Genomic DNA, 271,190 nt, shown 5'->3' on the forward strand with positions numbered 1-271,190 from the left:
GTCATTTTCACTGCTCTCTGCTTTTGGATCAACATACAGTACCTGTTATTTTCACACTTAAGGTTGGTTCTTTGTTCCTTAGTAGCTAATTAACAACTGAACACTCAGAAGCTTGCCTGATGCTCAAATGATGTCAAACGCTACACCTGCTGGAGAACTCAGCAAGGGAATTGTAAGATGTGTATATTAATTGATTTCACTAGGAATAACAAAACCCAAGAATAAAGTATCCTGAAAAGATTATGGGGTGTTTTGTCAAAATTTGGCTTAACCTTCTTGGCTGAGAGCTGACCTCCAGGGCACAGGACGAGGAGGCTGGGACCCCCCTGCAGAGTGAGGAGTGACCAAGGGTCAGCTGCAGAGGTGCAGATGGGGTGGAGGAGGGATGCAAAAGATGTATGAGACGGAGAGAAGGGGATCACGTAGGTATGTATAGTGTTTTTAGGAGAGGAAATGAGTACGGAGTGATTGCTAATCACTGACAGCCTAGTCTGAGTGAACTTGGTTTTGGCCATGCCTCCCGAACTTTCGTTACGAACTCCATTAAGGAGATATTCCATTAATTTGAGATATTATTATTATTATTGTTACATTTTCAAATCAATTATAATATCAAATTTGTTATTTTTTATTATTTACATTAAAAAGTATCAATGGGGTGCAATTCTGTATGTATTCCATGGAGACACTTCAAGCAGATAAAAAGAAGTAATATAATGAGACACGGAGGAAGATACTACAGAGAGACAGCACAAAATGGATACAACAGAATCACAGCACAATGAGGAAGTCTGGACAGGGTAACAGAAGAGAGAGAAAGCATAGCAAGACATGTTTTGCTCCCATTGTTGTGTTTTTAACCTAGGCAAGTCCTCAAAGGAGCATGACTTTAGCTGGTTCCTGATGCAAGAAAGATCAAGCCCCTATATTGCTTTACTCAAATAAAGTATTCTCTTGTTTAATATATGTTGGTAAACAGACTGAAGAGCAAGAGGAGACTAGGTTCACTAAGCATTCACTAAGCATTTGGGGAAATGTTGGGTGAATAATGGACATTTTGAAAACCAGCTTCATTGTCACCAGTTTTATTTTCCTTCCCCGTGTTTTGGATGGGTATAACCTTGGGGAAAAACTGCCAATACAACACTCAGCATAGCTGCCTAGGCTCAGACTGTCAAACAGAACAACTGATGCATTTGCAAAGGTATTCTCCCTCTCTGATATTCTGATTGAAGTTATCAACACCAGCCTTAAGCTGAAAGGAAAATGAAAAAGTAATATAAACTATTTGGAAACTCTTTTCAAACAACATTTCAAATTTCTTTAAGATTAACGATGTTCCTAATCTTGTCACGGTGATAAAATGGCCTCAATGAGTTAACTCAGCTGTTTAGATGATTTTTGAATCTCTACTAAACTCCTTCTATTTCTAAATGCATAAACACCAAGTTTATTTCATTATGGAGTGATTCATTACCACTGGATTTATTGAACCTCATCAATTACTAACCTCAGATTATTGATCTTGTACTGCGGCACTTCAGATGCAAAAACAGATAGCATCAACCAAAATGAAAACCTGCTCCAGAGAAATTAATTGCTTGTCAGAAATATCAATGTTTTACAGCAGGAAAAACAAACCCAGCGGCTTTCTCTTGGCATTTTCTGTAATAAAGCCAAGAATTAGCAATTTTGTTTTGATTTTACTATTGTTTTATTTTCTGACTGTTTTTAAACAGCTGAAAGCAAAATTCATCACTAAACATGTCAGGACACAAGATAGATGCGGGAAAACCATTCCAATTTTTTCTCATCATGAACTACATTACCATGAGCATTCTATATAGGAGGTTTTTGTGGTGTGGTATTACAATACACTGTATTTTTCAGAAATTTTGAATCTCCAGTTAATTTAGTTATATGCACCTGATCTGGAACAGCCAACTGTGCTTTTCATTCTCCATGTGAAGCTACAAACTCCACAGCAACACAAGGGGAAAATGAGATATAGGCAGACTTCTCAGACCCACTTTCTGTCAAGCCACTAGTTTTTTAAGATATCATAAGACACATATCCCTGTACTGGAGATTATCACTGATAATAGGAGAGGTGTGTCCCTCACCGAAACCAGAGCCAGAACCCAGAAGATTGGAGGTATCTCTGTGTAAAGTTAAGACAGCCCTGGCTCACTTACACCAACAGGGGAATCCCAGCCAGTCAGCTAGTCACATGGCCCAGGCTCAACCCCCTAATCATACAGCTCCACCTGCAATAGGGTGAACACATTTACTGTTTAAGACACTTCGGAGGTACAGGTATTGTTTTGGGAGAGGATTAGGAGGTTGTTTTATGAACCTCAAATAGTTCTACTTCTTCCATGCTAGGACAGTCCCCAGGTATGAACATTGTTAAATATTAGGAGATTGTATAAATATTCTACCTCTTTGTTCAGTCTGTTAGCAGGGTGACCACTGTGTACCATGTGTGAGTCATGTCAAAGATTGCAGTTTTTAAAAATCGAATCTTTGCCATTTATTAGATTATTTTTTAGCTAATCTCGCCTCATTTTCTAAAGGCTTACTCCTGATGAGGGTAGTGGTGGTAAAAGGCTGAACAGGACTGACTTCCATTTCCCCAGGAACAGTCCCCAGCTCCTCCTGGGGGATTCCCAGGTGCTCCCAGGGCAGCTGAAACATATAATCCCTCCCTGGGTGTCTTCTCAGTGGTCTGTCCCCTGTACACCTCCAGTAGCAGACGCCCAGGACTACCCTCTCCAGGTTCCCAAACCACAGCAAGTGGCTCCTATTGATCCAGAATAGCAGTGACTCTACTCCAAGGCTATCCCAAATTGCCAAGCTTCTCACCCTGTCACGAAGAGCAAGCACAGCAACCTTACAAAGAAACTTCACTTCCTCCACTTGAACCAGTGATCACATTCTTTTGGACACTACCCAAAGCTCATGACCATAAGTGAGGATAGGGACACAGATTGACAAGAAAACTGAAATCTTTGTCTGAAAACTCAGCTCCTGATTCATCATCACAGTTCAGTACAGTGTCCACATTTCTACAGCCTCTGGGTTCATGAGATTGTTGGACAATCTCATGATCCCTTCTACCCTTAATAATAAACAAGACCCCAAGGTACTTAAACTCCTCCCTTGGAGCATCTGTTTTCCCTCACTAGAGAGAGAGATATGCACTATTTTTCGGGAGAGACCCAAGGCCTCATATTTGGAGGTGCTGAGAATCATCTCATCTTGAGTGTGTGCTGGAAATCACATTTAGATGAGGAGAAGAGACCAACAAACTCCACACACAGCAGAGATAATAATAATAATTGCTTACGCTTATATAGTACTTTTCTGGACACTACAATCAGAGCGCTTCACAGGTAACGGGGATCCCCTCCACCACCACCAATGTATGGACTTACCACCTGCAAAGCAAAGGATGGTGATTGACACATTGCTGGGGTTTTGTGGTTAGTGTGCCTCTTCATTGATGTGTGGAAAGTGATGACAGTACCTCTGATTTGGCACACTGGGGTGATGGTCTCCCTTTTTAAAAAGATGAATCAGAGGGCATTTTCCATCTACAGTGGGTTGACACTCACAGCATCCCCAGAAAAGCCTATGCCAGGAAAGAAGATAGTTGATAATTGAACCTCGGATTCAAGAGGAGCAATGCGAATTCAGTCCTGGTCATGGAATAGTAGACTAACTCTTTGCCCTCTAACTAATATTTGAGGAGACATGGGAGTTTGGGTCTCCTCTTTAAAAATGTAAAGGTTTTCTCCATACTGAAAAGAGAAGAAAGGTTTTGGCTGTGGAGTCTTCTTCAGGTGTATGAGAGAGAGGAAAACCGACAGTAGATAAAGCATGGGAGAACAAACGCCGGGAGCCATTTCAAGCTGAGCTAGGTTACATGGATGGCCTGTACCACTACACCCTGGCATGGGTTCAGGGGTGGGTCCAGGTGTCCTTGATCTAAGCAGGCTTCTCTTTTTTAATGAAACCATCATGTGAGTCTAATTTGGATCTCTTTTTGTCTTTTTTTTTGCCTGCTTATTTTTTTTTGCCTTAGATCAATTGTAACCCTCTTGGGCACTCAAGTTACTCCACCATGACAGGTTTACAATCCCAGGAAGGTTAATTTTTTATTAACACATTTGTTCAAGTTATTTCACCAATAGTGTGCAGTGTATACAGAGGAAGTGAAGTACCAGGTATGCGCTATAGCCCATATCATTCCGGAGGATGGCATGAGTTTCCTGCTTGAACTATCAGTTTGCCTCATCTTTGCAATTCTCCTGAATGGAAAAAAAACGTACATCATCTATGGGGTATGATTGCATTTGAACGTGTAAAACTTTCTGTATTTGGATCAGAGAGCAGGAGTAATTTGTATTGTTTATGCAGACAAACTTCAGGATTTCATCCCTAGTGTAGGAATAGGAAATTTACACAGACCACGATGGTGTCTGGTTCCTCCTCTTCTCTGAAAATGTGAGACACAAGTCTAGGATTGTAGGGAATATCCTACCTATAGCGCTTATTTTCCTAAATAGACTGCTGCACTGATATGAACCATTAAATGTAACTCCCACTCCTATGGGAATGCTGGTTTGTGTACCAAAACCACCATGGCAACTGGCCAAGACTCCACTCTACCTGCCAAATCATCAACTGCTGTGACAACAAGATCAGAATGATTATCTATACCACCAGTGTACAATTAAACAGGTACAGTACTTATCTTTTTCCCAGTGGGTATTTAAGTCCAGAGATGACAGTGCCTTTCACTCAGTTTTCTCTCGTCCCTCTGTGTTCTCTGTTTCATGAATGCTTAGTCATATTCCCTTGGCCTGAATTAATTTCTTCTTTGACCACAACTTTGGGTATCCTTGTATTAGCCTACTTTCTCAGTGTTCTGACCCTGCCTGTTCAACTTTATCTTGGACTGACTCTTGCACTTTGAAACTGGCCTGTTTCTCGACTCTGCTGCTGTTTTCCCCTTGTGGTTTGCTCAATTTCTGTTTAGCTTGACCCTTTCTTATTCTCTGGATTGTGCCTGGAATTGGTTTCACTTCACCTGCTCTACTCAATACTTGCTTTTGAATTCAGCCTCCTGCTTCCAGACTGCTGCTTCTACCAGGTCAGTGCAGCGAGTATCGCAGCAACTTAAATGTGCAGAGAGGAGGTGTCATAAGTTCATCAGCTCTGATGATTAGAATCAATCAGCAACAGTCAATCTTTTTAATTCTTGAGCAAAATGGGAAATCATTTGAATATCCTTTGATTTTTTTAATCTGCAATCTTTATTTTTCAGTCATGTACAGTATGTTATAGAGAGGTCAACATATTAACAGACTGAGCACCTTTACTGGCTTAAAGAGAATCACTCTGTCAGCTCCTAATACTTAGAACAGTGTATTTCATAATGATTCAAAGGGCAATCATACATTGCTTCTTTAATTAATTACATTTCATATATTATTTAATTACAAATACTGTTACAAAATAAAAAAACACGTTTTCTGTTTTATTCTCTGACACAAATCAGGAGATAGATGTACAAAACAAATACTAATGAACAATAAAATAACTCAACTATACAACAATTATACTATGGTAAATATGTAAAACTGTGTGTTCCAGAATCCTACAGTATCTTTCATAGGCGTAGAAACCAAGAATTCTGCCCCTGTAATCCATATACTCCAAATTTGGCCAGTTTAGAACACCTTACACTGGCCAAAGAGAGAAACAATTTGTGTCCTGATAAAAAAGGGATCCTTTTCAGAACTAAGTCTTCCTTCCTACAATTTGGGTATAATAACTGTTGCTCTTACTAGAATGAGAGCAGTGTCCTAAGGTCGTGAGGTGAACCCAGGGGTAAACATTTCTTTGTTTTCTCTCTGTAGTTAGTTTGTGGAAACTGGCTAACAACATTCCTAGGAATGGTCAGTCACTGTCTTTCACTGTTGATAGTTTATTATGGTAAGCCTAATGATTCAAAGAGAAGTTGGTTCACTAAAATAAATCCTTAGGAAGACCTTTTTATCATTTGTATCTTACTTTACATTTACTTCTTAGACCACAGACAGGAAAGAAAACAATGGGAAACAATATCCTTTGTTCTAAGCTTTCTGAATAGGTCCCATCTCGCTGGGAAATGCAAATGTCGCTAATTTTTGCTACCCCCTCCGCAATCATAACAATACCAATGCTTATTTTAAAGTGTTACTAGGAAACTGTCAGAAATATTTGGATGCAAATTTGTAATCTATGAGTCATACATTGCAATGGCCTTGTAGAAATTATTCCACTTAAAGGCTGCAAAGTAATGGATTTAATTTTCATTTTATGTGTCTGTCTTCACAAATGTATTAAAAATAAGGTAACAGGTTGAAATATTGAGCACCTTGTGCTAGCTCTACAATAGTCTATTTAAGAGTCCATAGCTTGTAGTAACATCAAATATAATAAACTGCAGTGTAATAGGATTTTCCCAGAACGATTCTCACTTGTATGATGAGGAGGACCACATTAGAATCAGGACAGAAAAAAAACCATTGGAACCCCAGGAGTTGACAGTATTCACACAACAGTATGCTGGTGCATTAAGGGCACCTACACATCACCTGAGAACCAAGTGTTTGGTGGGGAATCCTGTTAATTAATTCTGTAAGGCACTGTGTAACATTTTGGCCTCCCCCATTACTGCTTCACCATTTGGACATCAGCCCCGTTGGAGCTGAGGCCTGGTGCTGGTCAGCTACCATGAGGAGTCATGATGAAGACCTTAAGGTCTGAGGCTTGAGAAAAGGATGTTTTGTTTTCTTTTTCCAGTATGGCTGATGTCTGATGTGATGAATATCTAAGGATATCACAGAAAGGAAACTTTTTATTGTGAGCGGTATGTAACAAACCAGACAACAGGACAAAATTGTCCTCTGATTTCTAACTATCAAGCACAGCTCCCACTTCTCAATAAGCCTTACGTTGATTCTGAAAGTCCCACTGTCTGATTGGTGTTACTTCCCCTTATACAGTAGATGTATGAAAGGTTAGCAGCAGGAGTTTTAGAGTTTCTGATTATTCTAGGTCTCTTTGTTATCTTATTCAAAAAGGAAAAAGCAATTAAAATTAGCAAGCAACAATTTCTCCCTCATCGCCAAGTTATTCAGTGTTGATTAAGCATCTAAAGCTCAGAAGCTACTCTGTCCTCATTATATACTGTAGCCATGTTCTCCTGGGTGTAGTGCACTGTGGGAGCTACAGTAATTGCACAGTTACAGTGCAGGTGTAGCGGAGCTAGTGTGGTGACGTCAGCGCCCTCACTGCGGGTAGCAGGGTCCTCAGCTGCCTGGGCTGCAGGAGGTCTCCTTTAGCTCATGCGGTTGGAGCCCTGTTGTGTTACGCCAGAGACCTGGGTTTGCGCCCCAGGTGTGGGGGCTGGAACGGGTGGCGGGGGGCACGACCCTGTGCGGAACTGTGACTGTCACACAGGTAAAGCGGAGTATGGCATCTCAATTAGCTAGTGCCGTACCTGAGCAGAGCACTGCCTTTAAAGGCCTCAGTGCGTATATAAACCTTACTCTGGGTTATTAACACACTGAGGTCATATATAAACTAAGGTCAAGGTTTATGTTGGCCATCCTGTCTTGTTGAATAAGATAAGATAAGATCACTTTATTAGCCATATACACTTTCTTGCATTAGGAATTCGTCTTTTCGCATACCCCAGCTTGCTCTCCATGAGACACAGACACACAGACAGGGAGAGAAGCCTGGGGTCAGAGTGCAGGGTCAGCCATTGTATAGCACCCCTGGAGCAGTTGGGGTTAAGGGCCTTGCTCAGGGGCCCAACAGAGTAGGATTCCTCTGCCAGCCGTGGGATTTGAACCAACAGCCTTCTAGCCACAGGCACAGATCCTTAGTCACCGCTCTGCCCAAATAGATCAATTGATGGTATTTTAATTTCTTTATTTGTTTTTTAATGTTTTTAAATTTAATATTACAAAATCTATTTATGTATGTATAACTGTATACTGTATATAGTAACAACCTAAGGGGCAAGAGGACTGAAGGGGTGTACTGTGGATCCAGGTTATGGAAAGGTTTTTAGTGGTAACTTGTACTGTAGTTCTCAGGTACTGCCTGCAGGTTGGAACTACCAGGAAGCTTTGGGGCAGCTGAAGCCCAGCTAGAGATTGATAAAAGATTTGTGAAAGTGATATTTGGAGACCAAAAGACCGGAGGAACACAAACGTGGATTAAAGTGAAAAACTGTTTAGTTTTTTCAGTAAAGGTGATTACCACTGGCTGGTAGTTTGGACCTGTCAGAAAAAAATCCACTGGGAGTTGGGAAAAACTAAAAGTCAGCAAAAGTATACATATATCTTGTACACGTCAGTTCTGTAGTTAGTTTTAATAAGTACTGTATAACATTTTAGTTTCCCATGACCTACTTTTTCAAAATTCATTTTTACTGTGTCCTAAAATCCTATTGTCATACAACTGGGCTTCTAGTTTAATACAGTTTAGTTAAGTTCTTCAAGACCCTGTCATACCTGCTTCTTAGATTTCATGTGAACAATCCACTAGAAAAATTGGCATGGATAGATCCTGACCTGCAGTTTTTTATATGTTTGTTCACTTGAGAGCACTGTCATCATTTCAGAGTGAATAAGAACCTGCACAAACATAGTGCAAAAATGAATGCTACTAATACACAAACTCTCGCCTAAAATCATTTTTCTTCCCCAGGCTACAATGAACCCAGTGCGCCTGGTGTAACATTTTCAGTTCTTGCTCTCCAGCAGTCGCTCTCTGTCAAGCATCATTTCACAAAGTGTCACCGTGCTAATCCACACTGCCCAGTGGGGCTTGTTCTTATGATGCAATCAATATTTGCTTGTTAAAAACACAGATAATGGATGCAACTCGCGTGCTTCTCATTTTGTTCTCCCTCTATGAGAAAGAGCTGCTTCGCTCTCAACCGACAGGGGAATCTTCGATAACCATTTAATTCCAGAGCTGCCCCTCATTGTCTCATCGATAACTGGGCAATAGGCAATTAAATGAAATCCATATTGTTTCGTCAGGAGGGAGGGCACCCTAGTGAATTTTCTTTTTGAAGATTGTTGTATTTAGCTGGACAGCAAAACAAACAAAAGTTAATAAAAGGGAACAATCTCTTGGTGCAGACAAGAGATACTTTGTTTAATGCAGTAGTGTTCTTAATTTTAATATACAGTGCCTTGCGAAAGTATTCGGCCCCCTTGAACTTTTCAACCTTTTGCCACATTTCAGGCTTCAAACATAAAGATATAAATTTTTTATTTTATGTGAAGAATCACCAACAAGTGGGACACAATTGTGAAGTGGAACGAAATCTATTGGATTTTTGAAACATTTTTAACTAATAAAAAAATGAAAAGTGGGGCGTGCAAAATTATTCGGCCCCCTTGCGTTAATACTTTGTAGAGCCACCTTTTGCTGCGATTACAGCTGCAAGTCGCTTGGTGTATGTCTCTATCAGTTTTGCACATCGAGAGACTGAAATTCTTGCCCATTCTTCCTTGCAAAACAGCTCGAGCTCAGTGAGGTTGGATGGAGAGCGTTTGTGAACAGCAGTTTTCAGCTCTTTCCACAGATTCTCGATTGGATTCAGGTCTGGACTTTGACTTGGCCATTCAAACACCTGGATACGTTTATTTGTGAACCATTCCTTTGTAGATTTTGCTGTATGTTTGGGATCATTGTCTTGTTGGAAGATAAATCTCCGTCCCAGTTTCAGGTCTTTTGCAGACTCCAACAGGTTTTCATCCAGAATGGTCCTGTATTTGGCTGCATCCATCTTCCCCTCAATTTTAACCATCTTCCCTGTCCCTGCTGAAGAAAAGCAGGCCCAAACCATGATGCTGCCACCACCGTGTTTGACAGTGGGGATGGTGTGTTGAGGGTGATGAGCTGTGTTGCTTTTACGCCAAACATATCGTTTTGCATTGTGGCCAAAAAGTTCGATTTTGGTTTCATCTGACCAGAGCACCTTCTTCCACATGTTTGGGGTGTCTCCCAGGTGGCTTGTGGCAAACTTTAGACGAGACTTTTTATGGATATCTTTGAGAAATGGCTTTCTTCTTGCCACTCTTCCATAAAGGCCAGATTTGTGCAGTGTAAGACTGATTGTTGTCCTATGGACAGACTCTCCCACCTCAGCTGTAGTTCTCTGCAGTTCATCCAGAGTGATCATGGGCCTCTTGGCTGCATCTCTGATCAGTCTTCTCCTTGTCTGAGCTGAAAGTTTAGAGGGACGGCCAGGTCTTGGTAGATTTGCAGTGGTCTGATACTCCTTCCATTTCAAGATGATCGCTTGCACAGTGCTCCTTGGGATGTTTGAAGCTTGGGAAATCTTTTTGTATCCAAATCCGGCTTTAAACTTCTCCACAACAGTATTACGGACCTGCCTGGTGTGTTCCTTGGTCTTCATGATGCTCTCTGCGCTTTCAACAGAACCTTGAGACTATCACAGAGCAGGTGCATTTATACAGAGACTTGATTACACACAGGTGGATTCTATTTATCACCATCAGTCATTTAGGACAACATTGGATCATTCAGAGATCCTCGCTGAACTTCTGGAGTGAGTTTGCTGCACTGAAAGTAAAGGGGCCGAATAATTTTGCACGCCCCACTTTTCATTTTTTTATTAGTTAAAAAAGTTTAAAAAATCCAATAGATTTCGTTCCACTTCACAATTGTGTCCCACTTGTTGGTGATTCTTCACATAAAATAAAAAATTTATATCTTTATGTTTGAAGCCTGAAATGTGGCAAAAGGTTGAAAAGTTCAAGGGGGCCGAATACTTTCGCAAGGCACTGTAACACCATTCAAATAATTACAACTCCAATACATGTTTTCAGAAAATAACTTTTCTCTCACTAATTAGCTACATGTTACAGCTGGAGGATCACAATGACTTCCTGGAAGGATTGGTTCTTGTGGTTTGGTTCCTCCAAGCTCTCAGCTACGTATTTAAGATTGTAACACTTGTAACCAGGATTCAAGGTGGTTTATAGGTAACTGTACCTTTAACAAAATGGATGTATGACTCAATATGGAAGAAAATATTCTATATTGGCAGACCTAAGAAAATAGCTAAGTTAATTATTAAATGTACTATAATTTTATTCTGGTGGAACAAACTCTAGAAAACCCCATGCCCCATGTCATGTAATCTGAGATCCCAAGTGTTAAAGGTTTGTGAGTGGTACTATAAAGTCTAAAAAATTACCATTAAAAAGCAAATGTTTTGCATCTATTGAGGCCTCACATGAGTAGTTTATTTTGATCAACTCTGCTTATTTAAGCACATATGATGGTTCATTATTACATTCTTAGCAAACTGTCACAAGGGGATAAGCATTGTTTCCACATGGCAATAATTTAATTGAAAACTTGAGATATGTAATTAATCTTTAATAATTACTCAAATTATTTGCTGTTATTTCACCCTTGTATCTCAACATGCACATTTAACTGTAAGGTGTTTTGTTAGATCTCAAAGTATTTCAAAAGGAGTCCCATGTTTTCAGTTTATATTGGTTACATACTGTATAAGCAGGGAAGCTGCCACTTACAGTTTAAGTTCAGAAATAAAGTCACATGCCGATAAACACAGACACTCCAACAAAGTGACTTACAGTGCCTATAAAAAGTATTCACCCCCTTGAACTGTTTCACATTTTATTGTGTTACAGCATGCACCCATGATGTATTTCACTGAAAATTTTTGCCACTCATCAACACAAAGTACAGACATTTTACTAAATGAATTAAAAATAAAAAACAGAAAATAATTGAATGCGCAAGTATTCACCCCCCTTGCTTTGACACACCTACTGTAAATTACCTCTGAAGTAACCAACTCACTTCTCCAAGTCACATTATTACTTGTTTGGAGTCCACCTTTGTGCAGCTGAGGTGTTTCACAAGATTTCAGAATAAATATACCTGAGTCTGGGAGCTTCCCCGCTTAGTTACTGCATTTCCAAGGAAACACTACACCAGATAGACCAAGGAACATTCCAAGCACATCTGAGACAAGGTTCTTGAAAAATACTAGTCAGGGCAAGGATATAAGAAAATTTCCAAGGCATTGAATATCATCATTAAAAAGCTGAGAAAATATGGAACAACTGTGAATCGGCCCAGAACTGTCCGTCCTCCAAACCTGAGTGTCCGGGCAAGTAGAGCTGTAGTAATGGAGGCCACCAAGAGGCCTATGGCAACTCTAAAGGAGTTTCAGTCTTCGATTACAAATGGGAGAAATGAGCATCTGACAACAATAGCACACACACTTCATAATTCTAGATTGTATGGAAGGGTGGCAAGAAGAAAGCTTTTGTTGAAAACTCATATCACAACTTGGCTGGAATTTGCCCAAAGGCATGTGAGAGACTCAACAATTTGGAGGAAGATTGTATGGTCTGATGAGACCAAAATTGAACTGTTTGGCACAAACCTACCGCACATCACACTTAGAACACCATTCCTACAGTGAAGCATGATGGTAACAGCATCATGTTTTCGGGATGCTTGTCTGTGACAGGGACTGAAAAATCCCATAAAGATAGAAGGAAAAATGAATGGAGCGAAGTACAGAACAATCCTGGAGGAAAATGTGCTGCGATCTGCAAGAGCACTGGGACTTGGAAGACTATTCATCTTCCAACAGGATAATGACCTGAAACATACAGCAAAAGCCACACTGGAGTGGCTTAAAACCAAAAGGCTTAATCTCCTGGAGTAGCCCAGTCAAAGCCCAGACCTCAATCCAATTGAGCATCTGTGGAATGACTTAAAAAGTGCTGTTCATAATCGGTCCCCATCTAACTTGATGGAGCCTGAGCAATTTTGCCACGAAGAATGGGTAAGAATTTCCAGTGTCAAGATGTGCAACACTGATAGAGACTTACCCAAAGAGACTCACAGCTGTATTTGCTGCCAAAGGTGAACCTACCAAGTAATAACTCTGGAGGTTTTTTTATTTTTAATTAATTTAGTAAAATGTCTGGATTTATTTTCACTTTGACATTATAGAGTACTTTGTGTTGATGAGTGGCAAAAATTCTCAGTTAAATACATCATGCAAGAGCACTCCTCGTCTACAGGAAGAAGGTAGAGGACAAGCTGCAAAGGAATAGGGTGAGAGATGTATGGAGCAGCATGAGAGAGATCACTGGCTTCAAACAGGCTGGGGGTGCAACGGAGGGGAACCTGGAGATGGCCAATGAGTTAAACCAGTTTTTTAACAGGTTTGATTCAGGGCCCTCTGTGGCTCAACACCCATCCTCCCACAGCCTGGCTGCACCAGGGTAAGGCCACAGGACCAGTCAACGTCTGTCCAAGAGTTCTGAGGGCCTGTGCTAATCAGCTGAGCGGAGTGGTCCAGCGACTGTTCAACCTGAGCCTGCACTTGGAGAGAGTCCCTGTGCTCTTGAAGACATCATGCCTGGTTCCGGTACCAAAGAAAGGACACCCTCTGTCCTCAACGACTACAGACCAGTTGCGCTGACTTCTCACGTCATGAAGACACTGGAGAGGCTGGTCTTATCCTACCTGAATCCCCTGGTTAGCTCATCACTGGACACCCTACAGTTCGCCTACCAGCCCAATGTTGGTGTGGAGGATGCGATCATCTACATGCTGCAAAGGACCTACTCACACCTGGACAGGGCTGGCAACAGCATAAGGATCATGTTTTTCGACTTTTCCAGTGCCTTCAATACCATCCAGGCCTTACTTCTAAGGAGGAAGCTGGAGGAGATGCAAGTTGATGCCTCCATGACCTCGTGGATCACTGACTACCTGACAGGCAGACCACAGTCTGTGAGACTTCAGAACTGTGTGTCTGAACAGGTAGTGCGTAACACAGGGGCTCATCAGGGGATGTTTCTTTCTCCATTCCTCTTCACCCTCTATACTTCGGACTTAAAGTACAACTCAAAGTCATGCCACCTGCAGAAGTTCTCAGATGACTCTGCAATTGTGGGATGCATCAAGGGTGGGCAGGAGGAGGAGTACAGAAGACTGGTCAGCAGCTTTGTGGAGTGGTGTGGGGAGAAGCACTTGGAACTGAATGTAACAAAGACAAAGGAACTGGTGGTAGATTTCAGGAGGAAAAAGGTCAAACCTACTCCTGTCTACATCCATGGGAGTGGCGTGGAGATGGTGGACTCATACAAGTACCTGGGAGTGCACATCGACGATAAACTGGAATGGTCTAAGAACATCGAGGCCATCTATAAGAAGAGACAGAGCCGACTTTACTTCTTGAGGAGGCTCAGGTCCTTCAATGTATGAAATAAGATGCTACATATGTTCTATCAGTGAGTGGTAGCGAGCGCCATTTTCTATGCAGTGGTATGCTGGGGCCCTGGGATTATAGCAGTGGATCCTAAAAGGCTGAACAAACTCATCAGGAGAGCAAGCTCTGTCATTGGGTCTGACCTGGACCCCTTGGAGGTAGTGGCTGAGAGGAGAATGATGTCCAAACTAGAGGCCATCATGGACAACATCTCCCATCCCCCCTATGACAGGCTTGTAGAAATGAAGAGCACGTTCAGCAATAGAATGATTCATCCACGGTGCGACAGGGAGCGCTACAGGAGGTTATTCTTGCATTCTGCCATAAGACTGTACAACGCATCCACCTTGCGTCTGGGCAGAGGCAACATTGACAATGACCTGTTTCTGGACTGAACACATCTACACATATACTGCTACATCTGTTCTTTCTTTTCCCGTTTACAATCGTTTTTTGTGCAATATATGCCAGGGACCCCTGCAATACATTTATATTTATAGTTATATCTATATTTACATCTATATATTCATATGTGCAATACGATTTTTCTGTGTACTGTTCTGTTCTAGTTTGTTCTTTGTGTGTCCTGGACTGTGAAGAACTCTTTTAGTGCACCCCTCACTGTACTGATTGTATTGTATTATTATTATTAGTATTATTGTATCATTCGTTACACTGTGGCTGTGTTGTCTGTGTTAAGCTGCTGTTGCACTGCAATTTCCCTCACGGGATCAATAAAGTATCTATCAATCTATGCTTCCATGCTGTAACACAATTAAATATGGAAAAACCCAAAGGGGGTGAATACTTTTTATAGGCACTGTATTTCTGGTGGAAAAATGATTCAGATTTCTCTGTTCTCTGTAATAGCTTTCCTTCACAACGCCCACTTCTAGCCTCAGCTGGAAAGAGTCTGAAGTACAGAATGGGCTCATCCTGGAGGTGGTGTACTTAAGGTTGCGAATCACAAACCATGATTAGAAGTCCTTAGTGGCTGCTAGGATTGGACAGGGTTGAATGTGTTAGAGTGGTACTGGCCAATGAGATGCTCAGAGCAGGAGGGTTTCGCCTTCGGTCTGACATTATTACAGTAAAAACTACCAGTAGATAAAGTAATCCTAAATTCTATGTGTTGCTGCCAGTGAATCCATTACTTGAGACAGTCATCAGATATATCAATATCACACTGTACTCTAAAAAGAACGTCATCCTTCAGATGAGACGTGAAACCAAGGTCCTGAGTCTGTGGTCTCAAGGATGTTTCACAAAAATACTAGGGGTGTTACCCTGGTGTCCTGGCCAAAATTCCCCCTGGCCTTTAACAATCACGAACTGATAATTTAATCTATGAATTGGCATCATTACTATGTTCTTTTACTCACTGATAGCTGGTGTGTGGTGAGCATATTGTCACGCCCTCTGCAGCCAGAGGGCGCTCCTTCTCTGTCCTGTCCCTAGTTTCCGGTCTGCTGTCCTTCCTGTCCCTCTCTTTCCCTTGGGCTATATATTTCCGGGTCTTGCACTCTGTCCTCGCTCAGCATTGATGTTCGGATGTCCTGAGACCCGCCTAGCACCAGGGCGCCCCACGTCCGCTCCCTGAGGGCATAGGTTTCTATACGGCATTCCTGAACTCTTTGCACTAATGAGCCCGGGCCTTTTTCCCGTCTCGCCGCTACGCATATGGGTCTTTTTCTGCTCTCCTACTCCCCACGGTTAGTCCCTTTGGACGTCCGTGACACATATGGGGAGTCCCCATTATCTGTGAAGCAGTTTAAGTGGAATATCTAGAAAAGTGCATAACTGCTGTATATACAGTAAGTGCAAGGATTGTTATTTCTTTAAATATTTCCGGTGCTTCTGCTTCTTACCTCAACTATAGTTTCAGTTTCTTGAATAAACTAATTATTTTGTCAATTGTCTGTGATTCATTCTAAGGTTAAAGTACTGGAAGAACAGCAGGTCTGTGAATCACAAAGATTTGTCTTGGCCCTCACTGGGCTCAATACTATGAGTGAGAGTTGGCTCTGTCTCTCCAGATGTTGCAAAAACCTTGATTTGTGTCTGAGCAAATAGCGAAAATTAGCAAGGTAGCATGTGACTCTTAGGATGCATATATGTATGAATGTGTATTGGCTTCTCTAGGGTCAATGCAGGGACATGGAACTCAGTTGGCGTGAATAGCAATCAATGAGCTCCCTAAGGATGGACTGATTTACAATAGTTTACAAAATCAGTATTCTGAGAAAAAAAACAATTCAGTCATTTTAATAGGTACTAATTTATTGGAAAAACTGTATCTTACAGATTCTTTGTTCTATGACAGTTTTTGCAGAACGGGGACCAGGAGACCTCCTGTCCATTCATTGTCTCCCCTCCAGTTTGCTGCGAATGTGAGCTGAGGAGACTCCGGCAGACCTGCTTCTAATTCACAGCCATGCTGCAATGCAGAGGTTCATATAGCATTCCTTCACTTGTCGTTAATCCTCTTTCCGAGTGTGCAAGAGCAGAAAGGCTGGTGTATTTAACCCAAATGATACAGCATGACTTTTATTACAGATGATTTATTTGAAATTGGAAAGTTTGGATAAAAGCAGAAAAGCCAAAATGAAACATCAATGATCTGTAACCAATTCTATTTTGTGTGATCATCTTCTGCTGTCCCTATGGACTGCTTCAGGCCTTGTGTGAAGCTCTACATCTTGCACAATCCTGCCGATAAGAAATGCAGTGGCATGTCAGCTTGTACAGTCTAACAAGATACTTTTTTTGTTTTCTTAATGAAGTCCCAATTAGCATTAAGGATGAAGAATTCCAAAATAATTAGGATTTAAAATACTTATATCAAATTGAGTATTTCCTCAGAACTGCCTGTTTTACAAACACTGCAGATTTCAAAAGGATACCTGCTAATTAGCTAATGTGAACAAGGAAACCCTTTCTGAGTCTCTCAGTGGAGTACAATGGAGGGTAATTATCAAAGCCTTTCATTGAATAACATTACTGCTTCCAGAAATACATCTTGAGTACCCATTCTAGAATGTTGAAGAGTAGGAACTGAATTGTGATAACATAGCCAAGTAATATTATATCAGACTTACACAAAACTTGTTGTAAAAACTGCCTCCTCTTTTTTTCTTGTTTCTGGGTTTCTTTTTTGATTCTGAAATAGTCTTCTGGGATCTTGATGTTAAAATCCCTTGTGATGATGATCCTTTCTGTTTTCTGCTCAAGAATGAGAATCTAAGAACAAAAGCAAGATAACAAATTTGAGGAGAGATGTGTGGATCTTATCCAATAGTTTTGAATGAAGCCAGGAAGAAATGATGCCTCCTTGATTTTAATATAGTTTCCCTTTTGTTTGCATTAGCGTCCTTTTGTTAGTGCTTCACTGCTGATTCTGAATTCCACAGATTTGACTTTTACAATGTTTGTTTGTAAAATACTTGAATCTGGTCCCATCTTAGTTGTCTGTTCAAGTCTGAAAAGGAGCAGTCCTGATAGCCTGTCAGTCTAGGTCAGGATAAGCCTAGTAATATATCTTAGGTACTCCAGTCTGGACTAATTCTAGAGCAACAGTATCATCTTGTAAAAGGGTGACTGATATTATAAACAATATTCTTATTATTTTAAATGAGATCTTTACAAGTGCATTGTACAATTTTAGCATATAAGCCATGCATTTTCTAATCCACTCATCTGGTACAGGGTCACAAGGAAAGCCAGAATCCACCCCTACAAGCACCAGGTGCAAGGCAGAATACACCCTGCATGGGACACCAGTCCATCCTAGCTCATACAAAGAAACAGGACTGTGGGAGGAAATCAGAGCACCTGGGATGTAAGCACGTGGAGAACATAAAACTCTTTGCAAATAGTTCATCCCAGGAATTGAACCCAAGACCCTGATGCTACAAGCCAGCAATGCTAACCATGGCTCCATCGTGCTGCCCTCAGCCTTTGATTTCAATTCTAAAATGTAAGTTAAATGTTTTCTTTTCTCATTGATGCTTCATGATTTTTCTGCACAACCTTTAAACTGATTAATACAAAATTTGCTCCACTTTCTGCAAGAGCTTCAGGGAATGCCCTGTAGCATTTAAGTAAAACAGTGATCCTATGATAGTGGATTTGGTTTAGGGCCTATAGAGTTAACCTGAGACACAGTTAACACATCCCTCAACAGTAATGTGTTAACCAGGGAGGCGGAGGTCTCTGCAGTTGTGAGGGAGCTTCCACACAGGGTGCCGTTGGTTTCTGCAAAATCCTCGGGCTCATCTACTGTGGCACCACTTGCCTCCCTCACCCCTGCACTGTTGCCCTGGCTGACCTTGTCTCGATTAAAAAGCCATCAGCCCGATAAGGAACGAGTGCCAGGGCCTCAGCCGTTGCCGTGTGATTTACTCATCGGCCGTTAAAAAGAACACAAATTTTTCTTAATCTAAATTGAAAACCGCTGGAGTAGAAAATAATTTCATTGCGCCATCTACAAAAGTGTCAGCAGCAGAATCATTCCCAAAGGCGGTGGTGCAATAGCAAGGGTGAACCCATCAGGGATAAATGATTGCCTCTATTAAATTGGAACACTGGGGGGGGAAACAAGAAAAAATGAAAATAAAAGATCCCCCCATGAACTCTCTCAGTCAAACACACACGCATCCCATTAAAAGCTTCCACTCATCTTGCATATGCAATATCACACAGGTTGTGCTATGTAGTGACACATAACAGGAAGAGTAGAGGAGGGCTGAGTAGTAGATAATGGGGTAGGACACAAGCGGAAAAGAACAGTCTCTCCATTCATGGGCTTGTTTTTGCTGTCTTTCCCTTCTATTGCCCCGCATTCGGCAGCACACCACTGACCTTGCACAGCAGAACAGGGGATGATGAATGGAGCCCATCAATAACCCAGTAGCAAAACGCTCTGGGGCAAATATATGCTTGAATACTTCTTGTTGGTGTGAAAGGGTACTTCTACTTGTTGAAAAATATCACTTTGGCTCATTGGGTTTTTGTAACCAGGCACAACTGAATATATAAAAAAACTACAGTCCTAACAGGACTTGCTTCCAACTGCTCTTAATGCTGTAGAAAAGGCAGAGTAAAGATGATTAAAACACAGAGAGATCCTGGTAAAAACACAGTGAAGGGCAGAAAAAATGTGAAGCAGAACAAAAACCATAGACAACACAGCACAATAAATACATAATACAGGCAAGGTAAGATAACTACAAAAACCTCATGCAGATTTACTGTAGGAACTGGTATAAGAGACGGTGTGCAAAGACATATGAATTCTGAGTGAATATCACAGGGATAACCCCTAGTATCTCTGAGCTTCCATCCTTTTATTCTCTATCCATTTATTTATCCAATACAGGGTTGCAGGGGAGCTGGAGCTTATCCCGGGCAAGCAATGGGTGCAAACCAGGATGCACCCTAGAAGGACAACTTGTCCGTCACAGGATACATACAGAGACAATAACACACTCTGACAAGGGCCAGTTTTCCCAGAAGCCAATTATCCTATTGGGATGTCTTTGGACTGTGACAGGAAACCAGAGCATTTGGAGGAAACCTACACAAGCATTGGGGGAACATACAAACTCCTTGCAGGTACGAGCCCAGGAATTGGACCCAGGGCCAGAGAGCTGTGAGGCTGTGTGCCGCCCTCCATTAGCTTACTAAGTGTTCTAAATAATTCTAATGAGAAGTAGTTCAAGTAGGTAGTATGTGTCAGGACAGGCAGGTAGGGTAAATGGATCCTGTGCAAGACTCGGTAAAGAGAAACACCAAGCCGAATCACTAAACAAAAACGAATACCAGGAAGCGAGCGAGTAGGTCTGTACAGGGGGAGAGACAATCCAAATCACAAGGCAAATAACGAAACCAGGAAGCAAGCGAGTGGGTCAGATCACAGGAGAGACAACGAGAGGGCAACAATTCAAAATGTAAGGCTAGGTCAAAAACGGAGAGCAGGCTAGAAGATCAATACCAAGAGAGTAGAAGAGTATAACACGCACTTGGGAGCTCTAAGAGTATCCGCAATAGTGAGCGGGGAAGTAAGGAAAAAGCAGAACTAAAATAGGGATGGGAGTGAACGATGATTGGCGTATTACTTGCGGTGTGAGCGTTTGTTAGAGTGTGCGCGTGGGAATGCAAGAAGGGACAGAGATGCGAGTGGAATGTGTAACAGTATGCAACGAAACAAGTACAGGTTTATTCCAAGCTGAAAAGAGAAGAAAAGAAACAACGTTCAACAAAGTTGTGTTTCTTTTTTTCTCTTTTAAGCATGGAATAAACCTTTACTTGTTTCGTTGCATACTAATAAGAAGACTTTTTGGTAACAAATGCCGTGGATCAGTACATGATAGTGCCAAATTCATATATTTACTGGATGAATAAATAATATATTGGTTTATCTGTTTAGGGCATCATTTGTAAACATCCACTTTGTATGAAGTGTTTGATTGAGCACATTGCTTCTGAAGCATTTGGGCAGGAAACAAGTTTTGTTAACCAATCACTAGAAACAGACTGTTGAAAAAAAAAGAAGCTTCATTAAACAACCTGCGATAATTGGCAAACGAAGTTATAAAAGTTAAGTTTAAAATTCTTGTTCATGGATTTTTGTCAAGATCAGAGACTGGCAGACACAATTAGTAATTAATGCATTTGTATTCATTGCTTTTGCCTCAATGACTTGGAAAACAATCAATTTTTACAAAGTTTATTCCATGCCAATATTGGCCTGAAAATATGGTAATAATTTCATGGTTTTAAAAAATCTCTAAAATGCATCACAGTGACACAGCCTCTGAACGTAAGACCTTTTTTTACAACAGTTATTTACATATTAATAATATTTCCATGCAGTTTCTTCAATTTCTGAAATGTCACAGACTTAAAAAGAAACTGATCTGCATAATAACTAGATGTAAATGACAAATGCAGTTATCCATGCTGTGTGATTGTTCAGTCCTGAATAAAAATCCTTATAGCCCACAAATTACTTTCAACAAGGTAAATAACTAGCTGCAGAACAACTCTTTAAAAAACAAAAACTTAAAAACACTGGTATTTTTTAAATGCTTGATCTTTGCAAGGCCATTAACCTATCCTCTATTTAAAACCCTACAGCCCTCCAAAGGCTATTTCCATCTGGATAGACGTCCCTTGAACATCTGGGATTGTCTTAGAAAGTATAGATAGTACAGGCCTGATTCAGGGCTTGAATTCAAGGTAGCCCATTGGGCATCAAATCCAAGTCAGCAGGTTAAATGTCTTATTCAGTTTACACACAAGAAAAAAATATCCAAAACAGAAACAACAAACAAGTCATTTTTTCAAGTTCTTGGTTTCTGTTATTATTATTACTATTATTCAATGCTGTACAGACTGTTAAGAATATACAAATAAACTTTTTTAGGCTGTGGGAGCCTACTACAACAAATAGTTTGTTGGATCATAACTTGAATGACGGGAAAACAAATTAGCAGAAACCGATAAAAAAACTCTGGCCTTGCTCTGACCACCTATAAACCTCCACTAAATCTCTAAATGGTCAGATTTCAATGGGTGACAACTATTTATGCTTATCAGATAACTTAAAGAAAGAAGCACTCCTTTCAAATTTATTTGAAATGACCCACACGTATTTTTCTGTGGATATTGCTCAGGATACTGACATGAAACCTTTGCTTCACAGTATTTTAAATTATTTTTCAAACTTTTGCTTATGCCATAGTATATTATATTTAAAGGTAAAAATGGCAAATAAGCAGGTTTGGGGCTTTAATAAAGAGTGCCTCTTTTCTATGTGATGTAGTCTTATAAAAAAATGTGTTGCTGGATTTGATTTTGAAGCACACTATTTTGTCTTGTTTCATATGATATATAGTCTGTGGTTCTGTGCTTTGGTAAGTTTATCTTTCTTTATTCAGCACTGGGTCATAAATTTGTTTTTTTTAAATAGTTTTGCTACTGTGAAGACACATTTGATGGTTGGATTTAGAGCATATTGGAGATCATTTGTAATGAAGCATGTGTAATGCTTTGTGAAAATGTTGTAATGCAATAAAATATGCATATTTCCAATTTTATGATGTATTGGTCCAACATGTCAGAAAAAATATTATTTATTTATTATGTGATTACTAACTTTAAATAAGTAAAAAACATACAGATTTAAAATGATAAACTCAGTTGAAAAAGCTGAGGATAATTTGACATAAAAAAGAAAACTCAGTGGTTATAGGTTCTGAAAATTTGTTTAAACAGGGCAGTCTTAAAACATCAAATAAAAGTTGGGTGCTTCCAGTTTGTGACCTGAAAAGTCTTGTTTTTTGTACTATATAAATTAAATTAAAAAAATTATATCTTCTGCCTACACAGGTCAGCCCCACACCATGGGGGACACAAACCCAGGCCTCTGGTATCACTCAACAGGGACCCAGCTTGTTGAGCTAAAGAGAGGTCACTCCACAGCCCAGTGGCTGTAGTCCTATTATTACAGGGAAGGGCGCCCGCCAGAACCCCGAAGCGTTACATTGTGGTCAGAGCGGGGTGGGATAGCCCTTCGGCGAGGACGGCGAGTTAAGCGGGGGAGAGTGTAACGCATATGGCCGTCAATGGTGTGTAAGAGCCGGCTTACCAGAGCGGTGACATCACCGCCCTTCCCTGTAATAGCAGGACTACAGCCACTGGGCTGTAGAGAGATCTCTCTTTAGCTCAACAAGCTGGGTCCCTGTCGAGTGATACTGGAAGCCTGGGTTTGTGTCCCCCACAGTGTGGGGCTGACCTGTGTAGGCAGAAGGCAAGGATGCCTGCCTGAACCCTGAAGTGTTGCAATATATACAGTGTATATATTTTAATTTTTTCTGTTATTCTATTCATTCTATTATTTAAATAAACAATCTTAATATGTAATGCAACTGGCATCTACTGAAGAGAATGTCTTTAATTCTGTACGCACCAAGGTTTTTAATACCTCTTTTAAAAAATCTTCCCAGCTGAAATTCCTCTGCTCTTGGAAGCTCAAGGAAAAGTAAGCAGTTGTGCTGATCAGACAAAGTCGTTTGTATTACTAAACACTCCTTTCTCTTTCCTGTCAAGCAGGCGTCACCTTTGCTTGGAACAAACTAACTGCAAATGCTTCTCTCAGAGCAGGGAATGATTGAAAGCTCCCTGAGAAAGGATAGATCAGGTCTGAATTTCTGTAAGCAGGAGGATATCATTGCCAAAAGCTGCATGCCTGGCAATACATTACACCAAAACAGCTACTGTTATGCTGTTTCTCCTGAGCTGAAAATGTGCCGCAGCTCCCTCACACCTGACATGTTCATTTGTTCTTCTTCAGGAAGGATCATCTGTCATTGTCCTCCAGCAGAGAGCCAGGACAGCCCCTGATTCATCTCCCACGGAGGTCTACAGTGAAACAGAAATAATTGCTCCTCTCTCCCTCGGGGGATGGCAGCTTGTGTCTGGCCGGAATTGTGTTAGGAACCAGGAATAATTCCTCAACTTCTTAAATTAACCCTCTGAAGAGGTAATAGAGATTGGTGACTGGGTGCTCCTCAGAACACATATCAGGAGCCAAGCTTTCTTTGAGCTTAGAAAAATGGATGAAAACAAACAGGAGGAAAAAATAATGTTTTGGTTTTTTTTTTACCATCCGGCCTACAAAATTAAATTTTGAGTAGTATTTAAAATTAAAAAAAACTTTTAACTACATATCTAAGCATTTTGTTAGGCATTTGTATTTCTCCCTCAAATTGTTTAAAACAGAAGAACGATGTGCCTAAACAAACACTTATATCATTCCATGAGTAGCTTCTTAAAGGTTGGTACCTTCCATCTGATTTTGCTACTTGTCTACACAAAGTGGGAAAGTTTGTAATTTATTTCCAAACATATGTTCAAGAGGAATGACGGCAGCCGAAAGCTTGGGAGAAATTAGAATCGTTTATTGAGATGTGGAGATTTGGCGTAACACGCTTGGCTGAGGGCCAACCTCCAGGCCGTTGGACGGGGAGGATAGGATCCCCATGCGACCAATGGGGTAGCTGCAAAGGTCGAGAGGGGGTGGAGGAGGGATGCAGAAAACGAATGAGGAAGAGGAGAGGGTGACGTTTGATATATATGGAAACCGGTTGCTTATGTCAGAATTAGTGAGAATTGCAGCAGCTGTGTCGAATGAGCTCGGCTGCTTTCATTCCTCCCGAACTTTCATTAAAAACTCCAATTCACGAGGAATGACAGCAGCCGAAAGCTTGGGAGAAATTAGAATCGTTTATCGAGATGTGGAGATTTGGCGTAACCTGCTTGGCTGAGGGCCAACCTCCCGAATTCAGCCGAGGAGAGAAAGTGCCTGCTTGAGGATACCTGGGTTAATTTTAATGTAGGCATGATAAGCCTCGGAGGACCAACGGCCGAGTTGCTTGATGAGATACTCGGGTATGCCTTGGCGAGCGGTGGAGGATGCGCCTGATCTAAAGGAGTGCCCGGAGAATTGTTCAGGGGGGTATCAGGCGGTTAGAAGGACGTTGTGGAGGTGAGAGAGGAAGCAGTCGCAGGTCACGATACGGCCCTTCTCATTTACGAACAGAGGGTCAGTAGGCAAAGCTCCGGCAGAGGTGCGAAGATATGCGTAATGGGATAGAGGCTCGTATGGGCTCATGTATGAACAGAGTTTGAAATAATAGATGAGAGTGCCAGACCCGAGTTGGTCGGTTTTGCTTTTCTTGAGATAGAAGGTCAGTGTATCAGAAGATAAGTTGGAGATGTCGGATAATCAGGGTTGAGAAGAAGGATCAAAGGATGTGGAAGCAGTGGTAATTTCAGAGCATCTTAGGAAGCCGAAAAAGGCTAACAAGAATAAAGATTCAAGAGTGCGGTTGACCCAGGGTGAGTGGTAACCCGACCTGAGAACGTAGATGCAGGATTCGAGGATGTCCGAGGTAAGTGGTGCGCTTCGGTTCGGAAGTGATTTTTCAAGCCGCTGAAAGGCTTTAAGCAGTTTAGAGATTTACGTCTGGATCAGCAGTGGCAGATTGCAAAATTTTGCAAAAGACGGAGGAAGAAGGAAGTGTGCACAGGCCTGGCGAGAATCCGAAGGAAAGGCCTTCGAGTAAGATGTGGGTGGAAGAGGGGTCGGGGTGACGGAGCAGTTTGGAAGCAAGAGCGGGGATATCGATTGGGGTAGACAGAAAAGCCAGTAGTCTTTTGGGAACCCTGAAGGTGAAGCGAGCATGGAAGGGCCTGCGGAGGCAGGCAGAGCGAGCGTGAGCTTCGCCGCAGAAGCTGCAAATGTGAAGGAAGCGAAAAAGGGAAGAGGTACATGTCGAGGAATTGAAGTTGTTGCAAATTTGTTGGCCTCTGATCATCACGATGGGGCGACCGCGAACGTCTCTTGACCGGGAAGGTTCGAAGAAGACCTGGCAGGAGAATTGATACTGTGGGGGAGAAAGGGCAGAGTCAGGGTTGAGCTTGCGGACGGTATTTGGGCAAAGATTTGATGAATGTGTCCAAGAGAAACAGAAGTCACAGGAAAGAGCTCTGACGCCGGCTAAAGTGCGGCAGTAAAGCTCGATGTCGAGGGCTCCCCAGCTGGTTCCATTGGAGTAGGCGGGCAGCGGCCTTGGCCGAGAACTGCTTGTGGTAATCGTAGAACAGGGAGCCCTTGAAACGGACAGATAGATCAAGGATGATGTGCATGTAATCGTCGAGTTCCTGACGACGTTCTGGAAAGGCGGAGCACATGGTGTCGCGAAAAATGCTGAAGCCAAGCAGAAGTCGGAAATTCGAAGGACTGAAGCAGAGTGAGGGTCAGAAGATTTGAGAGTAACGGAAATCGAGCCGCGGTCGACTGTTCTGGAATCAGAGTTGTAAGTGGAGGAAGAGAGAAGGTAAGCTAGATTGATGTCCGCACCTCGTAGAATTTGCTGCCGTAGTAAAAAGGGAATGGGAGGAGGACTAAACTTTAGTGCGTTAGGAGGAGCTGGGAGAGGAACGGCTGTTCGGAGAGAAAAGTTTTAGTAAAGGGGAGATAGGAATCCAGGGCTGAAGGCATGGAATGACTGATGCCGTGTTGGATACCGGGGATGGGAGAAGATGAGGAGTGAAGAAGAGCGGAAAGCTGATTGTGGTAGGAGGGGTTAGATGGATCTGGGGCCTGAAGCTCAGGGGCGTGAGCCTGGGGCCTTAGACTCGGCAGCAAGGAGTTTAGGGAAGGAGTCTGTGTGGAAGAGGCAAGGTGCAGTTGTTCAGCAAAGGAATGGATTGGTTGGGGAAGAGACACAGACACGGATATATCAGGACAAGACAAGAAGAAGCCGCGACAGGTAGAGGTGCGGAAGGCCTCGGGGTCCTCACATTGGAATGAGTGACGGCGGCGCGGGTGATGTCATCAGAGGGCGCCAGGAGAAGCTGTGTAGCTGATGTTTCCTTTGTGTAGACTACAGTTAAGTACAGGGAAAACCGAGCTTTTTGGAAGCGTTTCTTTTAAAATGGACGCCATGTTTTCGAAGTATCCTCTGGAGGCTTGCTACGGTCCAGTTGGAAATCGCGAGAGATGATCCAGGAGAAGGGGGAGCCGATGTGCGTGAAGCGCGGTGACTGGGACATCCTCAAGAGAAGCGAGGGTTATTTGGAGACTTTGCCGTGGAGGGACGGGAAGGCTGGGTTTGTGATGAGAGAGGGACTGCGACGGTGGAACGCAGTCTTCGGCGAGGAGTTGGATCTCGTGAGGACTGGCTGGGAGATGAGCGGCGCTGATGTGGCACGGCGAGTGAAGGAGGCGATGAGACCATGGTGAGAGGAGTTGGGGGGGGGAGGACTGAACGAGAGGGGTAGGAGAGTCTCCTGCGCTGCAGAAAAGGTCTTCATCGGAGCAGCAAATTTGCAGATCCATGAGAAGGGAGCACGGCTTCGAGCTAGGCGAAAACGAACCATGCAGAAAACGAACGAGGAAGAGGAGAGGGTGACGTTTGATATATATGGAAACCGGTTGCTTACGTTGGGATTAGTGAGAATTGCAGCAGCTGTGTCGAATGAGCTCAGCTGTTTTCATTCCTCCCTTTCATTAAAAAATTAAATATCAGACATTTTCCTGCTTTTGTATCAGATGGTCAAATGATCAAATGTTAGCCGTCTTTGCATATTTTAAAATACAAATGCAGGTTTCAGCATTTGGAGTCATATAAGTGGCTCAATTACAATGCCTTACAATGCTTAAAAGCAGCTGTGAATGCATTCCATGTGAAGATGGTTGTGTTTTTAGAGTTTGACCTGTGCAGGATGGCAGAAGAGGTGCTTTTTTACAGAAGCGAAGGGATCCCTTGCTCACGTCATTTACCCAAAACGTCCATAGGCAGGGTTGTGGATCTGCATCACTAGTGTAACGAGGCTTGGTAGAGGTGAAAAGGATCTGATGCAGATGCAGGATTCGTTGGGAGGTAAGTAAGTGAACAGAGCAAAACCAGGAGCTGAGTCGTAGTCCGAAGGCTTATGGTAGGTCGAGATCCGGTAAAGGCACTGGTGGCGAACAATCCAGAACATAAGACAGATTCGTGGTCGAAAGGACAGCGGCAGGGTCAAATCCGAAAAAATAGACACAGGCAGCAAACAATCCAAGGGGCGAGACGAGATCCGAAGTCCGAAGGCAAAAGGTGTAGTCAGAAATCCAGTAAGGCAAAAGGTAAAGAAACGCTAGGTAGAGCAACAAGAAGTGAACTCAATACCGAGCAGTGATATGCGGGTAAGGGAGGCATAAATAATGCAGCCTGCCACACGGTAAGGCATCTGATGTGAAATTAACACGTGCGGCGGCGTTTGTAATTATCACCCTGCTGCTGGAACTGATTAGTCCTCTTGGGGGCTGGTCTGGGCAGGTTAGTGGTTGTGACAACTAGTGCATGTTAAATACTCTCTCCTTGTTTTCTTGTTTCTGATTTGTGAGATACTGCTAGCACTCATAGCCTAGCTCATCCTGAGATGCCAAAAAACATTTGGTTTGATGACGCTGCAGGCTGAAGTGTAAGGTAAGCAGTACCAGGTGGCCAAGGTCTCCATACTGGTGCACCAATGAAGGGAAACAAAACAAAGGTCTTGTTCCCTCACAAAGTGAAAGTAAAGGATTCAGTGATCTGGGGAGAAAGTGCAGTGGCTGCTGCACCAGAACAGTTGGCCTGGAAGTGGTGCTTTCTTCAGAGTAGATGAGCCGACACCAGTAATGGTCTTCAAAAGTCCACAAATGTCCACACATGCCATGGAGTGCTTCTTCTAGGGTCTGGATTTAAAGCACTATAACATAAAAATGATCAAATCTTAGTTGTTGTGTAGAGTGTCCACCTGAGGATGAACGGGCAGAATGTTATGCTGAACAACCACCTCTCCACTCCAATGTGAAGGCCAGCAGGGAGGTGGCCAAAGACGATGGCCTTCTAGAACCTAGAACTGACAACAGACAAGTGGTCTGAGGAGCAGCAGCCACTCTGAGTGACCACCTCCACTCTGGCTGAGAATATCTGTCCATGTACAGCTGAGGGAAGCAGCTGAGGAATGGAGGATATCTGATTTGGGTGCATGGAGATGCCACCCCTGCTCTTTCCATATTATGTTGTCCTTCTTGCCTTGTCTGGCTATGTTCCCCACTATGCAACATGGACATTTCCTTGCCTAGAGTGAAATGACCAGGATGAGAATTAGCCCCTCCAAATCTGAGGCCACGGCTCTCTCCTGAAAAATGTGGGGTCTTTGCTACCAGGACATGGCAAGAGGGAGTGTGAGGCCAGTCAGCACACCTGTACAGCGCTGGCAATGGTGCAGGTGCTACACTGGCCGATGGTGCTGTGGGAGCTGAATTCTCAGGCAAAGCTCTTATTTTTACAATTCAATCTACTACCCCCACCCACCTTCCCATATGGCCATGATATACTCTTTGTGACAGAATAAGAAGCTCGGTTAGATTGAGGATTGAGGCTCAAGGAGAAGCTCAGAGGAGAGACTTTGTTCCTCCAGATCAAGCAGAGCCAGTTAAGGAGGTTCAGGCACCTAAGGAGGCCCTCTGGGAGGCTTCAGTTCGCACACTACTATTTACTGCCTCCAGGCCGAAAAAGGGCATGTTTAGGGTCGAGATGCATTGTCTGGTAAGGGAATACATGGAGTACCAGGCATAGCTGGAATCTTAAAACAAAATGCTTAGAATCTTTCCCAGTCTTTCCCACTTGATCCTGTCTCTACTTGAAAAGTAGATTTTCTCCTTCCTTTCATTTTTTTCATCATGGCAAGTCATCTCACTTAGGTACTTTTAAATTGATCTTTCTTAAAAATAAAAAGTTCCTAAATTGCAGTTTTTGCCTGGTGCATTCAAGTCTGTTTCTGCTTTTTTTTTACAGTAGCAATACAATACAGTTATCACTTCCAGCAAATTTGAGTACACAGCTTTACTGCTGTCTATATTGCTTTCATTCTTTCTGTGAACTAAATGACAATGCTGATCAGTGGCACAGAGCATCCATTTCTTTAAAACCTTATGAGAGGAAATACAGACTACGAAAAAGAAACAAAATACAAATCTATACCATAAATGCTGTGGACACAGGGGGTAATGGGGAAAGAAGGAAAAAAAGAAGACACTAATTATACAGATTCTGGAAACAGATACGGGCAAGTCTAGGCCATTAGTACAGTGCGACCTGGCTGAACTCATTGGTATAAGAACAATTTCTGTAGATGAATACAACCAAGCGTACCCTCCATCCAGTCCTGAAAATTGATTTTTTGCTGCAGTTAGACCTTCCAGTAAAAAAATGACATGCTTTAAGATATGACTGTGTCCTGGGAATTTCTCTGAGCAGTATTACATCTGTATTATAAAACATTTTATTGCATTTCAAGTGACAGTAAAGCCTAGCCGAAAACTGGGCACATCTATAATTAATGTATGCCCTCCTTCATTTTTTTCAGATATTCACCTAGGCTTAAATGTTTTCATTTCCTCATTTTAAGGGGTTGTGGATTATGACCACAAAATCAATGAGTTTGTTCCAAAAAAGATTTGTTTGATCCCTATTTGTTTGTATAAAATCCATAGTGACTATTGTCATTATTATAGTGATTATAAAATGTAGACTATTTTCAGAATTAATTCTTTAAATGTTTTTAGTATGGTCTCTAATAAAATGTTCACCTTTCACTTCAACCCTCAACTTGGTCTCAGAAAAAAATGAACAAACATAGCTGAAGCTGTCAGCCAAGGTTTGGGGAAACACTTTCAATGTGATACAATGAAAAATTCAGGTAATGTCTAGATTTCAGTTTGACATGTCTGTTCTGTAGCAGTTTTAAATAGAACAGTAACAGTTAAATTATATTTTTGCAAAACACCTTTATAGCTATTTACACAGACTGTTAAAATAGGTTAGTACAATACAATTACCATACAATTATTATATTGGGATGTAAAATATTGGTAAATATTAACTTATTTTCTTAAAGCACTTTTCCAAACCCAAGGACTTATGGAGAGAGAACCTGTATTACAACACTTATAGAGTGTGTCTCTATAACTTAGAGTGTATTACAACACCTCCATGAGGAGAGAAATAAATCTCTGGGGGTCCAGGCACTAGCTATGTGTAGAGAGGCAATACTAGAGTGACGGTATACTATGTGTGTGAGCCATGTTGGGAGAGGTTGTGTGTATTCTGTTAGCTTTAGTCTGTGAAAGGTGTGCAGATGTGGATGTGGAGAGGGAGTGAGTGTCTTCCACTATTTTCTTATTAAGTGTCCTTCCTGTGCTCTGCATTCTCGGTCCTCTCGGTACTGAGGAAATTGCCGCGATTGTATCTGTTTCCTTCCCTGGATCTCATTTCACACCAGGTTGCCTTGCAGAACACACACCTGCACATTTCACTGGGATCGTTCGACTCACAGCCCCCACTCCTACAGCATCACCTTCCCAGAGGAATGATGGGAGCGCAGTCCGGAATAAACAAATACAGCAGGCACTGAATGAGCTGTCAGCTCCCATTTGTCTGAGATGCTGCTGTCTTCTTCATCCATTACACACAAAATGTTCCTTCACAAATGAGCAAAAAGCACAGTAACTAAAGGGAAAGGGAGAAAAATCCATTTCCTTTGGGCTGCAATAACAAGGTTGCTTTTAATACTTGCTGCCGCCTGCCTGCTGCCGGGTTTTATTTCATCGAAAACAATTTGATCCTTGATTCACTTAGCAGAGTGCCTGCTGCAGCTTCAGTGGCCCACATGAAAACAGTCAATAGACTTTTCTACTCTCATGTGCACAAGATCAAAAAGTGAACTTGTGTTTGCATTTTCCACATGCTCGGTGAATAGCTTTGGGTTAATGTGTAGTATCTGTCATTAAAATCCAGAAACGCAAATCTTTAGTTTGAAATATCCCTTTCTGCTCTGTCAGGACACATGCATTCAATTGTTCCATCCTCATTTCTTAGCAACCTGACTCTAACTCAGGAAATGCCAGTGAAACTGCTATTTTAAAACCCAGCGTGAGAACCTATTTGAGGTGGTTTATTTCTAACTGCATTACATGTAGGACATATAGGCTCTGGTTCATCATTTCTGCTGTTTAGCCACCCGGGACGCTTGCAAGAAGAGCAGTAAGCAAGAACAAATTGTTGCCTGTATAGAGATACCGTATGGACACTGAGGCTCTTGTCATTTTGATCCTAACATGCAGTTATTGACTCAGGCGGATTGAACAATCAACAAACAGAATCAATCTGAAATAATTGAACTGTTCATTTTGGAGATCGCTTTTTTTCAGCAGTTACAGCCTTGAAATGAGAATAGAAAGCACTCTGTTATACAAGGAAAATCAATGGCTTCTACCAAAGGTTAAAAACCTTAATGAAACTAAACATCTCACAGGGTCACAGAGAGATACAGGCTTCTGCAGTGCTTGCTGGATGGCCTGCCAGGCTAGTGCAGTTTCACCTCCCACCAATAATTATGGCCAATACTAAAGCAGAGAGGTTTAAGAAATTAGGGTTAAGTGTCTTACTCTAGGATATAATCACAATGTCCTCACTGGAGTCTTGAACCTACAACCCTCATGCAAAGGGGTCCAAGGCCCTAACTAGTGTGTAATCCAGAAGAAATTTTCAACCCTGACCTTAACTTTATTTCTTAACATTTTTCTTTACACTTAAAGTCTAGAGTTTTTTTTTTTAGTTAAGATGCTTTCTTTAGTTAAGATGTTAATAAAGGACACATGTGCCGTGTCTGGTGCCGTGGCTTAGGTGGTTAAAGTGTCTGCCTAGTAAACAGGAGATCCTGGGTTCAAATCCCACTGCTGCTTGCCTTCGTGCACCATTTCATCAATTTCCTTACGGGATTAATAAAGTATTATCTATCTATCTAATATGCAGGATAACATACCTTTACAGCATCGAGGCTCAACTGCTCTAATGCAGTTTTATCAGATTGCCCAGATCACTTTGTCTACCCTTCAGCTCATACTGCTGTAAGTGTTTTAACTAGAATAAGGCAATACAGTAAAATCACATGACCCCATTCCTTTCAGCACTCCACTGGCTTCCTGTTTGATATTGAGTAGATTTAAATGTTCTTCTACTTAGATGCAATATCTTAAAGGAGAACTGCAGTTCCAATTTCTCAGAAAAGCTTTGTAACAAAATAAATTAATTGATAGTATCATAAAATGTTACAAATTCTGAATAAAACACAAAATCCTGAAGTACGGTATGGTCGGTGGTTTGTGTGAATTTCGATATGAGATACTGCTCACTAGTCATTGTAATGACTAATGTAATATGATGTATGAGCAAATAAGTACAGGTCGTGCAGCAGATATTTAACTGCAGAAATGTTTCAACATGATCTGCATGCAGAGTTAACAAGCAGTATTTGTTGACAAAACTGTCTCAAAATCGAAAGCAATATTTCTATTGGATTAAAAGAGATGTATTCACAAGCCTGCTTCTTTACAGTGTTATAGGACTGCTACTATAATAACAATATGCATATGCCAAATCTTTCAGTGACAGGGACCAAAAACTGTGGAATGAGCTACCTCACAATGTTAAAGATGCTCCATTTGTTGCAACTTTTAAATCAGGCTGAGAACTCATCTTCTTAGTCTTTCTTATCCTCACTAGTTGGATATGTCTTAATAGTCACCAATGTCTTAGGCTGACATGTGAGGAGGCCAAATTACCACCTACCATTTAAATTACTGGGCAGTATTAATCCACTTTTTCCTGCCTTTTCTTTCCCACCCATGCCCCTTCACCATGGTTCCTTCACCTTGACTTGAGTTTCATCCTCAATGAGGATGAGGCAGAATTTTAATAAATGGGAGCAGATTGGTAAAGACAGCAATGCTAACCTGAGGTTCAACTACCAAACTGAAGAAATCTGAAAATCTTTACTGCATGCAAATATCCATGAGTGTATCTCAGCTCAATTCCTCTGTTTTACTTAATAACATGCTGAAGATCAATATTTACTAGTTTACTTACAATTTCCTGCTTCCCAAAGGGCAATCTGGTGGTCAAACTGAGGTTAGTCATTCTGCTCAGGTGGCATCGCTAGTTTATTGCACACCTGACATAGTTTCTCGAGAAACATATTTCTAGCAAAGTGATTCTTTCATAAAATATCGCACAAGCGGTTAGTTAGTTGTAAAACATTTAATGGAAGAGGTGTTAGTGGGGCCAGCAGGGGGTGCTCACCCTGCGGTCCATGTGGGTCTTAATGCCCCAGTATAATGACGGGGACACTATACTGTAAACAGGCGCCGTCCTTCGGATGAGACGTAAAACCAAGGTCCTGACCTGATTAAAAATCCCAGGCCGTTTTTCGAAAAGAGTAGGGGTGTAACCCCGGTGTCCTGGCCAAAATTCCCATTGGCCTTTACCAATCATGGCCTCCTAATAATCCCCCACTACGAATTGGCCTTCATTACTCCACTCTCCTCCCAACTGATAGCTGATGTGTGGTGAGCGTTCTGGCGCACTATGGCTGCCGTCGCATCATCCAGGTGGATGCTGCACATTGGTGGTGGTGGAAGGGAGTCCCCATTACCTGTAAAACGCTTTTAGTGGAGCGTCCAGAAAAGCGCTATATAAGTCTAAGCAATTATTATTATTATAATGACTCCTACTGATGGCTCACAGCCAAAGGCTGCATTCTCTGTTTTACTGTCGATTCTTCTAATACAGCTTTTAATTTCCACAAGTAAAATGCCATTACAAATATTGTACTATTGTTCTATTAAGACAACAAGGAAGTTTATAAATGATAATCTGTTAAGGTATTAACTTCAACAGTTAAGTAAAGGTTCCACGCCATTCTATTCTTTACAAATGTAATGTAAGAGTCATATCAAGAGTCAATTAAAACAAATAATAATAGAGCAGTTTGTATTATTCAGGAATTCCATGAAGTCCAAAAACTGTATCAGTTTTGTTAGTCAGTTGGTTTTGGGTAACTTATTGTTTCTGACCACTTCCCTCTATGCGTGGCTCTAAATCTGTACACTGTTCTGATGTTAATGTACAAGGACACTCCAAATCCCATTCTTGTTAGCCTACCTGTAGTCCATTTTGATTATTCATGACCATAACACTTGCAATATTGATTTTTTGCTCCTAAATATTGACCACAGTGAATGGTGTTAAACACTCCACCATTACTTGATTTCTGACGTTAGAAATTGCAAAGCCAAAAGAAATTAAGAACAAAACAAAAGTTGAGAGTATTCTGTAGAAGCGGAATCATAAATTATGTTATTTAAAAAAAAATTATCAAAATCCACTTTGACTGCTTTAAAATATCAAAGTCTAAATCTGTAAACTACAATGCGACAGCAGATTATTAGAGAACATATATTTTGTGGAAGATGTGTCTGGTGCTTCCTTTCATAATGTAAGTGCTGGCTCCATGTCTCTATGTCAATTGGTAATGCTGAACCTTGGTTCTTTGACAAAATGGGGTCAGTGGAGCTGGAGATACCTGTTCCCTCTAAGGAACCTGGCAAACATCTGATGGCACACAGAACCCTGTTTTCTAAATGCTCTATGTGGGTCTTCTTCTGTTCTTACAGTAACATTGCTTTTGGGGAGAGGGGTTTTAAAACACCCGAATAAAATTCTACAGAAACAGATTCTGAATTGAAGTGAAATAGTATCTGTTCAGGTTTTACAAAAGGCTAATTCACAGCAAGGTATTGTCTGGCATAAAATAGCACAGTTACCTGCTATGATTGGACAGGAACATTATGTCGGGCGGAGTGGTGGCACTGTGGCTAAGGATCTGTGCCTGGGACCAGAAGGTTACCAGTTCAAATCCTGTGGCTGGCAGAGGAATCCTACTCTGTTGGGCCCCTAAGCAAGGCCCTTAGCCCCAACTGCTCCAGGGGCACCATACAATGGCAGACCCTGCACTCTGACCCCAAGCTTCTCTTCCTGTCTGTGTCTCCATGGGGAAAAGATGAATTCCTAATGTGAGAAATTGTATAGGGCTAATAAAGAAACATTATTATTATAACCGTCATTAAAATGGGTCACCTTTAGACACAATCTGCCTGGCTTCAGGATTTATTATTCTAATCTGAAAATGTATAGGGGAGCATAGAGGAAGCTAAGCATGAGTTAACATAAAACTTCTGTTTATTCTATTGTTCTGGTCTCAGCTATTTATCATTTCTGCAATGTAACTCAGTCATAGATGGCTTTTATTTTTTCTCCATTATTTTGTCTCCACATCTTTCTCCCTCATTCTCTCTAACCTTCTCTATGTCTTTATCTCTCTCACCATTTGTCTATCTCTCCCACTCTCTGTGCATATCAATCCTGAACTCGTGGAAGGACACTTTCATTTCACAGGTCAATTCATTTTAATTATCAGGAGCCTTAATTTCATTGCTGTTTAAACTGCAAGACTGACGCTTTATAAAAATCTCATTAACCTTACCTTTTCTAATCTATCTGTTCACTTCATCAGCAAGATACTTATTTCAGTCTGCGTATCTGCAAACAAACAGGATCTTTGAAGCTAAAGGGCACAGAAGGGGAGGAGGGTGGAACTGGGGTTCACATGCAGGCACAATTACTCATTATGCCAAAGAAAGGAGCTCTCATTGCAGCATTGCAGAGGTCAGCTGGTAATGTGATGTTGCCATTCGCTCCCTCTGCCTGTGACCAGTTCCACCCCATCTATTCTGCACCGATCAGCTTTAGCATGGCTGTAGGCTGCTGTAACTGCTGTTTAGAAAACATCCAAATGAATTTCCACAGCACATGGGAGACTGGGGTGAGGCTTTCAGAGAGTTGGAGCAGTTGCTCATTTTCTTTTCAATTCAGATCTCTTTAAATTGGGTTGTGTTGTCAGTCAAAGCGTCTAGATAGACCGGAAATAGAGTCTCAGAATTCATTATATCTAATATTAGGATTAATTTTGTCCTCAGTGTTCTTAAGGAATCAAAAGTGAAATCTAATTGCAGCTAATTGGGGATTGTGTGTTCTTATTGACCAAAGTTCTTCTTTACTCTTCAGTTTAGGGGAGAGGTGATCCAAGAGCTTTAAAGGCAACAGTTAAATAATCTCACTACATCGTATGAGGAAATACTATTGCAGTTTAATGTCATAATATTGTTTACTGATGAAAACTATTTCACCCTGTTGTTTGAGTAAACAATTCACATAGAATATTACATTATATAAGTGTATGATGAAGAATCAAGGATGGAAAACAAAAGTTATTCCTTAGTGTTGCCAGCAGGAAATAAGATTGTTATGCAAATGAGAAAAAAAACTTTTTGCCCCTTGATTTCAGATAACATCTGAGAAAAAATACACAGAAGGGAATCATTCCATGGGAGCTCATTAACTTCCCTCCGCTCTAAATTCTGAATCGTCAGCTTAGACTTATTATGCATTCAGAAGGGTAATTAGATGCAAACTGATTTAGATTAAAACCATGCTCTGCAAATAGCAGCAGCGAGCGACAACTGTATCGATGGCTAAGCCCTTCAATCCCTTCATGTTAATGAATTCTCCAATCTCTTTGTAAACATTTAGTTTTACACGCTTGACTGGTCTGATGATATGAAGTCACTCGTGGTTATTAAGAATATCACACCTGTCAGCTCTCCCTTATTTTCGTGGAGTCTGCATTAGTTCGGACACTCCTCCAGGACAGCCTTTCTCACACATTCTAAAGTTCTGTTATTGCAAAGGTCACTTTGCTCATTATACTCACTGTCGACAAGTGCAATTGTACAACATACTAAAGACTGGTACAGCTTGACTTTTGAACTTATTAATTAAAAGAGAATCCCACTTAGAGTATTTCCCATGAAAGAGCATCGATGCCTCAAGCTGGAGCTTGTAAATTCCTCATCATATCCATCAACCGGAAAGAATGGATTTTAAAAATGTGAGCCATCAAAAAAGGTCCAATTAAAAAGTTAGCATTTTTACACATGCTGGTATTTGCAAAAGGAGACTACATTATCATTAGGATGTTAGAAGGAAGGTTAAATTCCTGACCTTTCAACTATCACTCTGTAACTGATAAAAAAACTATATATTCCTTCAACAACATTTCATTGTTAATGAGAAAATCACAAATTCTGTTTCTCATACAAGACCATGACACCCTGTGGTGCCCAGCTGGATAGACAGAGTCAGTGGGCAGCTCAGCGTCCCAGGGAGCTCAAGAAAGGCAGTCTTTTTCTTTCTGGTCTCACTCCATTTTCTAACCAAGTCATTGTCACTGAGTACTGCTTACAAAATTAAACATAATAATGCAATATTTATTTTAAAAAATAAGTATAAATACATACAGTTAAAAAATAGAAGAAACACACAAGCTGGCATATAAGGGCTGGCTTCACATCCATCTCCTTAAAACTGTATCTCCGAGGAAGGATGTTATAATTTGGAAGATAATTAATTGATACACTTTTAGTGATATAATCAATCATTAACACATTAGAACTATAATAGTATCACGGTTATGACTGAATATATACAATTAACATTGATGTGTAATGAACATCTCACTGTTCTTATGTTAATGTACAGAACATAGCTGTTGCATCTGTGACAGGGGTCTTAAACTGGATCCCTACAGGGGCTAGTGTCTTCTGGTTTTTGTTCCACCTGTGCTTTCAGTTATGCAGTTTGTCTAATTTTGAAATTATCTGCTTCCAATCAGGTACTGAGGAGTTTTTTGAGCAATGGTACCTTAATTGAATGTTTTGAGCCATCAACTGCAATGGACCTCAGGAAAAACCCTAGATTTGTCTAAGAAAATAATTTGATTAAATATTTAGTAGGTGACTCGGGTTGCAACGAAACCAGAAACTGGGTCCTTGAGGATCTGAATTTGACATGCTTGATCTATGCGGTTTCAGAATAATTCTGTTTCTTTTCATTGTCTAATTGTGTTTTAAATGTCAGATTTGTGCACCCTCATCTATAACATGATCAATGCAAATTTGTCCCAGTTTTATTTTAATTTCAGCACTGATGTGCTGCTATAACTTTGTTTGTTGTTTTATTCCTTGATCTACATTTCTGAAATTATTAAAACCACAGTGTGGCCACTGAGAAATATCTGGGCTACTGGTAGCTTGGTTCAAGGTACCTTCACATATAAACTGCTCCACATCCTGACACAAAGTGGAGGTCCAGGAACTTTCTGACTTTATTGTCAGTGGCTCAAATACAAACAAACAATGTATGTGTTTGTACTGTTCTTCTATTACTCTGGAATCGAAACATTAGCAGAATGAGGTCAGCTACCATTGCCCTCTACTGTTAACTATGAGTGTTACATTCACTAACGTTTATGAGCTATTGTAAACCCTTGTCATTCAAACTGAGTTTGTTGATGTTACACTTCTTGGAGGGTTAGATTCAGACTACCTCCAGCTCTCTTTGCCTTGTTAACAAAATCCTAAATACCTCTAACCTGCTTGAGGAATTTACACTGCACTTAATGAGCACTCATTCATCATCAGCTGGAGCTATTTAGATGTGATGTGTAATCTCTGTGGCTAGGTCAGTGACAGCCCCATGGTTACTGCATCTGATGCCATGTCATCTGTACCACAGTGTAAGGTAGCAACCAGAATAAATAAAAAGGCCACCAATACAAGTAGTTTGCAGCAGCAGTCTTAATAAGCCATTCTATTATATCAACCGATGAGTAGCATGGAGTTGTGATTAGGACTTTGACTCCAAACCTGAGAGCTCCAAGTTCATATAATAATTTTACATGAAAATGTGTTCTTAATTGACATACAGTAGCAGGTAAAATAAAAAAATAAGGAATATTGACTACAATCAGGTTGGACATATTGTATTTCTGGCTTCAGATTTGATAAAGATTTTGTCACTGAAGACGCAGAAACATTAACAAGAAAACAAAGAAAACATTAACAAGCAATCTGCAACCTTCTCTACATTATCAACTGTGTCAAAATACTTTTTCCTCCTAATTACATATATAATTATTCCAGTATTTTAAAAGTGAATTAATTCTCAAAGTCTATACAAATGTAATTCTCATCCATGTCTCTTTCACTTGTCCCCTTGTAGAAGCCTATCACTGTATTCATACATATATGTTTTTAGAAAAATAACAAGTATAGCTTTTGGATATAGATGGTAGTCATGGCCATTATTCACTTGAAGAACATCTTCATGTTCTCTTGAACACTGTACTTAGTGCACTGTCATTTGTCTGGGGTGTCCACAGCACACAATTTACAGCCAAACATAGCCCATCATCTGGAAGTTGACATGTTCCTGTGAGATAGTTAGGGAAGAAGAGAACTCTACTTGTAGTAATTGATGGCAACCTGACTGCTCAGTACTTAATTGACCAAGTCTTGGGACCTTATTTTCTGGTCTTGCCATTGGCTTGTCCTGATGTGATGACATTCCAGCATTTAACATAACTCCTCATGGTGCGCAATTTCTTTCCTTCAAGTTGAAATGAGAATGTAATGGTTATATTGTGGATAAATGTGAGCCAACTTGCCAAATGTGAGACACAGTAAACCTTTGTGCATTAAGCTACTGTATGATGATGTTTGGCACCCAGGAGACCAGAGAATAAGTACATACCTGACGAGCCTGTAAGTGAGAAACGGGACAGAATCTCATAAGATAACCTTTGCAATTAGGTGCAAATCATTCATCAAGGTGTACAGCTGGTAGTACTTCCAGTGGTAGCCACACATGCCACTGTCTTTGTAGACCCTCTACTGATTGACCGCATTCATCAGCAAAATGAAATTACCTATGTTCAATAAAATACCTGTACACCTGGTATACCTGCTATAAAAAAGATTTGGCTACAGAGCCTTCTTCAGGTGTGAGGAAGCTTCACACCCAAAGAAGGCTCCACAGCCAAGATGTTGTGTTTCTTTTTTCTTTTCTTTTCAGCATGGAAAAAAACATTACTTGTTCCTTTGCAGCCTACGTATGCCCACACAGCTACCCACATAAAAAAGGTTGTTATTTCATAAAAAATCTGTTGCAGTTATGTTTCTTTTGCTCAATATATACCATTACTCTCCTAGCTCTGACACCTGAACTGCATATGATCTGTAGCATGAATCAAAGGGTCAATCTTAAAATGCAAAACAATAGTGCATTTTAACCAAAGCCAAAACCTACTGTAGTAAATGCGGATTATTGTAATGTCTTTTATTTAAAGAAACAGATAAAAGTAATACACTGTCAGTCTCCAAATACACAAAACCCAGGTAGAAGAGCTATGAAACCGATCTCAGCATATCTCACTTTCAAGACATCACCCATGTCCTGCCTGTAGCTGAGCACCAATCAGAATTCCTAAAACAAGAAAAGGAGAAAACAAGAAATTAGAGACAATACAGAGATATTGATAATACTACCAGGTTCAGGTGTTAGAAGAAGACTAGATTGAAGAGAGACCAGTGAAAGTCTGCTAGAGGCACACAGAGAGATGTACCTCCACATTTCCAGAATTAATACAATAAAAATAAATTTCCAGTATGAAACACCTGCTGAAGCATGCTTCCTACATGCTACACAGGCAACATTACAACACAGGTTCTTACATTTCTATTAGGCAATGTTGGTAGGGTGTACTATGTACATTTATTTTTATATAGACAAGTATATTTATTCCCCTAAGGTTTTTTAGGAAGGAAATACTTCCCTTGAACAGCCTCCAAATTTAAGAATGTCTATTCATGCAGTGAAACCAGTAGACATCAGCAAATGTGCAGTACAGTACACGTGTAGCATGGTAAACATTACTAACAGCATTACACAGCCCAAGGAAAGGTCCTGGTGGTGAGGGAAAAATATGAAAACATCACATAAGATCTTATCTGGGAGCAGTAAGCTGGTCAGTGGCATTTGAAGGATAGATATTGTTGAGCTGCTTTGTCTGTTTAAAGGAGTAGCACTTGAGCAGTTTAAGTGTTTCTAATGGACGAACAACTGCCTTGGCTTATCCATCGATTACAATGGTAGACTGAGCTGCTGAGCTCTGCTTCCAGTGGAGATGCCAAATTGAAAATGAATTGTTTAAGCCTTGGAGGGAAACTTACCCAACTGGATCATTTTACTCTGAAGACTAATCCTTGGAAAGGGAAGATTCAATGTTCTGCTTCACTTATATCAAGTATTTACGGTTGTTTGTCCATCGAATTTTTACCATGCCAAAACATCATACCAAGTTTAATCCTGATATCTAGACAATTTACTCTGCTTTAATTACAGCTTCTTTAGGCTGTGCTTTATTTTAATGATGGTATGCTGCAATACACTTCTTGAAGGGTTACAAAAGGGCCTTTGCTCCGATACCATAGGTTGTGTGCAAATTTTAAAACTGTGTGGAGTGAATTCTATATGAAAACATTCACTGTGGTTTATTGCCATATCAACCATACAGTGCACACAGCACATTTCTGTGCTATACATCCATCAGTAAGCAAATGAACATTTCTGAATTAAATTAAAGAAGTCACTGGCAGAAAAATATCAACTATTGGGGTTCTAATTTTACAGTTGGCAAGTAGGCTGTTGTTTGGTTGAATGTAGGCCATAATTGAATCATCACACAGTACATTTACACTACGTTCTCTGATCAGGGTCAAATGTTCTGGAGCATCAGATTCCGATCTGAAGTACTGGATTTATAAAGAGACACATTTAACCCAAATCAGTAGCATTTACATAGCCATTTCTGGACAGGAATAAATGCTGTAGAATACATTTGATAGCAATATGAAATGGTACTCAAAATGTGTGAATGCACAGTATATATATACAGTACCTATTGCCTCAAGCCTAAAGAAGTTTCATTGGAAAAGTACACTGCATTAAATATTATAGCCATTCTTCATAACAATAAAGTTTCAGAAAAAAGAAACCCCATACTCGATAAAAGAGAAAGGGAGAGGTGATTAACGAGAATAAGCCGTTTTCTCTTGCTCTACACTAACGAGGAGCATGCTGTTACCTTTGGGACCACATGAATTGACATTGAGCTGTCTCAGTAAATGCTTGGACGCACTTATATGTTCATGTGTGGATAATTACTTAAAGCCTGTCTACATACATAAATAGGAGCCCATTATGTATATCTTCCAAAACTAATTTTAATAAGGCTCTTTAATATTCTGGTCTTCCTTTAAAAATGACATGTGCAGAACCTGAGGTCTGTGTCTAACTGCCCCCTGCAGAGCTCAGGAAACCACAAATGACCCAGTGAACTACAGGCTGGACAAAACACCCTGTTGTGATGTCTTTAAACCTCACTGTATGGAAAGATGTGAAATGTATTCCTAGAAATAAAGCTTGATTTGTTTTGTTTTTTTTTAAAAGAAATCCTGCCGTCCTCATTAGAAATTAAAGTTGTGAAGATCTTAAAGACAGTCTGGGGGCAGAGTGGTGGCAAAGGGGCTCAGCCAGTCTTATATTTCTAGGCATTCCAGACACTGTCTTTAAAATGTATTTATTTATTCCCATTGCATATAGAATATGAATATCAACGAGAACAAAACTGCACCCAGGACCTTGTCTTTGAAGTACTATTCCGTTTGTGTTCTGTTTCATTTTATTAGTTTTCTGTAATGACTTTGAAACAGCATTACACATTTAGTAGGTTAGAACACTGCAACCCTCACTACATACCTGGACATATTTAAGTATTAATGTTGTGCTAAAGTTAAGGTTTGAGTTAAGTGTAAGGCTAACGTGAGCATTAAAGTTGGTATTTAAAGTTAGGATTAAGGTTAAATTAAGATCAAAATAGTAAAGTAATGGGTTTATTTAAGGTTAGGTTTGGGCTGAATTTTGCATTTGGGTAGAACTGGGTTTAGTTACGATTAAGGATTTAGTTAGGAGTTAAGAACTGTGATTAAAGTTAGTTGTCAGTTTATGGCTTAGATTGAGTTTGTAGTTCAATCTATCCATTTCCCTTCATCTGTTATACTTAATTTACAAATGCTACTAGATTATTTTAGGTTATCAAAAATTAGAATAACCACCAGAAATATTGTTTTTAATAAGTATACTTGTAAATTCTCTGTATATACACAACAAAAGAATGAAGAATGTATGCCACACAATAAAAGAATGAAGTTTATAATAATTATGTATACATTGGATGTGAATTATGTAGGTTGTACAGTAGTATAGTTTCTATTAGTTGCAACTGTGTATTATTACTAGTATTTTTTTATTAAACTACTTTAAAGCATAGGATATAAACTGTGAGAAGTGGTTGCCATTAGGAAATAAATTATTAAGCCCTGTAAGTAAAAAAACATGTGGGGTGTCTTCCAATTAGCGTGCCATCTTATCACAAAGCTGTCAACATTTCATGCCTGTCCCACTACCGTTTACTATCCAGCTTCATAATTAAGTGCAATTTGAATAATTAATTGAGATACACCAGATGCTGCTGTTGTTGGTGTTTCTGTAAACAGCTTCACCTTTCCATTGTCCTTCACTACTTTTTCTGTTCCAGATTAATTCATAATATGCAATTTTACACTGGAAGATAAAAACCCCTGACTTATTTTTATGGAAACATGGTCTAATTATTTTTAATGAATGGCTTGTCTGTACTTTAGTTTATTCTGCTGGTTGTACTTTCTTTAAATCGCTCCAGGAGACAGGGTGGTATGTGAGCACAGGCCTTCCTCCATGTCCAGTGAGGGCTTCATTACATGGGTTGCCATGGAGACCCTTCTGCAGCCAGAAAGGCCTACCATTATTTCTGTATTTTGCTGGAAAGTCAATTTAACCTGCCCACTCCAGCCAAGATGAAACGGATAAGGGCTTGGGACTAAGTCCCTCTGCTCTTAATCATGGTCGTATGCAAATTATAAGAAAAGAGAAAATAGAACAGAATATTTAGAAATTCCCAAAGGGAGACTAGGTGCATTTACATGTTTGCTTTTTACTTTCCAAAGAGTACTGAAGGCTGTACCATTTCACCATTTACCCTTTCCCTTCTCACAGATTCTGTTTGAGCTTTCACAACTTCTGTAGTTCTTTACATCGACTTCAAACGTGTATCATGATAAGATTTTAAAATAATTTAATATAACAAGTGAAAAATACAATTACATGAGTTCAAGTAGGTAGCTGCATCAGGTTCTGGGACTGATCTATGAATAAGTCTTGTCATATGTTCTGTGTATTAGGTGAGTCGTCAGAGGAATACTGTGTTACGGGGGGGATACCTTTATGTGACAGGAAGATTGATTGCTGTAAATAAGTGGGATAATATTTATGATAACTGTCTTGTCTGGTCTGTGGATGCAGTGGTGGTTCTGGGGACCGAAAAGAACCTGTGGTAGAAGGAAAACTTCAGAGAGTGAATGAAAACCCAGATGAGTTCTAGCACCCTTGAAAGGTAATTTAGTCATACACAAACCACACGTAGTTCCTGAATTTAGGGGTCACCATTCTATGACATATACTGTACATTACAAAGTTCTTGCAGGATTCTTGCAGGATCACAAAGTGTCTAAAATATAATAATTTTGTACCAGCAGTCACACTTTTCAACAGATCTGGAGGAGGAATAAGAAATGACTTCACTATTTGAATTAAGGGGAATCTTGAAAATGTTGGGCTTGCATAGTGGAATTTAGACAGGACACCAGGGTTAATATCCCTACTTTTAGAACAATTCCATGAGCTCATTAATGTAAAGGTTATTAAGATTTTAGTTTAACATCTCATCCAAAGCACAGCACCTCTTAGAACTTAGAACAATTAGAATTAATTTGCATGTCCAAATAAGTTGCTTCAATCAATCAAGCAAGCAGGCAAACAAGCATGCATTTCATTTTATCAGGAATAGCACTTTTCACAACACTTTGCTACAGAATATTTTACAGATTTCTATTGCAGTTAACAATGGAGGGCATGGAGAGGAAGAAACCAAAACTCTCAGTGGGAAAACAAACCTCTGAGGGTCCCAAGCCCCGTGGTTGCCCCCTGTCCAGTCAATGGGTGTGTAGCTCATTAATTATAACGGAGTCATAGCTGAATTGAAATAGCACAGTCAAGGGTCCTGCCTTCCACAATAACTTTAATTCCAAATCTATGCAATATGTGAAGAGAATAGCAAATTACAAAAAAGGTTTAACTACTGACTTCAGTGCTGTTTCAAAACATTTTATTTAATTTCTTTTAAATCTAATTATTATCAGGAGATCTGTAACATTATACTTCTCCACACTCTCCATCCTTAGAGTGTAAAAGTGGCAGTCTGTTAGCTTTCATGTAATTAACACTATATCTCTCTGCCACCACGCTCCTGCTAGTAATTAAATACATGTCCATCTGAGCTTTTGTTTGACCACAAAAGACAGTAATATCTTGTGTTATTTGCAGAGAAAGATTAAAATGACAGTTCACTTTTCCTAACAGCAGCTCTGAGATGTCTTTCCCATTTTAACACGAGATTTGCCCCCTTGTATTATAGTGGAATGGCATATGTAATTTCAACTGTAACAGGGATCACTAATATATCAGCAAGACTAGTAAATTTAGGTTTTTAAAATATAAATGTAATTGTCCCAATAAAGAAGTAAATACACAAAAGTTTAGGTGGAATGAAAACCTGATGGCTGTGTGGCCCTCCAGTATGGAGACGTCCACTCTAGATTTACATTAATCAGAAATGAGCTAATATTCTTTATGTTAAATAATAGTAGTGGCTTCTGATTGTTTTAACCATTACAAGTTACTTCCACTACAGAGTGCAGGTTGAGCCCTCAGGTCCAGAATTCATTAGCCAACTGTGACCTGGACTCCTTCAGCAGCAGCACAGAATCAGATGAAGACTGTAAGGGCAGGTTGACGATTAGTTATCCCAGGCTCCTCCAGTATAAAAGGACCAGTGAGACACTACTCCTCCAACTGGCACCATCTCATCAGACAGTTGTACAGCATTCAACGTGTCAAGTGAAGAATGCCTTTGGAGTCATTTATGTCGAAGGAGCACATCCACATCTCATTCTCTCCTGACAGATACAGGTACAGGGGGATCTTTTTAATTTGGGTCTGTCAACAGCACTTTGCATTTTAATTGAATTTTCTGTGGGCCTTATCGCCTCCACAGGCAGTTCATTTAACATCCTACACACCACTAGCAAAAGCCAGATCTTTGTGTGACCTTTGCATTTGTTAGCACTTTATTTTATCCCTGAAAGAATTAAAATAGGTTTAGAAAAAATGCTTATGAAAAGTATTAGTTTAGTGTCTGCACTCAACTATCATATAGTATGATATTACTTTGAAACTCACAACTAGCCAGTACCTGGATGGTAGACCTCCTGGAAAGACTAATGTTTCTGCTGGAAGATGTGTTAATGGGACCAGTAGGGAGTGCTCAACATGCTTTAACACTGCATGTTAATGCATGTTACAGCACTGAAACTGCATTAATAAGCGTTGTAAATGATATTCTGTTAGCAACTGATGCAGGGAATGCAACTGTGTTTGTGCTCCTAGATCTTAGTGCTGCCTTTGACATACAGATGCAGCCATTCAAAGTGCGCGGTAAAGACACCGCAGTACAGATACCGCAGGTAAGATGACACGCGATACCGCGGTGCGTGATTGGTTGACCGACAGGGGCACTCGTGGTCCGTTGGTCTGTCGTAGAAAGACTTACTGTACTGTAAACGTCTTTACTGTGCCCGTTGTAGATATTGAATTTTACCACTGAAGGGAAATCTTAGTAGCTGAGCATAAAAAGAATAGGAGCATACTGTAACGCGTGTGAAGGCCATAAACGATATTAATTTTGGAACGTAAACATACAGTATATGGCTGGTCTTGGTACTTTAAAGAAAAAAATACGCACCAGTATTCCATTTCTCCCTAAACATTGTAAGCTTCGAAGTCTTTAACTAACGTGATACCGGAGTCAACAAGCATACTTTTAGAATTTGATTAAAAGGGAATATAATATGGAATCGCGTATCTCAATAATTTAATAACGGTATGATTATATCCGTGTACTGCGGCAGAGCTATGTAGGGCTGTTTCGCCTGCCTGATCATGTGAGCTCCCTTGTAGCCTAGTGGTCTAGGTGCGTGACCACCAGCTGGTAGGTTGGGTGTTCGAATCCAGCTGGTACTGGACTTCTCATTTTTATTTATTTATTTTTTAATCGCGTAACATAAACATATTACCGTATGCAAACTGTACTGTATACAGTATGTATATGTATATTTAATGTCTTAACTGTGCCCGTTTAATTGAATTTAAAAAACATATTTAACACGAACATTAAGCTGCTTACATCTTCCGCCTGAGAACAGTCACCCGTTGCTACCCAACGCAGAATGGTGATTGGCTGACACCATCTGACACCCCTCTGATTGGAGAAAAAAGACGTGCTGGTGTGCTATACCAGGAAGAGGATTCTTTCCATTCAAAACGTGTATTTTAAAAGTTTAAGAAGTAAAAACCTTACAGCGTACACAGATTTCTAAACTGATCAGGATCGTTATCTTTGTCTCATGCATAATAATGTTCACCGCTCTGTCCAGCAAATTAATAATAAACTTTATTTTATATAGCTTTTTAAACGAATACGTAATTAGATTGCTCATAAACCTAATCACTTGCTTTTTCTTTTTATTTAGGCTCAGATTTCAACTATAGATCGTATTATTAATAACCATAATAACAACCAACCAACAAAAACAACCATATAAACATAATACCAACCAAAAACATAGATAACAACCACAATACAAAATCAAATAATCAAACCATTTTACACTCGCAAAGTCATCCAATTATCATAATCCCGCCCCTTATGCAAAACCAAACCTTCCTCCCATCCCAGTTTATCCTGTTTATCATAAACAAAATCCACCTCAATTTTCAACATAAAGCATTACACAAAATCAATACCTCAACACTCCATACTCAACAACGATAATTCACAAACAGCCAGAACATGTAACTACACATTCCCAAACATACCTACTTTCCATAGCCCCGCCCCTTATGCAAAACCAACATCCCTCCCCTGTTCTCTCTCTCCCCTGGCGGTTGTAATTGTTTTTATTTTCAAATAAATTTTAGCAAAGTCATGTATTTTAAAAATCTTAAGATTTTTCTATTTATGTCTTTATTTAGTGGTTTCATTAGTGACAAAGGCTAAACTTTCTTGGAAAAATGTCTTTTATGTAAACCATGTTTGCTATTAATTCATTCAGGGCTAAAATATGTTCATTGTCTTCTAATGAAAGAAGGGTTCCTTTCGCCGTAGTCGAGAGCCTAGCCTTTAACTAGTAAGTACTGTATTTACTGGGTTTTTGAGGGGGGGGGGGTGTCTTTCGCTGGAAATCTCGCCTCCTACTTTGAAAATACCCGTGAAACCGGTTCAATTCGTCACAGCCAGCACTCCTGCAGAGAGTTGGGTTGTACTTGCAGTGTATACAGTACACGCGTTATGCTCTTCGTTAATGTCTGTGAAGTTTTATTTAATCTCTGAGCCATACTGATTCTTCTGGAAGCACACCAGTATTCCACTTTCTCCCTAAACATTTTTAGGATCAGAGTCTTACATGTGGTTATTTCGAAAACGTTTGTACGTGCTCCTTCTTACCATGTTACTGTTTACCGTTACTGACCATATTAAGTTTAAGTGCCTGTGGGCACTTTTACTGTCCGTGGGGGGTGGACTGTCTTTCATTAGAAGGTTAGTCTGTTCTACTTTGAGAATGTAGGGGGGGGGGTGGGAAGTGCCCGCGGTCATTTAATTAGTATTAAAATCTTAGTTATCTTTCTAGTTCACAGGTTTGCATGCATAATTTAATTTTGAAAGCCACTGAGACATCAGGTACTACTGTTGTATTTATGAAAAAGAAACAAAACAAAAAACATACTAACAACTGTGCCATCCTACTCCTTAGTTAATACATTTTATTATTCATAAACAGTTAACATTGTTAGCAAAATATTTTGAATTATATTTAACCCTATTTTTTCTTTAGTTTTGTATTTAACTTATTATATGATAGTCAGACTTAATGTATATTAATGTATATTTGAACAATGAAAATATATTTTTACAAGATTTTACATTAAGCACTTAAAATGAATATGGTTAATAATAGTAAACTGTAACATGCTGTAACAAGATCGGTTAAACTTCGAAGAAAATCCTTTCAGAGAAAATGTTTCAGGTGTGAAGAACAAACCTGTTCCCACACACCCTGCCCCCACTACCATTAGAATATACACAAACATTTTAGCATTTCATTCAGAAGACCCTCACACCTGAAGAGTGCTGGCTGTGACGAATTAAACCGGTTTTACAGGTTTCAATCACAGATTGGGACTCAGTAAAGTAACACACAGCGCCAGTGGATTTGATAATACTGTACCTAACCAAAATCCGCAATATGGAAACAGAACCTGTGTAATTGTTGATAGATGATGTACTCGTAACATTTTTTCAAGACGAACTACAACATTTAAAAAATGACTTGTATGTACTTGATATCTCTAATCAATCCACGGGTCCCAGCACAAAACGAAAGTAAAACGCATACCGTTTCGCGCTTCTTATTAGTTGCTCAAAAGTAATTTGACCGTATGAAATGCATAATATAAACCTAGAAACATATACGTGAGCAGTACTTAAGCACTGTAGTATCGGTGTTAAGACATACCTCTCAAATACTGTAAATCAAGTTAAAAATATCTCAAGAACGATTCTGGTCGTAATGAAACCATGTTTCGTGTATGTTTTCTTTTTCATCTTGAAATAACTCATTTCTAAATACCTTTTTCACTGTTAACATCTTGTAGCAACTTTGCGACAAAATATACACTCTGACAGTTCATCCTGCTACCAACATTAAATAAAACAAATCTTAAGATTTCTATATTTATGTCTTTATTTAGTGGTTTCATTCGAAGCTTACAATGTTTAGGGAGAAATGGAATACTGGTGCGTATTTTTTTCTTTAAAGTACCGAGACCAGCCATATACTGTATGTTTATGTTAAGATTTCCCTTCAGTGGTAAAATTAGATATGAATATTCAATACTTAAACGGGCACAGTTAAGATTGTATACAGTACAGTTTGCATACGGTAATATGTTTATGTTACGCGATTAAAAAATAAATAAATAAAACTGGAAGGTCCAGCACCACCATTATGTTTATATGGTTGTTTTTGTTGGTTGGTTGTTATTATGGTTATTAATAATACGATCTATAGTTGAAATCTGAGCCTAAATAAAAAGAAAAAGCAAGTGATTAGGTTTATGAGCAATCTAATTTCTTATTCGTTTAAAACGCTATATAAAATAAAGTTTATTATTAATTTGCTGGACAGAGCGGTGAACATTATTATGCATAAGACAAAGATAACGATCCTGATCAGTTTAGAAATCTGTGTACGCTGTAAGGTTTTTACTTCTTAAACTTTTAAAATACACGTTTTGAATGGAAAGAAATCCTCTTCCTGGTATAGCACACCAGCACGTCTTTTTTCTCCAATCAGAGGGGTGTCAGATGGTGTCAGCCAATCACCATTCTGCGTTGGGTAGCAACGGGTGACTGTTCTCAGGCGGAAGATGTAAGCAGCTTAATGTTCGTGTTAAATATGTTTTTTAAATTCAATTAAACGGGCACAGTTAAGACATTAAATATACATATACATACTGTATACAGTACAGTTTGCATACGGTAATATGTTTATGTTACGCGATTAAAAAATAAATAAATAAAAATGAAAATGAGAAGTCCAGTACCAGCTGGATTCGAACACCCAACCTACCAGCTGGTGGTCACGCACCTAGACCACTAGGCTACAAGGGAGCTCACATGATCAGGCAGGCGAAACAGCCCTACATAGCTCTGCCGCAGTACACGGATATAATCATACCGTTATTAAATTATTGAGATATGCGATTCCATATTATATTCCCTTTTAATCAAATTCTAAAAGTATGCTTGTTGACTCCGGTTTCACGTTAGTTAAAGACTTCGAAGCTTACAATGTTTAGGGAGAAATGGAATACCGGTGTGTATTTTTCCTTGTGATATTTTAAGCTCTAGTTGAATGATAGGTGTCGCATTTTAAATCATTTTCGTAGCTAGAAATTATGAAACGCCCTGTTAAAAGCAAGGAAGTTTTTATGCCCCGTTGAAGTAAAACAAAATGCCTGACAAAGTATGGCTTGGACAGATTCCAAGTGCTTGTACAAATGTGCTAAAGAAATTATACTTTGAGTATACAGCTTGTCCAAAGTCATCCATTATTAATACTATTAGTAATATCTTCAGTAAAGGCTTTGATGCATAAATATTTCTGATAAAGGTAGGTTGTGTACTTCTGTCCAACTGAGCAATCTTGCTTTCATAATATATACCAACATTTTAATGACTGATGATTAACATGCTGTAATACACAGTTCCAAATTAAAGGCTCAAATGCTGTACATGAGAGGTTAAGCTCCCCCTGGCGGTTTTACAAGGCGACGCCGGATAGTTAGTCACGTGACACACGTGACACACGTGATACCGCGTGATACTGCGTGATACTGTGACACGCCCACCGGGGTATGCCGCGAAATACCTCACCCATTTTGAATGGCTGCATCTGTAGTTGAAATTTACACAGGCTTGAGTCTGAGGTTGGCCTATGTGGAACCGTTCTTAAGTGGCTTACCACCTATTTCACTAAACATTTGTACTATGTTCAAACATCTAATATTTGTACTGCTTCATCACTGTCACCAGTCAAATTTGGGGTACCACAGGGATCAGTGCTCAGACCAGTATTGTTCTCTCTGTACATGTTGCCACTAGGTAGGATAATACGAAAGCATAATATTAACTTTCACTCCTATGCTGATGACACTCAAATATACATTGCCTTTACACCTAGCAACAAACTCGTCAATTGTCACTTTAGTTAATTGCATTAATGAAGTAAAGTCTTGGGTGTGAAACCTTTGTCACTCAACTCTGATAAAACTTGGGTTCTGTTGTTTGGAGGCAACAGTGTGGATAGGACTGCTATAACCTCAGCACTCAACTCCGGGGGTTTAAAAGTTTGCCTCAAAGATTTGGCACGTAACTTAGGCATCATCTTAGACACAAGACTCTCATTTAAGTCTTATGTTAATGCAGTACCGAAGGTGTGCTTCCTACAATTAAGAAAAATTGCAAAACTAAGGTATTTTCTTTCCACTCAAGACACAGAGAAACTAATATATGCTTTTGTATACAGCAGATTAGATTACTGTAATGCCCTACTATCAGGGAGCACCTGTCACACCTTCAACACCTTACAGTGAATTAAAAACGTGACAGCTAGAATTGTTACCAGGAGTAGAAAGTATGACCACATAACAACTACACTTAGCTCTCTCCATTGACTTCCTGTTAAACACAGAGCAGACTTCAAAATTATTTCACTTACTTACAAGGCTCTCAGAGGTCAGGCACCTTTCTATTTAACAGAACTGATTAATGTACAGTATACAATCCAAGTCGCCCACTTAGATCACAGAACGCAGGTCTTCTTCTTATTCCACCTATTAATAAAAAAAAATGCTGGCGGTAAACCTTTAGCTACAGGGCCCCTAGTTTATGGAATAGTCTGCCAGCCTACGTATGGGATGCCAAGTTAATCTCAGGATTTAAATCTAGACTGAAAACCTATTACTTCAGCCTAGCCTACTCACACCTTACATTGTAGCTCGTTGCAACTACAGTATGACTGCTGGTGCTGCTGTACATGCCATTGTGTCTTACTGTTGGCCTTTCAGGTAGATACACCTGTTCTGACCTAACTATCTTATTCTCCTCCCCACATGTCTGCATGGGTGCAGAGGTGCAGAGAGGTGTGAAATGAAACTTCCAGTGAGACGAAATGAGAAATAATGGGCTTGGAGAGATCTTTAATCTTCACAGCCCTGACGTGTTCTCTGAAGCGGTCTCTGAGTCTCCTTCCTGTTTCTCCAATGTAGATGGCTGGGCATTTACTGCAAGAGATACAGTAAATAAGGTTGCTGGAGGCGCAAGATGCTGTCTGGGTGATCCGGAATTGTCCTGAGGGGCCTTGAATGAGTGTGGTGGTGGCTGTGTACTTGCAGGTGATACAGCGAGCTCTGTTGCAAGGGAAAGTGCCTGGTGTGGATGGTTGTTGAGGGCGGTCAAGGGAGCTGTGAACAAGGAGGTTACGCAGATTAGGTGGTCGGCGATATGAGATGATAGGGCGATCAGAAAAGAGGGCCCCAATGGAGGGATCATCCTGTAGGATGGAAAAGTTCTGGTTAATGGTCCTGGGGATAGGAAGTGTGTTAGGGTGGTAAGGAAGCACCAAAGGAATGCGGTTGTGACGGCGGGAGTTCCTGATGGGGTTGATGGTCCTGGAGGTGTTTTTGGCTCGGGCAAGGGCCCTGTCAATCACACTTCTGGGGTATACTCTGTTGATGAAAAAGGAGTACATTTCGAGGGCTTGGTTCTCGAAGTCGATGTCGTCACTGCATAATCGTCGTAGCCTAAGGAACTGTGAAAAAGGAAGAGAGTTTTTAGTGTGGTTGGGGTGAAATGAGCTGTACAGGAGGTAGTTGTAGTTCAGGTGGGTAGCTGCGTCAGCATGCGTAGGCTGCAAAGGAACAAGTAATAGGTTTATTCCATGCTGAAAAAAAGAAGAAAGAGAACACAACGTTTCGGCCGTGGAGCCTTCTTCAGGTGTACAGGAGGTAGTTGTGTGAATCCGTGGGTTTCTAATAAACTGAAGTGGACAGTCGGGGGTAGTTGATGAGAAACGGAAGAGTAGTGGAAGATATGTTAACCTTATATTTGAGGGACGGGTGGAAGTTGGTGAAATGGTGCAGGAAGAACTCAAGCTGATCGTTGGAGCATGTGGCGGCACCAACGCAGTCATCAATATATCTGTCACGGATGTCTGAAAAACGAGACGAACCGTGGAGAGGCAGGAAAGCAAAAATGACCCTATGCGTAGCGGCGAGAGGGGGAGTTAGCCTGGGCTCATTAGTGCAAAGAGTTCAGGAGTGGCGTATAGAAACCTATACCCTCAAGTAACGGACGTGGGGTGACCTGGTGCTAGGCGGGTCTCAGGACATCCGAACGTCAATGCTGAGCGAGGGCGGAGTGCAAGACCCGGAAATATATAGTCCCAGAGGGAGAGAGCAACACCAGAAGGACAGCAAAGAACTGGAAATGAAAGATAGGACAGAGACGGAGCGCCCTCTGGCTGCAGAGGGCGTGACAATATCGTTTGTAGAGGTCAGGGACATAGCCAGTGGAGAGGGAGGTAGGCAGAAGTGTCATTTAGTTGTCTAGATGCTTCAAAGATATATAGATCCTTACGCCACACCACAACAGCGCCTCCTTTGTCCGCTGGTTTGATAATGATATCATCCCTGTTGCGGAGAGACTGGAGCGCCTGATTTTCTCCTTGGGTGAGGTTAGACCTGTGTTTACTGGGTATAGAGAGTGCCTTGGGAGCTTGATTAGTACTTTACCTTTGCCTACTGCCCAGGTAGGCTCCACGGCTGAAATGTTGTGTTCTCTTTCTTCTTTTTTTCAGCATGGAATAAACCTATTACTTGTTCTTTTGCATGCTTATCTTAAGGTTGTTGTATGAGCTTTTCAGACATGAGGAGCTTTTCAAGAGTTTCATCAAGTGTGCCAATTTTGAGTGCCAGGTCACAGCTGGGGTCTTTTAGCCTAGTCCTCTAAAATAAGGACTTAAGCAATAGTCAGTTTCTTTTATGTGATGTGATGCTTCATTTTAAAAAGATTGCTCTCCATCCAAACATATTTCACAAAGTTTTAGACTGTTGCTAAGCTGGAAAAAAACAAACATAATTTTCTGGAGCCTTGACTAAAATTTCGCACCTTGGGTCCATCTAAATGGTTGGGTGTCCAAACCATTTACCAACCATTAATTTCAGACCAGCTCCTCTTACATATCCATCCATCTCCTAACTGCTTTATCCAATTCAGGCTCATGAGGAAGCCTGTCCCACCAAGCAAGGCAGGATACACCCAGGGTGGGATGCCAGTCCATCACAGGGCACACAGAGATACAAATACACACACTCACACTGGCCAGTTTTCCCAGTAAGCACGTAACCTGCCAGAGCTGTCCCTTCACCAATGTGAAGAGACACCAACACTGTGCAACTCTTGGGAGCAGGAGAGGTGCTCAGTTATCTGTGTATCTGTAAAGCATCGTTAAGGACCCTCTGCAGACAGTATAATCCAGAAGTAAATGGAGAAGGACAACAGGAAAGAGACGTAGAGGATCAGGACAGGTTGACAGACAGGGAGGCGTGACGACGGTGATCCAGTGCTCAGGGGGTGTGGCAAAGGCAAATGAGTCCAAACAGTCCACAGTCCAAAGGGGAAATCCGGGGCGCAGTCCAGAGTCCAGGAACCAGGGGACCCATCCAAGATGAGAAAAACAAGATTAAAATCTGGAATGGGATCAGGAACTGGAACAGGGAATAAAACCAGGGTAACGAGGCCAGGCGCTCTGAGCCCCGGACTCAGATGGTCAGGACGCTGTGATGAAGCCTATGCCGTCGGGTCTCTCCTGGACCATCTGGTAGGCGTGGTTCCAGGCATCCATCTCCCAAGGCTGAGCCAGGAATAGCGGGAGTGCCTGGCTTAAATATTGGCAGACTTAACGGAGGCCAGGTGCACGTCATCAACAAAAAGATAAAAAGCACCTTTAAGAGGAGGGATGATGATTGTGATAGTATTCTGCTGGGGCTAGCACCGACCATACTGGATAAAGGGAGACAGTACTTGCTTTGGCTGCTGGTGTCCCAAATAAAACAAGTACCGTGGAATGTGAGGAACACTCTCATCCAGCACAGCACAGAGTGGGGAGCGAGGGAACTGGAGGAGAGGATCCTTGCAAACCTCAGAGAAAGGATGAAGCGTGGCGTTGCCAAATGGGGCATCTCAATGGCAAAGGAGTGCTGGAAGGGACTAAGGAGGAAATCCATGATACTCTGATTTCTTGCGGAGAACTGGACGACCACAGTTTCAGAGTCGGGACAGGGAGAAAGGCTTGGAGAACTGCAAGTGGTAGGGTTTGGAGGGACTCCTCCATTGTGCGAATCCAGCCCCAACATCCATTTGCTCTTATTAAAAATGGACAATAACCTTTTTAAGAACTTTTGTAATATAGTAGAGATTGCATGCCATGTTAGAGTGTGTACTCATTGTAAGTTGTTTATTGTGAAATAAAGTTTATTTTGTTAAAAAAATATATACGTGTATATTCGGACTGTGGGTGGAAACTGGAGCAACTGGATGAGAGTGTTCCTCACATTCCACGGTACTTGTTTTATTTGGGACACCAGCAGCCACTGAAGCTAAGCAGGTGTGAGCCTGGTCAGTACCTGGATGGGAGACCTCCTGGGAAAAACTAAGGTTGCTGCTGGAAGAGGTGTTAGGGGGGCCAGCAGGGGGGCGCTCACCCTGCGGCTCATGTGGGTCCTAATGCCCCAGTATAGTGACGGGGACACTATACTGTAAACAGGCGCCGTCCTTCGGATGAGACGTAAAACCGAGGTCCTGACTCTCTGTGGTCATTAAAAATCCCAGGGTGTTTCTCGAAAAGAGTAGGGGTGTAACCCCGGCATCCTGGCCAAATTTCCCCATCGGCTGTTATCAATCATGGCCTCCTAACAATCCCCCTCTGTGAATTGGCTTCATTACTCTGCTCTCCTCCCCACTGATAGCTGATGTGTGGTGAGCGTTCTGGCGCACTATGGCTGCCGTCGCATCATCCAGGTGGATGCTGCACATTGGTGGTGGTGGAGGGGAGTCCCCATTACCTGTAAAGCGCTTTGAGTGGAGTGTCCAGAAAAAGCGCTATATAAGTGTAAGCAATTATTATTATTATTATTATTATTACCTGGTGAAAACCCATACTTACACAAGGAGAACATAAAGACACCATGCAAACCTCTTAGACAGTCTTCACCTTTTATTAAATTTTCTTAAGCTTTTGACAAGTGCTTTTTCCACCCAGAACTCATGCCCCTGCATGCCAAACTTTTGTATGTCAAAAAGTACTAAACTGACGTATCACAAAAAGACTCAAAGGTTTGTTATAATGTCATAGTCCGTGAACATCCTTTCATTCTGACCTGAAGTAAAAAACAAAGTTTGTGCCTCATAGTAGGGGACCCAACTTTTCTTCCAGTTGCCTTCTGGAAAATATAGTCTCAGCCCATGTTACATTGGGAGGAGTCTAAACCTCAGTGAGTTTGATTAGAGAAGTAGAGGTGTCTTAACACTCAGCATATACCATACTCCCTCTATGTGTTTTGCAGATTTTTGAAAATTACTGCACATAAAAATGGGTCCACCCCATTTTGCACCCCATGAGTGCACTAAGGTCATCAGTGTCCATCAGAGAATGTGCACTCGTAAGGAATACAATTGCAAGCACTCATCCACTGGTGAGTACTGCCCATAGGAGTATGTGTTTACCAAGTGTCATAGCTCCACAATGAACAGTTGTGATGATATTGTTTCTGAAATGGGCCAACTAATTTCATAAGTGCATTGAGAATTTACTGCCTCATGAGCTGCTCTCCACTCCCCGTGTGCCAGTGTTGTGTTTTGCTTCAGTTTGGGAATACAGAGAAGCTCCCAGGCCTAGTGATGTAAATTATTTATGACGGCTGCTCTGCGTGCTCCCTGGTGCTTCCTTCCCCTGGTAATCTACCTCAGTGTCATCCCTACAGCTTCTATTATCTGCTCTGATCAGCCCTCCTGCATCTGCTGGCCTTTATTTGATGGAGCTGGATGGGGAGGATCTGTGTCTGGTGCAGGTGGTGGGAGACGGGGGTTGTCAAGAGCTCGTTAAAATGTATGAGTTTTATCACATCTAGTTTGCCCTGGCTCGTTCACTGATTGAAGTGCCACTGTGAGGAAATTGCTGGAGGGGGTTGAAATTCACTGAGGGCAGGTCTAGCTCAGGCGGTGGGGAGGACTCCTGTTTCTACAGGTTCAGCAGAGCAGACTGGAGCAGGCACATCTTTGCACACACGGTGACATGGCATGGAAGATATGAGCACTGGCCAAAACATTAGGAATCCTCCCCATACAACGTGTTGGGGCCTCTGTGAGTTGTTTAAGCAAGATGTGCTCCCTTTAGCTCTGAAGTAGTTGATGCTCGGTCCTGTCCTGTTCCTCCAGCAGGATTGCAGCCCATTGAGGTTGTGGTGGGGGAGAGGTGTGTCCAGATTCCTCCGATTCTGTTTTCCATAGGGTCTGGGTATGGTGCTTTTGTAAATTCCCTTGTGCTTTCCAGGACAACCTGCCATCAAGGCAGGTGGGTCAGGATGCTTTACATTTTGGCTAGAGAAAAAAAAGACAATTAACTCATCTGGTGTTTCCTGGTTTATATTCTGTGTCTTTATCACCATCTTTAATATATAAGTAAGCAAAATTATACAAATCAGCGCCTCAGTGGAAGCAGTGCATTGGCTGCACACAACAAAGGAAATGAAAAACTGCTCCCCTACTAAGTCACACACTGCTGACTGCCAAACCCTGCTCAATTGGTCAGCTGTGCAGTGGATACCACAGTACAGAAAGCGTCAGGAAATGCTTAATCTTTCATTACAAGGGAAAGGACGAACCTATGAAATTCAGTAAAATCTGTAATCTTTTTAAAAACATGTGCTGGGATGAGCTCTGTCATAGACCCAAGACATTCCAAAGACAGATTACATTAACAAGAACATTGTTATCTTTCATCCGGTAGAGGACCAGCTGTGATAATTTACACTTTTCATATTTTTTTAGGAAAGGAAAATAACTTTTTTTTTAATAAAACAGAAAAATGGTTGAAAATTGTAATAAAAGCTTCAGGCAACATTGAATAAGGAGAAAGCCTGAACATAACCATTTCTCCCTCTGAAACCTGCAAATAAATAAGCAATGAAATTGAAGGTTGCTATTAAATTAAAGTAAAAGACGTTTAGAATGAATGAGGAGCAAGTAGATCAGAAAACAGCCATCGCAGGTTTGATAGTGTTCACAGTGAGGCCAAGGGCAATGCGCTCACTTGGCCCCGGCTGTGGAAATTTACCAACAGCAGGCCCGTCCCCCCGACCTGCAGGGCGTCGCCCGGGACTGCCGCTAGCCCTGCACCTGCTGCTGCAGCTATCGAGCAAGCCTCACCCCCCAGCTGCTGCCGCAGAGACAAGAAACATAATGCGAGTCAAAGTCATTAGCATTCCTCGGCTCCAGCTCTCAGGCACACTTTCTCTCTCGCTCTCTCAACCCCCACACCCCCTCCCCATGCTCCTCGGTTTTGTTAAACACGGAAACCCTGCAGTTAAAAAGCTGCGCGGGGTCGCAATGAGAGTAATGAAGACACATCAGAAAGACACAAGCCATTAGGAACACAAACCCGCAAGGCGTCAAGGGTGAAGTTCTACATTTCGATCCATATATATATTTCTGCGATCCCTGGTTGTTCCTTCTCATTCAGCGAGAAATAATGGAACTCACTGGCACAGTGATTGTTCACTAACAGCTGCCTCTGTGCTGAAAGTTCTAGTGCTTCTCCTTTTTACTACTGATACAAGAACATGACTTATGATGGTTCATTTGTATGCATTAGAGCCATATGGCGACACATAATGACAGCACATTATGAGCTGAATTGATTTTTCTGCAATGTTTTTAATATTAACAAAAGTGTACAGCTGGCCAGATTTCAGAAGCATATTTCTTTTATTATTATAAAGAAAGGGCCATTATCAAAAGTGCAGGGTCATTTTGTGAATGAATCACCCTGAGTACCCATTCAGAAAGCCATCTCACGAGCATGTCTTTACAGGATACAATTATTTCTTTTTAGAGGGGCAACTTACTGGCAGCTTAAGGAGCCTGGTGCTGCTATGATGTTCCTGTATATGGTCACCCTTGTTACGAAGTGTATTTCAGTACCCTATGCAGACGACACAATCCGGAAGGGAATGGGCACACACAGGGAGGAGACGAGGAACTGGGCTGGTAGAGGAACCGGGGGGGGCGTGACAAAGGTGGTCCGGAGGGCGTGGTCCAGGCGAACAGTCCAAAAGGGAGTCCAAAGGGAAGTCCAGTGCAGGCAAAGGTCCAGAGCTGGGTGATCAATCCAAGACGAACAAAACAAAGTTAAAAGCCGGAGTGGAATCCGGCAAGGGGTTGTCGACAGACATGACAAAGTTAAAAACTGGAGCGGGATCCGGCGAAGGGTTGGGGGGAAAAAAGGGGAAACGGAACCAGGCGCTCCAGGTCCCGGGTTCGGCTGGTTGAGGACACCTACAGTAGGAGACAAATGCCACCCAAGCCGCGGACAAAGGGTGACTCGGTGGTAGGCGAGCCTCCGGGCGTCCGTGTTTCAATGCAGAGCCTCGAACAGAGTGAGCGTCTGGCTTTTAATGGTGGGCTGGAATAGGGAGCAGGTGCACAAAATCAACTAAAAAGTGAATGAGCCGGAGTGCCCTTAAGGGGGAGGGATTACAATCGTGACAACCCTATGGAGTGCATTCGTGGTCATCATTATCATCACCTACACTGTATACAGTAGTAGCTCCAGAATTGGTTAACATGATGCATGTATTCTGCTATGGGCACACTGCCTCTCAAACTGATTTTATTGTGGATTGGAAAGATAGCCCAAGGTAGACAATAAGGATGTGTGTTCTCTTCGTAGTGATGAGTGGAAAGGCATTTGCATAAAAGGGAGAAATTTACACACGGTCACACAATACTGTGGTATTGAAAATTTTCAGAGGAGGGCATTCTACATGCTAGGTGCCATAAGCAAAATTATTCACAGATCACACACTGTAAAAGGTGTTGAAGCATTTGATTGCTATAATTTTCCATTTGAGGCAGTTATCATGTTCAGCAATGAACAGAAACTTTTAAAATGGAAGAGTAAGGCCACACATTTTTACAAGCATAATTTTCCTAGAAGATGTCTGTGTGTATTTAGTTGTGGCATACCTTACCAGTTCAAAGAGAGCAGTGGGCTAGTAGCTAACGTGACTCCTGGGCTTTCAGGACAGTTTCCATAAACACACTGCGCCTCAGTTTGCTGTCATTCTCCTGAAATGTGTAATAAAGTGTTGCAGACAGAGATGCAGCGCGCTGTAGCCTGGTGCAGACATCACTGCGCTCCAGTTTGATCTAATCACTGGCGGCCTTTGTGGATTAGTGTAATCAGCTCTCTGGGCTCGTGTGAAATTATATTGTTCCATTTGAAAGGAAAGCTGCAGAATTAAATTAAAATGATTTTGCACGCAGCCAAATACAATTGGGGAAAGGATGTCATTAAATAAAAATAGGCTTTGCTAGTATAATCACCTTTAGGGATTGCTGTACAAGTTAATAATTCTGTTAAACAGAGAGATTTATGGGGAGGCAGGGTCAACCTTGACAACATTTACTTTCTTTTCTGTTTGGGGAAACAAGAAGTTGCTTATAGTTGACATTTGCAAGCCATTAACTTTTAATGGCCCACAAAACAATCTCCCTTGGAGATCTTGGGTAAAGTAGAATGGCAAAATTCAGCAAGCCTTTAAAAATCTGTGTGCTTAGTGCAAAGAAGTTCAAGCATGCCCTTGAGTCATCTTCAGGGTAGATCAATTCAAAGTGGTATTGTCATCCCTGGGATAGGAACTGATAGTGTTCAATACAGAGTACTTAATGCAGTTTGTGAATAGCCAACAACTCTCTCAGCCTGCAACCCAAACATTTGTTGCCTCAATAATGCCTCAATTGCATTATTAAATGCAAATGAAGACACTTCAGTGTTGTTTAAAAGGGGTGTGGTATTACAAATTGAGTAATCATTACAAAATCATTAGTCTTTTATTGGTAATGGTTCACAATTTCTAAGATTTAAAGCTAGAAGTCTCCAAAATACTGAATCTGCACTGAAGTAGCATGCTTCAGCTTCATTAAGCTATTTCCATTAGTGGTGTCTGGAAAGACACCAGACAAAATGGATATTCTAGTCTAGACCACATTCCCTAGAATGCTGTGGGGAATTAGCAGCTGTCCTCAGTTACATGACTGGTGGGCACATAACAATTGGTCAGGTGATAATTGAAAAAGCAAGAAGCTGAGGCTCAAATTGGCTATCACTATCTGGGTACAGGGGCAAAGGGTTGACGGATTGAGAGGGCAAAGGGCGAGGGGCAAGGGGCGAGGGGGCAGGGGGCGAGGGAGAAAAGCCACTGACTGACCAAGTAAAGGGAACTGAGGAATGTGAGAGTCTTACAGAAAGCCCTGGTTATGTTTTGAGGCTGGTAAGCAGCTTAAGTAAACAGTAGCAATGGTTAAAGACTATGAAAATGTCCGTTGGCAGCTCAAAAAGCAGCTTATGCTTTCTTTTATGACACCCTTCTGTCAGGGTGTCCTACCATTGTTTTGCAGAAGGCTTTTTATAACTTTAATAAAATAGTTCCAAAAACTAACTGCTTTAAACATACCCCACAATCGCTACTGAACTGCCCAAGATGTCAAAATGAGAAGTACACTCCTCCTATATCTACCATCTGTGGTTGCAAAGTTTGTTGCAGAGAGCCAAGACCTGAAAATGCACAAATGTTGATTCCACTCTGGGTGTGTATAACAGAAATAATGAGGAAGTCTAAACTTTAAAGGGAGGGGGACTGGGTTTGAGAAGATATGGGGTAAAGTGCACTTTAAAAAAAGTGGGATCAAGTTTAGAAAATAAATTAAATGTACATGGAAATAAGGTTTAGACTGGCCTGTGTAATTAAATGTCAGCTTGAATGAAGAACAGAGACAGAATGTTTCATATAAAGTTTATCTCTGTTGCTTTGATTCTTGTCTGATACTGAAACCCAGTTTTCTGCATCTCTGCATTTGTCCTTATTTCCCTCTTAATACATTTTCTCTACTAACGAACTGTAACTGCAGATTTTATTTTTTAAAATACTCTGCAAGCACTTACTGGGAAAGAGCAACAAACATCCACTATATACACTGTTTTGTTCCCTGTAATACTGAAAACAGGTTGTTATATACGATGCCTTAAAGAAGTATTCGCCCCTTCAAGAGATGTCCCATTTCATTGAATGCATGTTACTTTTAAGTGAATATTTTGAAATAAAACTTGTGTGTTCAGACCAAACACTTGTATGGGTAAAATATGTTAAATATTGGCACCAAAACTGCAATGAAAACATAATGTTGTGTTTTGATATTCACCCTCCAAACTCAAACTTTGATGAAATTACAGCTGCAAGCCTTTTTGTAAAAGACACTACCAAAACTGCAGACCAAGGAGATTCAGTTTGCCCATACTTCTTTGCAATCTTGCTCAGGATCTGTCAGGTTTGGAGGGGATTGACAGATAACAACTTTCAGGTTTTACTGCAGGTTTTCTATCAGAATGAAGTCAGGACTTTGACTGGGTTTCTCAAGGACAAACTCCATGTGGGATTTGAAATGTTTTTTTCACTCTGACATACAAGCCAGCTTTGTGAAGTGGTCACTATATTGTAGAACAGGTATATTCTGCCTCTTCTCAGTCATCAAACTCTATCTTTCAAAGCTACCATTGGTCTCATGGGGGTTTCTCAAGACATGGTGATTTTGTTTCTCACCCAGATGCTCTATTTGGAGGAACAGACTAATCTAGGTCATGTCTGTGTGGTGCAATCCCCCTTCCACTTCTTAATGATGGACTTCACCTTGCTCAAAGGGATATTATCGTTGAAAGTTTATTCCTGAGCTTTTCTGTAGCTGCCTTGGTCTTCAAGGTTGAATTTGTGCTTAAACTTCACTACCTTAAGGAGGGACCTTACGGGCACAGGTGTATTTATTCTGCAATCACATGAACACAGACCCGAGGCCATTCAACTAACTGTGTATCATCTCAAAGCAATTCTGTGCTCCTGCTGTTAATTCAGTTTGGTTTGTTGCATTTTAAAATGTGTATACGTCAATTCCAATTCAATAAAATAAGACATCATCTGACAGCGGAGATTACTTTTGCAAAGCAATGAAAATGTTTGGGGTGGCAGGATGGTGCAGTGGTTAACATTGCATCCCCACAGAGCTGGGGCCCAGTTTTAAGACGGATCTGGGCTGCTGTCTGTGTGGAGTTTGTATGTTTTCCCAGTGTTCACATGGGTTTCCTCTAGGTGCTTTAGTTTCCCCCTACAGCCCAAAGACATACTGGCAGATTAATTGGTTTCAGGGTAAACTAGCCCTGGTTTGAGTGTATGTGTCTGCGTCTGTGCGCTGCGATGGACTGGTGTCCCATCCAATGTGTATCCTGCTTTCCAGGATAGTTTCCAGCTCCACCGTGACCCTGGATTGGATGAAGCTATTAAAAAAATGGATTGATGGATATATATGTTTGGGATTCTAAAGATAAGACATTGAGCTGCCCTGCTCTTTCATCAACATTAAATTACAATACAGCCAAAACATAAACAGCCTTTTCTAAAATACTTACTTAATTTCCACTTCATTGATAAAGACTATGAAGTGATAAATTATTTACTAATCAGACAGACTAATATTTGCAGATAGACTGATGGGGTCAGTGTGGTCATTTCCAGGAGTACTGTGGTGCTGTGTTAGTCTGTGTAATTCTGTTTTGAAAAGCAGTTGTTTAAACCCCCTTTGTAGGGAAAGCAGGGGTGATGCAGATTAGCCCTGTGTTGTTGTGTCGATTCATTAAGCAGAGTAGTCTCCTTTGCGTACAGCTCTAAAACTGAGCACCCAGGAGATGCTATTTACATTCATGCTCATTCATATTCATATGGACTAAAGGCTAATAGAAAAATCTTCCATCTAATTTCATTTTGGTTCAATCAGTGTTGCAGTTAATCACTTGGGGTAGTGAGGTTATTTTGAAAAATTACCCCCACTGCAAAATCAAGCACACCCAGTAGAGTTATGCTGCATTCCAGACTTTCATCTTGATTCTTGATGTACTTGCTTAACATACCCCCATTGTGAAGAATACAAATAGCCATCAAAACTCCCCTCAAGGCCCAGATAACTCCATAAGTCCTGTTTTTTTCCATGGAAAGATATGTAGAGCACTTGGTTTCCAAATCCTTACTGTTCAGGACGCTTCTATAGTGTCTCTTCACAGATTTACATGGGAAAAAAGAGAAGTTAAAATCCAGATGGAAAAATCAACAGAACCAATACATGCACAGCTGTATAGTTGGGATCCTGTTGCAAGGACTCCTCAGTTGTACGTGTCAGAACATTAAATTCACCAGTGTGAAAAGGTGATAGCTGATAACAATGGGTGTTACGTTAGTGCAACATTTTAGTTTAATAGTGTTTAACATTCTGGCTATGCTAGAAAGATTTGACTAGCAAAGTTTTTCTCTACCATGCAAAACTGACACCATGTTGTCCAGCTCTCAATACATCCTACCTAATTTTCCATGTGTATGATTCAAGGTACAAAGAAGTGGAAATCCCACTGGTAATCAAATTCTGTTCCAAGCCCACCACCAGGTGGCAAGATTTCACTGGGGAGAAGGAAGAGTGCTCAGGCAAAGAAACACTGGCTAGTGCTTTTGCAATCCCTAACAATCCCTAAGCACGATCGTCAGTTTATCTTAAATTGTCTCCTGTGGCATCGTTAGAGTTTCATGGTCACTTTCTGGGAAACGGGTTGCAAATTTCGATTAGTAGCAAAAACCTTGTAACGTGCTCCCCTGTGTAAGGTGAGAATAAATACCTAGGTGCTACAGTGTAATTTTTCACTTTGCAGTAAAGTTGTGTAAAAATGTTTTCCTTATCATAGTGTACTGAGTGGTTTTGTGTTGCAGGTAGAAGTACTTTTAAAATCAGAATGCTTGAATGCTACAACCAACACTGTCTTGAGTGTACTCTAAATGTCTTCTAAAACTGACAAGAAACCTATTTTACTCAGGATGTTTAATAAAGTGAAATTCATTAAAAGAAGCTTCTTATATCAAAATAATTATTTAATGAGTACAATAGAGAGGATTACAGCACAGAAGTTTCAGCAAGACACCTGCCTTTGTTGTGTTACTAACAGATTCTGTGCTGAAGTGGGAAACCTGCCATTAAACTGAGATTGTCTATCAGTGGTAAGGACTAAGGTAGTCCTATACAAGTTTCAAAACAATTCTTTCTAGTTTTGCACAGTCACAATCTTTCACAGGCCACACCATGCTGAATTTGACTCTGTGCAATTTGATTTACAGTAGTTTACACATTGTGTCCATGCATTCTTAGGTTTCTTCTGTTCCAGTATATTCTTTGCATGAGAGGAGTGACAGACTTTGATTTTTCATTGTATGCTGTTTTCAACATTATTGAATGAAGGATGAATGTTTTCTTGTGCTCTTTCCCATTCCAGCGCATCTGTTCCTAAAAGCTCCAAAGAAAAAAAAAATATCTTGCTCTTTTACAACATAATCCCAAGATACTGAATGCTCTACTGACTTGCAAGGCGTTCATTTCTTGGATAGCACAGATGATGTGTGGTTGATTTTTTTGCACTGGAATACGGTGAAGTAATCTGGGCTGTTTCATTGTAATCAATTTCCTTACTTATGGATCCTGAATGTCTAAATAAATTGAAACAGTAGGTATGTTACTGCTCGATTTTCAGATTCAGAAAGACAAAGAGAAAATAAGTGACCTACTATTTAGATTTCCAAGTTGTATTCTGATCTACAATATCCCCATATGTTATTTTTAATATGCTGCTATGGTAACAACCCATTTGGGATTGCAGAAACAGCAGGTGACAAGAAGAAAACCTGGTCATATTTATGCAGAGTCCTGCAGCACCACAATGAATAAACTGAAACATCCACTGTGCTCCCCCACTCTAAGTGTGTTTGTCTGTGTTGGAGGAGGTTATCGCTGATATCTAACCCAGTTTAATTCTTACAGACTTTATGACCAAGTCCAGAACAAGCAACAGCTCTTACAGTGAAGGACAGCAGATTCCATCTGTGGTTTCAGTGTTGTTTTCATGTAAATCTCAAGCTGGAAATGTAAGACTATGCTGGTTGCATGTTTTCTTTTATTGTGAGCATAATAGGAACAGAAACCTGTTATTGTCATTGTTGATTATTAATATTCACATTTACATTATTTTACATGTTGTTGTCTAGCAAATTCTTTACAGAACTCACCTTACAGTGAGTGGTGCAGTATGGCTTAGTTTTGTCTGAATTCTTCTGACCTCTGACATCATCCTTTTTGTAGCTGTACCCTTTCAAAAGCATTAAGGTGGTACTTTTCAGCTGTGATGATTCTACGAACAATAGTTCCATGTTAAGGGCTGTTTTCCTTTCAGGAGAGGTCTGTGAAAAAAAGATGTACCAGAGGTAGGAGAGAACTGTCCCAATTTTACAATATTCCTCAGACATTCACTTAAAAATCAGAAAATGTAACCACAAAGTTTCACAAAGAGGTGGACTGCTTCTTTGGTGTTCATAATAAAAAATGCCAGAAACTTCATTTATCATGCATATTAATTAGGTTTTTGTTCTAGGAAAAAAAGAAAAAATCTCATTAGGACCAGTCCTCTCATTAGTCCACACGATACTCATACAATGAGTTTCTATTAAAGTTCAGCAAAACACGTATGAAGTTATACTTTCTTGTTTTCTTCATGTTTTTTTTAGCATTTCCCATTTGCATAATTGTGTGCAATAAATTAACATATCCCCATTATTGCGCTGCTGCTGAGAGATGGAGCGTTTGTTCGGAGAGAGAAAAAAATCTAATTTTCGAATTTGGCAGGTGAACAGAAGCTCAGAATCACGTGCCAAGTTGGCAGCAACTGGCCAGCGACTGCCAGGTCGTTTTAGTGTTAAGGGTGATTCTCTGGAAGATGTGCTTTAATGAAGCGGCAGTGTGTTGTGCCTCATTGCTGGTCCCATTTTTTTTGTGCCATTAATGTATGATCACCCGGCTCTCTGCCCACACTGCAGCTGGTGGGTGCCAATCCATTTTGGAGCTTAGTCCATTTGAATGAGAGCAAGTGGGTGTAGATTCTTCACATTTCAGTGTGGCTATTCTGACTTGATGAGTTAGGGCAAGAGCTGGTGTTCCTTCCTCCCGCTTTTCTTTGTTCTTTGCTCTGTTCATTGCAACTGAACCCAACACTGAGGTGCACATGTAATGGTGTGTTTGACGTAATTTGTGGAGGCGGTAGTTTGATGAAGTCAACAAGACTTTTAAAATGTAACACTGTTGCTCAGGAAAGAGAATGCACTGAAGTTTCTTACTTTCTAGTTCCTCCTAAAATGTGATCCACTCAGAATGGGGCTTAAAACTCACATTTGCTCACTATTTAACTGTTTATTGGATCTATGCTCCTGTACTGCATGTGTCCCCTATGGCACTGAGTGCATTGCTGTTCTGTGATGTTACTGCAAAGCAGTAGTGCAACAGGCACATGACGGCACTTTCTGCAAAAAGATATGGCTACCATGGAATAGCTCCAAGGAGAGCTAGGAGAGCGACCAGTTACAATGCTTACTTTTATCCTTCACTGACAGTTTAAAATTAGTTTCAAATGAAGAAGACAAGGGGGAGACTAGATTCAGGTGCTCTCACCCCTGAAAAGCACTGACAAAGTCAAGGTGGATGTGAATTTCAGACTTTTTAAAGATATCGTGGTATTACGCAGGAGGTGGAGCTCTGTCTAGAGAGCGAGGTGTTGCCTTGGCAACCGAAGCTGAGAGGAGCGAGCACTAATGACCCTCAGCAATGGGAGGGCCTTAAGAGCAGGCCGAATTCTTCCCCAAGCGGAGACCAAGCCACAATCTCCGTCGCATGCTAGCTACAGACAAATGAAGAAGCAAGATGAGATCTCCCACGTGCGGAGGAACGGCAGCAAGAGAGTGGGGCTGAAGCACGACAGCCCTGCTGATGAGCGCTTTAGGTGAGCGTCTGCCTTAGGAGGAAGAAAACAGACTAGCAGCTGCAACTGACCCCCCAAAAGAGGGTGAATTGAGAGCAACAGCCTCAGTGGAGGCTGTGGGAAAAGATGGGTATAGTGGAACTTGGAATGGACTTGGAAGAGAAATGATCTCGGAGGGGATTGTACAGTTGGAACCTAGAGGAAATTAGAGATTTAAAGGGACAGCAGTCTGTTTTGATATTAGTACAGTGAGTCCGCTACATGAATGTGAGAGTTATAGTTAATCTGAGTTAGTCTAGTGTGTTAGTGTGTGCAAGAGTGTGAGAGACAGCAGAGGAACCCTCCCCCAGGTGATAAAGGGTATTGGGGAGAGAGTGGGGTCAGTCTGGTTGCAGACGTCTGGTGGTGAGCACGCAGTAATGACATAGTGGTGACTGGACACAGGGACAAGAGTGAGGTACCAGAGAGGTTGTATGTCTATGGATTCAAATCAGGGAAAATGGGTTGAGTCTCAGCATGAGGTGGAGTGCTATATAGAGACGAGTGTGTAGGGAGTGTGAAGCCCAGCCTGGTGGCCTCTGATTAGGACATCAATGACCTTGAAAGTCTGATGACTATGTGTGCGTCATCGGAGAGCAGGAGGCTCCAGAGCAGGGCTAGGGAGTGGAGGGCTTCTAGCCTAAGAGTGTCATCCAGTGAAGCTCATTGAGCCCGGGTAACTGCAAGCGAAGAACTACAGGAGACTGGTGTGAGTGGGCTGGAGAGGTTGCCCTGATGAGGGGGCCACACACATCACCACTCTCAGAGGAGAGTGCGTGTCATGAGAAAATAAGGGCTAAAAAGTTCCCCAGCAGACAGGAGAAGGGCAGACACTACCCCAGTGGCGTCACAATACCGTTTAAAATAAAAAAAACAATAACAGGGCTTGTTGTTGTGTACACACTTGAAATAACATATTTGAGTTGGTTGCAGTTTTATTTACTGTACAAGCCTTGTTGCCATAATATTATGGTAGAATATTTCAAGTGTACTTCATGAACAGCTTGTGGATGATTTTGGTTACCGGCAAGTGATGCATTATTCAAACAGGTTAGAGTTTCAAGCACAGCTGTATCTCACTTTCATAATTATACAGATATGTTTTGCTTTCACTTGATTTTGGTATCACAGCAGCCCTCTGGTGCAATAGGTGTTTCCACTTCAGTCTCAGCTTGATCAGATGACACCAAACATCTGCATGCATTCTGGTTTTTTGTTCAAATTTATTCAAATTTATCTAATTTATATGACTTGCACATCTAACAGAATTTATGTAGAATGTTTTGGGTTTTCACAGGCGTGCTAATTAATGTTGAAGTAAAACTGCTCACTTTCATGGAGCTTCATGGAATACAGAATCCCCTGTGTACTGCAGCAATCTGACAAGCCTAAGTTATAACTCTTCTTTGCAGAACTGAACTGTAAATTGTTTTTCACTTAAAGTGATTTAGTCATTCATATTCTCCTTCAAAGGGTAAACACAGCCCTTGATAATATGTCATTTATGGGTCATTTATTGTCTATTGTACCAACCACTCTCTAAATTTCTGGCAGTAAAGCCAAATCTAATCTAGAAAGGCAGAAATCTTTATCACTGACAGTTCGGTAATGTAAAGTGAAAATGGTATGCTGTAATTTCTGGTACCTTACTCCATGCCAAAAATGATCTGGATTAATCTAAGATATAATGATTAAATAATGCTGTTTAGAAGAGTATAATTTTTGCACACATTCATCATAGATTTAGAACGCCCAAACTGCGACTGATCTGAAGTTTAAAAATAATTCTATAACATCTGAAGCTACTTTCCTACTTTGTATACATGTTTATATTTCTATTAATTTTCCTACTTTTCCAGGTGACAGGTTAGATTTTACTTTTTAATTTCTGAAACTCAGTGGCTGCTGTTCTCACAAAACTATATAGCTTCATATATAGGTGATATAGAAGGTGCAGAACATGACTTTTGAAAGGTGGCATCAGGACTTACTAATATTGTTCTTTGTACAGGCGTGTAAATTATGAAGAAAATGAGAATCTTAGACATTCTCAGTTGATTCACTATTTTCTCCTTTAATTTCTACATATTCTTCTCCCCTATTTCCACAGTTTGTTCTGGCACAGAAACTAAAACTCTTTTTGTACATCTTTCTATCTTTTAAGCAACTCCCTGTGCTTTAATTATGGATTATGGTAGTTGTTTTAAGAGCACAGAATCACTATGAATTATGGGTAAGAATATTAGGTCTTGCTGTATGACCTAACCTTTTGATCTTTCAATCTATCTGCCAATTCATCTAGCCAGAGAGTGACAAATGTCTTCCTAGACATATCTGAATCTCATCCATTTGAAATGAGGTGTTATTTTGCGTAGTATATGGGAATGTTTAACTCACTCCAAATCTGCAGTAAAACAGAATTTCTGTGAGGAGACTAATAGTGGTATACAAAGTATAACAGTGAAACAATATAATAGCTACAATATAAAAGCATACTTAAATATTGGTATACAAGATAGAGTGTTATTTCTGTTGATTGCACTAGAATGTTCCATTCTGGTTTTCCTCCTCTGCTAATGTTAAGCCCTGATACATCCAAGTACAAATAATATTTAGATGATGTAATTTAATTTGCCCTTCACCTCCTTCATCTTGTGTGGATCCTCTGTCTATAGCAGTGAGCTCACCTCAGGGAAGGTAATTTACATCAAGGGGATGGATCTCGTGTTGTTTCACCTTTTGACTTCATCGCATCCAATCTGGCAATTGTGCTGCGGAGCTCTCTGTGTTCAACAGCTTCCTATATTCAGCCTTGTTTGCCTTTGCTGCCTGAAATTGCTCTGGTTTATCTGTATCATGACTGATTTATTTCTTTTTTACATCCTGGCTTTTGAGTTTTCTCCATTTTTCTCTATAGCCTCATACTCGAGTGGCTTCAAGCCTGACTGCTTTACAATAGCATCCTGTTTGGATGTTATGGGCTGCAGCGATGTTGCACAGTGATGGCTTCGCAGACTGTGACAGGACCACTGCAGCTCGATGACAAAGCTCATAAATTCAAAACGATACAGTTTAAAACAGATTTTCTGCTTGTCTGACATGGCAGGCTGGAGGCTGTTTAATATACATTCACACAGGAGTCTTGTCAGAGAACTACTGGTACAATTCCCCGCTAGACAGCATGGAAATGGAGGACAATACAACTCCAAACCTTAGAGGAGATCAACAGTGAAACGAACCGAAGGACACAAGTGGAAACTCAGGGGAAGTGCAGTTAAGACAGTAGATGTGAGGCACTTCTTCACACAGCTGGTTGAGGGAGTCTGGAAGAAGCTACCCATCCATGATTTTGATGCTAGTATCCAGCATTCTTTCAAAAGCATGTGAGTGAGATCCCTGGATCAATCCACTGTTAGCAACCTAGTTAGCCAGATAAGCCTAATAGTCTCCCCTCTTTGTACAGAAACTCTCCTTGTATTCTTATGCATTGCATGTTCCTATTATGCTTTTTTTAAATCAAGGATTTATCTTCGTCTGTCTCTTGTGCTCAATACCCTGATCATGGCCAAATCAAAAATAATAGCCATAAGGATTAAAACTGCAATATTTGCTCTTAATAAAATCATTAAGGAAGAATTACCCATTTTCCATTCTTGGTTCACTTTTAAGCCTTACATTTCCACTAATGGTACTAAGCCTTGTTAACAGCATGTGAAATTACAGCATTGTTCACCATTAGTGGCCGAGACGCTGAACAATAATAACTGTGGCTAATGGGAAACTTCAATTGCATTGTGACACATAGCAATAATTATGGGAGCTGGCATGAGAGATATTGAGACAATGTCATTCGTCAGGCATGGCTTTATTATACAGTATTTGTAGAATAAGACTTCTTGAAAGAAAGTAACATTGATATTTCAAAAATAATAATGTAAATAGCAAAATAAAGTTAACCTATTAATTAACTAATTTCATTAACTATAATGTCTTGATGCTATATCATGTGTCTTATTTAGATCTGTTTTTGGGTCCAGGGAAATGATGATTGCCCCAGGCAATTTATCTAAAAAGTATGGATCAGCTTTCAGTATAATGAACTAAATAGGAACAATTTTCAGGGTTGTGTTATCTTTGTTAAGAGCATGGGGGTCTATAAGTGTGGGGTATGCATATTCATGAGCTCTTGCTGTGTGAAGAAGATAGATGAAGGTTGAGTCTTTCACGTACTGTGAAATGACACCCACTACCATAAAATGTGAAGATGTGTAGATCAAAGGATGTACTTTGTCAAACCCGGCTGAACCATGATATCAGACATATATGAAACCCAGCAATATTGTTGAAACTGACACAATGGCTTTTATCTTCTGAACAATTAAGCACTAAAACGTAAACAGCCAAGATGGGCCAAATGTCCTCCTCTCATTTTTAACCATTTTTACGTTCTTATGTAAGGTAGTGCTTTTGTTCAAAGTTTAAATGCACAAGTAGTTTCCACTGTTCTGTGTTTCACTGCAAATTCTGGGTAAAATCACGGGATTAACTGTTTAAGTGCCTTTGAGGAGTTATAATACTTGAAATCAGGTAGCCTTGTAATCTTTCCTGCTCAAGACATAAACAGTCTTTTAGTCAGTGTGAGACATTCATTTAAGCCTGGGGAATATATAGTTACAAATGGGGGTTATGAAAATTGTGAAACTTGTCATTTACCCAACTTGTAAATGACCTTTCCAGAATATCCCCTAGTAGTTGGTATAATTAAATGCATGCAAATTCTTTGTTCTCTGCCACAGCTTTGTTTATTATATTTATTACAATGACAAGACACAACCTACACTACACACAACAAAACATACAATACACAGTATGTATAGTATTTACAAACAAGGCATTTCAGAAGCCTAACATTCTGGTTGCCCAAAAAACCCCAGACTGCCACTAAGCATTAGTTAAGCAAGACCAATATCTTCTGAAATCCCAGGATCTTATTTCCTATCCCTTAGGATCTTGTTTCCATACCGATGATCCTCTAGTTTAATTCTAATGATGTTAGCCCAAGACCAAAATTGCTGACATAATGAAATTTGCTTTTAACTTAATTTTTGCTTCCATAAGCTGATATGTAATAGTAAGTCTTATTGGTCTACAGTAATGTCCATATTATCAGTTATACAGTACCATTAATTTTATAGAAGGTTATTACATTAGTCATATTTTAGTTAATGGGTATTACCTCTGTCTTGAGCAATTGTTGGAAGAGATGTGTTATCAAACTATGTCTTATTTTGTCTTTATTATGTCTTATTTTCCTAAGTAAAAGTGGTAGAGTATGATCAGGGCCTGGTGATTTGGTCATGCTAACTGCTCCTAGTACCATATTTCTATTCCATGATAAAACTAATGATTAAGTTAGTCCTTCTACAGCCTGAGGCATGTTGTCGAATCTTTCCTTTGTGAACATCTGACTGTAATTTTCATTTAATACATCTGCAATTTCATTTTCATGGCCCAGAAAATTTCCTTTTATCATACTGGATATATTTTATATCTTTTTTACTGTTCTAACACAGAAGGAAGCTTTAAGTATTAATTTAAGCTTGCACAGCAATATTCCTTTTCAATCTCTATGAGACTCTCTATCATTTCTATTTTTACTTGAGCTTGCAATTAATTATACTCCATTTATATAATTATATTCTGTTATTTGTAAACCTTTATAATAAAATCATTTTCTCTATGTATTTTTCCAATTAATTTATTAAACCATTTGTGTCACTGATTTCTTTGATTTCCTTGTTCCTGGAATACATTTGTTCTGCCCTACAAGCTGACTCTTTTTAAATCGTTGTCAACCATTCTTCATTATTTCCATACCTATTCTTCCCATTCTACTAACTCTTAAGATATCATTACTTCAAAGTCTGCTTTCCTGAAAGTGTACACACTTAATTCAAACTCTGTCTGTCTCTGTGTGGTACAAAACACACAGTATGATGACCACAGTTCCCTATTAACTGAACATTCAAACTCTGTAACAGTACTCTGTTATACTCTGTAGATCGGTGTATAAGGGGAAGGGACTGTCTCGGATTAATACATCAGTGCTTTGTCAGTTATATCTCCTCAGTGGAGGAGTTTTCATCGACACATAATTAAACTGCCAGGCACATTCTTCCTGAATATTTCTAGCTACTGGCTTGGAGCTTTGAAACGGTACTTCTGTTAAAAAAAGGCATAAAAATAAGAAAAGCCCTCCCTAGAGATGATACAGCTCAGTTTTCCTGTCAGTAAAGGCCTTTTATAGCAGAATACGCAAAGACAAGCAGGTGTTTGAATTCTTGTGAGAGAAGAGGCTAGAATATTACAAAAATAAAAGAAATCTGATTGTTAATGGAATCTTCTCTTCTCCTTCTGTATTCTGTATATGGATAATAAGTGCCAGTTCTTAACAGTCATATAGGCAATTTCATGTTGCCTTACACTGAAAATAGTATGAGTCTCTTGAGGACCTCTTGATAAATGACCTTCTGTAGATTAATTTACTTCATTTCATGTGCACCTTAGCACCATATTTTCATTGTGAAACATCTGTTGTATTTGGGTAAAACAATCTGATTCTTGAGAAACTCCTAAAATTAAAGCTGACACACCCAAGAGTAGTGAGCTGTAGCAAGAATTCTTAATAGGTGGTCTAGATAAACAGATACAAAAAGTAGCAACAAAACAACAACCTAAATTCTTCTTTGAGGTATGTCCTCTGTAATCTCACTACACAGACTGGGCAGATAAACTGCAGTATCTCAGACTCTCCCAAAAACTCATAACTCAAACCTCACATTTCACTGGGTTCCTTCCCACTGGTCATTTACTTGTCTTTTTGTCTTTTCCAGATGCTATGATGCAGCATGTTAGAGGTGTCATCTGGCTCCATGAGGCCGATGTAGAACAATGTAGAATTCTCAGCTTCCTGCTTTTTTGTCTCCTAACCAACTGTCTTCTCCAATCTGGTCAGGTGACTGAGGACACTGGGGCACTTCCTATACTATGGAATGTAGTTCAGACCAAGGTTTCCTGTCTCAACTTGCTGTCCCCTCACACATCCTACCTTCCTCAAGGAACCATCGGCTGACCAAAGACTGTCAATTCGATGGTCACCTTTCCTTCTGGATTTGTTAACAGAAACAGGGGAGGGTAAGTGGGACAAAACTACCAAATCTATTCCCCTCCGCATCATGCAGCCATTGTATTTCCAGATCTTACCAGAAGCTATGGCTTCACCCTTATTCTCACTTTTGTCTGTTTTAGGAAGATGTGGTATGTCCACTTTTCCTTTCTTAACTTGCATGCAGAGTCCAGGCTCTATCCAAGCTGGTAGTGATCACTTTCCTTTCCTCCATCCTCTTTAGATACATAGCCATCTTTCTCAATTTTGGGCCATGGTGGTAGTTCACTCTCCCCGAGTTTCCCTGTAACTAGACTATCTAGTCCTCCTTCTCCCCTAGTCCCCAGGGACCCCTTCTCTGGTCTGAGGACTTCTTCCTCAAGCTCAGGCCATGACAGCACAGGGAATTCATCCTCCTCCCCTGCTGAAGGTCCAGGCCTAGGCAGCAATGGCCAACCATAGTGTTCAGACGGTCAGGTCAGAGCATGTTGTTATCTGCCTCTGGTGTTTCTTCTTCCTCAAATCCATGGGAAACAGGTAACAACACCTTCCTCACCTTTGGGAATTTTTGGTCTGCAAGCAGCTTTAGCATCTCCCACTTTCTCTTTTGACCTGCATCATTTCAAAAAAGATTGTTCTTGACTATGTTTTATTTATTTTCTGGAACTGCTTCTGCAGATCCTTGCCTATTTCCTTCCCTGTGACCGGCTCCTCCTGTCCTTCAGGTCTGTTACGGTTTCAATTCAGCTGATACTGTAACTGGTTGAACTGTGTCCCTCTCCAAGTCTCAGCTGCTTATACAGTACATCCTTACAAGTACATTCCCTTTTAGTTTCACTGTTAGGTTTAATGTGTCTGCTTTACTTTAAGCTTGAATTTCTGCAATCATTTGTTTTGTTCTGTATCTATGGGGATGTGTGGGAAACATATCTGATGTCTCCCTCATCTCTGTCTGCCACCATCTTAGCTGCTGCTTTGCAGCTTCCTTAGACATTTGAGTAGAACTCAATTTCTCTTTGCGCATTTCTTTAGTAGACCCCAGTTCTTCAAGAGCGTACCAATATTTCACACAAAAATATTTTTCAGTCTTTTGTTGTTCAAAATCTACTTTTAGTTGGATAATCTCTTTCTCCAGTGTTACAATCTGGTTGCCACTTTTTTCCTTCCCTGGCCTTCAGGCTGGCCTCCAGCATGGCATCTACAGAGAAAATCCTGTCCTGCTGTTGTTTATTGTTTATTCTCACCAAGTCCCGGCTAAGCAGACTTGCCACCTGTGCGCTCCTGTACAGGGCACTCTGCACTAGAGCTCAACACAGGACATCATCTCTTGCTTGGCCTTTTCCAGCTCAGTCCGGAGGCAGCCATGGTTGGTCAGGGACTTATTTAGCTCTTCACTAACTTCATTTGTTTTGCTTTTGTAGTGTTCATTCACTCTTAGACTGGCTATTCTGTGCTTTACATAGTCAGCTGGACATCTTAGTTTCCAGGCTTTTCTCTTGCAGCTGTTCAGTCAGCAGAAACTTACTCTTCTCCTTAAGCACATTAGGCCAATTAGTGCACTCCTGAAGCAGTTTCTTCGAATCAGCATTCTGCTTGCTCTCACTCTGGCTGGTATCCCAATCAATTACCAGCAGACCTCCTCAACCTCTCCCCTCTAGCAGCGCCAGCTTGGAGTACAGCAGGTCTTCTGCTCCTCCCATTCTGGTAGGTCTGGGGAGGATCTCCCTTTTCCCCTCTTTCACAGTTTGATGGGAAAGGGATTTGTTTTCTCCTCCCCACTCGCACACTAAACCAGAGGGGAAATTCTTTGCCTCTTCAGACTTTGGTGCTGTATGACTTATTTTCCCTTTTCAGTTTGGCAAAGGATTCAAGAGCCTCAGGCATCACTACCTGTTTCATGTTCATGTGCTGCAGCTCTCCTGTTCCTGGCAAATCTTTTCCTTCTCCTCAGGCTTCCTGCCTGAGGGCATTTAATCTTCCCCATTTCACACCTTTTGGGGCCTCATCTAGTATCTCCTTGACTTTCTTCTTTTCTTCTTTAAGAGAGCAGTTGGGAGCACAGTGGCCATACTCATTACAATGCAAACACAGTGGAGCACACTCAAGTGGAAGCAGTATCTGTCCTTTTTCCTGGGTCTTTGTGTGCAGACTATATCTGTCATCGCATTGAAGGCTCTCACGAAGTACAGAGACTGTCACTGTACAGCTTCCCTCTGAAAACTCTTATCTGCCTCCAAAAGCTTCAGGATCATCTTAACATGATCCAGGCAGAAAAAAAGTGCTTCCATCTTCAGCCATAATTGTCACGGAAGCCGGGGGCTAGCCGTGGAGAGTGATCGGCGAGATGGGAGGACCCTATGTGTAGTGGTAGGAACAGAGCAAACAAGAGGGTTCGGTCCAGGCTCAAGGTATCGGGAGGAGTCGGAACAAGACATAAGCCCTCTGGTAGCAGACATGGGGCGACCTGGTGAGGCGAGCCTCTCGACAACCGATCCCAATGCCGAGCGAGGAGGATAGGGAGACCCGGAAATATAAAGCCCCAAACAACAAGACACACCAGAAGAACAAGTAAAGCACAGGGAAACTAGGAACAGGACAGAGCAGGAGCGCCCTCTAGATGTGGAGGATGTGACAATAATGGAGTTCTGGGATGCTTCATCCATTCTAAATCTATCATTTTGTTGTAGTGCTTTTTCCTTCCCAGAAAAAATAACTTCTAAAAACTAAAAAGACTCACTTCCATTAAATGGCCACAGAGCTCCCAAGAGTACAATCTTTGACCACAACCTCCACGTTATGACACTCCCAGGGTGATGTGCTATAGAAGCAATCTTTTAATAGGCAGTTGTAGGTAAAAAGACATCCAAGCACAGCCATTAGATATAAATGCAGTGCTCGATAATTATAGTGATAAGAAAAGCCACAACAATACATAAACCTAAGCTACTCTTTGAGCTACTGAGTAGACATCTGTTCCAAACTTGTAATGAAATAGAAGCCTCAGCTTCCTAGTTATTTAAATTATCACCTGGCTGAATGTCTTGTCCCAGCTGAATGTAGTCCAGACCAGAGCTTCCATCATGTTTGAACCTGCCATCCCCTCACAATATGTAATAATATTTTAAATAAAAACTAGTTTATGAGCTATGTATCATATATTGTTGCTCCTTACTTGGATAATTTTATTTGGACTATCATCTCAGCCACTCTCATCAAATGTTTAAAAATTAAAGATGTCGTTCAAATTTCTGATCTCTGCACTGTGCCTCTGAATTGGTAATTGAAAATGACAAAATAGAGTAGGATCCATTTATACTTAACAGTCTTTGAAGCAGATGTCTGAGCTTGCTCTCTGACCTTTCCTGAAGCTTATTATCTGTGGCACACTGTGTGGAAAGGTTTCTTTCTCTCTCCTCCCCTACCACTGCGGGCTGAAACAGGCTCATATTGGAACTGTGGATCTTTTCAAGTCCCTTCTCTTTATCCTCATTAATAATGCATTCGCTTGCCTCTCTTTACAATCATTACACTCAATCTCAGGTTCCAGCGCTGCTCTGTCCCTGATCCCAGCTGACTGTGAAAGGGCTCTGTTTTCTTTAGGACTGTCAATCTTTTTCTTCTCACAGAATCCTCATTTTTCTCAGTTTCTTTCTTTGTTCTGTTCCCCCCTCTTCTGAGTAATAACCATGCTTCTGTATGCATCTTCTGGGATCTTCCGGTGGCTTAAAGTTAGAAAAGAACAATTTCTGAAATAATTTTTACAAACTGCAGGACCCTGCATCATTGATAGATGATTGACATAATGTCAATAATGTCAATATAAATCACTGATTTACATTGTCCTATTTTATTATAGTTGCTCACAAATGTTTTATTAACACGATTTATCTATGTCTGAGGTCTAAAATTTGAACATGAAGTTATTTGGATTTCATGCATCGCAAAGAAGGAAGACAAGCCTGTGTCAAATGAGGCAAACGTAAGATCCTCTTCTAATGTACTGAATGGGGAATTAAGCAATATTTTGTTACTGAATTGTTTTTAGCAAACCACTGCAGTATTTGCCTGAAACAAATATGTTGCAAGTAGTGGTGAAAGGGGAATGTAAGAAAGACCAAAAAGAGAGAGAAATGACTATTGCAATCAGTGCTATATCACAGATCAAATTATTGTCATATGTACTGTACCTGAGTACAATGAGATGTTTTCATCACATGACAAATGACATAACAAAAGTCATAAAAGATGACTTAACAGTAACATAGAAAATTATATGACAAATGACATCACAATTCTTGGAGACAAGTACAGGGTAGCAGCATTTAGATAGCAGGGTAGCAGCTGTGTGCACAAAATCAGCTTGGCAGTATTTTCAGTATTTCAGTGCGAAAAGAGAGTAAGTGGGGGAGGATTTAAGAGGTGAAGTTTAGGAGTGTTATGGCTGTTGGGCCATTGTTCAGTAGTACAACAGCAGAGGAGAGTAAAGGATGAAGCAAGGTGTGTCTTAGAAAAAAAAGAGAAATAGCTAATCTATGGAATTAATATTTAATAACCAACCATTAACACTCTTGAGTTTTTGGTTTGCTACAGTATGTAGAATATTCACAAATCTCCATTTGCAGCACCCATAGAATGTTAAATTTACAATATTTGAATTTTAGTGTCACAATTATGGCGATGCGACTAGTTTTTTTTATTTCGGAAAAAAACAAGAGATCGACTTTGAGTAAAAAGTCAGATTTTTAAAGTCTATTTTAAAAAACGAAAACGCCACCTGTGCCCGCGCTAGGGCTGGTATTTCAAAGCCACTGAAACAGTTGGGGAGATCTCTTCTCTGCTCCCTCTCCTTTCATCTCTCATCTTTCCCGTTTCTGTCACTTTTTCACATCTCCATATGGCTTTCTGTTATACGGAATGCTTTCAGACGGCTCCTTCATTGCAGCAACATTGCTGAACGATTCTAAGAAGAAGCCGGAGTGTACAGAGGCTGGTGGTTTTCCCTTTGAAAGAGGTAGTAATGATACAGTAGGTAGTATCTAAGAAACTGTGTACATTGCACATGTGAACACGGGTGATTTGTTGTCTTCTTTACTGCTAGACACCCTGCACGACCACAGGCGGTTTTAAAGATGATCTATTGCTTCTCCTGTGTAACTCATTGTAAACTCCCAGACGTCCCGATCAAAGTTCAGTATTGTTTGCCGCGATAGGCTTCGTATCCCCCAAGAACTCAATTTGGAAGAAGCGGTTAGGAAATATAAGTTCATTTATTATTAGTTTTTTAGTGTGCTAAGAATTTTCATTACATGTTTAAAGAATGAAAATAGTAAAAACTTTGCCGTTACCACTTTTTTAATTAATTAGTTTAGTTAATTATCCGTCGTTTAGCTGAGGTTTGGTTAAGATGAACCACATTCTATTGGCGACATGTAAAAATAAAAAAAACAGACAAAACAGATTTTAACCATTGCATTTTCTTTTTATGTAAAAGGAATTTCCTAAATACAAACTATTTTGTATCCGAAACGAAAACTAAAAAAAAAACAGAAGTCCCCTTTATTTCCTGATGAGAAACATGAAAGGGTGGATAATAAAGTACAAGTATGATACAGTACGCTAAACCAATTTTAACCTTTTCTAGGAAGAAACAGTAAACATTATAACCAACACACCCACATTAAATAACCAAGAAAACATACAAACTCCTCAAAGAGTGCACCCTAGGAATGGAACTCAGGGTCCAAGAACGGCGAGGCTATAATGCTAAGTACTGTGGCACGATGGCACCTGTATTAACAATACTATTTCTAAAACAAATATGGCGTTTAAGGAAAATTGCGTCCGGGAAACTCATTAAGAATAATAATTGCTTACACTTATATAGAGCATTTCTGGACACTCCACTCCAAGCGCTTTACAGGTAATGGAGACTCCCGTCCACCACCGCCAGTGTGCAGCCCCACCTGGATGATGCGACGGCAGACATAGTGCACCAGAATGCTCACCACACATCAGCTATCAGTGGGGTGGAGAACAGAGGGATGAAGCCAGTTTTATAGATGGGGATTATTAGGGGACCATGACTTGTGGCCAATTGGAAATTTGGCCAGGACACTGGGGATACAACCCTACTCTTTTCGAGAAACGCCCAGGGATTTTTAATGACCACAGAGAGTCAGGACCTCAGTTTTATGTTTCATCCGAAGGACGGCACCTTTTACAGTATAGTGTCCCCATCACTATACTGGGACATTAGGACCCACACAGACCGCAGGGTGAGCGCCCCCTGCTGGCCCCTGCCACCTCTTTCAGCAGCAGCAGCCTTAGTTTTTCTCAGGAGGTCTCCCATTCAGTGGAAAGCTTCATTATAGCAGGAGACTCTATAAACCAACAATTGTGAGGTAAATATGCACCGTCATGCTCTGCATGGTGATAAAGATCAGTGCTCTTTGTATGCGTTTTGAAGTTGTACCTTGGCTAAAGAGGTAATTATCAGCAATTACAATATCCTGTTGTTGTGTGGCTTGCTCATATGGAGTAGCTGATGTTTTAATTACATGAAGCTTTAGAGAAGAAGAGATCATGGGATACTTTTAATAACTATAACAGATGTCAAAACTGATTAATAAACTCACAACAAATGCGTTGAAAATGATGAACAGTGAATTCTATATATATTCTCAAGATGAGATAAATTTCTATTACTTCTGTTCAATGAAGCTGTAGAAGCAAAATAATTGCCCCATTCAATGAAACAAGGACTACTATCACTTATACCCAAACCTAATAAGGACTCTGGTATTAGAAAAAACTGAAGGACCATAACTTTATTTAATAATGATGTAAAAGTACCTGCCATAATATTTGCTGACAGACTTAAAGGGCATTTAGATCATTAATGAATCACAGTCAGATTTATTGAAAGGTAGACATATTTGTAATAATATTCTTTTTCATTTGGATCTGATATATTACAATGACTTTGTTAAGGATGACAGCTTGATATTATTTTAAAATGTTTAGAAAGCTTTTTTAAAGTTGGAACACAACTTTCTCTGTAGAGCACTACGAGTTTTTGGTTTTGGTCGACTCTTTCAGAATGTTAATAATAATAATTCCTTACACTTAGATAGCTTTTCTGGACACTTTACAGATAATGGAGACTCCCCTCCACCACCACCAGTGTGCCGCCCCACCTGGATGATGCGACTGCAGCAATAGTGCACCAGTATGCTCACCACACATCAGCTATTACCAGAGAGGAGAACAGAGTGATGGGGATTATTAGGAGGCCATGATTGGTAAGGGCCAATGGGAAAATTGGCCAGGACACCGGGGTTAGACCCCTACTCTTTTTGAGAAATGCCCTGTGATTTTTAATAAACACAGAGAGTCAGGACCTCGGTTTTACATCTCATCCGAAGGACAGCACCTTTTTACAGTATAGTGTCCTCGTCACTATACTGGGGCATTAGGACCCACACAGACTGCAGGGAGAGCACCCCCTACTGAATGCTGGTGCTTCCTGCACCACCCTGTGGAATAAAGCGGCTTGGTAAATGACATGACATTGTCAAGGGGCCCGGGTCAGACTCCCATGGAGTCCCTATGCAGGACGGTATAATCCAGAAGGGTCTGGAGAAGGACATCAAGGAAAGATGCAGCAGGGTTAGGACGGGTTTACAGACAGGGCGGAGGAGACCAAGTCCAGACAGGTCCAAAAAGGGGTTATCAGGGCACCGTCCGTAATCCAAGGGCCGGGAGATCCATCCAAGTTGAAGACACTTAAAATCCCTGGGAAGGGGAACCAAGACCGGGAACATAGAGACCTAAAAGCATAATGGGACCAGGCACTCTGAGCCCCGGACTCAGAAGGTCAAGGACGTGGACTTGCGTGCTTGCGAGACACACCAGAAAAATAATAGAACCTAATCATAACGGGAAAGGGTAGGAGCGCCCTCTAGGGGAGGGATGTGGAACATAACGGAGATGACGACATGAAAAATTCTCATTTAGTTATTGTCCCACCAATATAATACAATTGTCATTGTCAAAAATTGTCAAAAGATTTATTTTTAAAACATATATCCTTTTTATTCCAAATACTAAATGTGTTTGGGGAGAAATTGTGCTCATAAGCCGATGCCCAAGATAAAAGTACCTGTTTATGATAATTTGATAACTTAATAGGGATCTTGTTAGCCTCAAAATTGCACTTTAACACAAGTCTACCCACACTCTGAAATACAAATTTAGGGATGTCACTCCAAACACTGTCTGTATTTTTAGTTTCCAATTGAGTTTAGAAATTGTATGTGATGTTTTACAATAAAAAAATGTAGGCCTCCTTGATCCTGTTTATTATTAAGAATTGGTTTTAAATAATATATTTATTATATCAAATAAAAATGTTTATTTTTCCAGATAAAATTATATAGGAGCTTATCAAGGTTATTTTTTACAAATGAGAGTATCTCTAATGCAAGTGCACTCTGTAGTAATCAAGATATTCCGTCTGCTTTTGAGAGAAGCACATGTCCTGTTAATGCTAGGCCATTAACCAAGCATGTTTTTTTTTTATTTTCTTCCATATTGGGAGTAAAATGAATTTACTTCTTTCTGTCTGATCTTTACATATTTTAATTCCTAAATAAGTTACTATCTGCTTCACCGGAATGTCACATACTGTTTCAAAATAACATTATTTTAAAGGAAAAAGTTCACATTTATCAGTATTCAGAGCTAAACCTGATACAGACAAAAATATTAATACTTTCAATAGCTTTTTTAACCTCTATCTAATTTCTGATGATTCTATCATCAGCTAATTGACAAATTTTAATTCCTGTTCCCAATAGATTTATACCTTGGAAATGGTCTGTACTGATACAAAGGGACATTATTTACATTACCAATAGAAATAATAGGGGTGTAACAGACAGCCTTTCCTAATACCTATTAATTTAAAATCTTAGTGATGTACCACTAGAGAGTTTGATTGAACTATTGTATCCATTGTATAGCATCTGAACAATCCATCATGGCCAACAGCCATATCACACTGCAACTCACAACTCACAACTGGCAACACAATGAAGCACAGCAGGTGTGAGCCTGGTCAGTACCTGGATGAAAGACCTCCTGGGAAGATTGCTGCTGGAAGAGGTGTTATTGGGGCCAGCAGGGGGCGCTCACACTACGGTCTGTGTGGGCCCTAATGCCCCAGTTTAGTGACGAGGACACTATACTGTAAACAGGCGCTGTCCTTCGGATGAGACGTAAAACCGAGGTCCTGAGGTCTGTGGTCATTAAAAATCCCAGGGCATTTCTTGAAAAGAGTAGGGGTGTAACCCCGGCGTCCTGGCCAAATTTTCCATTGGCCCTTACCAGTCATGGCCTCCTAATAATCCCCATCTATGAATTGGCTTCATTACTCTGCTCTTCTCCCCACTGATAGCTGATGTGTGGTGAGTGTACTGGTGCAATATGGCTTATATATCCAGGTGGGGCTGCACATTGGTGGTGGTGGAGGGGAGTCTCCATTACCTGTAAAGGGCTTTGAGTGGTGTGTCCAGAAAAGCACTTTATAAGTGTAAGCAATTATTATTATTACTTTTATGGATAAATGACCAGGGGATCTTTAAAATTTCAGTTATGCCAAAAGAATTTACAATAGTATTTGATGCTATCCTTAGGGGGATCATTACTCTCTTTAGGGGCTACTGCAGAACCTATAATTACTAAACCAATGAATTAACACCTAGCGTTTTGTTGGGTACTGTTAACATTTTAGAAAAGAAATGTAACAATAATTATATAAGGAACATATGTTTACCAATAACATTCCACCTTCAAAGACTAATTGGATCTCAAATTATAATATAAAATAGCAGAAAGTATGTATTGTCTTACCAATGAAATTAAAGAAGTGTCATCTAAAATTATTCTTAGAATTTATCCTGTTGAACAAATATTATCCAATATTTAAACTCAAATTAGATTATCAATATTTATTTTTTAACATGAATAAAGAAACAAAGAAAATCTTACACTCTGCTTTATTTTACCCTCACACATATGGATCAAAATTGTAAAATTAATAAGAAAGCTAATACTGATTATGGGGGGATACAATATCCGTAAAATGCAATGGACAAAGTCTTTTCCAAATTTTAATCTGTTTAAAATAGAAATGGAATTTTACATTAAAACCATTCAGAACATTTAAAATAAGTAAGCTAACCAAAGTTATGTGAAATTAGTTTTAGAAAGTAATTGATTTTCCCTATCAATTCGTATCATGTATGCATGCTTTATTTCATTTAATGTTACTTATTGTTGTATGTTTTTTGTTACTCGTTATAAATAAAGCATTTAAAAAGCATAGGGTACTTTGCCTAGATAGCATGATTGCTATCTACTGTAGTTCTCTGAGTGCTGGTTACAAAACATGTCAGTGTGATAGTTTTCTGTAGATCACTTCTGCCCTTTCATGTTAAAAATGTGTCTGTCTGTCATCAATTTACACTGAGCCCTCATTATCATTTCAGTTTTGATTGTGACATAGAGCAATTGTCACTAACATTTTATCAAAGCCTTTATTTAATTTTAAATATCTGAGTCCAATCCACCATACTATCTTCTTTATTCAAGACTTGTGGTCTCCCTTCTTTAAACGTTTTCCAGGGAGCAGGCATTTTCATATAATATGATGACCAAAAATGTAATATTAGTTTTGGTTGAGTGGGAGATTAGTCATTAGCTTCATTGATACCCTTGGATATATTGTGAACCAGACTTTATGAGAATGTATGAGTTTTAGTGGGGTGCAATCACACATTATTTGTAATAATACACCTATTGAAATCCAATATCAACATACACTGTCCTTGACAATATGCGACAACAATATTTCAGAAAGGGGCATCTGAAAGGAAGCTGATGGAGGAGTTTTTTCATACACATTATGCATTTCTATAGATCTCAAAGTCATCAGGTCAACAATGTGCCTGTGTTTTCGAAACGCCAAGCGAGACTATACATTTCGTGGGTCCAGGATTGAGTGGTGAATGGAGAGGCCTTTTCAAAGAAAAACAAAAAGGAGAAAAAAACTAGAAACAATTTAATTGCGCGAGGTGATAAGCCGGTAGCTTGCTATTGTAATTCACTGCATACTGCTGAGTGTCCTTGAATCTGTGTTCCCCAGAGGACGTGTCCTTCCTCTCGTGCTTTCTGTAAGGCCACGGTGTTGGCACAGTGTTCTTACACTGACAACAGGCAGGAGATACAAGAATCGAAAACAAAAAACTAGTTTGTTTCCATAGTGCACAGCCAGGCTCCTTGCATTTTAAGTCCTGTGAATGTCTTCATTATATAAATGAGATGGAGGATTAAACTGAGTTTAGACATTGGTCTGAAGCACATACTGTATTACTGGGTTTCAGGAGTTTTATACAAATCCTTCTAAGTGTTGTTAGTCACTGTGATATTTACAGTTCTCCATTCAAGTTCTATCTACCAGAATAGTAATTTGGTATTATTAACAAAATTGAAGGTTTTTATAAAAATACTTCGCATTCAAATGAGGGCATGAATTTGCTATGACCAGAAATATGTGCAGAAAGTGCACATTCCACAAACAGAGAATAAACTAGAGGACAAACCTATAGAATTTGCTTGCTATACATCTGACACCCAGGCCAAAACATTTGTCCTAATACAGTAGCTTGTTCATTTTCACTGCATGAGTTACTGTATAAGGGTGCTGTGGTTTATTTTGGATGGGAGGACATCATATCGGCTTCTTCTGTATCCACCCTTTCCAGAGATTGTGCTGATTTTGGAACCATCTTTAAAAGGTGCAGTACAAATGAGATTTAGAAAATGTGAGGCAGAGAGAAATAAGCAGGAGGATTGCGTGGTGTCTTTCAGAACCAGTTCAAACAGAAACAAAGTTAAAACAATCATCTATTTTTTTTTACTTAAACCTCCTTCTGGATGGAGAACGATTAAACATGTTAGTAATGTTCTGTTACTAATGTTAGTAATGTTTTTCTCCATGAAATCCTGGAAGACAGGCAGAGTACCGATGCGTACACCCGACTGTTACACAAGATGATTATGAAGGGAAATGTTTCATTCGGAGTGAGAAGTTGCATGATCACTTATAGAACCCCATTTGTAGCTGTAAAGTAAAATATAAATTATTTTTCAGCATTAAAAGACAGCTTTACTTCCATTTTTATCATTGTATTTTGAAGCAGGACATATAATTATTTAATTGCCCGAAAGCAGGTTAAGCAAATTTAGGAAGAAATGTTAATGCCTTCACTTTTTATCAAGGCATTTTGTATGTTTTTAAAATGATCGTATCGCTACTCTAATAGGTTTAAATTGGGTATAAGATCGCACCAATTAAGAAAAAATGATAACGATGCCAATTTGCTTCGTACAAAAGGATTAGTGAATCTGGACCCTAATTTGCCTATAAATTGCTAATAGTGTAAGCATTTGTTAAGTGAGCACAAGTACGAAAAACTACCGAAATTTTCTTCAAAAAATAAGAATCCAAAATTTCGCAAGAACGTTAGGAAATAAAAGGTTAAAAATCAACCTTTCACCGGTACGAGTAAAACTACTGTACTGTACATTTTGACTCACGGCACAAACGCTGTCTGTCGCACAGCAAACGCATTTTGCGTCAGTGGGATAATTTGATTTACGGCAGCGTGGTACTTTTTAAAATTTCTTAGAGCATCGATGATTCAGTTTGCCGGTGGGATTTAAAACTTGTTTATTTAGAAGAACGTTGACTTATTCGTTGTTTTTTTTAGTATTCACCATGGATGTAGGTGAACTTTTGAGTTATCAGGTAAATATATAATATATAACTTGTTTACGCGTGTTCGGAAATGAACTTACAGCGCTAGGCCGTGGTTTGTACGGGTCTCGGACCTGAGTAGAACCGTTTCTTGAGTGTAAATAAATACATTGTGGAAGAACAATTTGTGTGTATTTACGTATTTTGAGAAAAGTTCAATTTCCAGTGTGTTTAGGAAAAAAAATGCAGCGTCTTTGTTTTTAAATTAAGGTATTGGAATTCTGTGATTGCTATAGGTGGTGCTTAAACTAGTTCTGTTTTGTTTGCGTTTAAGTGCTTTGCTCCAGACACTGTCTAGCATATTTTCTCAATTAACTGTTTTTTTTCGTCTCTCTTCTCTTTAGCAAAGTAAAATATGTTGATGTGGCTGAACGCTAGCACAGAGAGAGTGTTACCTGATTTCTCTTTTACCGACACTGGGTGTACGGGGTCTTGACTCCGTCCCCGGTAGTTACTTCTGGTAGTATACATACATTATAAGAATTGTCAGAGATGATCAATTATAATCAGTCGAAGTCTTTGAAATCTCATTTCAGTTATTGAGGAGCCTTCAGGAGTGAGGGAGAGTAAAAGTGTAAGGATATAAAGTAAAGAAGAGTTGCCTTGTGCTTCAATGGTATGATTTGTCCACAACCATCGAACACCCAAGACCAAATAAAACAGGGTCTTCAGGACATAAATTGGACATACCTATTACTTTGACAATTAGGACAGATTTAAAATAATTATTATTAATAATAACGTGGTAAGAGAATATTTCAAAGATAAACAAAATCACTGAAGCATCCCCAACATGAATGACGTATCTGTTAAATGCGATTAATAACAGCTTGGAGATTATAAATAAAGAAATATTGTAAAATGCCATCTGCCTTGAAAAAGGGAACCTGAATGGCCAGCTTGAAAGGATGAGTTCATCCAAGCAAAAACAAAACCCCAACGCTTTTTCGGTCTGTTGTTAGTAGTAAAAGAAATGTTTAACATAACATCACTTTATAAGTCCTATACAATTTCTTGCATTAGGAATTCATCTTTTCACATACCCCAGCTTGCTCTCCATGAGATACAGACACAGACAGGAAGAGAGAAGCTTGGGGTCAGAAGCCCTGGAGTAATTTGGGTTAAGGGCCTTCCTCAGGAGGCCCAACATAGTAAGTAGGATTCCTCTGCCGGTTGTGGGATTTGAACCGGCAACCTTCCAGCTACAGGCGCAGATCCTTAGCCGCAGAGCCAAGGTCTGTCGGTCTAATGAAGGTTTTGCAGTTATGATCATTATCACAAAACACAATATACACATTCATAACATTATAATATAAATTGGAAGTATTAGAAATTGAAGTATTAGTAAAAAATCATAATGGAATGAATCCAGATCGTGTAAACCCAAAGGTTCTTAGAAATCAGTGATATAATTCACAAAGATGATCAGGTGATAATAGGAAGCGCTGTGTAAAATCAGATGAAGGCAGATGTCTCATCAGATCATCAAAAAAAGAATCAAATTCATTATTAGTCAGCATAGAGTGTTGTGTATACATAAGAAGAGTATATGACTTCATTCTACCATGAGAGGTGCAGAATTAGAAAAGCACCTCATAAATTTGTAAAATTATTGTGTCTAATCTTTTCACATAAGCACTTAACAAAAGGCAAACAGAATGCTTGACTACTTAGCAAGTCAAAAGCAGTTATGTAGAAACTCTGCAATGCATTAGTGAGGTCCCCATTGTTTTACTGCATATAGTCCTGTTCTCCACTTTAGGAAAGAGATCAGGAAGCATTAGAGAAGGTCGAATAAAGAGCCGAAAGACCCATTATAGTGCATAGATGTGTTATGAGGATACGCTAAATTCCAATAGTTATTTTAAGATTTATGTTGGAGACATATTTGGCTTTTAACCTATTTCCAGTTCTGCACCAAAAAAAAAAAAGCTTGTTTTGCATATCAGTGCAGGAATCAGTGCATTACAGGAACACATAATGGTGGCAGAGAGTCTGGGAACTTTCGATAAATGTGAAGTAGTAGATCACATTAATAGATATTGAACATACTTGTAAAACACGTGTAATGAAGAATAAATGAGAAAACAACCCCTCCCAGTGTCAGACAGACCAAATTTGATGGCTGCGACCTTAGCTGTATTTTAACAGTTTCATGGGTAGTGTGAAGAGTTGCTTTACAATTAGGATTTGAAATATAGGGTCTTCATGATGCATTTTAAATTGCCCCTTTTTTTTAACGTGAGTCAATTTCTGAAAGAGAAGAAGAGGAGACTTGATCACCTGAGGATGAGGATTACAAAAGTGATCATAACAAAATCGTGGGTTTCAGAAAAAGGCTAGCCAGGCGACTTTACCCCAGAGGAACCCCCGAGAGTCACAGATGGACAGCAGCTTTTCATGTGTCATGTCATGTCATTTGGGACATGTTTTCCTTTCATGCAAGAGACTGGAGGTGTTCACACAGTTACATCACCAGTGGCTGATGGCTGCTGTTCCTCCTGTAACTCCACTCCTATATATTACTTGTTACAGCAGTGGCACTGTCAGTGTAAACAGCAGCATGTCTCCCTTTCAGTGATTCAGCTTTCACAACATCATCCAGCGATTTCAGCATTTCCTCAGCAGTCTGTTCTGGTAACATCTGACAGTCTTGGAGGATTTTCTTTTTTACCCCCCAGTCAAATAGAAGCTAGTCATTTCACTGCATCACCACCATCCGTTGCCTCATCAGACTGAAGTGTAAACTGTTCACGTTTGTCTTTTAGTGAGCTGGCATTTTGCATCATTTGACAGCTCCTCAGTTTGCTTACCTACTGTCGTTAGAAAGTGCTATAGCCTCAGTTTACTTTGCTTACCATTACTTCACACATTTTCACAGCAGCTGGAAGAGTATTTTTCTCCAATGGTGTGGGATTTTTTTTTTAACTTTTAGCAGCCCAGAGAACTTGCTTTCATAGATGCTTTCGGAGCGTTTTCTGGAATTGTGGTCTTTGTTTTTTCTCGTTGACTACGTTCTGGATTGATGTCCTGTGCATGGGAAGACTCTATGCTCTGTGCTTATGCATTAGTTTGGGGATGTTTTAAAAACCTGTTCGTTTTGTATGCCATTGACTCACTTTCTGTAAAAAAATTCTTTAGTATTCCCCTGCCAAAATCTGAGTTCAGTGCTCGTTTCATGCCACAAAGCAGTGAGATTTTATTATGTTGATGGTTGGGGACTACGGACCATCTACACCACCATGTAAACAGAAATAGCAGCTTAGTCACTTTTGTTAGGCCACTCTGACAAGGTGGGATTCTTTATACTTTGGCCTCAAGGATGTTTGGCATCCACGGACTATTGTTTGAGATACACTGGTCTAGAGACAAATACTAAAAAGTAATCGAAATAGAAGGTAAGATGAAGAGAGTTACAGTCATCTTAGCATGTGCTGAAAAATATTAGTAAGATATGATACTTGATAAAGTGACACCAAACATGAATCTCATTGCTAAAGCCGAGGAATGAGTGGAAATTAGATTAGATTCAGAATATATAGTATGAATCTCTTTACAAAGAGCTGTGGCTGCTGGAATTTGCTGTTGTATTGTGTGCATGTTGCCTCATTAGAATTTGTCAATAAAATACTTGATAAGGCTTTGGGATCATTTGGGCTATAGATAGACTGAACAAAAAGAAAGATTAGGTGTTCTGTGTAATCTCTATATGCGTTCACCAAAATATTGTAACTGATTGTTGCACAATAGTGGTTTTCTTTCTGTAGACTTTCTTTCAGGTTCCTAATTGCTAATGGACTGTTTTATCAAGTTAGCATTGATAGTTCTAAACTATACTTGTTTAAGGCCTTAAAATAAAAGATCTTGGAAGCTTATGAACAGGGGTCAAAGGATCGATTAGCTATAGATCGGAATCGGCCGACTTCCATTCTAAATACGTGATCGGCGTGTGCCTTGGAATGAAAACATATCATCCGTCTGGCAGTTTTTAAAATAATCTGATCCAGATCAAGCCAATATGTTTGTAAAACTAACGTTTCTAGGGGCAGGAGCAACACAAAGAATTTTAATACAACTAACCTGATACAACACTTGAGAGCACATCACCTGCCCAAGTACAGTGAGTATCAGAAACTAGCAGAACTAGCAAAGACGGATAAAGCTACACCGACGTTAAGACAACCGTCAGTGCAGGCGACACTTGAGAGATCCCAAAAGTACAACAGCAATAGCCCGAAAGCAAAAGGAATCACGACCAAAATAATGGAATTTATTGCGCTAGATAACCAACCATTTTCGGTTATTGAAGATGTAGGATTCTACTGCTTGATATCCCACTTCATGTGGGTGGTTGCAACAATCGTTGTCTTACTTGTTAGTAAAACAATGTTAGTTTCTACCATCTTTTGTGTCTTTGGCTGGATAGTAACACACCAACCACCTGACAGAAAAGTGACGATCGGTATGGGCCTCACAAACGCTCATCGATCCATCTCTACTTATGAAAAACGTGGGGGACATAAGGGAAGGGGACAGCTACAATGGCATTTTCTATAATAAAGTCCTCAAACACAAAGAGTCAATAAAGTGACATTTCTTAAATATGCAAATTAAGTATGAACTAAGAATGGCTGCAGTGTCTATAGATGTGCAGTATTTACTTTTTTCCGTCTGTTTTAAATTTTTATTCTTTACTGGAACATATTGTTCTAAAAGTCCATTTTCAAATGTAACCGTGTTATTAATGGTTCCTAAATAATGTCGGCAGTCATGAGTGTGCTATCTTGGGCCTCCAGGCTTTGTCTGAGCTGCAATACCATTTGGAAATGAAACCTTGATTGCACTGTTTGCAGACATATTAAAATGAAAATTGAATGTAAAATTGCTTTCTAATGAGTTGGCTGCTTGCTTCCTAACTTTGTGACTTAAGCTTGCTTCCTATTTTGCTTGTGCTTTCTCTTTTTGTGATAAGAGTTTGGCATTTGCTTAGTGTTGTGCAAGGCATTCATTGGGCATCGTTGCGTTCTGATAGACAACAGTGCGATGGCCGGCAGCACAGCGTGCCCTTCTCAACTGTCTTTGTGCTGATTTCCTCTGTATTCCCAGCTGCATGCAATGTAGAAAAGTGCTTGAAATTCAACACTCTGTGTGTGAGAGGGCTTTAAAAATTTGTATTTACAAATTAATCTTTGTGCCAAATCAAACAGTAAATGGTTACCAGATCACTGAATTTACTGTCAGAATTTCCAATTATCCAGTGGAGGTCGTGTATAATCTCTGGTAGTTAAACCTAAGATGCAGAAAAAAAGCTAAAGTCAGGCTTTTTTTTGGACATTTGAAGTAGTTATTGCATTTAATCCATCCATTCATGTTTCAACTGCTTTTTCCAGTTCAGGGTCATGAGGGAGCAGGAGCCTATCCTGACAAGCAGTGGGTGTAACCCAGGGCACACCCTGGAAGGGGCACCAGTCACACACTCACACCAGGGCCAGTTTTCTCAGAAGGCAATTTACTTACCTGCATGTCTATAGGCTGTGGGAGGAAACCAGAGCTCCCAGAGAAAACCCACACAAGCACTGGGAGAACATACAGACTCCACACAGATATCCATGCAGATTGCACCCCAGCTCCAGAATTGTCCCAGGGCCCAGAGGCAGCAAATACTTACCACTGCAGAGTGCCACCTTATGGCATTTCTTCTTTTCTTCTTCTTCGAATTTTCCCACTTATGTGAGGTCTGCTTGTTTGCACCAATTTTTCCACTTGGTACGGTCTGCGGCGTCTCGGCAGGTGACTTTTGCGAGGCGCATGTCGTCTTTCAGCCGATCCAGCCAGCGCGCAAATGGTAAACGGGGCCGGCGGCCTTCCACATTCAATTCAAGGGCGGTCTTTGCCATTGATGTGTCATTGCTACAGAGCACGTGTCCATACCATCGCAGGCGTGATTCCCTCATTTTCTCAGTGATTGGGGCAACTCTGAGTGTTTTTCGCACCTCTTCATTCATGACATGGTCTAGTCTTGTCAAGCCGAGGGTCCATCGCAGCATCTTCATTTCCATGGTATGGAGTGCCTGTTCATGTTTCTTTGTCGTTGGCCAGCATTCAGTTCCGTATAGGGCCACTGGTCCGACCACTGAGCGGTAGACTTTGGATTTTAGGCGCAAAGGGATCTTCTTGTCGCACAGTACTCCAGTGACCGCCATTTCATCCAAGCAGCGCTGACTCGCATCTTGGCGTCTTGGAGGGTAGTGCAGTCGGAGTTGACACATGAGCCTAGGTACTTGAACTGGGTCGTTCAGTTGAACCCCACCAGCTGTGATTGTGCCATCGGTTTGATCACCGCATTCCAGGTACTCCGTCTTCTTGATGTTCAGTTTCAGTTATAATTTCAATTTACATTCGCATTGCTATTAACTTGAAGCAAAACTAGCCGGTGAAGCAAATTTTCATGATAAGCTACAGAATAATTCTAGTATATTAAATAGTAACTACTAAAGTGCCTTGCAAAATTATTCACCCCCTGCAGTTTCTATGTTTTGTTGCTGTTTGAACGTGCAATCTTACCAATTTCAAACAGGACTTTATGTTTACACCAAACAAATCTACTCCAAACACATTGTCAAATACTGGCAACTAGTATGCAAATAGTTTTTTAAAGAAACTTAACTATTCTCATTTGCTTAAGCATTCAGTCACTTTTCTACACTATAAATCAGTTTAAGTGCAAAAGAATAGTTTAAACAGTCACAATGCTATTGTAATCAAATGTGTCATCAAAGTGATTCTACTTCAGAGTAAATGCACCTGTCTCATTCTGTTTCCCCAGATAGATATTTAATTTCAAGCCACAACCCATATACAAATATGACAAATCAACATTGAACACCAAGTCAGGGATTAAGTATTAGAGAGGCTCAGATCAGCAGAAGGTTACATGTCCCTTTGAATATAGTAAAGTCCATTGACAACCTAGAAAAGGCCACCCTTTCACAGCTGGAAGCAGCTGGGTAAGCAGGAGACAGGTTAGAGATGCCACTGTGAAGCCAACAGTAACTTTGACAGATTAGGAATGTTATATGTCACAGATCAAAATTACTGTTGATTCAACAATATCCTGGTCCCTACAGATCAGATTTAGTACCTGGATGGGAGATCTCCTGGAAAAGCTAAAACTGATGCTGGAAGAGGTGTTAGTGGGACCAGTAGGGGGTGCTCACCCTGTGGTCTGTATGGGTACTAATGACCCAGTAGAGTGACAGGGACACTATACTGTAAAAAGGCGCTGTCCTTCAGATGAGACATAAAACCGAGGTCCTGACTCTCTGTGTCATTAAAAATCCCAGGGCATTTCTTGAAAAGAGTAGTTGTGTTACCCTGGCATCCTGGACAAATTTCCCATTGGCCTTTACCAATCATGGCCTCTTAATAATCCCCATCTACGCAATGGCTTTATCACTCTGTTTTCCTTCCCACTGAGACCTGGTGTGTGGTGAGTGTTCTGGCACACTATGGCTGCCTTCACATCATCCAGGTGGGGCTGCACATTGGTGGTGGTGGAGGGGAGTCCCCATTACCTGTACAGCGCTTTGAGTGGCGTGTCTAGAAAAGTGCTATATAAGTGTAAGGCATTAATTATTATTACAGAAAGCTGGCCTATATGGGTGAGAGGTAAAAAAGACATTTTACTGAAAAGAGCTAGTCTTAAATGTCATGTGAGATATACTACTGCAAACAAACTCAACATAGCACATAAGCCAGTCAGCTCTATTCCAGCTTTCAAGCATTGTGTTTGGAGCAGTTTCTAATTAGCAGGGACTAATGAGAAGCTTCCTGGGCTGAGGAAAAAATGGATGAATCAAAGTACAGGTGAATTCTAGATGAAAACCTGCTTCAGTTATCCAAGAACCTGAAACCTGGTCAAAAATTCACATTTCAGTGGACAGTGACAGGAATCACAAATCCACAGTGAAGTGGTCTGATAAGAAGAGGGTGAATGTCTTGGAGTAGCCCAGTTGAAAAAACAAATCTAATACAAATTCCTGACTTGAACCTGACTGTAATTTTACAGTAAGTCTTGACAACTATCCCCAATGAGCTTATCAGAACAAGAGCAATTTTGCCAGGGAGAATGGAAAAAAATGACACCGTCCCACTGTGCAAAGCTGGTAGAGACTTGTCCAAAAACACTGACAGCAGTAATTTCTGTCAGCGGTGTTTCTACCAAGCAGTGACCTATAGGACTGCATGCATATGTCGTTGGTAAATGTCACTTTGTTCTTTGTATGTTTTGCCAACAGTCAGCCTCCTTCACACATAATAGTTCAGTTCCTCAGACTGAATCTTGGTAACAAATTAATTGGTGTCACAAAATTTGATAAATTCTGATTTAAGCACAAAATTGTGAACTTTGTGAAAGTACTGGACAGTCTCACCACAAATTGTGATGTGATGCGGCCTTTCCTGCTAGCTAGCCACTGTAATAACTAATGTAATGAGATGCAGAGCGAATCAAGTACAGGTTGTGCACCAGATATTTACCACAGAAAGTTTCCAATGTGATCTGTGTGCAGAGTTAGTAGTATTTGTTGGCAAAACAAAGTCAAAGTCAATGTTTCTGTTTAGTTAGTTGCTTACACTTATATAGCGCTTTTCTAGACTCCACTCAAAGAGCTTTACAGGTAATGGGGACTCCCCTCCACCACCACCAATGTGCAGCCCCACCTGGATGTAATAAGGTTAGTTCACCTCACCGACAGTTTTGTTGCCTTATTCTGAATTGCAGAATATGGCGCTGTTCATATCTAAAAAACTTTGTCTATTTGTGATGTGAATTGGAGGTTTACAGGTTACTTTTGTTGTGGTTTAAAATGCAACTCACCAAGTTCGTTTGAAAAAAATGCGTGGCTTGTAATTTATCAAAATGTGATTTTGGTGGGGGGGTGAGTGTTTGAACAGTATAATATCTGTGCAGTTTTGTAATGCTGTATAGAACCCACACTGAAGAGTAAGCTACTTTGTGAGAGTGCAGATCCCCCTGTTCATCTCGGGGGGTGGTAACGAGCTCTGGCTCTGGTTCCCTAGCCGGACAAGGGCGCCAAGCGGCTGCGAGACGATGACCCAGAGGAGGAGCACAGGGGGCGCCAGAGGCTGCAGGTGGGCAGAGATGCCGGCCGATTCCCAGAGGCAGATGACCCGAAAAGTGAGGACCTGGTTCACGACAAGAAGAAGCTCCAGGAGCTCATGGAGAATGAGGATCAGGAGGATCAGGAGGTGGGTAATAGAAATAAGTTCTGTGATGAAATACCAGAGAAGCACAGCTCAGGGCTCAGGATACGTTAACGGATGATGTTGTCAAATTTCGTTACCTTGTAGCATTGTGAGGATGGATGTGAAACGTCGCTGTTTTTTGGAGAGCGGCAATTCGTTTTTGATAAGGTGTCATTTTGTCTAATTCCTTATGAATTAAAGGAGTTTTGCTGTCATCATTAATATCATATTTGTGATTTTACAAGTATTAACAAGAGTACAGATTGTGGTTGGAGAGGAGGGTCTGTTTTTGTTCTTTTTCTGAAAAACAAATACTAATTACATTATTTTGCTCACAAAAGAATACACCAGGCAGCTCAGAGACCTAACCACTGATTTCACATTATCACAGCTGGTTTAGCTTTGATTTGAGAGTCTTGGTAAGCGTTATACTTAATGGGTTTTTTTTCACTTTTATGCGGAGCAGTTATTATTGAAGCACTTCATCACATAAGCGTTCTTCATTGTTTGGGATTTTGTGCAGCTGATATTGGGAGCAGCACCAACAACACATTATTAAATCAGTTGCTTTTCTTTTAATTGCGGCAGTACGCTGTCCATTCAGTGCAGGGCATGATCAGGCAGTATAAAAACTACTCAAAGCACATGCTGGTAAATTTCCTGTCTATTGTTGTTTTTGATTGATTTGTTTTGGCAAGGCCACTGTATAATGTTCATTCAGAAAGGTTTTTGTGTTATAATAAAGTGCCTGTAATTGCAAATACACTAAAACAATTGTCCCTTTTACATGTTAAAAGGCCGAACCTCTCGATGAGAGCTCAGTGAAGAAGATGATCCTGACGTTTGAAAAAAGATCTTATAAAAATCAAGAGCTACGGATTAAGTTCCCTGACAGTCCTGAAAAGTAAGTGAAAGAGGCATCTGATATGAGTTTTCTCCCTCCTCTCCTTTTTTAATAACCTGTAGGAAATTTGTGTTTAATGTGTAATTGTTGGTAGTCATAAAATTGTAATCCTTTTTTTAGAGAATGTATCAGTAAATAAGTAACCATTTAGAAATTTGATTTACAGCAGAAAAATAAGTCTCACAACCACATGATTGTCGCATCTGAATTATTAGCCTGATTTGTCTTCCGTTATCTGTGTGCAGTACTAATTCCCCATGATTTAAATTGTATTAGAACACCTTTACATGAAAAAACAGTGAGTACTGCAATTGATCTTTGTGAATAAAACAACAGCATTTCTACAAGGCTGTAAAATTTTGATTTGCAGAGGCATTTAGCAATTGTGCAGTCTGAGGTTTTGTGAGTTTATAATTGGTTAAAACCAAAGACCCATGGTAAACAAAATCTTCAAGGAATTCAAGTTTCTTTCTTCGTACTTCACTGTACATTTGCTTGTTGGTAGAAAGAGTGGGTGTAAAAGTTTTATTTTTGGAAGTGCTAGGATATTTGCTCAAAAGCTCTCTCAAGCTACTAGTTGATTGCACCTGGTCTTATTAGGACCTTATAAAAACTGCAATACAATATAACATTGCAGAATAGGTGGATCCTGCAATATTAGACTTCTACAACAGTTTGTTGCTCTGTACATTACAATGACAATGTCTTGTTTATTTCACGGCTATCATGTGCTGAGATTTGCAGTGTAGCTTGTTTTTTCCAGACTTCCCTCTGAAGCTGGAGCATTTCAGATCTGTATCTCTCGATTTCTGGTATATTCTGGGCTAAATGTGTGTCAGATTTCAGTTATAGTACTTTTTTGTATGGTAGATGAAACTACATCCCTCTTCCTCTTTTCTTACAATGTTGTGATTTGACCCTAATAATAAGTAGGATTTTCCAATTAAACAGTATTTAATCAGTAATACTGGATTATTAAGTGTTCAGATTTATTCCAGTCCATCTGCTAAGGTATGCAAAGTTGAAAAAGTAATGACAGTGAATCCCCGACTAGCTTTTCCAGCAGTTTCATGCCAAGTCTGTAACTGACTACAGCTAAACGAATTATTCGACTATTTAATCAAAACCATCTGCACAAGCTCTCAGGCAGTGAAAGAGTGTGGCATGATGCATGTGTTTGTGCTACAGCCAGAGCCACTTGTGATCACTCGATGAGCCATTACCGATACCTTGATGAAGCCCTCATGAGTTGTTTGTATCTAAGAAATAGCACTTCTGGGATAGCATCCCCACTGAACCCAGACTATAATTGCCTCTGTTATTACTGAATCCCACAGCACTCCTTTTTCTGGAGCACACCCTCAGGGCTCAGCATGGCACCGCTATAGTTGAATTCTTTGGTGTGTTCAGTGGACTCCAATAGCTTGGGAAGAGAAATGCAAAAAAGTTTTAACTTTCCTTATCTGTTCTGGAGTTAATTAAGGTTGATTTGCTGAAAATGAGTAAGTGATAATTGCTTCTTGAATGTGATTGATAAGGGAAGTGTGTGAGTCCTTACATGTGTTTCAATATTGTAATGTGGGGACTAGAAGCGCAACTGTTGGGCGAGTGGTTGAGTGGCGTTTAGGCATGGGACCATTTCCCAACGGCCTCTGCCTTTATAGCGTCTTTCTTTATATCCTTCCTTATTTGTAAAGTTAGTAGGATTATTGTCAGGATATATTTTAAAACGTGTATGTTTTGTTCATGGTTTTGAAACCTGTGGTTCTTTCTTGTCTTGCACAGTAAATATTTATTATTCCAATTATTGTTTCTATAATTCCTTTTCAGATTCATGGAGTCTGAGCTCGACCTGAATGACATTATTCAGGAGATGCATGTAATAGCCACCATGCCTGACCTCTATCACTTACTCGTGGAGCTGAATGCTGTGCATTCCTTGCTTGGGCTGCTTAGCCATGAAAACACTGATATCCTTTCTGTCATCTGAAAACTGCTTTTACAGTTTCCACATAAAAAGCTGCAGGGAGGTCAAGTACATGCTATAATTATAAAAGGTTGTTAGCTGTTTTTCACATGGATATGTCATCTTATGCAACTATGGCATCTGTTTATATTTTATGTGAACTTGGGAGCAGCTTGTAATAGATTTTATCGGACATCTCAATGGATTTTTAAACTTTGAGTTTAGAGACAGTCAATAACAAATTAAATATTTGTAATCGATTGTTAGTGCATTATCAGTGGGGGCAAGATTATTTAGGAAATGCTGCTGTAATGCAATAAAATCATTGAATGGTCTGTACAGTTGAACTATACAGCTTCAAGGCATGAAATAAGAGGTGAGTTAGAAATGTTCTGAAATTCTGGCACTGTAGTCTTCTTTGTTCACCCACTTTCACTTCCAGGTTTTCCTTAGCCTGTTGTAAATGTAGCCATAGCAGTGGTGGATCTGTTACAGGAGCTGACAGACATTGACACGCTTCATGAGAGCGAGGAAGGTGCAGAAGTGCTTATAGATGCCCTGGTGAGTTCTGTTGCCATCTTTTATCTGCGCTGCGCAGATCAGACTATTGCTGATTGATTACTGAGAGTATTTTCAAGTTGGCGAGGCTGCATAAACATAAAGCAATGCTGCCGACAAGACACGCATGTCAGTAGCTTTCTCCAGTGACTTTAAATACTGCAGGACTGTACATTCAGAAGCTGTTAAATAAAAAAAGAGAAACCAGTTGTATCTGTGCCCTTTTGGAATATTGTATTGTAGCAACTGAGCTCTGTTGTCTTTATAGAGAACACAAGAAGAAATATGGTATGAATATACGTGGAAGTATATCTCATCATGCGTGTACTTGTTTTTAATTTCACAAGGGACAACAGCCCTCTTCTTTACTGTAACACCACAAAGATGAATGCTTAGTGTTCAGAATTCAGAAAATCTGTTTTCCAAATGATTCTCCGCTCTGTGATCTGGAGTCCCCATGTAGAATTGGACATTTGCATGCTGCTCACGCTGAATGGGAGATCACTGCTGCTTTTAAGCATTTCTGTATCATATGCAGTGACACACATGACACTGCAGACTGATTTTTTATGGTATAAATAAGAAAAGAAAAGGCTTTTTTTGTTTTACTAAGAGAATAATCAGTAAGTTAAGATGCCCTTTCTTAAGCAGTGGAATTTTTTTTAAAATCTGCATCAGTGTTATATTTAATTGTCCCACAGTGGGCAGCCACATGACAGTGGGGTTAGATAGCTCTATCCAGATCTCTTTTTGATATTTGGATCCATCTGCTGTCTTAATCTTTGCTTTTGGGAGCCTTCCTCTCCCCGTACCTCGGCATATAGGGTCTATTTTCTTTTTCAGACGCTTCAGTGATCTCAGCATTTTAATTTGCTTGAATCGCATGGAGCTGCTGTTCAGATGCTCTCAAGCCATCAGGAGCTGCATTGCCCTTAACATTTTATTTTGAGACGCTTCAGAACTTTTTCCTCCTCTGTGGCTGACTTTCGTCTGCCATTGCGCTCAGCACAAGACGCTACTCATTGGAAGAAAAAAATGACTTCAGTGTAAATGCTTTTTGATTCAGATGACATTTAGAAAAAGCTACAGATGGCAAGGTTTAAACCACCATGATTTGAGGTAGCTTATCAAAATGAACACACCTGAAGGAAGCTCCAGAGCTGCAATACAGCGCACTTTCTTCTTATGCTTTTTAGTCTGGAATTAACCTTTGCTTGTTCCTTATCAAAATGAATGTGTATTTGTAGCTAATGAAGGTCAGATATTCTAGTTAGTTTTTTCTGTTAAGGTTAATTTGGTCTCAAGACCTATGAACATTAAATATGTTGTTTTATTTATGAGGCAAATACATTTTGAAGCATAGAAAAAAATATAAAAATGTTGAATCTGAACACGCACATATGCAGTGCCTTACAAAAGTATTCACCACCCCCTGCAATGTTCTATATTTTGTGTGAGTCTGCAGTCATGACTCTTTCTGTGCTCCAGCTATGTTCCTACTGCTCAGCTGCAAATTGCAAATATTTTCTATCCCATGTGCTGGAATGCGGATTTATTTTTTAAAGTATTTTTTCTTTGTGTCTGTTCTTGGTTTTGAAATATAAATTATGCTGACCCAAACTGCTGTAGGCAATACTGGTCAGATAGTCTGGAATCTGAAAGATGTTCAAGTATTGTCACTTTGCAAAATTTAGTTTAGAATTCTCTCCAGGTCACGTCAGGTTATTCTTCTGTAATTCCATTCTGTAAAGCCAAGCCAATTACAAATACATCTATTGATCTAAAATAGGTTAAAAAGGATAGTTTTAGACCAAGTTAAAAACAATTAAGATGATGCTATATCTTACCTACAATACAAATTGAAATTTCTTAGGAAAATAAGTGTTTAAAAAAGTGTTTATTGATTATATAAGAAAGATTCCGGCCAGCCCGAGTTAAGAGCAGCTGTATTAGTAGTTGAAAGATGCTTCCATGTTTGTCCTGTAGCACAGATAGCTGTAAATCTGTCAGTACTCTGGACAGTGGCACAACACAGCTGGGACTAGACACTGGACACTGTAATGCTTTATGTTTCTGTGCTTTAGCTGGAGGGACAAGTGGTAGCTCTGCTGGTTCAGAACATGGAGCGCCTGGATGAGCAGGTGAAAGAAGAAGCAGACGGAGTCTACAACACACTTGGTAAGGAAGAAACAGTGGCAGAAGATGGAGCAAATCTGAACTTCTGAAGACAGCGTTAAAGTGTTCTAGTTTTGTTGTTTTCTTTTGCCAAGAAAAAAACTCTTCTGCTATAATCTGATGTTTCAGTTCCTGATTTGTTTCAGAGTTTAAATGCTTAAGTATCCTTGGATAAATGAGGCCTGAATGAACGTTAGACTTCTCTGCTTTAAGAAATCATTGATGCACAAAAGCAAGGATTTTATTTGATCCTCATTCACAGGAGATCAGTGAGGAGTGGGAGTGGTAGATACAGTGCACTTGCCTCGGGCTAACATAATCAAGCAATACTGAAGTGTAGGAACAGCATCTCTACAGTTAAGAATAACCTTATTATGAAAATACACAGGCTTATGGTGCTTTTTGATATCATCATATCACCATAAGCTTTTACTGTAATTTAAGGCATCTGTCTGCTTTTTAATTTGTTGTAGAAGTCAATTGCTAAGGGCTGGTACAGCTACTGAAGGCATATTTTGTCATGAATAAATCAAATCGGGCTTCAAACCATGACCACATTCTTAAAGAATTAAAGGTTTAAATCTGGACATAACAGATAAGGATGGATGGCTGTAGCCCAATCTAGAGCATCAATGAAGGCTTTAGTGTGCTCTTGTGCTATTCAAAGTCCCCAAAAACCAACAAAATTTAAATTTCCTCCTACAGTCAGCTCCTTTGGGAACACTTGGATTAATTGAGCAGCTCCTGGGGAGCAGTCTGGGAATCATGGTATTGAGAGGGAGTGTCTTTGGGATTTAGTTTTATCTGAAGTTCAAGCGATGTTGTTCTGGCTCTGATTTCCATCGGTCAGAAAAACAAATCTTCCTGAAAGCATTCACAGTTCTCAATTTAGATAATATTTGCAGTGGATTGATGTGTATCTTGAGGGAAAAAGTGACATCCTAGAATGTGCATTCCTTTTAAAAACTGGAAAAATGCTTGAAAAATAAAAGAATTCTTTCAAAGTGCTAAGTGATGGGTTTTATACTTTTAATGTTATTTTTGCATTGCAAATCATTCTGTCATGTGTGTAATGATGATGCGGATAGTCATGAACCCTTCCGTACACAAAAGGACCAGTGATGACTGGATGGATATATTCCCTGTGCTGTTTGAACCTGCAGCCCTGAAGGACTGTCTCTGCTCGGCTACAGTCAATGATAAAAGCTCACTCTTCTGTGTGGCAGCTCGCAGGCCTCTCCTCAGGGCTCTTACCTCATGTCCACTGTCTGATTGAGATATCAAGTGGCAGGGACAGCTTTGTAATGATAATGACGAGAAAGCTGTGACTGAAACCCTGGTATCTGCTTTTCTTTCTCTTGCTTCACCAAAACAGGTACTTTCACATCTCACTCTCTCACTCATTCTCTTTTTGTGCTTTTACAGTATTTAACTCAATTGGGCTTTTTCCCTTGATTGGAAATGCAGCAAACAATGCCCATCCTTTAGGATTGAATTTAGTATTTAAATGACAGTCCTTCTCCGAACCTTTGAGCTGGAGTCCTGGTGAAGCACAGCCAAAATGAACAATATATTCTGTAAAGATATTGCATGAGTGATGTTTTTTGTCAGAGCTGTCGCATGGCTACAGCTACAGTGGAGGTTGCTGACAGCTTCATGTGCCTGACTCGATTGTATAAGCAGCAGCAGGCTTGCCTGATTTAGCTGTAGCTGTTGGCCCTCCACTGCACTTAAAATATCCTGCTCGCTATGGGAAGCAAGGCTTTAAAAACCAATAAAGACTGTTGTCGACCTGTTTTGTTCTTTATTGAGGTCACTCTCCAGGGTTGATTAAACTTTATTTAATGTTTTTGCAGCTGCATATTGCCTTGACTTGGGTTTCATATTTGCCTCGACCCTGTGTTTGGATTGAGTGGTGGCTCAGCCCCGCTGCGTGACGGATTAGGTTTTAACGTGCGGGCTCCATTGTTTGAGGAATGGCTGTGGGAAAATACCCGTGGCTGGTGGGGAAGTGTTTATTGTGTGCAACAGTGTCATCAGTTCTCCCTCATGCTTCATTGCCAGTACAGTGTGATCCAATTGGTACCTGTTCATGGATATTTAATATTGAAAGCACTGCCAAAACCTACTAATACCTGAAACCTGTATTTCTGAGTGAGCATAATCTTCTGTATTTTATCTCATGCACAACAATCTAAATTGTAACATTTGTTTTGCAATGAAGCGGTCAGAATATCCGATCAGGCATTTTCTGGACCACTGTACTGGGCTGGCTAGGGACTGAAGGGCAGCTTTAGGATAACTGTAGACTACATTTTGGCCGTTAGTTCTTCAGTCATTAAGTTATTTTCACAGCCCAGTATTCTGTAAACAAACCATTAGTTGCGCTTTTAGATACATTAAATCTCTCTCATTTGTGATATCTGTTTTTCAGCAATAACTGAGAACATGGCAGAGTTCAGGCCCGGGCTGTGCACAGAGGCCGCGCAGCAGGGGCTGATGCAGTGGCTGCTGAAGAGAATAAAGGTGCGCTGTCGGTGTTTCACGTGACTCTGACAGATGACCCAGTCCTGACAGAAGTCTGTTTGGTCAGTTGTAATTTGTCATCTTGAGTGTAGGACTTGACATCTCACTTACTTGTTTTTTTTTAAATGTGGGATTGATCTTTTTTTTTTTTTACATTTCGTATTGTTCTCCAAATCCATATATTATAGAAAACTCCTGTGATGTCTGAAGTACAGCTTAAAAAACAAACAAACCCTGTGCCTTCAAGGTTGTAGGTCCAGTTGTGACTCGGGGCTTTGTTGAAAATTTCTCTGACCAACACTATTGACACACCACACACCACTAGGTTAACTTATACAGTGAGAGAAAAATAATTGAAGACCAATGAGTCTGGCTTATGTTACATGTAAGATAATGGTAACAATTATTAGTACTAAACTAGAGCATCAGCTATCTGGAAATATTCTTGGGAATAGTCAACATAGATTTTGAAAGTGTAGGTTTTTAAGCAATTGATATACATACAGAATATGTAAGAAAAAGAAAATATTTCCTATTATCAGTTATAATAACTGGAATCAGTGCAGAGAAGAGCAACCATATATATATGGGGCTTACAGGAATGTCCTTCACTGACAATCTGAAGTATCTGATTCTAGCATTAAAAATCCTCAAAAGCATTGACCAATTCAACCTAATGGGGTTCTTTAGAGTAAACAGTGAAACCCAAACCAGGGAACACAAGTGACTCTTGTTTTACACAAAGGGTTTGGAAGTATGGGAGAAGCTACCTAGCCATGTTGTTTTAGGTCAATGGCTTCTGAATGGGTTTTCTTGTTTCCTACAGTACAATTGGTAAAATACCATACCCATACCCTGGAGATTGATCTTTAGTCATTCCAGTACCCGGAAACACTTCTGCCCCTATAAGGCTAATACTTAATAAAATAAAGGACTTCCTTCTGCTGCCTGAGGCATGTTGCCTGTTTCATCCTTAGTGAATGCCTCAGTGAAATTCTTTTTTAGAACGTCTGCCATTTCCCTTTCATCATCTAGAAATTTACCTTTGTTTTCTTGGATACATTTTGCTTCATTCTTATTGATTCTTTTACTGTTGTAGTACTAAAAGAACTTATTTGTTCTTTATTGTTCTAAAACAATATTCCTTTGTCTCTCTTGGTCTAATATCCTTTTTAACCTGCGGTTGCAGTTCATCATCAATTCTTTTCTTTAACTTGGTCCTGTTATTTTTTGTTTAATCAATAGGGGTCATTTGCTAGAACTAGTCATGCAGTTCTCATGAAATTGTACCTTTAACTCTTTTCAAGTTTTGCCTTCCATGAAAATTGTGATTATTTCTTTTGTATAGGCAAAGATGCCATTTGATGCCAACAAGTTGTACTGCAGTGAAATTCTAGCCATCTTACTCCAGAACAATGACAGTAAGTTAATGGGAGACATTTTTCTAGATCTTAAATAATACATAAATTAAAGTTGTTTAACTGAAAACAAAACCGTAGAGGAACTTAGTCAGTTTTCTAAATGAGTAGGAATGTACCTTACTCTTTGTGTTAAGAATAAAGTGCTTAAATAAACAAGTGTTAGACAACATGCCTGGTTTTTCTTTACCTCAGGCCTCATGTGGTAGTTTTATCATTAAATTCTTATGATAAAGCTGTTGACTTGAAATCCTCAACAGATACCTGTTTTAAAGATATTAAATGCAGACCAGGGTTTTAATCAGGAACAACAACCTTACTGGATACTGCTGGAGCCCTGGTCTTTGTGTTTAATGTTCTCATCAAACAGTTGCTGCTGCGGTTGGTTAAATAATGTCCCTGGGCTGCTATTCATTTCAATAACTACCTTTCTTTACACATGTCCTTCAAATATAAATATTGTCAGAGTGACTATCCAAGTACCTTTTTCCAATTTAAAATGTTCTTGCCAAGGAGAGGTTTACAGATGGAGAGCCGTAGGTAATACACACATTCTCAGATGGAGGAAATTATCTCAGTCTGAGATGTGTTTTGGAGGTACGGGCACTGTGCTTTGTTTTTTCCTGAAGCTTCGATAGTGCAGTGTTGATGTTCTGTCTGCTTTCCATTCGATTTCTTCTCCATACCGGGGACACTGATCAGCCAGAGGGGCTGCCAGTACTGTGTAGGGAATGCAAAACATCACAGTATACTTCAGTGAAGGTTTAAAATTAATTTTAATTTGTTACAAAAAATGCCATTTTCCAGAAAACACACAGAAACACACACAAAGTGTAATACTCTGCATTGAACCATTCTCAGAGGGTTTTTATAATCTACGTACAGCCCCGGTCACTCATGTTATCATGAATGTTTTTTTAGGAGTGATAATCCATATGCATTAGAACCTACACAAACATTTTCGCAGAATGGTATTTTTAACAACAGCTATCCCCACTGTTTAATTATTCTGAAATGTCACACAACAGCTGTTTATCTCCCTGCAAAGAGCTAATATAGAAATGGTTGTGGATGCCATGAGGGTTCAGTGTTTGAGTTGAAGTTTGTGTGCTGTTTCAACGGACCTGTGCTCACCCCATCTCTCTTTTTCCAGGTACCAGAGAGCTCCTGGGAGAGCTGGATGGGATCGATGTGTTACTGCAGCAGCTCTCTGTAAGAACCTCTTGATTACTCACATTCTGCCATTACTAATCTTTTTCTCTGATAATTGTCTGACCCTTTAGCCTCTTTTCAGCACACTGCTCTCAAGTGCGCTCAACAAGCTGAATTTGATTCTCTTTAGTCAGAACAGGACCAAAACCAGTGAGGATTTGGTTGTATGATAATTGTCTTTTTGTCCCCAGCTGAGCGCTATTCACAGACTATAACCTATATGGCATTATGGTAAAAAACAAGTCTTTCTCAGAAATGTCTCAATTGATCGATTTGGAATTCAAATAAAATTAAAACAGAGCTTTGATTTTTTAAATTAGGTTTAATCAGGTTATTGTGATTATTTTCAACATCTTCAAAGACCGATATTCTTGCGAGTGAGTAGGGATTCATCTTGCTTATTTGTTTTTTGGTCATCCTTGAATCTCCTCAGGCCTTTCCTGGAAGGATTGCAATGAATTACTATGAAGTGTTAATGCAGATATATTTCATTGGCATTTCTGATCTTCTGTAGAATTAGTTGGCAATATCCCATGTGTTTTTGTGAGTGAATGGTTCACAGTTTGCATATAGCACAAGAGTGCTGAAATTGAACTGGTGTGCTTGATTAAAGTACTGAGAAAGATGGCAAGAATCAAAATGCAATTGAAATTAAAATTGCACCTGTATTCACAACTGTATGGTCACTTGCTTTGTTAAGTGCCAGGGGGCAACCTTGTTGTGAAAGGTGCTATATAAAAATAAATGGAATTGAATTAAAATGAGATGCAGAACCTCATCTTTCCAGCTCAATTAAAGTGTATTGCTTCCTTTATGCATGTTACTTCTGCCTTGCTGTCCAGTCTGAAATAAGGATAAGGCTTCAAACACCATTTTAAACTCCTTTGAGGCCTGCTAGGATCCAACACTGCAAGGAAGTGCTGTGTAATAAAGAGAAAAAAGGAAATTAAGTGCCGCAGCTCCAGCACAGTTGATAAGGGATTGCTGATCATGAATTCTGATCTGACAGGGCCATGGGGTCATGTGTGCTTCTGCAACATCTCTGCAAACGTCTGTCAGTCTAGAAGACTGGATAGGGCTCAAGGGTTCCTGTAGAGAACTCCATTGGTATTTGATCACATTTCTCAGAGTCGCTTTTTTATTAATCCACCTACCAGGTTTTTAGTGATGTTAGCTTTTACCTTAATTATGTTTGTTCATTTTTTCATATTTTGAATTATTGTGCATTATGATATAAAATACGTACACATTTTATCACATCTTTGCACCGCTTTCAGGTCAGCTCTGCCTTGGCCTGTTCAATAGAGGAATTATTATATTAATCTCTCCTTAAGGGACTAATGCAATCTGTCTGCATCCCACTATCCTTCACAATACTGATGGACCTTTAATCCACATCTGGTATATATTAGTGCATTTTAATCCCAATGGATTATATTTCAAGCCTGTGCCTTAATCTCTGTGATGCTTTTTAAAAGAAGCAGGTGGAATCCAGGTAAACTGATGCTGTGAAAATCTGTAATAAAACCCATCTGAGAATCTTCTGCTAGTCCTTGAACAAAGTTGCATAATCAGTGTTCCTGTTGCTGAAGCACAGACTTCCCCATCTTGTTGCTCTCCAGTGGAAGCTTTTCTTGTAAGCAGCCATGAAGGATCTTTATCCAGCCATTTGCAGTGGTCCGATGCTGTTTGCCTTTAGTGGGTTTGTTGCTTCTTTCTCCCAGTTAGGTCATGTGAATAGACCAACACTGGTCCACATAACTGATCTTTCAAGATTTAATAGGCAATTTCAATCAGTAGCTAAAGATCAAGTTAATGTTGACTAATTAAGGCAATAATTGATTCAATTACTTAAATGATCACGGCTTGAAGAAAGAAACCAACTGGGAGTAAACCCAGAAGAGATAAGGAAGATCCTGATATAGTTACAGAAATAGTTATTTTAAATAGTCTTACAATTTCTAGAATGTGTTAAAAATGTAAAGGCACTCAGCAGTAATTTCAATTAAAATATTAAATGCAGATACTTAAGAATATCTGGGATGAGATCCAAATCATTATCTTAATCTTGTGTGTATAAGTGGGACGTCATAACACCCACAGTGAAAATAAGTTTGAATGCTTGAGCATTAGAAGTACTGACAGATCTGTATCTCTTATCTTATTTTTCCTTTGTTTACTCTGTACTATTTAGAATCCATTGTTATGATATTGTTTATGGCATAGTGCAGCTCCTTAATCTCTGATCACATAGAGCAAGTTCTAAGCAGATCTTTAAAAGGTTTAAATATAGTTTAAAGGAAAAAACACCTCCTATTAGCACTGTAAGCCTGAAGTTTGTATTTCATTATTGTTTGTATTTTCTTTGCTAATTTTAATGCATTTTTCAAAACTGTTATAAATTTAATTGTACTTATAGCTGCGGTTTAAATAGTATTGATGTTATTTTTATGTTTGTCTTGTTATAGTGGCATTACATGAATTGTATTAATGTCAGTTCGAAACAGTCAGAAATGTATATAGTAACATTAGTTAGAAAAAAGATCTGTTCAGCCAAGAGATACCAATTTTTTGGCAGTAAAAGCAACATTTGTAAAAGCAGAAATTTAAATTAAATTAAAATACATTAAATAAGTGAGTCAGCTTTAAACAAGATAAAGTGGCTTTTTGTTTGAATCTAGTAAGGTCTTCGATAGCTAATTTTTTAGCTAATGCTTATTGCTAAATATACCAAGGATGTCTTGGAGCATAAGGATCTATCTCAGAGCCTCAGAGTTTTGCTTTTTCTTAAATATTGTATTCTCAGCTATAATGAGCCATCTCAAATTGTTATGATCATGTTATATCTTGCTTGGGGGCTGATTGAAATACTCCTAAGAGCTTGATGCTGAGTAAATGATCAGTGAAAGGGAATTGCTGGTCTTAACTGTGATTGCAAGGGCTACATTGACAATGTTTAGTGCACTGTGAAAACAATCTGTGCTGAGAGTTACTGTGGTTAGGATATCCTGTTTGGATTAAGTTACTGTTTACTTATTTGGGTGTTACTTTTGATCCAACTTGTAGGTTCTGCATTGGCAAAAATGTTGCAAATGCTTACTGATTTATAAAAATAGTGGATTATATTTGGAATGCGCTTTGCATTGTTTTAACAAATGATTGAACAATTGGCCTTCCTACTGACTACTCTACTAGTCTTAACGTTTTAACTTAACCATATGTTGGTGATCTCATTGTGGACAGAGCTGGTCCCTGGACACTCCAGTAAATCCTGACTGTTATGTCTGGCAGGTGTTCAAGCGACACAACCCCAGCACTGCGGAGGAGCAGGAGATGATGGAGAATCTGTTCGACTCGCTGTGCTCCTGCCTCATGTTGGCAGCCAATCGGGACCGCTTCCTCAAGGGGGAGGGGCTGCAGCTGATGAACCTCATGCTAAGGTCAGAGTCCGTGTGGAGCGCCGAGTTTCTTTCAGTGGTGTCCGTTCACCGTGCATTGACGAGATGGTAAAATAAGGTGAAATCTCTCCATGATAAAAAAGCATATACCGTATACTTACATTGTAAGAGGTGAACTTTCTGTAGAAGCAATTCTTCTCCTGATTCAAAGGACGGAACTCTGCTTTCAGACAGGGATTACAGAACTGGCTGCCAGACTGGTTGGTAGCCACATATCAGCAATCCACTCCATAATTGTAAGAAGTTCATATTGACGCCACATATTTAATGCATTGTGCATATTTAATTACAGCACAAACAGAGTACAACCTTTACAAGATAGTCTGGACATAGCCTGGTAGGTGGAAATATACATCCTTGTCAGAAACCACAGCATATCAGAATATTTTACTCATTAGCTGCAGCATAATCTCTTTTTTTTTTCATAAAAGAATAGAATAGAACATGCAAGGAACCAAATTATTGCTGCACATTCCAGTCTTTTTTAATCAATTACTTTTTGTGTGTGTAAAGTCAAAGTCTGTTTATTAAAAGGCCAGAACCCTGTAATATAGTCCTTGTCAGAAGCTGTCATGCAAATTACTGAAGCAGTTTCGCCTTGGTTTCATGTACTGATGTATTGCAGTGCAATACTAGACATTTTTCATTTTATCAGGTTGATTCACCGTAATTCCCTCAGGAAGTATACTTGCTGTCAGTATGAAAACAAACAGCAATATACTGGGTCTTTTATGACTGTTCTCAGTTGCTTCCAGAAGTATCGGGGCTTTGAAGAAAGGTACCTCCACACTTTATGCTTTCATCACCCAAACAGTTTGCTTGGACACAGCTGGTGACTCTTGCCATTACACCAGCAGACATGAGGTCTTCCAATATGTTGACAAGGGCAAAATATGACACTCATTCATGAATAAAGTAATCCATAAGGCCTGAAATGCTCTCTAAGAATGACTTTAAGTTTTGCATAGATGACAAATTGCTATCGCTCTGCCGGTTCTCAGATTGTTTCTTCCGAGAATTTCTAACACTTACAGTGCCTTGCGAAAGTATTCGGCCCCCTTGAACTTTTCAACCTTTTGCCACATTTCAGGCTTCAAACATAAAGATATAATTTTTTTATTTTATGTGAAGAATCACCAACAAGTGGGACACAATTGTGAAGTGGAACGAAATCTATTGGATTTTTGAAACTTTTTTAACTAATAAAAAAATGAAAAGTGGGGCGTGCAAAATTATTCGGCCCCTTTACTTTCAGTGCAGCAAACTCACTCCAGAAGTTCAGCGAGGATCTCTGAATGATCCAATGTTGTCCTAAATGACTGATGGTGATAAATAGAGTCCACCTGTGTGTAATCAAGTCTCTGTATAAATGCACCTGCTCTGTGATAGTCTCAAGGTTCTGTTGAAAGCGCAGAGAGCATCATGAAGACCAAGGAACACACCAGGCAGGTCCGTAATACTGTTGTGGAGAAGTTTAAAGCCGGATTTGGATACAAAAAGGTTTCCCAAGCTTCAAACATCCCAAGGAGCACTGTGCAAGCGATCATCTTGAAATGGAAGGAGTATCAGACCACTGCAAATCTACCAAGACCTGGCCGTCCCTCTAAACTTTCAGCTCAGACAAGGAGAAGACTGATCAGAGATGCAGCCAAGAGGCCCATGATCACTCTGGATGAACTGCAGAGAACTACAACTGAGGTGGGAGAGTCTGTCCATAGGACAACAATCAGTCTTACACTGCACAAATCTGGCCTTTATGGAAGAGTGGCAAGAAGAAAGCCATTTCTCAAAGATATCCATAAAAAGTCTCGTCTAAAGTTTGCCACAAGCCACCTGGGAGACACCCCAAACATGTGGAAGAAGGTGCTCTGGTCAGATGAAACCAAAATCGAACTTTTTGGCCACAATGCAAAACGATATGTTTGGCGTAAAAGCAACACAGCTCATCACCCTCAACACACCATCCCCACTGTCAAACATGGTGGTGGCAGCATCATGGTTTGGGCCTGCTTTTCTTCAGCAGGGACAGGGAAGATGGTTAAAATTGAGGGGAAGATGGATGCAGCCAAATACAGGACCATTCTGGATGAAAACCTGTTGGAGTCTGCAAAAGACCTGAAACTGGGACGGAGATTTATCTTCCAACAAGACAATGATCCCAAACATACAGCAAAATCTACAAAGGAATGGTTCACAAATAAACGTATCCAGGTGTTTGAATGGCCAAGTCAAAGTCCAGACCTGAATCCAATCGAGAATCTGTGGAAAGAGCTGAAAACTGCTGTTCACAAACGCTCTCCATCCAACCTCACTGAGCTCGAGCTGTTTTGCAAGGAAGAATGGGCAAGAATTTCAGTCTCTCGATGTGCAAAACTGATAGAGACATACCCCAAGCGACTTGCAGCTGTAATCGCAGCAAAAGGTGGCTCTACAAAGTATTAACGCAAGGGGGCCGAATAATTTTGCACGCCCCACTTTTCATTTTTTTATTAGTTAAAAAAGTTTCAAAAATCCAATAGATTTCGTTCCACTTCACAATTGTGTCCCACTTGTTGGTGATTCTTCACATAAAATAAAAAATTTATATCTTTATGTTTGAAGCCTGAAATGTGGCAAAAGGTTGAAAAGTTCAAGGGGGCCGAATACTTTCGCAAGGCACTGTATGTGAGTTATTTAGATCTTGGTCAGAGGTGGTCACACTCTGCCTTCCTGAACAAGGCCTGTCTCGGGCAGAGCCTGTTTCTTGTGCTCTCTGGACAAATTTGCAGATTGTTGTTGCCACTCATCCTACTCTGTTAGTTTCTTCTTGCAAAGACAAGAGACTTTTTTATTGTGCCAGGAGTAATCAATGAATCATTGTCACTCACTCGAGTGAGGCATCTTGTCCTCATTTTTGTATGAGTGAAAACCATGGCTTTTTCTTGTGGGCTTTAAAACACACCCCACTGCAATATAAGTGGCAGTGGAAATTACTGTTTCTGATCGTGTGACTTTGGATTCTGTGCCTGCTTTGAGTTTTTCATACATTTGTAAAAGCAATGTTTTCATTTTGCATCAGAATATGTATTTGTAGTGTTGAGAGACAGGCCATGGTATCAATCATGCATTGACATGATAGTTAAAATAAAGTGAAATCTCTTCATGATAAGAAAGCCTATGTACCTACACTGTAGCAGCCAAGAGAGGTGAACTTTCTGTAGAACCAATTCTTTGCCGGATTCAAAGGACAGAGCTCTGCTTTCAGACAGGGATTACAGAACTGGCAGTTTAATCAGGTACAGGCTGACAGAAATCAGCTACTTAACCTTACAACAGGGTAAAAAACAGACTAAAGAAGCCTCCTTGCAGTTGAATCAATCCATAGTGCTTATTATATATTTTGAAATGTGCTTTATTAAATATTTTAGACCATGCAAGCCTCCGGCCCTTAAAATCAATACACAATTATAGTAATGCTAAACATTCTTTAAATCCGCTGTATAAGCAGAGTCCCCCAGCCTAATTGCCAACCAAGGATTCCTCAGTTTTGAATCACATTTCATTTCTGCTCTGTACTGTCAGTGCCTCGGATACAAATGTATTTTAAAACAATTGTATGAGGAAAAGGAGGAGGACCTAATGTGTCAAGTGAGTTTTAGTTGGATTAAATCATGCTAAGCCAAATGCATAACTTGGGATTTCTTATTCCATGGAGAATGACTGCAGTGGCTTTATCGTAGCTAGATCCTGTTCTGTTTATGTCCTACAGTTTGTTTTTAGCCCTCATCTCTTCGGTGTGGGGATTTTGGCATTCATTCATAGCAAATTAAAAAAGGCAGAAAAACTAGATTGTTACAGCAGTTGTTTGCCAGCACCTGGATGATGAAGTGGGTGGGGTAAAAACGTTTATACAGAAATAACAAATGTACAACTGAATGCAGTTGAGAAATTCTGAGAAATCTGCATACTTTCAGGGTTTCCTTAGCATGCACAATAACACTTGACAGTGCAAGCTGGTAACCTTTGCTCTTTGTTGCTGGGCTACTCAATTTGTGGCCCTTCCAGTGTACTACAGTCCTTAATTTTGACATGAGCAGCTCCTTAATTTATATGTTGATCCTGCAACATTGAGAATACATTCATTGAGTGAATAAGTATGGTGCAACAATGAATGTAATTTGTTTTTGCAAAACCTGAAATTTATATTCCATACACTCAAAAATGACAATAAACTGATCTTGAAAATGTGCAAGTGCACATTCACAAATGTGAAAAGTGCACAAAATACAGAAGCAGACACTATTAATTAGGAGTGTCCTATAAAAAAAGTAGGAAAAAGAAAGCTAGCTAGTATGCTGTTATTTAGGATTTGACAGTTATTGATCTGCGCTAATATTCCACTAGGAAAACTCATCCATCCCAAGATATGTGCATTTTTCAACAAACGTAATAAGTGTTAGGCAATTCCTACATCCAGCTAGCTGAGAAAAGATGTACTGCATACAGCTGATTTGCACAAAAACAAAATCAAAACATCTGACAGTGTATCTGCGATTACTGTCTTTGCACATGTAAAAGATCATCATGTTTGGCACATGGTTTTTGACAGACAGTGAAGATCTGGTGAACTGACAGGTCTAGTAGGTACAGTTTAGCTGCACTCGGTGATTTACTTCTCGATTTATTTCTCCTGCCTACATGTTGTCTGGCTTGTGATGTGGGAAATGTCTGAGGCAGTGGATTGAATCCTGGTTTGCACTGGGATAAGTATTGGCTTTGGCTTAACAGGTAGCAATGCCAGACTGAATGGGCATGGGAAGGAAACCAATTTTCAATTGTGAAAACCTTGAAAAAAAGAACAGGTAGCAACCAAGACCTTTAAAATGTGCTTTTCATGTTCTAAAGCTTTGTTGCAGTTTTTAAACTATTGTGGTATTTGTTTTGTCTGTTCCAATCGGAAGATACGTTTTATTTTTAATACAAGATTTACAAATCTGAAAGTTTTGTATTTTTGTTGTTTTGTACAACCATATGTACTACTGTGTAGAACCATAACAAGAGAATTGCTACTTAATTTCACACATGCATTTTTATAAATTCATTTAAATTCAGAGGAGCATAGTGCTACTATAATTTATGAATATTTTAAAACTTTGAGAAACTAAATCATCAAACTTAAACTAAAACCAAATTATTGGCAGCAATGCATTGTATGTATTATGATTACCTAATTAAACTAATATATAAATTAGTAGTAGATTTGAAACATTCTCTGCAACAAAATCTGTACCAATAAATGGCCTTAATGGTCTTTTGGTATGTAAAATAGCTAATGCAATTATTTTATTTGAACAACTGCATAAGCTGTAGTATATTTTTGTGTAAATGTAACATTATAATTAGTACTATGAGGACATTCCATTTGGAAAAAAAAATATTATATTAAATCAGTCTCTTTTGCAATTAAAGTTTCATTCTAACATTTATTTCTTACAGTCATCACTTGCTCCTCTCAACCACAAGGCTGGATGTCATCTTTTTAGATGCTGTTGCCGTGACAGAATTTCCATCTTTTTAAGTGTTGGCTCTGTGACAGTATTTCAGTTTGATTTTAAAAGCTGCTTAGCCATGCACGGATTTTGTATCTCCTTCTGTAGGTGGCTAGTTTTACTTTCATTTTCTCTTTTCGAAGAGATAGCTGTAACCTGCAGGGCCTTCTCTTTTCTTTGGTCTCTTTTATAATGGTCTTCTGTACAGCTCAAACTGTCACGCCTTTAAGGGTAAGACTAAATTATACATTTAAGGCAAAAAGGTCTTTAAGCAAGTTATAAAAATATAGACAGTCTATATAGATAGTCATAGTTTCTAATGATTTTGGGCAGTTAGTAGCACAAATTTAGGAAAGGCTCTATCATTGGTTGTGTAAAATACCTGAATAGTTAAAGATTAAAAGATGGACTATACCTGTGCATTCAGTTGTTAAGGTTTCTAGAGAAAGACCAGCCAGAGCCTAACGTGGGCAGGCGAACCTTAAACTCCACTCTAATGTGATAGGTTGCCAGTGTTATTTAAAATACAGTCTGCATAGGATAGGAGTTACATAAGGCTGTAGAGCAGTTTTAGTTAGCACACAAGTAGCAGATTTTAATTTATACTAAAACCTGTTTGGTGTTGCAGTAATTAAGGTAATTACAATGTAATCTTAGTCACACTTTGAGATAATTTCCATGCAGTTGAAATGCATAGTTTATAGTTTGTCTTGTATATGCATGGCACCTCCTGTGTCTCTATAGTGCTCCCTTGTAGTTGTCCTTCTTTATTTTTATGTGGGCGATGGCCTTTAACCTGTTTTTTTTTTCATTCACTTTATTACAAGTCCCTTGAGCAGAAGGTTTGCATGTGTTATTTTGTCCTCCTAGAATTGCTGGAATTGTAAGATTCAGGGAATCTAAACTTGCCTGGGTGATCTGTTTAAAATAAATTGTTATTACAGCATTTAAACATTTGTAGCTTTAAAGTCCAGTTTTTCTATTTGGAAAGTACTTTTACTCCTGTAATTAAAATATTATTTTATCCTGGATGTTGCCCTGTAATTTTGTGATCAGGTAAGATAGGTGATTGTATGAAATCTGACTCTTCTCAACTGAATGCTTTTCCTCCCTTAACACCAGCAGGTGTAACCTTTGAAGTTACATTACTCTAATTATCTTGTATGTGACCTGACAGCTGTGCAGGGCAATATCTAATAATGCCAGGTGTTCATTTTGCATTTTTCTAATTAACAAAAGAAAGCCTTAGATTACAGTTTTTCGTGAAAGTGGATTCAACAAGAATTTAATATTTATTTTCCAAATACATTTCTGTAATAATTGAATTGTCGTTTTTCTGTGAATTAGTAGCACACTTTTCCTTTTTTCATCTGCCATAGTTTTTATAAGCACTTGGAAAATGTTCTGATTCTTTGCCAGTGCTAAGAGATCTTGTCATTAAAGAATCGTTTACATGGTTTGAAAATTTTGCAGCCCCTCTTTCTGTGTCCGGTGAAGTAGCTGCCCAGCCGACCGCATTTCATTGCATTCCTGGTCTGTTTTCCCCACACAGGGAGAAGAAGATGTCTCGGATGAGTGCTCTGAAGGTACTCAACCACGCCGTCATTGGCCCAGAGGGCTCTGACAACTGCCACAAGTTTGTGGACATCCTGGGGCTCAGGACCATCTTTCCCTTGTTCATGAAAACCCCAAAGAGAATGAAGAAGGCTGGTCTCTCGGACAAGGAGCACGAAGGTGAGCGAGGCTATGGGAACTTCACAGCTGTGGCTTTGATTTTTCAATGTAAATTTTTCACAGGGTGGAGCCTGCATAATGGTAGTAGTCGACTGTAACTGGGATTGCGTAGGCATGCAGATGGCAATGTGCTGCATTAGTTTGCTAGAAATCTCTTGGCTTTTGGTGAAACGACAACACCTAGCTCCAAGTGTGCAGTAAGCTCAGTGGGAGGCGGACTGCCCCTCCATTAAGCACTAACTCTCCTGTAATGCAGCATGTCAAAGTAGCAAAGCTTTACAGGTAAGAGGGCCAGTAAGGTCTTCAGTTCTTCATTTTTGGTGTGCAGTACAAGGGTTGTAAACATCAGTTCAGTCTTAAAGTACTGATGATTCCAGTTCATAAGAAATATATTCTTTCAGAATTGGAAGGCAGGCAGGTTTGTAATGTGCCTGTGGTTCTGGAAGCACTAGTGTCTCTTTACGTTCTCTGTTAGCTTTAAAGAAGACGGGGTTATCATCTAAATCTGACACATATTAAATTAAATATGTAGTGTAATTGCAAAGGGGGTTTTAGTATTCTGCACAACGTGTGGTTTCACAAATCTGAATTCTTATGTGTCTAAATGTGTTAAAATGCGTCTCCACAGGGAAATCCGATTTCATAAAGGAAATATGATCGGGTTATATGCTGCTTTGTCAGACCGTCACAGTTATACTTCTGTATTATCCTTGCTCTTGAAAAGCTGCAGAGAGTATTTTGCAATGAACGTCTTTTCCAATAATAAGTTCAAAAGACTGTTAAGTGAGACTGCCTGTCTCAGCAGACTAAAGTCGGGAAGAAATATCCCTCCCCTCCCTCCTGTCCACCACCTTAATGGTTTTTGTATGTTCTTGCCCACCCAAGGTGAACAGATTGGCTCCTGTTGTCTCTCTTCTCATCTCTTCAACAAAATTAATTAACCTCAGACCTGCAGAAACAGCAGAACTGGACTCGGCGCTGGCGGCCTCAAAGCACCATGCCGTGGTTTTCCATTGATGCACTGAGGGGCGTGGCTGCCGGCGGGCAGGAGTTGCCACTGGCGATGGGCACAGTTGGGGTTTGACCTGAATGTGAAAATTGTGGGAATCTACTGAAGGTCAAAAAAGGATACAGCAAGCCATTTACTACCTTCAAATTAAAATCATGCCAAAGCCTGATGGGGAACCTTATATTGTTCAAGGGGTGATTTCTTGAACAAAAATGAATGGCCGGCTTAATTTCTGGCACAGATTTCCTGAAGATGCAGCTTAAAAATATTACTGTACATTGTTTTGTCTGTGCTCTATTAATTGAAAAGGGAGAAAAAGTGGTACTTATGAAAACACATTGTACTCATACGGATTAATTAATTATCAGCAGCTGCAAATGAGTATTAAAATAATTAGGAAACAAACCACTCTCATAGATTATAAACAATGAGTTTGATTTCCACCAAATCCCTTCTGAAATTTAGAGAATGGAATGACTGGGAATAGTCAAACTACATTTGCATACAAAATGAACCAATTAAGCCAGGTTTTATTAAAAATGCAGCATGCATGTAAACGTATCCCCTGCATTAGCTGGGGAAGTGGAGTCATAAAACCAGAAGTGTGAAGTTATTAAAAAACATTATATGTCTTATTAATAACATCATGTGTGCAGTATCTGTGATTGCTGCATGCCTTTCTCAAATATGTTAAATGCTTACAGTCTGGATAAAAAAATAGAATCAGAAATAAGATAAAGAGTGCTAGCTTTCATTACATGACCAGAAGGTCATAGATTTTTCAGGTCCTTCTAAATTCAATAGGAGGTAAATTGAGTTTAATGCCACACATGCTATATAAACAGATGATGGTGAATGAAAGCCTTGACTCGCCGATGCGTAACGGTAGTACAAGAAGGTTTCATTATAACATAGAAAGCCTCCTTGCTTTTTTCTGAAGGCTTCCAAGAGGCAGAGGGTTAATTGGGTTCTGGGAGAAATTCTCCTCTGAATACATGATGAGGCCTGGCACTGTGGCTGTGGTTCAGTCCCTCTGAACACTGTGGCGTGGATCATCAAATTGGGCTGCTGTGCAAGTCTCTTTTCCAGGATGGGATTTGGCAGTTTTGTCCACTGACATTTGCACGTCCTCCTGTGTGCTGCCTTTGGGTGGGTTTTGACTGCTTCCCTTAGGGCTGGAAGGGCACTTGCTCAATTTCTTCTCTGGAGGAGACCTGTCAGGACCCTGCCACCCTGCACTTCACAACACTATAAAAGATAATTGCTTCGCTGCTTTAGAGGCAGTCCTTGAGATAATTTGCATGAGGACATTAAAGATGCTGAGGTCTAAAGGAAGTGCCTCTGATGAATGCTGTGTGTGTAGTGTTACTTTCTAATAGCCCCCTTGGGGTGGATAGAGGATTCTGGTTTTTAATTATCTGAACAAAAGACTTACCTCATCATTAACTGTCCAGTGCTTTCTCTTTTATTCTTGCGATATCTGAAGAAAAGCAGAGATCTCTGCACTCTGTTACCAGGCGGAACAATTTGCATTTGTATTTGGAAAAGCATGCTAGCAGTTCAACAGTTTAGAGTGGTGTTAAATTGTGAAAACTGTTAAAGTAATGCAGCTGTGGAGGACTGGTTAAGGTTCTGAGCTCATAACTGGAAGGTTTCAGGTTCTAATCCCAGATAAGACACTGCTGCCGTACCTTTGAGTAAGATACTTTGCCCGTGCTAAAAGATCTTGCCATTAACAACAATAATTCACCCACGGTAACATACCCAGTTGTAAAAATGGGTGCATATGTAAATGTTGCTTTTGATAAAAGTGTCAGACATTTATTTATTGTTAAACTGAGTTTTGATTGATTTACAAAGTTTTGCTTTAATTTAAAGTATTTATGGACCTGTGCAGTATCTTCTTAAGCAGCTTTGATAACTGTTTTTTGTATTTTTCCAGTGAGTTACAAAGTTTTTAATGTGTCCAGTCTCGATTTTTTTTCCTGTATGAGCATTAATTATGATTTTCAAAATGCAACACAAAATATTTTTTAAAAAGCAGTTAAAAGCTGCTGTAAGTCACTATAATTATAAATAAAGTTGGCACAGGGTGGTCAGCATTGCTGCCCTGCAGTGCTGGGACTCTGGGTTCATTTCCAGACCTGGGGTGCTATCTGCGTGTTTGTGTTGAGTTTGTCTGTTAACCCATGTTCACTTGGGTTTCTTTTGGGTGCAGGCAGGTTAATTGGCTTCTGGGAAAGTTGTAATTGTAAATCTAAAGATGCCCGTTTCTTCTTGGCCCTGTGATGGGCTGGCGTCCCGTCCAATGTTAATTCTTGCCTTGCACCCTTGTGCCTCTTTTTCCGGGATAGGATCTGCTTGCCCTTTGACCCTGTAATGGAAGAAGGGTATAAAAAATTGATGAATGGATGTACAGAAGAGGAGTAACTCACAGACAGTGTTTGCTGTTAATATAAGCCAGTCTGTTCACCTTGGGTGGCCTTTGACAATCATGGCCTCCTAATAATCCCCATTTATGAGCTGGCTTTATCACTCTGTTTTCTTCCCCACTGATAGCTGGTGTGTGGGGAGTGTACTGGTGCACTATGGCTGCCATCGCATTATCCAGGTGGGGCTGCACACTGGTGGTGGTGGAGTGGGGTCCCCATTACCTTTAAAGCTTTTTGAGTGGAATGTCCTGAAAAGTGTATGAAATTATTATTTTAAGGAGGCTTAAAGTTGGAGTGGAGACCTGTTTGAAGGCCTGTCCGTCAGTACTAATTGCAAAAGAATTTGTCCTTAGTTTCCTGCTGGGTTGTAGAGAGATACACACGTAAACACACTACACATGCATCCCTGTCACTTGCAATTCAGAAGAAAAGTAATAACTCTTTTTCAAGCCTCTCTGTATTGATCAGATGGCATGGTGGAGCTCTGTCTAAATTATAAGGAACATAAAATATCTATAAGACACATTGGTGGTAGATGGCTTCTTTTGAAGTGCTGGCAGTGGTTGGTGACATTTTCATCAGGGTGCAGAACCACAGACAGCACAGGGCAGAGTTTTTCCTTCAGAGTTAAATGTTACCAAATCATGTGCATTATTTAAGCCACAGCAGCAGTCTTGCACAATGTAGTGATTTTTTTCTTTCTTTTTTCGCTCAGGAGTTTTTATTTTTCCCAGTGAAAGACTTATTTTTAGAAAGCTCGTGGTTTTGGGTGTCGGTTTGCTGCTCATCTCCCACAGGACTGGAAAATAACAGCAACGGGAATATAATGGAGTCATTTACACTCATTAAGCACATTGTTCTATATCTGTCCTCATTCATCTCTTGTGAAAACCTGCCATATAATTTTTTTTGTGTAAACTCTGGGAAAACAGCAAAGCAGTGCATTTGGAACAAATTAATTCTGATTAATCTACATAAATCTATTTAGCTTATTAGTGAAAGTGAGGAATGCAGGCTATTTATGGCACCAATTTCGAACCAGATGTGAGAAATTGATAAGCCATTTAACCAGTGTGTAAAAGTATTGGTTTGTTAAAAGTTTATCTAGTCAACATAAATGTAAAGTCATCATAATGTCCATTCCATGGAAAACGTCTTTCCAGGCACCACTTTTTATTTTATTAAATCACTGGTTTAATGTTTGATTCTTCTGTATTTTTTAAAAATTTCACTTAGTTTTACTTCAACTTATTTTTTTTCTTGTTGGAAGGTTGATAAATGAAATGCATTTTTCAAATCTCTTTACTTTTAATGAAATGTTCTGTTTTATGCATGTCATTTCTGTTTTCAGTCAACCAGATATCTTGTTGTAGCACTTTGGGACAGAACAAATTGTTTAGTTGCCAATTTTTCAAATGTATTCATAACATTTATAAACATGTCTTTATATATGAGGCTCTTCAAGATCCACTACTGTGCAGGGGTTTCAGGTGTGATCATTTTACTGCTCCTGAATTCAATATCATTGTGGCCCTATAACATAAAATAGAAAGAAAGTGTTGTGTGGTTTAGTCAGATGAAATTATTTTAGTCTATAAATGGGTGTAATGGTACACTGTATTTCAGACCAGCACTCTGTCCCGGGGCACAGAGTTGTAATTAAATCTGAGTTTGCATTAAGTTGAGATTTACATAAAAACAGTTCTTTTCCATCAGGGGGCACTGATGATTGAGATGAAGCGGAACAATAGAGCGTTGCTTTTTTTAATAAGCAGATACTGAAGAGGCGGTGTGTATAATTTATTAACAGTAGTTTCTGCTGTTTAGTTCCTTTATTTTAATTGTCCTCTTCATGGTGTATTACAACACATGGTGACTTCAGTCATCCAATAAATTATCTATCCCTTAATGAGGGTTCTGTAAAGGTGTTCACGTGCAACCAGCTAACTGTTTTAATGCAAGGCATTTAAAAAAAATACTATGCAGCTTTTTCCTCTTGTTAGGGTTGTTCAAGATCTGTGAATTCCCCGTCTTGTAATTCATGCTTAAAGGAGAATAAAAAAGCCGGAACTGAAGCCCCAAAAGCTTTTTTTAAAGATATGCTTTATCAGACAGGAACTTATTCAATTAAACCATAAGATCTGACAGCCAGTATATTCGCAATAAGATTGAAAAAATAAAATCCCTGTATATAAATATTATTGGAAAATATTACATTAATTATAATAAAACAAACAAAAAAATCATTGATTTGGACAATGATTGGACAATTTTTCTCCTCTATCTACTTCCTTTTATCAATGTTTGAGAATCACTGTGTGTTTGAAGGTCACATTATAAGTGTTGTCCCATCTAATGGGTCCCATTATTTCATTGGAGCGGTCTCTGATGACAGGTGCATTAGTTAGTCATTTCACCAGGCTTACTGGTGCTGGGATGACAGAGCAGCAACACAGGTCAGGCTGAGAGATAATGCACTTATCTGCACTGGTCCTTGTGCGTGTGATAGATGCTCAGAGACAAAGTCCTGCATCAGAGACCACATTTATTCAAGAGCTAATGAAGGCACTCGTTTCTAATTTATCTGTGAGATCCTGCAGTGATGACATGGGCTTCTAATACAAAGAAGCTTCCCTCCCCCCTTCTGTTTGTTTAGTGACTGACAAGATGAATAGCCTGGTGGAGGTGGTCTCAAAATATAAATTGAAACCCTGGAGTATGATGAAATCTTATTAAGAGAACCAGTAATATTTGTGAGGATGAACTATGAAGTCTTATTTTGCCTCAGTATAATTAGTTAGAAGTCACTGTTACCACTCTTCATCTCCTTTTCAAACAATATGTGCTTATCAGATATCATGAGCGTTTAACTGTACATCTTTAATAATCATAATTCTTCCAGGTTTATTGCATACAAATGTATCTTGGCAAGTGGAAGTTATGAATGAACTACTTTTTGGCAAAGATTGTGGATATTGAGTTTCTTATCCATCCTTCTATTTTCTGACCACTTTATCCAATAAAAGGTTACGGGGGAGCTGGAGCTTATCCTGGCATCAGTGGGTGAAAGGCAGAGTACACCCTGGACAGGGTGCCCGTTCATTGCGGGGGGACACACAAACACAGACACACACACACACTCACACCAGCATGTCTCTGGACTGTGGGAGGAAGCAGCAGCGCCAGGAGGATGCCCCCGTGAACATGGGGAGAACACACTGACTCCACACAGATAGTACTCCAGGTCTGGAATTGAACACAGAACCCCATCACTGAGAGGCAGTAATGCTAAACACTGCAACACCGTGGGTCAACATATACCAATAAATACAACTTATAATTCACTTGTTGAAATGTTTTAAACATTTTTTTTATACAACACAGCTTTTTTTTTTTTGACAACCTTTAAAACCTGAATAGCTTTTGCAAGAGAGGTGTTAGGTCAACAGTAAAATTAGATTTCTTTTTTTTTATTTTTAGAGTACAGATAATACCATTTTAAATACAGATGACATTACACAAAATTAAATGAGATTTCATGAAATGGATTACATAGCTGGGAAGGAAGTCCTCCTTCAACATAATTGGAAAGAAAATCAGCAGAAGCTCTTTGCCCACATTGATCTTTTTTTGTCAAGTTTGTCCAGATGCATATTAGCGTAGAGGGGAGGAGGAAGGTTTGAGTTTCCGAAGAGCAATTAGTGACATCTGTCAGCACCCCGTTGAAACGGAAAGGGCTCACCTTTTAAAATCTGGGGACAGTGATTGCTTCGCATCTTGTCCTTTAACAAGAAATGAGCAAGGGAATTGGAATTTAAAGCTGGGAAAGTAAAATCTTCTTAAATTCTGAATTCAATAATTACACTAATGATCTGCTTCTGCCAGATGTAATTACTTTAAACACATATTTGTCTATGTAATTTATAGAATGGACAAAGGTTATTCAATGTCTCCCAAAGATACTGTACAAATATCTGTATACAAATGGTTAGAGTTTGTTGCATGATCACTTAATATATTTTTATAATACATTTCTTTATTAATCCATCACTGCATTAACTGTTGGAAAATCACTTTCCAATTAAGGACTATCTCATTTCAATCTCAGTATGATGTGGACCAGTTCCTTTAGTATTCCTTACAAATTGCTTTTATAAATATTTACTTTTATAGTTAATTACAGCCAAAATACTTTTCACTAATATTTGTTTAGGTTAGTTGATAACTCATAATGAATGTATGTGCAATGTCAGCTTTCAGAATGCATGAACAGAATGCTTTTCAGAACAAGCCTATAATATTCAGTAACAGCAAATTAGTGGTTATTCCTTCTAGTTTAAATGCTTTCTTTCAAAAACCTGCATTTCTTTCTTTCACTGCTGCATTGAATTTTTTTAGGTGCTGAATTAGTTTGGATGGTATATCTACTTCATTTTGTTCGGAAACCTCCTTGTTGGCAAGTGATCTAAATGCAAACTTTACATTTATTCCTATGGCAGATCTAAAATCCCAAACAGAAAAGATGCAAAGGGTGAATACGAAAGTAACATTACATAACATAACAATACATGTCTGTATTGCTGCATCCACTTCAAGCTCGCTAAAACAGCAGCTGTGTCAGTTGATGAGGCAAATGTTCAAAGAGACTTTGCTTAGACTTCTGCCACACATCTAACTAGAATTAAAATACGGAGCAGAGATGTGACTTTTATTGCATAACACTTAATACATGTGCTAGGGATGTTTTTGCAATATGTCAGTGGAAATGTTCAATTTTTTTATTACTTTAATAATATTATTTTAATTAATATAATTAATTTTGTAATAAAAAGTAAAGTTCAGATAATATCTGCAGTGGAGCATTGATTAATTGTTGTTTGCTGCAGAGAAATGGCAGCTGGGCATGAGGTAGTAGTAGACTCACGACCTACACCTAGTACAGTACAGCTCTGCTGTGTGCTCTAGCACCTTGCTAGAGGTGAAGCACATACTAGCAGAGCTGAGAGATGTTTTCTGGAACCTGGAGTAGTGATTAGATACCGAAGTCGAAGGCTGCTGTCTTTAAATGTAATCTCTTGCCTTCCCCTTTTTATTTATTAAAGGTAAGCCTTGGGAAATCTGATAAAGATTCTTACAACTGAATTGTACTTACCTTTAGAGAGAGAGCAACATTTCCAAGGTGCAATATGAACAGCTTCTTGATTTGAAGCATCACCTTTTTAAATCTTTGCAGAATTGTCCAAATTGATTTTTTATGCAATGAAAGAGTCATGTTTTCCATAAATCACATTAAAATTAAAAAACAGAATTGTCACTGTAAATGTCATGTTCAAGAAGGCAACATGCCTGAATGGATTAACAGCAAGTTAGAGACACTGAAGGGAGCAATCTGTGTATGGCAGAGATCACAGTTACTCACTAACTGCAAAGTGCTGATAAAAAAGCCAGCATGGACCGCTTGCCCTTTCTGTCATTAACTCTTACTCTCACTGCAACACAGAAGAGGCAGAAGTGAAGTGCAGAAAAGTGTTTTTCCATGGCTATATAAAGTACTCTACATATTTATACACAGAAAGTCATGTGTAAAAGTTAAAGATACCATTCATGTGTAAATATGTACTTTTTCATTGGTCATGCATACATTTATTGTAGAAGTGTAGATTTTGAACTTAGAATAAGTTTGATTATATTTAGTTATTTAAATATTCACTTTACATTTAGAAGCCTCACTCATGACGGTAAAAACATTGTCTTTACTTAGTATAGAAAGTTGTCCAATGTAACATGATATATTGTAAAAGGTTTTAATACATCTGTAAATGCAATGTAATATACTTAAGTGTGTAAGTTATAATTTTATGATTTTTACACATCTAAATTAGGTAAAGATTTGTAAGAGATTTTTTTGTTATTAAAAAGTTTATTTTCATCAATTATATTTTGTTATGCCCACCCAATATCAAATTGCCAGTTCTGTGTTTTTCCATGTGGGCTCATGGTTATGAACCCTAGAATCTTATTCAGGGGGAGAATAAGGAAGTGTTGTCTGACCGTTCTGGCACACACACCTTTGAGGCACATGGCTTTGTAGATAGTACAGATAGCTCAGATAGTCCTATACAGCGCAAGGTGCTGACTGGGGAAGAGGTGTCCCTCACGGGCCTACAGGTGTAACTATGTTTTACCAAGACAGCCCTGGCTGAATAACTCCACGTGTCAAGGAAAACATCCAACAACATAGCAATTCTGGTGCCTTCATAGTTATTCTGGTGCAATAAAACAACTTGTACAGTCATTTCACCCTAACAGTTGTGAATTCAGTATATGCCGACTCACACATGATTGACTAGAGCCAGAGAACATGTCCACAGCCCGTTCAGTACAAGCGCATGTAAAGAAACTTATTTGCAGCTCAGTGCCAGTTATTAGTTCTAATGAAGAAAAATCGGTGCAAAGGTTTCCATTGCCCTGACTTTCTATTAAGTGTCAGTGGATTAAATTTAGACGCATAGACTCCTCGTTTCCAAACCTGTCTGGCTGGCAGTCAGTATGCGGAAAAGCCCCTGGAATACAGAGAAACAGTTCCTTTGTCGTAATGAACCTGCTGTATGGTTCCCTGCTTTAAGCTGCTTTGAGCCCTAAAAGGAATCATGTAGGGACTCTGTATATATAAATTAATATTTTTAAACCACCTCTTACAAGCTAGCCTTTAGTATCTGATTTCTTTTATGGTCTTTCTAGATATTGCCTTTCTTGGCGGACAGGAAGTGTTGTCAGTATCACGCTGTTGCAGGAGCCAGTAACCTTTCTGGAAGGGTGTGCCAAGAGTTAATGCATTCTTTTCTGTTTGCAGTTCTGCATGCCTTTGATGCATTTAATCATCAATAATAGTCTTCCTTGGTAACTAAAAGATTGTAATATGAACATGTATAAATTCGTCGATTAAGGTGCAGATCTAACTGTGTAGTGTGTTCCTTTCCCTTGTGTTCCCTTGCTTTTTCCTCCCAACACACTGAGACCCATAAGTCTGAGAATTATAATTTGTTGAGCTGCATTTCAAAATCCTCAACGTCCATCAACTGAAACGCTGTCAAATCTAGGTTGGTGGTATCAAAGGTATCAGGTTTGATCAGAAAAGAAAACATTGGGCCAGAATGTTGGAATTCCTGAAATCTAGCAAAGTTCTGAAGCACGTTTTTGCATGCACTTTGCAACACTGATGGTTAATAATTTTTCAAGATTCTGGAAATTAAGGAGTCAATATTCCACCAATAACTGGGCACTGTTTCCAACATGCCCTCCATGTTTCAAAAAGATGCATAACAGTCTTGACAGCATCCTAACCCAAGGTGGGGATTGAGTTCATTTAGATGTATGATGTCATCTAGGATCATTATTTTCGGTGACCCCTCTTTACTCAAAATGATTAACAAACGTATTTGCTTTGTCTTCTCCTGTTGTTCTACCATGCATGGGTTTTAAACAGCATAACTCTCTTCACATTTTTTCGAAGTCACAGTATCTTGCAAGAACTGCTAATCTCAGTACATCATTTAGATTCATACACTCCTCAAACGCATCAGTAAATACCACTGCACCATTTAACACCACAGTCTAGTGCCTGTTAAAGTTTTGTGCTATTAGGCGTCACTCCACTGATCTAGCAGATGCAATTAAGTCGTTTGAGTGAAGTCACTGCTTTGCTTTCTTTACCTCACTGTGGTCCATTTGATTGACTCAGTCTGTCTCATCCTTAAGTTGTTTCTCCATCTTTGTCTGCAAATGTCTTTGCTTGATGTATGACCAAAAATACCCTCAATACAGAGCATGAACAGCATGGTTTTCATGTTGGGGGAAAAAAAAAGTGTTTTTGTCTCTCCTAGAGGGCTGAAACGAGTAATCATTTAACTTTGCTTTCTTAGCAACCGCCATTTCATCCATCATGACTTTCTACTTGTGTAAAAATATATTCAGTGGTATTCATCCCATGCCTTCCTGTGAATCAAGATGGCACCACAAAACGTTATGCAGTAAATAAACTAATTAAATTGTTTTTCTTTCTACGCCAAAGTGCTTACAAAGGGTAGCATGATTTAGAGATTGACAGAGCAGTCAAGCATAATTTATGGTTTTTCTTTCTGTTTCTTTGCTGCCTACACTTGCAGAGTGCACGTCACTCATGTGTCATACGTGCCGTAGACTGTTGCTTTTCTGTTGTGTTGACTAGCAAACTGTCTTTGTGAGAAGAAGTCTAAAATGTTTTCGTGGGAGAGGCAGTTTACCAGTCTGTTTTTTTAAGTGTTCCTGCAATGAATGCAGAGAAAGGTCAAGAACTGTCAAGAACTGCATTTTGTGCTTTTTGTGAAATGAATTCCTAAAAAAAAGTCAGAAAATTATAACTTTAGTTCTTTCCAGTCCAGTCCTTTCTAGTTGTTTGAAGTGTAATTTTGAGATTTAAGGTGATAAGGATGGAATTAGAACAATCCACATATCCTAGTCCTTTGTATTTTCCATTTACTTGAATTCTGGAGTCAAATGTGCAGCCTGATGTGTGGAGAATAAGCCTTTGTGAGGCAGAATATTGTATTTTATCAACTCAAAATGTACAAATTCTTCCATTTTCCTTTGTAAATCCAGCCATTTTCTGGAAGTGTAGTGGCATGCTATATTAAGTGTGTTTAAATTTCACACTGTGAGGAAATTAATTCATTAGGTAAATAATTGCAAACTCATCTACTGCTCATTTTTGCCGCAAATATTATCCATTACCACAGACTGGCTCTCATTTTCATGTTCACATCTATAAAGTGTCATTTTACTACTGTGAAGGATATAATTCAAAGACAAACTGATAGAAATAAATGCTGACTTTAACCACCTTGGTTTATTGAAAATTGACATGGCTTTTGTTTCTCGCTTGTCATATGCCACCAATCCTAATAAAGTAAGTGTCTGGAGTAATGACTGTGGTCTCACAATGCTGTTAAAACCTGGACAAAGGAAATTGTCTTTCTGTATTCGAAAGCAGGTGTTTAAAGGTCTAAACATTTTTTGTGTTTTTTTCCCAAAAAACTGTGTAAGTCCTTCTAGACTTAAATATCATTGTCCTTTCAATTTACTAAGGTTTGTGAAATTGTACTAGCAAATGTTAAATTTAGGAGCAAAAGGAATACCTGAAATTCTGTTAATGTCAACCAGTCATACCTGTTCCTCCAATTTTCTATAAAATATAACAGTTGTTTTGCAGTCTGTAGTGCTTTGTGCTGGCATGCTGAGTTGTAGCTCATCATGGCTGTGCTATGCCGTGACTAAAAGATATGTGGGACTAGACCTGCACCTTGGATACACTGAAGATAAGCTGAAGATTTTGATTATTATTTTTTTGTTATGACTTGATCAGAGCAAACATTGTTCTTAAAAAATGAAAGACACTAATGTAAACTGCCTATTAAGATTTTAAAATGATTTTATGAAGCTGGCCTCTTTAATTCCCCTCCCAACTATTTTTTTTCAAGACGAAAAGCAGATTAGTTATAGTAGTGATGGTGGCCTTTCCTACTTCAAGCTGACAATATGTTGAAAAGGTGAAATCTGCATAAAATTGATAGTTGATCTGGTAATTGACTTCCTCTATTGTAAAACTCTGCAGTTTACATCACTAACATCTGTCATGTGTTACTTTCTGCAGAGCATGTGTGCTCCATTATTGCCTCTATGCTAAGAAACCTGAAGGGCCAGCAGCGAACTCGGCTCCTCAGCAAATTCACCGAGAACGACTGTGAGAAGGTAAGGACTCAGTGCCGGACTCTCCGCTAACCACCTATAACCTGGCCCTTCGCTTATTTTTTGTGACTGAATATTTGTCAAGGACCCCGCGTCAAACTTAAAACTAAATGTTTCAAATACATAGTGGTGATATCTTGGCCTGACTTCCGATCCTTAATCTAATCCAGAATTGTGGCTTACAACCAAGGTTGAGTGTTTTTCGAGAGCTCCTCATAAACACAGGAAAATGTTTCACCTCAGTTTAGTATTATATAGTATCTCCCTCTTACACAGGGGATCTGCGTACATAGCACTTAGTGGAATTGCTAACCAGATGTTCTGTTTAAATAACAAATAATGAAGAGTTGCATTGCTTAGACTAACCTGTACTGCATATTGATTTAATTTTTAAGTTGAGGCTCCCTATGGAGGGTTTGATAAAAAGCACTACTCCACTGGTTTAGCAACCTCTTTTAGAAAATGAAAGGGGCTCTTCATATTTTCTGTCATAAATTATAATGTCCTCTGCATACCATATCATTTATAAATGTAAATGTTTTGTTTTTGCTAATTTTGCTGAAGTGTTTTCTCATTTAAAAGTGGCAGCAGCTTTAAAGCACAATACTGTTACAATGCTGAGAATGTCAGGTCTCTTAATTCCAGTGCCGCCCAAGTCTGCAGATGAATTAGATGCTGTGTACCACAGGTCACATTTACATTTATAGAAGAACAGGAGGATGTAACATTTATCAGGTTCACAACAATGTATAAAATTTAAGAAAATTGAATAAAAAACAAACCTATGATCATGACACTTTCTCCTTAGCATACAGATATACTGTTCATTCTAGACTTTGGGGGAAAACATTATAGTGGCTGTATTCTAAGATAAGATCACTTTATTAACCATATACAATTTCTTGTATTAGGAATTTGTCTTTTCACATACCCCAGCTTGCTCTCCATGAAACACACAGACAGGGAGAGAAGCTTAGGGTCAGAGCGCAAAGTCAGCCATTGTACAGCGCCCCTGGAGCAGTTGGGATTAAGGGCCTTGCTCAGGAGCCCAACAGAGTAGGATTCCTCTGCCAGCCGGGGGATTTGAACCAGCAACCTTCCAGCCACAGGCGCAGCTCCTTAGCCACAGTGCCACCACTCCGCCCCCATCCTAAATGGGGATATTGTGTGTGGCCCTGCCAGTTCACCCTTTTCAAACATAAGAAAGTAAAACTTCAAGAAACTTCAAGAAAAATAAATCAGTGGTCTCCAGTAAAATGGAGTTCCATTGTTTAATGGTAATTACTGCAGCCTGTTTGATTACCATTCGAGGCCATTGTTTTTTTCTGTGCTTTTTTTAGGTCTGAAAAAAGGAATTCATACACATTTTTTCTTATGTTGAGAAAGCTGACATTCATTAAAACATTTTACAGTATCGTATCAATTAGTTGATTAAAAACTAAGTGCTTGCTATCCCATTTCGGATGGTCTAAATAACCTTCTAATTTCAGGTTAATCTGTATTATTGTTTCATTAACTGAGGAAGCTTTTGTCCATCCTGTAGTGACATTTTGACAGGTGTGGTTTAAAAAGGCAATTCAGGGAAGTGGAGTCCTGAAACAGATCTTAATCCCAAGAAGAGTGGATTAGAAGCTGCTGTGTCTGCAGTCTCTGCAGGCTGCCTCTGAAGTCCAGACAGGTTATTGTGCAGAGTTCCCCTGAAGCTCCCTAGTGCAGACTGGGCGCATTGAAATCTCTGCACAGCAGACAGAAGTGTGAAGTGCTGCAGGTATTGATTGTCCAGCGATCAGTTAGGAATAACAGCTTTCTCATTGATCCCTTGAGTAAGTCTTGTTTGCAACACTGAGGGGAATTCCTCTGTGGTTTGACGTATGGCCAGAAAGACTCACTGCTGTTCTCCACTGGTTTAAAGGGGCTTCTTACATCATCATTTTTAGAATGAAGTGTGCAACTCTATTTGACTATATGGACATAAGATTATCAGAAAAGTTACAAACGAGAATAGGCCTTTTGCCCCATATAGCCTGCTTAGTAGTTAGCAGATAATTGATCCAGGGATCACATCCAGCGGTTTCTTCAATGAAACCAGGGTTTTGGCTTCAACTACTTGACTCTGTAGTTTATCCAGATTCCCAGAGCCCTTGCATTTGCCAAGAACAGTGTAGAATCCTAAAACACTTTCCTTACAACTTTCTCTGTTCAGGATAATTCCTTATAGTTATATTGTGCTTTTCTGGACACTCCACTCAAAGCATCCTCCACCACCACCAGTGTGCAGCCTCACCTGGATGATGCAGCGGCACCCATAGTGCACCAGAAAGTTTGAATGAGCAAGCACACTTATACATCAGAGTTTTAGATTATTAGATTATTATTGTTTAGATTATTGACTACACTATTGAAAACAATCTAAATTCAAAACAATCAGTGAACTAAAAACATAAAGGGTAAAATGCAGAATGTGGATTGAAATAAAAAGAAATCTGTTAATTTATCCTGATGTAATAACCAGACTAAGATATAGAAACTATTCAAAAACTCTGTGGATGTACAGTGTGCATTAGCTGAAGCAAATGCACTGCAATTTAAGGCAGAGAAGTAAAGGGGAACTCCTTTGATTGGAGAAGGTGTAACTCAAGAGGCTAGATAAGCACCTCACAAAAGATGACCAGAGTGGATGAGAAGTGGGCTTCAGGGAGACATGAGGAATTGGAGATTATCACTACTGAGAAGGATTGATTAGTATTGATGATACTTTACAGCTTTGCTGTTGACTTTTTAAATGAATACACACAGGGAATGTGAATAATTAAAAATATATTTTTTGTGTTTAACTTAAACGATCCTTCATTTGTTGTGTATGCAGTAATAAGAGGAGCCGTGGATAGCGCTGGACCCTGCGGCGGCTGCTGCTTTACTTTACCTGGTGAAAGTTGCAGCAGCCTCTGCCCTGTGAGAAAGGTGCTTGTGTGTGAGCCTGTCCTGTCGTCCCCAGCCTCTGGGGGCTGTGGACGGCTGTCTTTGCCCCTGCTGTTTCAACAGCAGTGGGTCCTTGTAAGCCTCCCGTCAGTGGTGTGTCTCTGATGTCTGTGCCTGACTCTCTCTCACTCACAGGTCGACAGGCTCATGGAGCTGCATTTCAAGTACCTGGAAGCGGTGCAGTTGGCAGACAAGAAGATCGAAGGAGAGAAGCACGTAAGATCTGGGCTCCCTTTCAGGAGGCTGGAGCTCAGCCTTCAGCAGCCAGCCCCTCATCACGAAGCGGGTTGATTTCAGCCTACAGACAGCTATAGGTTTTAAAAGTCCCAGTCTTTATGTCTAGGATCAACAGGACACCTATTTTGCTCTTTTCACAAACAAGGTTCTCATGGGCCTCCCTAGTGGCTCAATTGGTAAAGGAGGGCATGTGGTTCTCTCAGAAAGAAACGAGCTTCTCCTCTAGTTAGTGCTGTTCCCGTGTGTTGCCTGTGATGTGATTTGAGGGTGGGCAGGTCAGACTTGTATGCCTACCCTTCCTCTCTTTGCGTGCAGTTGTAGGGAAGCTGAGAAGTTAAAAAAAAGAGTTAGTGACACTAAATTTGTCAAATAAAAGCTGATATGCACCGCTCTCCCACAGAATTTGGTTATATTCAACAAAAACATTTCCTCCTTGTTTTGAGTTTGCTAGGTATTAAGTACACTTTAAGTGTTCAGTTCAGACTGCAACCCATGTCTTCATTTTATCATTTTACTCATTATAAAGAGTATCTTATTTGTTAATGTGACAGTGTTTTCCACTGTTCCGATGAGGAATATTATAATATATGATAATAATATGCATAATTCTTTTGCCAAATTCTGCTGTCAAGACACTAGTTAAACAATGTTTATATTTAATACTTAATGAAAAATATGACCTAAGACGATTGATTTAGAAAAATGCTAAGATTAAGAGTTTGTTATAATTGATGTGTCCATTGTCTTTCTTACATCATAAAACAATGTATAGATCATAGATTATGTATGCAAACTTTAAGTTACCTATAAGACATGTTGCATGGATGGTTTGGAAGCTGCTATTGTCCCAGCCCTACTGATATCCATAACAGCGTTGTAGAAACATCGAAGAATCATTAGTCCAGGTTTGTCCTCTGACTGCGGCCTATATCAAGGTGACCTGAAAAATGAAATGCATGACCCTTTAATGATACTGGCAAGCACAGCATGCATGCACAGTCTCTGCGAGCCAAGGTGTTTAATCAAAAGGCTGCCTTACTTTGGTCAGCATCGGCGGACGAGCTTCCCTACTCACCCCTGCCTTGTCAGCCCAGAATGCTGTTTTATACTGAAATTGACAGTTGGGAAATATGGTAACATGTATGAAAGTTTTGAGTATTAAGTTTTGAGTTAAACCATGAAGATCTGTTGTGCACAGTGTTTCAAACCAAGAAACATGTAGCTAAACTAGTATTTGACAAGTTTTTTTTTATTTGAAATTAGCTTATTTTGAAATTATGTTTATATATACTGTAGTTCTTCTTTATTGCGTATTGCTTTATTTTATGTGGATATTCCTGGGCAAACTAAAAGGCTTGTACGATTTTATACAGTACCTGTTTATATATAATTGTAAGTAGAACTGTTTTTCGCTGAGTAAATGAGGTTTTCCACTGTATGTAGAAAAGGTAAAAGATTATATACTTTTATACCTATAGCCCTTATAATGTTTTACATTTATATTTCAGTTTGCTGAGTAAAATGTGGTGATGAATGATGAACTGTGAAACCACAAGTAGGCATCTAAAATGAAGCACAACAAAAGCACAGTGTGTGTTTCACTATTCCCTGTTTGATTTATTTGCTTAGCTGGTATTAATCATTGTGGCGCAATCTCTGAATTAATGGTCTCTTCAAATTCTGTACCTGTCTTCATCCACACTGCCGTTTAGATTAAATTAGAGAGGTTGCAAGCACACCATAGAAAAATGACTACAAACGTAGAAAAAAGGGATCGTATTTTGCGCAGGCAAGTTCAAGGCCAAGTCACACCAGGTTGTGGGAAGCTGGGTTGCTCCGTGCTGATGGGAGTAATTAGAAGCGAACCTCAGGCGGTGATTTTGCTGGAAGCTGTTTTCTTTCCGAGAGGCTCTACAGCCACAGAGGTGTTTTAAGACTTTTTATGTAGCTGTCTGTTGACCTTCAGAATTGTTATTAGACAGTAGCCAAGTTGTTGCAGAAGACTCTTCAAAAAGATTTGAAACCCCTGCCCGCTGCCAAAAAAGAATAATCACGTAATTAAATTGCTTCCAGGCAAACGAGGATTTAAAGAGCTTATTGTGGCCTGTAGCAGCCGAGAATGTCTTAAGCCCTGAATATAGGTGTGCAGATAGTGCACAGTCAGACAGATGGAAGAATAGAGATAAGGGTCTACACAGCAGAAAAAGAAGGAGAAGGTAATAGAGTTGGTTGAGGCATGTAGCTTAAAAGATCATTAAATGATATGAGATTCATTTTTGAAGGAATCTCACCAGGTCATGTTTTCTGAGGTAGCGTTGCTGGGTCAGAAGTCTTATTTAAAGCTAAAACTACATTAGGAAGATGCTGTAACGCTGAACTTTGCACAGAGACCTGTGACAGAGACTGGTGCAAGTGTATGTATCTTGCTACCTTGCTCTGTGTTCCGCCATATACAAATACAAATATACAATACAAAAATACAATTGTATTTTTCTTGGCCAAGGGAAAAGAGAAGGTTGCATTAATTAAGTATTCCTATTTTATCCAAAGAGAAAAACTAAAAACTTTCCTGAATGTTAATTCAAACAGGTGTTTAATGGGGGCAAAACTGCATCACTTACTGCTGTTTATTTTGAGAAACTGCAGGTCATCGAAAGCATAACAGAACACAAGCTGCCAGAGTGTAGCATTATCATTTTTTTATAAAATCATTAGGAGCTGGTTAAGAGGGCTGTGAGCAAGAACAACTTTTCACTCTACAGTTAGACATTTTCTGAAGATAGTATAATAACAGGAATTATAATATTTGATATTAATATAAAAACCGCTGTAATGAGTCTATTGCCGTTTTAGTATTAAAAAAAGCTTTTTAAAGGTAGCTTATCAGTTTAGCATGTAACTCCAGTGTCAGGCTGGAGTCTTAACATTAGAGGTGATAATGTTTTGTCATACTGTTATTTTTTATATTAGTTGTATCTGAACTCCTATTTCTTAACCCATTGTGTGTGGAGACATTTAATGCACATGTATGACAAGTCTATACATGGAAGCAGCTCTGAGCATTTGAGTGTGTGTTCATGAGTTCACAACATTACTGATGTTGTAGCTCGAAAGAAAGGCTGCTTATAACTAGAAGTCTATATCATTAAAAAAATTAATTGATTACTTGTCTCAGTTTTGGACAGTCGAGCTTTGACCATTGAAATCATCATCATTTACATAGACCTCTACATTTTCATGTTTTCTCAAAACCATTTCCTTAAAACTAAGGTTATTTCAGTGCTCATGAGGATTTGTAAATAGCTAGCTTTCAGTGTGAGGTGAGATGGAGAGCTGTATTTCTTAAAATGAAAAGCCAGTTATGCTGGCAGCCTATTTTGAAAACTCATATTTAAGACACATGGCTCATCTCTTAACATGAATAATTAAAGAGCATTCCTTTTACAGAGTCACATATCTCTCGAAGACATTTCTGTATGCCAGATGAAGAAAAGACTATAGTAATATAGTAATAAGATTTACTAGTGTAAAATTAATGCTGAGTACACAGGTACACATCAAACTTTCTAAGTAATTTTTTTAATGTCGTGATGTTTTATTATTCAGCTTTATATTTAAATTTTATTTTGTAAGTAGTTGGTTAGCTTAAGAATATTGAAGGGTGCTACTATCAAAGCAGAAAATAATAAAAGCGGCTTTCAGATATAATGTTAAAGAGATCATTTAAAGATGAGGTTCCAAGAAGGTTTTGATCTAATTAAAATCAAAACTTTCAACAAAGGAAGTGCTGGGCAAGTGAAATAAGTCATGTAGATCAAAAGGTGACCTTGGATGACCTCTAGAAGAGTAGTGGGGTTGTCAAGTTGGATGTATGATGATAATAAGAAATTGCTCTTCTGATCCAGCCAGTCTTTGTAGCCTAGGAATCTCCATTGTGAATCTGGACTTTATTGCCGGGCACTGCTGCCATTAAACACCCAGTGGTTTAGGAGTACCAGTCACCTGTGTCAGCCGGACAGACACAAAATTGGTCCCAGAAATGCCCTCACACATCACCTGCACTGTCCACTGTTCCTTTCTCCACACAGAAGCAACAATCCTGGCTTGACTGAGAAGATTCAGGAATGCCTATATTGCACTCCTGTCCCAGCTATAGTTATTCTTATCCATATATAGTTATTCTTAATCAATCTCATTTACCAGTTAAATCTAAGGAACTCATTCTGTGTTCTATGTGCTACATTCTGTATTCTTTTAATCAGGTTAGCTGGTACCTTAAAGAAAAAGGCAACAGTTCCAGTAGCAGATCACTATAGAATTATTTCTGCAAGAAAGAAAAACCCTTAGTGGAAGCAGTACAACAAAGCAAAATGTTAAGACTTGCACAGCAGCATGTGTCTGCACATTATGCAGTCTTGTTCCTGTTTGTAGGTGTTACAGTATGTATTGTAAAGAGTGGTTGAACCTAGGGCCATCACAAACCTTGTGCTTACACAGTGGTGTGAGCTGTAGCCACATGGAAGCTATCACTGAGTGAGTCTCACAACACAGACAATATCTGCAAAAGGACAGTGCTGAGGTTGTGTGAAATTGATTAGCACCAATGGCGAGTAATTACTGCCGCAGCACTGTCAAGTTAATAAGGATTTCTGCAGGGCCGCGGGCTCTGAGTAAGTACCACCAGCAGTCTGAACATCTGTACTCCTAATAGTGTTGTCATAGCTCTGGCATTTTTATGGGTATTGGCACATTTTGAATGCAAACATTGAGAGTGGTATCTATAACTCAGGGGTTTTATGGCACAGCAGTAAAAAAAAGGGTGTAAATTGCTTTTTAAAATGTGAAAACTTGGTGTCGATATTCAAACAGAAATTAGAGCAGACTGAAGAAAGCATTTTTGTGCAAATCTCTTTTTGGTGCATTATCATTTAAATGAATATTCCACAAACCCATGATGTCTTCAGAACTGCCTTTAAGGCAATGTGAAACATGCATCATGTTTATCCCTTAATTTCACGTTCATCCCTTAAAAAACTGAATCTGAAATCAAAATCACTAAATCACAATACTACATTTTTCGTAGCTTTGTCATTCTCTCATGCCCTTTGTTATGGGTAGTGGTGCTAATTGTGGGTTTAATTAGCTGTGTGGTTGAGATTGGACTGAGCTGACACCATGGCTTTTGGTGCAGCTCGATGACTAACTCTGTGATGTGACTGGGAACTTGATCATCACAATCCCTGTGTAGTTGAGCATTTCTCTTTGTGTACAGGGGGATTGAAGCCAGCTACTTTTGATTGTGATGTGATACTGACATGGTGTAACTTAATATTTGCCTTATTGATTACACTGCAATTTAATAAGAAAAAACACTAGGTATTAGTTTAGGGGGGCGTTGGAAGACTGTTTTCTTGAATTGTTGGGAGCGCTAGGTGGGTCCTAAGTCACTCAACTGCAAAAGGACCTTGCTCAAGTGCAGGCTGAGCTCTATGATCCAGATGTTGAGGGTTCGAGCTTCTGTAAGGATTCTCCAAGCAGTGGTGCACAGCTGGCTAAGTGCTGCTTAGGGGACATCTGGGATCTGTGAGCCAGGGCTCCTTTGGCTCCCAGTAAAACTGAATCCAGGTACTTGTGATGCTGCTAGTGAGAGAAGTGCCCCCCTTCCAGTCAGCGCTGACCCTCCTGTGTGTAGCTGAGTAGCCTGTAACTCATCACATATCCAGGTGATTCAAAGACTGGAGGGAGGGGTCTGCCTGCACTTTCTCGTTGTGCTTGTGTGTGGAAGCGGGAATCGTCGCTGTGAGTCAGGACAAGAAAACGGGATTGGAATTGCTCATTCCAAATTGGGTGTATCGGGTGGGTATATAAAAAAGTAATTGCCAGTGCTTGTAGAAAATTTTTAAAAATTTTATTTGTATTTGCATTGTTTCACTTTTTTTACACTGTCTTGCAAAATGTCTGTAGTTCATAGTGGTTATTAAAGTAGAAAAGGGGTGTAATGCTGTTTTTTATTTTTTATTTTTAGTGTATCATGTTGAGACACAATCAGATCAGTCAGCCTGTTTTAAATTCCTTGAATTAACCTCATGTTTTCTACTCACAGTTCAGTGTTCATAAATCAGCTAATAGTTCCAATCATAACCACACAAATGAAAGTCTCTGCCTATCTCAGCAGTTTCATAGCACCTGAAGAAATGTCTTCTGCTGTGGTTTAATACATTTTTTCCTTTTTTATCTCCTGGAAATGCAGAAGCCTCACAAATAAACAGATGTGACAGGCCTTGTAAACACACAGTGCTAAGCACAGGGGAAGGTTCTGCTAAAGTCAGTCAGAGGAATGTAGCTAGCTTTCATCGCTCTAGAGGAAAAACACCCCGCAGCCTCATATTCCTATGCTTCTAGCCATTTAATACACATTGCTGAGCTTCTATGAAGTCTGCAGTTGTAAAGAGCCTTAAAATTGGTCCCTGGCATCATTCTCCAATATTGAATATTGCTACCTTACGTGTCTTAATTGGGCTGATATGCATTAAATGCTTCTGTTCTGTCATGAATTTCCTTCGAAAATGTTTGTTTGCATGCATTTGGAGTTTAATGAGGATAGCACATCTGATAGCTCTGCAGTTCCTTGGTCTCCGTGGCATAATCCAATCAAGAGTGCATAACCAGTTTTGTCCTTACTGAGGTGGTTAGATACAGTTACTAATTAAAGGGACTTTTTTTTCAGAATTTTTTAAAGAGCTAGTTGTTTCCCCAGTCTGCAGAAAATACCATGTTGCATAATTCTCTGTGGAAATGATTTTGCTTTACTGTGATGAGGCTGTAAGCAAGCCTACATCTTGTTTTTATTATGTAAATCTCCAACTCAGGGATTCATTATACTCTTATTTAGTTTTTTGTCCTTGTGGTCGTGTTTCCTCCAGAGAAACTCACAAAGAACTCTTCAAACAAAAATTTTGTTGTTACGGGGTTAGAAAACTTTTTGAGCTTTCAACGACTGCCAGGCTACAAAAAAGTACATAAAGTGCAAGAAGTGTTGGAAGCATCAGTTGTCTTTGTCTCGGCTCACAGCAACAGTCCTGGAGTGCAAACGGCAAGAATGTGGAAGTATTGACAGGCTCCTTTGACCCACCTGTTCCACTGAATCGTCCATCGTTAGACACATTGCAGGCTACGTGCAGAAGAGCTTAATCCTCCACAGAACTGGAGAGTCATAGACATCATTGTTGTGCCAGGAGTAAAGGCTGCCCTGCCTGGCTAATCCTAGCAATACCCCTGTTAGCACTCAGCCAGATGTGTCACTTTGGGAATCCTGGTCAGGTTGATCTGGCAACATGACTGGTGGCAGCTGAGTCATAGAGCTCAACCTTCGCTCAGCAAGTGCCTTTACTGCTGGAGCCAAAGGATCTTGGTCACTTCAGCCTAGTGTGTAGCTCTGAATGACTCATGTGTAGCATTTTTTTTAACCTTTAACCAGAAAGTACACATTGACTACTATTAATGGATGCTTTGTAAACAAATTCTGCTTCTGAAAAATCTTTTGAAGTGAAATGAAAAGGAAAAGAAGGGTATAATTTATCTGATTCCAGGTTCTATGTAGAAGTGTGATTTTGGCTGTACCAATCAAAACCGATTCTTAAACCTAAATCTAATGATAGATACAATTGAGAAAAACAAAATATTAATACCAAACACAATATTGTACATGTTGTTAGTTTATTTTTACAATGCTAAAATTAAGGCTGTTTTTTTTATAATTGCCTTTTTCTTATGGTCTTCAGGCTCTGTATTTTATAGCTCAGTTTGGACGTGTCAGTGATGCATTTTGTAGAAATCCATTCGTCTGATGGACTTGCCAGTTTCTGCCAGAAAGCTGTAACCCAAAGGGGAAAAACCTGTTTCTACAGGATCAATTATTTCTTGCAAAAATGTCAACTGTCACGTACTTTCTGGGACAGCTTGACGTTAAAAGGAGCTGTCCCACTCCGTGAAATCAGGCAATAAGGAAAAAATAACTGGATAGTGACAAGGTGTCATAAAACCAGGTTCTGCAGCTGGGAATCAGCCTGCAGCTGAGAGCTGGACTCCCATAGGTCTGGAAGTTTACCTGTGAAAATTAGGATTCCTCTGATTGAAAATACATTCACATTAATGGGAAAATGGACAGATGCGCAAATATATCTAAAATCTAAGACATTAGACACCTAAGCCAAATTTTCCCATCTTTTGGAAATTTGGCAGAAAATAAATAAACATAAATTAACTTACACTTAAAGTTAATAAGCCTTTTTCAAAGAAAAATGCATGCTGCTGTCAATATCAGCCTTCAGCTCTTCTCCAGTATTACATTTAATGCATGTTTTGTAACCATTTCTTTGCAGAAGTTATTAAAAATTATTTGCATAGCCTGATCCAAAAGCTGGCAGTGTCACTGGAAACACTGTGACATCTGACATTTATGATGAACGAAAGGGCTGATGCACAGCATCAAGCTTACTGAACTCATTGTGAAAAAAAGGTTGCAGCTGATGCGGAGGAGCCATAAAGGATTGTTTATAAGCTATGCCATTAAAACAGCCTCATTTACACTTACCTGTATTAAGCCTCAAACTTGGACACAATGCATCTAAAACAAAACATTGAAAACCATCTATATAAATGGGTATATGTACAATATATGTATGGATTAGCAATGATCATGGATTTAGACAGTCAAGGACATACTATATTCAAGCTTGAGGGATGCATGTACAGAATATACAGATGTTGATCTCTCTGCATGACTAAATCGTGTAAAAATATTGATTCATAGATGGATCAATAGAAAAATTGTCCTCCTGACGGATGGTTGGGTAACTAGATTGGTTGACAAGATGCAGAACAAGAATTAACCGCTTGGGTTTCTGTCCTTTTCCTAGGACATGGTGCGACGCGGGGAGATTATCGACGATGCCATGGAAGATGAATTCTATTTGCGTCGCTTGGATGCTGGGCTCTTTGTCCTTCAGTTGCTCTGCTACATAATGGTGGAGATTAGCAGTGCTGGCATCCCCCAGGTAATTAGAGAAAGCAGCCAGGCGCTCCCAGGGGGTCTGGAGAGCCTGTTCTAACCGTGCACGTTTCTCACTCACTCTGTCACTCCCCTGCACACAGCAATAGTGATTAATAAGCTACGGACCAGCTACTTAGTTTTCATTAAGCTTGGTCACAGGCAGGTGACACCAGGCGCATTGAGCTTTTCATCCCGGAATTCTATGCAGAAGAATGTCCTAGCAAGAACAGTTTGACACTGATTGAAAAATGATAGGCAGAAAATGCAGGAACAATATGTTGTTTTAGTATGGTTATAAAACATGGTTGCTGTAAGGTCACACAGTATAGAATTTGACACATTGCATTTTTGCCGGGATAAGATTCCCTTGGCTTTTGAATGGATTCTCTTCTGCATATTGTTTTATTGTGTCACAGTGGTAAATGGCCTAAGGCAGGTAGGTGGGTTTATCACGGTGAGTATACGTTTCTCAGACTGACCCATTGCTCCTGGAGAAGACGTTTGGAGTCCCCAGTGAACTAACTTGAACAAACTTCATGATGGATTAACTGACTGCTTGTATTTTTTTGCATAATTTTTCAAGGGGTGGCACGGTGGTATGGTGTTTAGTACTTGTGCTTCACAGCTTCAGGGTTGTAGGTTCAATTTGAGCTTCTCTCTGTGTGGGAATTGTGTGGGTTTTTCTCAGATGCTCTGATTTTCTTCACCTCACCAGCCCACAGACTGAAGTGTACCGTGTTTGATTGGATATTCTGAATTGTCCCTCTATGTTCTTAATGTCATGTGAAACCACTTACAGCACAGGCCCACAGCCAAAGTTATAGCTAGTACTTCTGAAATGTCTAAAGCTGGTGTTTGTCTTTCAGCTGCAACAAAGGGTCCATCAGATTCTGAACCTGCGGGGAGGCTCTGTCAAGGTGGTCCGCCACATCATGAGAGGTGAGTCCTCATGCTCCCCTCAGGCTGCCTGGAGGAGCACAGACCTCATAGGAGCAGCTTGAATGGAAAGTGGTGTTTGCTGTCAAGCTGCCAGGATATCAGAGAGCAGCGCACAGTGTGGTGCAACAGTTTTTAAGTTGCAGGGCCGCTGATGGTGTTTGGTTATGACATCGCCAGGTGTAGTGGCAAACCCATGTGACATTACTCCAGCCCTGGCAGAGGATTCGTGATGGCTGACATCTAGTCAGGGGGCAAGTCCAGATGTGTCTTCCTCTTGGACCTTTGAATTGAGAGGCTCAGATTTGTGAATGTTAGGATGGATCTAATTATGGTGGCCCTGTTTGGGTGTTGCAATACCAGAACATCTACGTTTAGAGATGTTGATCAGGTCCTGGATTTGTTTCCAAAGCGTGAGAGTAATTTTAGACCAGACCACAGCCCTGCCGCTACATGAGTTCGTTTTCAGTTTTTGAAATGTGGGAAGAAATGAAGTTGAGGCTCTGTGGCTGGCGGCTTTATCAGTCCTTTGTAAAACTGTCTCTGTTGCACAGGAGGATTAATTTGTTATGTATGATCCAAAGTAGGGGACCATAGGTGTGACTCTTCTGTTCTTTTTCAATTTATAAAGCTGTAAAGTATCTTGAAATGTTATAAGTCTATAACAATTCAGCATTTGTGATCTCTTTTTTTTAGGTTGTTGATTTTTTTTCTTTTGGAAGGCAGGACTATGCCCACACGCCCACTCAGCCTGTGTGATAATGTTTTACAGCCTGGCATCTCACCCAGCCACTTGTTTTTCAAAAGGCACATTAATATAACTAGCAGATCTGTGCCAGTTCATTCTGCGAGTTGGCACTGTTGAACATGAAACAGTGTAATAAAAACCCATCTGCTGAAAGACTGAAGCATAGCCAACTTAGCTGATGCATATTTGTTGGCTGACAATAACACACTATCCTTTTTTAATTTTCTATTTAATTATTTTTCATAAAGGGAAACAGTATTCTTTGGTGGTCAGAAACTATCTTGCAGCACCTCATTGCTGACCGCACGTGCACTGAAAAATTTGACTGTGGAAAGAGCCACCAAATTTTACTTTGCTTCACAGAAACATGGTGTTATTGCTATTATTCAAGAGCAAATACTTGGGACTCCACAGACACTCTCATTCATTCTTCTGCCTTGACTAGATCTGTATCAGATCACGAAACAGCAGGCAGAATTTTTCTTGTGGCCTTACAGAGGCAGTTTGATGTGAAGCCTGTCAAGGGTGCTACACTGCAGCCACAGTGAGCAGTGATCCAAATCAAATATTCAGACAATTAAAAGGCACATACTTTTAATTTCAACTACTTTGAAATGAACAAATACGACAACCTATTTTATTGTGCTTACTTAGTTTATTGTATTATAGTCGGTTTCAAAACAGCTGCATGAAGCTTCACTGTCAGCCTACAGACCTGCCCTTGGTAGCACTGTGGAATGAGTCCTGCCCAGTCGACCATCAAACATACGCGCTATAATTTTTACTTCTCTGTGGAAACACCAATAGGTCTTGCTAAACTATGTCTTGCCAGAGTGTTGTGTTGCAGGGGACAAAACAAAGACTGAGTAGAATTATTTTCATTTCCAAAAACAGCTTTAAATCTGCAATGGGCACTATGTATAAGTTCAAAGTCTACCCAGTTCTATAAAGCCAATTCTGTTATAAGTAGTCTCTTGGAATGTAAAAATCCTTGTGGCATGGTCTGTTTATATGTGCTGAGCATAAGAATAATCTGTGACTCTACATGTTCTATAGTTTGCTTAAGGATTTCAGATATTGATTACATTTTTCCTTTCCATTTTGATTAATTGATTTTGTTTAATTGATCATTCATGACTAACTGCAATGCAGCTGTGTCAGACTGTTGCACAAGGTCGAAATCACCTCATTAGTGAGAGCTGATTTGATGGAGGCGATAAGGTGATTTCATCTATTTAATGTCAAGCCTGGTGTAAATCAAGAAAATAAAAAGTGAATTGTTTCATCTGAATGTTGGAGGCTAGACTTAGTCACCTCAGGTGGACCTGCTAGCAGAGAATGCAGTTCCTTGTAAGCAATGAATTGAGGGTTTGTATAGACCACTCTGAATACCATCATGGCTAGTTTGACATTAGCATGTAGAACAATATGTTAGTGGTTGTGTGAAGCAGACCAGTTAGTGAGGGGAGGTCCAATTGTGATGACCTGTGCAGGACCACTACAGAAGTACATTTGCAGTGATCAGTGCCAACCTGACTGCACAATACTACAATGATCCTAGGAATTCACGTGCTGCTCACTCTGTGACCACATTCCTGCAGAACAACACACAGCCTCATGCTGCTGAAATTAACAAAGGCTTTCTTGCAAAATGGGGATTTTGGACCTTACTTGCTGCCCTTCCTGTGTGCCCATCCAGATGCAGTATCAGCAGGGGTGGTCTTACTTATGGGGCAGTCTGGGTAATGCCCTGGGCCCCACACTGAGCGGCTGAAACAGTGATCCTACAGTATATGACCTATTGAAGTATTCCTCAATTACATCACCCAGTGTAAAGAATGATAAAGTGATAATTGATACGTGTTTTCATCCTTTTCAATTGTCAATTTTATACAATTATAAATTGATGCAAATACTAATTTCTCCCCAGAAGAAAATTCCAATGATTGTTTCCTGTTGTATGCTCGTAGGTGGTATTATTGTAATGACTCCCATTTGAACAGGGAATATTTTTGGGTTACAATTATTCTCTTTCCAACAATGACGCACACACATCCTCAATCTACCTGACGTTTTGTTATAGCCTTCCTTAGCAAAGATAGCCAGAAGCAATGAAATAAAATGGGTCCAAATGGGTCCAAAAAATTTGAAAAAATAAAAATATGAGATGAAATTGACGTTTATTTATTTGGCTGACATGAAGTTGGGCATTTTATTGGAGCAATTCAAGTGAAGTATCTTGCTCAAGGGTACATCAGCAGTGTTTCGTCTGGAATTTGAACCTGGAACCTTCCTATTTTTGAGACTGTGATAAGTAGGAATAAAGGGGATGTAGGGGCTTTATCCTTGACTTTTATCCTAGGGTCCCAGAATCACTATTTCTAGCCCGATGTAAGAGCATTTCTACAGGACCATCCATGTCCTCAGGCAGCTGTTTGTAAAACTGCAGCCTGGTTCAACATGTGTGTGCACCTCATATTGCCTCCAATGATGGCCACACACGATGCTAACTGTGACGTTCACAGCAGACTCCTGATTGATCAACCCTGTTGTTAAATGTCTGATGATATTTGTTATTAATCAGCCTGTTGATAATGTTGGTAATCAGAATAATTAATTTACCTGTCATGTCTATTCAATAAAATGTCAGTCCACTTATGATGAAGAAGATTCTCATTTTGCTGATGATAGCTTTGAGAATGTTGAATATTCAAGTGTTTTTATGACGCTCAGTATATGTGCAGTGCAGTACTGTCTGATTGCCTGTGAAGACCGGCTTTTTGTCACAGTAGAATTTACTGCTATCTGAAGAGGTTCTGTGCAGGTTAGAGCTGATCAGTTCTGGAGAGACCAACAGGAGAAGAGCCACACAGTGTACTGCTGGTGTAATGGCTGAGCTAGTTTAAATGGGATAAAATTCCAATCCCCACAATCAAACCACATGTGTCCTCCCCCCAGCTCAACCATGGTAGCTGTTTGCTTTCAGTACTCTTGACTGCAGACATACAATATGGAATTCTCTGTGTGTTACACTGGAGGAAACATTTGTTCAATCTTTATTTCAAATTCACCTTACAGCCCATGCTTCAGCAAGCAATCAAAAACAGCTGGTTCAAGACAGAGAAATAAACAATAATGTATTATGTTTTCTCCTGTACTATTGATACTATGCTTTGAATTAGGTGCCTGGCTTGTGCAACTATATACTTAAGGAGTTTAGTTTCTTATTGCTGTCCTCCAGTTATCAGCAATAAAGCTTTTCCCCCCAGTTCTACCACAGTCCTATTTTTTTTACTGTGACACAGATAGTTGATAGATATTTTTATAGGTACTACAAACATTTCCTTGACCTGATAGTGTCAGGGACTGACTGACACACAGTATGTTAGTTCTCTAAATTGTGGCATTAGCTGACCATACCAGATGAAATAACCTCAACCAAAGAAGAATATAGTATAGATGGAACTCAAATTGTAAATAATAAAGAATAAATAATATTTTGCCCTTTAAAATCTTGCCCTTTAAATTTTGAAAACAAACGATACGTAAATTACAAAGGATTCATAACAAGGAGCTCTCTTCTGTAAACCTTTGTATGTGTATTTGCATAGAACACTTCACATTGTAATTTCATAATTGCTATCATTATCATTTTCTCTTCAATGTAGCTATGCTTCCTTAATGTTCTGCAGGGCCACAGAACAGGCATGATGCAAATTACAACTCGGAAGGAATGCAGTAGTTTGGCAGCTGTTGGCCTTGAAGCCTCAAGAAAAACAAAGAGGATTTGCTTGCCTCTTGCACTTAGTTTAGCACATCTAACGCTTGAAATATAATTACTGCAATATTGATCATTTATTTATTTAACTGGGGTGTTCAGTGCTTTCTGAATTGCAATTAAAGAATTCCCTCCAGTCCCCCAAAAAAGTTTTAATTGGGCTTCAATTACTGTAGTATTGCACTGTGAGATAGAAACACATACAGTGGGGCGGGGGGGAGAGGTTATTTAGGGGTGTATTTAAAAAGAAAAAGACCTGGAAGTGTGCTTGCCAAGAAAGCCTCTTGTGTTCTGAGATCTTCTCATTCTGAAACAGATAGCAGGCAGTGTGGAGAGCAAGTGGCTTGGGAGGCTGCTAATTGTTTCAGTGCCACGTCTCCCAACAGATGGTACATTGAGAAGTGAACAGCCAGGCGGGGCAGGGTAGACGAAACATACTAACAAAGTAGATGGCAAATTAAAAACCTCTTTTCTTTGACCACCATTACCAGTGCACTGCTAAAGCCAATACCAGAATGCTTAATAACAAACAGCAGATCCATAAGGAGATTGTACTGTCCCAGCAGCATTAATGGGCTCACACAGTTGTCTTTTTTAAGCACTGCTTGCTTTCTTATCACCCCCTGCCCACTGCAGCACCATCCAGAAATCTTGCTGGGAGGAGAATAAATTGCTCAAGATGTGAGTGCTGAGTTGATGCTGGGCACATAAAGTCCTGATTTTCATGCTAATGTAGCTCACTATTTTTTGTTACCATGTCATCCACCCCATGCTAGGACATGGAGCCAATATAATCCGCAGAGAAAGTCATTGTCCTGAATCTCTTGACGTCATTTCTTGCCAGGGACACTTTTAATAACAAACGGAGAAACGCCAGTTTAGACAAATTAAATATAAAAAATATGAAAGGCCTCAATTTAAAACAAAAATAAAATGCCTAATTATTCCAATTAGAGGAACATAGACGTGCATGTCAACTGTAGTGAAATGCCAGTGTCTTGCACTCTTATTTCAGTGCTAGTGCAAATTAAAATGTACCCATCTTTATATCAACACGTTTCACCTAGGGGCGACTCAGAAATAGGTGGAACATATTTCAGCATAGCTGTTTCAGACCTCTCAGTTAATATAGAAGTGAAGACCTGACAGTGATGGTGATATAATTTCCCTTAAACCTGTGCTGTGGTTTCCAGACCAAAAGGGATGATAATCCTAATTTATTACTATATTCTCAAAAACAGATTAAACAGAAATACATATCAAGAACTGACATCAGACATACTGCATTTTAGTAATTATTTACTTAGAAGCTGTCAGGCAGGTGACAGAGTGAGCATCTCTCCTTCTAGGAAAGAAGATTGTGTTTAGCCATGCTGCTCTGAGAATTAAACACATTAGGAGAATACCGATATTTAGCCATTTCTGAAGGAGGTCCTGGTGAGACTTCTTGCCACACAGCTAGTGCAGTGCCCATTGCTGGAAAGAAACACTTTTCTATCAACCAGCCTCCTAGAAAGTGCTTCACACAAAACATTGCTAATATCGTCTTAAACTAGGGCTATAAGCAGAGCTGTATTTTGTTGTTGGCAGTGATCAATATGTGTGTAGTGTCCCTCCCAGGTAAAAAAGATTAAAAGAGCATGTTACCAACCTACTTTTCCAAGATCAGATTCTTTATATATATTAACTTTTTAAGTATTTTTGCCAAAATATCCTCAGAAGTTACAATAGCCTGTGCTTCTCCTGCAGAGTATTATAGTGCTTTGTCACAAAGATAATTTTCATTGTGTTCCAGGGGAAGCCTGGTCAGTCTCAAGTGAGCTCTAGTTCACTCGTCTGCAAGGTTCTGTTTCCACAGGTTTTGTGGAGCTGCTAAAACGTCAAAGACAAGGAAGGGTTTAAGATGGTTCAGACTTCAACTAGCTGAGTGATTTAGGCCAAAGGAAGAATGACAGAGTTCTGTTCTTGGATTACTCCAGAGAGATTATCTCAGTCTTATTCCAAGATGCATGAAAAATAGCTTCCGGTATTTCTCATTTGAATTCCTCAAGGTCCCACCTCTCTGCTACTGTACTAAACATGAGGCAATTAAATGCTCTAAGGAATAGAAGAGACTTCAGCTCTTTTCAAATTATTTTTCCTTTACTTTTTTGCCATTTTATTTCTCGCAGTGAGGTGGAGGAGGCTGGAGTGTAAGGTGTTAAGAGTAATCCTTCGAGATTGTTACCTTGGCATAGCTGCAGTGCCCTTCCTGCATGTGTTTCACAAATCCCCCGAGCTTTCAGGCTTAAAACCTCTGTGGTTTACATAGTCAAAACGACTGATGCCACTGAGGGGGAAAGTTTGAAATTAAAGCCTTCTGTATGGGGCCACTGATGACGGCTTTAAAAATGCATCAGAACTGGAACTGTATAAACACAAGGCTTTCAGATAGATGAGCTTTTTTCTCATACAGGCAAAGCTCATGTTGCTTCATTTTCTGAGGCTTGGAGCATTATGGTTTTAATATTTATGAGCACCCAGAGTAGCAGGCAGGTTCCTGTAGGTTTAATTGGATGCAGTTCTACAGTGCAGCTGTGGAAAAAGGTGTATTAAAGAGCCTGAATAATACTTAGATTTTCTAATGTAGAAAGGGGTATTTTGAGGAAGCACTTTGCTTTGTATATGCTTCTGTTATTCCATAAATAAAAAACAATTAAATCTATAAACACAATTGTTACACATAGGGATTTTATGATGATTTTCGGGTTAAAGAAAACAAGATTTTCCTAAACAGGATGTTTTGTTTTAAAACTGTTATATTGCTAAGGACTCTCAGTTGTGTAATTGCATAGTAAGCTTTTAGATTTGTCATTTCAAAGCAGTCATGTATTTTTCTTATAGCATGTTTACACATCTCCCAATCTTTTAACTACAACATGGTAAATCAGGTTATGAAGACAATATCACTGAAGAAATAAAAATAATATTTTCTGCATTCTGTATTCTGCTTTTTGTTCTGCCTTGGCTGTGTTGGGGAATAGCTTACTCTTCAGGACAGTAAACATCAACTTGAAAATGGAAAAGAGCTGTTTTCAAACTTGTTTGATCCTTTGTATCTAATGTTACAAAATTCACAGCAAACTGTATTACACAAAGCCAGTAAGGTAGTAGACAATGCTTCTACAATCTACACTTTACATTTTTTAAATAAGAAGTTGCTTTTTATAGCATTTCTTTTTTCAGGTCACACATGTGATATGATACAACTCTCTGGTGACCAAGACGGTGAATTTGTGAGAAAGAAAGCAGAGATTTAACACATCCTGTTGTCATTTGGTTGTTCATTAGAATCTCCACAGGCAGAGTGCGAATGTGAAAATGTTCATATACCTGTTCAGCTGCTATTTGTTAAGATAGGTGAGAGACAGGACAGTGTATTTCTCCTAGCATGCTTGTCATTATGTAGTCCTGTCCCCTCGCCCCAAGGGCGTGGTATGTTTTACACATAAAGAAGGAACTAAGGATTGAGACGGAAGTGCTCAAAATGGATTTTAATTCAGGAGGAAGCTTGTAGTGAGCTGTGTCCCTCTGACTACAGGATAAAAGAAAGATTCAGGCTGTGCTTAAGATGAAAGTGGTAATGATGCCATGGCATTCAGTCCCTAATCTAGAGAACTTGTGTTTTGCAGAGTATGTGGAAAACCTTGGAGATGGAAAAAGTGCAGAATTTAAAGAGAACGAACAGAAGAGGATTCTCGACCTTCTTGAAGACTTTTGATCCCACACCACTGATCTGCTGCAGGAGCACACGTGACTTCTCCACCCTCTGAGTCACCAGATCCGTGATGATTTTAAACCATGACAAGGGACAGTGCTGAACCAGGAATTTCAGAATGGAATTTGTGTAATTGTTTCAGGCAGCCATTTTTTTAATGCAACCCATCTTCCAAAAAACTTAGTGAACTTTTTTCCTAGAATGTAAATGATTTTTTAAAATAAAAATGTTTATAAGCAGACAGGAGACTATTCCACTGTACAGGTAAAAAGCAGTGATGTGTGAAATTAAAAATGTTTCAAATCGCTTTTTGTGTTGTTGTTCTTCCCACTAGTCCTTGTCTTTAACCACTGTATCAGCGGTTGTATTTTTTTTTATCTCAGTGTGGGTCTAGCTCTGAATATGTAGCAAGATAAGAGTCAATCTCATTCATGTTTTTTTTAGAGAGCAAGTATTTTTTATAATGAAATATTTGTGTTTTGGACAATCAATTGATAAAACCACAAATCACAAAGCTCAGGTCTTAGAATTTGCAGTTTCATTCTTGCAGTTCCTGAAGCGGCATGAACTTGAAAGCATTGTTTGTTCTGCAGGGAGTGATGCACCCTGGAATCGGCACAAGACCAGGTTCATAACAGCCAGTCTGGGCACCAAGAATTCTTAAACAGATTTAGAGACTTAAAAATGCTACCAAAAACCCAGTTCAGAGTTCCTGTTACATGGGGGTTTACCTTTAAAATCACAAACAAACCTTTGCAGAACGTGGGGTATCCTGCATGCTTTTTTCTTTTTAAAAAATTATCAATGCAATGGCAGTGTGCAAAACAAGCTAGAAATAGGAACAATGTTAAAATGCCAAGAAATGTTTTATTTTATTTAATGGTATTTATGAATGGCATTTTCACAGCTGAATGTACTACAGTACATCTCATATTTGAAAGCTAAGAAGTTAGAAGGAAGTGCACCTTGATTCAGATTCATGACCTTTCTTCTACCCTTGACAGTTTTTGGGAACTGTTAGTGCAGACATGAGTCAGTTTGGTCTCCTTACATTCCATTTAGAGCAGTGTTTTTCAGTGGAACACTAAGGCTATAATTGTGCATAACTGCCTGCTAGTCCTTTTAATTGAGGTGTTTCTTTCTTCATGTGGTTCTGTCTTAACTGTAATTGTAGCAGTATTCATCAGTAATTTCTTCCTGTAATGGCATTTGCAATGGCAAAAAGACTCATTTATTCACAGAGCGATCATTTTGAACTGGTAAATGAAAAGTCCTCTGTTTCTTGCATGGATTGTGCACAGTGGAATAACTCTAGAAATAGCCTTAAGGTATTAGTTCTTTGTATGATTTTAGTGCATTATGTCCCAAATCATAACTAGCAATAAAACAGCCAGTTGAAAACACCTTTATTAAATGTTATATATTATAACATTTCGTCCTTTGGATGAGACGTAAAACTGAGGTCCTGACTCTCTGTGGTCATTAAAAATCCCAGGGCGTTTCTCGAAAAGAGTAGGGGTGTAACCCCGGCGTCCTGGCCAAATTTCCCATTGGCCTTAACCAATCATGGCCTCCTAATAATCCCCATCTATGAATTGGCTTCATTACTCTCTGCTCTCCTCCCCACTAATAGCTGATGTGTGGTGAGCGTTCTGGCGCACTATGGCTGCCGTCGCATCATCCAGGTGGATGCTGCACATTGGTGGTGGTGGAGGGGAGACCCCATTACCTGTAAAGCGCTTTGAGTGGAGTGTCCAGAAAAGCGCTATATAAGTGTAAGCAATTATTATTATAATTATTATTATTATTAAATCTAGGTAAAAATGGCTTGCTAAATTTAGATTTTCCTGCATGTCCTAAACAGGCGGGGAGTCTTAGAGAAGTTAAAATGCAACAAGTGACTTACTGCGCTGCCTTGCTTTTAAGTCTTATCACAGGTTTGCCTCTTCATATCAAATGCTTACTGAAGCACTGGTTTCAGCTTTCCCATTAATCGAGTCTCTGAGTAGAAATGATCAAGTTCCTTGCTAACAAGCTGTCTCCAGCACTTAGCTGGGGGAGGCAGGAAACCTGCAGGTGTCGTGTCCCTTTCTCTTCCCAGACATCAGCTTCAATTTAACCCACATCACTACAGACTAAGTGCTGACACATCAGGAAGAAAAGGCTTTTCAGGAAAATTGTGAAAAGTGCATTAGGTTTCCCAGCACCTTTCCTCTCAAAGTAGAGAGACAAAGTGAGAAATTGCCTCTAAGATCTCTTAAGACACAGAAGGTCAGATTGTTTTTCTCTATTTTATGTTTTATAGTTTAAGATTTTTCTAGTGTTAATTTGCCCCACTTTCTATTCTTTCTCAGCTCACCGATGTATCACTTTTTTAATAAAAGGAAAAAAGCAGTGATATTAACATGATTTCTTCCTGTATTTTCCAGGAGAGATGATATTGTACAAAATAATAAACAAAACTAACAAATATCAAAGCAATTCCTCCAATTTGTGGCTAAACATTGCCATGTATTGCCTACATTTCAGGCCATCTTTAGTGTATAAAGTTAACAGGATAAAGTTTCCTACCGCATGCAGCAGAATGGCAACACGAGACAACACACTCGTCTATTAAAGCCATAGCCAGCAGCCTGCAACTCACAGCTGGCATCCCACTGAAGCTCAGCAGGTGTGATCCTGGTCAGTACCTGGATGAGAGACCTCCTGGGAAAGCTAAGGTTGCTGCTGGAAGAGGTGTTAGCGGGGCCAGCAGGGGGCGCTCACCCTGTGGTCTGAGTGGGTCCTGATGCCCCAGTATAGTGATGGGGACACTATACTGTAAATAGTCACCATCCTTCAGATGAGATGTAAAACTGAGATCCTGATTCCTGTGTTCACTAAAAATCCCAGGGTGTTTCCCTGTTGGGTGTTACTCCAGTGTCCTGGCCAAATTTTCCCATTTCCAGTCATGGCCTCCTAATAATCCCCATCTATGACCTCATCACTTCAGCTTCAGCTCTCCTCCCCACTGAGAGCTGGTGTGTGCTGAGCAGACTGGCACACCCTGGCTACTGTCACATCATCCAGGTGGGGCTGCTCATTGGTGGTGGTGAAGGGGAGTAGAGCACTTTGAGTGGAGTGTCCAGAAAAATGCTATACAAGTACAAGGAATTACTATTATTAATTAAAGCTCACTTACATTCAGAAAAAAATGTGTACCAAGGAGCACACATTTTACAAATTAAACTGCACAGCTTCAGCATATGGAGTGAAAAATTCTCATGAAGTAGAAATCCATTTCTGTCTTTAAAATGCAAAGTAAGCTTTCTCAAAATCTGCAAAAGGATTTGGTCCATGTTTGGTTTTGCAACACCATATTGGTAGAGCAATGGTGCTGGGTGCCACTTGCAGGAGAGTAACTGTAGATGCACAAGTATCTGTAAAAGGTTTGGCATGTGGTAGCAAAGATCTTGATCTTCCATTACTGCTCATTTGTATACAGTACTAGCAAATATTAGCCTGGTGAACATGAATTAAAAATCAATTGGTTCTCTTTAAAAAGGTTTGTGATCTAGAAGTGAAAAGGCTGATGAAAACACATGGAAGTGATATTAGAAAATTCATAACATTACCCTGGCAACCTGCACAAGCAGGTACACTTTCAAGGTGGGTTTCTTTAGTTTGGGCAATATGTTCCTTATTGTTAATGGACATTTACAAATGAGAAAATACAAAGCTAATGAGCTTCTGATTTGGAGCCTCTGGATAATTTCTCATGCCTGTCCCTGAGTGAAAAGAATGAAAAAAAATAGCAATTGTATGAGAAATGCACAGCAAACTAAAATTAATCTCCCCTGGGGGACCTGTGCATTAACTACAGCCTCCAGTCCTGCACAAGGACATATGAAAGCAAAGTAGACCCATTTCTTCAGGTTGTATAGTGTTAATGCCTTAGTGACATTTACTTTTGAGCTTTCTTTGTAACCTTTGAAGCTGAAGATGGGAAGGGAGAAAGCTGTCAATCCGTATAATGGGGATGAAACAGCAAACAGAATTTGATTTCTAAATGAGAGGCCTATAGTTTCTGTACAGTATCTATACGTGTCTCTAAAATATTTGAAGATCTGGTAAATGTAGCTGCTGTGTATGAGACTTCATTTCAGAATAAAAGAATAGATTACATCTTCATACTCAGATCTTTCCAGGTATCACTTATCTTTATCTCCAAACAGAATAATACACTACACGGTACTGATCATCCTGCACAAACCAGATGCTTTTCTATGTGTAAAGTCAGCTTTGGCATGCTTTTGAGATTTTCAAAGTCCTTTTATTTTATCTGCAGGAAGTGGTGGCAGTCGTGGGAGTTTGAGATGTATTGATAGAGATTTAATAGAGCACATGATTAATAGGAAAAATACAACAAAGACCAAGGACATGTACGAGCACTGTACTCCTAGAATCTATTCTGCATTTGCACATTAAGGAACAGATTTCTGTCAGTAACAACATGGTTGTCACCTATTTTATATTCTGCAAGGTAAATTTAATTGCAATCCAAAAGCAATTTCAATTACACACAAAAGCCATATGTTTCATAGTGTAATGTGTGGTAGTTGTGTGATTTGTTGCAGTTCTAATGTGACTTTAGGTCCAGATTGTATCTCCCTGGCAATCTTTATAATATAAAGGGTGAGCTACATTATTCTCTAAGGTGTACTGTTATCTGATCGTGAAGCAGAGGCACAGTGTAAGTAGATGTTGCTCTTATTCATCTCTGAATAATCACAAAGCGAACCCTGAATGCAGAACTGGGGGTCGTTGCTTGTCTGTGCATGTGTTCCAGGGGTTTGTTAGCTAAGGATGCCCATCATGCTTGCAAGTAGTCTGCTTAACAGTCACGCTTGGTTGCCACTCTGGCATTTGTCAGAATCAGGTGGAAGCCACTGCCATGTGTATCCCAACAGCTGCCGTATGAACATCCTGCATTCCGTTATAATAACGCTCATAAACAACAAATGGGTCTTGTTGCACACTCATTCCCTTTCTGAAGCTCTCACAGTACACGCCCATGATCACTGATTATTGCATTAACAGCAGTTGTACAGCAATTTCACAGCAGAGCAGTCATGGAACACATATCTTTGAAAATGATTGAATCAGGCACAGCATTAAGCGATTTCAGAGGTTTTCTAATACAGACAAGGCAGTGGCTTTTGCATTAGTGAGTGAAGAATTTCTCAGCAGAATAACAGTAGAAATTATGCTATAATGTTGATAAGTTACTGTGATGATGTGCCGGACTGCAGAGTATAAACAGCGAGGAGGTGATTAAGGATGTTAATTGGCAAGATGATCAAATCAGCCAAAGCTCTAATTCTCTGCTGATTTAGAAAGCCTGTTTTAATTAGTCAACCCAGTTGCTGCTTTTCCTTGTCTTGGGGGATAGTTTGGGGCAAAAGATGTGGCCCTTTTGTTAAAGTTGCAATTCATGTTCTTTTAAATCATTGCATTTTATTTGATGTTTGAACAGTGCTACAACTAAGGTTGTTAAACTATACTATCATCTGACCTAGGACTTTTTTTTACAAATCTTCTCTGATGCCAGTAGAATTCATTAGTAGAAACTGATGCTTTCAGTGCCGTTTCATTTTTTAAGCCACCTTAATGTATTCTGAAAACAAATTGTACTGTTTTGCTAGGTTGATGTAATACACTAATTCCTGACTTATGTTATAAGTTTCCCAAAATATATAAGAATCGGAAAGCTCACAACATACTGGATTGTTGGATATTATGAGGAACTGACATCTAAAAATTGGGATTAGGTAAAAAAAAATGTCTTATATCTAAACTTGTTTTCTTGAATGATATTAGAGGTGACATGCCACAGTGGTCTGCCCTGCTGACTTGCAGTGCTGAGGCCCCAGGTTCAATTCTAGAACTGGGCAATATCTGTGTGGAGTTTGTATGTTCTCCCTGTGTTCACATGGCTGCAGTTTTCTCCCATAGTCCAAAGACATGCTGGTAAGGTACTGTAGTTGGCCTCTAGTAAAACCGGCCCTGGTGTGAGTGTGTGCATGTCAGTGTGTGTCCTGTGATGGACTCTCATGCTATCCAGGCAGTATCCTTTGCTTGTCGGGATAGGCTCTGGCTCTCCATGTATTGGATAAAGCAGTTTGAAAATGGGTGGATGAATATATATTCAATGTGACCTTTAACAGTCTGTTTAAACAGTGGAAAAACAGAATACACAAGGTCTCCAACAACCTGGGCAGTAAAGTGTTCCCTGACTTTGTGATATTGGGAGTGCCTCTTCTAATGATTAAGATAATTATCTACCTAATGTCTTTTTGCTGCTGGCCTTCTCGCTCCACAAGGCAACAAAGACATTTTTAATATTCTCTGCATGAATATTCATTAGTTTCCAGGATGAGACTAATGTGGCAATCAGTTCCAGATAAACATCTTTAATGTAATTGGATGAATTGTATTAATCATGCAAACAATGGCAGGAAAGAAATACCTCTGCTGTCTCCGGTGTGATGAAAGTGATTGACATCCGCACTTGGTTTCTGGGCCACGGCGCCCTGTCACTCAGCTGTGAGATGTTTCAATTCCCTTTATGCAAAAGGTAGGTAATCCCAGGCAGTTGAAGAGTGGTGTTGACCCAGGCTTGAACCCATAGCCATCCAGCTCAGACAGTCCTCAGGCACCAGTTCCCTGGTGGAGTCACCACAGGATGTCCACTTGTCACTCTTTTTACGGCCACTACATATGCAGCCAGCAGAGGAATCCTACTCCGTTGGGCCCCTGAGCAAGGCCCTTAACCCCAACTGCTCCAGGGGCGCTGTACAATGGCAGACCCTGCACTCTGACCCCAGGCTCTCTCCCTGTCTGTGTGTCTCATGGAGAGCAAGCTGGGGTATGCGAAAAGAGAATTCCTAATGCAAGAAATTGTGAAGGGTTAATAAAGTGATGTTATTATAAATTAAAAAAAAGGTATCCTGTCAATGGATATTAACCATCTTGAGTTACTGTGGGGAAAGACTGTTAACAGTCAGTGACTAATATCTTTTGTTTCCATAAGTGCATATTATGGTAGAATATCATCAGGCTCTGGTGATTTCTGCATTTATTGTTATTAATACCTGTGACACCTTGCTCTTTTCCATGCTAATACAGTTTAATATCAAACTTCATCTTCACTCAGCCTAAGGAATTTTTTTCAATTTCTTCCTTGGTTAACACGTGAGTATTATATTACCCTTTACCTTTCATGGTCTAAAGGTTTCCATTACTATCTCGCAGAAACTTAATTGTTTACAGCTCTTTTAGAAATGGTCAATTCCAGCTGCCATAATGGAAAGAAAAACATTTATTTTAGCTTTCATTGCAATATTCACTATTCTTTCCTTGTCTTTTTCTACCTGTGTTTGCAATTTATTGTACCGTACTTCATTTGTTTAAATAGATCCTACTTTTTTTTTAAATGGTTTTAGTTTTCCTGCTCCTTTTAGTTTACTTTTTGATTTATTAAGCCATTTCAACCAGTGTTTCTGCCTTGGATTTAATTAGTGTAGGAATTAATATTTTGCCTTTAAAGCAGAATCTTTAAACTGTTGCCATTTGTTCCTTGTGGATTTCATATCTATCACTGTATTCTACTTGTCTTAAGGTCTGCATTCTCGAAGAACGCTTGTGGACTCCAGCCATAGAGTTTCAAAATATACTTTAAAACATATCATGTGCTAACAATATCGGTTCTGTATTAGTCCTCTCATTTCTCTTTTTGTTACTCTATCTTAATTAAAAACCAAAACTTCTTTTATGATTCATAGTGCTATATCTCCACCTCTTCCATCTTTACTGTCTGTCCAGAATACTGAATATCCATTAATGCCATTTTCCTCACTAGCTCTCTGTTAGCCATGTTTCTACACTACTTCAGATTTTCAGGCTGATGAAATAGGTTCTAATTCTTAAATTATGTTCCTAATCCTCCTTTACAACTGTGTTCCCTTGTGGACTCTACTGTACATATTGACACTGTCAGAACAGTCAACATGTTCTAATCAGAGTTACAAACTTTTGTCATTTTGTTACATGTTTTATAGTTTGTATTATTTGTCATAAGGTTATTAATTAAATGCATCTAATGATCTTATAAACAACATTACAGGTTGAAATGTTACATCATAATTGGAATTTGTGAACTATCCTGTTTCATAGTGAAGTGTAGAGTGCCAAAAAAAGTTTCATTGCAGGTTAATTGTATTTCCAGCTTTTAGTTTGAAATGACCGCTCCTTTTAAAAGGTCAAATGCAAATTTAATATTACTAATCAGGGTGATATTTTCCATCTCAGGGATGGGAAAGTAAACACGGATTTCTATGTAAATTGAAAGCAGCATATTGATCCTACATTTTGATTAGTAAGATGAAAATTGAAAAGCAATATGGTGTATCCTTCAGGACAATGTACTGTAGGACAGCAGGCATGACCAGTACGTGACCCTCTGCTTTTCGTATTGCCTGAGGAATTCACTGCAGTGCACAGTCCTGGGTAAAAGCCCTAAAACACAGCACTTTATTTAACACATTTGCGGTGAAGGCCATCTGAATATTTAGCAGCTTATTGTGGAAATGTTAGCTTTCCTAAAAAGGAATAACCAACTCTTCCTGCAACATTGAGTGTATATAGTGGTTTTCAATATAATATTTTATGTGAACCTTTCCTTAAAAGAGATTTATGTTTGTCTTCACAGATTCAAGCATTTTAAGGTACATGTTTTGCAAAAGAAAAGGCGTTAATGTGAGATTTTATCTTAACGCCTCGATATGTAACTAATTTGTGACTTTGCAGTAGCTATAGCTTTCAGGGATTGTTGTCCTGTTGTCTTGTTCCATAAATCATTTGACCATTTTACCAGATGAAAAAAAAAAACTTACCAGCCTGCTAACGGAAAGTCTAGGTATTCCCCACCCTGGCATCTTTCTTCCGAGCTCTAATTTGCAAGTACAATTAGACGGAGGAGAACAAATTTGAAACACGAAGGTACTATCCGAAGCGAATACAAGCTTGTAATTAGTTCAGAACAAAGGTATCTCTTTTCCATTTTTATGGTGTTGTTTAATTTGTTAACATTTACAATAAATATTCATGTGAGCTTCCATAGTTTTTACCACGCTGGAATAACACGGACTAAACACGCGAAATGCATGCGTGGAAATGCTTGTGGCGAAGCTCGACTATTTAATCAAGGCTAAACTACATTGGTGAAACAACATCGGGAGAGACGTTTCTCGTCAGTTCGCCGTCGGCATTGATGCATTTCCTCACAATCTGCCTCACCAACAAACGCACTAGCTAAAAACTTAGGAGATGCGACCACTTATTTTGTGGAGGTTATTCCTAGACAAATAATGAACCAATTAGCTCTCTCGGTTTTACAAATCGAAACAGTCTGAGGGGACTTCTAATTGGGCTTCGCTTGTATGAAGTCCTAGTTAGCAATCAGAGTCCACACTTATTTAAGTCCATTAGCAGCACATTGTTATTTTTAACTAGTGAAACGGCCGTGTACGCGTATCCTACCAGTAACATCTTTCAGGGCTCAAAGGATGTTTTAAAAGAACGCAGTCATAGACATCGTATAGGCGAACTGGAATTGAAAGTCTTCTAAGACGGTTCTGCTTCAAAGCTTTCTGTAACTGCAAGAGATGATTAATATTCATTCCCATAATTCATAGCATCTGCACGCTCATAACACACCGTGACACTGAAAGGTGTTCCTTGTTAGTCTAGTATGACATTGCTTAAGTCAAGAGACCTAGACAATTCTACAAACTAAATATGGTTTGTTTTATTTATGTATTTCAAAATGATATTTTAATTTTACCTAGGTTTCGCTACACACCAGGAACTTTTATTGCGGGAGATCCGATTGTAACTTCTGTATGTTTGACATTTATGTCTTTTCAAGGCCAGTCTTTCAGTTGCGACACTCTTAAACCAATTCCCTGTTGATTTTTAAACCTTTTCATATTCGACGTTGGAAAAATAATGCCGTTATGCATAGACAGTTGCTAAACCCGATGATGAAGTCCTGTGAGGCCGACAGCCTCCTTCTCGCCCACTCTCCTCCTCAGCTTCCCGGGAGCTGTCCGGCGCTGTGGTGCTGAAACTTGTAGTGACCGGCGCATCCTTGACGCACCTCACATGTGGCAAATGACTTTAAATTCGTTTTATTCCATCAGTAAAATAAATTCAAAAAGTCCGCAATTTTCTAATCAACATAGTATGTAAGTATTGTAAAAATGAAGGTGCAATTATGTAAGATCCCTTGAATTTGTTCACGCAGAACCTGGGTTGCATCCAATAGCTTATTCTTCATGAACTGAAAGCTTTGAAGCGTTAGTCATTTTTAAGAAAATGAAAGAATACGATATAGTACATCGGATTGAGTACAATGCTCTGAATAATTCATTATTGGATTATATGTAGCACAGCGTATGACGGATGTATTGTTTTCTTGCTAGTTTTGCTGCTCACATTTTTTTCTCAAATGTCATCACAGCCATCTAGTGGAATAGCCGTCATTAACGGCGCGTGACACCGCTGCGTACAGTTTGTTGTTAAAACGTTTCAAAGCTTGCCTTCATGCACAATTTTAGTCCTGCGTTTGGCGCTCTGTTAAGAAGGCCTTTAACTTTAAGTTAAATTTGAGAACTTTTAGATGATATTATATTATATATGCTATCAAAGAAGAGCCTGCTACTAAACCTTCAGAGATTTATTCTAGGTTGTACATATAAAATCTATTAAGCCGTCAGCCGGCCATTAAAAAGAAATATGTTTGCAGACACTTAAAAGACTTGCTCTTTGACAGTACAACAGCCTTCTATATTCGCATCGGATTCTCTCCGTAACTCAACCTGAATCGATTTCTTTCTATATCGTAATAATTATGATAAACAATTTGTGACTGCAGGCGTCCGGCGGTCCCATTCCCGAGACAATTTCTCGTAAAGAATCGGGGTTTGAGAATTTCTGACCAAAATAAGAAGCATAACAGTCTTGCTGAAGATAGTCACAGTAAGAAGCAGTTTCTGCAAATGTATAATTACTGTATATTTGAGACAATTGAGGGTTTTATCTGTAATTATTAACTGGCAATTGATAGACAATTAGTAAAGTGTCATGCTTTCTTTATTTGGACAGTGGGCTTCTTTGTTTAAAGTGTCTATTGTTTAAAATATGTATATTCATAGTTTATCTTTGTAATGCACTTGTTGATCACTAATGACATACTGCTCATAAAATCCATATTTGCTGATGTTGTTGTCACCTTCTATATGTGAAGCATTTACTTGTAATTATTTTTACAGTTTTACAACCGATAACCTTTCCGCCAATTTTAATCAGGTTGTATAATGTACCCGTACAGCTTTAAGAATTACTGCCTTGTAAAAGTTTAATGAATAAATCAGTGGATAGGATCCCTCCGCCTAATTGATATCCCCTTTGCAAGCCTGGGCACTCCCCCTTTTTCTCTTTTAGAACGCATCTCCTTCCGCCGCAGCTGGGAGGCCCGCAGAGTCGAGCGAGCGAGCGAGCAGCCGCGAGAGAAGGCAGTGGCTGTCGACAGCGGGCGTTTGCAGAATCTCCAGAAAGGCACTTTCCTGCGACCTGAATCGGGAGTGATTTCTTTTCGAACCCGGGAGTATAGTTCCCTGGATTGCTGATCCCCCAGCCCCTGATGTGAGAGAGTGGCAAAGAGTCCTGGCACCTCAAACAAAAGAGATGGGAGCCTTTGGAGCGATAATAGGGATTTTACATTACATGGGACTCTACATCCAACTTAGCGCTTCTTCCAGGCAAGCTGGACACGCCGAGGTAGAGAACCACATCACTGGAAACGGTAAGTGCGATTTACTCTAAAGCAGACAACTCGTAGCTTGGAAACAATCATTGCGCAAAAAGAGCTCCAGATGTTGAATGAAACCAAAGGAGGTGACGATCCTAGCGGGGCGGGCGACTGGTGTTATACTGTACCTAATCTTCACAAGGCGTTAAGCCTTGAGGTGAGGTGATGGATAGTGCTGAATTAACACCTGAGCGTAAATAAATAAAAATGCCGCCGAGATATGTAAATACTGTAGTTTTACAAATGTATGACTCACCTTGTCACATTACTCCAGTAGCTGTTGGCTTGGAGCTACGGCGTCCTACTGTCAACGATTAATTCCGGACATAGCTGTCATTTGTGTAATAATATTAATTATGACAAAACCTCTAGCACGGAGAAGTACAGGAGTGTAGAAACTGACATTTCCGCTTCATCTAAGGTCTCCAAAATGTATTGATTTTTTAAAAACATCTAACAATACTATAATCATGCATCTTAAAAAAAAAACAGTTGTTGAGAGTATATTAGCCAGTTTCATGCCAGTGGTAAAAAATTCTGAGACAACTGTGCAATAAAATCAAATAACATTGCAGATATCGTCGGGGCTGTCATTTATGATGAGACTAAAATGATTTTTTTTTTCCTTCTCATCCGACTTTTTTGCAGATTGAGACGGTCTTTAAGTTTTATTTTTCTGTTTTCTCTAAAAATCTTCAGCTAATTTCACGAGTTCTCGATTTATGATTATGGTGTGAAAAGTGTGTGGCGGAGGCATTGTAATTAAAGCATAATGTTGTTGTATTCAAGATACATTTGAGTGTTTCCATTCGTATTGAATTTAATTTGTTAAAGTGGCGGATTTAGCGAATTCCGTTGTTTTAAATTGAGGAATGCACTAATAAAAAAGGAATAATATATTTGTTTTCCCCTGGGGTGAAGTGTCAATAAACCCAGACTGAAGAGTGGATTCTCAGAAAATCCAAGATGAGTGTTTTCAGGAGACCAGGACACATATTGTGCGGTAACCTTAAAGCGCTACATTTTTATCAATATGAACTGGGATCTTGCTCTGACGCGTGGATACATTTAAACACCGAGATTGGAGACGAAGGTTCAGATACCCCCGTAGGCAATTAACCATGCTGTGTCCCCATTCCCCTTTAAAAATCTATTTTATTTGAACGCCACATGATGCAGCTGTTCTCTCTTTTCACATACTGTTTGTGGGATTGTTTTTTATCGGCGCTTTTATGTCCGAGTTTGAACTGCAGTTTGAACATGAGACTCTAAACTATCTGGGAATGATGAAGGACCGGCGGGTAAATCAAAGTATAATAATTGCCCTGGGGCATCTGAACCTGAAAAGTGAAACAATTAACATGATTAACAAGTAATATGAAAAGACGTTTTTTGAGAATCCAGTCCCAGACCCAGCAGCAAGAACGTCCAGACTCTACAAGCACCGAGCTACGTTTTCTATGTAACGATGTGTACTTTACTGAGGTAAATTAATACTGTAGAAGAAAACGACTGCAGCGCTACTGAATTTTGTGTTTAACGAGACTGCCAGAGGTCAACACCTGCAGGAAATGTGCATTGTTTATTGAATGACTTAGCTCATTTACCGCTGCAGAGCGTGAACTGCACTGTCGAGCTTCGTCGTCTTGTGGGAGTAGTGGGGGTTAGATTCGACTCAATTAACTGTATAGAAGTCAGGTTCAAGGTCTTCTCTTTAAACGAAAAGGTCAGATTCGAAGACAGTTGAGTTTATGCAAATACATAGAAAGTGAATGTACTATTTACGCACGGGAACACTTTAGGGAAGTCCTGCTTTTTAGCGCCGTCATGCACTGGAATGTCATACGAAGACTTACCACCTCCTGTAATTTATAACCCAATAACTCAAACATTTTTTTCTAAGAGTTGTGCTCTACATATTTTGGGAGTAGGACTGTATATGTTGTGAAGCACCTAAATTATATTTAGTTCAGGTGGGTAGCTGCGTTGGCATGCGTCGTCTGTAAAGGAACAATAGGTTTATTCCATCCTGAAAAGAGAAGAGAACACAACGTTTCGGCGGGGAGCCTTCTTCAGGTGTGAGAAAGACAGGGCAGACAGCAAAGATTAAATAGCACAGAAGAACAAAAGCTCGGAGAGGGGAGGAGGCAGGAGGGGCAGAGAGGCCACTCAGGAAGTGCGAAGTGCAGAAGGGTGAAGAAAGTCAAAACCTGCAAGAGAATAGAGAAGATTACACGAAAACTATATATAGGTAAATTATATTTAGCTTTGAAAGAGTTTTGTACTCTAAAATGGCAAGTTCTGTACTTTTTCTATAATGTAATTCTTGCACAAAGGGTTAATGTGGTACTGCCAATTTGTCCCTTGCAAAGTCATGGGAAAACTGTATATGCATCTGATGTGCATTTTTACTGAGAAAAAAATGTGTCCAAAACTACTCCTGCTGTTAAGTAAAGAGTTAATCACCACAGCTCGCCAACCATTTCATACCTGTCAAAACGATGCACGCTCTGGTAGTTGTAAGCTGGGGTTATGAGTGTAGGAAGCAGAATATCTTGGTTTCACCTCTGCTAGGGAATAATGCACAGAGCAAGTTGGCATCTCCTTGCAGACAAGTGAGAGCAGGCAGTGCAGCACTTTTGAGATGCCCCTGTGTGCTAATCGCAGATGGCAGAAAGCAAAGGGGAAAAATGAACCAGTAACTCAGAAATGGAAAAAATCAATTAATCTTTCAGTCCAGCTGTGAGCATTTAATGCAGTGATGGTAAAAGAAGCAAAGGGATATGTTCTTTTGTTTTCATCTAGGTTACACAATAAGTGATGTGGAGGGGAATGGATTAGCCATTAATGCCTGATATCAAAATGTAAAAAGGATTTTTATTTTTATCTGTTTAAAGGTTGTGCATATTGTTTTGATTTTTATTTGTCATGTTGCCTGAGTTGTTTTTCCATCACTATGAATAATTGAGTATGAACAAATCAAGATTGAACTGGTTATTGCTTCTTTCTACACTGTCACTCTGTTGGTATAGATAGCTATAGATACTGATTATGTCTAGTGTCACTTACAATAGGTTTGATGTTTTAATAACATCAATTTAATTGTTTTTCTAAGAGATGTCGTTAATATATACTATAACAGCACTGCTATACGAATATGCAGTTTTGCTGAAAGGCATAATTAAGTTGTAAATATTGTATTATTTAAAATGTGCAACTTTTATTGATTTTTTTCTTTAGTGTTTTTCCCAGTGGATTACAAGTAGAATAAATGTAGCCAAACCCACAGTAGTTTCTGTACTTAGTCTCAGTGACAAAAAGGTTAATACCCTTTTCTGGGTGTGTATCTCGTAGTGTCAGCACTGAAAGAGAAACAGTAGTAGTTATCAGGATAAGATCTATTTCAAAACCCTTTGTGATGGTGGAGAAAAACCTTCAGGATGATCTAACCTGCCTTTCAAAATGCCATCTCTAAACACCTGCCTTCCCTCTGGTGTAACTGTATCTGTGCTGTGAAGAGTCACACGGTCGTCAGTTTGAGTCAAGGGATTATTGATACATTCACACTGTGCTGTAACTGAGAGTGTAAGACTGGCTGTGGGCAGCAGGCTGTAGCCCACCTACAGTACCTGGTGACACCTGCCTGCCATCTCCAACAAGACTCCAGATGGTACAGAATCGGTAGGTGTAAAAAAGCACAACCTGAGCATCTTACTTCTGACAATGTTGTGCAGACCATGCTAATGAGCTAATGAACTCTGTTCACGGGAGCTCTGTTTTCTCTTTTGTCTCTTATGGCTGATAGTGCTTGTTCATGTTTGATGCATTTGATACTATGAGGCACAAAGTAATTCTCAACATCCTGATACTACTGTAAATGCCAGCCACCACAGATAATGATAATCTTTTAATTAGGTTTCTCTGGATATTGCTAAGAGCAAGACTGGCAAACCTTTGAAAGGATCAAGTTAAAAAACAAACTGTATGAGGGTGTCCATGTCTTCCTATGTTTCGAATTGTACATATGGCTTTTTTTGAAAAAGAGGATTGAGGTTACTGGTGACTTTAGAAATGAGATCAACGTGAGAGACATGGGTGTTTGGTAATCAGAGAAGGTTCTGTCCATTCCCTGCACTCCCCAAAATAGGACTTCTTTAAAGTCTCCAGAAAATGCAGTTTTTACAAAAAAAACAACACTTTGCATTATGGTGCAATTCCCTATTGTCTGCTTAAATAACAATATCACCTCATATTATAAGACCTATAATGAAGTGCTGGTGAATATTAATTAAATCCTTCTATTCAACAGTTCACTTTATTTTCCTTCATACCAGTTTACCAACATGAACAGTTTATATTCACTTTTATATAACATAAAGTGTGTGCTGTTAACTGAAGCAACAGATCTGCATTCAGTGTCAGGCTAAAAGCCTCAGAGTAGGGTACTTGCACCTGCTTTTAATTGCAGATGAATTATATGGCTATTCTAGAGAGTCGAATGTTTTGCTCTGATTTCATTTTGCTTGTGACTTGAGCTGGATTTAATTGAAGGTCTCCAGAGACAACAGAGAAGAGTGGGAATGAGGATTAGTTGTCTGAACCACCCACAATCAAGTCATTCCCCTGTCCATACAGTACATGTTCAAAGTGGTTTCTGTTAAAAGTCACTCTGAAAATCTGCAACACTTCAAGAGCAATTTAATCCAGCAATAAATACTTTTGAAAAGCAATGGCTTACCTTAAAGTTATGTAGTATTTGTATTTTTTATTATACTTCATATACAGTAATCAGTCAAGCTCTTATTTGCTATAGTGACCTTCACAACAGTTTTCGGTAGAGTACTTTTAAGAATTACAGTATTAATTCTAGTATAATTCATAGTAGTATAGCAGTTAACAATATAGTAACAGCTGACAGTGGGCACAGGGGAGAGGGAAAGAAAAACTCCCAGTGGGTGAAAATAAATCTCCAGGTGTCCCAGGCCTAATGGTTGCTCCCCTTCAGGTAATTTGTTTGAGGTACATTAATCATAATAGATCTTCAAAGTCCTGGGCTGCTGTCCTGCTCTCCTGGGTCTGCCATCAGGTTCTCTGAATGAAGAAGCTGAGGTTCCCTGGGTCTATTATTCCAGTTTATAATGTCCCAATAGAATTGCAAATATCTGCACAAACCCAAAACTGCAAAAACTCCCCCCCCCCCACTTCTCAGTTTTAATATGATCTTAAATAAGAGTCCAGAGTATTGGAGAGATGTGGGCTTCCCAGCACTACTCCTGACGATTTAGCTGTTGTAGTCATGGTAACACATAAGTTTGATATCAGTCTGTAAACAAGCCTTCACTAAGACCGCATACATTTCAGTATCCTTGCCTTAAAAAAACATTGCTGAATATCTGTGTAGCCGCTGAAGAGGTTGGATTCAAATCAAGGTCTTCAAACCACTCCGTGTTCCATTGGTGTATTTGGGCAGGGCACTCAAGAAGGCCACTGATTGGGCTTGGGTAGTTTAGTATAGGTAGATTTTCGCCGTGGATTTGGTCATTCTGACTTTGGGAAAACCTTTCTTGTTACACCTGCTAGGAAAATGAAAAATGGAATAATTCTAATTTATACCTGCCTTAGTCTGTAAGTCAAGATGTAGTAGCTGCAAGAAAAACAAAAAATAAAGGAAAAATCCAGGTGCCCAGAGTGAGGTGTTCTGAATCAGTACCTTGTGGGCGAATGACGTCCAGGCAGTGTCTCTTGGGGGGCATGGGCCTGTGCTGAATGAGCAGTGAAGGGACAGGGCACACAGAGCAAGATGGCAGCAATGAGACATAGATCAGAACATTGTGAGAACTGGTCCGAAGGAACAGTTGACTTCAGACGGATTAAGAGAATTGATTTAGTTGTAGTGAAGGAACAAGGAAAGTTGCACAGGGACATGATGTACAGTAGAAAGCCACAGCAAACACGGAGAACATCTTCAAGATCAACAAAGCCCTATAGACAAGCGGGTTCTCTAGATTAAGCACAGAAAACAGGAAACATATCTTTACCCAGGGTGTCATGGGGGAAAAAACTCTTTAGCCCAAACAGTAGCTGAATCTAAAGCATTTGAATCCTTTAACAAATAACCGATTCTTGGATCATTAAGCTGCCAAACTAAACATGTAAGATGGGCTGAATTTCCTCCTCTCTTTTATCACCTTTTAATGTTCTTACTTATCTGGTAAGATCAGTAATTGTTTCAGGATAAAAAAGAGGAAGATTGACCAGTTTAGCTTTTATTTGTCACTTTTTCAAGGTGTGCACCACCTAAAAAATCTCTTCACAGAGGGAAGGTGCGATTGAAGGCCAGTGTTTTATAATCAAAATAAAAAATCGCCTCAAAGCTTGACCACAGTTTACCTGTCCTTTGTTGTCAAAGCCCGCTGAGATAACTGGATGCAGAGGCTGTTGTTGTTAAACTCTCAGAGGCACTAACACCATTGTGACAAGGAATGGAGCATGACAGTTTATCACCATGAGCCATGATGACATTCAGCCTTTCTTTCTGGGTAAGTGAAGACTGTGACCTCTCCATGGTCATTTTCTGGTTGCAGTTTTCGAAGCATGAATATAGTCCTAGTCTAGTGCCAGAAATACACAGCAGAAGTCTGCTGTGGGGTGCCTTGGTCCTTTATAAACTTTTGCTGAGGTACTCTAGGGTAAGAACACAAAGAAGTATTAGAAAGCAAGGTGAAAACATTGTACAGGTATGATAGAGAAAAGTTACTACATGGCAGTGTGGTAAAAGTGTCTAAAATACCATGCAAGGTTTTATACCATAGGGTGTCAGGTGGGAGTGTTATGATTGGATTACTTCTGATTGGATCACAACAATGGTTTGATCATCCTGTTAGACAGGGGCCCACTAAAACATTTGTTAAAATAAATTTTCTCTGGCTTGCTTGAACATAGCTTGAATTAGACGATACATTTCTGCTGAAAACGCTCTATGAGCACTCCATAGCATGTGTTGTGTCAGCAGCCTGTTTTCTGGGGACATATTGTTGATAGAGTTAAGGCTTGATATTTTCTTGAATAAACATCTGCAGAGCCAGTGCAGTTTATAAACCAGACTTGTTTTATAGCTCCTGAAAATAATTATATACATATTATGTTTATGCACTGTGGTCAGTTTATATTATGGACAAACTAGAGGTGCCAGAAACTACAGGATTTAATATTAACATTTGAAAACAGACGTTTCATACAGAAAACCTCATTGAACATTGAGGCAAAGGAAAATAATAATCAAATGAAAATTCCATTTCCTGTCTAGAGCCATTAATACCGCAGTAAATTCTTATCCTCTAGTACTTCAGCAGAATGTTTAACAAGAACTTGTGAGATAAAAGTGTAACTGGATATTACTGGATATAGAGGATAGCTTGTAGGACAGCAGTATTACTACCTCATCAGATCTTAGAACTCTGGGCCTGGTAAATAATGGGATGTGACACCCTTTAGAAAATCAGGTTGTTGCTGTTAGTGGTGCTGCCCTTCAGACAAACTGTGAAACCAAGGTCCTGTCTGCTTGGTTATTACAGATTCCATGACACTTTTTGTAGGAGTAATGATTTTAACCCCAATGTACTGGCTGACTTTACTCAGGGCCTTAAGTTTGCCAATTAATTCCACTGCTGAAGTAATTTCTCACTCCAGCCCTTGATGTGCTGTGGTGTCCTGGGCTGGCACAGAGCGGCTTCTGTGTATCACCCATTCATGGGCTGCACTACAGTGGTGGATTAAGTGTGTCGAACTTTGTATGTAAAGTGCTTTGGGATACTTTGGGATGAAACAAACTATATGAAAGCAATTGGTTAATTATATGATTGTAGTGGTGGGGTGGTATGGCATCTGGCACTGCTGCCTCTATGTGAGCACCTTCTTCATGGAGTTTAAACCCTCTCCCCATGTCCCTGTGGGTTTTCTTTGGGTGGTTACGTTTTTGTCTATCTTCCAAAGATATCTTGTTTAGGCGAACCACCATCAAGAAATTGCCCTGGTGTTTTTTTCTCTATGCCCTGTAGTGGATTAGCATCCCATTCAGGTTGTGATCCTTTCTGGCACCGAATTCTTGGGATAGACTCCAGGTTGCTGCAACCAGTGTCAAAAATAGGCAGCAACCTGCTGGCATTGTGCAGCTAGAAGGGCTGGCCTGAGTGACTCCTCTTGTTTGTTGGCTTTCTCAATTTCTTATATCCTGTGGACCTAGAAGGCTCCCATTGAGATCTTTGACAGTCTTAAAAACCTCACCACCAGGTTTCTGAAATCCGTTCTCCTGGCCTGTATGCATCTGCACACCAAACAGATAATCTAGCTGTGGTCTGTGCTTTTCTCTCTCCCCCTGCACCGTGGGAGATCTCTGGAGGTCCAAATCATAGAGCATCCCTACATTGTCACCTCCAATATCTTCACCTTGTATTTGTATTTCACCTTGTCTTGTAACATCATGTCAAGACATTATGAAATACACCTTTTCTATGCAGTGCTTTGCTAGATTTTGTCATTCTTTTCCAGAGGTTGTATTTGATCTTTTTGTTGTAACTTTAGTACCCTAGTTGATGCCACACATTTGCTGTGTGAATTACTGAATCTTACCGAATCTTTGTTCTCTGTCTTTCTGTGAGATGTCATACCAAGGTACTGCTGTTAGAGACTAGTTTCCCTCAGTTTGGATAGGAGTACCTGTTAAATGACAGTATCATTATCAATTTTCTAATACACATATGAGAGGGTGTAAATATATTAGGCTAAAATTACAATTAAAAGTCAATCCTGAGACAAGCTTACATAGCAAACAGGTTTATAAAAGGTAATTAATAACATACCCCTCTAGTCAGGAAATGTTGTCACATGAGTTCTTTGCTCCTTGGCACAGCATGGTTTCAGAGTAAATAAGCAGGCAGCAACTAAATGGTCTGTACTAATAGACAAACATCTATTTACAAAACTAATTAACTAAACACCAAACACACAACCTATTAGTTCTATGTTATTTACATAGAGTGTGAATGTCTGGGCCTATCCTTTCACAAAAACCAAGGGGTGACTCACAGATACCTTTATCCTAATGAGACAGACATTAAGTAAAGAGTCAACAAGGAGAAGCAGTCCCTGTCAAAGTTAGGCTCAGTGACTACAGCCTGGCCATAGAAACTGTGCAACACAGACACACCTGGCTGCCCAGAAAGGACAGACTCAGTGACCACAGTCTCGCCATAAAAACTGCAACACAGACAGTCCTGGATTCTCAGAGGACACTGTGCTCCCGCTGCCAGCAGGGAGAAGCAAAGACGGATGCACTTTCTATTACTGTGCAAGAAATAAGCAAGGATTAGGAAAAAAAATCTTTCCTAAAATAACAGATCAAATTCAAGAATATCTGCCAGAATCAGAATAAATAGCACTACTACTGGGTGAGGAGGAGGAAATTAAAATGAAGCTGCAGTCCAGTCCTGTCACAGCATCAGGAACAGGGCGTAAGTCCAAGTAATAATATTGTGTCCTTAATATTTGTAGATGTTTTGCTAATTGTTATTGTTTAGGTAACACTATAATTTACCATTAAAGCTCATCGAATTTTTATGAAAATTCACATTTAAAAAAGCTAGTTTTTAAAAATAAGACGCATTCAGGACACAGTTCTCTCTAAATCGATGCTAAACCAGAGAAACTCAATTTCTCTTTAATGAATAATCCACCAAAATATGACAAAAAGAGATTTCTCTTCCTGAATGGATACCTCAAAAATAAAATAAAGATTTCTACAATTATAAGACGACAGACTTTTTACCTAATTTCAAAGTTGGTCTCTTCAGATCGCAAAAACCAGGCAAGCGTGTTTTGAACACAGAGAAGGCCCAAGGCATGGAAGTCTGGCCTGTGATGAGGAGCCCAGGGGGAGGGAGAATCTTCACCTGATGGAGCTCCTGAACCAGACCTTGTCTTAGCGGTGATGTTTTTATCACATAGTGACGTTGAGAGGTTTGGTGTCCTCATGGGGAGACCTGGTAGTTGTCTGGGGTCTAATGATGGACTCCATGGGTGGCCATCACAGACATCCTGTTGCCCACTGAGACACCCTGACAGTAACTCCTGTACCATATAGGTCTGACTGGAAAACCTGAGCTGTAATAAACTGAACAGTGATAAAGTTACTGTATAGTGGCTATAATATAATACATGTATACAGCCTTAATATCTCTTTGTTACTATTATTGTGTTTTTGTAGTTTAGTATTAGTTTAGTGATTTAGTTTAATGTCACTTGAAAACAGTGACCTGAAATACCCATGAACTACCATTGTAATAACTCTACAGCTTAAAGAAGCATCCAAACCACAAAGACAATAGAAGCTCAAAAGCCATAGGAAAAAAGCTGAAAAGAAAATGTAATGGACAGGATAGACAATGTGAGTGTGCATTGCACTACATCCATCACGTAGAGAAGGCAGCTGAGGCAGCTACTGTATGTGAGGCACTTTTACCAGTCAGCTTTTAAAAGCTGCAAAGCTAACAAAGAAATAAGCAGCATAAAATGTAGATCAGAGCTACAGATGAGGAGCAGCACCAGTGCTTTAGTTATGTTAAATGGTTAATCAGTTTGTTAAAGGTACGTATGCCACCTTAAAAATATTTCTGCTTAATTACATTACAGGGAAGAAAAGTATTTAATGCACATCCTTTGATGATTCTATACTGAGCATCTATTCATCTTCATCAATTTCCCTACGGGATTAATAAAGTATTATCTATCTATCTATTCCTCAGATTCTATACTGAGTATCAGATCATTCTGTGTGTGCATGAGTGATTACCTTGATTGTTTGTGACTGACTGTGTAGCATTCGAGTGATTTTAACTGTTGCATAAACACTAACTCAGTTCATCAGGGAAAGTGTTGACTGCTCACAGGTGATGAATGATTTAGTCTGTTGAATGTGAGTCTGGTAAAAATCAAGAAGAATAAGCAACCAATACGTACCACACTTTCCAAGAAAACAACAGTGTTTTAGAGGCTAGAATAAGACTGCACACTGCTCGTCCAGCAACCAATGTTTATCCCAATAGGATGTTACATTCAAACACAATCCATCAACGATAGGCCACGATCAGGGAGGCCATTAGTCATGACACCTCATCAAGATGCAGAGTGAGATGAGAATGTAACAGTTATGCCGTAGATGCCCTGCTCACCAAACTTGAACTTAATGAAACATTTGTCAGATAAGCAGACATCATGTGTGGGATCTATGACCTGTGAACAGGTTCTAAAGGGATAAGATAAATGGAAAGAGATAAATAGGAAAGAATCCTAGAAGACAGCATCTACAACCTGGTGCAAAGCATGCGTCACAGATGCACAGCTTGTATTGCTTCCAACAGTGGCCACACACCTACAACCAGCCTGTGACTTTCACAGTAGAAACCCTGTTGATCAGCCCTCTTGATGAGAAATGTTTATGAGCTTTATGCATTCATCTGTGTCATGTCTGTTCAATAAAATATCTGTGTACCTGCTGCAGAAAAGATTGTCACTTTCCTGAATGTAGTTTAGTGAATTTGTTGTCGTTACTCCATAAGTGAACATACTTTCAGTACTTAGTATATAATTTGTGACTTGCACTGTACTTCAGACATGGATTAATTTAGTCTTAGGAGTTTCATGTTTGACCTGGGGCAGTGTGTTTAATTTTGTGTTTACAGACATTTTCTTGATTGCTTTACTAGTTTCACTCCCTGGTGATTCTCTCAATTACCCAGCGGGTGCAGGCGTGCCGGCAGTGCACTTGCTGAGGAGGGGCGTGCTCTGCAGACACACAGAGACGCTCCTCTGCTCGGGAACTGTTGCTGCCTCTGATACTGCTTCACACTGGCCAGGGTCTGCAGGTCTCTGCTGGACATGTGCAGTCGAAGATGTAATGATCCACTTCACTAGTCCAGGAGACATTTGGATCTCCCAGTGTATGATGTTTATATAATTGCATAGTACTTCTCAGACAAGGAGAAACCAATTAAGAACTTGTAGAGAGCAAAATGTGATGCACTGCCTTTTCAACCTACAGATTTAACATATTAATCACTGATAATGAGGCACTTTATCTGAAACTGCCACCTCAGCAGTGGGCTGCATTGTACACTGGGAAAGGTTTCATGGGTTGCTTTCTGTTTGAGTCTGTCAGACTAGTGTGACGCCTATAAAAAGAATGAACTTATGTCACACAGTGTGGATAGCCCACACTGTACATCCCATTTCAGTGGCCAGCCTGTTTATTGAGCAGGTGTTCTCTCTGGTTGGCACTAACCCTATGCTATAAACTACTGAAGGGATGTGTCTGCTGAGACAGAAACTGCCCAGCCTTTACATTACTGTCTTTAAACTGTGCATATTCATTTGCTACTTTAAGAAAATGATTTTTCTGTGTTCAAACGGCAAATCTTAATTGTCCTTTTTGATATACTTGTAGACAAAATAGCGATTGTAAGACTGCCGAAAAATAATGGAATCACTAGTGTTGCTTCAGTTTTCTGATGGTCAGCTCCATGCCCCTTGCTTTTAGATGTATAAGATATAGATTAATATGTGCAGTATATATAGGTATATGTACTGTTCATCTGAAAAAAAGTTTACATGTACCATCCATTTTCTAACTGCTTTATCCAATACAGGGTCACAGGGCAGCAAGTGCAGGATACAATCTGTACAGGATGCCAGTCCATCACAGGACACACATGGACACAGACACAGACACGCACATACTCACACCACAGCCCATGTTCCCAGAGGCTAATAAACCAGTATGCCTTTGTACATATAAATTGTAAGCAGATAGTACTCCAGGAACTGAACCCAGAGCCCCAGCCCTGTGAGGCAACAATGCTGACCACTGAGCCACCCAGGTACTAGTGTTTACTAATTGATTATACATTTTAACTGCTAAAATCAAATTTCTTGTTATTATAATATTGCATCTAAGTTTATTCTTCTATTAAATGCCAATGCCCCCATCTGCAAATAAGTAGATAATTGGGTACCAATAAAAGGGTGATGCAGTTATGTTCACTTTTCATACTGTCAAGACTCCCTTTATAACATCCTTTTTTGTTTGCTAAAAATGTATAAAGTGCTTTTCGGGATAAATGCTCCCAAAGCACAATTAATGTATAACAAAACTGTAGGATCGTCATAGTTAGGAGGGGGCATAATTCATCCACCTCTGAAATGGCGTGCCACCTACTGGTCCATCATCACCATTACAGCGGAAATCTGCCTTTCCTTCCATGTCTAGTTGTGATGTAGCTCGGCTTTATGTAGCACCTGAGAACTGATGACATCAGGCTAGAGGATGATGATACTCAGTTTGTTTGTTCTAATTACTTACAACTCTTGGAGCACACAGGAGGAAAAAAAAACATAAAAAGTGTCACTAAGCTGCTAAAAATTGATTCCATTTCTCTAAAAGACATGTATTGCCTTTACTCCACATACTTGGAAGGTCTAATATTCTAAGTCTCTTTTCCATAGTGTAAGCAGTCCATATGACTGCCTATTTCCTTCTTAATGGTTAAGACTTTTAGTTTGATTTCTCACTTTGCAAGAAAACAGACTGGGCTGTTTCTCTGTCTCTCTATACTAACTGATGGTCAGGCTGAGCCTTCCTCAGGACATTTAGTTTTCAGCTATTACTTCCATATGCTATTAAGTGAGATTAAAAGAGGTATAGGATTTGCTGGAAGGCACTGGACAACCTATTATTCTGAAATGCAAAACACATTCTTTTAAAAAAAACCCAATCATGGTTCTTAGTTGTTCCATATCGGTTGGCATAAGTACAGCTATCAATAATAGTAATACTTTAGCAGTTATAATTGTTTTTCGTGCTAATAATAATAGGAACATTATTTGTGCGGTTCAATTTTTTTCCAAAGTTAAATATAATTTTTTTTTTACCAAACATGTTTTAAATTCCCTTGTCCTATGTTTCTATGCACAGTTGATATGTATTTCGATATGCCGTGTAACTTCGCAACCACAATATCTGATAGTGTTAAAGTTATTTGAAAAGATATGTCAGGGCAGACTCATATCAAAGGCAGTGTTATGTCAAAAGCTTTTCCTTTGGCTTGACTTTCACAATGGCCTGGAGTGGGCTGGAAGTGCTCTCTATATTACAACTATATTCTATATTATTATATTCAGTCTATGTGCTCATACAGCCAATCAAATGCATGTTTTGACTGAAATATTAAATTTGCTTTTTGTAAGTACTTAATCTCCTATCCCAGCTCCTACTAGCACTAAGTTATTGATCAATGCAAACACAATGTAAAAATCATATACTCTAATTCACTATTGAAGACTAAAAGTATTCTTATAACAATGTCTCATGAAATAGTTGATATATTACTCAATAAAGATTAAGATTGCACTTTGCAAACAGAGCACCTCTGTTACTGTCCTCACAGATCTGCTACATTCAAAATTGAGTCAATTTTCACTATCCTTCTAGGCTTTGTCATGTAACTTTGGTAAAAAAAAACTTCCTTATGATCTGACTTTTGAAACTTTCTTCAGTAACTCCTCTTCAATTTCAGGGTTAAAACTATTAACCAGTGGTCGTTTTATTTAGAAACACTGTTCTTTCTTTCCATTTGGACATGTAAAATATCCATTTCGAAACCAATACACATATTCAGTACCAGGAATGTTTTATTTTCTGCCTCACAGCTTTCTCTTTTACTCCTTAATTGATTTAAACACTTGGATGCAGCATCTCAGTCGTGCTTCTTGATGATTTCTGGGTGGTACAGAGTGCTGAACAGCTCATGCACTTGATTTGATTTCTGGCATGCAGGCTGCAGCTCTAATGTTATTGAGGAGTTAACTGCTATTGAATGCGCTGGCTCCATAGCTAATGCTTTCCATATTGAAGGAGTGGACTCCACATCTTTGATTCCTTGTTCCTTCCATTGATTTGCTGTCTCGGAGGTCTCTCTCTGCATTAAGTGCAAGGTCTGAGGTTTTGGTGTGGAGAACCTGTTTTGAATCAGCTCATGAGTATACATTTGGTTTCATATGAGTTTTTGGTATTATGTAGTGATAGACTTGCTAGCTTGCTAATACCTTAGTTGCTCTCTTATACAAGAGATCGGTTGCCTTACCTATTTTAGGTATTTGTTGTCTAAGTGGAAATTGGGGGAGGTATTCTATGAGTATCACATATCCAAATGTGTCACACCTGTTCTGTGGTTTAGCAAAGAGGTTCTCACAGAAATGGGCTGGAAAAGATTGATCATATCACTGTCCTTAGTGTCACGTTCACAAAAGCTCGAGCTGGTGCCTGAGCTGCCAGATCTAAACTGAATCTGACAGCTCGCAGATCGATGTGAAGCACAGGCTGAATGGAAAGGCAGGCTGACAGAACAGACCAGCCGTTTAGACTGACAGACTCTTCTGCATCAGTAATCATTTGCTGTGGAAATGCCTGGGGTGCAAGTTTGTATGTGCACGCTGGTGTAACGATGTACAGATTTTCTCAATCTTTTTTTTTTAGAGTGTTCATGAAAATAAAACTTCTTGCAGTCCTTTTGGGCATGCACGCAGAACTGCAGGCCTTACTCTAAAATGATGCTTTTTAATGCTTTTTTTGATGCTTTTTAATGCTTAATGCAACATAGACTGTACTGTATCTAGGGAGTTATGCTTTAGGTGTACAGAGTTGGCTAACATAAGTAACATTTTATAGCTGAGAATGGAACCCCCTTTGGTGTAGACTTGTAATCTGACTCTTTTATATGTATCAAGCTATAAAATATTGATAAATGCAATGAATTATTGTTTTTATGGAAACATACATGAAGCTAAATTATACTAAATATTTTGGTGCTTCATCAGTTTTTGCAAGCTCCTGTGGCTCAAATATTACAAATGAGACCATAATTTTACATCCTTGTGTTGCTGGAGTCACAATGTCCTGACAAGTACAGTTGCTGAGGCTTGAGGTGACTGAAACTCATGAACACCTCTGGAGGACTGGAGTTACCTACCCCTGTTCTGTACAGCACACGGTGGTTCACCCATGCCCTTGTGGATTAAAGCAAAGTAATGGCATGTTATATTTTAAAAAACTGAGACAGAACTGTGGTAAAAGGTCAGTGATAAGTGGTTTCACTAAGACGAGTCCTGTGGCTCAGTGTTGCTAGTGTCATGAAACTAGCTGACTGTGTGACCCATGTGGCTGAGAGTCAGAGGGGCAGGGCTGGGATCAGGCAGGACTCTCGGCTTCTGCAGAACAGCCACTCCTATGACTTGCAGGGTGCCTGCAGATCTGCACTAATACTCTGTCCTCAGAGAGAGAATCCCGGAGTCTACTTGATTTAATTGGAATTTGCTACATGAACCAAATGGATAAAGTTTAGTTTTAATAGCAGTTTTATTCTTATGTGAGTGTTGTTACCTTTTTACCTTTCATACATTCTAGGACTATAGGAGTCCAGGACTGTAGATGGTATCTTATGTCTGGTGATTGTAGGTCAGACACAAACATTTCAGTTTCCCATTCCTTGCTTAGATTATTTTACTGGCTGTTTAGTTCAAATACCGATCAAAGTTGCCCGTCTAGTGTTCTCATCATTACTGTCACTTCTGTGCTATAGAAGTCAGCTTTGAGCGCGCGTCTGCATCAGTCTCTGCAGAGGTTCCAGACGAAGTGACCAGATACAGCTGCATTCACCTCATTTTTCTTTATTGTCTCGCTGCTTGGCTGCCGTGGGGTTATCTGTGCATTACAGATGCTCACTTTAACCACTGGCAAGCTAAGGCCCTTTCTGATAAATAATCATTCCTTGTGTCTGACCTATGACATATCAGGTGGAGAGAGGAAAGATAAAAGGCATCTTTCGTAATTTCACTTCTGTTTAATGAAGAGGCTCCAACCTCCTTGCAAAGCAGTGCCAGCAGCGATAGCTGTGCCACAGCCAGGAACTGCTTTTTTCTGTAATGAGCAATAAACACAAGGAGGCTGGTTTCATCACCTTCAAAGTGAAGAGAAAAAAAGCAGAGTAATTCCATTAAATCCCCTGGACTCAATGTCTGTGTATTTGCAGTGCTAGCAGATCTCTTTCCCTGTGATGAGCCCAATCCCACCAGGATTTCTAACACAATCTGGACATTAAGGGTGCTTTTGTTTCTCTGCAGACTTCCAATCCCCACATTTCGCCTCTGGCCTCCTGCTCTTGTGTTTTGGAGACTAAGCCCTTGGTGCTTAGGAGGCAAGATTAGATATCAGAGTTCGATACCTTTACAACAGCCGCAGTCATATGATTTTTGTCTTTGTAGTTTGGAATGTGGGGAAACGGAAAAGCTGGCATTTTCACTGTCTTATTTTTTTCTTCAGCTGGGAGATTGCAATATCGCAGGGAGGGAATGTGAAGGGAGGAGCTGCTCCAAATGAGTAGACAGTGTCCCCTGGCCAAGGTGCAAAATTCGACCATGCCTGGTAGAAGATGTCATCTGCTTTTTTAGAATGAATGCAGAGCTGGTTTCTTAGGAATAATAATTGCAGTGCAGTCTGTTTGCTGGAATTAGAAGTTATTCAAACATTTTGATTGCTTAATGTTGCTAGCATTTCCAGTAGTACAATGTTTTGGTCCATTGCCTACCAAGAAGAGGAAAGTGCAGTTTTGCAGATGAACATGGTAGGAGTGGATTATGAGTGACTATCGGACAGACCCGTCCTGATGTTTGATTCCAGCAGTGAAGCATAGCAGCTGCCTGATTTAAATTGGACTGGAGCAATCAGCAGAGAGCTTTAATTTAGAGGATTCCAACATTCCGAATTTCAGCAGTTTCCCCCAAATCCCAAGATATCTTTTCTACCTGTGGCAGGCACCTTAATTAGACAGAGCTGAGTTGCGGTGTGAGGCTCCTGGGGTGGTGACTGACAGGCTGATGGCATGGAGGTGCAGACATGTTCCTGCACTCTGCTTCTCCGGATACTCAATCAGGCCAATTCGCCTCTCATACAACATTCCTTCAGCTGGAAAAATAAATATTGCATTTCAGGTGAGCTTTTTTTGTCGGTGGGAGTTTGTGTTTAAGTGTGGAGCTAATTCTCTTGACTTTTAGATTGTGGTGTTATCTTCTTTATCAAAGCATTGTTTTGGGCCTTATTATGAGCCTCACCTGGTCCTGGTCCTGTCTGGGCCTGTCACACTATCATGCAGCTTGTTATGAACAAGGCTACATAATGTTAGAGTGTGGTTTGTATTTGTATGCTTTCAGACAGATGCCTGTTATGTTTTATTGCATGTGTTATCGTGGAGGGATAGTTTATATTCATTTTAACAGTGCAGAGGTTTGCAATGTGCTGGAGGTGTCTGTACATTATAACACTACCTTTCAAGTCAAGCTCGCGTAGAAGCTTCTGCCAGACTAGTTGACAAAAAAAAAGAGGGCAATATTTCCTGTAACAGAAATTGCATAATAAATTTGAAAGCTGAAGTCAAAATATGCAGTAGGAGCCACACAGTTTTCCTGGCTTTGCCATACAGTCTCTGCGATAAAACAGGTGTCTGCTCCTCTTTTGTTGGGTTTAAATGGAACAAAATACAAAAGGGCACCCCTGCTAGAAAGTGATGGAAACTGGGAAAAGTTGCTTTTTGCATGCAGCATGCCTAGATTATGTTGGATCCGAACTACCACGGCTCTCCTTGAGTGAGAACAGTGTCTGTGTTGAAGACTAGTCATCTTCCCCTTTGCTCAGCTATGCCAAATTCCCTAGTCTTGTTTTTCATTGACCTGTGTGCTGCACAGGTGCTGTTGGGTTAGGGTGGGCTTGGGGTAGTCTGGGTGTCCCCACTGCTTGCTACCCAACACCACCACTGGGACTTTCCTGGGCGCCCATGAGGTGTCAGTTGACATCAGTTTCTAAACTGGATTTATATGAGCGAAATTTTATATATAGTATAGAATGTGTACCTGTTGGTGAGTTCATGTAGAAGGGTATCGCAGTAAAGGAAAATGACCAGGTATGTTATTTGAGAAGAACTTGACTAGAGCTTGGATGACAATGATAACAAAGCCAAACCTTACTCAGTTCTCTATCCCCACTTGCTGAACTTGGTCCAGTAGAGTGGAGGCTGAGGGTTACACTGGAGCACAGTCCTGCCAATCGGTGTGCTCCATCACATCACTTTGTGCAGAGTGATTTTGCTTCATTAGACGTTTTCCTGAAGAAACCGCATACAAAGCAATGGAGGTTCTACCTCTTCTGTCACAGAAACTTGTTGTTTTTCACAGTTTATCCATATTTATTTTTGAGAACAAAAAATAAAATGCAGTGACCAATGCACTCAAATAAGGGCCACATACAAAGATTGAGAGGTCTCACAAACGCGCTGTTTTTATCACTTTTCATCAAATTTAAGTTGCGCGCCCCCAGAAATCAATTACGCAATAGTTTACTGGAGAATATTTGCACAGTAATTTGTTGCAATCTGTTTTCCCATGCTGTGCACAAGCTGAGCACTGCTGCAGGTTGTCAAGACTTTCATCAGAGGTTTTAATTTACCTCTCTGTTGTACTGTGGTAAATTCATATTATATCTTTCTTCAATCCAGTCATATAATAACCATGCTTAAATCTTTATGCTGAAAAGGGAAAATGTCAGGGGAGGATGGACATTGCTTCTGGCTCACGGAGTAGAGGTGCAATGGAAGAATGAGAAGAGAACATGGAGCTGCAGGGGTGAAAAGCAATCTTGCAAAGCAGGGTGATTGTGAAGACTGTGTGCTGTAATAGCACAAGGTGCCGTGGACTTCCAATTTTACAAGGCTGTTTAAAATGTCGAAGGCAATCTAGTCCAGTGCTAAAACCATTTAGTACTTTTACTGCTTGTTATAGCAACTGCCCGTTACCCATAGAACTGTTTTATGACTGTCTTTATTATAGCAGCTACAAATTGCACAGTTAGGACTGAGTTCATAATCTTTTTTTCTGTTCCTATATGGTGGTATATGAGTGGTGTTTTACAGCCTGGCCTCAGACTGACCCACAGCATGGCAAGGTATTCTGAGAACAAGACAAAGGGTCCACCTTAGGTTGAGCCCATTTTAGTATAAGTCTCCCTTGCTCACTTTTCACTTTGTCCTTCCGATATATCTTTCAGATTTGTTGACGTTTATGGACTTCTTTATTGGTTTTATGATGCACAGCTCCTGGAACCCGGTAAAAGTGATTAAAGTGGCAAAATTAAGCAATTTATCAGTCCATCCGGCCATCCATTTTCAGTATGTGCTTCATCCTGACAGGGCTGTGGTGTTAATCAGTCCAATTATGTACAGTAATTAGATCTAATAAGGAAGACATCCCAAAGGAAACTGTGGCCCTTGAGGACCAGCATTCTGTGCAACTGTGGTCTGGTGACACATTCTAGCAGTCACCATCTATATAATTCTCTTGGTGTTTTTGTGAAAGAAAAACAAGCAAGTTACAATCATGGGATTGTCATTGAAGAGCATGAACAGTAGTGAAGATTCTTGTTATACAGAAAACTGAAGGACGTTTCCTTCCCATCTTGCCTGTTGCTTTGCTGCTCCAGATTGATCCTACCGGCGAGCGTCTTTTTAAGCCTATTTTAAAACAGATCAAAACCGCTTATACTGCAGAGAGGCGAGAAGCAGTGGCTGGGATCGCTGCGTACATTGGTTAAGACAGCAACGCCACACTTCAAAGCGCAATCAAGATGCACAAACACGGGCACATTATGCTAACTTGTTGCAGACTGACAGCTCCGTCATGTTGCTGTTATGTTTAGTTCGTTTCCCACTTCCCTGAGAGGCAGCACCACTGAGAGAGCCCGGATCCTGTCGAGGGATTGCTGTGCTCATGCTCTGGAAGGAAATCCACGTCGATGTCAGGTTTGGATGTTAGCAGGGGTCATAAAGTAGTAAGTTCACTGCCAACCGTCCAGAAGGTCCAGAAAATCAAAGGAACCTATTTGTTTGAGAATGTCTTTTTATTTCAAAGTTGTGTCTTAAAAGATTAGTGGCTGTTAGACCAAACAAGTGCTTTTATTGTTTGATATACTTTTGGGTCCAAGAGTCTCCCACTTTTGATGTACAGTGTTTCTAAGCTGTTTTATTCAGTGTTTTCTTTGCTTGTAGAAAGACCAGGAAACAGAATGTCACACAATGAAACAGAACCTTCTACTATTATTGACTACAATGAGAACTATAAACTGTGAAATGTTTGTCTCCCAGTATCTATTTTGTCAGTCATGACTTCTTTAATTGTTTATTGAAGTTAATAACTTCAGCGCAACAAGAGCGATAAAAGCAGCAGATGAAACTTGGATTGGAATTATTATAGGAAATATATCCCGTTTGTTGGATGTTAATTCATAAGCTACTTCTTTAACTAGCTGTAAGAAAGAAGCTACACAAGACAAGGTTTGATTCTGGCCCCCTGTGTTTGCAGGTACCCTTTTTATACCATTAGAAATTCTGAATCATTTTGGTTCTCTCAACTTCCTGCTTTCATTGAAATGCCAATTGCTTTCACCTTGACTTGTGTCAGCACCTTCCCCAAGCAGTCTGTAGAAACCACAGAGATGTCAAGGCTTCTAGGATGTGAGTTAAGGCCCATTGGTTAATTCACTGTGAACCTGAGATACAAACAGCAGAGATCTGGATCAACAGGACACAGTACTGCTCCATCTGAACCCAACAGTTAATGGACAGTGTGATATACTACATTAACTTCCTCTTCTTCATCATTTAAGGATAGCATTTAGGGTAGCAGTGTGGAGTAATGGGTTAGGGCTTGGAACACTAGATCAGGGGAATAAGTTAGGTTTTTCAGTGAGACTTTGCTGTTGGTCCTTTAAGCAAAGTACTTCACTCACACTGCTCCATTAAATAGCCTGTTGTCCAGATGGATACTGGCCAGGCCATGCATTTAAATGGAAATGGGGCAGTATCTGAGTGTATGATACACCTTCTACTTCTTTGTGATCAAGGTGTATTGATTGTGTCATAATATACTTAGTAAGAGAATTCCAAGGATTGTGAAACAAAGAGCTGAAAAAACAAAATAACTGTTTCAATTGGGTTTTTAAATAGTCATTGCAAATCTTAGACATCTTTCTATTCTATAATCCCCTTACTGAATTCCAGACAGTATCCAACATTTTTAAGAATGTTACAAAGGAGATTTTTGGCCCAACTTACCCATTGTGTACTTAGTATTTAATTGATCCAACCACATAACTGGGTAACTTGTTCCAGACCCCCACAACTCTTTGAACAAAAATGCATCAGAGACGTATAGCTTCGTATAGCTTCTTTTTACTTTTTGCTCTCTGCTGCCTATTCTTTCTTGGTTTCCCTTTGTCTATTCTACTGCTCTCTTCCTCTCTCCCCATGTCCTTTCTATACTCCTTTCATTGTGTCTCTCCCCCCTGTCCTTTTCATACATTCTCACTGGACTGCTCAAATGCACTTTCTTTTTGAGCTGTTTTATTATTTCGTTTAGTTCTCTCAAACCTGTCCCCGAAGCACAGAGTTTTGCAAAGCTGTAATTGCTGTGTCCTGTTTCTTATCTGAAGACAGCACCTAGACAGTAAGTATACAGCTGCAAGGGAAAAGAGTTCCATGTCTCACACCCTGACAAGCAGCTCTCCAAATAACAACAAGAAGGAGCACAATGTAATTGATCTTGATCTATTTTAGACATTGACACAAGGATTCAAAACAGTTCCAGGCAGAACAACTTGTAAATGACATGATTACGTCAGATATTGTGCTTGCTAGTTCTGTTCATTATAAACAATGAACAATGTGAGTCTTTACTTTAGAATTCCCACAGGATTTTAACATCATTAGTGAGCTTAGATCTTGTAAGAGTGATCAAATGTATTTTTTTATTATATACAGATTTTTATGCTGTTTGTCTGCATCGTGGTTAAATTATGATAACAAGTATAGTAAACAAGTCTGTGGATCATTGCGTTTTGTCCTAGTCATGTGAGTCTTCTAGGTAGGATTGGAACATTTTCATAACACATTTCTTATTGTAGATGAAAATTACTTGAGATTTTATGTAAGTGGTCGCTATAGGCTATTTAAATTTTGTAAAGCCACAGAAAAAAAAAGTTTTTCTACATCCATAGCATGGAAGAACTGTTGAGGAATCAGAGGTATGCTTGTCAGTAGAGAAACAATAAATAATTTTCAGTTAAAAACCGTAAATGACTCGCAGTCATCATAAAGCAGCTCCAATTGAGATGAAAAACTATTTATTAAAGCAGACGGGAATCTCTCTCTGTTTTAGATCTGGATTTGACTTGGTTCCTCCCAAGGAAGTCTCAGACAGATTTCAAAATCCACCAGAAGGAGTCTGAGAAGAAAAGCATGATACACCACAGAAAATACAGGGATGAAAATTAGAGTATGCAGCTCTGGAAACTATGCTGATTGTTAAAATCCCACTGAAAGGCAAACAAACCTGTAAAAAATAAGGATATAGAAACTGTTAAGTAAACCTGAATAATCCTGTTCATGATAACAGTCAGCTCCTGCTTCTCCAAGGGTAGAAGGAAGTAAATTTCCTTGCTGTTCCCCAGCAGGAGCTGTCCATTGTACATGTTCTCCTCTGACATTCTTCTCCTTTCATCTGTGCGGCTTTCCCCTCCGTGTGGACTGTCTCCTTCCTGTCTGCCTGCTGTCAGTCATCTTTGGTCTCCGCCTGGCTAGCAGCTCCCACTTAATGAAGGCTTTCAGGGCGGAGGGTGATCACGTTCGGCAGCCGGTACCAGGGCCGTATCCCAGGGGGGATGGAGGAATTGGCTTCGGCTCCTGCTTCTCCGAAACGTAAAGCAGCAGTCGGCGCTTACAGCCAAGCGTAAGGACCACGGGCCAGATTTAGCTCCTCATGGCTTTGAACATCTGCCAGACCCAGCGGGGACTCAGACATCATAAGAGTGTGACAGTGGCGGGAGAGCACTTGCTCTCTGGAAGCGGGGAGTCTGTAATCAGCTTGTATGAAATAGAGAAGGCAGCCCCAGGAGGTCAGAAACAAAATTCCTCAAAGTCCCCAAAGCTCTCCTTTTCAGGTTTGATCGTCTTGATCTCAGAAAGTATGTAACTGAAGTTAACCTTCAGGTATTTTGTTAATTGTCGCATGGTTTTTACTGCCTTTTTAGTTTTCCTGGGATTCAGAAGCACTTGGTAAAGGAAGAAGAATTGGCTCTACAGTGCCTGTTGAGTTGGTGTTGATGCAATCTCTCATTTGTTTCTCACAATCTAATAAGAAGTATCACCTTCACCGAGTCAAAAGCATAACAAAAGAACTCCAATGCTTATAAGTTAGTACTACACTAAAGCACAAACAATGCCTTCATATTGATTATGATGTGGCATCCATAGGCTCCAAGATCAGGAACCCTGCAATTCTTTGTTTACTTATAGAAATGAACCATCACAAACAAAGCACCATTTTGTACAAACTGGAACAAAGCTGTTTGTTGGTCTGTTACTGAGTGTATTTTCCCTTGTGATTTCCAGTACTGCCCCAGAGAGGAGTCTCTGCTCTCCACTGTCTTACATCACCCTGTCAGCTGTGAGACAGCGCAATGGCTGTCTAACAATATGCAAACCATCACACTGGGTGCTATTCTCAGTACTACAAAGGGGCACTTTAGCATTGTATTATATTTATATACTAATTACGTGGGCAAGTAGTTTCGTATTTCATTATACGAGTAACGTGGGCACATTCTTGAAAGAATTTATTAAACACTGTTGAGCCCTGGGGTGGATGTTGAGGGTCTTCACAAAGTGGGCCTGCCCACTGGAAATTGAGCTGATTCTGTTTTCATTGGAGTGATTCTCAAGCTGCATGCAGGCTGCAGCTAGTCTATTCAGAGAGAACAGCAGGCCCAGTTCTGAACCAGACAGCTAACTGCTCCAGCTAATGCACTGAAGCATTTTGCTAATACTGTCTACGCTACCTGAACAAGAGATGGGTATTTCAGCCATGCATGTCAGAGATCCATTTAGAATCCACTGAGTAGTCATTTTAATCACTTGCCGTGCTCTAGAAGATGAGAGAACCGCACTAAAGTCTCATCAGTCGGCCCATTCATCTTTAGGCAGCTGAATTTAATTGTGCTCTGCTCTTGTCTCGCCACTAATTGTGTGTTGTGATGGGGTGTGCACTGTGTTCTCTCTGCTGGAGTGCTGTGCTCTTTTTGAAGCAGGAGGCTTGCCACTCATTTTCACTGGCAGGACTTGTACCTGGCACAGGGCAGAATGGTCCTGCAGCTGCAGCTGAAGAGGTGAACAATAAGGCAGCAAAGCCCATTGTCTTGACAGCGCTAATGAACAAAGCACCTGGCAGGGCTGTGAGAGCTGTACTGCAGTACCCCAGCGCCTCTGAGGCAGAGCTGCTGCTTCTCATTGGTCTCGAAAAATCGTTCTGTTGTCAACAGTGATAAAAATAAGAAAAATAATAGAAGGAGAATGAAAGTCAGAGAAACAATAACAAACAGAAAAGACTATGGACAGTCTGAAAACCCTTATGTGTCTGATAAGGATTTTTTAAATGCAGTGAAAACACACTCAACAATCTCAATCCTAAAACAGGTGTAAAACGGCACAAGCACAGTGTCATTTCATATCTGATTACTTCAGTATCATGTTTTTTTTTTCTCCTCCGTGATCATTATTCTTATCTGTTGAATGAGCAATTGAGACTTTTTTTTTTTCCTGCTTGATTTGAGCACGTTCTGAATTGCGGGCCTGTGATCGTAGAGGTGCTCATATGGGCAAAAAAGATCCCAGATGCTGGCTATGGCTGAAAACAGGACTGCCAAGCACTAATTTTGTTTTACAGCAACAGCCTGCTTATGTAGCAGCCTGTCTCCACACCACCCCTCTCCGAATGTCTGAGTACAGCAGGGCACAGGGGGCTGGAAGCACTCCATGCTTAAAATGTCACAGATTCTGTGTGGAGATACAATATCAGTAATGGTTTTTCCCACAAAACGGTTCCATGTGCCAACATTCACTTAGAAAGCAGCTATTAAAATTAAGAAGAAAACCTGGTTAGAGCCTACCCTGGATTTCTGATAATTTGCCTCTTGTTACAAAGCATTGATCTTAATTACTTTATTGAACTGCTCATTTCAATAAGAAAATAACCTGTGAAAACACATACAGAGGGGACATTATATAGACCAGCTTTCCTCTTTCCTAGTCATTTAATATAATTGATTATGCCACACCTGGATACAGATAGCACAGGGAAAGAATTAAGTCAATGTTGATGTGAAACTTGAAAGACTGTAGATCTGCAGGTCGAAGGTCAAGTGTCACCTGTGTATTGTCACTTTTCAAGCTTTCTGCCAGTGTGTTGCTATAAATCCTATTTGTTTAACACTGTGGCAAAGCTCATAGGTTTTTAATTGTCAGAAGGATGATGACTTTAAGGTTTTTTTTATAATCCATCAGTAAAATCCCCCAGAGACTTTGAATTAGGAAGATATGATACTGTCAGTTTCCTAGTCAATTATTATTATTGTAGCTGTTATTATTATAATTGTTATTAACTTCTGGTGCTACACATTTTTATAATAAGCTAAATAACTGTTGGGACTGTTGGATTGACTTTGATCATTTCTCTTTGGCAATGAATGATTAATTAATCGCCTGTGGTATATGTAAACCACGGGGGCCTGATAACAAGTGACGTTATAGTGAAATATACAGAAACTATGACACAGCAAGCATTGTCCTCCTCAGGATTTTATTATTCACCATCGACCTCAGAGCAGTGTTTAATGTTCCCATTGATGAACGACATGACCACACAAGGTGAAGGAACTGAAAATGGCACATTCTTGGCCGTCTAAAGCAGCTACACCAGCTGGAAGGTAAAACAGGTCTCACTTTCCATGCTACTGTGCTGCCATTTCTATCGAAGAAACAGGTAAAGGTTTATTCCATGCTATAAGGAAAAGAAAAGAGATGACTCTTTTGTTTTCCTTTCAGCATGGAATAAACCTTTACCTGTTCCTTTTTAGCCTACACATGCTGACACAGCTCCCTACTTGAATTTCTATCAAATAGTTGGCTGTGCAGGATGCAGACTGTGATTGGGTCCTAACCAGGTCTGATAGCTGTCGTTTTATTTCAGGATCAATTCTGTCGATCCAGTATTAGAACCTATCCAAGGAGCCTATCCAAAAAGTGTAAGCACAAGACAAGACTACACCCTAGACAAGATGACAGTCCATCAAAAAAGTGCATGCTTGCACAAGACCACAGGGAAAAATTTACAGACACCAGTTCAGTTAGCTGGTGACTGGACACAGGTCTTACATCTGCCAAAATAGAAATTGCTTAGGTGGCCTTTGTTCCCACAAAACCAGAGGTGAAATGTGAAGTAGAAGCATTACATTGTGAGCAAGAAGTACATCTCAGCCTCTTCCACCCCAGGGAATGTGAATTCGCACTGCATGTCTTCCTCACAAACAGGAGGATTACAACGAGTGTGCCCTGTTTATTTTCAATTCTGCAAGTGTAGCTTTGTATTAAGACCGTGTGTTTACTCTGGGAGCTGTTCTTCCATTAGAAGACATTTTCCAATTAAACCCAGGGACAAAAAAAAACATGAAAAGAAAAATAAAACTTTTGGATTCCAGGTGGACAAAATAGTTGTTTAAGCATCTCTGTCAATTGAAATAATTAATATTTAAAGCGCCTCACTTATTACAGAGGTATGATATTCATGCGCTGAGCAGCAGGAAAGCTCTTTTATAAAAAGGAATAGAAAACTGGATTCAATTCATCCAGCAGTTAATTTTCCCCTCATTGAAGCAGAGAGAGAAGTCACTTGTTAGAGCACAAAAGAAGGTTTTCCATTGTGTAAAAACTGAATACACTCCAGCTCAATGAAAGATGACCACTGTATTTAGAAATTTTAGAAGGAGAAAGAATGTAAGGCACTGTATACTGATGACAGTTCTTATTTGGAATGAAAAGAATTCAATAATTACTTCTTCTAATGCATTTCAGTTCACTGTGCTTATCATTACTGAAACGTCAGCTGTTGGTCCCTTTATTTTGGGTTAAATTTGCATTATTTTTGCTAAATGAACAGGCGGCATTTTCTCATGACATGACAGACTTCACCAAGTGTTACTTGGTCTCCTAAATGTCATATACAGTCAGTGCTTTTTGCATTGCTTAATGTTTTTCCATTTCTAGCTGCACAAAATTCACAGGCATCCAGTTATTTGACAGACACCTCATTATTTCTGTTTAATGCATCTCTTCCTAATTTAATTTTCAGAAAGAAAATTCCTCAAACTATCATCCACCTATTTTCTTTCCACTTTTTGCAATATAGAGCTGTGGGGGAGCCACAACTAGGAGTCTACCTAGGAGTCTATCCTAGGAAGAAATGGGAACAAGGCAGGATACACCCTGGATGAGACACCAGTCAGTTGCTGGGGCACACACAGAGACAAACATGCACACACTCACAACAGGGCCATTTTTCACAGAAGTTAATAAACATACCAGTATGTCTTTGGCCTACGGGAAGAAACCAGAACACCCAAAGGAAACTCTGGAACACAAGGAGATCACACAAACTCCATGCAGAAAGCATCTCAGGGCTCCAGTGCTGGGAGGCAGCAATGCCAGCTACTGTGCCACTCTGCCACCCATCCAGGCTATCATATTAAACCATTATTTTGGACTGTAATGTGCCACATTCAGGAAAAGATTAAAAATGAAGAAATTAGCACAAGGCTTTATTCATTTGTATTCTCCTGTTTAAAACTGCTTTCCTGCACATTGAGAAGAGTCTACCACAGGAGCAACAACTAGGTGAATTACACCAACTCACAACGCACCATCCCTTTTTTCCATCTGGTCTCCAATGTTTTTTATTAACATCTTTAGACAGTTAGATAGAAATACTGGTGTCAGAGTGATGTGGTGGTAGGGGCTGCTGCCTCCCATCTCTGGCCTCCTGGGTACAATTCTAGATTAGGGCACTTTCTTGGTGGAGTTTGCATGTTCTTTCCATATTCACATGCGTTTTGTCCTGGTGTTCTGGTTTCTTCCAACCTTCCCCATCTATCTCATTTGGTGCCCCGGAATTGTCCCAAGGTGCTTATGCCTGTGTGAAATCTGCAATTGACTAATGTCCTTTCCAGGAAGTCCAGTCTTACACCCTGTGCTTCCATGATAGGCTCTGTGTTCTGTTTACCATGCCAGAAACAAGCAGCTTTCTGGCAAAAGATTAATGCTAAAAATCCACACACTTAGTGCTCACACAGGCCCAGTGTGAGTTTTTTATGTTTTTTTTTTTTAAATTTCACTCAATTTATTTTAATTACGCTAATTACTGAAGAAATCCACGAACTCATTTGTCTGGAAGATGGTTTTGTCGCTTCTGCGGTCAGATCTGTGAGTAAGAAGAATGATGAATATTTGATAATATTCATTGCAGTGTAAGAGAGATACCAATCCTTATTTCATTTGTTCTTTTTCTTGTGATGAAATGTCTTAGTGTTGATATGTTTTGAACCTGTGTATGACAGTCTGAAATTACACTGAAGAAGTGAGAAATATGAGCTTTACTGTTTTCCACTCCAGTGTGCAGAGCTGATGTTTAACTGAAGATTCTGGTGTGGGTCTTGAAAAACTGATCAGTTTTAATAAGCCAGGTGATGGGTTCACCCTAGTACAAGTAGGACAGAAACCATTTAACACTTTTCCCCACCTACCATCCACTCATTTTCTAACTGCTTCATCCAATTCAGTGTCATGGGGGAGCCAGATCCTATCCCAGCAAGCAATGAGTACAAGGCAGGATACACCCTGGAAGGGAAGCCAGTTCGTCACAGGGTAGAGAGACACAGACGCACACACTCATACCAGGGCAAATCCCAGTACAGTTCAGTGCATTTTTAATCTAGTCCTTATGTGACACCCTTGACTATTGATACAAAGGCATTAAAAGCGGTTGTAAAATAAAACTGGAATGAGTATTTGACCAAAGGTGCAAGCACATTACTATTAATAATAATAAGAATTCATTATGATGTAGCACTTTTCTGGACACTCCACTAAAAGTGCTTTACAGGTCATGGGGACTCCCCTCCACCACCACCAATGTGTAGCCTCACCTGGATGATGTGACAGCAGCCATAGTGCTCCAGGATGCTCATCACACACCAGCTATTAGTGGGGAGAAAAGAGTGATGAAGCCAGTTCAGAGATGGGGATTATTAGCAGGCAATAATTAGTAAGGGCCAATGGGAAATTGGCCAGGATGTCGGGGTAACACCCCTACTCTTTTTGAGAAACGGTCCAATTTAATTGCAGTATTTTCTCCCTGTATCTTGACCACAATTTTCTAATTTATTAAGAGTAATAAAAACGTTTAACTGAACTGTAGTTATCTGTCAATAGACGTGTCTATGAGCCAAGGTGAAGCTTAATTCATCCAGACCAGTCTAAGATAAGATGTTAACACAAGAGTGGTCAGCTCTGAGCCTGGAGAACCACAGTGCAGCAGGTTTTGTATGTCACTCTGAAACCACTGATTTCAAAACACCTTGAGAATTTTTATTTTGACTGCTAGCGCAGGTGAAACTCAATTAAGTAATGTAGAGATCATTATGAAATGCAAATTCCAATGCCTGTTCACAGGCACCACTCTTGGTCATTCTTGACATTTTCCTAAACTAATCACAAGTCACAGGTGTTCCAAGTCTGTACAAATTGATTGTTTTCTGTTGGACTTCTGCTTTCCACAGTTGGAGCTGGCCATTCCTGCTCTAGGGATTTAACTTTTTTTAATATAGAGGCTGCAGATACAGTATATTTGAATTTCCATATAGAATACAATGTCTTTAAACATCTCATTTACTTGTTTAAGTGATATGTGCTACCCAGTTTTAGTGTTTTCATAGTTGCTTCCATTAGGGAATAATTCAATAAAGTAAGATTTAATCTCAAGGGAAATAATATTTTTGGGAACAGTGAAGCTGTGATATATTGTATACTTAGCAGCCTGAAAAGGAAAAAAAAAAGAGTTGTATATTTAAAACAGCACTTGTCTGTGAGAAACACTCAACAGTAAATCACAGAGTTAAGATACTCAGCTCTTTGTGTCCCAACTCAGTGTTAGAGCTGTGAGGATTTCCCAGGGTGCTTTGCAGTGATCCTGAGAGAGAGGTCACGAGATGCAGTAGCTCCCTCTCTGGCTGTATCTTCAAAAAGGGGATTAGCTGCAAATTAAAAATCTGTTTAAGGGAGCAGTTAAGAGGATTTTGGCACTGTCTGTTCAGTGGTTAATAGGTGGATGTGCTGGGATCAGCTGAACTGATGTCTTCATTTGCAAAGGCTAGTTTCTACAGTGTAGGATTAAAGACCATATTCTTCGCTGAGCAGAGCCAATAACTGTACCTCTCAACACAGGTGCACAGCTTGAGCTGCTGCTTGTTTAAATGCAGCGCAGGTCTCACTCAAGATTTGTTGATTAAGAAGTGTTTTTGCATAGCTAAAAAAGCCATTCATCATGACATTTTTTAGCACTGGGGGACAATTTCCAAGCCTTTTAAAAGACAAATTTGCCGAGGTGCAGATGTTTTTTCAGCAGAGGGAACTGTAGGCTTTCCTCATAAAACAATTGCATGTGTCTTACAGTATGTCTCTTACTAGTTGAAGCTGCGATTTTGTCCAAAGTTCAGCAATGACGTCAAAATGTCTGAGAGTTTCATTTTAAGTTAAGTTACATTAATGAGATGACATTTAAAATACGCTTTAAAATAGATTAAGAATGCTATTTTGAACGTTTAGGATGTCAGAGTGTAAATCATTTTAAAATCTAGTTTAAAGGTTAGACAACAGCATTAAGTATGATCCTCCCACGCATTTACTATCCCCTGCTACTTTGATAAGACTGAAGATTGTTTTTATTCTTCTGGGGACTTGGGCCCGGAAGACTTTCACTGTAATAGCAGCAGGAGGAGGGCTTGCTTCAGCAGCACCATTTCAAACCGCTGGAGTTTAAAACATGTCTCCAGATCCTCCATTTCCCTGCGATTTGTGCTGCATGTTCCTGTGTCTCTACCATTTGTTTTACGGAGCATAAAGAGAAAAACAAATTCCTAATTCTCATTCTGTACAAGAATGAGAGACTGTAGCCTGTTTTTGGCATTCTGAATGCCAAGTTTGTATTTACATGCCCAAAGATGTCGTGTTACAAACCAGTCAGAAGACTAGCACCTTGCTACAGCTACTGTAGGAATGTAAAACAACAGTTCTGTCTCTTTCCTTTGGATAGTATAGAGTCAATGTACAAGGCCAGTCTTGCCAATGGTAAGACTGGAGTGTTGTGTCTTTATGGTTAAATTTTTGAGAAGGTATAAAATATGTACAAGTGAGGAAAACAACAGAATATTAAAGCTGTATTACCTAACAGATGAAGGCTTTTTGCTTGGATGTTTTCTGCTCTGTCCTTTGGATTGAAGTGTAAACTGTGCAGTCTTTCTGTCTGTAGCTTCTGCAGTAGCTTTCGAACTTGTTCAGAGGATTCATTCACTTCCCATTTTAAAGTCCCATTAGATGGTGCCTGCTAAATGATTAATAATTATTTCAAAAATCATTCAGAATGCTAATCGAAGCATCATTGCCGACATTTCATTTTGGTTTTGTAAGGGGCTGGTTTGCTTTCTCAGCCAAAAACACTTCCATAAACACAGCATTGCAGAAGCCACTTCATGGAAATGACTGTGTTTTGTGTGAAAGCCTAAAGCACGAAATAAAAATGGTGTTCCTCTCCATTTTAATTTTCATGGAAATCGTCTGCAGCGCTCTTCACTGAGGTGCCCCACGACATCACGGCGCGCAGCGGGCAGGATGTGGAGATGGCGTGCTCTTTCCGTGGGGCGGGGTCACCCTCCTACTCCCTGGAGATCCAGTGGTGGTACATCAGGAACCACAAGGACTGGACAGACAAACAGGCCTGGACCACCAATCAGGTGAGAGCAGTGAGGAGAAGACGGGGAAACCAGCTGTGCTCAGGGAAGCTGGTTTCCAGAAAGAGAGAGGCTCGCATGACCCACATTCTTCAGCAGAGGAATGCGCTGACGCATTGCTTTTTATATGCCCATTGCAGAGCAAATATTGTGCTATTGCTATTTTTTTTTCTTGAGGAAGCATGGAGGATGACGTATTACAATATAAAGTAGAGCCTCTAACATAATAGCAGGTTATGTATATTTTCTTATGTGTATTTATTTGCATATACATACATTATGTCTTTACTGCCTAATTCACAGACTATCTAAAGGTTTTTAAATGAAATTCACTTTAGCAAATATTAACTGCCTAGTTTTTCGTCAGGTGCTTTCTTAATTAACTGCTGTGTTTTAGCAAGGATCATCTCTCTGTTTCGAACTTTAGCTGCAAAGTGACAGGGCCAAAAGTCTAGAAATCCAGACAGCACTAGAGAAATCCATAGAGCTGTATTCCAAAACTCTGTTTGATGCATATTTAGCCAATAGAAACCAATATGCTCTCTAGACATGTTGTACTTTTTATAGATTATGTTGGAAATGTTGCACAAACTCCTCTTTTCAAAAGGAAAAACAAATCCAGTACAATTTTTACAAAGCGTGGAAAATCTGTTTTACCGCATTCACCTACTGTACATATAAGTAGGGGATCTTTCTCCAAATTCTCCTTGTATTTCTAAAAGTAGAACCAGTCCCCTGGAACAGAGGGTATAAAAATTTCAACATGGAAAAGCAGGGCAGAGTTTTAGAAGATGGAAAGTATCCTGGCTCCCCACTGTGCCTTCAGAATCTCTAACTTGATGAAAAAGAAGATTAAAGAAACTTCCGCTGTTTGTTTCCATTTCTACATAAATTATCTCTTTTCCCATTTGATTCCAAAAGTATTGTTTCCCATCAAGGTCTGTATTGTATTGCTCCTTTTAAAGTATTCCTGAATACAAGCAGCACAGATACAGTGAGCTCTGCAGGACCAGCCCATTTTAGGTGGGTAATAAAATTAGCAATTAAAAATAATTAATTCATTCCCCTGAGCAAAACTACACTTCCATATCTTATTGTCCTCAGCTGGTTTCGTTGATTCCAAAATGAAGTAATGTCAAAGACCAGGATTCATAAAATACCATACTGAATTCTGGAAAAACAACTAATTAGCATTTCATAATATCACAATGTGTAATACAAGATGTCTTGTGGTATTTTATTTAGTGTAACATTGTGTCAATGTGACAATCTGTTGTGGTAGTGTAATGTTAAGATAAAAAAAAAACCTGCTAAATTAAAAAAAGCAATCAAGGGCAATTCCAGGAATCTTTCGCTAATTAAATTGAATAACAGTAACTATTTTAAAAAGCACAAATGCACATACACAGTATCTCAGGAATAGCAATGTAATTCTTCCTCTGTCCCCATTTTCTACTTTGAATAGCTGATTTGTTTTTTCTTTCCTTTCAACCCAGGTTACACCCCAAGAGGAGATATCAAAAGATGCAACCAAAATAAGTGTGAGTTTGCTTTCTTTCTGAAACCTAAAGAAATCTAAAGAAGTGCTTCCTTCCGTTGTTTATAATCAATAATAATCATGTGACTGTAGCCCGGTACTGTAGTTTGATCAAATGCTAATTAAGTTGGAGAAGAGGTGTGATTTGAATAATGAGCATTATTGGAGTAACTCACCTACCTGAGGAGATCAAGACTCCATCTGTAAGGACAAGGCTATCAGAAGCCTCTGTTTTGATTACAAATCCAGAGAGCCAGAGAGCTTTTGCAAGGAGAGGAGATAGGGTGCAGGCAAGGCAGCAGGAAGTGTGATATTTACAGTATGTGCAAATAGGCGGAAGAGGATGAGACTAGGGTTCAACCTTCTCCTGAACATTGAACTGCTCTTGGAAGATCATGGCTGGTCATGGCTCAGAGGGACAGTGTAGCTGTGGTAATGACTAGAATATGGGTGGGTCATTGGACCCAGTCTGTCTTGTCAATGACTTGTCAGAGCTCCTTCAGTGCAGCAGAGAGTGACGTAAATTTCTACTCTTCTCTGAGCACAAAAACACAGGTACTTATCCTTTTCAGTCTCTCCATCCTGATTTATTGAGAAAATAATTTAAACCGCTTTAAGACTTTCCAATCATACAGGGCCCTAGGCGTAAGCGAACTAGGGAGCTGCCTAGGGCCTCAAGACCGCCAGGGACTCCCTTGAATGTGCAACACAACATATTTTTAATCGGCACGTTCAAAATTCCCTTCAGTCAAAAAGTGACCAATTATAATCGAGTACGTAATATTTTTCTGAAGAGCAGAAAAGAACACAAAACGGAGGTACGCCAAATCAAGTCATTGTAATATGCATAATAATGTGATTTGCATTTCATCTGGACAGATCAATGCAACTAACGAATGCTACACATGACATTTTCAGGCTAGACACGCAGCCTACTTGAGGTGTCTTTACTAGACGTTAACAGATTCTCATTTCCTGTAATTGTACACATGCCGTGTGGGTCACTTGGTTAAAAATTAGTGCTTTCCGGCCAAACAAAAGCGTGAAAGCAATTGAACAGTACAAAATAGTGTTCAGCAATTATTTGTAATTGATATTAAAGCGATTTCCCCTGTATTGTGGATTTATTGCGGTTTCTCCTGTATTTTATTAAACGGTGGTATTGTGAACTCAACCTGTAGCTGTTCAGATTGCAGTTACTCTCCAAGTGACAGTGGCAGGAGCAGTGAGGAGCTATTCACAACTCAAGTTGATTAAAACGTACCTGAGGTCGAAAATACAGGCAAATTGATTTATAGAACTTTTTTTATACAACTTTCTGATCTCCTCAGCCTTACTTATCTCATCTCCCATGTTATTGAGTGAAGTTCTTTTTTTATGAAATGAATTTCACATTTATTTCTGCAATTCCTTTCTACAAAGGTTTCAGTGTAGTCCTTATTAAGTTATGATTAGCAATAATTTTGAAGTTATTGTTTATCATTATCATTATTTATTGTTATTAATGCTCTTTTTATTACTTTTAATGTTAACATATGTTATCTTTGTCAAGTGTGAGCCTTGTGTTCTTATTTTAACTTCTTTATTATGCATTCTTCAAAGCTGATATATAAGTTTTCTAGTTATATCATTCATTTATTTAATTGTTCTCAATGGTAAAATAAGGTTGTGTTGGGAGCCGATAATGCACAAATACTGTAATAATAATTTAGAATTGCTTCCACTTATATAGCGCTTTTCTGGACACTCCATTCAAAGATCATGATCATGAGGGGCCCCTTTCCAAGGTATTGACTAAGGTCGGCCTTGCTATAATGACACATTACCAGAGTAATGTGTATTTTGGTTATTTTCATGTTGTTCTGCCAAAATTGTATCATTCAGTTGGATCTACACTCTTTTGCCAATGACACACTTCACTCTGCTCCCTGCTATACCTCAGTAAATTTTAGTTTCAGGCTGTTAAAGTTTTTATTATTGATTTTATTACTCTGTACTGTAAATGGAGTCCTATGTATTGGGAGGAGTTTTAGATTGTGACCAGAGAATGGGACCTCCTATCCAAAATATACAATTGTACTTAAATCTGCAACCATAGTCATTTCTACTAGAGTGAAGACTCACTACATTGCTGAGTTTGGTTTGCAGGGTGGGAACTAGGACAGAAGCCAATACATCAGCTTTACTGCAGTGCACAGTCAAACAAGTTATCTGTGGGAACCCATATCAACTCTTTTTTTTTATAATTAGCAAGTAGAAGGAATATTGAAGTTTCACAGATTCCAGAACTATTTTCAATGTCTAGAGCTTGGAACAACTGCCTTGTATATTTTTCACTCATCCATCCTTTTGTAACTCTGTACGTCTTTGTGATTGTTCTGGTCACCAATAAGAAATGCAATATTCCAAATATCACAACTCTATTTTAAAGGTTCTAACCCATTGGGTATTAAGCCCTACCTAAGGCAAAACCTTACTGTGCTGTGTAGTTCAGTGCTTTAACGTAGATAAAACAGATTTGAAATTGGCTTCGGGAGCTTCGCTATTTGCTGTTCTCTCACGATGAGGTGGACGTCACGCTGCACGCTGTTTCAGTATCAACCGGCTGTGCTGCCAGAGAAGAAGGCATTAACAGAACAGTCACAATATCATCAGCACCCTTCTGCACATGCACTTAACTGGAGCCAATTGTTCAATACTAATTTTATTTAGTAATCTGGTTAGGAGATGAAAATAATCACATTTTGCATTTAAAAAGAAAGTATGGCACTACTCATTTCTGTGTACAGTCCAGTAATTATTCTTCTGGTGCCAAGAATCCTTGGCTGCTGGCTACAGGTGATCATTTGTTTCCAAGTCTTTCTTTATTCAAGCAGCACTGTTTCATGTGCCCAGAATCTCTTTGCAGAGGAAGCAGAGCAGCCCTAATGCATGTCCTCAAGCCAGCTACTAATTTTTAGCCAGGCTGGACTGTGGTGTGGGAGAGCCATTATGTGTAGTTAGTAGCAGTAAACACTATCAGATGAGATGAGCTAAAATTATCCCATCTTCAATTAAATGACTTTTTCTTTCTGAGGTCTTTTCAAAATACCAGGTCTCTGTCACCAGTACGTGTCTTCGGATCTATAATTTGACACTGCAGACTTGCAATTATACTTTTTCTTCTTAAGTGTCGTTTGCTCAGGATGTGAATCTCTCATCTGATTTGGCCCAGTCTCAGACAGCCCCAGTGAGCACTGGGCCATCTGGTCTCCTCTGCTTAAAGGGCTAACAGTTACTCATGCCCATTGGCAAGGCGCAGAGTGATAGTTTTATCCTGAAACTGAAAGTACGGCAGTATATAGTCTGCTGAAGATCTAGTGTTTTTTTTTCCAGTTTACACGTGATTTGTGTTGGAATATTTTATCTGAGGAAAAGTAAATCTAGTGTCTGGTTTCATAGGATGAATGCTCAGATTTGATCTGGGAATGAACACCACTTGAGCTATACAGTAACAATGTGATAACACATGTCTCATTATGGGCTTTAAATTCAACCAGGCTGGTTTGTTATCTAACAGCTACCCAAATTTTAAAACGAATGTCAGACTGAACTCAATCACCACAACATCATGTCACCCACTATATTTGTCTACATGTATCTAGCTTTATCATCAAATAAATAACAACATGCATAGTATTTTAGTAGCTGAAGAGAGCCAGGCTACATTTTTTCACCAGGAGTTCCTTTCCCAAATCTTTTGCTCCACCCTGTATGTAACTCTGCTTCCTGTGTTTGGAGAGAATGTGGGATTTAGCAAAGTTAGCAAATCATGTCTCTTAAGAGCTCTGCGTGGTTCTTGTGACAGCTAAAAAATGGAGTTCCCAAAGAAAATGCTGAGGAAAGTTCAAATTAAAGAGCACTGAGAACCCCAGTTCTTCATCAAATCAGCAGAAGAAGTACCTGCTGAGCCTAGTCTTCAAATGTTAGTTGAATTTAATGAGTGCCTGTCTGCAAGCATGCTTAATTAGTCTTTAACACGAGAAGGTTTATTGACAACACAGTTCTGATGCATGTTTCAAAGCCTGCTTAATAATGCTCAAGGAAGGATGGTGTTTCATTAGAGTCCTTTTCTCTTTCAAAACGCTTTTCCTCTTAAGCTGTGACAACATTAAAACTACCTTCTAGAAGTCATTCTTTGTGTTTTCTAGCTGCTTGATAGATAGGTGTACCAGGACTTGGTTTGTATGAAGAGCCTGGTAAAGTGACCTAATTCCAGGCTATCAACTCAGATAAATCCCTGTGTATGAGCTGTGACAGCATGTGCTACATAGGGGATAGAAATTTTCACATGCAATAGGAACAATGTGTTGAAAATGTGTACACATTTTGGGACATACCATAAATGCTATATATACAACAATATATATTATCATATAACATAAACATCAGAGGCAAAGCAAAAGAAATCCATAATCTAAAAACAGGAAGACTGCAGTTTTTCATACAGGAATGTTTATTTCACAGTTGCATGACTCTGCCTATGTACAGTGTCTACATGTCTTCTGTGTTTACACCTGGGTCAGCCTGACAGTGTGAGGATGAACAAGCTACACCTGACCTTCCCTGAGAGAAGCAGATAAGCAGAGACAGAACAGCATTTTCCTCTCAGTCTTCCTTGGATAAGACCCAAGAGTTGCTGGCAGACTCATAATCAGGAGTACTGAAATCTGCAGTTCAAACTTCACAAGCACTTCTGTATTGGTGCAGTAATTGATATTTACCTGTCCTGTGTATGGTATTGGTGTGTACCTTCTAGTATATGGTGTAGGATCCTGTATACTGTATAGACCTTCTGGGAACACTTACATTTTCTGGGGTGTTAACTGCACCTACATGAAAAACAAAACACAAAAAATGCCTTTGCAAACACTCAGCGTTCCTCTTGTCAGTTTAATTAAGAGGATTTTTTATCTCACAGTTAATGAATTCCAGTTGAGAAGCAGGTCTATGCTTTTTTGACAATGTGTGCAGCATCATTAAATACCAAACCATGGAGGCTCAGCATTGTCTAATTAAATGTTTTAACAATAAATCTAGATTTCAATTTAGTTCAATTCAGTTCAAGCTTTATTATCCTCTGGGGGAAATGTGTTTATGGCACAGTCCAATACAACAAAATAAGGAAGACAAACAATTTGCATACAGAGAAAACAGTGCAATAATGTTACAGGAGATAAGAGTTACTTTATATTGTTTCATAGGCTCAGGAAATCTTTTGTCCCTGCTGCAATATCTGTTACTGTTACACATGGAGACAGAGGCATCTCCTATATGAGTAGTGTAATTTCAAAATGGAGGGGATGAGACACAAACTCCATAATGCCCTTGGCCTTCTTTTCAACCCCGTTTGTAGAGGATATTTAAACTGATTTGATTTGCCACTGCTTACTGTGTTTTCCTCCAACCTATTACAATTAATGATACTGATGTTGCCAAATTAACAAGTGGAAAAAGTATGTTAAGACACTTTAAAAAAATGGACATAAAAGTGTTACTATAGTTCTGTCGACCTCAAAATAGCTGAAAATGTCTCTGTTGGCCTTTTTTATAAATAGTCACAACATTTGTACCATCTTAGGTTTTTGTCTGAGTCCAGTCCCTAATACTTGTAGTCATTGACAATTTCAACAGTTACAGTAATTACAGTAGGTTGGAGGAGTGCTGCATTCTTCCTAAAATCAATGACAAGTTCCTTTTGTTTTCAAAAGATTTAATTTAAAGGAGAACTCCTCACACCATTTAGTAAAATCAGCAGACTTAATGAGATGTCTACGTGCTTGTTTGCTCTTACAATCGTTAGTCAAAATGTCCAGTAGGTGGGACAAGACTCAGCTCTGTGGAAGTGTAGTAAATGTCAGATAAAAACAGAGATCAGACACAAAAGAGGCTTGTCAAAGAGATCCGTGAGAAATCCAGTGGCTTTCGTGTAAACAAGAGATTTCTGGGCATCCAGTCTGTGTGGTTTCAGAGATTCCTGGTGAAATAAACAAAGCCTGGCTGTGTCATGAAAGCCCAGAGGAGACTTTGGTAGTAGAACATGCATAGAAATGTATCTTAGTGCAAACCAAATCGTTATGACTGAACATAATCTCTTTCTCTTCTACTTCGGACCATCTCCACACTCCAACTCTCACCACTCTTGAACTGCAGTGCGAGTCTCGGGTTCCAGATCTTAAACTTTCAACAAGCGATAGTTGTCAGCACTGGTGAACACATTTCTCAAAAGCAGATGTTGACTAACCTTGCCTTGCAAGCCTACGTACCTGCTATTAATAACACCCTTTACCACGATATTTAGGTTCTAAGGAATGCGACAGCGGGATGACATACTGTATGTATTAAGTATTTCCTGTGGCTTGCCTAGCTGAGGGAATGGAAGCCTGTCTGAGAGGATAAGCTGCCCAAACCATAACTATTGCAAGGATTGAGTGAAGGAGTTTGCTGCAAGGGTATAGATAGGATGATGCAAGAGAGATAAGAGAAGGAAAGACCTGGGAGTGAGACTTGTGTATGTAGGCGAGCTGAAGTGTGCAAGATTAGTCTCTAATCTCCCTGCTGAACTTCTGTTAAAAATGCATTTTTTTTTTGTTTCTCATTGGCGCAGTTGTACCAAACTAAAAGGGCCATAATGGTTTCTCCCGTTGGCTCCCTGAATCCAGGTGGTGAAGGTGGCTGGAAGCAACATCTCGCACAAGCTGCGCCTGTCCAGCGTGAAGCCCTCAGACGAGGGCACGTACGAGTGCCGGGTGATTGACTTCAGCGACAGCAAGGCCAGGCACCACAAGGTCCGCGCCTACCTGCAGGTGGAGCCCGAGAGGAACCCGGGACCGCACCACCTCAGAGGCGGCCCTCACTCCCAGGACACGAACCCGGGCAGTCACCCCTCAGACCTCGGCAAGCACGGCCCCCCTCACAGCCACCACAAAGGGGGCCGGGAACTGAAGAAGCGATCGGCAGACAGCGACAATGACTGCACTGACAGCTGTATCCCATAGTGCCCCCAAACTGCGTATCCCCCTCCCCCCCCACCCCATCCCACTGCCCGGCAACCAATCTTCTGTGTAAATTGTATAAAAAGGAGTGCATGTTAAATTTCTTTATAGGAATGTTTGTCGTTCATCTGTGGGAGAGGCAGGACACCTGGACATTTGGGATTTGTTGTAGGAGACGGCATTAAGGAGTAGGCATGATGATTTTGGATTCAATCACTTTGCATTCCTCAGTGCTCTGGAGCGGGCCATGGTTTTTACATATTCCATGTTTTTATAATGCGCAGGGGTGAGGCCAAATTGTCAATTCTGTAGTCAATGGAAGGGGCGACTCAGTGTCTGCACAGAGAGGAGATTTCTCACTTTTTAAATGGCACATTTTTTCATTGGTCCTTAAGAATTAAATAAAAAAATCAAACATATGTAAGAAAATATATACAGTATTTTAATGTTTTCGCTTTCCTATGGACAAACTATTTATTGAGCTTGTAAAAGGATTGTTTGGAGGTTTCTCCTTTTTTATTTTATTTTTTGCTTTTGATGTTTTGTAAGAAATTACTGTAAAAAAAAATGTTGTACCTTTTCAAAAATTACTTTAGGATGTTGGTCTCACCCGAAACTTATGCCTTTAACACATTAAATGGATCTTACATGAATCGTACACCTGGAGTTGACTGCTTTCCATGACACTGCATGCCTAAGATATCAAAAAAACATTTGCGTCTTCTTATAAAGCTGAGCTTAGACAATATTTGGCCAAGCTGTTTTTCCAAAATGTGCAGTCATTCTTGCATCTTAAGGTTTGTATTCTGTGACTTGTGAGAAAAATGTACATTCAATTGACCTGTATTACACAAGTTCTGTTACTACCTAGCTGCCAACTTAAAAATTCTGCATAAAAAAGCTGAAAACAAAATGAGAAGACAAAGCATTTTCTGGTTACAACAAAACTGCTATGTGCAGTTTTTAATTTCCTAGTTATGCCTGTAGTATTAGTTGTTCAATGACTCTCTCATAGCTGTGGTATTTATAAACAAAGGTTTATGGTCAAACCTCCTGCCATGGTCGTAGTGTAAAATATAAGAATATTAACAAAGGTTAGATTGTAGAGGATTCAACCCATTTTTCTTGTTGATTTATTGAAACTATTTCAAGCCATTGCTAGAAATAAACCTGGGCATCAGTTTTGAGAACATGGCTGGACAGCTTGGTCCAGACTCCCACCACCCTTTACGTAAAGATGTGCCTCCTAATCTCAGCTTAAAATGCACTTCACCTTAGTTTCCACTTGTGTCCTCTGGCTCTTGTTTCACTGTTGATACACAGATGTGCTCAGGTGAATTCAGCAGAAAACAGCCAAATGAAGGAGGGATACTTTTTCAGGTACAATATCTCAGAAGAGGTTATCTTTTGTGCATAATTTCATTCTGGTTTCAATTCTTGGGGTGCTGTTTGTGTGGAGTTTGTATGGTCTTCCCTTGTTCACATGGGTGCTCTGGCGTCCCAGCGGTGTAAAACGAAACAGGATATACGGGAAAGTTAATTGGATTCTGTGAAAAAATGGGCCCTGGTGTCTGTGTGTGCCCTGTGATGATGTACCCTGCCTTCGGCCTGTTGCTTGCCGAGATAGGTTCCAGCTCCCCCCAATCACTGGACGAAGCATCTTAAAAATGGATGGATGATCGTGGCCAGAATACAACCAGCCTGTAGCTTTATTCTGTAATAACACCCTGATATTCCTTGGATCTTCATTTTTGACACAGAACCCTTCACTTTTTTCAGCTCCCCTCCACTCTTGTTACCGTACATTCTGCAGGCTGTGCTGTGGAGTATGCGAGAGTTAGAATTCATAACACATTTGCCTTATTAATATGTACATTAATCTGATGGAGATACAGGCTCTTCTGGGTCATTACAGATGGCAGTAACTGAAGTTCATCTCTCTTGAATACCGTGGTGGGTCAGACACTGGTAATTCCTTTCTCTGTCTGCTTTGCATTCATAATATAAATTCCTGTAAAAGTCCTTAAATTTGAAAAAGTTTTATTTTGTTCTATATATACCTCAAGCTACATACTGTATAGGTTTCTGTACATACAGCACCTGCAAAAAGAATGAGCCAACTGCAGAAATATTTGTGGAGACCATATAAAAAAATATAATGCATAGGACTGCAAAAAATTGACATTTTAATATTTTTTAAGAAAGTGACTGTCTTTAGTTAGGTATTATCATGTTACAGTAAATATGAAGGCGTTTAAATGGTTATGTATTACAAGTAACTTAAATGTAGCACTTTCTACTAGCTTCCTTAGGCGCATTATTGGGGAGAATAAGACCACACGGTGGTCCCGATTCTTAGTGACTATATAGTTAATATCGAACACTTAAGCCAATTATTGGATCAATTAAGTCACTGATCGTTTCACAAAGATGAAAACCAGAAGAACTGGTTAGAGGGATCCCTCAGGTCACATACTGGATTAAGAATGGAAAAGAAGTGGGCAACAGAGACCAATGGCTGAGGATGGGGACCAATAATTAGAGGGTCCTGGATATGACCCTTCCTCCCACCACCACTACCACACTTCACCCTGATTGCTCCAACTTGCTAAGTAAATGGGAACTCTTGTTTCTGCTGGGTTAACTTGTAATGGTCTACTGTCTGAGCAAGAGGGTGTCTGATTCTCTCGGTTTGCTAAATACTGTCCCCTTAAGCCAGTGGCTTCCAAACATTAAGCAGAAATTATTTGGCTGGAGCTCTTTTGTAAAGTCAACAAAATCATTTTTAGCCTGGAAGCCCTTTCCTTTTCTGAGGTGGCGGTTATTCCAGTCACACAAGGGCAACCCTACGAGCTCCCAACAGCAGACCTGTTCAGTCGGAATACTCCTTCCCCGAGAGTGAAGAGGCTCTTCCTCTTGGAAAGCTGTTAAAGATGTTTCTTCATTTTTGGTATTGTGTACGTCAAATACGGTTTAATCTGCCAAACAATGCTTTTGTCACATTCACTTGAAATTTAGCATAATAAACCTCCCGCTTATCGAATGTGATTTGGAAGGAAATCCCATTACAGCACGCGTCTTCTGCCGGGCTTCGGTAGCAGATAAATAACAGCTAGGCTGTCAGTACTGGCAGCACAATAAGTAATAAAGTACGGGAGAGATAAACTACATGTTGTGCGCGGAGAAAACACGTGGCCCTGCTCTTTGGATCTGCCCAGCAGCCGCATCCGTTATTGTCAGCGATTCTTCCAGAGGCCTCGTACGACTTCCGAAGTCCGGTAACCTCTGCACGGCGGTGTCAGACAAAACGCTCTGCCACAGAAATGTCACTATAGAAGGAATTAATTATGCCCTTAAGCTAATGACAACTTCTACCCATGAAAGGGAAACAAAAAATAGTTTATTGCCGAGTGTGCTACACACTGCAACTGTGAGGATTCTCCAGCCGCTGTACTGAAACTATTCCCTCTGCTGGTGACGGATTATCTGCACAATGTTATCAGCAGAACCAAGATGCCTTAAAAATAGCTGCCTATTGCCCTTTGAAATTAGGCATGCCAGTTTTCTGTAAGAAGAAGAATTGTATCGATAAAAAGGCCAGCATGGCTCACTGTGTCTGACATTTCAGAAAGGGTCTGGGAAGAACAGGCAGCGACAAAAAAAACAAAACAAAAAAACCACGCTGTCATATAATAATAATTGCTTACAATTATATAGCACTTTTCTGGACACCCCACTCAAAGTGGTAATGGGGATCCCCTCCACCACCACCAGTGTGCAGCCCCACCTGGATGATGCAACAACAACCATAGTGCACCAGAACACTCACCACACATCGGCTCTCAGTGGGGAGGAGAGCAGAGTGATGAAGCCAATTCATAGATGGGGATTATTAAGAGGCCATGATTGGTAAGGGTCATTGGGAAATTTGGGCAAGACACCTGGGTTACACCCCTACTCTTTTCGAGAAACACCCTGGGATTTTTAATGACCACAGAGAGTCAGGACCTCGGTTTTACGTCTCATCCAAAGGACAGCGCCTTTTTCCAGTATAGTGTCCCCATCATAATACTGGGGCATTATGACCCACATGGACCGCAGGGTGAGTGCCCCATGCTGGCCTCTTCCACCTCTTCCAGCAGCAGCCTTAGTTTTTCCCAGGTCGTCTCTCATCCAGGTACTGACCAGGCTCACACCTGCTCAGCTTCAGTGGGCAGCCAGTTGTGAGTTGCAGGGCGATATGTCTGTTGGCAAATTGTATCTCTCAATTTCTTTGAAACTGAAGGAGTTTAATGTACCATTCATTTCAGACTGACATAATGGGAAAATACCTCTATAGATGCTTCAGTTGGTATTATTTTAAAAATATTTTCCAGCAAAATGCAAACCCTCTAGGTTCACAGTGCACAAACTTAAGAAAATATTGGATTAAATTCTACTTATCACCTACATTCCTAAACTCTAAGGAGGAAGGTTATTTTGAATAACTATAAAATATATGCCAAATAATACAGTTTAAATACAGTTTGTTTGTCTGGCGCACCGACAGCCTGTAAACAGGAGCTAAAGACTTCAGGCTTCATTTCTGGTGCTGTGAGACTGTGAGAGATGAATGACCCCACAAGCAGGGGGCTTGAGGTTCAGGAAATAGACAGAATGGGTAGAAGAGGCTTAAAATGACACTACAAGCCTCATGGTGCACTCAAAGGGGAAAATCAAAGGGGAAAACCAAAAAAAGTCAATTTGTTTCACATAAAATGAAAAAGAAATCAAAATCACCCCTTAGCATCGCACAAATCTGCCATATTTTTAGTCCTTCACTAGCTTTAGAAGATGTCTTTTGCTTTTCATTTTCAGAATTTCAGTTTGACTGCAAAGAAACAGTGTCAGAAAACGCTGAAATACTGAATGCCTTTCAGCCCATCTGCTCAAACACTCAATCAAAACAACTGCAGAAAATTACACAAAGGAAACTGGTAAACACTGCTTTGATGTGCCTTCTTCACATGAAAAGAAATAACCTTGGACAGCAAAGTCACAATCACAGCATCATTCTCTACACTGAGAATCAAGGATGAGATTTGATTGCAATTAAAAGTCAAGGTCTGTGCCAATGACAGCTTTGTGAAGATCAGCAAATGAATAGGTTCTTTACAGCTTGAACAAGTGGTTGTTATACAGGAGTTGAAAGCGTGTTTACTTAGATTAGAGATCATTACAGTATCAACACTGTCAAAAACTAATAGAGAAAAAACTAATTTACACTTTCATTGTCATTCTTACAATATCTGAGGCTTAAACCTAGAAGTATAATAAAACAATTAACCAATATGGTTTATTGTTCAATGTACCAGGATTTAAATCTATCAAAATGTTTATATCAAAACTTAATCAAAAACAGATGGTGAAAAAAGTCAAATTAGAGAACACATAAATCAGAAAAACATACAGCTTCAAGTGACCTGGGATGGACATTACAGGACAAGACTTCTTTGAAGTCTACCTGCTTTTATTTAGCATAGCACTGTTCGGTGACATGACAAGAACTCTTGGCTCCTGTGGCTTTTTTAAAAACAGGAACAAAAATTCACCTCCGAATGCCAGAAGGAACAGCTCAGGGAGTGTGATAAGGACAGAGTCTTTGGCCTGCTTGTGCACAGCTTCTCTCCTGCAGGAGCTCCCCCTTCTCCCTGCCAGGACAGAACTGTTCGAGGTTTCTCTCCAGGTGGGATTTTAACTGCGGTGTCAACCAAAACGGCTTTAATTGCTGCACTGAAGCCTGTTATTCCCCAGGCGCTGGTATTATGCAGCGCAGTGCTGGTCATCTAAATAATTTATAGAGTATTTGAAAAATCCAATTACGGTTTCAGGCAGCACAATTATCAAACCCCCTTTGGCATTATTAATTAAGAAACGCTCTGGGTCTGGCCACCTTCATCCAAAAAAGGGACATCAACCTCAAAGCTCTGTCTTTCAGTGCCTGTGCAAGTTTGAATTCTGTTTTAATGCACCTACAGAGAGACCAGCCTCTTCTTTTCCAGATCCCTCTTCCCTTCACTGCCAAACTACATACACTTAAGAATAACTGCGCCAGCCACCAGCGGAACAGTGCAAGCAGCGGAAAATTCCCTAGGGTAGGCAGCTCCTTTCATGGGTGAATCCTCCCCTCTCCGCAGTCACTGCATCTGAGCCAGTAGCTTGACAATGTTGTCCGTGAATTCGTTCCTTGGTCTGCCCATGCCGGTAAGCCTCACGGCGTGCAGCTCTGGGTACTCGGGCTTGTACACGTGGGGACAGTGGAGCTCGTTCAGAGCGAACCACAAGGCATCCGGGTCGATCTGGATTAGATGCCGAAACACACTGTGGAAATAAAGACATGTGAGGTGCGTATGGAAAAGCATATCGAATCGTTTGAAACAGCTGTTATCAAGTGCAGGTTGTTAAGCAGGATTGAAACGGGACATCATACATGTGGGAACAGACGGTACAGTGGGCGTGTCCTTTTCCAGATGGCCCAGGTAAGGAAGACTTCAGGAACATCCCTGTATTCACTGAGAAACGCATCATCGAAAAAGGGTGGATGTTTCACACTAAAAATTCCTCTTTTTTCACTCAGATTAGAGTCAAACTTGCTAGGGACCCCTGGTATGGGACATGGAGGAACTCAATGTGCAGGCTGGGTGTGGACACTGCTCTGGCTGGTATGTCAGTATCCAGTAGATAAATCCTGTAACTCTCTCCAACTCAGTCGAAGGGTTACAGTACTGTCATTGTGCATGGTTCTTACAAACATAGTCTAGGTCTGAACCTGCAGTCTCCAGGTTGTTGTACTAATCACTCGCTCCAGGCTAAATAAGCCAAACAGGCTCACCCTATAATAAGATTTCACATACACATGGGAAAACTCCTTTTTCTGATAAAAACCAAAAAGATAAGTGATATAGTTGTGAAATATAAGTGATATAAGTGGTATAGTTGTGTGTGGCCTCACCTGAGGCAGGCTTCTTGCAGCTTGGGAGGCTGTCTGCAGCTGAGGTAGGGCAGGCAGGCTTCACAAACAGCAGCCAGGTCAGCATCCCCTACAGAGCAGCGGACACAGGTAAGCCAGGATTGGGAAAGCAGCTGAGGGAAACTGAATTCAATCTTCTCACCCTCCCTTCTTTCTAATACAGAAAGAGATGGTGAATAATTTGATTTCAGTTTTATTTTTGTCCATATTCAGCCTGCCCTCCTTCCTGTCAAACGGAGAGAGCAGTTGTCTGCTAGCTTATTAGCCCTTTGTCAATCAGACTTATGATTACCCCCCCACAAATAGCTACACATTTCCCCTGCAACATCTCTAGTAATCTCAACATGCTAGCAATGGATACTTCTGTTTTTTCTACTGTGTACTCCACATTTCTGTTCTTCAAGCAAAACAAAAATGATATCAAACCGCATACAATACAGCCTGAAGAAGGCTCCACAGCCAAAATGTTGTGTCTCTTTTAGTTTCCTTTCAGCACGGAATAAACCTTTACCTACTCCTTTGCAATACAGCCTGTATCAGTGTATCTACAGAGCTCTATCGCCTGTGGATAGCAGAGGACTGGTATGAATTAAAAATCAGAGTAACATTAGGGAACAGGCTGTTTGCCTCACTGTGTGCCAATGGCATTATATGATGCTCAGCTCCAACACTGTATTTCAAATGTATGTGTATTCCAGCAACAGTTTGGTTAAACTGGGACCTAGTGGCACAGATGTAAAATGATATTTGTTTCATCGAAGAAGCAAGTAAAAAATCCATCCCCATTTCGACTGCATTATACAACCAGAGAACAGTTCTCCATGCATGTGACCCAACCTACCGGATGAACCTCACAGCATCAGCATCCACCTGCTGTCTCAGAATAATAAAGAATAAGTAAAAGAATAACAATAAAAAGTACATTTAATGTTCATGCAAAACCCCCCACACACACTTCCCTTGGTGATTTCAGAGCAGAAACAATAGACTTAGAGAATCAACAAGGGAGAAGCTCCACACAGCTTTTAGGCAAAAGCTAAATCAAAGAGTTATTGCATTGCGAGCTTTCATAATGCTGACTGTAATTGCATTCCGACTGTTCCAGAGAGAACTCCCTACGGTAAAGTAAGACAGCATGTTTACAGACTGCAGCGTTTCTGTCTCAGCTCCAGCCTATTCAATTAAAACCTAGAGGGGGATTTTGAGAAGCGTGTTCTTTTAAGAAAAAGTTTCCTTGTTTATTGAAATTGATTTTTTTTTTTAGACAAAAAAGTCTTGAAAGGCAATGGGAGCCTTTGGAAAATCTCCTGTAAACAGTAACTTCTGCTTTGTCAAATATAACCATGATCTATCCCTTTTGAAGGAAGGCAATGCTGTACTGCCAAGATTTGAGTGATGCAGAATCGTTTTACAACCCCACACTGACATCTAGTGGTTGATTTTTGAAATAATTTATCTCAACTATCACAGCCAATGTGGTCAAATGGTCCGCTGCCCTTTTCAAAGGATTCAGTATACAAAAAGGTGCAGAAATGGATGCTAAAGGACTGAAGCTTGTTCTTCAGGTTTGTTTTACAATTTGAAGGCCAATGAGACAATCAGACATACCTCTCCCTTAAAACATATATTTTAAGTTTTTTTTACTGATAATGTAGGAGTTACAAAATCTGCAAGAGCTCAGTTTTTCAGTCTTTCACAAAATGAGTAATACATCAAGCAGACCCCTTGATTCAAAGCCTCCCCTACTGAGACACTTATAGTCAAAATACTTATAATCCAAAGAACAGGACACCAGTAACTCTTGCATGAGACACACCACTAGTCTATGCAGGAGCGAGGCCTTAAACGGTGAAGCTCATGGTGACTAAATCATTACTTTAAACATTGTGCTTGGTTTATCTGTATCTTTAAGCTTGGTACTTTTCGCCATTTCTATTTTGGCTTTGCAAAAAAAACCCAGCTTTTAAATTTGTTTACTTTAAAGCTGACTTTGAAAACCTGTTTCCTTTGTCTCTTCAGAGTTCAATTATCTGTTTTCTGTGTGTGAGTGAGAATTGTAAAACGAAAACTGCCACCCTCAGTCAGAGTGTGAAAGATCAGTCTTTTTAGTCATTGAAAAGAAACAATGATCAAAATTGGACTTTATAAAAAGACTATGAAAATTGTTAAGATATTACATTTAAGATGAGTTAAATAAGCAAATGAGAAGTCCTCTTCAGATCAAAATGTTGGTGTTATGAGCAGAAATGTAAATGTTCAAAAGTATGAAGCTTAGGATTCTTGTTTGTTTGTCAGCAAGTGTGCTATAATGATTCCCTAAATCCCATAGTACTTGTGGACTCCTGGTACTCTTCACAGTATCTGCTGAGTTACCTAGATCCAGCCGGAGACACAGGGCCCCCAGACCCTCCAGCACGGCCAGCTGCAGTTTGTAGGCCAGGGTGTGGGTGTAGATGGGCCCAGCTTTGGCGCTTACTGGGGCCTGCTTCACCAGGGAGCCTGTGACTTGTGGCAGCACCTCTCTGGACACTCTGCTCCTCAGAAAGTCTCCACAGCTCTCTCCCAGTGTGCACAGCACCTAGAGGAGCACACACACAAAGGCGAATACCAGCAAACGTCAGCATAAAAACAGGACTGTCGTGACAACAGACCGAGAAAGAAAAAAGAGAAAGTTTGAAAAGAGAGTTAACATCATTAAAAGCAAAGTGCTTCTGTCTGCTTCTAAATAAGCTTGTGGATAGTGAGGAGGTATAAAAGAATAAAAATATGAACATGTGAAGTACAAAAATTAAGGTGAATTGAGGTGGCATCCAATCTTATTCTAGTTTTCTAAAAGACGCAAATTAGAAGATGGAGCAAGTCGGCACTTTCTATTATGGAATTACTCCCCAAGAAGAAAATTTTAATTAGTCATCTGTTCATTGATTAAAATACAAACTTTCGAATAAAAACAGCAGACACTATAAAATCAGTGGACACAGAAGGAACCCAGAGGGAAGTGGAGGCGCACTGCTCTTGCGCTCTGCCCTCCCAGCGTGCCCTGGGGGACGGGAGGGCCCTCACCTTGAAGGCCCGCAACACAGCCAGCGGGTCGTCGCCGGTCAGCCGGCGCAGGAGGGGCGGCCAGACGCGGTGGGCCATGGGCAGCAGCTCCCGCTCCCGGCTCCGCAGCACGCCGACGCTCAGCTCCAGCACGTCCAGGACCTGCAGCCGCACGAACGAGACCTCTCATCTTACAGTGCAACGCCCCCCGTGTGTCACTGAGACTGGCGGAGGCGTGTCCATTCCCATCCATTGTTTTTTTTCACAAAAAGAGATATAGTCGTGATGCTGTCACAGTGACAGTGCACGTGGGCTTCCTGCTGTGAAAACAGGAGGTATTGTGTGCAGGGATTTAAGACTACATTGCTGCCAATGAAGAAAGAGTGTGCTTATGAAACCTGTAAGACAGGAAAGGACACTGGAACATACGAACCAAGTCAGAGCCACTCGGGTTCCTGTCACAAGTCAGTGAACACTTGCAGCTAAAGCCCACTCATTTCTGTTGTCTACAGAGGGAATCTTGTAATTCTAGATTTGCCAGTTTGACTCGGTTGCCATGACAAATCCATGAAATTTGCTATTTTCAGTCAAGGGTGCCTTGATACTTATTTCCCACTGTGACAAAACTATATCCCTACCCGTGAAAATGTGACATTCTAAAGCGCTTTCAGACTTGGCTGCCGTGACCTTTCTGGTGATCACGTCCCAACGCGTTGCTTCTGTCTCGGGGCTCCCTGAAGACAATACAGCTCTGAGCCACTCCTAAACCCCGGCGAACAGATGCTCAGCTGTGGACATTCCACTGGTAGAGAAAAGGGGCTGAAAATGATAGTGAAACAAGAACACTAACTTCTCTTAGTTTAAATATATATTTTGCACTAGAAATGGGGGAGCAAGGCTTCCTCTTACGCAAGCACCAATAGTGAACAAAGCTTACTCTTCTGCCAGGCAGCTCTGGTGTTGAGTATATTATGTTAGGTACGATCTGCTCAAGGCCCTTCCTGGAGGCCGTGCCCAGATCTGTTCTTTCACCTTGAGCCTGAGCTGCAGGCTGGGGTCCGACAGCAAGTGGATGCACCTCTCCATCACTTCCTTGGCTATGGCAATGTGGGGCGGGAGAGCAGCTTTCCCATCAGGCTCCAGATCCACCTCTGGCTCGGGGGCTGGCGGCGCTGGTTCTGGAAATCAGGGCGATCCAAAACACATTAAAGAAGATGACGGACTAGACCTCCTTTTTTCATTCCAACGACACGAGCAGTTGTACACTGGACGGTGTAACTGTGATAAGTCTCAGTGAGAGGGTCTATTTCAGCAGCACAAAGGCCACCTGTCTCCTACATGCTGTGCTCCTCAAAAGCCCCAACCTTTATCTTCCATATCCGCCTCCTCTTCCCCAGCGTTGCCTTCTGCCAGCTCCTTCTGCCTGCGGTAGTCCAGCAGAAACTGCCTCGCATCAAACACATCCTTCCAGTCTGCTGCCTCCTTCTCGCTGGCTGGTCCAGTGTGTTCTCCCCCTCCCTTGGCTGGGAACCACCTCGCTGTTCTCAAAAACACAAGTGTCAAAGTGGCCTTGATCAGTAAGATGAAACAGAAGTTATTATTGTGGTTTTACAGGACTAACTTCTGATCCAGCGCAACGCTGCCTTTCTTCCCTCCAGCCTGGCACATAAAGGACAACTGGAATAAATGCTACCATGAAGAAAACCTAAAAATATTGTCATCCACTAAAACCAGAACAAAGCTTTACACTGGAAACATACAACTGACCAGTTGCAAAAGAGAAATTTACCATCAAAGAATCAACATTTTAATTAAGAATTAAATAAAAAATACTTCCAATATAAAAGCTTTCTTCTATGAACATATGTTTCTAGAAGTAAAAACTTAATCAAACTTGCTTTTTTTAACATGGTATGTTTTAATTTATTTTGTTGGGCGCTTCATAGACTACAGCCAAAATAATACAACAGAGTATGCGCTCTTATTCAAGAACAAACATTCAAAACAATTGAGCTAAATATACCTTTTACTGAATTCTACTAGAATGGTACCAATCCACAGTAATGCAAAATAACCATCCATCCATTTTCTAATCGCTTTATTCAATTCAGGGTTGCAGTGGAGCCAGAGCCTATCCTGGCAAGGAATGGGCACAAGGCAGGACAAACCCTGGATGGGATGCCAGTCATCACAAGGCACACACACAGACACACACAACAGGGCCCATCTTCCCAGAAGCCAATTCATCTACCAGTATGGGAAGAAACTGGAGCACCTGGAGGAAGCCCATGCAAACAGGAGATAGAAACTCCAGGCAGACAGCACCACAGGTACAGAATTGAACCCTGGGCCCCAGCGTAGCGAGGCAATAATGCTCACAACTGCATTACTGAGCCACTATCACAAAACACCCACTAGAAGTCATTTAATATTGGCTGTCACAACAATAAAAATACCTACTTAAAACATTTTGAACCTTTAACTTAATGCTTGTCAAATAATCATTATTATTATGTCAGAATAGAACTTACAACATACACAGAAAGCTCCAGTGTGTGAAGAATATACAAGCTTCCCTACTCTCCTTCTATGAATAAATTCTTCAACTGCAGTGTAAACCAAGAACTGTCACTAGAGAATAACCAACTGAAATTTATTGTCATTTTAATTGGTACTTCTATAATTTTGTCTGGGAGTGTTTTAGGACTATAGTACTGGTCACTCAGCAACTACGCCATGTTGTGCTCTGTGGTGGCCATTAATCTGTACTGGTCACCAACAGTAGCACTAGCGCTGTGTGTTATGAGCTGCTCCCAGTCTCCTGTTGTCAGGAGGACTACAGCTGGCGATACTTCTGCACTCCTATTTTGCCTTGCGTTTTAAGGTAAAATGTTAAAGAAATCCTATCCTGTTTTGCTCATTGCATACAACCTTTTTTGTATCAATTTAATTATTTATAGATAAATCCTTGTTATTCATTCATGGATCAGAGACAAACTGTTAGATCTGATAGATCCTCTCTGTCTTAATAATAATAATTGCTTGCACTTATATAGAGCTTTTCCGGACACTCCACTCAAAGCGCTTTACAGGTAATGGGGACTCCCCTCCACCACCGCCAATGTGCAGCATCCACCTGGATGATGCGACGGCAGCCATAGTGCGCCAGAACACTCACCACACATCAGTTATCAGTGGGGAGTAGAACAGTGATGAAGCTTACTGATAAATGGGGATTATTAGGAGGCCATGATTGGTAAAGGCCAATGAGAAATTTGGCCAGGACGCCAGGGTTACACCCCTATTTTTTTCGAGAAACACCCTGGGATTTTTAATGACCACAGAGAGTCAGGACCTTGGTTTTACGTCTTATCCGAAGGACAGCGCCTGTTTACAGTATAGTGTCTCCGTTATTATATTGGGGCATTAGGACCCACATGGACCGCAGGGTGAGCGCCCCCTGCTGGCCCCACTAACACCTCTTCCAGCAGCAACCTTAGTTTCTCCCAGGAGGTTTCACATCCAGGAACTGACCAGGCTCACACCTGCTGAGCTTCAGTGGGTTGCCAGTTGTGAGCTGCAGAGTGATATGAATGCTGGCTGCTGACTTGACAGAGAATTAGTGTCACTTCCTTGCAGGTCAGTGAACAATTTCCAGTATAGCATTGGAGCAGTTTCATGGTAATCAGTCTACTGTATACCTATAAACCTTTCATCTCCCATTTTTGGCATACAAGACAGCCATCTATTTTTTTCTACATCTGTAGGACTTGGCCGCTGACTTATAAATTGTTTTATACCCTAGAGCAGGGGTTCCAGCCAATTACACCACTGAATTTGTAATAACAGGATTAGTTTGAACTGTGAGACTGCTTTCCTTTTTAAAACCTACTGGAGGAAGCCTTTTAACTAACAATCCTCTAGGACCAGGATTGGGAACCCCTGCCTTAGGGGATGGTGGTTGCAAGAGCAGTCTAAAATACCAGATCTAGGGAAATTCCCCCCAACTCCAACACTGCATTTTGTTTAGTCATGCACCTTGGCCTCCTTTTCAATTAGAATCCCTGAAGAAAATGACATGTATCACATGAAACCCATTCAAAGAGAGTAACAATGACTGCAGTGTTACACCTTACCTATAGCCTTCATAAGTGAAAGCAGTACCGTGCAGAACATCAATGCCCTTTCATTGTAGCTGTAATCCAAGGCCATCAACACATCCTGAATGATGTCCTCCACCAATGGCAACAGGTTGATGTCTGAGTGGCTAAATATTACACTAAGGACACAGGTGGCATGGGGGTGCTGGCTCAGCCTCTGTAGGTTCAGAGAGATATCATTGACCAGGTAGTCTGAGTTTTCACTGATGAGGTCCTTTAAGGAGTCATACCTACAGGCACTGCAGATATCCCTCATGGCACCCAGAGCTGACTGGCTGATCAGCAGTGTTGCATCCCCAGCCTTTTCCAGCACAGGGTACAAGGTTGTCAAGAGGAGCAAACGAAATTCGATCCCCATAGCGACAGCAAAACATCCTATCCCTTCCAGCTGGATGCAGATCTGCCAGATGTTGCTGTTCATTTGATGAACAGTCAAGACTTTGTTCACAGATGAGACCTGAAGACAGTCCCCTTGTGCTTCATTTGTAATGGACAGCATGTGGGACTGGCCAAAGAGGTTATTCTCCCCTTCCTGAGACTCTTCTTTATTGGTAGCTAAATACCAGTTGCTTGGGCTGATGTATTCCTCAATGATAGACGTCACTGCTGCTTTTACATCTTCCTGGTTTGTTAGATTCTGCTTTTGAATCTCTTCCATATCTATGCCAGCAGCTCCTGCAATGACTTCATTGAGAACTAAGGCAGCTTGCTTTCTGTAGATAGAAGATTCCCTGTAGAGGTCTATGAAATGGTCCACCAACAGATAGAGATCTCCATAGTAACCAAGCGACCTGCAAATTTGCCGAAGCAAGGTGAATATCTTTACATCTGTGAAGCACTGGAAGTATTTTCTCTGAGTCTGGGTTTCGTAGGGCCTGGATTCTAGTTCTTCCACATCCTGAGAGCTCCTCCCCTCCACAATGTGGACATCGGTCACATCCAGTTCCAGAACCTGCATCAGAGCTTTGGAGACACGCTGGAGGTGAGCTGCCGAGTTCAGCACCACTCTCACCCGAGGCCCAAGCATCTTCAGGTACCCCAGGAAAACATTCAAAGTGAAGATCTTGTGACGATCATCTGATGTCCTCATCAGGCGAGGAAGAACAGTGGCAAGCGAGTGCAGGTTCTCTGACAGAACATCTGTGAGTGTCCGGTTCTGCTCAGTCAGGTTCCGCTGGGCTATCCCATGTAAGGCTTCATTACACCTTTCCTGGACTGTTGTGTTGTCATCATTCACCAGACCCACCAGAGCCTCCAGAAGTAGTCCAATACAGTCCCCCAGGTAGCTATGGCAGCTAGAAAGGAGATGGTTTGCAAACTCTGCCAGCTCCAGTCTTACTTTCCAGTGCTGATGAGCAGAAGTACATGCAATAATTTTCTTCAGGAGGATTGCCAGTTTTGCTGAAGTGTCCTTGGCCCATTCCTCGTTTACCTGCACCACCAACTCTGCAGCCCTCCCCAGCTCCACTGCTGGTTTCTCTATGTCATTTGTCCTAGAGAATTGGTCATCAGCCATGACCAGGCCTACAGTCTTGTACCAGATCCTCATTGCACTTACTGTCACTGCATGACCTTGCTTGACATCTCCAGTAACAACTCTAGACAAGCTAACAGTGATTCCCGGTAGAAAAGAGGCAAAGGTGCTACCCAGGATCCGTTTCTCATCCTGAGTCATCGACACGTGTCCCTCAGGGCAGTCACACTGCAGGAGCAGAACCTGCAGACACTTCAGCGCAGCTGCCTGGACATTCCTGGCCTTCTCTCGCTCTCCCAGTTCGAGCAGCAGGGAGATGGCAAGTCCCACACCAGGCAGCATGGCTGGCTGATAGAGCTGCAGGAGGATGTCTCCGTAGGCGGCGTGCAGCAGGGCGTCCAGGCTTTTGAGGACAGCCATTTTAAGCTCTTCGGATACGGGAGCCGGCTTGCCAGGGTTCGTGGGAGAACACAGGCAGAGGCAGAGCTCTGAGAAGACGGCCCGGAGTAAGTCCCAGCTCTGCACACACGTGTTGGCCAGGACGTAGCCAACGCACTCCACTACGGCATGGATCAAGCTCTCCTTCTTGGAGCCGGGAGACTTGAGGATGAAGCGCAGGGGGAAGAGGACATACTCCTGCAGCTGCTGCAGGGCCGCATCGCTCACCCCTCGCAGCTGCCCGCGGAGTCGCTCCACGTTCCCCACTGTCTGCTCCCGCATCAGAGGCACACACACGGGCCGCAGAGCGGCAAAGGCCGCCTTGGGGTCATCGATCAGAGCCATCCGCGGGCACAATCCTCCAGCTCAGCGAGAGCAACCTGTGGACAGAAAGAGGATTCAGCCAGTGCTGTAAACCTGCACATGTGCAGCAGGGTCCAACAGCTAGTGCGCTCTAACAAGCCTGATTCCAGAGTGACGTAAGTTTATCCAGGTCCGTTTCCAAAAACAATGGAAGCTCCAAGAAGCAGCTTCTGTCTTGAACTCAAGATCTGCAACTTAATTGTCTTGCTCCATGGATGCTAGCCAAGTCACATCATGCTTTGAAGTATGTTTATTTTAGCTTCAGTTGCATATTATCATGGCACAACCAAATTCGTGGTCTTTTGGGTTTATTTTTTTTTTTCCTTGGAAACGTCCTGCAGTTTGTAAACCTATGTTCTCCTTATGCAGGTAAGTGAGAGATCTCGCATCTGTATATAAAATACAATTAAAGAAAAAGTAAATATTGCTTTATATAGTATTTTTCTACAGAAGCGCATTGCTGCCACCAAGGGAAAAAAATCGCCCCTCTTATCTCGTAATTACGAGATAGCAATAATTACTTCAGTGTCCGTACATCCTGTTCCGTTGTGCATTGAACGCATGTTGAAGCTACCGTGAACTTGTCTGGCACTTTCGGTTTATTAATTGTGACAATGTCCCGCCCTGCAGAATTTGTACGGATTTACTTTCGACCGGGGTTTAATCATAATAAAATCTTGCAATTTTTAGCACATATGAACAGAATCATTATAAGCACGAGGATCAGTTTTGTGGGATTAAGAGAGAAAATCAACGATGGTTCCGTTGTGAACAGTTATACGTGTAATCAGTTCCACTGCTTAAAACTGCAAGTCCGGACCCCGCACACGTAGCGATATAGGTATTGTATGACAAATGTAATATCGCGTGATCACATGAAGTACGCGAGAATTGATATATCGTAATTACGAGATAGTTCTCTCGTAATTACGGGATAAGGGGGCGATTTTTTTCCCTTGGTGGCAGCAATGCGCTTCCGTACTTTTCATCCCTGAATGTCCCAGTTCATCCGCCCCCCTGGTGGTGATAGCCAGTAAACACAAGAAGTGCTCGGTAGTCTTATCGGTATCCTTTCGTTCACCGAATCCCCTTTTCCTACAAAAAGTGTCTCCTTTAATGGCTGCCTGTGTGGTCTTCTAAATGATCCAAACCTACTAAGTTAGACTATTACATTTTTGTAGAACAGAATATTGTAATAAATTACGTCGTGGTAGGATATATAGATGCTCAGTACTTCACGGTAAAACAATTGTTTTACATCGTATAAAAATACAACGTAAAGAAAGATCTAAAACAAAAAAAAAACAGATCTCGAAAATATACTTGGTACTTAAAAAATAAAAAAAAGCAACGTTACATACACCTTTCCTAGGAAAATAAACCGGAGATGTATTTTAGGTTAAAAAACAGACCACTTACATAAGAGCCAGTACTAACTGTATAGCTATGCATATTCATATTCTGTCTGTTTTTGTTCTCTAAACTAGTGCAAGATAACTGTTTTTCTCCAATAAATAAACATTGCGTTCTTCTTACCTGTTTTAACTAACATTTCTCCACAGACCACAACACGACAGCAAAGAGCCAGCCAGAGCATGGTCCTGCTGCAGATACGTCATTTCTCTGCGACACCTAGCTTCTGTAGAATACCATATGTCACAGCTCAGGTGAAGGATGTGTAAACGTATATCTCCTGAGCAAATATTGTGACATAGCTTCTGTTTTCTTTTCTGTGCACTTTCAATAATGCAAAGCTAATAATAATATGAAATAGTTTTTTGACGTTGCAGTACACTTAGATGGTATTTTCTTCTGACACAATCGCTATAATGATAGCTAAAATTGCCAACTTCAAGGATCTTTATTGGTCAGTGTCAGTTGTGCTTACTGCCCCAGTCAGTAATATCGAGCAAGTCATATTTTGTTTAAACCAAACCTTTAATGTGGCTAGTTTCTCTCTTACCACGTGTGTGTTTGCTCTATGAACTCTGGGTAAAAGGTCACACGGCCATCTTGTTGGCAACAGATTCAGGTGTTTGTTTTTACTATACAGCAATATTGCTAGAGTTAAGCAACTGTCGCGTTATACTTGGGGAGACAGTAAGAAAGGGGGGAATCCTTAGCCTATTGATAATGGTTTGTTACTGGAAATTTTGCTGAAGCCGAAACGAAGTTCTGAGTTCGGGAGGTCATTTTCTAATTTGTTTTCTAAATTGCACTATAGGCTAGAACCCGTAAAGCTTTCGTTGAGTCGGGGAAAGAGTTGCTGAAGCAAGATAAGAGGGAAAAACAAGTCTGGATGCATGTATAGTGTATTTAGTAACAGTAGTAATTTATGAAAAGTATTGGCTTTTAGCTGTTTCCACTTTTTAAGTCTGTCGATTGTCCGATCAAGGCAGTTACTATTTTGGATGGTAAAGGACAGGAAAGTAACGCTGTAACAGTTTGTCAGTTGAGTTCATGCGGGGGGGGGTGAGTGGGTAATTTCAGTTGGAGTTTTAGGAAAAAAAAGCAAACTAATAGCAACAGTTTGACTTGGGCTACACGGGGAATTTTGCTTTCCCGGGTGTCGGGACTGCGGCTAGTTCTTAATGCCTCTTCCCGGATACTGATGCCAGTGCACTCTCGTGCAGCCGGATAATAAAGTAAGACCAAAACGGCCGAAAAGGGAGTACCAGGTTCTGGAGAGAAGAGATGTCGTCTTTCTCCGAGTCCGCCCTGGAGAAGAAGTTGTCGGAGCTGAGTAACTCGCAGCAGAGCGTGCAGACCCTGTCACTGTGGATAATCCACCACCGAAAGCACTCGCCGCTCATCGTGCGCGTCTGGCACCGGGAGATGAAGAAAGGTACGGGAAAGCCACACTCGTCACACATCGAGGCGCCGTGTTATTGCTGTGTGTGGCGGGCATCTGCTATATGTGTGCGCGTTTCAACCCCGCTTAAACCAAATACACAGCTGACATATTGCCAGTCCTCCGCAGTCCACGGGTGTCGAAAGAGTTAACCGAGGAGCTGCTCCAAACATTGAATTGCGCATCAGAAGTAACGGTCAGGGTCTTTGATTTTCTGAGTCAGATGAAGAAATTGTGACGCAGTTGGGCAAAACTGAAACTCTGTTGTCTCCCGATCTAAACTGAGGAGTTGTTTTACGTGGAACAAATAGGCTGGTTGTGTTAATTTCATACCTAGTTTTACGAATCATCCAGAAGATCTGTACAGCCTAAGTAAAGTTTGTCGTTTGTGAGGGATTGTATATTGGACACTCAGAACCAAATTGAGTTATTCAGAGGTGTTAGAAATATACAGTTACGTGTCGTTGTGAGAATATTCCAATATATTAGGAGATGTAAAAAAAAAACAAAGGTCCGTGTATAAGAATGTTAAAAGAGAGATCAAGGACACGTGATTTTCTTTTACAGGTTTTCTCAGTATACAGATCAATTAATCTTCTCTAGTGGAGTGTTAATCATCTCATTCTAACACCCTCGGCAATGAGTCCGAATATTTGAATACAAAAACCTTTTTGTATCTCTCTGGTTGACTATTTTATCAGATTGAGGGGAGCACTGGACTGCATGCCAAGCTTTCACTCAGGCAACGTGCTTGTTGCATAAGGACAGAAGCAATGTTGAATTCTCCCTCCTGTTTGGCAAATGCAAAGCGTTGTGGTGTTACACTGAATTATGTCCTCCACTTGCTTTCCTGTTTGTATTTTCAACATGGTTTTGGGATGTCTTCAGTGTCTGTATAGGGAATAGGAAGTGTAAACTAGAAAATATTTTCTATGTGCATAGAATAAGTGCAAGTTAAGGACAAAGCACAACACATTTCTTTTTTAAAAATTAAAGTGATTTTCACCTTTCTTTAAAGCCTATCTCATGTGTGCTCCCTTTACTCCTGCTGAAAAACCCTGTCTGTGATGGCTAATATGTAAATATGTATGCAAATGCCTGAGAATGGTTTATGTTGTGATTTATATTGTATATATAGAGTCTTTATTATCCCCAAAGGGTAATTTATTTTACAGCAGAAGACAATGTAAAGAAACCGCACAATTCACATAAACATGAACAGCATCTCCTGAGCAAGGACATAGCTTATGTATGGATGAGAACTTAAACCTGTTTGTTTTTAAACTGGAAAATCTGTCTATTTTCTGAAGTCCTCTAGTATGGAATATGCTTTTCATAACTAATAGAAGTGAGATAGGGCTGAAAGATCAGTGACAGAGACTTTTGGACATAGTTTAACAATACTCCCATAGTTTGTCCCCTGATTCAGATTCCATAAAGAAGATTCTACAAAAAACTGATAAAACATTGTCAATTACAAATTATTACCCCTAAAACGCTTAAGCTTGCTTAAAAAATAGACAAAAAAAATAGACTGTTGCCCTTTTGGAAAATGAGTCAACATTTGCCACTAAATTGAACTTGCAGTCCCCAAATACTTACATTTATCAATCTTTTCCACTGATTCTCCTCTCATGGAAACTAACAATAAGAGTCATCCACAAATGTAATTGTGTGTCCTGAGTGGTTATAACTCTTACAGTCATTTGTATACAGAGCAAAGAGTAAGAGAGACAATACACATCCTTGGGGAAAGACAGTGAAGAATACAGCTTGTTAGACAGAGCATCGTTGACTCTTACCCTCTGAGTTTTCTGTAAGGAAATTGGTAACCCAGCTGACAAGATTAAAATCAAGACCAAAATTAAACAATATCTTAGTTGCAGTCACCAGTGAGGTGAGGCCTACTGGTCTATAATTGAGTGAAATAGAAGATTTGACTTTTGCAACTGAGACCACAGCTAATTCTTTCCAGATTCCAGATTGCTGGTTTAATGACAACTGGAAAATGAAGGAAAAAATGCCCCAGAGGTCTCTCCTTTTCAGTACTCTACCCCCAACAGAAACAGGACCTTGACTCTTCCTCTCCTTAACAATTTATAAACCTTAAAATGATCAATGTAATAACACGATCTGCTGCTACAAACATTGAGTTCACTAGTAAAATCGTGTACATCAAACCAAATATATAAAATTGATTCAGTTCATCACAAAGCTAGTATCTGAATTTCCATCTGTACTAATGCCCCTGCTTTCCTTCCTATGACTTTCCACCATTGACTTGATACACTGCCATGCAGAGTATGAATTACCTTTGCTCATTTCACCCTCATCTTTAACTTGATACCTTAATTTAGCCAATTTAATCTCTCTTTTAATATTCCTTTGACCTTCCCAACTCAAAGCAGCACCCCCTTAGTGAAAATATATGGTGAAAAGCTTTCTGTGAAGCATTATGGAAGGATAGTGTGCAGCAGTTTTTCAGGTTGAATAGTAAGACAAATTCTGCGCACCCATTTTTCTTGCACAGATGGACAGTGATTGTAATCTTTTTGTCCATAAAATTGGATTATGTTAAAATGTTTTTCTGTTTCCTCACTTTGTTTTGTCTTGTGAAATTAATGCATTTTAAGATGACCTATATTTCTCCTCTGATTTGCAGCCAAAAGTAGCAGAAAGCTGACCTTCCTCTATCTGGCTAATGATGTTATCCAGAACAGCAAGAGGAAAGGACCTGAGTTCACGCGCGAATTTGAGACTGTCCTTGTCGACGCCTGCTCCCATGTTGCAAGGTATGCAAGACGTTCTAGCACAGGCCCTCTTTCTGTGCTAATATGAAGGAATTTAGCAAAGCAGCCCTTTTTATCGGTCGTTAATATTGGGGTTGGTATGAATGCATTCTTGACATTCTGGGAAAACTGTAGGTATCCTTCTCCTCCTGAGGTTCTGTAGTATTTTCTGTATCTCTGCGTAAGTGACAAATACAAATGCAGGACTCTTGGATATTTGGTTTGATTCTTCTTTTCACAATAATGTTATCAAAGTATTAAACATCATCATGGATAATTGCAGGTAAAGCCCTGCCTGTGCTTTGAGCAAGAAGGGAGGTACACATATCATAAACATAGTTATACAGTTCATATGGTATGAGTCTTTTGGGGAAAATTGTTGTCTTGCAGCAGCATGTCAAATTAGAGGGACAGGATTGGTAAGTACCCTGTTTCAGCTCTTTCTAGTCAGCTGTTTTTTCCAATGTGCCTGTGTGTGCAGTAGCTATATCTGTCCTCCAGGTTGGCTTCCGATTGGTTTTAACAATAACCAAATTGTGCTTATAGAAGATGAAGCAGAAAATGTATGATATGTTTGTGTCATCTAAGTGTCAGTTGCTCCAATTCAAATGTGTTAACCAAGGACAGGGACTCTGTACTTTTGCAACCATTGCAATATCAGGCACTGGTCTCTTTGGGACGCCCACGGCTGTGCCTGATCCTTTCCTCTCTCTCACAGAGAAGCAGACGATGGCTGCAAGAAGCACCTGGAACGGCTGCTTAACATCTGGCAGGAGCGCAGTGTGTACGGTGCCGACTTCATCCAGCAGCTCAAGCTGGCCATCGAGGACTCCAACAGCCCCAAACACAAAGCTCAGGGTAAGCAGGCCGGAGCCAGACGAGCACAGCAGTCCCAGCCAGGTCCTCTCACAGGTCAGAACCAACTTTTACTCTCGATTGCCACCACTGCCTTTTGCACACCTCGACCTTGTCCTGGGTGATTGCACGACAGAAATGTGCTTTTAAAAGTGCTTAGGCTTTTATGCTTTTAGTAAATGTATATCATATAGTGGTTATTTAAAGTAATTTACATAAGTTCATGTTTACTTTTTAACAATGGGTTCAGTTTTCTTAATGAATAGTTTTTAATTCCTAGTTTATTAGCTGCATTGCATGTCCTGTTCCACTGAACTGAGCCCCTTTTTACTTTTAGGCTTCCAAACAGCGGAAGCTTATTCAAGTTATTAGGCGTTTTTTCTGCTTGCTACTGCAACAGCTTGTATTTGAAAAGCTTCATTCTAGGCAGGTGTACAATTTTCCCACCTTCTCCTCCTGACCTGGTGTGAATGAAACAGTAGTGCAGGATGTGATCCAGGGGGTGATGAATTTCAGTGGTGGATGATACATAAGCAATTAAAACGAGATACGTGGCCTATGTCAACCAAGATGCCAGCCTGACCTGCATCTTTCAAAACCCCTTTACAATCTCCTTATGAACCACTGCTCTAATTGAAGTGAAGTGGCAGTTATAATTTTTTTGTGGTTATAATTTTTAGACCTGTGACAGTTTTTAAGCCATTCTAAGAAATGCTGCTATTTGTGCTGACCTTTCTACCTAAAACTGTATTCCTAATTGATTCCAGACTTGATAGAGATATTTCTGGGACCGTCAGGATGAACATATCTTAAACTGGGGTTCCCACATGAACTAAGATGACTGCCATTTTCTTGTTCTTTGGTGGTGAAAATGTTATGTGATTCACAATCCTAACTTGTTTTGCTTAAAAACTGTTTGGTCATCAGTTTCTTTTTGGTATCATCCTACTGAGCATACCATTAACAACTGACCAGAACACTTGTTCTTGTTAACACTTGTGTTGAACAGAAACTGGGCAGATTTAGTTATTTAGGTTATTAATACCGATAACCACACACACCAAATCTATCTAAGATATAAAGCATATGAAACCGCAAGACGTGATTGAAAGATGTCTCATTGCTCTGTTACTGTGAAAAGCCTATTCATAGCCTGTGGGTATATGGTGATGGCTGATGATTGTGCAGCTAGGAGTCAAGGGGATAATATAACAGGGTTTTCTAAGAGCTATTACCAAAATACTAAACATTTGCTAATATTGTTCTTGTAAGTGTTGATGTTTTGTAATGTTTAGTTAAGTGATTTTCTTTTGCAAGGATTTTCCCTCACTGTAGCAGATAATTAACCTTTTATCTCCCAGCACTCAAGCACCGTATCAGTAAAGATCCTATTTGTTTGCTGAACTGCACAGTTATGTGCACTGGGTAGAAATAAGGGGACTGCCTTTTCTTCACAAATAATTTTACAGTGTCTTTAATTTGGATAAGTTAATGTTTTAAATAAAGAATAGCTGCTAATATTACTTAACTATACAAAGGCATTACTGCCAGGTGGCAAGGGTGCTATTTCCAAATGGACTACTAAAATAATTAGATTTTTACTTGACCAGAATTTTCAGTGATTCATGATTTAACATCTTAATAGAAATACTGTAATTAGATGCTTATTGCTTCAGATTGTTTAATCTGCATATCCATTAAATGCACATCTTTTGTTAAAGAGCCACATTAATGTCATTAGACAACTGTGTCCATGATTCGACAAACAGCAGCTTTGAGGCAGCAGTGTGGAGTAGTGTTCAGGGCTCTGGATTCAAAACTGGAGGTGTGTGGGTTCAAAGTTGTTGCACCCTTTCCCAAGGTACTTGACTCTGATTTGCTTCAGTAAAGTGCCCTGCTATTCAAATGAGCTCAAATGTCAGATTGATTTGAATAAAAGTCAAATTGACAGCAGCACCCCCGGGGTCAGTTGCTGTTGTTTTTGGGTGTACGTAATCTAGCCAGGATATTCGGTTTACTGTGCAACGGCAGCCCTTGAGTGTGCTTGTGGTGTGTGAGCTTGCAGTGTAGCCAGTGATACCAGCACTGATCAATGCTAACTACTGCAGTGCACCGTGGGATGCACTCTGTGCTAAATTGTTGAAGTCTCTAACATACTAGAAGAAACTGCACTGTCGTAAGTTCTCCAGATGCTGTCACAAGAGGGCATAGTGATGTGCTGAGATGATTAGTAATTGCTTCTATGGGATGGTATAAAATGAATTGGAAAAAATGAATGCAACTAGAAGTGGACTTAAGTTCCAACTGTATTCTGCCTTGCGCTCATGGCTTGTCAGGATGACTCTCTGACTCTCCTACAACTCCATATTGGATAAAACAGATAGAAGATGTAACCGTTTCAACTGTAGCCTTCAAAATTGAAGGTGCAGTAGTTCTGATTTTATACTTTGAATTGCACTGACATGTTCTGAAGTGATTCGAAAGTAGAAAATACAATAGAATACAAAATATCACTGACTCCCCCACCCCTCCCCTGTCATCCTGTTTGTGTATCAGCAGTACAGGCAGTAAACAGCCAGCGCAACCAAAACCGGAAGAAGGTTGAAGAAGGTAGGGAAACACACTGTCTGTGTTGTCTAACCCGTTACTTAAAACGGATGTACTGGGCTCAAGGTGGCTTTTTCCTAATAAGACTAACTCAATCACGTGGTTGGAGCTGCTGTTCCGTGCTTCAAATGCACTTAAATCGGTGTCATTTTCACACTTAAACAAATTCATAGTGCAGAACCTGTCTTCTTAAGAGTCTTGTTTAGCGTAAGGCTTCTGCCCAGAATGCAGGATGAAGCCCAGAGGTGGATGAGAGGTGACTTCTGTTCAAGCATCCCAGTGTCCCCTTCCCTCTCTAATTCTCAGTATTTGTTTTGCACTATTGCTCTTTTTTTATTTGGTTATTACTTATGTCTGCCACTGTTTGCTACACTTCGGTAGCAGTTAAAGTGAAATATATTAATCAAAGTGCAACACAGAAGGTGTTTAAACTTTTAGGGTTTTAAACATCCTACTCTACAAAATTTTCCAATTAGCGGGTGTTAGGGTAAAGTAGGGGATCATTTTGAATATTACTGTTTATATACATTGTCTTAAACCTCCTACATTTAGACATTGCATTAGAGACATGTTGAAAAGTTTAATCTTAAAAAAGCTACTTGTTTATGAATTAAGTAGCATTTGACAAGACGCATTATTTTGACAGAAGAATGGTTTATAAGGAAATAAGTATCATTCTGTGTTTGAGTTGACTATGTATCCTGAAAAGTTGAGCTCAGAGTGCTGGCTCGGCTTCAGCCTGCTTTCTTTGTGCTATCTGTGTCTGCAGTAGAGGAGAGAAAAGCCACAAAGCGCACTTATCAGAAAATCCAGGAGGAAGAAGAGGAGGAAGACGATGATTACCGAGGCCATTACTCTCCACAGGAAAATGACACTGCAGGGCCACTGCTGGTACTACTTTTTGCTTTTTACGTTAGAATATCATGGTCACTTTGCCAATTTCACCACCAGGTGTCAGCCAAGGGTCCAGCAGGCATCGATTCTGGAGCTGAGTGAAAGGTTTCTGTGTAGAGCAGAGGTTCCCAGTCCTGGTTCAGAAGGCCCACGCACCTGGTGGTTTTCATTCCAGCTTTCCAGAGTTTAATTACTTAACTGAAACATTAGCTGCTCTAGAAAGTTACTTGACTCCAACATACTGTGAAGTTTGGTGTTTCATGCAGCTTCAATTTTCAATTCAATTCAATGTATTTTATATAGCACCTTTCACAACAGATTTGCCCCCAAGGCACTTAACAGCTCAAATGCAAGTTTTAACATGTTTAAGCCCTGAAAACGATAAAACAGTTCAAATTAGTCCTATTAATTAAGATAACTGTACAGCTGAGAGATCAGATGGAACAAAAACCAGCAGGAATGTGGGACTCAAGGACCAGCATTGGGACTCCAGGTCTAGATTACCAGAAAATATCACTAGCAAATCTATTGGCTAGAGGTGTTGATATTGCAGATTAAATAAGATCTTTTTAACCCCCCATAAGTAATATGATGCATTTTCTCAGTCCGTACTGGCTGCTGATTCCCCTGTCTTCCTGCACAGACAGAGGAGCTGATCAAGGCCCTGCAGGACCTGGAGAACGCGGCCTCTGGGGATGCAGCTGTCCGCCAGAAGATTGCGTCGCTGCCACAGGAGGTGCAGGATGTGTCCCTGCTCGAGAAGATTACAGGTGAGGCTGCAGAGGAAATAAATGTGTGCATTAAAATATTATGCTATTTTAACAAAGAAATGCCCTTTGTGTCTTTTACAGAGCTCTGTTTGTTTCCGTTATCATTTCCTGGTGATGCTTCCTGATTTTAGTATGCAGTTAGACCTTCCCTTGCACTGTTGTTTTGTTGCACAGTCCCATTACTTTTGTACACAGTTGTGAATTTGCTTTTACACAGTATAGCTAGTTGCAACAGTTTCCCTTTCCCATCCCCTCTATCATGCTGCTGTTTATCAACCATAAGTGTCAAGTGAGGCAGAAAGTGCTGGCTTTAGTACAGGGAGAGGAAACATTGGATGGGTTTGCCAAGGATGAATTGTCATAAGTCCTGAATGAGTCGATCTTGTGTGCTATTAAGAGAAATGAGGCAATAGCTGAAGCAAGTTTTGCTCTTAGCAGGTGCAGTTAAAGGTACTGAAGTGTTGTTCTATTCACATGATACTACTATACAAACAATAGAGAAAGCTAAACATGCTGAAGGAGGAACACGCACAGAAGATCTTTCCTTTGGACGGGCCTGTGGTTCCTGAAAGGGTGACGAGATTGTATAATCCCTTAAAAGCTGCTTGACGCAGCCATATCACCCTGCAACTCACAACTGGCAATCCACTGAAGCTAAGCAGGTGTGAGCCTGGTCAGTACCTGGATGGGAGACCTCCTGGGAAAAACTAAGGTTGATACTGGAAGAGGTGTAAGTGGGGCCAGCAGGGGGGTCGCTCACCCTGCGGTCCATTTGGGTCCCTAATGACAGGGACACTATACTGTAAACAGGCACCGTCCTTCGGATGAGACGTAAAACCGAGGGCCTGACTCTCTGTGGTCATTAAAAATCCCAGGGTGTTTTTCGAAAAGAGTAGGGGTGTAACCCCGGCATCCTGGCCAAAATGTCCCATTGGCCCTTACTAATCATTGCCCCTAATAATCCCCCTCTGTGAATTGGCTTCATTACTCTGCTCTCCTCCCCACTGAGAGCTGATGTGTGGGGAGTGTACTGGTTCACTATGGCTGCCGTCGCATCATCCAGGTGGGGCTGCACACTGGTGTGGTGGTGGAGGGGATCCCCATTACCTGTAAAGCGCTTTGAGTGGAGTGTCCAGGAAAGCGCTATATAGGTGTAAGCAATTATTATTATTATTTAAACAGGATGCTGTGTCAGTTTCTGGTGAGAGCTGTGTCACCAAGAAATTTGCTTGTGCAGTCAAGGGTTGGTTTGACAAGCTACATCAGACACCCGTGCTAAAGCAAGCTGCTAGCGGAGAAGCTGATGTTTTGTTGTGACCTTTGGCTGAGGACTTCTGCATTCCTTGTAGAACTGCGTGTGATTTCCCCCCCTTGCTGAAGTGTTTTGTGCCTGTCCCCAGACAAGGAGGCGGCGGAGAAGCTGTCGAAGACGGTGGACGAAGCCTGCCTCCTGCTGGCCGAGTATAACGGGCGGCTGGCGGCCGAGCTGGAGGACCGCCGGCAGCTGGCCCGCATGCTGACCGAGTACATCCACAACCAGAAGGACATCCTCACCGAGCGCGAGAAGAAACTGGAAGTGAGTGACCATCCACTCCTCTCTCCCGTCACAAGTTTTTAGGGTCATTTTCAATTTTTATGGAATATTGGAAAAAGTCTCTTACCCTGCCGCTGAGACCAGTTTCACCTCTGCCCAACCCAGGGGATTTTCTTTTTGTCAATCACATCTGTTCATTTTTAAAACTACTGGAATGTTTTCATAGCTGATGAAAATGAGTTTTCATTTCTTAGCAGATTTCACAGGTGCTCACAGCTCTAGTGCTAAGGGTTACCAGTAAAATATTTACCTTGTGCAGTATTACTTACAATGTTATGTTTACATTTTCAGTGTTTGTTTTACAGGAACATTTTTCCCTTTAAAATGCAATCAGCATTCATCACATCTGGACTAGATCGCATTGTAAGAAAACTTATTCATTGTCCTCTTGAATACAGTTTACCAGTTAAAAAGTGACTTTATCATTATCATTATTAACCAGAATTATTCTCCTCCTTGCTTGGTCATCCATTTTGGGAGGATCTAGGCAAGGTATGGTGGTGCCATAAGCCTTCCAGTTCTTAATGATGGTCTTGATTGTGATTTGACTTTCAGATCGTTTGAACATTTCTTTTTGACTTGGAGGTTGTGTGTTGCTATATGTAAATAAAGGTCAAATACATTTTGATTTAATTTGTCTTGATTTCAGGCTGTTAGGCCACAAAATGTCTTACTTTGGAAAGGGTGTGCATACTTTCTATAAACACTGTATATAAAATGTATGATATTGACAATATGATAAGTGAATATCAGCTGGAAAAGTTTTTGTTAATTGATAGTTGCAGTTCCTTTAGCTGCAAAACAGAAACAGTCAAAGGATGTAACAGGATTAAAAAAACACCTGAAACATAGTAGTGTGGTGTTTACACATTACTGTTTCAGGTATTCAATTTATACATTTTGTGAAATTCTTATATAAGTATCACTGACTGGTAAGTAATCAGAAGCTGTTTTGCAGAATGTTGTGTGACAGAGATGTGGCATATGAAATGGCATTATGGATACAATGTTAGGAGTTCTGCTGGACTCAAGGTTAATTTGTCTCTAGTTTATTACTTTAAGTTAATGACTTTCACATTTGTAGCTAGCACCAAAACAATAAAATTTGTGATTGCCTGTTTCTTAATAGCACTCCTGACTGGTCTGACTGACTTTTGTGTTAAAAGTGAACCAGAGCAAAGTCTGCAAAAAATCAGCATTTGCAATCACTTTAATTAAATAAAGTCTTTGGTCTGTTTTGGATAGAGCCTCATATTTCATAAACACAGATAATATAGAAATTCAGTTCCTAGGAATTTGTAGGGGTATTCCTCTGAAATACTGCACAGGGAGTGTCTTGGGAGTGTCAAGCTTTTCTGTCAAACAAAACTGTTGTGAAAGATGTAAGTTGCCAGGAAATTATGGTTTCCGTCCACCTCTCTGTGAGCCACTCACTATTACTCAGAATATGGACAAGTTGAATATTTGCTCAGCTTTACAGTGATACGTATTATCTTGAATGTCTTTGAGCTGGTGAAATTATCACAGGTTCTTCTGTTATTTATACTTTATTGTGCAATTTTGTGGTGGTGCCAAGTGTTTTGTGAATACCCAGAATCAACTGCTGCTACAGAATCGTGAGAAAATATTTATCCTGCTGAATTCCTGTCCAGTCCTAGCACTCGGGGCACTCGCTCTCAGTCCCTGGTCTTCCTCGGAGGGCTAGCTGGGGCGCTCGCCCAGTGTCCCTGGTCTTCCTCAGAGCGCTCGCTCCCAGTCCCTGGTCTTCCTCAGGGTGCTCGCTGGGGCGAACTCTCCGAGTCCCCGGTCTTCCTCGGAGCGCTCGCTCCCAGTCCCCGGTCTTCCTCAGGGTGCTCGCTGGGGCGAACTCTCCGAGTCCCCGGTCTTCCTCGGGGCGCTCGCTCAGTGTCCCCAGGTCTTCCTCAGGGCGCTCACTCAGTGTCCCCAGGTCTTCCTCGGGGCGCTCATGTGTGCTTCTTGTCTTCCAGGAGTACAAACAGAAGCTGGCCAGGGTCACGCAAGTCCGAAAGGAGCTGAAATCACACATCCAGAGCCTGCCAGACCTCTCACTGCTGCCCAACGTCACGGGAGGCCTGGCGCCACTGCCCTCTGCCGGCGACCTCTTCTCCACGGACTGAGGAAGGCTGTCCGTTCAGGTCCTCTTCCCTCACAGGAACTGCTTCCCTCCCTGAAATGAGCGACATTCAGCTACAACTGACTGGTATCTGAGAAAGAGTGTCCTGAGAACAGCTGCCGACGTCCCTGTCAAGAATAGTGGGGAGAATCGCATTGAGGCTTCAGAAAGTTCCTCTGAGGGAAAGGGGAGCACAGACTCTCAAAGCTATTATTACATGCTTCACCAGCTAAAAAAACTGGAAAAAAATCCGTCAGCAGCCGGGGGAATAATTTTATCTTTTTTATATGAAAATGCTAATAAGATACTTGTGTTTCACCCCACCCCCCAAAAAGGGTAGTAAAGTTTGTCATAAGCTTTCTTAGTTTTGTAGTTTTTTTTATTTATCTGCCAGGTGGTGAGGTGGTTGCTGGTATTTTCAGAGATGTGCTATAAATTAGAGCTCTGACTCTGAAAGCTTTTAAGCTTACTGAAAGGAGTGTGTGAGTCCAGGCTGCTGGGATTTTAGGCTTCCTCTGAGCTAATATTTTATAAAAGCTTTACATGGAGGAAACTTTTGTTCAATTAGCAGCGCTGTGCTTTATTGTAGACCCAGAGTTCCTTAACAGAATGTAAATGACCCTGCTGTATGAGATTTTCATTTTTGCCTTTTCTAACATTCTAGCACGAAACTGAAAGTTCTTCAATTGATAAGCAAAAATATGAAAACTTAGTTGCTGGTAGCACTGCCCTTTTCATAATACATGCTGGGTTATCAGTAAAAGTGCATGATGGACCTGAATGTTTAGATAAAAACCTTTCCCAGTTTACATCCATATAGGTCTCAATGTACAATAATTAGAAAGGTCTGAAAGGTTCAGCTACTGGTTTTGTAAGCAGGGCAGCCATTAAACAGTATCTGGTCTTCAAAGTGTGTCTTTAAAAGAATATAAAAACAAAATCCATTCATCTCTACTTAGCCCCCTGATGTTTGCACAGTATGATACCAGTCTTCACTTGCGCTGTAATTGCTAGAAAGCTTGGCAAGCCTTGTGCTGAGACTATTTTTTAGAGATTTGTTGTTTTGAGAAACTACAGCTGTCTAGTTCATTAGACTAAAAAAGGAAAGGTCTGCTCATTATTTGCAGTGAAAGATCTCTCATATCAATAAGTTCTACTTTAGTTCTTGTGTTTATTAAATGAAACCGTGTCATCTTAACATTGAACTACCAAAAATGATTGTAACAGTAGATTGAAGAGAGAGGATACTTCATTTAGCATGCTGAGAGTTTCTGTAATAAAACAGCTTTTGATTGTCACTTCTGAATGGGTCTCACCCACTTCAGAGGTTTGTTGAGTTTTAAACACTGGCGAATAATAGTTGTCCAGAACAATGGTACCAGACGACTTTTTTATATTCAGGCTGCTGATGTAAAACTTTCCTGCACTGTGGTGGCTTGTATTTCTCATCCCCCCCCCCCAAATTCCAGGTTTTCACAGATGATTTAAAAAAAGAATCAAGCTGAAATGCCTGCTCTAATTAACTTGGCCCAACCACATCCTTGCAGTCCGGCGAATCCTGAGTGTGAGGGATTCTTCGGTAAGTGATTGTTCTGCTTTCGGATGGCGTGTGAGTAATCTTATAAAACTCAACCATGCCTGTTTGCCGAGATAAAGGTTTCCAAACCTAAAATTGCGTCTGGGTGAGCAGTTGACTGTGGACTGTCCACTTTGCTCAGAAAACACCTGGTGCCAGTCAGTCCTCTGTACAGAGCCAGAATACCAATGGCTCACTGCAACATGGGACTTTTCAACACGTGCTGCAAGGTTTGAATGTGTGCTAATGCAATACAGGAGGCATCACGTTAAATTTGATACCTCATTTCTTTTTAAACTTCTGTTTCTAAAGACAAAAGGCATATACGAATTTAAATTCACAAGTGTCTGGTTTTTAAATTTTGGTGATATTTAAATCATTAAAGTGGACTCCATCTTGGTATTTAAAAATGTTCAAATGGCCATTTTTCTTTTTCTTGTGTTCATGGTCATCCCTTTGAATTGATTTACTTTGGATGTTCTGTCCTATGATCCTACGTACAGACTGTACAGGTAGAAGTTTTTTACTATTCACATTACAGCATATTGTTTTATATGTATGTTGCACTTGAACCAGAGATGCCCATAGTAATGGGGAGCCACAGCTGTAGTTGTAAAAAGTAGTTTCAAAGTAGTTGAAAAATAAACTAGGCAACACTGTGAGTGAGGGAGGCCAGTTGTACAGGGATCAGAAAGTTCATGGCAACACTAAAGATAAAACTTAGGTAATTCATCCATTTTTAAAAGCTTCAGTCCCAAAAAAGGAATACAATTTAAGAGTGTGATATTAATTCATTAACAACTACTATGTGTGAACTGAACTGAGGTGGGATGATGAAGATGGATATAGAGTTAGTGGGCGGGGAAGAAGAGGTTGTGAGGTGGGACAATGTATAAAAAATCTCTGACAAGCTAGAGTACTGAACAAAAACAGTACTGGCACTTTAAAATGAATTAACTGAAATAGTGAGGTTGAAATTAATTGGTTGATATGGTAATTAATTCTTACTCAAGTTAGTAGAGGCACTAATAAATGAAAGATCATCATGACTAGGCTTTTCAACCAATGCTCACCATACTATGGTATCTATTGATGTATGCTTTAAGTCTTTAGAACCTGAGTCTCAAGGGTTTTGAATTTTAGAAGAGTATGAAAGAATGAAGCAGCAGAGAATTGAGAATAGATATACTGAGTGAATATCTCAAAATTCAGGCAACAAGGGGATAATTTAATGCAGCTTTATGATGCTCTAGTTTCATGCATGCCACTTAAATGAGAACTGGAATGCTTTACACTTTAAGCACACTAGAGAGCAGTATTTGAACAGCTTATATATTAAGTAAATGCCATTTTGGTAGTTATGTACTAAAACGGGTAGATTTGAGGGCTAATTGTGCTAATGGGGTGATTAATAAATTGAAAAATTAACAACACCCCTATAAAAGCATGTTCAAACACTTTTACATTGGTTTTAAGATATCCCCCTCTATCAAAACTCGACCCTCCTAATTACGTCTGTCAACAACCGTCAATTCAGCTGGTTCACATTGTTCTGTTTATGTTCTTCTCAACCACTCTGGAACTACTACCTTCACAGAGTGAGAAGACTGTGAATATGCGAGTCTAACTCCTGCAAACCTTTGTGTAAAAATGTCTCTGCTTTCTCATGTTTTAAATCCCCTGTCCTCTGGTCTGTTTCTCTCCCAAGTACTGAAGATGTTTATTGTACTCATTTTGACAATGTCCCTGAGGATTTTGAATACTTGAATAAGATCCCCTCATAATTTATTGTGTTTATGTCCAAATATTTGTTTATTTTAAATTGTTAGAATAATACATTCTTTTAAGCCAAATAACGTTTCACAAATCCACATATTAGTTTCTTTAATTTCTGTAGCTCAATCAGGTTCAACCTGATCAACCCGCTGAAGTGATACAAAGCAGTTCTGGGGTGACTGAGCAAATTCCTAATTTACACATACCTTGAGTGGGTGGATGTACCAGCAAAATAAGATTTTTTACTTTTATTAAAGTAATTGCAATGTGAGCAATATGTAGCTGCCTTTTCTGCAGCTGGAAAATCCAGATGTGTCAAGTGAATGTGCAGTATCACCTCTGCTCTGGCCTGATTTCAGCCACTGGCAGCAGTGCCGGATGTTCACACTCTGTTGCTGACAGCACCAGCAGAAGTGAAGAAAGTTTTCTGCTAATGTCTCCAAGAAGTGGCATTCTTGGTTGATTCCCTCCCTCATGGATGCCTTATTCAGAAATCTTTCACCACTGGAGTCCAGATACACTATATTTCACACAATATACTGGCTATAAAAAGTACATGGATATATTAATCTTGACAGTTTGCCCATATAGTGCCTATTTGCACAACAACTTGAGTTGGATTCTAACTTTTCAGCCTAGACTGAACGTTCTGAGTATTACAAGACTTATTTCTTATCTAATTATCACCCTTTCCCTTCTTTCTGTACATGGCAATATGTGGCTCAGTCTCTGCAACTCCAGAGGGAAACACTGTCCCTGTCTCAAGAGGCTGCACTTGAGTTTCATTAGCACAGAAGCTGGCAGCAGCCGTTTGAAGAAAAGTATGCTAATCAAAACCACACATGACCACAGCTTCACTGGAACAAGATTAATAGGGGGCTGCTTCAGTTGTAAAGGCTGTGACAGTCCAATGTCAATCATGAAATAATGTGAAATTGTCAGATTTTCCATCTCAAAATGGGCTAGGAGAAATTACTTTCAGGAAAGCTGAAAACAGCTCTGTTGTAAACATACTTTTAATAAAGGCAGTGTTATTTTAATGGCAAACATGGAAAAGGTTGAACCTCTCCATTTGAAAATAAGTTCATCTAGTCTTTCCAGATCTACTCATGTTCTTTAATGCATACTGCTGTAAGAGTTATTGAAATGGAACACATGTACTGTATTGCACATATCCAGCACTATAATTTTACTGTTTAACCACAATGTTGGTTGTGGTTGGTAACCTTTTAGAGGAATTGCTAGGATCTGTTAATGTATCCTTGAAATGGACCATGCTATGTGTATTGTCTATAGTATGACTATATATAATAGTATTACTTCTCAGTCCTGCTACAGAAGATGTTTAAATCTGTTACCTTAGCCAAGGCAGATCAATGTTGGTTACATATCAAAGGACACCCCCAACACCTATAAACATACTGTACCATAAACAGGACAACCCCTCAAAGAGCTACAGACAGCAGGACAAAATAGAGCAACTTATGCTACATATCAAAGCACAATATGAATACCCCTAAACAACCATAAAACTGAAATCAACTTCTTTCTGAGCTCATACTGTATATATGGTTTGGGAATCCCTTGCAGAGTCTTCTGTTGGGCACAAGTGCTGTGTTGTACTTACTGAGCTCAATAGATATTAATTCTATAAAAGACTATGTCCTGCTCCTCAGATGAAGAAATTCCCACAACAGTTATGTTCTTGAGAATTTCTTTGGTTGTATAAAGTTACAGTTTTGGAGAGATTAAGACTACGTTGCGCCACAGAACTCTACTCAAAAATCGTGAATGATTATTTTGTATTGTATAGGTCCTACTTAGGTGCTGTAGAGCGGTTTTATAAGATAGAATTCAGCTGATGTCCATCTCATCCAAGTGTTTTTTTTTTTACTGCATTTAAGTAGAGACCAAGAAAATATTCCTTCTCTGTTTTTCTTCTCAAACAGACTTGGAATGTGAAGGTATTTTAGAGCGTTCTGTGCTGTAGTAAAGCAAGCAGTATATTTAGCACTTATAGTAAACAGATGCATGGTGTGAGTTTTGTTTACTCAGTTCCTTCACCTAACAATCAGTCATTAGATGAACTGGAAGATTACATGACAGAGCACAAAGTGCCATTTAGATTGAAAATGTCATCTGTGTAGGGTCTCTTCTGATTCTGATACAATTCAAAGCTTCCTTGAACATCAGCCATTCTCAGAAGGAATATTTTAGCAAAGCAGTTGTTGCACTTTCAGCTGTTAAAGAATATCCAAATATTTTCTAACCTTTTCTTTCAATTCGGGGCTTGGGCTGGCAAGTACTGGGCACAAGGCAGGAAATACCCTGTCCTTGCAGGACCGATGGACACAGACACGCACTCTCACACCAGGGCCAAATTCCCCAGAACCCAGTTAATCTCCCAGCATGTCTGTAGACTCTGGGAGGAACCCAGAGCACATACAAACTCTATGCAGATAATGCTAACCCCTGCTCCACCCTCTGTCCCTGTTAAGGAATGTATTACATTTAAAACTTGGTTCTCAGATTTTTCCAGCCATTTCAACAGTAGTCAGCAGTGACAACAGTAGTAATAAAATATGTTTGATATACCAGCTTTAAAAACAATTTCTCCAAGTACTTTACAACATTTAGCAGTAGTTATGGGATCCAGTCAGAAGTTTGCAGATTCAATACCCCAGGTAGGATACTGATGTACAACTCTTTAGCAAGGTACTGTAATTCACTCATTTCTCCAGAGATGCCCTATTGTGACATGAATATGTAATAAGATTGCTGGTGTAAATAGGACTTCATTCTCAACTGACGTGTTGAGTATAATAAAGGCATCAACACCAACATACAGAACTTATCGTTATACAAATATAAGTGCAGAACTAGATATGGAAGCAAAGCAAATCGACTCTAAAGTTTTTAAAAAAGTTTTCAGACCAGATTTACAAACACTGGATTGGTGATTCAGAGCCCTGGGGCACAGAGAGAAAAGGTCACTCCACAGATAAACAGTAGGGACACAGATGTTTAAAATGACTTGAAATTGTGTTTATGATTTAAATGATCACATCAACATTATGAACAGGAACCATTTTATAACAGAATCATTTGTTTAAAAAATAAGACCTGGGATCCCTCTAAAATTTCCTATATGCAGCAGTGTAACAGTATAGACCCTGTTGGAATCAAGAGAGTTCTGTGTTACTTCAGCACAGTTAATTACATGTGGGATTGAATTACATTAAATGAACATAGCTCTGAATTATTGGATTTCTGTATTATTATTTTCATTAAGCTTAGGTGATTTGGAAAGTACTGCTTAGTCCAGGGCTCTCCAGCCCAAGTCTCCCAACCCCAGTAGCCTTATAGTTCACTTGTTTTTAAAGACATATTTGAGCTTTTGATGAATAAAGCAAGTCATCTGTACAATTAAACTGTGCAATTGCATTCTGGTCCTTGAGGCCTGGTGAATGTTTAGATTTTAGTCTTAAATGATCACATAATTGCAGAATTCAACTCGTCACCTGTTGAAATGTTCACACTGTTCAATTTCTTTAGAAATTGTTGATTTAAAAGTAAGCTTATGGACAGGCAGTCTCCAGGACCAGAGAACCATACCTTCATCAAAACCTGCAATCAGAAACAAGAAACGCCAACATCTCTCCACCTTTGCCATCCGAATTGGTGGAAACTGTACAAATGTGCACTCCTTACCAAAATAAATCTACTTACAAGACTTTGAGGTCTACTAGCCAGGCTGTGGTCACAGCTTCACATAGCAGACACAAATTGTCTGTATAAACCACTGTCTGGAGTCACACGCACTGATTCCCAGCCAGTCTATCTGGCCACAGGGGTTGAGCAGCCCTCACGTTTTGAGTGTTCACATTAAAACATTATTTAAATGTTGTGTTTCTTAGTCTCCATTTACTGCTCATTTGTACATTAGCTATACCTATATATTTCTGTATACTTGAGCTGTGTACACCTAAATATATATAGGTCACCTATCAAAAGTCCACATTCAAAACACACAGGATAAAACTGTAGATCAATCTGTATAATTGAAAACTATGCACAAATGCACCTTTTCTTATGCAATACAAATATATTTGTGAAGCAAAATATATAAAAAATTAACCGACATTACAGATCACATTATTAATGAAAATGCAGCAATAACAGCATTGATTTATATGAATCTATCTGACTCACATCCGTGTGGCAGAAGGCACTGTTAAGTTTGATTGTAACAGCATAATTAGAAAAGAAGGCAAAACCCAAAGTAGTTCAAACATAGCCAGATGCACAATTGTGGTTTTAAAAAAGAATATGATCAGAAACTAAGCTGATTTTTATATGCGCTTCTACTGGTGGTTCTTTGTGCCGTTTCTTACTTTGACTGCTTTGAGCAGTCTGGTTTTGTCTCCACAGTTTCTTGACTTGCATCTAAATCTGGCGGTTAGCCATCCTCCAGACTCCTGTTGGCCTCATTCTTCGCTGCTTTTGGGTCCAGCTCAGTTTTCGATTTATTGACTGAAATTCTAAAGTCATATTTTTCTTTTATCCAGTTTTATCCAGTTGCTGATCATTTGTTCTGAATATGAGACACTGTTGGCACCTGAGACGTGACTTAGGCTTGACCGAAGTGACTTGAATACAATGCTGTTTTTTATGTCTGTCCTGTGTAATTTTTCCCCAAATGTTTTTTTTCAGTGTACTTCTGTGTGCATGCAAAGGATAAGGCATAGATGTAAAATATAGAGATTGAAGTACAAAGATATCAAAGTAATCCTTAACAATGTAGCAATTTTTGTTTTGCATAGTGTTTCCTATCACTATGCCTTACACAATAGAGTAATGCTAAGGGGGGATATTGTATTTAAAGGATATGATTAGATGCCAATCATCTGTCTCCTCTGTACAAAAGTGAATGAGGTGCAGCAGAGTGTGACACGGTGCCACAGAGAGCTGGTAATCAGTGTTGCTGAGGACTGGCCAGGAGCCTGTAGGAGTCTCAGCCACAGAGCAGCTCTGCCCTGAGCTGAGACATAGCCATACAGCAACCCGAGCCGTGCAAGCTGAGCTGTGTGAAGAATGCTTGCTAGAGTCTGAGATAATCCAGGTTTTCCACAGCTGTTCAGGGGATCAGGACAGAGGAATTCACACTGCAGTGAATAAACACAGGAGACTTCGCTTTGTCCAACACAAGAAGAGACTTTAATACTCTTCTTTGCATGGCCTCACAGTTAAAACTTTGTTTTAAACAAATGGAAGCTGACTCGAGCAGCTGCACACGTTTTCCCCGTTATCTGTTTTTATTTTCCCTCTCCATTATAAAAGACAGGGCTTCCCCTCTTGTTTCTTCTGAGATTCTACATTTATATAGAAAGGAAAATGAGGGGACTATGTGAGCACTTTCAATTTGATTAAATTGTGATGTTGCTCCGGTAATTTGGCATCCATATAAAGAAGATCCGGTACAATATGTTTATACAGACATCAAGATTTTAGTTATACCATTGCCTCCCTTAGATATTACAGTTATTTGGGGCCTGCACTTGCACACTTAATAACAAGTTGTTTAGATGAAAGTTTCGCAAACTACTGAGTCTTGGCATGTCAAGGGGGGAACCTGACTCTGTCCCAGCCCGGACAGGGCTGTGGATGATGAGGCCTGGACCCAGCGCAGACTGAGCCCTGGTGGTGAAGTGAGGGTCAGCACAGCCACAACCAGGGGGTCCTCTGCAAGGACTGGGGAAAGGCGAGAGAAGAAGCAACAGATACAGTAACAACGAAGAAATAAGGAATGTAGTCGCAGAGGGCTATATGCTCCCAAGCAGAAAGCAAGCAGAATTAGGAGGAGAGAGAAAATGGGACAAGGGAGACGAAGTGACCTAGGTTGTTCAGAGCTCCATGTAGGGATGACGACATCGGGAGTACTGAAGGAAAGAGCCGACAGCTTGTTTTCCCTGGATAATTTAAAGGTAGACGAGCTGCTTGTTCAAGAAGAGGTGAGAAAGGAACCCCCCATCCTAACCTGTAGGAGGCGAACACCATTAACATCAAATCTTATTCATGTCAAGTGTCAGAGCTGTCTGTCTGCAATGAGACCGAAATGCTGCATGCAAGAAAAGATGCACGCAGATCTGACAGGGTATTTACTGTATACATCTGGGATTACAAAAGATTTTCACTTCCTCCCAAACCTCTGTTAAATAACTCCATCAGATGTTGATATTTAGAACAGTGATTTGAATGTTACAGAAAAATACATTACCCAGGACAATACTTGGTACAATAGAAATTCAGCTTACAAAAAAGTTAAGAATACATCCATCTCCACTTTCTTCACAGAGAGCACAAGAACCCAGGTAGATGTTATTATTTGAAGTTTGCTCCTAGTCCCTTCTGTAAACACTGTCCAGGGGGACACAACAGTCACCTACTTACATATGTTTTCAGAGTGTCTCATCAAAAGAGTGTGGTTACATTATGGAAACTTCTCTCTACACTGTTATAATCCAAGCGAGTCCTTGCTCTCACCAGCCCTCCTGCTTTATTAGAGCTCCAGGCTTGGCCTGTCAAAGCTGCATGGGGAGCAGGCTTCCCAGCGTGGGCACAGCTAGGCGGACACTGACTCTGTCCTGGGACCCTGTGGATTCCCTCACTGGTACTACTGGACCCACCCAGTACTGTCTGTGCCACTGCTGCTCAGATTCATGGTACTGGGGGTGGTGAGTAATGGGTGATGAAACATTACATTGTTTTTGTTTTAAAGTTCAAAAATAAATAAAATGGCTTTAACGGATAAATATTTAAAATGATGTGAAATTGTTTATAAGTTATAAACAGTCCTTTCAAATGACACCATAGAAAAAACTTCTTCCCAGTGCCTGGGAGCTCATCTTCTTCAGCAACAGGGACTCAATTTGCTGGATCAGAAAAAGGGTGTCTTGTATCCTTAGTACCCCCTCTCACTATGGCAAGAAAAAAATAGGGGCAGGCACTGGATGATCTAAACATGACCCAGAGCCTCTCACCTAGAGACATCATGGCAACCCTACAGTGGTGAAACTACTAACCACCCTGCATGTTCTTGCTCCTGCTCCTCATAGGGGATTGTGGCAGTAGATGTTGGCATCTCCTAGTCTACATTGTCCATTACCACAGTGGACTCTCTCTCTGCCACATCCTCCACTCTGTGTGTCCAGATACTTTTGCGTCTTCCACACTCTCTCATCTTCCATCTGATGACTCCTACAGACATAATGTGGACTGCTATCTATCATTCTATTCTCTGTTGTTATCCCATCTACCAAAGACAGCTGTAAAGAAGTGAAAGTGATCTAAATTTGCTCTCCACTTTAGACCTCTAGTGTTGAACTTCTTTCATCCTTCTTAATTGCACTGGACTCTGCCAAAGGTTTCTATTTCCAATCTGTCATCCAGTCTTTTAATAAATTTCCACCTAAGCTCTTCTACATCTATCTGTCCACTCCATTCCGATCCAAAAATATATCCTCTCTTTTCACGTTACAACCTTACTCCCATCCCTCTGTCTCCATCTTGCCATATGCATCTGATTCAGTTCTCACCTACTGCTCAAACCCTCTGCTGTACCTACCTTTAGTCTTTTTTCTACACCCCATCCTGCCCTTTCCGCTCCTCCTCTGCCAGACTTTTTGTTTTCCCTCTTGCATTTCCAGAGCCCAATTCTTTTTTTTCATCCTCACACCTTAGTGATAGAAAGAGCTACCCACCCACAGAATTCAGAACTGCTCTGTCCCTGACCTCCTTTCTGATGTTTGCTCAAGACTGTCTGTTAAATAGTATCTGTGTTCTCTCAGCTCTCGGCTCCATTTCTCAGTGTGTCCTTGACTCTCAATCTGTTGGTTTGCTTTGCTTATCGCTCCTGTTGCCTATGAACATAGAGTAAATGCTGCAGGCTGCTTAGTATCAACACTGTCCGCAAACTTGATGAAATCTTATTTTACCTTGCCCAACAGAGTGTGCATTGTATATCCAGCTTGTGTTTAACTTAATTTTTATTGTATTAACTCATAAGTGTTATGCCGGGCCCAACAAGGTGTTGAAACAGGCTTGGTAAAAATTAAAGTCAATGAGCCAAGATACACGGCAATCAAGATAATTTATTCGATGAAAGCACTGAAGAGGACAAACAGAGCTGAGACTGAGGAAACAGCTGAGGCAGTAACTGCGCAACTGAAGCAGGCAGAGCAGAGGCTGAGGTCTGAGGTGATGAAGAGATGATTAATGGCAATGATGACTGAGGAACTAGAAACTGAGGATTAAGAAATACTTCTGAGACCCTGAACCTGAGACAACCTCAAAACAGGTTTAGTGACTCAATGTCTAAGCCCTGAGGAATAGTTCCTCAGGGCTTAAATACTGTGCAAGGTTCCCTAATTGGCCTGATAGGCCCAGCCTGATCTCGTAGAGGATGGCCCCAATGAGTCTCTAGCATTTGTGGAATGTGCACTGGTAATTGGTGGAGCTAATGCAGTGGTGCTGGAGCTCATCGGGGCGTAACAGTAAGTACATGGTTTTATATATCTCATGTACATTTCATCCATGTACTGCAGGTTGCCTTGGATAGAAGTGTCTGCTAAGCCACTATTATCAACTATTATTTTAGAAGCACCCCTTGTGTTATATTGAGAATCATAGTAATATCAGAAAATAAAATAATTTCCTGACTCAAAATCTCAGTGTTCCATGAGACCTGATCAGGCCACAGAAAACACAATTCTCTTAATACAAACAATACATAGCTACTTTGCAAATTGTCAAATCAGAAAATGTAAACAAAAAGTTCTGTCAAGCCTTTAGTGTTGGGTTGCATGTTGAAAATAAATGACAAATGACACTGACGACACGTAGGGCTGCCACAGGGCATAATATTTAAGTGTCTACCCCTGGGGAAGAGAGGCAGTTCTTAAAGGGAATGTCCTTCGGTCTTTTCAGGAAATGTTCCAGCTTGCCTGACTGGACCCAGAGGGCTTGGCAAATTAAAACCATATCTGTGAGCAAAGGTTGGGCTGTATGTTCATCTGGAGGAAACACTTATATTCCTTGTTTCAATGTGGACACTGGACAGTTGCCAGTTGAGAAGTCACATCTGGTGGTTCATGTGATAGCATAAAAGAGCAGCTTAATCATATTGTTTTGTAATTAAGCATGTTGCTCAAAATAATTTTCCTCCTTGGGAAAAATGCCATCATAAACAGGGCATTTATTATAAGAAAGTCAAATTCTAGTGCTTTAAAGTCCACATCTGTGGCATTTCAGTGGGGAAAATGTGGCCAACTACTGCACAAATACCATTAATCCCCATGTGTCTGTGCCTTTAGAATGTGTGTTTTAAAATTAGTTTAAAGGATGTTTATGAGAAACCAGTTAAGAAAAATGGAACACAAGATGTAAACTACAGAGGCAACGAGCTCTGTTGCCGTTTTCTGAACAAACATTTTGAGACAGAAACAGCACTGTTGCATTTAAGTACAGTATAAGAGGATACAGGAGAATGTAAATTCAGTGGAATTCGGTGTTACAGTATTGTTAACATTTGATCCTAGAACTCAAGAATACCTTGAAGGGATTTTGAAAAGGTCCTTATGTACTTTCAAATACAATTCATTTTAGTCAGTTTAAGAAACAGGGACACACACATGCAAAATTACTCACTATAAGTAATGAAATGCCTTATTAATCTGCATTTCACGCCAGACTAAATGACAGCGAGAGGATTGAAAATGTAAAATAGATATGCAGTACATTATACAGTATGTGAAATTTACAACTTTATAGAGATGATTTTATCAGAGTTTTAGAATTGTAGGATTTTGAAAATATTCTCGGATATATGCTGCGATTTTAATTTCTATAGTAAAAATATCTTTAGCAATGTGTTACAGATCTGAAAATAAAGTTTTGGCTGGTGGGTTTGATAGCCTGGCTAGTAGTTGTACACATTACAGATGTTAAATATGGTGCAGGTTGATCAGGCTTACCTTGAAAAAGGTAAGTGAAAAGTATGAACAGTTCTGAAAGGCTTTTCCTACGGTGTCTTAGAAAAGTATTCACCCCCCCTTTTCACATTTTTCACTTTTTTTCACATTTTATTTAACGGAGAATTTTTGTCACTCATCAGCACAAAGTACTCTATAATGCCAAAGTGAAAATCCAGACATTGTACTAAATTAATTAAAAATAAAAAACAGAAAATAATTGATTACAGCTGTGAGTCTCTTTGGGTAAGTCTCTGTCAGCGTTGCACATCTTAACACTGGAATTCTTGCCCATTCTTCTTGGCAAAATTGCTCAAGCTCCATCAAGTTAGATGGGGACCATTTGTGAGCAGCAATTTTTAAGTCAATTCCACAGATGTTCAATTGGATTGAGGTCTGGACTTTGACTGGGTCACTCCAGAACATTAACCTTTTTGGTTTTAAGCCATTCCAGTGTGGCTTTTGCTGTATGTTCAGGTCATTGTCCTGTTGGAAGATGAATCATCTTCCAAGTCCTAGTGCTCTTGCAGGTTGTAGCACGTTTTCCTCCAGGATTTGTCTGTACTTAGCTCCATCCATTATGTGGAGCTCCAGGTGGATGCTGCACATTGGTGGTGGTGGAGGGAAGTCTCCATTACCTGTAAAGCGCTTTGAGTGGAGTGTCCAGAAAAGCGCTATATAAGTCTAAGCAATTATTATTATTATTATTATTATTATTATTATTATTCCTTCTATCTTTATGAGTTTTCCAGTCCCTGCCACAGAGAAGCATCCCCAAAGCATGATGCTGCCACCACCATGTTTCACTGTCGGGTAGGTGTTCTCAGTGTGAAGTGCTGTGTTACAGTAGGTTTGCGCCAAACAAAGTTCAATTGTGGTCTCATCAGACCATACAACCGTCCTCCAAATTGTTGAGTCTCTCACATGGCTTTGGGCAAATTGCAGCCAAGTTGTGATATGAGTTTTCAACAAAGGCTTTCTTCTTGCCACCCTTCCATACAATCCAGATTTATGAGGTGTGTGTGCTATTGTTGTCTCATGCTCATTTCTCCCATCTCTGTCATGGTGGACTGAAACTCCTTTAGAGTTGCCGTAGGCCTCTTGGTGGCCTCCCTTACTACAGCTCTTCTTGCCCGGACACTCAGGTTTGGAGGACGGACAGTTCTGGGCAGATTCACAGTTGTTCCATATTTTACACCTTTTTAATGATGGACTTCACCGTGCTTCGAGGTATATTTAATCCCTTCCAAATTTTCTTATATCCTTGCCCTGCCTGGTATTTTTCAAGAACCTTGATCTGCTTGGAATGTTCCTTGATCTCCATGGTGTAATGTTTCCTTGGAAATGCACTAAGTGGGGAAGTTCCCAGACACAGGTGTGTTTAATAATATTTCATTAATAATTTCTTACACTTATATAGCGCTTTTCTGGGCATTCCACTCAAAGTGCTTTACAGGTAATGGAGATTCCCTTCCACCACCACCAATGTATAGCACCACTTGGATGATGCAACAGCAGCCATAGTGCGCCAGAACGTTTGCCACACATCAGGTAGTAGTGTGGAGGAGAGCAGAGTAATGAACCCAATTTATAGATTAGGATTTTTAGGAGGCCATGATTGGTAAGGGCAATTCGGAAATTTGGCCAAGACGCCGGGGTTATACCCCAACTCTTTTCGAGAAACACCCTGGGATTTTTAATGACCACAGAGAGTCAGGACCTCGGTTTTACATCTAATCCGAAGGACGGCACCTTTTTACAGTATAGTGTCCCCGTTACTATACTGGGGCATTAGGAACCACATGGACCGCAGGGTGAGCACCCACTGCTGGCCTCTCCCACCTCTTCCAGCAGCAGCCTTAGTTTTTCCCAGAAGGTCTCTCATCCAGGTACTGACCAGGCTCACACCTGCTCAGCTTCAGTGGGTTGCCAGTTGTGAGTTGCAGGGTGATATGGCTGCTGAAATCATGTGAAACACCTCAATTGCACACAGGTGGATACCAGTCAAGTAATTATGTGACTTGGAGAACATAGTTACAGTAGTTATTGTAAATTAAATGTGTCAAAGTAGGGTGTGTCAATGGAATACTTATGCATTTAATTATTTTCTGTTTTTTTATTTTTAATTAATTTAGTAGTGTCTGTTTTTTTCCCTTTTACATTATAGAGTACTTTGCGTTGATGAGTGGCAAAAATTCTCAGTTAAATAAATCATGGTTCCATGCTGTAACACAATAAAATGTGAAAAGGTCCAAGGGGGGTGAATACTTTTGCAAGGCACTGTATAACCAGTGCTAGAGAAATATGTGTAACCCTGACAATCCTCACTAAAGGAACCAGTAAAGGGTTATTCCATGCTGAAAAGAGAAAAAAAAGAAACACAAAGTAGGCCCAAAGAAGGCTCCACTGCCGAAACGTTGTGTTTCTTTTCTTCTCTTTTCAGCATGAAATAAACCTTTACTTGTTCCTTTGCAGCCTTTGCAAAGGCGACCTACTTGAGCTAATCCTCATTAAAGGCACCTTTGACCTCCTGAGCTTTGGAGCCATGCACCAGTTTTTCTTTCCAAAATATTAAAATAAAACCGTGGGCCTTGTGTATTCACAAAAATACAAATCTGCAGTTAACAGAAATAACAAATGCATCTCTACTGTCATCTAAAATGATCATATACAGAAGTTAGTCAAATGCGGCCAGCAACCCTAATAAGAGACACCAGTCTAATAGCCAATATAAAATTCAGTTAGAAACAGTTGATTTTTTTTCAAATTAATTACCGTACTGTGGAAGCTTATTAGTGCCACGGAGAAAAATGGAGAAAAGGAGAAAAATGTTTGGAAAGCCGTGTCATTTCTACTTGTCTCGGAAATGGCAAAAACAATATGTGTTTAGCCTGGGAATGCTCACTGACACGGTGTTGTACTTTATGTATATAAACAGACAGTACACATGCTCCTTTACATTTTTTTTCCAAAAAGGGAAGTGTGACCATATTCTACTGTTGTAAAAGTCAATGCTACTTTGCAAGGGAAAATATTATGGCATATACTGTACAGTATTAATAAAAAAACATTTTTCACAAATTAACTTTTGTTTAAAATCAATAATTTTCTCATTTAAACACAATAATTTGCTTGTATTAATGAGATAATTGTCTTGTGTAAACACAATAATTTGCTCATATAAACGAGATTTTCTCAAATAAATGCAATACTGTCTCGAATAAATTCGATTTTTGTTTTTTCTCCATGGCGCTAATAAGCTTCTGTACCATAGCGCCAGAGATATAACATAAAATACTGACTGACTGACAAAGGGAGAAGGAATACATTTACTTAGGCTGGCTTGTTTTTATTTATATATATAGTTTTAAACCCAGCATGAACTTTTGATTGAAAGAACTATAAACTGTCAGCTAAGGGCCTTAATTGTCAAATGAACATTCAGATGCAGAGAATGTTAAAAGATATTTCAGGAGTCCAGGAAGCAAAAGTCATGCAGAGTTTATCAGCAGGGTAGCAGGCTCAACTAAGAATCTGTCTCAGAGAGTACAGTCTATGATCATGCATTCATGCTGTTTGGATGTGGTTGAACTTGTCCCTTGTGAGGCAATATATTCTAAAATATTCTTACAAAAACTGTGTGTGCAAGGAACAAATGTGTTAAAAAAGAATCCAACTTTATGTTTTAATATTCTGTTATTATTTATTTAGTAAAACTAGCCCCACTCCACAGAGAACTTGAGAAAAATTGGAGCTGTTCTAGTTTGGAATTCACTATGGTTTCTGAGAACAGTAAATATATATCCCCAAATTATAGCGCTATCACACTGTTGTTGTTAATGCAACTCAGAGAGAATTATGAGGCCCTTCAACTATGCAGCATTCTGGGTACAAGAAGTGGACCACTAAGATGTTTTTGGGCAATCACTGCAATAATAAAACAATAAAAGCATGTTCAGTGCTCAGCATTACAAAGAAGAAACCATTTTTAAAAAGAACAAGTAATAGGTTTATTCCATGCTGAAAAAAAAGAAGAAAAAGAACACAGCGTTTCGGCTGTGGAGCCTTCTTCAGGTGTCAAGAAGGTGTCACACCTGAAGAAATCTACACGGCCAAAACGTTGTGTTCTCTTTCTTCTTTTTTTCAGCATGGAATAAACCTATTACTTGTTCCTTTGCAGCCTACGCATGCTGACGCAGCAACCCACCTGAACTACTAATTTTTAAAAAGAGTCAGGATTGCTGATGTATTCTATCACTTGTACTTTAGCTGTAGGGTTGTGATCATTTAAAAGTCCATTATTTGTATTTATGTAAGTTACCGCATCTTTCTATCAGTTAAGGCAATACAGCAGATGTTAAACTGATGCTTTTGTTGTCCTAAAAGTAATTTCATCCTATGTGTTTTCAATAGCTCCAAATTATTTTTTAGTGTACCCATGGAAAAGCTGGTGTTTTTAATCACATATGGTTGTTATTATTATTATAGTTGGTTTAACAGGAACATTAACCATAAAACATGTCATTTATGCAGTATTTGATTTTTTGTAAATAACATTCCTAGGCTTTGTGTTTGCAAGCCATCCAGACAGTCACAGTGGAGTTTTTGTGCATGGCCAGTGTTTTGTCCTTGAAAACACATAAGAATCAAGGTGAATCGAGGGAGACTGACATTACAGATAGTAGTTACCTAACATAAGGTGATAAAGCCTCTCACCCCTACTGACTACTGTGTCTTTAGAACGTTATCTTTTTGCAGAAAATCAAATGACAAAAGTAATAAATGATATTTGTCAATTGTTATATTAATGATATAACAAATGTATATGATATTTCATACCGAGAGCTTTTAATGTAACATCAGTCACTATGAGCCTGAGGAGGAGGATCTGCTAAGAAAAAAACATACTTGTGGCTTTCATCTGGAGGGAGTAATGTAAAACATGGGAGTGCATGGTTATGTACAGATGGGTGTTCTAATTGAAATTCTTTGGTGCAGATAAACCCATTTCCAGCTGTTAGCATCTGTTCTGTATTAGATGTGAGGTGAGCTTTTTCTGCTTGTTTTAGGTGATAACCAGGCCTCTGCCAAATTCTTTCTTTTATGCATGTCAGACAAGGAGCATAATTTTTGTTTTCGACTGATAACGAAGGGCTTCATGCTGTCCGCATCTAGAGCTGAAGTTTTGGGCTGTAACATGTACTTCACAAATGCAGTGGGAGTTTAGATAAAATGTTACATTTCTTCATATACTCATTACTGGTGAAGGCCAGGTAAGTGTGCTGTTCCACTGTGTGGTTCAGCCATGATAAAATCATGCTGTGCATTGCAGCAGCCTGGAAATACTCTTGAATAAATGTATAATACAGCAAGGCTACCATCTGAACTCCAAGTGGACAGTAAAATGTATTGCAATGTGACAGAGGGAAAAAAGTAATTGTATTTATTAAATTACCCCAAACTGGGATTTTATCCCCAAAAAAAATCCAGCAGTGGTATACAGCGTCTTTGTCTTTGTGGCAGGTGTCAAGCACTGCAGTGCTGAGGATGAAGCGAATGTTTGGAGCAGAGAGGTGTTGAAGTCGCAGTCCAGAGACCATAACAGAAGGAGATGATGCAGTCCTGGTGTCTGCTAGGAATCTTCTGCAGACCACGAAGGTTCCCTGGTATCTCTGACCTTTCACTTCTGTGACATCAACTCATTTAGCCTTTGTTTTTACCTGAACTCACTGCCTCACCATAAACCTGGTGTAAATTCTGTATGTTACCCTTGATCAGGATCCCAGTGGCCAGTCCTAGTTAATTCCTGGTAGTAGGACCTCCTCCACCGGCCTGAGTTATTTACTGTGTCTTCATAATTCCTTAGTGCTGCTTGAGTTTTAATTCACTTCAGTGACAGTCAAGAAATAACATATGAAGGATAAATAATCTTGATAGATTAAGGGAATTATCCTCCATGGAAAATGCTGACGCTCATAGATTTCTCCCTTGCTGATTCAATGGTGTTGAAAGCAGAGCCAGGAGAAGAAAGGCAGTGCTGTCTACTACGGGGAGAGATCCTTAACAGACACAACTGGACACAAGTCGAGTGCGCAAGAAGAGGCTTAGTCTTTCAGGGTCTAGAATGTGCCAAGAGAAAAGAATAATGCTTGAAAACTATCATCTTTTTGAATCACAATCCTGATAAGTAGAAATCCATTCCTGTGCAGTCTGTGTGAGAAAGATATTTCATTTTATCAGTGGGCAGTAAATGCCAAGTAGGAGATTACAATGCATACCTTACAGTGCTTTTCTGAGTTAATGACATTTCATTCAGAATCAGAAATTTTTATTCGCCAAGTACAAAATATACAAGGAATTTATTTTGGTGCAGATCTCGACATAAATTCCAAGATAAAAGTAACAAAAAGAAATCTATAGATAACAAATCTCAGTGATATGTACAATTTAAAAGTATATACAGTTAAGTAATAAAATGTACAGTGAATACTACAGTATGTATATTTACAGAAAATATTGGAATCATGTGCTGTTAAATGAACAAATGTACAACAGATCACAGAGGAGGGATTAGATAAGAGTCCATTCTTAATCCAACAAACAAAATGTTAAGAAAATGTAACGGAGGCCAGTGTAAGCTCCCGTGAAACGTAGTTCAGGACCCTGTGCAGGCGGTATAATCCAGAAGTAACTGGAGAAGGACAACAGTGAAGAGACGTAGAAGATCAGGACGGCTTGACAGACAAGGGGGCGTGACAGCCGGGATCCGGTGCTTGGGGGGCTTGGCGCAGGCAACCAAGTTCTGACAGTCTAAAGGGGAAAATCCGGGGCACAGTCCAGAGTCCAGGAACTGGGTGATCCATCCGAGGCAAACAAAGTTAAAATTCAGAACGGGATCTGGAACAGGAACATGGAGTAAAAACCAGGGTGATGAGGCCAGGTACTCCGAGCCCCAGACTCAGATGGTCAGGACCTCGTGATGAAGCATATTCCATCGGGTCTCTCCTGGACCCGCTGGTAGGCAGGCTTCCGGGTGTCCATCTCCCAATGCAGAGCCAGGAATAACAGGATCACCAGGCTTAAGTAGTGGTGGGACTGTGCCTAAGGATTTGCACCTGTGGCTGGAGGGTTGCTGTTTCAAATCCCATGGTTGACACAGGAATCCTACTCTGTTGGGCCCCTGAGCAATGCCCTTAACCCCAACTGCTCCAGGGGTGCTGTATAAATGGCTGATCCTATGCTCTCCCCATCTGTGTGTGTGTGTATGTCTCATGGAAAGCAAGTTGGGGTATGCAAAAAGACAAATACCTAATGCAAGAAATTGCATAGGGCTAATTAAGTGATCTTATTTGATCTAATCTTGAATAATGGCAGACTAAACATGGGGCAGGTGCACGTAATGAACTAAAATATGAAAGGGTCAGAGCGCCCTTAAGAGGAGGGATGACAATCAAGACAGAAAATGGAAGTGAAAATGTGGATGAGGGCACTGCATAGATGAAGAAATATGGGGGGGTTACAATAAGGTACAAATGGGGGTTTATAAAGATGCAAAAAACATGGAAAGGCTGAAGGGATTAATCAATAATTAAAGTAAATTATCAAAATCCCCGAATTGTGAGGATTTTGCCAGAATACAACCGAGCAGTTGTTATAGCTAGAGGTATGTACATTTTTTGTTCTTTGGCACAGCTTTGGTGGAAAGAGTAATAATCCAGGCACACTTGGTTAAACAAATATTTATCAACAATGACAGTGACGCTCACTGATGCTCACGACACTACACTCAACATAAACATACAACACTGTATATTGTGTTTAAAAGTTTATAGACAAGGCATTTCAGAGTCCTATATCTAGTCCACCCAGAAAACCCCAGGCTGCTACCAGGCACTTGACTCTTAAATGATGACTACAGAGGCTACAGAAGAGATAAAATTAAACTAAATCTGCCTTCTAAACTAAATGCAGTGCAACCTAATGTTAAATCTCCCTCTAACTGGGATGCCACAAAATAAATGGGAAATCTCCCTATTCTAAAATGCACCCACTAGCAGGACAGGTGGTATTAATCTGAGGGATTCCTCACTCAGGAACGCCAAGTTCCCTAAATGTTACAGAATAGTAAGCTCTCTTAGCAAGATTCAAATTCATACTGTAGCTCCTATCAGTTTTTTTGGGATGATCATCAAGTAGGGACTCTCACTAGGCTCAAGCTTTAAGTTCTAACTCCTCTTGACTCCTCTCTCTCTTGTCCTCTGACCCTCTTTTTTCCTTTTCTCTCCCTTCTTTCTTCTGATCTCATCTTAAAAGTTGTGTTTCTGGACTGCTGATTGACGCTAAATATTTTACCCAGAACTTAATTAACTAAGGTAAGCCAAGGCAAACTTTATGATTGCTTTGATCACAGACTCTCCAGCCCCTACATGTCAGCAAACATCCCCTCTGCTTTGAAGTTGGAAATGTTTGCATGGCCAGATGTTACACACTTCATCTAGCTTCTTAGATATCTCCACTGTCACCTTACTTCTGCCTGTAAACTAAACAAAATAAGCATTTTGTGGAAGTTCTGTTAAAGGGTTTTCAACAGTTAAGAATAAGAAACAAGCGATTTTTCTTAATCGGTGGACAGCCAAAGTGCGGCCAAAGTTCTCTAAAGTAATTCTTGCACAGCTATGATTCAGAAAATAGAGATGGACACTATTTTTTGGGGGGAAAGGTAGAAGGCACTTTATAAACTGTGATTAGGCTATAAAAACCACACAACTCCCAGTTAAAGGGGGGCTACAGGATCTCCATTGAAGGGTAAGGAAAACCTCAACCAAATGAATTGTCCCACATGTTTATTCAATTCAACAATTGTTTATTGTTTATTATTATAAGTTATTGTTATAAAACCAATTTATAACATGTTAATGAAGAAGTTAAAGAAAGGAAGAAAAAAAAAGATATTAGAAAGTATAACACATCTAAAGCTGAAGAAAGAAAAAAGTACCGTTAACATACAGTATAGATTAAATGATATAGTCATAGAAGAGACTACTGTGTTACAGGTATTTGAATCACTTAAGAGAAACACATATTCAGGGTCTGATGGTTCCTATTCATTGTGTTTAAGAAAATACAACCTCAGTTAAACTAATGTGCACAATTATGGTTAACTCATTCCAGAAAAGAACTGAAAGGCTGGGGGGAGTCTGGAACAAGCTGTTGTACCCAGGCACATCGCTGAAACCAATACCTGCCTTCCAGAAACGCCTGAATAATCTTCAGATTCTTAGTTACTAAGAAACATAGAAGCTAGATGGGCCACCTCTGGTTTGTAAAAGTTCTCTATTAATGCTTTATGTTCTGACATGAAGGCTGTGGAATTTGTGAAATTGGCTCCCAGAGAAATATGCAGCCATTGTTTGCTTTATAAGACAGCCTCTCTTCTATTTTGTATTTTTTGAGACGATGTGGGTGGGACTTGCTGGAAATATATGACTTTATATATGCTGCTAATGTGAATGGAATGTTATTTCTGGAAAGGACAATCTATTTTGGGGTAAGAAATGCACAGCAAAGTGTCTTTTTCCCAGCAACATATGCCATTTGAACTCCCGTAGCATTGAGGTATTTGACAACATTTCTTCAGCTTCAGTATTTGAGAGCAACAATGCTGCAGGAATTTGGGGGAGTGGAGGTGAAAGTCAGTGCTGTGCAGTAAATAACCACCAGCACACGGTATCAAACAGCCAGCGCTACCAGCCTGTCACTCTTGTTCTTCATGTCTGAGTGCTCTGTCCTTGTATTTCGAACACCCTACAGGATTTTACATCTAACGGTGGTCAACTCTCAGAAAAGACTGCAAGACTCAGAGGCTCTGTTCCTTTCAGTTGCATTGATCTTGGTTGTTTCACAGGGGTCACTATAGTTTCTCTTTAATTATCTGTCACTCTTACTGTAAGTCAGTAGCCCCAGGATAATCCCACTCGATTACTCCATGTCCATGTCATTGGTCTGCACTTTTACTGTTCACTAGTGACCTGTCTCAATGGGACACTGGAGTATTGAGCGCAATAGCATCCTCCACACAGGTTCTCCATCCTCATTTTAATTAACACTACAATGACAGTATAGTAGTCTTCATTGATCCCCAGTTGTTGATTTGGAGCCACTAATTTCTCCCCATAACTACTGTATGATTCTGTTTGGCCAGGGACAGTGTTCCTAAAAAAAAGTTGCATCCCTGGCACAGCCACATCTAGTTTGTTTCACACTTCCAGAATGGACATCTGGGGATGTTGGGACTGCAGTCTAAATACATGCTGGAAAAGTGGCCCTAGCTTGAGTGTGTGTGTGTCTTTTTGTCTGTGTATGTCTGCCCTGCGATGGACTGGTGTCCTGTCCAGGGTGTATCCTGCCTTGCACCCATTACTTGACAGGATAGCCTCTCCTTTGACCTTGTATTGCATAAAGTGATTAGAAGATTGATGGATGGATATTATTTTGATATAAGCCCTTTGTTGGACTGCGTTTCCTTGTTCTTTGTAGGTTTGTCTGGTGGCCTGCAGTACTAGAGCTAAATCATAAATAATAAATACAATAATTAAATTAAATAATAAGGTTCTGTTTGGAACTTGAAAAAAATGTTTTTGCTCCTAAAACATTCTGATTTCAATACTTGGGAATTATTTAGAGATATTCTGCACAAGTATGTCTATTAATTAAAGCTGCTTAGGACATTTCTATTTGGACTAAGAAGGTCTATTAATAAGTCCTATTAACTTATTAAGAAATCAGGTGGAAGGCCTTGCCCAAGCAAGGCAGAAGGAAATGCAAATGATATGAAGCTGTGTCATAGGTGGTAATTTATTTGTCCTGTCTTCTTTGGACACAGTAACTCTGAAATTCTGTGTGTGCTTATTCATGCCACAGTTAAATACTGAAAGTTGGTAGAGTATAGTGGCCCTGAATTAGCAGTACATCAGCTCTTATTTGTGACAAGCTCCGTCCTGGAGGACGACTGACTGAGCAGTTCTGAGGAGGGCAAACTGCTGCTGGTTGCTCTGTGTGAATGAAAAATGAGGATCATTCATTCATTTTGCTCTGCGGCTTTTTCTTTCACTCTGTATTTACCTTGTATCCTTTGCGTCAGAAGGCTCGAGTATAGTGGCCTTTCTGTCCAGTGCTGTCTTGTCTTTCAGCCCCTGCCAAGAAAACCTGGCACTTCCAAAGCAACATGAACAAAATTCTGTCAATATTTGCTTCTCTGTTAAATATCAGCATGTGAAAAGCTGCATGGTGTTGTTTTCATTTAACTTCCAAACACTGATATTTACAGTATGTATTCTGAAGTAAGTCAAATTGCATGCCACTAAATTTAGTTTTAATTAATTTGTTTTACCCATCCATCTATTTATCAACCACATCGTCTAAAAACAGGGTCACGGAACGTCGGAGCCTATCCCGACAAACAACAGGCGCAAGGCAGGATTCACCCGGGATGGGACACCAGTCCATCACAGGGCAGTTTATGTATAATTTCACGTGGAATAAATGGATGATTTAATGCTCTATATAACTTAGGTAAGATTATTTGGAGTTCCATTTTAAAATGCATACTTTTAAACAGAAACTTGTAAAATCTATTCAAAATATAATTTGTGCAGGGATTTTGAGTCTAAGAAATATTCAAATCCAAATTCTCTTATCCAAAGAGGTCTTCGCTGCATTGGGATAATCAGCTGAATGGCAGTGCATACGTCTAATTATTTCTCTGTGGAGCTACTGTATAAGAGATCTCTCATATACACTGTAACAAGTTATTTTTAGTTATGGGAACTAATAGCTGACCACTGTAGATTCCTGGCGAAAAGTATGATTCCGCCCAGCCAGTCTGGCCTCTTCGATTAGGACATGGAGTTAACAAGACCTTCGACCCACCCATGAGATGCCACTCCTATGTCCAGTCACTGATGACAGTGTCCTGTAAGGCAGATACAGTCAGCCCTTAAGAAACAGCAGGCTTCCTGTCAGTTATGGGTGTGTAAATATGTGACAGGAGGGTGGGTCCAAGTTTGAATGTTATTTCAACCTAAGCAGCAGCAATAGAGAGAGTCTTTGAATCACACTGAGTCTTTATTTCGCAGCAGTGTGAAACTGAGGTCAGACACCACTTCATTGGCTCAAGGGTGTAACCAGTTTAGGTGTTCAGCAGACTTTGTGATGTTCCTGAACAGCTGGAAGATACATTCTGTGATTCTTTCTATTCTATGTATGTTCATAAGCCCTTCCTTATTGCATTTGGAGCATAGCAGGAAAACATGTGAAATTAAAAGATATTGTGTACGTGTTATACCCTGTGAAAAGAGCCTGTCTTTTCTTGAGACTTTGCTATTCCTCGTCTGAACCTGGTAACTGGCTTTTCTCAACAACATTTATCAGCACTTTTTTTTATATTTACAATATTAGGTCCAGTTGTGTTTTCCTATTTTTCTTTGTGTCAACAGTATCAGCAACATAGCCACCCTGTAGTTTGATCACCTCAGGCTACATCAGGAAGCTCCATGTTTGATAGTTTACACTTACCTGTATACCTGCAGTGACAGTACCACCTTCTAGCCTGATCTCAGAAGCTCAGCAGGGCTGGGCCTGTTTAGCACTGGAATGGGACACCGCTGAGGAGATGTTTCATGTCTACTGTACTTCTGTTATAAAATAAATCTAAAAATATCTTCACGAACACTGTTCATTGAAATGTTCACTGGGTGTCTTTCCAACACTTTGACTTCAATTAGTGAACTGCCATCTTGAGTTACAATTACAAACAAACATTGCAATTCTAAAGAGCAGAATGTAAAGGGAAACTTAGAGGTGTAAAAAATGTTACCCTCTTGTGTTTTGGAATTCAGTTATTTTATGACAGATGTTTTTTGATCTGTGCAAGGCTATTATGTTTACATCATAAAAATTTCAGAATTATTTTAGTTAATACCCTGTACCAGGGAAGAGCGAGAAAGTTCTTTAAGTGCCACTTTTACTTCTTTTTCCAAAATAATGAAAAATCAAGTTCCGCATTTTTTTTTACCTGCTGCTTTCGGTCTTCTGCTTCCTCCTGCAATGACGCTACACTTTAAGTGTCAAATTTACATTCACCACTTCAACAATGCTTGTTAGTCTGCCTCTTTGCCTTCCTCCCTCTGTCAGCCCACAGCTGTGCTCTCAGCAGTTTCGGCTCTTGATCATCCATCTGGACTCCTACCTCTCTATCTCTCACCTCCACCCTGAGCCCAGAGCGCGGTCTCTCTCGCTCTTCTGCCAGTTACCTCATGTTCCTGCTACGGAGGAACACAGGTTTAAACAGGGAGGAGCCCAGCTGTCAGGTATTATGATTGTAAGGACCAACAGCCGGCTTCTCTCAGCAATTATAGCTGACATCCTGTCACAGACACATTATCCATTCCATAACTTATATATGATGTTTTTGTTTCCATTTTATCAGGGAGTATAAATAAATCTGGAGGCACGTCCAGAGAGAACAGAGCGAATAAGAATACCAGTATACATGTACATATGGCAAATAAACTCCTATCTCTCTCAGTAAGTTCTGGAACTTTTTTTCTCAGCAGTTCCCTAAACCAAATATCCTTATACCCTGTTGCTGTTTAGATACTGTTATCTTTTTATTTTGAAAACTCTACAGCTTCGGTGACATTTCATGAACAAAAGGCACCAACTGCAGCATATCATAGTCAGTGTTTTACAGCAAGTTCCATCAAGTTGCTGTTTCCATGAGTTTAAAAAGGTAACCTCTTACACAAGTAACTGTAATGGATTATTTTTCAGAAACTTGCAGCAGCACTGCTTCCAGTGTGGGGCGATTGGCTGTGCACTGAGAACATAGCAACATAACCCTCACTCTTTCACTCTAGTCAAACAGTGTCCTTGTTAACTCCACAATCCAGCTCGATTACATCTATTACAGCCCAGGTACAGAGCACTGCAGCACAGCACTTAGTCTTGTCACACTTCCAATACTTCACCTTGTTCACAGCCCTTCCCTGCCTCATTTCTGGAAGTGACATGCCCACAACTTCTCCCTGTTCAGAGCCAGAGCACGATAACTTTCTCACGTACATTTCTTTACTTCTCAGTCACCAGCAGACTGCTCCCATTTGCAAGCTAGTGTAGGTACTGTATAATGTGGAACATATTCTCCTGTTATGCATAGCCCTGTTATGTTGGGGTCCGGCCCTTTAATAAAACTACATCATAATACTTAGAAATGTGAAATGTGCATCAAACTTCATCAATTAGATTTTTAATACAATAACACCCGTACAACTTTACAAACAATTTATATTTTCTACTTCCTTTAAAAATCAGATGCAGCCTGAAGAATCACATTTGTGTACATATACCAACTCAATCATGCTTCATCAGCTTGTAACGCTGTTTTTCAAATGGAGCTTTTATTGTTATATGGACTGAATGGTAAAACACCTTTATGAATATTCTCAGCCCATGTCTCCAAATTGCAGGCCCCATAACTTGCACCCTGTTAAGCAACGCATGGAGTAATTTTTAAAGAGTTTTCCATTACAATGGCGCAGCTTGCTAGCTTGGAATTTCCTCTGTAACCATTGTAATTGTGAGCAGCTTACAGACTGGAATCAGATTAATAATTCTTCATTTAAAACACTGAGTAGAAGATATCAGCCAGATTCCAGATTTGCTCTCTTCATTTCCAAGACATTTGGCGAAAGACAACAGAGTTGCATGTACTTTCCTGATATTTTACATGTATTATGTAAGATGTAATTTCTGACTCTTTCCACGGTATATTTGTGTGGTGCTAGGAAAAGTGGCTCCTGAGAAAGAGCAGGTCATTCAGCAAATATTCAGTCTTGCACACTGCATGAATTCTCTCCAAAACCCTTTTATTGATTGCAGATGAAAACTGAACTTTCTCAAGGCTTGGTATCACAAAATCTAAAGCATAGACCTTATGTTTTGACATGATCATATTGCATTGTGTTTCAGCTGAGCACCATCAGTAGACCTGAAACACTTTTAACACTTTGTAGTTTCTGTGGGTGTAACAACCAAGGTTTTGCAGATACCAATTGTTCAACCAGTAGGCCAGAACATCAAGACAACGCAGCAGCTCATTTTAATGAAGTAATCATCCCATTTCAGCACTGAGGGAGTATGGCACTGAAAAGGTACAGTATCTACTGTATATTTAGACATGTGGTGTGTATCAAACCAGTGGATCTAGGAGTGTCAAAACTGGGCTAGTCCACAGGAGGGTGGTGTTAGACACTCCAGAAACAAGGAGAAAATATGCACAAGGTTATGAGAAGGTTAGCATCACCAGTGTTAAGCCCTATATACTGTATATAGCCTTATATAGCCCTATTCTCTTTATAGAGGGGGTAAGAGAGTAGCCAGTCCTTGTCTGCTCAGGTTTGGGTTAGACACTCACTGTCAATTATGACAGTGAGAATCTGAGTCTCTGAGACCCTGAAAGATGTAACCTTAGGCTGATCACAGCAGCAGTCCTGGAGGGGACTGGGGATTTTGAATTCTACTGAGAGACTGTTCTTGGGGTAAGGGAAGGTCTGAGGGAAGTGTTGGCTCAGGTTTGAGCGAGAGACAGTCTCACTCAGAGACTCCTGATTATTGTCTGCCGGGGATTGGATGGGACCTTTTGTTGGAGTTTGGGGAGAGACACTTAGTTGCAAAAGGCTCAGGAATCTAGGTTCCAGGGTATGTCGTCTCAAAGTAGGGTGACTGCTAGGCAGACATGGTTTTGAAAGCAGGGAAGGCTCTCAAGGAGGAGCAGCTTTAGTTGTTGCCTGCTGGTAACATAGACAGGGTGGTGGAGTGGGTCTGGCCAAATAAGAACTGTGTCTAGGGAAAATTCCACTTCTACTTATCTGCAAGGTATGAGACGGAGAAACAGTTCAGATTAATAAAGGTAAATTGCAACAGTGGAGGTCTGGTCTTCACCTTAATTCCAGTAAACAAGGAGGTTAATGTGTTCAGATCCCTACGCTGCTGCCATCGGATACCATTACCATCTAAGGGCGATCTGTCACAGAGCGATTTTAAAATAATGAGTCTAATGAGTATCTTTCTATAATCACAAGTTTTAAATGCTGTGTCTTTAGAAAGAAAAGGCATTCCAGTGATGTTATTGTTAGCCCCATCACTGTTGTCAGAGCCTGCACAAAAAGTCAAGGGTTTACCTTGAGAAGAATTTGTTTGTGTAAGTAACTCTTATAATTTAAAATACAACTATATTTAGCATTTGGATTTTTCTTTTTGACTTATTATGTAGCTTGAATCTCTTATTTAATGCTTCAGTACAAGTGACCACAGATAGGACTTAGAGAAAGAAAATAAACCCATTGCCCAGATAGAGGTAACCATGAATTTGTATCAGAAAAGAATTGTGTAAGTGCCATTTAACAGTTACAAAAATATAAGCACAATTCTTCATAATTACAATGAGAAAAAAAATATTGAGAAAACATCTGTGTTTTTAGAAAAGAAAGAAAAGCCTTTCTCTGGAAATCAAGGACTTCTTGTTATCCATTAGCTGCCTTTGAGATAAATGAGCTGTTGACAGATTCATGTACTGGCTTCACAGCGAGGAAAGGACAGGTGGGATTACTGCCCGCTGGTTTATCTGAATACTTTTCTCTGGCATTATTATTCTTGGAAGAGAATACCCTGATGGAAACCGTGCCTAAGAGCATTTAAAAAACGAAAATCAACAAAGAATGTGATAACAGCCCCAACATGTCAGCTAGGGTTCTGGTTCTGAAGAAACCTAATCCCCTCAGCAGGAACATACATACAGTAGCAACGTGTCACACATGAAGCAGTGGAATACTTTTCACAGAGAGAGATTGCAAAAAGGAGGCTATGCAGAGCTGAATAGTCTTTTATTGCGTCGCACATAAGATCTCAGGGATCTGCATTTCAGGGATCAGTTTACTCATCCCAGAACCACATTCGCCCTTAGGGTCAGCTTGCTGGATGCTGGATGGTTTGTTTAGACATTCACAAATGTCTGTGTAAAGCATAGAAGTGCTTCCCATTTATAGCCCCCAGTGTGTTGTATTACAGTAGGTGCAAGTATTTCATGAAGCTAATAAGGTTTGTTAATTTGACCACAAAGCTCACCACATTTTACCAGAACAGAATGTATATAGTAGGTATTATTTTGTCCATGAAAGATGTGGAAACTTTATTTTGAATCCCAACCTCTTGATAGGCACAGTGCTCAAGACTCTGTGCTTAAGCCCAGGTGGTTTCCTCACTCAAGATATTACATTATCCCTCTAACGCTGGCAGTGAAGAAATGGGTCCACGTTTTCCAGTTGTGTAAATTATACCAGTTAAATAATGAACTTTGATGCAGCTATGTTGATCTTCTATAATTTCTATTTTCTAAGTTTATCTATAGTGTTACAACTTTAGGTGACTGGGAAGTGTCTCTTAGATTTTAGATAAAGTTTATGACACTGGGAATACTTCAATACTTCTAGCTTCAAAGCAGAGCGGATGTTTGCTGAGGTCTGGGGTGTCCCTTGAGCAGACAAAAATGTAAAAGTTACCCTAGAGCACCTAGGTAAATTCTGTGTTAATGACAACCTTTGTTCGTCTGGTCTCCCATTCATCTCCCAAGCTTGTCTACAGTATATGTTGTGGATGTCAGGGCCTTCTCTTACTGCGTCCCAAAGCTCTAGAATCTCATCTCCAAGGATCTCAGAATCACCTTCTCTGAGTGTGTTTAAATCCAGCCTTCAGAAAGGATTTGACTTAATCCGCTTT

The 271,190-nt window shown here is 40.0% G+C and overlaps 4 protein-coding genes across 12 annotated transcripts; 3 read left to right on the top strand and 1 right to left on the bottom strand.

Annotated features, from left to right (window-relative positions):
- Positions 1–89,780: 89,780 nt before the first annotated feature.
- On the top strand, positions 89,781–155,732 carry ctnnbl1 (catenin, beta like 1). Its single transcript, XM_088608415.1, has 16 exons — positions 89,781–89,959; positions 99,050–99,238; positions 100,033–100,139; positions 101,970–102,109; positions 102,569–102,666; positions 104,748–104,841; positions 107,273–107,364; positions 108,713–108,785; positions 109,936–109,994; positions 113,286–113,434; positions 120,533–120,714; positions 133,844–133,941; positions 137,053–137,133; positions 146,073–146,210; positions 147,073–147,145; positions 155,340–155,732. The coding sequence occupies exons 1-16, from the start codon at positions 89,930–89,932 to the stop codon at positions 155,426–155,428; spliced, it is 1,692 nt and encodes a 563-aa protein (XP_088464541.1). The 5' UTR covers positions 89,781–89,929; the 3' UTR covers positions 155,429–155,732.
- Positions 155,733–166,975: 11,243 nt separating this feature from the next.
- On the top strand, positions 166,976–209,656 carry LOC148648011 (V-set and transmembrane domain-containing protein 2-like protein). Its single transcript, XM_088608089.1, has 4 exons — positions 166,976–167,330; positions 200,261–200,430; positions 201,924–201,968; positions 208,666–209,656. Exons 1-4 carry the CDS (start codon positions 167,213–167,215, stop codon positions 208,999–209,001), a joined length of 669 nt encoding a protein of 222 aa, XP_088464215.1. The 5' UTR covers positions 166,976–167,212; the 3' UTR covers positions 209,002–209,656.
- Positions 209,657–213,972: 4,316 nt separating this feature from the next.
- Positions 213,973–227,304, bottom strand: tti1 (TELO2 interacting protein 1). Its single transcript, XM_088608353.1, has 8 exons — positions 227,021–227,304; positions 223,186–225,501; positions 220,414–220,587; positions 220,082–220,227; positions 219,071–219,211; positions 218,381–218,585; positions 215,990–216,077; positions 213,973–215,358 (listed from the first exon to the last, which is right to left on the bottom strand). The coding sequence occupies exons 2-8, from the start codon at positions 225,464–225,466 to the stop codon at positions 215,175–215,177; spliced, it is 3,219 nt and encodes a 1,072-aa protein (XP_088464479.1). The 5' UTR covers positions 225,467–225,501; positions 227,021–227,304; the 3' UTR covers positions 213,973–215,174.
- Positions 227,305–227,439: 135 nt separating this feature from the next.
- rprd1b (regulation of nuclear pre-mRNA domain containing 1B) lies at positions 227,440–243,339 on the top strand. Of its 9 annotated transcripts, none has more exons than XM_088608362.1 (9): positions 227,440–227,516; positions 228,118–228,329; positions 230,998–231,127; positions 231,843–232,036; positions 234,536–234,589; positions 235,356–235,477; positions 236,124–236,250; positions 237,651–237,826; positions 239,833–243,339. In XM_088608362.1, the coding sequence occupies exons 2-9, from the start codon at positions 228,179–228,181 to the stop codon at positions 239,980–239,982; spliced, it is 1,104 nt and encodes a 367-aa protein (XP_088464488.1). In that variant the 5' UTR covers positions 227,440–227,516; positions 228,118–228,178; the 3' UTR covers positions 239,983–243,339. The 9 variants fall into 9 exon arrangements, with proteins under 9 accessions (XP_088464488.1, XP_088464497.1, XP_088464490.1 ...); XM_088608371.1 differs by lacking the exon at positions 227,440–227,516 and adding an exon at positions 238,150–238,207 and having other exon boundaries at positions 227,524–228,329; positions 239,833–239,971; XM_088608364.1 differs by lacking the exon at positions 227,440–227,516 and having other exon boundaries at positions 227,524–228,329; positions 235,359–235,477.
- The last annotated feature ends 27,851 nt before the right edge of the window (positions 243,340–271,190 follow it).

Source organism: Lepisosteus platostomus, chromosome 15, assembly GCF_059453375.1.
Source record: "Lepisosteus platostomus isolate fLepPlt1 chromosome 15, fLepPlt1.hap1, whole genome shotgun sequence".
NCBI classification, from domain to species: domain Eukaryota; kingdom Metazoa; phylum Chordata; class Actinopteri; order Semionotiformes; family Lepisosteidae; genus Lepisosteus; species Lepisosteus platostomus.

Excerpts from the sequence above, each read along its gene's own strand:
- LOC148648011 (XM_088608089.1), top strand. The coding sequence starts at position 167,213 with ATGGGAGCCTTTGGAGCGATAATAGGGATTTTACATTACATGGGACTC. Across the intron at positions 167,331-200,260 it reads GAACCACATCACTGGAAACG|CGCTCTTCACTGAGGTGCCC; the intron begins GTAAGTGCGATT and ends AATCGTCTGCAG. Across the intron at positions 200,431-201,923 it reads AGGCCTGGACCACCAATCAG|GTTACACCCCAAGAGGAGAT; the intron begins GTGAGAGCAGTG and ends CTTTCAACCCAG.
- rprd1b (XM_088608362.1), top strand. The coding sequence starts at position 228,179 with ATGTCGTCTTTCTCCGAGTCCGCCCTGGAGAAGAAGTTGTCGGAGCTG. Across the intron at positions 228,330-230,997 it reads GCACCGGGAGATGAAGAAAG|CCAAAAGTAGCAGAAAGCTG; the intron begins GTACGGGAAAGC and ends TCTGATTTGCAG. Across the intron at positions 237,827-239,832 it reads AGCGCGAGAAGAAACTGGAA|GAGTACAAACAGAAGCTGGC; the intron begins GTGAGTGACCAT and ends CTTGTCTTCCAG.
- ctnnbl1 (XM_088608415.1), top strand. The coding sequence starts at position 89,930 with ATGGATGTAGGTGAACTTTTGAGTTATCAG. Across the intron at positions 102,110-102,568 it reads GCTTAGCCATGAAAACACTG|ATGTAGCCATAGCAGTGGTG; the intron begins ATATCCTTTCTG and ends AGCCTGTTGTAA. Across the intron at positions 147,146-155,339 it reads GGTCCGCCACATCATGAGAG|AGTATGTGGAAAACCTTGGA; the intron begins GTGAGTCCTCAT and ends TGTGTTTTGCAG.
- tti1 (XM_088608353.1), bottom strand. The coding sequence starts at position 225,466 with ATGGCTCTGATCGATGACCCCAAGGCGGCCTTTGCCGCTCTGCGGCCC. Across the intron at positions 220,588-223,185 it reads TTCACTTATGAAGGCTATAG|CGAGGTGGTTCCCAGCCAAG; the intron begins GTAAGGTGTAAC and ends TTTTGAGAACAG. Across the intron at positions 219,212-220,081 it reads GCCTGCAGCTCAGGCTCAAG|GTCCTGGACGTGCTGGAGCT; the intron begins GTGAAAGAACAG and ends GTGCGGCTGCAG.